At 41.1% G+C, this 287,208-nt stretch overlaps 18 protein-coding genes, 1 long non-coding RNA gene and 1 pseudogene across 31 annotated transcripts in view; 11 read left to right on the forward strand and 9 right to left on the reverse strand.

Annotated features, from left to right (window-relative positions):
- Positions 1-11,963: 11,963 nt before the first annotated feature.
- On the reverse strand, positions 11,964-18,190 carry snap47 (synaptosome associated protein 47). 4 transcript variants are annotated; one of them, XM_035633581.2, is made up of 6 exons: positions 17,406-17,628; positions 16,762-17,283; positions 16,468-16,615; positions 16,104-16,155; positions 15,681-15,805; positions 11,964-13,598 (listed from the first exon to the last, which is right to left on the reverse strand). In XM_035633581.2, the coding sequence occupies exons 2-6, from the start codon at positions 17,256-17,258 to the stop codon at positions 13,452-13,454; spliced, it is 969 nt and encodes a 322-aa protein (XP_035489474.1). In that variant the 5' UTR covers positions 17,259-17,283; positions 17,406-17,628; the 3' UTR covers positions 11,964-13,451. The 4 variants fall into 4 exon arrangements, with proteins under 4 accessions (XP_035489474.1, XP_035489473.1, XP_035489471.2 ...); XM_035633580.2 differs by having other exon boundaries at positions 16,378-16,615; XM_035633578.2 differs by lacking the exon at positions 17,406-17,628 and adding an exon at positions 18,053-18,190 and having other exon boundaries at positions 16,104-16,615.
- jmjd4 (jumonji domain containing 4) lies at positions 18,137-20,174 on the forward strand. The gene is made up of 6 exons (XM_035633576.2): positions 18,137-18,389; positions 18,492-18,657; positions 18,737-18,862; positions 18,955-19,222; positions 19,394-19,540; positions 19,662-20,174. The coding sequence occupies exons 1-6, from the start codon at positions 18,137-18,139 to the stop codon at positions 19,995-19,997; spliced, it is 1,296 nt and encodes a 431-aa protein (XP_035489469.2). The 3' UTR covers positions 19,998-20,174.
- A 36-nt stretch (positions 20,175-20,210) lies between these two features.
- On the reverse strand, positions 20,211-23,185 carry iba57 (iron-sulfur cluster assembly factor IBA57). The gene is made up of 3 exons (XM_035633586.2): positions 22,683-23,185; positions 21,032-21,381; positions 20,211-20,896 (listed from the first exon to the last, which is right to left on the reverse strand). Exons 1-3 carry the CDS (start codon positions 23,024-23,026, stop codon positions 20,505-20,507), a joined length of 1,086 nt encoding a protein of 361 aa, XP_035489479.2. The 5' UTR covers positions 23,027-23,185; the 3' UTR covers positions 20,211-20,504.
- A 2,044-nt stretch (positions 23,186-25,229) lies between these two features.
- On the reverse strand, positions 25,230-35,860 carry gjc2 (gap junction protein gamma 2). Of its 3 annotated transcripts, XM_035633582.1 has the most exons (3): positions 35,675-35,860; positions 34,978-35,047; positions 25,230-27,537 (listed from the first exon to the last, which is right to left on the reverse strand). In XM_035633582.1, exon 3 carries the CDS (start codon positions 27,506-27,508, stop codon positions 26,252-26,254), a length of 1,257 nt encoding a protein of 418 aa, XP_035489475.1. In that variant the 5' UTR covers positions 27,509-27,537; positions 34,978-35,047; positions 35,675-35,860; the 3' UTR covers positions 25,230-26,251. The 3 variants fall into 3 exon arrangements, with proteins under 3 accessions (XP_035489475.1, XP_035489476.1, XP_035489477.1); XM_035633583.1 differs by lacking the exon at positions 34,978-35,047; XM_035633584.2 differs by lacking the exons at positions 34,978-35,047; positions 35,675-35,860 and adding an exon at positions 29,696-30,306.
- A 2,699-nt stretch (positions 35,861-38,559) lies between these two features.
- Positions 38,560-40,530, reverse strand: LOC118310554 (5-beta-cholestane-3-alpha,7-alpha-diol 12-alpha-hydroxylase). Its single transcript, XM_035633575.2, has one exon. The coding sequence runs from the start codon at positions 40,505-40,507 to the stop codon at positions 38,972-38,974; it is 1,536 nt and encodes a 511-aa protein (XP_035489468.2). The 5' UTR covers positions 40,508-40,530; the 3' UTR covers positions 38,560-38,971.
- A 2,448-nt stretch (positions 40,531-42,978) lies between these two features.
- Positions 42,979-45,724, reverse strand: LOC118311576 (5-beta-cholestane-3-alpha,7-alpha-diol 12-alpha-hydroxylase-like). The gene has a single exon (XM_035635584.2). The coding sequence runs from the start codon at positions 45,689-45,691 to the stop codon at positions 44,156-44,158; it is 1,536 nt and encodes a 511-aa protein (XP_035491477.1). The 5' UTR covers positions 45,692-45,724; the 3' UTR covers positions 42,979-44,155.
- Positions 45,725-48,158: 2,434 nt separating this feature from the next.
- Positions 48,159-51,407, forward strand: higd1a (HIG1 hypoxia inducible domain family, member 1A). Its single transcript, XM_035634654.2, has 4 exons — positions 48,159-48,316; positions 48,790-48,864; positions 48,989-49,123; positions 49,281-51,407. The coding sequence occupies exons 2-4, from the start codon at positions 48,795-48,797 to the stop codon at positions 49,349-49,351; spliced, it is 276 nt and encodes a 91-aa protein (XP_035490547.1). The 5' UTR covers positions 48,159-48,316; positions 48,790-48,794; the 3' UTR covers positions 49,352-51,407.
- Positions 51,408-51,864: 457 nt separating this feature from the next.
- ccdc13 (coiled-coil domain containing 13) lies at positions 51,865-60,586 on the forward strand. 5 transcript variants are annotated; one of them, XM_035634652.2, is made up of 14 exons: positions 51,865-52,159; positions 52,807-52,997; positions 53,197-53,345; positions 53,425-53,567; positions 53,734-53,817; positions 53,925-54,041; positions 54,142-54,246; positions 54,796-54,966; positions 55,062-55,235; positions 55,862-56,071; positions 56,219-56,319; positions 56,594-56,656; positions 56,801-56,921; positions 57,809-60,586. In XM_035634652.2, the coding sequence occupies exons 2-13, from the start codon at positions 52,810-52,812 to the stop codon at positions 56,895-56,897; spliced, it is 1,602 nt and encodes a 533-aa protein (XP_035490545.1). In that variant the 5' UTR covers positions 51,865-52,159; positions 52,807-52,809; the 3' UTR covers positions 56,898-56,921; positions 57,809-60,586. The 5 variants fall into 5 exon arrangements, with proteins under 5 accessions (XP_035490545.1, XP_035490546.1, XP_035490544.1 ...); XM_035634653.2 differs by having other exon boundaries at positions 51,869-52,159; positions 53,928-54,041; positions 55,059-55,235; XM_035634651.2 differs by having other exon boundaries at positions 51,870-52,159; positions 55,059-55,235; positions 57,275-60,586.
- Positions 60,587-64,359: 3,773 nt separating this feature from the next.
- Positions 64,360-73,574, forward strand: tmie (transmembrane inner ear). 2 transcript variants are annotated; one of them, XM_035635192.2, is made up of 4 exons: positions 64,360-64,633; positions 67,390-67,507; positions 68,004-68,153; positions 73,083-73,574. In XM_035635192.2, exons 1-4 carry the CDS (start codon positions 64,523-64,525, stop codon positions 73,352-73,354), a joined length of 651 nt encoding a protein of 216 aa, XP_035491085.1. In that variant the 5' UTR covers positions 64,360-64,522; the 3' UTR covers positions 73,355-73,574. The 2 variants fall into 2 exon arrangements, with proteins under 2 accessions (XP_035491085.1, XP_047188159.1); XM_047332203.1 differs by lacking the exon at positions 73,083-73,574 and adding an exon at positions 68,867-69,682 and having other exon boundaries at positions 64,382-64,633.
- A 1,710-nt stretch (positions 73,575-75,284) lies between these two features.
- On the reverse strand, positions 75,285-114,825 carry pth1r (parathyroid hormone 1 receptor). The gene is made up of 13 exons (XM_035635190.2): positions 114,355-114,825; positions 94,460-94,562; positions 88,730-88,840; positions 87,805-87,926; positions 85,140-85,234; positions 83,377-83,563; positions 80,265-80,418; positions 79,833-79,893; positions 78,383-78,449; positions 78,165-78,259; positions 77,521-77,662; positions 77,082-77,123; positions 75,285-76,983 (listed from the first exon to the last, which is right to left on the reverse strand). Exons 1-13 carry the CDS (start codon positions 114,421-114,423, stop codon positions 76,621-76,623), a joined length of 1,611 nt encoding a protein of 536 aa, XP_035491083.1. The 5' UTR covers positions 114,424-114,825; the 3' UTR covers positions 75,285-76,620.
- Positions 81,026-85,509, forward strand: LOC118311374. Its single transcript, XR_004793970.2, has 2 exons — positions 81,026-81,285; positions 84,290-85,509. It is a non-coding gene; the product is annotated as an uncharacterized LOC118311374 (long non-coding RNA).
- Positions 114,826-127,895: 13,070 nt separating the features above from the next.
- Positions 127,896-131,194, forward strand: myl13 (myosin, light chain 13). The gene is made up of 5 exons (XM_035635557.2): positions 127,896-128,117; positions 129,736-129,763; positions 130,111-130,260; positions 130,475-130,648; positions 130,755-131,194. Exons 1-5 carry the CDS (start codon positions 128,010-128,012, stop codon positions 130,859-130,861), a joined length of 567 nt encoding a protein of 188 aa, XP_035491450.1. The 5' UTR covers positions 127,896-128,009; the 3' UTR covers positions 130,862-131,194.
- Positions 131,195-135,347: 4,153 nt separating this feature from the next.
- LOC118311516 (corticotropin-releasing factor receptor 2) lies at positions 135,348-162,730 on the reverse strand. Of its 2 annotated transcripts, XM_035635458.2 has the most exons (12): positions 162,270-162,730; positions 162,023-162,142; positions 147,288-147,373; positions 146,649-146,755; positions 145,289-145,406; positions 145,026-145,179; positions 141,667-141,727; positions 141,499-141,571; positions 140,915-141,000; positions 139,334-139,469; positions 138,568-138,609; positions 135,348-137,768 (listed from the first exon to the last, which is right to left on the reverse strand). In XM_035635458.2, the coding sequence occupies exons 1-12, from the start codon at positions 162,388-162,390 to the stop codon at positions 137,628-137,630; spliced, it is 1,245 nt and encodes a 414-aa protein (XP_035491351.2). In that variant the 5' UTR covers positions 162,391-162,730; the 3' UTR covers positions 135,348-137,627. The 2 variants fall into 2 exon arrangements, with proteins under 2 accessions (XP_035491351.2, XP_035491353.2); XM_035635460.2 differs by lacking the exons at positions 135,348-137,768; positions 138,568-138,609 and adding an exon at positions 138,616-138,890.
- Positions 162,731-213,191: 50,461 nt separating this feature from the next.
- LOC118311336 (aquaporin-1) lies at positions 213,192-215,968 on the forward strand. The gene is made up of 4 exons (XM_035635102.2): positions 213,192-213,755; positions 214,464-214,625; positions 214,717-214,797; positions 215,391-215,968. The coding sequence occupies exons 1-4, from the start codon at positions 213,393-213,395 to the stop codon at positions 215,568-215,570; spliced, it is 786 nt and encodes a 261-aa protein (XP_035490995.1). The 5' UTR covers positions 213,192-213,392; the 3' UTR covers positions 215,571-215,968.
- Positions 215,969-219,180: 3,212 nt separating this feature from the next.
- LOC118311568 lies at positions 219,181-222,279 on the forward strand (annotated as a pseudogene).
- A 77-nt stretch (positions 222,280-222,356) lies between these two features.
- On the forward strand, positions 222,357-224,188 carry LOC118311567 (aquaporin-1). Its single transcript, XM_035635562.2, has 4 exons — positions 222,357-222,885; positions 223,041-223,202; positions 223,638-223,718; positions 223,814-224,188. The coding sequence occupies exons 1-4, from the start codon at positions 222,517-222,519 to the stop codon at positions 224,015-224,017; spliced, it is 816 nt and encodes a 271-aa protein (XP_035491455.2). The 5' UTR covers positions 222,357-222,516; the 3' UTR covers positions 224,018-224,188.
- Positions 224,189-228,494: 4,306 nt separating this feature from the next.
- thoc1 (THO complex 1) lies at positions 228,495-234,020 on the forward strand. Its single transcript, XM_035633266.2, has 21 exons — positions 228,495-228,604; positions 228,851-228,924; positions 229,068-229,128; positions 229,218-229,287; positions 229,904-230,022; positions 230,116-230,164; positions 230,253-230,348; positions 230,480-230,562; positions 230,647-230,720; positions 230,827-230,935; positions 231,030-231,164; positions 231,664-231,764; positions 231,863-231,929; positions 232,140-232,190; positions 232,304-232,374; positions 232,476-232,571; positions 232,657-232,722; positions 232,820-232,903; positions 233,030-233,177; positions 233,269-233,353; positions 233,592-234,020. Exons 1-21 carry the CDS (start codon positions 228,557-228,559, stop codon positions 233,867-233,869), a joined length of 1,965 nt encoding a protein of 654 aa, XP_035489159.2. The 5' UTR covers positions 228,495-228,556; the 3' UTR covers positions 233,870-234,020.
- Positions 234,021-234,821: 801 nt separating this feature from the next.
- On the reverse strand, positions 234,822-241,816 carry usp14 (ubiquitin specific peptidase 14 (tRNA-guanine transglycosylase)). The gene is made up of 16 exons (XM_035633267.2): positions 241,536-241,816; positions 240,429-240,574; positions 239,291-239,323; positions 239,073-239,177; positions 237,906-238,009; positions 237,717-237,775; positions 237,485-237,615; positions 237,230-237,310; positions 237,056-237,138; positions 236,792-236,906; positions 236,579-236,644; positions 236,374-236,466; positions 235,875-236,003; positions 235,664-235,724; positions 235,173-235,280; positions 234,822-235,055 (listed from the first exon to the last, which is right to left on the reverse strand). The coding sequence occupies exons 1-16, from the start codon at positions 241,549-241,551 to the stop codon at positions 234,910-234,912; spliced, it is 1,476 nt and encodes a 491-aa protein (XP_035489160.1). The 5' UTR covers positions 241,552-241,816; the 3' UTR covers positions 234,822-234,909.
- Positions 241,817-242,420: 604 nt separating this feature from the next.
- Positions 242,421-270,901, reverse strand: rock1 (Rho-associated, coiled-coil containing protein kinase 1). Of its 2 annotated transcripts, none has more exons than XM_035633265.2 (33): positions 269,904-270,901; positions 260,270-260,351; positions 257,920-258,020; positions 257,631-257,768; positions 257,329-257,504; positions 256,015-256,099; positions 255,678-255,822; positions 255,314-255,452; positions 255,002-255,093; positions 253,915-254,074; positions 253,681-253,753; positions 253,485-253,573; positions 253,080-253,128; positions 252,758-252,893; positions 252,370-252,461; positions 251,999-252,245; positions 251,497-251,603; positions 251,183-251,333; positions 250,474-250,634; positions 250,181-250,365; positions 249,573-249,642; positions 249,379-249,482; positions 249,104-249,269; positions 248,892-248,985; positions 248,533-248,618; positions 248,250-248,441; positions 247,985-248,150; positions 246,303-246,373; positions 246,114-246,202; positions 245,911-245,989; positions 245,475-245,736; positions 244,709-244,916; positions 242,421-243,978 (listed from the first exon to the last, which is right to left on the reverse strand). In XM_035633265.2, the coding sequence occupies exons 1-33, from the start codon at positions 269,994-269,996 to the stop codon at positions 243,975-243,977; spliced, it is 4,092 nt and encodes a 1,363-aa protein (XP_035489158.2). In that variant the 5' UTR covers positions 269,997-270,901; the 3' UTR covers positions 242,421-243,974. The 2 variants fall into 2 exon arrangements, with proteins under 2 accessions (XP_035489158.2, XP_035489157.2); XM_035633264.2 differs by having other exon boundaries at positions 242,421-244,458.
- Positions 270,902-275,799: 4,898 nt separating this feature from the next.
- Positions 275,800-287,208, forward strand: part of greb1l (GREB1 like retinoic acid receptor coactivator) — a 40,045-nt gene continuing 28,636 nt past the window's right edge. Inside the window, exon 1 of the mRNA XM_035634944.2 lies at positions 275,800-275,919. The gene's annotated coding sequence lies outside the window, so the exon portion shown is untranslated. The remainder of the gene's footprint in view (positions 275,920-287,208) is intronic.

Genomic DNA, 287,208 nt, shown 5'->3' on the forward strand with positions numbered 1-287,208 from the left:
CATCCTTCTACAAAGTAGACAGAGGTAAAATCATGACCCCCTTTGGCGGTGGTAATTATTCCCCACTTACAGGAAGTCAGTTGGCTTGCTCGGATTGTAAAAGAGTTCTGACCTCACGCTCGTGGCCTTTATCGTGTTTGGCAACTGTGCAAGCTTCCTACTGCTCATAGCAACAGAGGAGGAAGATACAGTAGCACCACCTTGTGTTGTGGACCAGTCAAAGGTTAAAAGGTCTAAAGGAATACCACTCAAACTTAACATTAAAGCGAGAAACAGAATTTCACCATGGCCACTGTAGTGAGGTACAGAAAAAGACCAATGTCGAAACTCAAGGAGAAGAAGTGTGTTTAAACTCCCCAGTCTGACAATCTACTTCATGCAAAGAATGAGAATGAAGACCATGAATGCCTCACACAATCTCAGGATCAGTAAGAATAGGTTTTTATTAAGAGGCAACTTTTGTTCTCGAGATTTTCCCATGCAGCTGATGACGAAGCTGGGCGGTACGAGGGCATCCCCTTGGCCTTTATGTCTTACGCACAGAGAGGAGTAGAATGGCTTGTGTTGGCTATTCCTCTCGCCAAACACAGCCAGACACTGAGTTGTTCTGGCATAATTAGAACCTGCTGCAGATGTCTGAAGTATTACCTCACTGCAAAGAATACGGCTTCCCCAGCTAACAGCCCCAGCTGGCTGGATCTGGATTCTATTCCACTACTGATCAATGGGGAGCTCCCGGCACTTACAGCCACCACTGGTGCTGTATATTGACCGGATCGAATGGAAGGAGGGCTGCTGGGGGGTGAGATGCACACTTCCATCGAGCTCTTTGCTGAGTGGGAGCCAGTTTTATTCTGTAAAAAAAGTGGCTGTTGTGCATGTACAAGGGTCTCAGGCTGAAGGGCATCCAGAAGAAACTCTACCTCAACACAGATATGAACTTTGTCCAGTGGGAGGACTGGGCTCTCCTCCTTTTTGATGGATGTTTCTCTACTATCCTGGTGTTGAAAATGTGCTCATACAAACACCAGGGGAGCTAGAAAAGAACAGGCTGTGTTGTATGAGGGCTGGGGGGACATAAGTAACTTTCCACTGTCATTCAGTAAGTACTCAGAATTCATTAATAAAGGAATTATTACTGCACTTACACACAAGGCCTTGCGCTGTCATTGCAAAGGCACTGTAAGGTCCATGTGCACTTCCCCAGTGGCAAAGTATAAGCAGAGACTCAGAGTAAAATCATGCGAGGGTCAGCCTGGGGACCAAGGCTGTCTCCAAGGTCTCCTAACTGCCTGAATCTAAACTTAAGGTCATTCCTCTGCTGTTCGACCAATTACCCACGCACACAGCTCTGCGGAGTCTCAGCCAGACGCTTTGGCTGAACTGTTCCAGGACATCCTCCTGTGGGTTTACATTGGAAATATGGCCTGCCATCGACTGAAAAAACTGAAATTTTTTCGTGAACCACCAACACACACAGGACGCATGGGATAGATTTTGGACATGCCAGTTGCAATAAATGGCTAATGGATATACATTTGCATTGTGGGGAGAAATAACGATTTCTCTTTCTTTTCTTTATAATAACTAAAGGGGCATTCAATGACACATCATCGCTTCCCTGACTAAGACACATTTTAATAATTTCCATATCTCAAAGGAAATGTGTAATTACTGCCTGATATTTTCTCAGGGATGTGAATGCTTTTAGCATCCGAGACATGGTGTCATTGACATCAGGCACATATTTGTAGACGCACTTTGCTGGGGTGAGTCATGTCATGACTTGTCTGTATGTGTGTTCCGTAACCCCAGGTCCCTGCAGACAATCTCATTACAAGGAAAATGGTGGGGTTTGTTTTGTTGTGATGGGAGGAGGAATCTAGATATGTCAAAGCACAGATGCACACCGTGTCAGAAAGTCAGAAAGTGTGAGTAATATTATAAAACACACGTATCCAAAATGATTGTTGTGTTAGTGGGGATGTCGGTTCAGCTAAGGTAGCCTAGCTTATGTTTCTGAATGCATGGTAATATTATCTGTAAGGTAAATATGAATTGATCTATATTGTCACGGCTGCATGAAAGAAAAAGATTCCAGTAATTTGATTTAAAAAGGCATACGTGCCGTCTCCCACATTGGAGAGTGGAAAACATCCCCACAAGTGATTTGAAACCATCGTTTGGGAAACTCTAATACAGGGATGTGCACACGTTTGATCTTGAACCGATACCAAAAACATTTTTAAGCTACCATAATCAATATTTGTGTAATGTGAAAGGGGGTCGCTCTACAGATTCAATGTTTCAACATGTTTCATCTCATTGTTTTAGTGTCTTTTAACTCCTTGTTTTGACTACATGATCTGCAAAATACCTCTTTTTAACATCCATGAGCTACACTGTGCAGACCTCCATTACTCTTTTCTTAACTTTATGTCAATGGTTCAGCACCTGTTTGTGGATCGTGTGCACCTCTACTACACTTTTAGATACTTTGTGTATCTCTGCAATTTGGTGCTGAGCTAACTAGTATTAAAAATATATAAATCATATTACTGTACAAGAAAAAACGCATGCAAATGAAAACTAGAGAGTAATATTGGAATTTCCCTTTTTTTTGGATATATAATTTCACTCTGTGGTCTTTATTTGCAACCTTGTAAAACCTTTGTAATCCCATGTTGTTTTCTTTAATGTACCCTACTTAAGTTTTTAATGAAATACTGGACAATCAACTTGTATAATAATAAAATGTCAAGCATCCTGCATGCACAATATGTGTATGGCACCAAAAAGTCAATTTCAGCCTGTTTTCTTTTTAAAGATGAACATGCTCTGTTCCTATTAAAAGAGCCCCCAGACAGAGCGTGTCCGTTTTGATTTATGGAGAGGAAATAGTTGCGTTCTCCTTGCGGGTGGGCCTGTGAACCCCCCCCCCCCTTTGCTCTTGCGTGGCAATCTTGTGCAATTTGCAGCGTAAACCCAAATCACAAGAGGTCACCATCTCCAATAGTCAGTTGCAAGTCTTAAATTATAGCTTGGTCACTGTAGAGAAATATTCCCAGATGTATCTTCAGTTTGAGGGGTAAACCAGAAAAAGAGATACTTGATCGCTCCCAACACTCAAAGGAGGAAGGGCTGTCCTTTTGCTGTGCTCCTTAAGAGCACATAATGGAGCTAATCCCTCGACCATTCTGAAGGAAAGACAAGCTGGATCTGATTCAAGCTGGAAAAATCGAAGTAAACCCGATGCATAACAGTTACTTAAAATGATGTGCAAGACAATGAGAGCAGAGTATTCACTTGTTACGAGGGAGTAATGTGTGAACTGACATATGAGGGTAATAATAAAACCAGACATGGTGTCATGGTTGAACACTCCTTTACTGCTTCTCTGCTTCTCAGTACCTTTTCGATGGACTGTAAAAATGCGGGATGTGTCCCATGAATTCACATAATAGATGGTGGTTATTACCTCCCTAAATGTACCAAGAGCAGGTGTGCACACATAAAAGCCGTAACGAAATCACAGCCTATGACTTCGTAAGATGAAGAGGTTAAAACACTTTATTCGACACCTGGAAAAAGTTTTAATAATACTGCGCAGTGGGCATATAAAACTAAAACAGTCATCCAAGGAGGTTAATAGGAGTCTATAGCCATGAAGAGAATAATATCGTAAAACAGTCCAAAACAGTTAAGATATCATGCGAGTCCTGTTCTCGAGGATGGTCAGGTCCAGTTTACTGCTTTGCAAAGTTGTCACATCTACGCTGGCCGGCTCACTGGGGAGACATGATGTAAGTGTGATTAGGTGGCTGGTTTTGGTATCACCTCAGCGTGAAGTTCTCTTGTCACCATTGAGTGACGTGTTTCTGTGCTCAGAGGATTCTAAGACCCTAATTGCCCTATCTGCTTCATAACAGACAGAAAATATAACTTTCCATTCACTCTCAGAGCTCTGTCATACTGTATCTCCCCACTAATAAATTCTAGCCATAATACATAGTGAATTATTAGCCCACCATGAATTAAGGTAAGGAATTTGACAACAATGGGTGTGAGCGGGAAAGTGACCCACCAAAACTCACTGGAGTTTCATAAGAGTGAATTAAAGAACAATCAAATACCACATATCTGCTTTAATATGATGTGAACAAAGTTTTTTTGGCTTACACTTAATAAACCCATGTTTCTGAACTGCCACTTTTTGACCGTCATCTGTAGAACAAAACAGAAAATGATTAACTCTGATCCTTATGTATTTTCATTTCTACATGATACAGGGGTAATTCAGGGTAATTTAAGTTTAGGATGCAACTTCAGATACAGATTGGGATGTCCTCCACTCTCCAATTCCTTTTTTCCAAATTGAGCTTGCTAGGCTGATCATAGATTGCCATCATTTATTTTTATATAATCCCAGGAGGAGAAATTATGTAACAGGTCATACAAAGGGTCATTGTCAAGTGGTCAAAGCTATTGTGAAGTATACAGTTGGCTTACTTTGTAACCAAAAGTACCATGTTGCATTATGAATGTCCTTGACATGATGTGACTTCACACCCTGATGTAACGTTTATACAGAGTTGATTCATCACCTTTATGAACATAGATTAGAATCGTGCAATAAATCCCAAACTGACTCTTCTTTATTATAATGCTGTTGCATTGCAAAAGTAATACACTCCTATCAGAATTGTTATAAGTCACTTAGCAGCCGCTGACCCACATAAGCTACATGTCAGCCAGCTGTTTTATTAGAAAAGAGAGACACTCATCATATGTATTCCTATTTGCAGACGTGAGCAATATTAAATGATTTATCCCTCTAATTTGGGAGATTAAAGGTCACCACTAATGACAGAACACAAGAGTAACTTATAGATCCCTCTCTCGTCCTGAAAACCACAGAGGAGCAGAGTGACGCACTTTGTTTTATATATATATATATATATACACATTTATACATGGTGATTCCACCTCTCTCTCACAAGTATGGATAGAATGTGTTGATAGACGTGAATGAATGTAATGTAATGTAGATCCACCTCACGTATACATACATACACACAGAGAAACATATCTCAAACATATGAACCTCATAATTAACGTGTAGCTAGTTTTGTATTCATAATGCTAATTGAATGTGCTTTTGAGTTCAGTCACTATCAAATGACACAGTGAAACAAACACTATAGTTCCAGCATGTTCAAGTGTTTTTTCCCATCGGCGTAGCCTTAACCTGGTGCAAATGCATCACGTATTTCGAGTTTCCGACTATTGAGTGTTGCTCACCTTTCAGGTCACAAGAGTGGAGGACACAATATGAAATGCTCCTATCGAGTAGAAATTAGACAATATGCTTCATTGTGCTTTCAAAATATTAAGCTGCAGGCTACATATTTAGACGTATTTAAGGTTTAACTGAGGACTCAGGTTTTCTAAGGCTTTTGACTGACCTTAGTTGTTTTAATTCTCTTTTTATCCTTTTATTTGTGTGTATTCAGGTTAGTTTGGGTTTGTAGTACTGAACGGTTTTAGCACTGAACCATATGCAGCTACAATGAGTCCACAGTGCAAGTGGAGACTGATTCAGTCAGTCTCCACTTGCACTGTTGAAATAAACCATTAGACAACACAGTGCACAAGTGAGTTCATAACGAGGATGTGGCTATTGCCTGGAGGCAGCACATAGAGCCAAGGCATTGAACAAGCAGAAAATATGTTTTATGGCAGCAGACATTTTCATAATTTTAGCAGAGGCAAGGATCCAAAGAAAGCTGTGACACTGCAGACCGGAAACTTCAGCTTCCAGGTTGAGGAGGACTCACAGCTAATATGAAGAATGGCCGGAGGAACGGAGTCTCCAAGACTGGTGGCAGCAGCGGGGAAATCATGACTTCCTCCACAAAACCACCCTGAGGTGACATGACTGGATTGCTGGCCAGCAGCAGCAAATAAACTGACATATTGTGAAAGGTGCTTGGGCAACGAGTCGCATTGAGCAGAGTGCTGTGTCTCAAGTGAGTGGAGCAGCGTAAATCACGCAGACTTCCGTCCATTAGTGCTATGACATAACACAGGATGTGTCAAATAGGTCGATGTGTTCTGAAAAAAACAATGACATGATATGACATAATATGTTAGCATGCAGTTGTGACAGGGGATGACCGACTCACAGTACATGGCAGTTCCATCAACCATTATTATCACCAGTGTCATTCCACCGATACAATGGTTCACGTTTTAAAAAGTGTCTGGAGTTTAAGTGACTCATATCAAAGTTTTACATTTGCTTTCGAACCACGTATGCATATAAAGTAAGCATATGGTCAAATGGTTTGAAAATTGTTGTGATGACTGGCAAATTATACCTAACTATGAAGTCAAGGCTTGAAAAATGCACAACCACTGTGCAACTGTAACGTTCCAGACAATCTCAAACGTCAGATGCAGTCTGGGATTGTTTTTTTGGGGAAAAAGTTGGGCTCCTGCTCAGAAGAAAAGAATGCAAATAGTCAATGTTTCTGACTCTCAAAACATTGGTCTACCACAGGTGCAGGTTTTCCATACCAATTAACAAGTGCTCCACCCACAAATTTTCCATCAAAATAAACTGGGTACACATAAAAAAAATTTTTTTTAAAAAGGCACATTAAAATGGGAGTGATTGCCTTTGATATTCAATGCTTTAATTGAAACCAGGCCGCAGAATTATAGAGCTCTGTTTTGACGGCTCCATGGTTTCCATCAGTAAAAAGGGGATTCCTGAGTGATATCCTGAGGAACACTAGATTTCCTTTTAGAGGAAAACCAAACAGGGTAACACGTCATTGTTTTGCATGGCTTCATGGTCAATTGGCATTAGAGTTTTTTTCTGTACCTGTAATGGACACTGGGTCAGAGGTTCATACTCCTTCTGTCTGCCACTCACACGTTTTGCGCACGAGTTCAGTAACCACCTCGCATATGGCTGGGCTGGGTAAACATCTGGTAATCTTTGTTTCAGCTCCTCAATGGCTCACCAGGCTATGGTCTCGCTCTGTGTACTCAATCTTCTCCAGTTACACAGTCTCTGGCTGCTCCCCTGAGGTTACGTGGACAAACCATTTGGGATTGCGGAAGGAGTTTCCACAAAATAGGTGTTGTCCAAAAATTCTTTGCAGTTATGGAAATGAACCCACAAAAAGGGAAAGTGATACAGCGACTGAGCGGAGCTTATGGGCAGATCTGTGGGTACTTTTAACCAGGATTTTTTTCTCTTTCTTTTGTCGTTCATTTTTCATCTCCAAACTGCGACGAAATAAAGATTTCAGTGACAAAACCTTTCCAACCATTCAAATTAAAATATTTTTCCCAGGCTCATGTGTTTTTAGTTGCATTAAAGAAGACAAGGCGTGTATGGATTACTGAAGTTTCACTTTATTTCTAAATTAAGCCCATTCTTAGGCCAAAGATGGTTACAATTATTCTTTCCGTTCGTGGTTGAATTGACTTCACAGTCTATGGTATTTGGCCGGCGACTTCCTTTTGGAAGTACTTAAAAGACCACGTCACAATAATTTGAAAATTAATTTGATGGCCCACGCCCTCATCACAGACCCAATCCGTTGTCCTGGCATGGCTCTACCTACTTTGTCAAACACGCTCTCTGCCCTGTGCTGATGCAAAACCTATAACCAATAACGTCCATTCATTCTTTCGCATTCATAAACTGGTGCATCTGGATAATGACTTCACAGGGCCCACCGTCAAGGCTGTTCTTACCATGCTGGCAGGGAGCCATACGAGGCTGTCGGCCCAGGCTCCTTTTCCCAAGTTCCACCCAGACGCTGCGTGCACTGTCATCCTGCTGAAATGTAAACCCCAGATTCAGCTGTGTTTGTTATGGTTGTGCCGGCCCTCGGTGAACACACAATGCTGTCACAACGTAGCTATAACAGCGCGGGGCAATATTTCAACAATCTATTTGGTCAGCTGCAATTGCATCACTAGGTGGTCAAACACATACGTTTGCTGGAATGATAATTAGGATTATTTCGCGGGCACTCTTAGCGAGGGTCCCAGTTCTTATTTCCTAACATACCTCGACATTCAAGACAGAAGTTTGAGTCAAGTGCTTTTAAGTATGTTTTCACAGTGTGTGAACTTGACCCCACTGGACTGTGTTCACAGAAGCACCGTCATGACTGTTTGTGCTGGGGATGCTCTCTAGAACAGCAGGGGCCAGCTCTACCCCTGTTGTCTCTTTTAATCATCTGGCTACAGTATAAACAATCATTCAGACTGAACAGCAGTGTTGCCCTTGAGATCACTGGCCTGCTGCACTAATGGCGATGTACTTTCCAGAGAAAATGAGTAACCAACAAAGTCTAAATTTATCCTGAAATGACCCCATTGTCAACCCCACGAGGTGAGGGGGGGACACATGCTTAACTTTAATCAAACCGCTGCCCCGCGGGCTGCACGCAAGTTCAACAGCCTTTGTGTGATTAATCTTTTCCTGTCGTCTTGTCAGCTCATGTGACCCAAAGACACTATAACATAGCAGACTCCAACAGGATTTAATGTTAAAATGTAAATCCACAGCCTGTCTGAGTCTTGCTGGGGGTCTGTATGCAGTGTGGCATCAGTCGGGTGGGTAATTTATTGTGGGAGCTAAGTGTTTCCATTTGCAGTAAGAGCCACTAAAAACAGACTCGCTGAAGGTTTCTGGGGGGCCCGCTTGTAAAAGTAGTGATGCGGTGCGAGCTGGCTCACGGCCTGACAACCTGTTTGGGGAGCTGTATAGATGGGGTTTTAATGAATACATAATCCAGTCATCACAAAAAGGGCTCTTCACACTTGCCAAAAATTGCATATTTGGACTGTTCACCTTAAGCAGAAAAGTGGTCCGCAGTTTTAAAAAGGGTTTTCCTAAAGAAAATAAACAAGATCTGCGAAGACCATATCCCATCTGACCCCAAATAATGCAGATAACATAAAAATGTCTTCACTCAAAGTGCAAAGACTAGAATGCAATTAATTTTTACAGTTAATCAACTGAAAATCTCTATTAGCAACTTACTGCTGCCCTCTACTGAATCCAATGAACACACACTAATAATGATTGTTAATGGAATAATGTACTGTCTCATATACTTACTATATATATATATATATATATATATAATAAAAATATGCCTACAATATAATAAACATTATCCATTTGAAAAGAAGTAGGAGAAGCAACATGCTTATCCAGACCTACCCTCATTCTATACAATAAGAGTTTTAATGATAATAATCAATAATCAATCATTTTCAGAACATATTCAAGAGGTGTAAAAAAGGAAAGAAAAAAGAAAACCCAATCACCACAACAATATCCAACAATAGCCCCATTAGTGTGCTCTAAATTCACCTTCCTCTTCCTCCCCCTTTTTTCCCTCATGAACCAATCCTTACACCGACCATTCCTTCATTACTATTTAGTAGGTTAGCAAGATTTGTAATATTCATGCTAGACATGCAAGGAACTCGGCAGAGTTCATGTAGGTCGTCATGTGGGATTTCACCTGGAGTTGATTTGAGAGCGATACTACTGTATAAAAACAGGGCCAAGTTTGCTTTGGCTGCCTAGCGGTTAACGCTGTCGCACAGAAATGAGAAAAGTTTGCAAAACAAAAGCCAGAAAAACCAAAGTGTACCTGAAAGACCAAGGCAAACACAACAATAAGTGCAATAGCATATGCTATGATATCATCATCATGCAGCTCAGCATCTGGGAAAGTACCATATTAGCAGCCATGCAGAGAACATTTATGGCTTGATACAACCCAAAAAAAAGCTCTGAATCCAAACAATATGAGTGCAACGAGTTTATATTCACAAGCAAAAAAATGCAAAGATACAGGGGAACACCTGTCATGTCTATCTTTCACTATAACAGAGGGGGACACGTTACCACGTTGATAGCCAGACAGGAGAAGATGATGATGATGCTGAGTGTCAAATCACTTTCTGTAGGAGATGACATATACACCCCCCCCCCCCCCCCCCCCCCCGGTTGGACTCAAGAACCTTCCTTCCAGGAACGTTTTCTCCCAGTTCTAACATTAACCAACAGGCCTTATTTCCTGAAACCAGAAACTCCCTCAGCAAAAGGAAACCCAGCAACACCTGCACGAGTACGACGCCGGCCAGGACATGAGTCAAAATCAGGCCATTAGACTCACACAGTCTAATGGTGAAGTGGAAGTGATTTTTTGATATGCTCTGACGCCCCACATCAACAATCACTCATTCATGTGTAAGTGGAGTTGATAACAAATAGAAAGCATACTGCTTAAACCACATGTTGCCAAAAGATTGATGTAAAATGGAGCGAAATGCTTCAATTTAAAAAAAAATGTTTTGAATAGTCACTAAAAAAAACATATTCCTGAGGACGATAACTCCGGCCTATTTGTACCGCTGTCACACGGCTCCATATTTTGGAACATAGCGCAACCTACATGTGCCCTCGTAACCCACAATCTTGGGCTGCCTTTTCCCAGGAACAGTTGATAGATTGGCCATCAACGGAGACACGCTCCTCGAATGAGAGCGCTCGCCACAGAACTATCGAGTAAACAGACTTGGAAGTCAAGGCCAGCAAAATCCCTCGTGTCTCCATACCATCCGTTAGGAAGGCAAAGCCGGATCTCATGCATCTGTGGTCAGACGAGACCGCCACCACTTCCTCGTATTGCAAGGCTGCTTCAAAACCACGCCAGTGTGTGCTCTATTTCCCTAACCCTTTTTTTAAGGGTTGGAATTCACATAACCATGTGGTGTGCTTCTGGAGTTTGGGATTTCCACAATCTCACTATTTATCACTCAAATAAGAAAAAGAAAAAAAACAGTCCAACTGTGCTGGAAGAACTTTTTCATAATATCATCGACATATCGTGTGTTTGTGCTTTCAGTCTCCCCGTCTTTCATGGTGGGCTGTGTTTAATGGAAGAGATAAGTTCAGGCTGACTGGGACCAAACTGTTGAGTGAGGCTGTCGATCTTCTTTTAAAAAACCTCTTTGTGTAAAGCTTCTTCCTGATTCATAATTGAGTGCTCAACCACTCGCCAAATCAAATCTGGTCCATTGTTGACATGGAGGGGTCCTCCCGTTCGGTGAAAGCAAAGCCGGACAGGGGTAGTCACGCTGAGGCCAACAGTCTTGGTGCCAACAGGATGTTATAACAGCAGAGTGTACAAAGTGAGCCACTTCCGCACAACAGTGCGCACAGTGTCTGGAACAGTAATTTACATCCGTTTCTAATTTGCCCATGTTATCATTTACTCTGTTGCAATTTGTCACAATTTTTGAACAATTTTGCAATAAGTCGAACACGAGCGCCGTTACCTGTTGTCTGCCTGGTTAGGATTCAGGCTCATCAATAGATGCAATTATTATATTGTTTGTGTTTGGTTGTTTTTGAACAAAGGAAACATCTAAAACTAGAATTAAAAGGTCTTTAAACTCATGCTATTTGTTTTGCAAGCACAAGAAACGCTCAACTAATGAGATTCATATACTCCCTGTGTATATTCAAAAATTATACATACTGTATATGTCTGATGACAATGTATCTTTCAAAGCACATTTTGGAACCAGCTTAAAAAAACTGAGTATCATATTGTTTCTTTTAGTTCATGACTATGATGCTGCCAACAATTTACTCAGACTCAGGCCCATTGACCTAAAATATACTGTACAATAAAGCACAAGTATAATGGAGAAAAATGGTTTTGCACTGAACATATTTCTTAAAACTCAATAAAGGAAAGTTCAAAGTCGGGAAATAATTGTGTGTGGTCATCACAACAACCGACAACTTTCATATACAAAATAGTCATTTGATCGATTGTTATTTTATATAAAAAATTGTAACAGCTTGGAACAAAAAAGTATCTGAATAAACAAACAACTGTCTCACGTGACAATCTCAAACTTAATTTTATTGCAAATTAAATTATATAATGGTGATGACTTCCTCGCTGATAAAACCATCTTACAGTGCCTATTGTGCTGCTTCATTTATGAAGCTGTTTGCTATAAGAAATATGCAGCTATACCTTTTCCCTTAAGAGTTAATTATTTAGTGGTGTCCAGTGTTAATATGAATTTGGACTCATCAGCAAAAGAAGCATCTATACAGCACTTTCCAAACATGGTACATCTATTTCAAGTGAAACTAATTGCTAATTACAATTTCACAGTGATAATAGCGCACAGTCAAATTACAGAATTACAATGTCACAGATAGCACACTTGATAGTGTGCAAGACATACACAGTTGATATGGACCTTAGCATGGATGTATGCTTTTGATTTCATGTATAATATTTAAAAACAGAGAGGAGTGTATTTGTTCTGCTTTAAAGATTCCCAGGAATTACTTTGCACATTTACAGTCTTATTTACATAATGAAACATTTCCACTTGATGCAGTACAGAGCAGCAATATTGAGACATGCAACATTGAGCCACATGGAATTTGTGTCCAGAGAGGTTTTGTGGCCCAAAGGACCTGAGAAGGATAATTCATGTAGAAAGCAATGGATATGAAAGTAAGAATGGCAATACATCATCAGAGAAGATAATGTGTAAAATTTCATCTGTTCATTTACGATCTGCCGGTAATTTTAATCATTTTTTATCATGTATCCTTCTCTCTTAAGTGTGATTTGTACATAACACCTAAGAAAAAAACATGCAATTTCTTTTGAATTAGTTTGTGCAGAGAGAGCAAATACAATAAACGATTTTTCCTTTTTGATTTCCATTTCACCCTGAATTCTGTCACTGATTACTCTCACAGGTTCTGGGAAGGATGTGAGCTGTTTTGTCCTCTCTGATACAAACTGAGTCATTAGCTTATTTTTCACCCATCTCCACTGGGAGGGCATGACATGCACTGAGGATTCATGCTATTCCCCCAGATCAGATTCAGGTGCCACAATCCCTCACTGGCTTCCCCATCAAAAACATTGCTAATAGGGCTCAATAGACTGAGCCATGCCATTAAACATCACTACATGGGACTGAACATAGGGCTGACAAGTCCTTTATGTGACTATCGTTACACACCAACAATTAATTGGTAAATTTTAGCATCTTCTTTTTACATCTTCCTTACTTCATTTTTCTAAAACAAAAAAGAAAATATTCTTAAGAAATGATTATATGTTATTAATATAAAGTTAAAATCACTGATGTGCAAACGCCAAGATTTTTGGATTATCTACAGTGTTAAGCAAACATGTATTTGTGTCTTATGAACAATTTTAGAACATAAAAAAAGCCCCTTCTGCTGTTTTGCAGTTTTCTCTAAATGTACCAATCCCATGAGGACAATGAGGAAGCTTGCAGTGCATTTCTCAGGAGGGATATTTTGACCACATGCATCAGCTGGACTGTCGGAGCTACAGCAGCCTCTTCATACGGCATGTGTGCTTCTCTATGTGCATGGTGGCTCGGTCCGTGGAGCTGGTCAGCTCGTCCAGGACGTCATCCTGCCGTTCCAGTTCCGTCTCTGCCTCCAGGGCAAGGTTCTTCAGCTGCATCAGCATCTGCACAGATGTACACACACACAACCAAATAAGAACGCACTTTTGGAGATGCAATTACACACCAGACCCCAGTGAACTTAAACAACTAAGGAGCAAGACGCAAATCAAGAAGATTGAATATTAAACCCTGCGCAGAATTGGTGAGCAGTTGCAGGGAGGAACATGTGGACCACATGTGGAGAGGTGTGACGATGGCGTCAGTGGGTTAGAAAGTGAGTGCGTTGATGACAAAATGAGAGTTAGATTTTCAGTTAACTTGTCTTCTCACTTATGAAGACAATAGCCCGCAGCTTGATGTTAGCATATCAGAAGACACCGGTAAAATTAAACACTTATCTTGAAACAAAACCAAAAACAACGACAACATCATCAGCTGCCCGGGTGGTAGATGCAGTATAAAAACCTTTCATATGCAGTATATGAAACTTGAGGATATAATACAGAGTAGAATATAGAAATCTCGGCTAATCCCCTGGGATCATTGATACCATACAATACTGTTTGTTTTCTGCTTTCATATGGTTCAAGGAATACTACAACTACATCTCAACTGTCTGTGTTATGGTTGATGGAACAACTTAAATATACTGTGATGTGCCAAGCAAAACCTAATAAACACACACTCCAAACCCCACCACCACGGTTTCTGAACTAATATTATGTTATGCTACATATGCTCTCACAGACACACACACCCACTGACATTATGTCAGTTTTCACTGGCCGTTACAGAAAGGGGTGCAGACGGCAGTTTGAAAAACAGATAGTGTGTCAATACACACCAAGGAACAACTGTATTCACTCCGTCGGGTCTGTGACTTTACAATTTCAGCTGGGAGAGTATTTTCCGTGTCATAGAAAAACACAGAAAATGAATATTTTTAGCTGCTGCTTATACAATGGCTAGAGGTCTTAAGTCATGTAGAAACCCTCAAAATTAAACATTTAGGCCACAGCTAACAGAAAAAAATAAATGAGCTAAAATCCCTTGTGTCATAGGCATTAGTGGGGTAATTTCAGGACTGTGTTAATAGACAAACAGTACAAAAAATGCTTTATCATTCTTTTAAGTGAACCAGTATGAGCTGTTAACAAGTTGGACTTTCCAACCTCAAACAATAATAATTGTATAAAAATGTGTGGACAAAGGGGAATATTTGCTTAAGCACTTAGGGCAAGACATTAAACCGAGTGACCCTCTGTACAAGTTTCCCCACTGTAGATTATAATCTTGACATGAAGAGTAGGGCGTGAGCAGAAGCGTAGTATTAACTCAAATATGGCAGCCTTTGAGGTCTGAACCATTATCAGCTGTAGACAATATGCCATAGACGAGCCAAGATGTATGACCGGCCCAGAGCTGTTAGCGCTACGATAAAATAGTTTGAAAAATGATTTATACGCGCAAAACCATCAGTGACCAATTTGCATTGTTGTTATGTAGTCCTACAATAATTAACTAAATATAAGGTATATGGTGTTAATATGCACAGTATTGCTCAGGCCCAATATACTGTATACGTCAATCATACTCTGAAATGTTGCTTTTCTTATTTGTGGTGCAGTTTTTGTTTGGCAAACAGTATATATTTTTTAGGGCTGTTATCGTTGAGATAATTTTTATCAATGTGCCTATAATGTGGGCACAAATGTCTGATGTTTTCACATCTAAAATTGGTTCACTGTGCAGGTCTTGCCACCAAAGACCGTGTCTGTCACAGTTCTCAATGTTGTGAGGTTCTGAGTGGAAAGACGTTGCACAGTCTGAGCAAATGACAGACCGTGTCTCTTTTCCTCTCTTAAAACCAGGATGGACTTTGGTTTGTGGTCTCACCAAATAACATTTTAAAAACACAGGATAAAAAAATAAGAATCATTTTGATGAATTGTGGTTTGGAATGGAACTATCAGAATACATGTTATCATAACAGCTGCCAGGACAATCTGTTGCCTGTACGCACAGACATGACATTTGAATTACCTACCTTGAATATACAAGTATGAAAAATCTAAATGCAACAGCAGTGCACGTCATACAATCGCATGGGCAATGAGAGTCTAACTTGTCTAACTGGACCTCACCTGTTTAAGTTCCTGGGCCTCAGCCTGGCTGACAGATGGCTGGAGGACATGCACCTGCAACTGGGACAGCTCTCCTGCTGGGACCTCCAGTGGGAGCTCTGACTCTTGGCAGTCCTGCAACAAACCTGACTCCATGGGTGGAGATGGTGAAAAAGTGCAGAGAGCATATGTTGTTTATGAGGAAACCAGACTGTAAACTCAAAGCACAGCAACTGAGGCAATCAGGGTGAAGTCACTCATCAAAATACATTTCTGTCAAGGAGATATAGCAATAACCATGTCAAAAATTCACATGTTTTTAAAGAAGGCTGTACTCTCAAAATTATAAGAGGACGGAAACGTAGAGCTTTGGTGCCACTCAGTGGTCTGATTTATTCTACACATGGACACAACAGTAAAATAATACTTCATTCTCTTCCTCACCTTCATTCCAGTTTGTCCCTTCTCTGCCACACGGGGATGAAACTGGAGTTGCCTGGAAAGCAGTGAATTCGCTTGTGAGCTCTAGCTTCTTTTTGTACTGCATCTCCAGCACTGATAATGTTTCTGGCATCTTGGCCGACAGGAACCTGTAGAATGTGTCAGGCTTCCCAATAAACCGCTGTCTGACAGTGATTTCATAAGGACTCTTCACCCTGATCTCGTCGATTTCTTTTTTTTCAAAGCGATGAAGGAGCATGCAGTTTGTGTCTCGCACCTCCAACGCGGACACCAGCACCAACAAGCATCCTGGTTTCAAGTCTGAGTCTCCACCTTTGGACACCACAGCTGGGATGCTTGTGATCACCTTATTTCTCCCAGACCCGCTTCCAGCTGAAGCAGCAGCAGCAGAAGCTGCAGCTCGTGCAGCGTCCTCAGCCTTGGCTTCCTGCTGCGTCTTCCAGGGGAGTTTACCAAAAGGCCACCAGGAGGGAGACTCCAGCTGTAACAGAAGTCTGCAACAAGGTGTGTGGACAAGGACCGGGAAAACTGTCAGCAGTAAATTTGTAATTTTTTGGCAAATCCGATATGCAGAAAACAACACTTCAAAGGGAAAAAAATTGTTACAATTCATCCAGTAAGCAAATATGCAGATAAATACTTATCAGCCACGCCCAGGTCAGAGTCGATCTTCTCGAGTCCCTGCATCATGTTGTCGAACTGCTCTCCTTGGTGGCTGAGGACTGTACCAGTGTCCTCCAGTCGCCTCTGGGCCCCTGCCACCAGGTTGATCAGCGCTCTGCCTTTAGAGGGCTGAGACTCAGCCCCACGGGCCTCCGAGCTGGGGGACAGGAGGCGTTCCCTCCAGAAATGTTCCAACACATTATGAACCACCACCCTGTTGGGTTTCAGGGAACCAAACCAGTGTTTCACGTCGCCCTCCTCGAGCACCGTGAGCGTGCTGAAGATGAAGCTGGACGACTCCATCTTGATCGCCACGATGCGGGAGAGGCGGAACGTGGCGAGGCTCTCCTTGCTCTGGTTGGAGACGAAGCGCACCGTGGTCCTGGTGAGGGACAGGGTGCCATTTTCCCACCGCTTCTCGCCGTTTATGTAGTAGGAGCCGGGCCAGCTGTGGATAGCAACGTCCCGGCTCATTTTGGAAGGAGGTGCACTGATTCACCTGGAACAGGGACAAATGGGCTTCAGTGTGACGTCAGTGACACACACATGCACACAAGGTTTTAATCTGCTATTACATCACAGGGACACTGGGTGATCAATCTGTCCCGAGAGAGTACATACGTTCCTCAGAGTGAACTAGAAGATGAGCTCAGATGAGGCGTTGGCCGCTCCGGGTCTCTGTCCAACTGACCGCTTCACAAGTGCGTCAATATAAAGTCATAAACCTTATTTGAGCACGTGTTTACTTCCACTTGGTAGACTACATCCGTGCCGACGTAATGTCATCGACATTATCCTGCAGGGTTCGGTGTCACGTCCCCGCAGTCTCCTCACTAAGGATGATGGTGATGTTTATAGCGGAAGTCGTGTCACACACGGGTGGGTACGCCCGTATTTACTGTCCGACTTGAAAATGCTGCTGTCAAAAGGCTACAACGGCGAGGTTTTGAAAAAAAAAAATATATATTTTTTTTTCGCTATTTATAGCAAACTATTTATAGCTTAAAATTAGCTTAGTACGTAGTTAAAGAGAGTGCAACGTTAAAGAAAAGAGGTAATTGAGACCAACTATAAACGGTAACGGTATTTCTAAATGTGCTCCGCCAGGAACCGTAGCATGCAGCGTTCGCGATAGAGGCTAATGAAGCGACCTGTTTTTTTTCATATTATAAACATAATAATACGCTTTGCATGATGTGAGTTCTCCACCTCAACCGTTGTTTGGTCTCGCAACAAAGGCGAAAAGAGGCGTCGGGCCTTTTCCTTACCGTGTCTCTACCGTGCTTGTCCGAGCCGGTGACAGGCAGCTACGCTAACTAGCTAACTAGCTAGCTGGCTCCTTGTCGACCACCATGGACAGGGAGGCGTACCGCAACTGCTGCAGCCTGGTCAAAATGCCGAGGCAGCCGTACGAGCAGTTCTGGTCCTCGCACTTCGTGGACTACATCGACAAGGAGCTGAGCTACTCCAGGTTTTTCAAGAAGTACCTGCTCCCCAACCACCCCTGCATGTTCTCCAGGAGGTTCACGGAGGGGTGGAAGTGCAGGAAGCAGTGGGTGACCGAGGACGGGAAGCCTCACTTCCAGAAGCTGCTGCAAGAGTTTGGTAAGTGAGCCCGTCTGCCAATGCGCCAACTAATCATAAATCATAGTGCTGCAATGTCATGCAAGCTTGTGTGTGTGTGTTTTTTCCCCTCTCTTTTTACAGATGAGACTCCTGTTCCTGTTGCAAACTGCAATGCAAAGGAGTACAATGCAAACCCCAAACAAGTGATGCTTTTTAAAGAGTTTATACACTACTGGAAGGAATATATCCAGAATGGACACTCGTCGCCCAAAGGATGTCTCTATCTTAAAGACTGGCACATGTCAAGGTGTAACTTTCATTGATTGTTTGCTTTTGTGTACAGTTGCGTGTACTGCATGTCACTGACGAATGTTGTCATTCTACAGGGACTTTCCTGAACACAATGTTTACACCACGCCGGTCTTCTTTTCTTCCGACTGGCTTAATGAATACTGGGATACGCTCGAGGTGGATGACTACCGGTTCGTCTACATGGGGCCGAAAGGTTCATGGTATGAAAAATTGAACATAGTACTGGCAATGCCAATGTTTTTGCTTAGGATTTTTCTTTTGACACAGTCAGACCAACCTTTTTCATCACTAGGACCCCATTCCACGCTGATGTGTTCCGCTCCTACAGCTGGTCAGCCAACATCTGTGGTAGGAAGAAATGGCTCCTGTATCCCCCAGGTCAGGAGGAGTTTCTGCGAGACACTCACGGCAACCTCCCTTACGATGTAACCTCGTCAGAACTGCAAGACAAAGGCCTTTTCCCTCGCTCCGACGAAGCCTGTCAACCTCTTGAGATTATTCAAGAGGCAGGTGAAATCATATTTGTGCCCAGTGGCTGGCACCATCAAGTTTATAATTTGGTAAGAACTGTTGAGGTTAAGATTTCTCAGCAGTAGTAGAGTTAGCGCAAAATGATCTATGAAATTATCTCTAATTATACCTTAGTGACATTGGAATTCTCTTTCATTACAGATGTATAAAAGTATTTTATTCGAATCAGCATTTTCTGGTTGTGAATGTTGTTTTTACAGGAAGATACCATATCTATTAATCACAACTGGTTAAATGGCTGCAACGTCGACATCATGTGGCAGTTCCTTCAGAATGAGCTGTCGTCTGTTCAAAAAGAGATCGACGAGTGGAGAAACACGATGGATTCTTGGCATCAGCACTGCCAGGTACTATGAGAAGAGAGAAGATTGCTCTGTATGCGTGTTGTCCAAAAAAACATGCTGCTGCCCTGAATGTATACAACAAATAAATGACTGACTAAAATAATTGTTTTGTATTTCCATTCAGGTCATCATGAAGGCCTGCTCTGGTATTGATTATGCTGAATTTTCTTCATTCCTAAAAATAATTTCCGACAACCGAATGGCCTACCTGAATGCCTGCTCTGCGGGGGATTCCTCCGATTACCCACGGCATCTCTCGGAGACGCTCACCACACTTGGACCTTACCATGCTGCCTTTGACCTTCAGAGAGTGGCTCACGTACTTGAATGCCTACTGTGCAATGAAGACTTTAAGCGGCTCGATCATTCAACACTGGCAGCGCAGCCAGAAACCATGTTGCAGCAAATTCGGGACACTGTTCAATCCACAAGAGGGCAGCATCACCTTTATCAGGAGTGAGATGTTAGCCAGGCCTCAGCAATGTAATCTTCACCTGGAAATAGCTTGAATGAGAAGTGGTCATTTGTATTGTGTAAAAAAGAGATGATGGTAGGTCTTATTGTACCTATGGTTTGAGACGAATCGCGATCTCAAATGTTGCTTGTGAATGTTTGGAACTGATCTTTGCACTGAAAGATAAAATAGAATAATAGATAAAAAATACACTTGATGGTGCTTTTATTTAACAATTTATTTATAACAATGTATTTATTCAACAACCACAAATTCCCCTATGACAGTTGGTATATCCTGTTGTATAGTGCTGCAATGGATTGTTCAAATAATACTTAGTATATATATATAATTTAGCGAAAGAATCACTCAAATCTGGATTTATTGCAAACAAAGAAAATACTCAAAATATAAATTAGTGCCACACTTCTGTAAAGCAATGACAGTGTAACAAAGTGTACTTCAGGGTTCTGCCTGTCGGTCGCCTGTCAGATGTGATGTATGTCACTTTCTTCAGTTCACTTTCACATCTTTAGGCCACCAGTCTGGCACAGAGACCTTAAGTGTCACCGTGGTGTCATCAGGAGATTTGAGTGTCAACACCTCTTTGGCATGAGCCATGCGGATGAGGCTCAGACCCAGCTCTCCTACCCCGGCCCGGTGCTTCCCAGCTGGCTTGCCCGACTGCGTTTGCAGTGCAGCTCCTTCCTCAAGGTCCTGGACTAGAGATGACAAGTGTACTGGCATCAGGCGTTTCCGAACCACCCCAGTGTGATGAGTTCTGGCTGTGAGCTCCTGGCCAATGTAACAGCCTTTGCTAAAGCTGATGCCTTGCATGTACACGAGATTTGACTCTAATGGCAGTGCCACCCCAGGAGGAAGGTCCTTCACTCCCTCAGGAAGACCTAGACAACAATGACAGCAGAGGAAACAAAACTTGTCACAAAATTTCAATATCACATGTCAAAACAAATCCATACTTCTCACTTCATTTATCTTATAATATGAGGTGTATTTAGTCCACTACTAACCAGTCTTACCTATTGTATAGCGATGTCTGTGATACTCCTCGGTGTCACCTTTCTGGCATGATGCAATGATATCCCAGGGGTTCATTTTACTGTCCAACACCAATCTCCAGCCCATTTCCTGAGTTCGAGGATCAGCCTCCCACACCAGAGCTTTTTCCAGGGAGCAAAGCTCAGGTTTACTGGCCTCTTGGCCAGGTTTTTTTTGCTGCGGGAGCACTGTCCAAACAGAGAGTTCGGGACAGGGGCTGATGCTGACCTTTCTGCGAATCTTGTACATCTTCAAGTGTCTTAACATTGAGTCCTTAACGGTGCCATCACACTCCAGGAAAACGCCTTGTCCGGCATCCGCTTCTTTCAGACTGAAAGGAAAAAAAGCAAGCAAAAAAGACAATACACCATAAACCACCACATTAGTTTTGTTGTTTGATTTCACTGATTACTTCATTGTAGGTGGAGCTGTCCTGGGAAATACATGACATCTCTGAAACAGGAGTGTTGCCACTAAACATTTTTCCACAGTTGCCCACTATTCTTTTTTTGTCGCTAATATAAACGTATATATATATATAAACGTAGGTACATAAAAGTACCTGCTGTATCTCAAAACAGACAGGCTGTATGAGCTGTCGATTGCTACTAAAATTAGTGTCTTTCAAATGCCCATCTAGTATTTTTGACAGGCTGGTTCCACCAAATAGATAATTCCACTAAATTACAATAAATAGGCTTATTGTCCTTTTTTTAAAAATATTTTTGTTTGACTCAGCCACAAATTATGATTGAGATATCTGGACAAAAATTTAAAAAAATCATAAAACATTTTTTTCTGGCTGTTTTTGATCACTTGTCATGTCACAATTCTTTGCAAATAAGAAAATATACATCCCGCATATATATATATATAAATTATCTATCATTACAGATAAATGGTAAAGAGTCCTCAAATATCATTATCAAACTGTTTTGCAAAAAAAATGTCATTAAGGTTTGATATTTTACAGTTTAACCATGAACTTATTTTTTTAATTAAAATAAATACAACCAAATACATATAACTTGAACTATGAAAAATGTACATCATTTTAAACCTAAATTAGAGACAACTGTACATTCTTTTGGCACAGTTCAATCTGTAAATTAAAAGTCTTTCTCATAAACGTCGATACCAGTATGTCTATGAAAGGCTCATATAACTGATATATTGGTCAGACTCTAAAAAAACTGTATTAAAGCTTTATTTGAATTGCAAAAACTAATTTCACCAGAAGACGACAAAACTTAGGGACATTTAGTTGTAATGATTAGGCAAAAATCATTACATAAAAAAAAATCTATGATGGTGTCGTTGTGTATTATTTTTAATGTAGGATTGAAACAAGTGGTCATATGAGCGGACACACTTTTTAGATTAAAGATAATACTAGACAAAATACTGGCTTTTTAATAGTTAATAGAAATCATGTCTATATTCAATATGAGCATCATCTTAGTGAACATTGGGTGGTTTTAAAAGGACTTCAAAGGTCCTCTACTGTGTACTCGGGGAGTGTGTCTGAGCCAGACTGTACACACACCTGTGGTCGCCTAAACATGGAACCACTGCCAACAGCTGCACCGCGGAGATAAGCGGGTATTTACAGTGTAACAACGTGTACTGTACCTGTACAACAGGATGTCGTACAGAGTTCGTCCTTGTACATTGAGCATGTGCGAGTACATGGCTGCGGCCCCGCGCTCCTCCAGCAGCCCCGCGTCGTTGGTTATGATCCCCTGGAGGAAGGGGCTCGTGTCCGGGCCCTGGATCTTCAGCAGGCTCCTGTGAGAGAGGCGATAGCACACGAACTGTGGCGGGACACTTCCGGCGGCCCGGCTGTACTTCTGCGCGCGGGCCGCCGCCGGAGCCGCGGCGCCGGACAGATAGCGACCCGTCGAGCTCCTGGCGTAAACGCCGCGACAGCCCCCGCCGGACGTGAGCGCTCTCCCGGCGACACACAACACCCGCATGTCGGACACCGTCCTGTGGCTCTGGTAAGTGTTCAGGTGAAGTGGTCACGCCGCTTGTCCTCGCCGATGCGCGGCTACACAACACAGGACGTGACGCTGGACTCCGGCTGGTTGACTGCGGCTACGAGACCTCCATTTTGAATTCCCACAATGCACCTCTCGATAACATTGGAGCACGTGTGCGTGCGTGCGCGCGCGCGCGTCCGTGCGCGTGTTTTGCGAGGACCATTTTGATGATGGTCCTTAGTGAGGACATGTTTGGAAAGTGTAAACATTTTAGCATTTGTCACTTGTACCTCACTAAGATCAAACTATGAGATTGTGTGTGTGTGTGTGTGTGTGTGTGTGTGTGTGTGTGTGTGTTTGTGTACAGGTGTGTACATGTGTTTTGTGAGGACCATTTTGATTACAGTCCTTAGTGAGGACATGTTTGGAAAGTGTAGACATTTCGGCATTTCTCACTTCTACCTCACTAAGATCAAACTATGAGATTGTGTGTGTGTGTGTGTGTGTGTGTGTGTGTGTGTGTGTGTGTTTGTGTACAGGTGTGTACATGTGTTTTGTGAGGACCATTTTGATTACAGTCCTTAGTGAGGACATGTTTGGAAAGTGTAGACATTTCGGCATTTCTCACTTCTACCTCACTAAAATCAAACTACGAGATTGTGTGTGTGTGTGTGTGCACTTGTACTTCTATATTGTGTGAGGGCCAAGTTGACTGACCCGACGGAGTCAGGACGTTTTGGAAAAATGGCAGATACAGCTCTGGGTTGGAGCTGTTCCTCAGTCTTGTGGTCCGTGTCCGGATAGATAGGTATATAGATAGATAGTTACTTTATTTATCCCAAGCTGGTAAGTTCCGGTGTCCAAATAAATGTAAAAAAATATACGAATATAGTTCTGTATCTATTGCCCGATGGCAGGGGGACTCAAACAATCTGTGGCCTGGGTGGGATGGGTCTGTGCTGATGCTGCTAGATATATGTAGAGTGCAGCAGGAGACTGTCGAGGCAGTCGCATTCTCAACAGCAGGAACTTGTCTGGAACATTCATGAGTCATCCAGCCGCCTTATGTTACAGTTTAACAGTCTTTTATTCAGTGATAAAAATGGGGGCGTGACAATTTCCAGACATTCTTAGATAAACGTTGACCAGTGGTTTAGGAAGCTTGTTTTGTTTTTTGTTTTAATTGTAACAATATAGTAATAAAATACTAAATTTCACATAATTTCACATAAAAGTAACTGCTGTTTGGGTTCCTCTAACCTATGCAATCTAAAGTTTTTTTTCCCTACGTTTTTATGCCATGGGTTGGAGCATGATGAAATTTAGCTTATTTTAAGCTCCAGGTATTGTGTTAGGTATACAAATAGTTACAGGGGAAAGATTCAGTCGGACCTATGTAACATAGCCTCATCTCTCAAACTGCATGCATGGAAGTCCTATTCCTAAATGAATGCACATGTTTAGTTGTTGTTCGGCTCTGAGGACTAAATTCAGTACTGGTCAGTGAATAACTTATTTCTTTTCATTTTGATGAGAAAATGCAGAGCAAGCATTATATGACGCACTGAACGTGCTAAAAATCACACATCTGGACAGGGGCTGAAAAAAACTTATTAACAGATGTAAAAGTACAGAAAATATACACGCAGTCCCTCTTTTAGTTACTGAGCAACATGTATAACAAATTAAAAGGTTAAATATTTAAAATGCACAAGCAAGTGTCGAATATAACTGATGGGGAACAGGACAACATTAAAATACAAGACAGAACAAACCCAGTGGAACTTTACATTATGTCTTTCTCCAAAGCATTCGTTGTTCTGTCTGTCAACGATCTGTTGAAGCCAGTGGTAATGTGTTACTTCTGTACACAGAGAAACTTTACTCTCTTTGGCAGGTACATTGTTGATATGATTATGTTCACTTTAGCTATGCATATTCATAGGCTTTCTGTAACCCTTGCAAATAGAACTATGATAATTATTTTGATGAATCTCTATGTTTATCAGGTATGAAATAAAACTTAATGAATTTGAACTAATTAGTTATTTACAATGTTGTGAATGTTACAATTTATTTTGTTTATCCTTCAATTGAATCATATTCTTGTTCAACTCTGAATTAGACTACAGTGAAAAAAAACTTTCTAAAGATACACATATTATTCGTATAACAAGACATCTACTGTAAAGCAGGACACCAGAGGTTGCAAATAAATTTATTTCTTCGTGAATAAAATACCAGGACAGTCCTTAAAAGTCTGAGGCACTTTGAAGTATGACAACAGTGAAGGCAGGATTAAATATTACTCTAAAACCAGTTTTAGAAACGTACAGCTTCAATGACAGAAAAACTAACCGAATAGCAAATGATGGGATTTCTACTGTAGACTAAATATACTGTATGTTCCCAGTTTTACAGCATGCATCATGTGCTCCAGATTGCAGAAAATCAGTATTTACTTTTAAAAATAATCAGATTTTCTGTTCACTTACCTCTTTTCCTTCACATGTGACACTGCAAGGCTTTGGAAAACATGGAATAGATATAGGCTTTGCACGCAATGACTGAAGATCATCACACTGAGCAGATGTTTACCAGAAGAGCCTACAGTGACACAGCCCTCTTTCATCACCCTTATCAAAATATTTCACTTCTCACCAAAATATTTCACCTTTGATTTTCTTCCAGGAACAGTCCTCCACACTCATCCAAAAATACATCCCCAAATATTAATGCTAAATCTTTCCAACAACAATCATCATGCTTTCAAAATGACACGTTTCAAATTTGGATCGAGGGAACAATCACACCCTTCCAAAGTTGAATTTTCTTCAAATGAATCCAGTTCAGCGCCAATCAAGGGTAGATCAGATAAATAGCTTGAATAAATCCTCTTATACTTTGATATTTTAGCTGGAATTAGATATGTTTAACTAAGTAAGCATATGTTAATCATGTCTGAAATCTATGGCAAGCACAAAATGACACACTATGGTAACAGAGAAGATTCATGGTACTGGATTTGATAATTCCTTTATGTGTATTTTCTTTTCTAATGCTCAAAAACTAAGCCTACTGTGTACTGTACTCCTTCAGCTAGTGTGATTGGAATTCTCATCTCGTACTCGTTCACACATCCCTCCAGCTGTGTCACAGTGTAGTCCTGGAGTCTTAAATGTTCATTTTTATTGTTAATGTACTCAATGATATTCATTTCTAGATCCAGACAGATGTTTTTCCATTTTTTACAATGGTTGCAGCCTTCTCTGTGGCTGATTTCGGCCTGGCTCCTTGTTTCTCCTGAACTGTATTGACACGATTTTGCTCTGCCATAGTTCCCCCAGATACAGGACTACTGGTTCTGGAGGTTTGCTGGGTGTTTTTGGTCTGATATGTTTGAAAGGCCATATCAAGCTGCTCCTGGGCCACTCGAAGGTGACGGTGCAGGCTTGCCAGATCCGATGGGATGTTCTCATCTGGGCTGATGCACTGCTGCTCCTGGGCCACATTTGCCATGTCCTGCTCATGGGTGATGAGGCTGTTGGGGATCCTGCCAGGTTTGTCTGTCTTCATAACTAAGTTGTAGCCCGGAGGGGAGGCAGGGATGTTGCGAGAGAAAGGGTAGCAGTAGGATGTCCGTCGACCCCGATTCCTCCTCGTACGAAGTGTGTCCCGAAAAGTGCCGATTCCCAAGTGAAGCATCTCACACACATTTAACACTAGACAAAGACAGCTTACCACATACATGATAAGGAGGAAGATTGTTTTCTCTGTGGGCCTAGAGATGAAACAGTCCACGCTGTGTGGACAGGGAATCCTGCTGCATACGTATGAAGGATTAACTCGAAAACCATAGAGGAGATACTGTCCTGCAAGGAAAGCTATTTCAAAAATAGCTCGCGACATGAGCTGAAGAACATAGATTCTCATCAGTCCTTCTTGCATAATTCTTTTACGCCCATCATGTTTTGGTTGGACTTTGCTTGTGCTGCTTACATGCTCCGGCTTGGCCTCCTGCACCTCCAGAGTATCCTCATAGATCATTGGCTCAGCATCGTCATCTTCCTCCTGCTCTAAGACATCCTCCAGATGGTGGCTCTCTCTCCATCTGGAATGGGGCGGTGGCTTTTTGCGGACCCTTTGGTGCTTCCGGCGCTCCACCTCTGAAGTTCGGGCTATCTTGTGAATAGCATAACCCATGTACATGATGGAGGGAGTGGAGATCATGATGATCTGAAAGACCCAGAAGCGGACGTGCGAGAGGGGAGCAAAGGCATCGTAACATACGTTGTCACAACCCGGCTGTTTGGTGTTGCAGGTGAACTTGGTCTGTTCGTCCGAGTAAATGGACTCACCACCGACTGCAGTGAGCACAATGCGGAAGATGATGAGCACAGTCAGCCACACTTTTCCCACAAAGGTGGAGTGGTTGTGGATTTCTTCCAGGAGACGCGTGAGAAAGCTCCAGCTCATGTTGGTCTTTCAAGCTTTTCAACTAGAATCTATGAAAAAAAAGAAAAAAAGTGATTACGCTTTATGTTAAGACATTGAAAAAAGCCATGAGTTGAAAAAAAATTCAATTTTTATATTGAACTGTACTAGCAATCACAGTGAACAACTTTGAAGTACTATAAATTAGCTTTATTCAGTTAAAATTTTTGTGTAATTGTCTAACAAATGTAAGTTCAGTGTGGGGCTATTATTGACCAATCTAGAAATAATTGAATTTAAGATTTGTACACATTTCTTGTTTACACCAACAATTATGAAAAAAAAAGCCAACGCAATCAGCTGGTTCAATATGAAATCAATTAGCATAAATAATTCAAACACTTTCTGATGTTGCTGTTTTCTGTTTTAGTTTTAATTAGCAATAAACATTTGCGGATGTCTCAAACATAACATCTTCTCATCTGCTATGTGGGACCTCTTGACATAAGGGAGACGTCCATTATATATCATCTGATTGCACATCTGAACGCTAGACAAAGGCTTGAGTTGATTCATGTCATCAAGAACGGTGATGTCATTCAGTCACCCTATCTCAACAAACATCACGCAACGTTTGCAATATGTCATTCAAGCTGATTTATATAATCTGTGAAAGGACCGAAATGGCTTGAAAAAGAGAAAAGTAAGGCTTGACAGATGACGAAAATTATATTAGACCCAAGAACACACTGAACGCCATAGTATAGTGACGGTGAAAACTTAAGATGAAACTGACAGAGCTCTGAATGTAGTAAAAGTCCATTATTCAGTGACATTTCAGAAATATACTGTTCATGGTGCTTTTAACACTTTAACACACACACAGAAAAGCAGATGATACGAGACCTCATAGTCTGACTCACTGCTGACCCTGTGAAGTGAACGAAACTGCATTAAGGAGACAGCGTAATGCTTCTTTCCCTCCATTCATTGGGCAGAGCCACAGAGTTCATGTTGATCTCACGACTGCGACACTGTGTTCCCTGGCGTGGGATGTGCCATCTTCCCTGCCATCTGAGTCTACAGGAGAGGCGTTTTGCCCTGCCATGAGGCCTCCCCTCCAGATCCACAACTGCTGACGCTGGGGAGGGTTACTACCAAATGGAGACAGATGGCACCTACGCTGGGCACTTCATGTTTGCCCTAGGATGGCGTGACAGGAGTGCCGCTTCACCTAGGATCTACACTGAAGTCCGAATGCAAACGTTTCACAGCATCGCCCTCATTCTTACTGTAACAACAACTACCACAACTAGCATTAGGGTGACCTTGAGATATGCTGCTGACGTAAGTTGCAAAGTGTAGTGTAGCTTTTTATGGTGATTATTTGCTGCCTTGACAAACTCTATTTAGCCATGTTGCTGCGATTTAAACCAAGTTGTCTTTGACAAGAGATTTCTGATAAATCTAAGTGAGACTTTCCTGTTTAAATAAAAATTAGATCTCCCTGATGATAAACATTAATTGTTTCAGATTAAGAGCATGGAATTTGAATTATCAAATTGTTTAAAAACACATACATGTCGAATTAGGTAAATTTGAGATCATAGTTTGGATTCACAATTTTTGGCCAAAACATGATTTTTTGAGATGTCATACAGAGCAACAACTCCCAGGTAATAGATTTTCATTGATGATATTTTAAGAATGAGGAAAAGAAGAGTAATGGAGACCATACTTGTAGGAATATAAATATTTCAAATAAATACAGCTTACAATATTACAGAGGTAGGAGGAGAAATTATAATACATGTCATGCATTATTTTATTGCTTTTAAAATTCCACAATATTACAGTGTATTACAATAAGATGTTTAGAGTGTTAACTAGAGAAACAAAATTATATAATTATAGCGTCCATACATATGGTTAAGATTTTGAATTGTAGGACGCAAAATGTATCTACTTTAGTTAAAAATAAAAAAAAATTGCATCATGTGTTGGATAAATAAATACAAATTAAAAAAAACATAGTTTCAATCTCTCTGCCATTACAGTTGCTATTATATTTGAAAGAAATTATATTTCAACAGGAGTAATACAGACATTAGACCTCACAAGCAGCTCAAAATTTGACGGATACAAATGTGCATCTTCAGGATATGACACTATAACTGGGCAGAAAATATCAGGTACTTAAGAAGAAAATCAAAAACTGACACAACCCACCTGGTAAAGTTGTACATGCATTTCCCATCCTCAAGGTCTCCTCTGCCCTCTCTAGATATTCCCTCAACCGTCTGATCCATGGATTTCCGCTACCATCCTTATGTCCTGGCCTTTGCCGACTTATTGATAACTTATGGACCGTCAAAAAAAACGCGAGACAACGACAAAACTCATTAAATTGGGGACACTGTATTTATCCTGTTTTCTCACTCTGTGGAGAAGTGAGGTCTCGCTGCTGTGAATGCCTCACATTCTGGCTTGTGTCTGGTTTCTATTACACCAGCCCTCTGCCCAAGAAGGAAATATAAAAAACAAGAAAGGCAGTAGAAAAAAAAAAATCCTCCTCTGGCAAGTGACCCTCTTCCAAGGGTTTGGTCTCGAGGATATCGTACTGCAGACTGATATGAACACCCAGCTGAAGATGCGTGTTAATCGCTCCCCAACACTCATATGAAACATTTGTAACACAGCTGATGAGGGTCTCTCTCTCTCTCCCTCCCTCTCTCTCCCTCTCCCTCTGTTACTTTGTCTCCCACCCCCCTCTCTCGATGTCTACATCTATCTATGTATCTCAGCCTCTTACAGGTCAATGTCTTCATGCCTCTCAACCTTTTAAACAGCAACAGCAGTGGCTCAGTCTGAGCAAAATCATGACATATAGAGTTATGGCACGTGTCACACAAGTTTGAAAAATTCGCGCGCACACACACACACGCACACACAAACACACAATTTCCATATTATCAGTTACATAACAGTGTACAATGGGTGACAGTTATGGAAAAAACAACTTTGGGGGGATAAAGACGGGGAGTTTGAGGACAGAAGTGTCACAGAGACATAAGCCACCTTGCCTCAGTGCAAATCCGCTAGAATGTAACCAGCAGGTATAGTCAGTCATATCCAGTGTCATAATATTTAGATCTTCAATCCAGGCAGATGGCCAGATAACAGCGCAGTGGACAGGTCGCACTCTGCATTACCACTCCATGTCTTTTCCGACTTGATGTTTATACTTCAGGCTTTCACCATGGCCCGTGGACCGCAGTAGCACATGCTGTTACTTAACGCATGTGATGGATATGTTTTTTCGCATGACGGCAAGAGCGGGTGTATGAACAGACAGAAGCCTCTCTCTCGCTCACTCTCTCTTTCTAACACACACACACACAATTTATTTTTGTTTTACCCTGATATGAAATGACAAAGTACAGACGAGGAGGTGATTCATGCAAGATTAACATCAGAAAGGAATTTCTCCATCACTGTATTCTATGTGCCAGGCCCCTTGTCACCATTGGGAAAGGATCTAAACTCAACTACTTTTAATAGAGGACACATAAACGGGTTAGTGTCTGGCTTGCATTCATGAAATGTGTCTGGATCTTGTCACAGTGACCATATTATTATAATGCTACTTTCACAAGGGCCTCAATAACCCTTAATTATGACCTGTATAGGGCCATAAAGTGAAGAATAACGTTCAACAACACCTGTAAGTTCTCTATCAATCAGATCACAGTTACTTTAATCGTGTGGTGAAAAGTCCTTGATTGTAATAGTAGTTTGGGTTGTCAGAAAGCCGAGACAACTGCAGAAACGCATCTCAAAAGGGAGATGGTGTAAGCAAATGTGAAGTCTTTGCATTTAGATCTCATTCTGTTTGAGTAGTTTGTGGTCCAAAGAAAGCTCTGAGAGCTAGCCATCTGGGCCTGCAGGACTCATCCTCCACAGGCCTTGCCTTAAAGGCTCCCCTCTCCATCTGACTGAGAAGATGTGGCATAGCGAGCAGCCCAAGTGTGGCACTGAGTAAAATACGACGGGGGATGCTGCTGTAATAACTGCAGCATTTGGGGTTTGGACATGTGCTATCCCTAAGGGGCAGATAAGCACGTGTTTCAAAGTTGCGATATATTCCTCCTTCCCCAAAATCTTTCCATCATCCAAGGGACACAGATGGTTCAGTAAAGATGACTGATAAGTGAGCATTAGTATAATTTAAACTCTAAGTCAATTAGCGTTTATGTTCCTCGACAGTTTGTTGATCTGTCTGCCGTTTCAAGTTTACAATAAACACTCACTGAGGTTGCACAGTTCTCTGAATAACTAATACAACTTTAACATCTTTTTCATCACCTAAACAGAAAAGGTTTCCCCTAAAAGGGAGCCTTTATTTTCTTCTCATCCTTTTCTTCTACACAATGCAGGGTTCAACCTGTCCACAAGAACTAATATGCAATTATCTTTCCCTGTATTCAATTCTCACTATTAAATAAAATAGGCATGTGAAACATTCAAATTACATAATTGAATTACTCTAAATAAGGCTTTTGCTTCTGTTTTCTTTGATAATAACATTTATGTAATCACTAATAGTAATTATTTATGTAATTCCAATTTTCTTTTTAAAACAATTACATTTTTTGGGACACCGCATAAAACTATGTATTATTATTATTATTATTATTATTACTATTATTGTTATTATAATTATATATAATAATAATAATAATAATAATAATACATGGTATTCTTATAGCGTTTTGCTTTAGTTATTTAAAGCAAAAAGAAAAACACAAAAAACTCAAAGAGTCAAACCAATGAGTGTCTGGATGTGGATTTGTTGTCCCTGTGTCCTCGGACAACTCAGGCTACTCTAGCTTTGGGAAACTGTAGTTCATGTTGATAAATATTGATTGAACTGCCCAGAGCCAGTGGAATATTACAGTATTCCCCTGGAAGACATTGCTTGACATTGTTCTTGTTACCATGCAAGACTGGCTCCCTGTGACAGCCAAATGACAATGTTTAATATTCATTAGGTTAAAGTTATATTTAGTATTGAATATAAAAGCTAGGTCTGATGATAATTTTGTTTTAATTCAATGGTGGTAGCATCTGTAGGATACAAACAACTCTCAAAAAAAAATTAAAATTGACAGCTGACAAATGAAAACACCGGCGTACTTAATGTGCTCAAAGACTAAATGAATTTAAAACATAGCAGACGTGTGTGTGGTGCAAGTGAATTCTCACTGTATGGACCATATCGTACATGTATAAGCCATTTCTCCATGTATACTTCAATTGCATATATGTTTTAATTGAAGGATGTTTTAGTCCCAGACATTTTCAGAGGTCACTGGGAGCTGTGAGGGTTTGCAGCGTAGCCAAGTGCGATGCAACATGGAGGAGTGAAGATCTCGACAACTCTCCTTTGCCGCCACCAATGTCATCACAAGAGTTTTATCCACTCGGATTTACTGAACAAAGTTGATGCGAGCAGACTGGGGGCTGTGGAGGTCTGCGTTTATGTAACAGATCAAGCTCCAACATGTGACTTAGATGCCCCCCCCTCCCTTAGAGGAAAGAGTGACACAAGACACCAGAGCAAAAACATGCAACTTGGTGCTTGGACTCCTCCTCTCGCCCATCTCTCCTACCACTATCATTAAACTACTCTTACCAGCCTGTCGGGGGCTAACCCATAGGCAGCCTGAGAGTGGTGGCAGTCCTATCTCATTTGTTCATTTTTCTCCCAGTTTCTCAGCTGAGCCTACCCTACCCCCGGGGTGAGTGCATCCCGTGCCAGTTTTACTAAGGCTGGACTCTACTGAAGCGACTGAGATGAAAAGCCTTGAGGTGGATGCCAACAACTTTCCTCAGCCAGGGCTCTGCGTCTCCCACATATGAGCAAAGCAACTTGTGATGTCTGCGCATCACACTGTTTTGAAACTACAAACTTAACTTTCATCGTCATTGTATTTGGGCTCAGTCGCTTCTATTTGCCACACTACTACTGTACAAAAAAACACAATGTATGTGGTTAATTAGGTTCTTTTTAACCCAGGGAGGACAGCTTTTCCATCTTATCCCATCAAATGCTCATCTTCATATCATACTATACATCAAAACTTACTCAAAGTCAAAATGTCTTCTGTCAAATGATTTTAAAGCACTGAGCTAATATACAGCAATATTTATATATCAAATCAAATTATGTTCGATTGGAATTGCCCAATTTCCTATTCAGGAAGGAACATTTTCATTTTACTGCACTGAAATATTTGCCATTAAAAATGATTCATGTGTGCACCTTTATAGCCATGAGCTTAAAAAGCATTCTTCAGTATGTTTAAGAGAAGGAAGGAAATTTGATTAAAACTTGTATCTTATCTGGAAGCAGTGAAGCATTGCATCAGTTTTGCCACGCCCATTACATGTTTCTGTCATAATTAACCCTTGGCCTTTGTCAAAACAAATTTGACCTACTAAGTGTAATTTCCTAAATTCAACTGTCACTTTATTTTCATTGCTTGTCTCTCTTGCTGGCAAGCCATTCACAGATTGTTGCTCAACTGAAAAAAAAAAGCCAAAATCTTGAGCCGAGCACAGCCCAATTTTAATTTGCTTGACAATTCTTGGATTGTGGGGATCCCTTAAATTAAAAGGACATCCTGAGGATAAAGATTTAAAAAAAAAAGGTCAATTTATAATTGAAAATGCATATTCAATACCAGGACCATACCTAAGATATAGGTGATGTCATCTGTATTTTCCAAACAATATGTGTGTTTTAGGGAACTTGAGTCAATTTATGTTCAAAAATTAGGGCGAGAAATGATGGATATTTTTTGAGAGTTCATTATAACTGAATGGTGATCATCCGGTGAATTAATACAATAGTGTTTAGATGTACATAATTTTTAATTGTTTTATTCCCCGCCATTATCTTTTACTCTCACTGGCTGATTACATTTTCTATCAGGGCAGTAAAAACCAACTCCCAACTACCCATCCAAATAAACAAAATAAAAGGGGTTTGCTTGCAGAGCTGTGGGGCTTTAATCTTTGACATTATCTTGTCTTAACCGGCTGTGTCATGGGCTGAACTGAGGCAAGCCCAAAGGACCAGCAGACATAGTCAGGGTCATTTGGACTACCAGAGATGTGTTTATTGCAGCTCCTCTTTCCTTCCAGACGTCTTAGTGCAGTTGCCCTTCTCCAACTAAGTCCTGACACTAGTAGCAATGCTGCAGGACCCCACTGATAAAAGCAATATACCGTATCTCTTTAGCACACTTACGCAACAAAAGCTCAGATCACAACTGTATGCGTACATACTGATGGTTAATGTGACGATAAAGCTTAAACCAGTGATTAAAAAACAGGTGATCACAGCATCCTGGAAACATTTTTAGCCACTAGATGGAACTCATGTTAAAATAACAGACTCCTCATTCGCTTTCACAAATAATTTGGAAATTGGGACAGACACTCACTGAGGTGAATGATCTGTAGACTGTTGCCACTGACCAGTTCAAGGATAACTGACAAGTCCTTGATTAAATTCTGCAAAGCATGAAAGCACAACAGTGTCAGAAGTCTAGACAAACATCACAGCTTAATCATTTCAAGTAAGGTTCTCAAAGGTTATTTTGCAATATTTTATGCATTTGATAATAAGAACTAAGGAATGTGGATTATAGAGATGTACTGGCAAAGGTTAACATTTCACAATTCATTATAATGGTTTTGATATTTGCCATGGTGAAGTGTAACACAAACTCTCTCTTGAAAATCCTGTTAAACAATTCATATGTCATTGAAATAGGTCTATATATACAGTGTATATATGTGTGTGTATATATATATATATGAGTGTGATATATGCTTCAAAGCATGTATCACACTCATTCAAATTAACAGGACATATTTTGTTCTGGAATTCAACAAAGTTAACTTCCTTTCAATAATAAAATACACCACATCAACAATATGGGAGACAATTTCTAACTGCTCAGTTACTTCGCCTTTAGTTGTATGAATGTTTAAACAGCTGAAGGCACATCCGGGTTAAACTTAAATTGTTATGTATGCATGAAAAGCAAAGAGCTGCAGATTATGCTAGTATTATTATTAATCAGGATAATCTACATCACCGTAATGGAAAAAAGGGCAGTGAAAGGCTGTACCTACCTGTTCATGTGAATAAAGCAGTAGCTTATTCAATACTTCATGGTGGAGTATCCTGGGTGGGAATCCACAGGCTCTGTTTCACTGCTCAGGCTCAGAAGGATGAGAGAGACAATGGGTCATTTCTCTTCAAAACCCCTCACCACCAAGTACAGGCAGGACACTCAGGAGACCAGCGTCCTGCCAAAGGCCCCATTGTTCCCCAGCCCATCCGTCTCCATTGCCATGACCACCATGTGCTCATTTTTTCAATCCAGGATGACTCTTACCACCACCATATTCATTTACCCAGGAATTAAGAGTGATTTAGCTGTTCCAAAACCTTGCTTTTCATCATTTAGCTGTTAGTGTTTGTGTGGGATAATTGCGTAGCGAATGAGCATCAGACAAGCAGGGATTTTTTTTTCTCCAGAATTACATTTTTACTGCTTTTTTTTTTTTAAATTTGTGATCATAGCAAAACAACAATTTTAGTACCAATTCAACAGTGACATTGTATATGGCTTACAGTTGAACAAGTTTACAGAGTGATAACATGACATCAATATGAATATCCGTAAAGTTAGCTAACTGGTGACGACATTTTTTTTGTCCTTTGTCTTATGATTTTGGGTTTAGCTGCGAAGCTGCTAGTTTGCTCTTTGCATTGGTTTTAATCAATGACTTTTAATTGACATCTGAAAAATAATCGTAAACTCTCCCCCTCTTTGTTAACAGAATGGACAGGAACCAACCAGAAAGAGGTAAAGTTTAAGGACATTTATCCTTAGCTTCCAGTGATCAGTCAGGAGGGCGATTACTGCATCAGAGATGAGGATGACCACATAATAGAAATAGGACAAGCGGAAACAGCTATAAAGATGAAGCCAAGCTCCAAAAGTAAGAAGAAAATGATACGCCTGGAAACGAAAGGTAGACTAAGGATCAGGAAGATGGAATTCAGAAATGATGATGATCAGAGTGATTCAGAGGAGATCATTTGATTATAAGAACTAAGGAATGTGGATTATAGAGATATACTGGCAAAGGTTAACATTTCACAATTCATTATAATGGTTTTGACATTTGCCATGGTGAAGTGTAACACAAACTTTCTCTAGAAAATCCTGTTAAATAATTCATATGTCATTGAAATAGGTCTATATATACAGTGTGTATATATATATATGCTTCAAAGCTTATATCAGCACTCATTCAAATTAACAGGACATATTTTGTTCTGGAATTCAACAAAGTTAACTTCCTTTCAATAATAAAATACACCACATCAACAATATGGGAGACAATTTCTAACTGCTCAGTTACTTCGCCTTTAGTTGTATGAATGTTTAAACAGCTGAAGGCACATCCGGGTTAAACTTAAATTGTTATGTATGCATGAAAAGCAAAGAGCTGCAGATTATGCTAGTATTATTATTAATCAGGATAATCTACATCACCGTAATGGAAAAAAGGGCAGTGAAAGGCTGTACCTACCTGTTCATGTGAATAAAGCAGTAGCTTATTCAATACTTATTCAATACTTATTCAATAGTTAATTTCCTGTTAAGAATAAAATACAACACACCAACAATATGGGAGACAATTTCTAACTGCTCAGTTACTTCGCCTTGAGTTGTATGAATTTTGACATGTACAGCTGAATACACATCCTGGTTAAACTTAACTTGTTATGTATACATGAAAAGCAAAGATCCCTTAGGGGCAGACAGTTTCTTCATCTGTCTGGCTTTTGATACCTGTGTTCTTTGATAATAACATTTATGTAATCACTAATAGTAATCAAATGTCAAAAAGTCAAAGTACATATCAAATAAATACACATGCTCAGCCTCAGTCGTGGTCGTGACGTTTCATCCTGTTTTTATAGAATCAAATAATAAATGTATCCAAACTTATTAGGAAAATGAACACTTTTATTTGTGTGTTAAGAACTACCCAAAATAATGAAATTTCATGTGAATTAATTATGACATGTAGGCTACATATTTTGCATTCAGTTGTATTGTGTTTTGTGTGTGTTTGTGTGTGAGAGAGAAAGAGAGAGAGAGAGAGAGAGAGAGAGAAACAGAGAGAGAGTTGTTTTAGGCATTCTTCACATTTTTTTCTTGTAAGTTGTAAGTGATTTTAAAGCATTGATTGAGAAGTTTTCACAACTGTTAGTGGAACAGAAAAGCTAAATATTTTCTAGTTTCACCAAGTTAATGTGAGAACATGACATGACAATATGACTTCAGTACACTTCTCTATGAAATGTCTTTGCAGTAAGTCAAGTTTTATCCAACTTTGCATCAAATCAGCAATAGAAATCTGAATCTTCTGGACTTGTCACAGAAAAAAATTAATTGTGAAATATTATATTTTATATTATATTTTATATTAAATATTATATTTTATATTATAACGATTTTTTTTTAATGATTGACATGGTTAGATAAATGATATAAAGACTTAAGGAATGATCATAACAGCTCATTTTTTTAAATTAGAAAGATGTGAGGGTTTGAAGCTCAAATACTGAAAATGTTTCAGAAATGGTTTAATTGCGTCTTAAACTGTAACTGTGTTACAGTAAAATATATAGGATATAATTGTAACCTTCCCAATGTAAATGTTTTACGTGAACTGGGCAGCCAGTTCAGTAGAATTATAGACAAGGCTGATAGTGTGCTGATAGATGCTGAGTTAACATTCAGTGCCTTACATAGACTTTAAACAATGACTATACAGTAAATAATAAAGTTCAGATGTTGCACCAAGGAGATTATACTTTGTTTCTACTCCACTCTAATTAAATGAGACGGCCCTGGCATCATCAATGTGTTTTTTTAAATGTTTGTTTTTTTCAAGAAAATGCAAAAACTACAGTTTGGAAAAAGGGTCACAGGTACAGTTTTTTCGAAAGTTAACTTTATTGATTATGAAAAACTTAGATTTTCTTATCAGTTCTTCGAAATGGGTTCAGTGACGCTCTTTATTGTAGGTGGAGCAGAGGATGTTAAAGATAACTCTAGGCATAATAAGTTGTAACAAGTAATGTCAACCACTCTCCAAGTGTAAAAGCAGAAGCAGTCACATCATTTATAATAGTAACTCTTATTTAGAATTGACTATCATTTATATGAGTAATTACTTATTCCATCAAATATTATAAAATACATAAAAACATTAATTTTAAACAAAATGAAAGAAAAACACTTGATTATGGAATCTGATATTTTCTAAAAATATAATTGGCAAATGAAAGCTTAAGGAAAATCAGAAAAGTTTTTGTCAGAGAAGTAAAAATTATGATTTGGTTTAAAATCTGAATCTGTATCGAAAGTCAATGTCTCTGTCAGGCTGCATGGATCCAAAGCCCCATCGTCTGAAATCAATTTCAGGTATCTTCTCATCAGGATTCTTCAGCTCAATCTCAAAGTAGGCCAACTTGAGGAAAACAAACTGTTTCATCTCATTGGTGGCAAAGAAACGTCCAGGACACATGGAGACCCCAGCTCCCCAGGGCATGTTGTAATACTTCACCTTCTTCCCTTCCTTGTAAAAATCAGTTTTCTTGCTCATGTCTGGATTCAGAAAGCGGTCATATTTGAATGAATGTGGGTCAGGGTGGATCTCTGGATCAATGTGAACGGCACTGTAAGGGAACATTGCCATTCTGTCACCTTTGCGAATGATATATTCACGCCCATCCGCCATCTTGAGGGTCAAATCCTGGAGCACGGCTCTGGTGAGGAGGGGCGCAGCAGTGAGTCGGAGGGTTTCTTCCAGAGCACTGTCCAGGATAGGTGTTTTCAACAGCATTTCATGGGTCAGGTCGACTAAAGGGCCACCACGTTGGACTTTCTGCCCTGATTCCTTCAGAACCCTATCTACCTCTTCCTTTACTGCTCTCATAGCCTCTGGGTTTTTCATGAGGAAGAGGAGTAGCCAGAATGCAGCGGGCCCTGTGTTGCCCTGAGACGCCCAAAGAAGCACAAACATGTACTTGTTTATCATTGACTCGTCCATACCCTTTTCCTCTCTGACCTGCTGCATGTCCCACACCCAGCCACTGATGTTGTCCTTGATCTTCATCTTCTGCACCGACAGAGAGTTCCAGAATAATTCCATTAGCCTCTGTGCTTCCGACCTTTCCCTTGGAGAGAGGACCCCATAAGCCAGGTTAGGGAAGAGTTGGTCATATTTACGAAACTCTTTAAATAAGGCTTCCGATTCATCTCTGTCTTTCTTTTTGGCTTTGTCCTCACTTCCCTCGAACTTGGGTGGTGCATTGCCATACAGAGATAAGTAGCCAGCCCTAAAAAGAATATTGTAGCTGTACATAAACAGTCCAGTTTCTATCCAGGTGCTTTGGTCTTCATCTGAGCCAGTACTGTGCAACATCAGATTCTGCAAATTTCCCATCATAGCTTGAGTCATTACCTTCAGGCCATCCCCCTTGAGATGCTTGTTGCTAGACATCTGGAGGGTATGATGTTCACTTTCTTCTGCCACATAACCAAACACTCTGTGCACCAGATGTTTAGCAAACTTGCCGAAGTCTAGTTTTTCTCGACTCTCCTTAATAAATGCTCCAAACGACAGAGGATCCTGAAGGAAAGTGATATAAAAACCTCCCAGCTGTACGGTGAACACATCTCCGTGCTTTTGCTTCATCCTGTCTAGGAATTTCAGTGTGTTCCTGCGAAACTCCAAGACATGACCCAGCCAAGGGATGAGCCCCTTATCCAAAGGGGGTTCTCCTGGTTGGCGCTGCCGAAACACCCCAAGAAGGTACAGACCTCCAATCAGAGAGGCAAGAAAACCAAGAAGGATAGGCAGCAGCAGTCCCATGACTGATTCTTGTTGCAATCACTTTGGAATTTGGAGTTTGACTCCACATACTGCATTATAAAGGGACATTTGGCTCCACCCATTGTGTGTGGTTAGTTTTGTGGCTAGGGTCAACAACCTTTGTAGCAGTCGTGGATAACACAATTTTTTTTTTTACACATCAATTTACCCCATATAGAAATTGAGCAGTAATTTATGTTGTCATTCATTATATTAAATGGAACACACCAGCCCTTGTGTAAAACTATATCTCCCACTGTATAACCCTGACCTATATAACCGTTGGCTTGGTTATTTGAATGTGGCAATAACTTATTTATTGTATATAAGCAAACCGTACTAATTCATTTTCATGACAAAGGTCATTGAGCCATTGAACCTTTGGCATGTTAAAGGTTTATCCAGTAAGGGAAATAATTTAATAAAATATCATTTCAGGGATATGCATAGGAGAACAGGTGGGTTTTAAGGGGTAACTGAAAGGTAAGTAAATTAGAAATTTGAACATGATTTTCAAAAGAGTTACCAAATTTCCAAAGTCTACACTGCATATTTGTACGTTAGCTACCTGTTTGTCCCTTGCCATATAGCGCCACCTTCTTGATTGAAGGGCTGCACGGTGGTGTAGTGGTTAGCACCTTCGCCTCACAGCAAGAAGGTTCTGGGTTTGAATCCCGGTTCATTCCAGGGCCTTTCTGTGTGGAGTTTGCATGTTCTCCCCTGGCTCTCTCCCACAGTCCAAAGACATGCAGAATGGGGTTGGGTTCATTGGAGACTATAAATTGTGAATGTGAGAGTGAATGGTTGTCCGTCTCTGTATGTGGTGAACCCCGCCTCTCGCCCAATGTTAGCGACCCCCTGCGACCCGTGAATGGATAAAGCGGTAGACGATTAATGAAAGAATGAACATAGAAGGGTCGGTACAATGCCGAAAGAGGACACTAAAATTGCGAAAGTAATTACTCCTGTTGTGTAGTTTAGTTAATGGTATCAAAAAGTTATCGGGAAAATGGCACAAGCGTTGGCCTGACATTGAACAACCATGGCCAGTGGAAGGTACTCTTAACCCAGATGAAATTAAAACAATGCAAGTGCTTGTGTCCACCTATAAGGTGAACAAAAAGGAGGGGGAAAAAGGGGGAAAACGCAGAGAAAGATACAAATATGTCATGATCTCGTGTTTTCATTTCCTGTTTTATTTTGAGTTAGTTTTGCACTTCCTGTTTCCCGGTCTTTTGTCGGTTCCTTTTTGCTTTGCCCGTGTCTCCGGCCCCTGTGTCATGATTCCGTGTTTTGGTTTTCCTGTTTTGTTCTGAAATCCCTTCCCACGTGTTCATTCATTTCCTTTCCTGTATCTTGTTTCTGGTGTCTTGTTTTTCCTGTGTCTCCTGCCCCTGTGATTGTCTGCACCTGTTCCTAATGTGTCTCACCTGTGTTCTATTTGCCCCGCTCACCTTGTGTGTATTTAGTCTCTGTGCTTCCCTTTGTCTGTGTTGGGTCGTCTGTTTTGTTTCCCCAGTCTGTCCTGAGACGTCTGTTCCTGTTGTCTTCCTGGTCGTCTTTTCCGGTCTGTTCCTCCTATTTCCCCTGGTCTGTTTCTTCATTTTTCCCCGGTCTGTTTCTGTGCTTTTCCCCCCTGGCTCCAGTATTTTGATTACCTTTTTTTGCTACATGTCGTGGACACCTTCAGTTGTATTTTGTTCTTGTTTATTAGAGATGTTGTAAGTCTGTTTTCTTTTATTGTTAAATATCCTTTTGTTTTTTTTGTTTTTTTCAACCATCTCTCCAGTTCTTGCTCACCCGTGACAAAATAGAGCTCGACATTCTCCAGTTGTTTTAAAATGAGGGACAGAAACTGATAAAAGCTGCAAAAGATAAGAGATAGAGGTACAGGAGAAATAGCAAAAGATAGAAAGGTAACAGAAATCAATGCAACTTTCTCACATACGGATCTAGTAAAGAAACCCCCACGTTATGAGAAAGAGGTGAAGTTTAAGGACATTTATCCTTAGCTTCCCGTGATCAGTCAGGAGGGCGATTACTGCATCAGAGATGAGGATGACCACATAATAGAAATAGGACAAGCGGAAACAACTATAAAGATGAAGCCAAGCTCCAAAAGTAAGAAGACGAATGATACGCCTGGAAACCAAAGGTAGACTGAGGATCAGGAAGATGGAATTCAGAAATGATGATGATCAGAGTGATTCAGAGGAGATCATTTGATTATAAGAACTAAGGAATGTGGATTATAGAGATATACTGGCAAAGGTTAACATTTCACAATTCATTATAATGGTTTTGACATTTGCCATGGTGAAGTGTAACACAAACTTTCTCTAGAAAATCCTGTTAAATAATTCATATGTCATTGAAATAGGTCTATATATACAGTGTGTGTATATATATATATATATATATATATATATATATATATATGCTTCAAAGCTTATATCAGCACTCATTCAAAGTGATTTTAAAGCATTTATTGAGAAGTTTTCACAACTGATAGTGGAACAGAAAAGCTAAATATTTTCTAGTTTCACCAAGTTAATGTGAGAACATGACATGACAATATGACTTCAGTACACTTCTCTATGAAATGTCTTTGCAGTACGTCAAGTTTTATCCAACTTTGCATCAAATCAGCAATAGAAATCTGAATGTTCTGGACTTGAAACAGAAAAAAATTAATTGTGAAATATTATATCTTATATTATATTTTATATTAAATATTATATTTTATATTATAACGATTTTTTTAATGATTGATATGGTTAGATAAATGATATAAAGACTTAAGGAATGATCATAACAGCTTATTTTTTTAAATTAGAAAGATGTGAGGGTTTGAAGCTCAAATACTGAAACTGTTTCAGAAATGGTTTAATTGCGTCTTAAACTGTAACTGTGTTACAGTAAAAATATATAGGATATAATTGTAACCTTCCCAATGTAAATGTTTTAAGTGAACTGGGCAGCCAGTTCAGTAGAATTATAGACAAGGCTGATAGTGTGCTGATAGATGCTGAGTTAACATTCAATGCCTTACATAGACTTTGAACAATGACTATACAGTAAATAATAAAGTTCAGATGTTGCACCAAGGAGATTATACTTTGTTTCTACTCCACTCTAATTAAATGAGACGGCCCTGGCATCATCAATGTGTTTTTTTAAATGTTTGTTTTTTTCAAGTAAATGCAAAAACTACAGTTTGGAAAAAGGGTTACAGGTACAGTTTTTTGGAAAGATAACTTTATTGATTATGAAAAACTTAGATTTTCTTATCAGTTCTTCGACATGGGTTCAGTGACGCTCTTTATTGTAGGTGGGGCAGAGGATATTAAAGATAACTCTAGGCATAATAAGTTGTAACAAGTAATGTCAACCTCTCTCCAAGTGTAAAAGCAGAAGCAGTCACATCATTTATAATAGTAATTCTTATTTAGAATTGACTATCATTTATATGAGTAATTACTTATTCCATCAAATATTATAAAATACATAAAAACATTAATTTTAAACAAAATGAAAGAAAAACACTTGATTATGGAATCTGATATTTTCTAAAAATATAATTGGCAAATGAAAGCTTAAGGAAAATCAGAAAAGTTTTTGTCAGAGAAGTAAAAATTATGATTTAGTTTAAAATCTGAGTCTGTATCGAAAGTCAATGTCTCTGTCAGGCTGCATGGATCCAAAGCCCAATCGTCTGAAGTCAATTTCAGGTATCTTCTCATCAGGATTCTTCAGCTCAATCTCAAAGTAGGCCAACTTGAGGAAAACAAACTGTTTCATCTCATTGGTGGCAAAGAAACGTCCAGGACACATGGAGACCCCAGCTCCCCAGGGCATGTTGTAATACTTCACCTTCTTCCCTTCCTTGTAAAAATCAGTTTTCTTGCTCATGTCTGGATTCAGAAAGCGGTCATATTTGAATGAATGTGGGTCAGGGTGGATATCTGGATCAATGTGAACGGCACTGTAAGGGAACATTGCCATTCTGTCACCTTTGCGAATGATATATTCACGCCCATCCGCCATCTTGAGGGTCAAATCCTGGAGCACGGCTCTGGTGAGGAGGGGCGCAGCAGTGAGTCGGAGGGTTTCTTCCAGAGCACTGTCCAGGATAGGTGTTTTCAACAGCATTTCATGGGTCAGGTCGACTAAAGGGCCACCACGTTGGACTTTCTGCCCTGATTCCTTCAGAACCCTATCTACCTCTTCCTTTACTGCTCTCATAGCCTCTGGGTTTTTCATGAGGAAGAGGAGTAGCCAGAATGCAGCGGGCCCTGTGTTGCCCTGAGAGGCCCAAAGAAGCACAAACATGAACTTGTTTATCATTGACTCGTCCATACCCTTTTCCTCTCTGACCTGCTGCATGTCCCACACCCAGCCACTGATGTTGTCCTTGATCTTCATCTTCTGCACCGACAGAGAGTTCCAGAATAATTCCATTAGCCTCTGTGCTTCCGACCTTTCCCTTGGAGAGAGGACCCCATAAGCCAGGTTAGGGAAGAGTTGGTCATATTTACGAAACTCTTTAAATAAGGCTTCCGATTCATCTCTGTCTTTCTTTTTGGCTTTGTCCTCACTTCCCTCGAACTTGGGTGGTGCATTGCCATACAGAGATAAGTAGCCAGCCCTAAAAAGAATATTGTAGCTGTACATAAACAGTCCAGTTTCTATCCAGGCGCTTTGGTCTTCATCTGAGCCAGTACTGTGCAACATCAGATTCTGCAAATTTCCCATCATAGCTTGAGTCATTACCTTCAGGCCATCCCCCTTGAGATGCTTGTTGCTTAACATCTGGAGGCTATGAAGTTCACTTTCTTCTGCCAAATAACCAAACACTCTGTGCACCAGATGTTTAGCAAACTTGCCGAAGTCTAGTTTTTCTCGACTCTCCTTAATAAATGCTCCAAACGACAGAGGATCCTGAAGGAAAGTGATATAAAAACCTCCCAGCTGTACGGTGAACACATCTCCGTGTTTTTGCTTCATCCTGTCTAGGAATTTCAGTGTGTTCCTGCGAAACTCCAAGACATGACCCAGCCAAGGGATGAGCCCCTTATCCAAAGGGGGTTCTCCTGGTTGGCGCTGTCGAAACACCCCAAGAAGGTACAGACCTCCAATCAGAGAGGCAAGAAAACCAAGAAGGATAGGCAGCAGCAGTCCCATGACTGATTCTTGTTGCAATCACTTCGGAATTTGGAGTTTGACTCCACATACTGCATTATAAAGGGACATTTGGCTCTTCCCTTGGTGTGTGGTTAGTTTCAGGTTTCCGGGAAGTGCATGATCAAACAGTGAAAACGGGACATTATCATGAATAAACAACTTCATGTATAATTGTTGTGCAGAGGATGTCAGCATAGACAAAGACCCTGTTCTCCGTAAAAAAAACCAAAAAAAACAGTCAGCATCTTGATCCTTTTGTTTTGTGGTGAAAATACCCCACCACTGCTCAAATGATACAGGGTTGTTGTGTAGTTAAGGATACAAACAGATTCTCAGTAAATCCGGTAGGCTAGGGTCAACAACCTTTGTAGCAGTCGTGGATAACACAATTTTTTTTTTACACATCAATTTACCCCATATGGAAATTGAGCAGTAATTTATGTTATCATTCATTATATTAAATGGAACACACCAGCCCCCATATCTCCCACTGTATAACCCTGACCCGTATAACTGTTGGATTGGTTATTTGAATGTGGCAATAACTTATTTATTGTATATAAGCAAACCGTACTAATTAATTTTCATGACAAAGGTCATTGAGCCATTGAACCTTTGATATGTTAAAGGTTTATCCAGTAAGGGAAATAATTTAATAAAATATCATTTCAGGGATATGCATAGGAGAACAGGTGGGTTTTAAGGGGTAACTGAAGGGAAAGTAAATTAGAAATAACTTTTTTTGCCAATGTCAACAAACCTGTCCGTAATTTGCCTCAGTGTGCAGTACCAGGAAAGTCTCAGGACAAACACAATAACTTGGTAACTTTTGATGTTTCCATTGTGCATTCTTTCATTCAAGAACAGTATGAAAATTACAAATGGATGTACACAAACTCAAAATCCTGCATACTGAAATTTAATAAAGAATATGAAACAAAGTAACCACATTAGAATTAGGATTACTGAATTCACCACTCTATCTTGTTTATGTTGATCTTTTGAAGAGTAGCAAAGGATGAAAAAATATATTTGAACATGATTTTCAAAAGAGTTACCAAATTTCCAAAGTCCACACTGCATATTTGTATGTTAGCTCCCTGTTTGTCCTTTGGCATATAGCGCCACCTTCTGGTTTAAACATTTCATTGGAAAATAGCTCATGCAAAAAGCAGCGTTTCCTTCGTATATACTGTTAAACTTCGTAAGTTTTGTTTAAACAAGGTTTATTGAATAGTTGTATTGAATTAAACAGCTCTTTGATATTTGGTTAGACATGTAGATGATGATTGTAAATTATAGACAGAATAGAGTGGGAGTTGTGTTTATAGTAAATAGTTCAAAATATGAAGTAAAGTGTTTGTATTGCCATATGTTACGGACCAAATTATTCTTACTCAGGACAATAACATTAATATAATTTACTCTATACTCTCTAAGTCAACAATATATTAGAGGTACCCATTCAATTCTTATTTCAGTTTATGACCTTAATCCACTGTCTGTGGGTTCACGATAACAACGCTGTATCAATCATAAATAAAATGACAGCAGTTGTTGTCATTGTTTATCCAATGAAATATATTATCAATGCAATAATGCATCATCTTTATAATAACTATAGTATTTAATACATCTGAGTCGGTGGCAGGAGCCCCCGTGACACAAGCCCACTGTTACGTCTTCTCAGAGATAAGTACGTCAAAACAAGATTATTCCCCTCCACCTACTTCCGCCTGCGTTTAGATACCGGTAAATCGTGCTGACATTTTACAGTAAGTATGTCGAAATACAGAGTTCGGACATAGCGCGAAGAGAGTGGTCATGCAGTACATACACCCTACATGAAAGTATCTGGGTTGTTTCACACTGACAATTAAATAGTTGTTAGTTTCCCTCGCTTCCAGGACGGGAATGTATTCATTATTTAGAGGTGAAACTGTAACACGACGAGGATATTGATATGGGAGTTTTCTCTAACATTCATTCCACTTGTCTTTGATTTTAAGGAAGGGGCGGTACAACTGATGCCGCGTTAATGATACCTCGGATTTACTAATACCATCAAACTGTTGGCGACTGTATGACAACAGCGTGCTACATTATGCACACCGGAGTAATATTTTGTTATCCCATTCTAAACATATGTCTCCGTCACCACTGTCAACCCATGGCATCGTTATATTAGCCTTCTGAATACTTCTTATACGGCTAAGAAATCTACCGTCAGAGATTGTTTCTGTGTTGAACGACGTAACCCTGGCCTCGATGTTTATTTTTAGTTTTGTCATGTACTATTCTAGGTATTCGCCTAGATTAAAGGTTTTCACCTCGATGTGTATCTGACAATCCTGTTTAATTTAAACTCATTTTAAACAACAGCATTTTCCGGCTCGTGTAAGTATTTGGCTTTTTTTTTTCTGGGAGTGTGTGAACGCAACGCACTCGTGACCTTCCCTAATGACGTCACACATGCGTGCGACGACGGTTACATCACGGAGCCGGCTCGTTACTTCCTGTAGCTGCGACGTGCGATCTGTGACTTCCAAGACTCATTCAAACGAAACCACACTCGGGACGATTTCTTTACAGGTCATTTTTTACAGCGACACGCTCCTTAACCAGGTGAGAATCAAGCCCACAAAGGTCTTCGTCGTAATGGAGGATTTACCAGCAGTTACATACGCCGTCCCCTCTCTGGATTGTTTTATTTTCGCTCATTTTCTACAACATGTCCTCTGATCGGAAATTCAAGCCACTTCAAATTGATTGTAAAGTTTTTCTTTTCTCATCACAACGGTACAATGACTGATGAGTTTACATTGTGCTGCAGTTATTCAGGCCTATTAGACGGACGTGTCCCCCCTCTGCCCTTCGTGTGTAACCTCTGAGCAGCCCATGTTGTAACACGAGCTCAGAACAGCGAGTTACAAACCTCATCAGTATTGATCACTGTTTATTAGATTAAAGCTGTGAGATGATCCACAACTGTGGTTTATGAAGATTCAATCCCAGCTGAAAGAACTAGCATGGTGGTGTTGTTTTTTGGAGAACAACACCCAACTTTAAATAATATGAAACGATCCTTGTGTTTTTAGACAGGATGTCTTCCTATGATGAAAATGAGTCCAAACTCATGCGAAAAGCAAGGGAGAATCCATTTGTCCCAGTGGGTGAGTACATCTTTACCCTCATGATTACATCATATGTTTGCATTTAACAACAACACTGTGTTGTGTCTTTAAAGAATCATAGATGTAAATTCGCTGATTCCTCTTTTTTTTCCGCTCCTTGCAGGCATTGCTGGATTCCTTGCGATCGTTGGGTACAGACTGATGAAGATGAGGAGTCGGGGAGACACAAAAATGTCACTGCACCTGATCCACATGCGTGTAGCTGCCCAAGGCTTTGTGGTTGGATCCATGACGATTGGTACGTAGCCTGGAGCCTCACCTCTCTGATTAAATCTCAGCTACATGGTGTCAGCTTGTAACCTAGTAGCATTTTACTTTAATTTTAAAGTCTTATCTGCATTTAAATGTATATAATGTGTGTCAATTAAGGTATCCCTCTGTTTCTCTCTTTGTAGGAGTCCTTTATTCAATGTACAGGGATTACATTGTAAAACCCAGAGAAGAGAAAGCAGCAAAAAACAAGTGAACCCGCCTAGTTTAATGACCCTTAATATAACCTCATGTTAAGGTGTATAGAGGTTTTTTATTTTCACAGATGCATCATAACTTTTTTATGCATGCACCCTTTCAGGAGTTCAGCTCTACTGTAAATAGATAACTTATTGATTACACTTCACTTCCTTTCTTCTACATAGTACATCAGAGAGTCTGTACTCTGTGTTTGCAGATCTAAACCCAGCTGGTTTGATTTGTGTGGAATTTGTTGCCTCCCATTTGAATGGTGAGCGAGTGAAAGTGTGAAAGTTTGAAAAAAAATGTAGCATACTTAAAAACAGTATGAGCAGACTAAGACTAGATTAAAAGATAACCTACAATGGGAGGTTGCCTGACCATTTTTACCTTTGTCTTTGCTGTATTCTTGTATGATCACATTTAGGGATGTTTTGCAAAACAAAAATAACAGTACCTTAGCTGACCTCTTTTTTTTAAATAAATGAAATTTATTATTATTATAGTTTCCTTCCAAACAAGGCCTGAGCTCTCACATTATAATCACCTTTAGAGTACAATAGTATGGAATGATGCCATTTCATACAATATGGAATAGCATCATTCCATAAATTTTTTTTTTCAAAATAAGGACATGGAAATTGAAGAAAGTAAGCCATGTTTCTTAACCAAAACCATAAATGTCTCCAGCAGATATAAAAATGTGTGATCTTCATTCAGTGGGTTTTATACAAATTGATTGTAAAGGCCACACATCTCTTTCAGATTTCTATCATGTTATTCAGAGGGGTTCAGTATTTCAAAAACCCTCATGACACACATAAACGTACTGACACCTTAACATACAGGCTGTGCAGTAACCTATATATCATGTAGACTATTGTGTGATATCTTTAATTAGATGCCTTGTTAAGTTATACACAAGTTGAGTTTGGGATGTTGTGTGAAAATACATTATTTTTGAGTATTTGTTTCTTTATTTTTTTCTTGAAATAAAAGTGTCCACTCTTGTAATTTAAAAATGATATTAATAGTGCCTTTCAAAACACCCAGTGGAACTTGACGAATCAAACAAAAAAGACATCCATTTGCTTCTGAAGGTAGGAAAGCAAAAAGGACAATAAAATAAAGTTCACCCTTCATGTAGCACCAGGGAAAGACAAACTTATCAGGCACGTTTTTGAATCCACCTTAAAAGAAGAAACGCGTGCAGTGGGCCAGACCCTATAGGGGAGACCGTTACAGAGGTACGGCCCTGTCACCCATGGTGCGGGGCCTGGAGGGGGAGTGAGGAGTAGATGCACATCAGAGGAGCGCAGTGATCATGTAGGTGTGCAGGGTATGAGTAAGACTGGAAAGGGAGTTGCTAAGCCATGGAGGCTATTGTACACAAGGAGAGGAACTTAAACTGAATGCAGTGTTTAACTGGGAGCCAGTGCAATTGTTGATGGTGATGTGCTCCCAGGACCATGTGGGTCAGTGGACTGTCGCAGCTGAATTTTGGACATACTGAAGTGTCTTTAACTTTAGTGTGGATAAACTGCAGAGAAACATTGCAATAGTAATGAGGGGATGTGGTAAAGTCGTGGATGAGAGTCTCCGTAACAGTTTGGGAAAGAAAGGGACATAATCTGGAAATGTTTTAGGTGGAAGAAATCTTTTTTGCAGATGTCAGTTACTGTAAATATGTTCTGACTGGTTTGGGCTTTTGTACTACACAGTATAACATTGTACACACTACATATACGGTACAAGAAACACACCTTTCATTTTGAATTGGAATTCAACAGGACCATGAGTTTTCTGAAAACTGATCTTGACAACGTTCTTGATTGTAGGATTTAACACAAGCCCAAATAGTTTGTCAATAAACTGCCAAATGATTTTGCAAGTATAACGAATGATTCTAATGTAAGTTTCTTACTTTTACCTCCTGCTATATTGAAACATTGGAAAAAATCATTTCCCTGTGCGCCAGTAGGTGTCCAAATACATTCCACACAATGAAACCATTACATATTTGAACAAAAGTCGTCCACTGCCATCTAATAAAACTGCCCTGTTCTCTGTAACTGATATGTTAATGTGTAATGCTTTTGAAATACTTCCCTGTGTGCTGAGCAAATGCTGTAAAAAGCTGTGTCACTGTGGCTCCACAATTCCAATGATAACGAGTATTACTCACTATAAAGACCTAAGTAGAAAGAAGTATTATGCAACTGCCATTGACACTGCTGCTCTAAAGTTTTCAGAACACATTGAATTTAGGATTTCAGATTCCACGATTCTTTTCAAACTCAGTGTAGCACTTAAGACGTTTAAATAATCATCATTATCAGCACTTCTGAATCAAATTAACATGCACATTAAATAATTAAATCATGAATTACTTTTTACTTAAACGTACGTAACGTATTGACTAACTACATAGGCATGTCGGTCTGCTATATGGTAAATCGATACATTTATTGACTACTAATTACCACAAAATCGCAGTTCTGTCGATCTGAATAATTGATTCGAATTGCGCGCCAAGAACTTCCGGGAACTATCTGAAGTCAGCATTTTGGACTTCCGCTGTCGCGACTGTCTCTGGGACCAACCAACGAAGGTCAACGAGTGCGACCAATCAGACACAGAGCAGGGGCGGGTCTTCAATCACCTCGGGTGGGAAACCGTCACCCGCGACATCTTGGTCTTTGGTGGGTCGTTGCCATGGATACAGGAGCGACGCAATCAATGGCAAAGCTGCAACACAGACTATGATGCAACGCAGATAAGCGCCTGAGTTGTTTACAGGGGGCTGCACTTGGATACATGACAGGTGAGCTGTTTTGTCTTCATACAACCTTAACTAAGTTAGGAGCTGTTGGCTCAGAGTAGCCCAGGGAGTATTTCTAATTATATTCACAGTCACCCTTATAAGTTAGTTTGGCACGTTACCGAGCAATTACTGATATTTCCTAAGAGGTCTTTCAAGTCAAGTCTCCGTGTCATTTTGCTCAGTAAAGGGATCAGTAAAAACAGATCCTTGAGTTGATGAGAAAAAAAGGCTGCTAACTTGTGCGCGTGCGTGTGCATGTGTGTTTCATCCCCGTTGATGCAATGATCAAAGGAGAAAACACACACACACACACACACACACTGTTTGTGATCTGTGATGCCATGGCACATAACAGGTAGTGAATCCGCTCCCAATCCCATTTGAATTTGAAACAGACAGCGAGACACTGAGTTACTTGACCACATTTGAAAATACGAAACCAGAACGAGACCGCCACCCAGAAGGACGAGCACAATTTGTGAGTGATGGCAAAACCAGTGAATGTAATGGTTTTTCCATTCAGCCAAAATTGATAAACTGTAACGACAGCCTACATATCCATTGTTGAAATGACAAAATGTTCAGTTTTATAAATGATTTCCCTGTAATTTAGCACCTTTATTTTCTCCACACCATACACGTCATAGACCATGGAGCAAGATGATGAGCTGAGTGACCTGCGGCTTCAGTTCCAAGCGCTGCAGAAACAGCAGGAGAAAAGAAAATTGGAGAGGAAAAAGGAAAAAGAACAAGACAAGGTGCATGTCGGTGTTACACAGGGTGATTTGGATCTATTGAAACAAGGCCTTCAGGCAGACCATCTGACAGCAAGCGACAGGTGAGTCTCACAACGGCAGAATTCAATCTTTTACAAAAGTTGTTTACCTCGGCAGCAGCATGGATCCCTCTGTTGCTTTATTAGTAGCTAAATAATATAAATAGGAAGTATTACTCAAGGTTGGGAATTGTAATCTTCAACATAAATAATATCTGGTGACAATTTAGAATAACCATGTTCTTAACTCGCCCTCCTACAGAGTCCTGCAGAAAGACAATCAGAATTTGCTCGATCAGTTGAGAGAGCTGAAAGATGAAAATGGTCGGCTCTTCAAACTTCTGGGAGAAAAGGATTTTGAATATAAACACCTCAAGAAGAAAATAGAGGAAGAGCGACTGGCCTTAGCAGGTATATAGATACGATAACCATAACCACAGTGATGTAAGAGACGCGTCACCACTTCTTCAACATCCACTCCTCCGTTCAGGCACATCAGGATTGGCTGGGGACGTGGCAGCCACGAAGATTATCGAGCTGTCCAAGAAGAACAGAGAGCTAACTGCTGAATTTGAGCGGGAAAAGACTAAGTCAAAGCAAAACAGCAACAGAATCAAAGAGCTTGAGAAAGAGGTAACCCTTTTTTTTTACATTTGATTTGTTGAATGGGAGTTAATTAATGTGTATAGTTCATTTTAAGCGATATGTTTTTAAACCATAGTTTTTCAACCTGTTATTTGTAGGATGATATAATTTATTACATATCAAATAAATGAATGAGTAATTGTCGTTTCTGCAGCTGCAGTCTGCGTTGGTGCTCTCTCCGTCCGGGCAAACAGACGATACCAGATCACGGAGTAAGAGGTTACTTGAAGACTGTGAGGTAGGTAATTATTAAAGTTGTTTAGTGAAAATTGAACAAGAGGATATTTTATTTCTTTCCAACTGTAATTCTGGCAACTCATTCTCAATCATGTTTGATCACAAAAGCAGGAAAATCCAGCGGTGAAATCGCTGCAGGACAAACTAGCCGCTGCCCAGCTGAAAGTGGCTGAATATCGCAATCAGGTTCAATCCCTCAAACAGGAGTTGAAAGTAGCTCAGAGGGTAGGAGTTTTTTTCCTGCTTTAAGTCATGTATTCTTTTTTATTTGATTCATTTTTAGTTGACATCTGTATTAAAAAGATTTCTGCCACTGCTGTTGCAGGTTTTGATCAGTGAGGTTGGAGAGGAGGTCAACCTTCAGCAATTAATCAACTGCCCAGGGAGCTTTAGAGGTCGCTCTCAACAGATTCTGGCTCTTCAGACAAGGGTAAGATAGAAATTACATATGTTACATAGTTAGTTTATACAATGCTAATAAATGATTGCTGCCTTGGGCTGTCGTGATATCGGATTTATACTAAACAATTATCATGCCTCAAAGAATTCACGATACTATCACAATATCTATAGAAAGTTTGAAAGATTATAATAAAATTGATATCAATAGTATTATTATTCATAATGATATCATATGTCTTTTGTTTTACTTTGTTAATTATGTGTTTTATGTAAATTAAGGAAAAATAATGATGCTACAATTATTCCAAAATACTACAATTTAAATCCAAATACTTACTGGGGTTACGTAGACACACAAGATCATAGATATATAGGCCAATTTCCCCGTTATGATTCCTAAGAAGATTTAAGAGGTGCTGAATTGATTTTTGATACACAAAATTATCATGAGTGTTATTTACACAGTATCAATTATCCTTATTTTTAAAAAATGGCTACCTTTAATATCAGCATATCTCAACAGCTCTATAGCAGACATACAAAATGATAAATAACAAAATTGGACATTGTGCAACAGGTGCGGGACCTTGAGCAGCAGCTGAACCGGTCAACTCAGCGGAGACAGCCAAGTGTCCTAAGTGAAGAGGAAGAGTTTCTGGGCACAGGCGTCCTTCTGAAAACCCCTACTCAAGACAGAAACCTCAGCTACATCCGCACCATCGAAAAGGAAAAGAGGGAGGCGTTCGAGGTGTGTACGCTGTGTATAAGTAATTAAAATTATAATTTGTTAATGCATTAATGCCCTGCTCTCTCTCTCTCTTTCTCCCCACAACTGTGTAGAAGATCTCTGTGGAATATGAGAGCCTCCGGAAAGACAACGAGGATGTAAAGAAAAAGCTAGACGCCTCCAGAGCCAGGAACAAATATCTGACTGCCGAAATTAAAACTCTGAAGGACCAAATTTCCACCCTGCTGGAGAAGAGTAAACATGATGACGAGTTTGTGGATGCTTTGCTGGTAAGAAAAAAATAAATATATACAGTGACATTTGTATATTATATCACACATTTTCGTGTATCTTAATTTCACAGTTGCTGTTGTGAGGCTTATAGGGCATGTTTGACTCCATTTTAAATTAGTAAGATAAGATAGACATTTTTGTCCCAGCAGGACATTTGCACATAAAAAAAACCCTATCTTTTTAGCTAGAAAATAACCTTGTTTTTAGATCAACCGAAGTACAGTATGACCTTTATTTTGAAGGATTTTACAGGTTTCCATGAGCCCAAATAATCATGGACAAGACAAGCATTCAAATAGCAGAAAGTTATGGTTTCTAAGTAACAATGGTAACAAATGTAGTTCATAAATTGTGTAGGGTTGAATAATTAAATAAAGAACAGTCAAAGCCTAGGTGATGATTTGTAGAGGTAAATGCTACACAAAGGGCATGGGATGCTTTATGCATTGATTGGTGTATTAACAACACAATTCAGTTTTTGTTCCACATACCAAATGATAATAAATATTGAGAAATTTAACATTAAATGTACATGTTAGAAAAAGTCCCGGCATGCAGAGAGAAGGTTCTTCTGTGATCCCTGTGACCTGAACCTGCCTGTTGTCTCATGTCCCTCTGGCAGAAGCAGCAGACCCAGATGCAGGAGGTGCTGAGTCGACTCAGCCAACAGCAGACAGATCGGAGCAGAGAGATCCAGCCCAGCCACAGGCAGCAGGTGAGCGGCGAGCCAGCGGAGCACAACCCCCTCATCCACAAGCTCAAGCAGAGAGTCGCTGAGAAAGAGGCGAAGATCAAAGAACTAGAGGAGGAAATCCAGCAGTTCTCTACCAAGGTGAAAAGAAAAAAAGCAAAGTGTATCATATTTTACAAATTAGCAAGTCACCCTGAAATGTATTTGAACAGATCCTCTGTCATTCCCTCAGAAGGATTGTCTTAAAAATCTGGCTAGACATTGAATTTGTGTTGACAACTGTTGCAGGAAGAAGAAGGCGTGGAAAGACAGCCCGGCCTCAATTCAATTGGCAGTTCAGGTTTTTCCCCTGAAGAGGGAGACATTAACAAGGGAATGACATCTTCAGGGTACGTGTGCTTGTGGTAATCATTCCAAATCATAATCTGAGGCTGAATATTGTTCCTTCACTTTTATGGATTTAGCCACCGATGATCGTTCTTCTGCTACTTGTTGCAGTAGGACAGAGTTGTGAGACACCTTGTCTGGCAAAATGAGGGTTAATAATTGACTGTGGCTCATTGCAGACTTTTTTCAGGTTATTGATTTTGTTTGGTGCCTCAAAGCTCTGTCCGTGTATTCTGCTGAGATGTCTAACTATACGACTGTCTGTCTTTTTCCCAGTTCACTTTCTACATTTGGTCATAAACTGGTGCTGCCTAATGTGAAAAGTAGCGTAATATTCAAGTAAGTGGACATAAAGATACTCGATTTACTGTATACCTTTCCTGATATATTGTTATACATGAAGTTTCTACTTACTCATTTACGAAGTTGTGAATGAATTAACTGCAAACATAATGTATTAATGTTGTCTTCTTTTGTTCTCAGGGGTCCAGGTTCTTCAAAATGTCCACAATGTTCAGCGGACGTCAGCGGACTCAGTGAATGTAAAAATCCTCTGTGTGGAGACGGACAGACCCTTTGAGCTGGTGAACTTCCTATAGAAAAGGTAATATATATACTGTAGGCTATTCCCCCACCTTCTTTCACTCTCAAGGTTTATACTGTCACTACTACAGGTGTTCATTTGTACTCCATTGTACGTGTTTATTTCAAGGCCATAAACACCCTCTGAACATTGCAGGGTTGTAGTCATAAGAGTTGAATTTATTTATTTATTTTACCCGTTCAAGCCTTCGGGTTGGAGTTAGTATTAGAACATAATTTGCGGTGCTAAAATGTACGTAATTTCAAAGTAACTAAAATATAACTTGTAAATCTCTTAACACAGTTACTGTAATAATGTCCCAATAAGCCGTTTTGAAAGATAAGGCGGTTACTATTGATCTTTTCCCACGTTAGTCCATTTGTACAGTCACCATCCAGATGAACCAGAGGTGTTTGGAGGAGTGACGCGTGACAGTGATCCTGGAGCAGCAGCTTGGGAGGACAAAATTAGATTCAAATTATAAGGATGGTGCAAGCAGCAATGATCGAACTTCTATTGCAAGGCTCAATTGCAGCAGGGTGGTCAAGCACATCTTATTGAATTAAAAAATCATATATTTTTGTAATGATCTGACTCATCAATTCCTCTGTGAGCAGTGTCCCTCAGCGCTAGGATGGCAGGATGCAACAAACAAAAGGAGCTGTCCATAGACAAACACCAAGCTGATCGGCGTGTGCACATACACACCACCAGCGGACAACAGCCCTTTCTAACAGTCATGTTTGGACCGCATAGAAATGCTCAAGTTGCTCCGTGTTGTGTCATGGCTGGTCACTCGGATGGAGATAAGGGAGGCGCTGAGGGCATCGCTAAAGAGCACTCTCCACCATGACCTGTAGCTCTGCAGTGACGTGATGAGACCAGTCAAGCATTTTTTTTCCCTGCAGGCTCTGTGACAGCAGAGTGGAGACACTAACCAGGGGAACTGGCTGGTCCCTGCTCAACCTCACGTCCAGCTGAGCCCTACCTTCTCCTGTCACATTTGTCAAACAGCAGCCTGTAGGACAGCGTCTCTCCTCCTCCGCCACGCAGACATCACACAGATCTCCCTTTTTTCGACATTCAAACCCTCGACGACAGTCGGTGACGCTTCCATTGTGCATTCGGGTGACTTTGGTTTCACCAATGGAGTACCATGAGTAACCGTTTTCATCTTAACCCTTATTGCATCGGACTAGTGTTCTTACTGATTGCAGGACTGTTTGATGCTGATAGGACGTCTTCCCATGGTTCCCTATTTTGTCTGCTTGCTGTTCTATAAATGTCACTGTCACATTTTATTAAATCAATGTACATGTATTTTGCTTTGCTGGCAACTTTAAGTGCATTGCAGGTCTAAAGAGCAGCAATGTATTTTTGTTTGCCAATGAGGCGTCCAGTTTAATCAATGGAAAGCGAACCAAATCTTCACCAGATGTTTTAAATATTGTTTGCCTTCATGGCTGTAACCTTCGGAGAGTTTTTAGTTTTTTTGGCTCCAGATGGTTGTATATGAATGTGCCACAAGCCAATCCAAATAGTAAACACCTCAGTTAAATTCCCAAAAAAGCTTCAATATTCCTTTTAAATATTAGTGTTAATCACTTCTGACTTGAGACCAGCTGTGTGGGAATAGTGGTTGAAAATTAATTCGGACTCAAGCTGCACAAACTGTTGCAGCAGTCGTCCATGTTCCCCAGAGCATGTCACACATACTGTACTGTATGTAGACTGTGTGATCTTAATCTCATAATTCAAAGGTTGTCTGGATAAGAGTAGCCTGGTGGGAGTGGCCCTTACATTCATCCTAACATTCATCCTAACATCCGAGTTAAATTCTTCCGATGTAGCCAAAAGGATTGCAGCAGAACCCCCTTCCTCTCCCCCCACATCACGCTTAATTTAAAACCATGGCTGAGTTAGTGTGCTACTTCAAATACCGCACTATTTCTTCCAGTACCCTGTGGGAGATTGGCAGGTCCCCATTGGACTGAGCGAGAAAGTGCCACAAGACAAAAATATCAGCATTTGGACATGATGAAGAAAACCTTTGTGCTCAGAGTAACAAAAAGCAGCTTGTGTTGAATACCTCCTGGATAGAAGGTGAGGCACCCTTTAATGTGGAGGAGTGAGATGTGTCACTGGGGGAACAGATAAGATAACATAAGCTTCATGACTACGTACCCTGCAGGTTTGCCAAATATATATCAAATGCAGCAGTGTGCATCAGAAAGGCTGTTGATGGAGCAAATACTTGTCATGGTCCCTAACTGCATCCAATTCCAGGGAAAATGTTTCACTCGATAAATTTTTGTTTCCTTGTTTTTTTCTTTTATAGCTATCATAACACAACTTCATAGACAAATGAAGTCAGTGTTCGTGATGCATGCAGAATCATTTCCAACGTTTTTCTGAAGCTTTTATTTGGAACATGTGATGCTTGATAGGAACAAGGCCAAAAACAGTCAGCTCTCTGGGATTACATTAAGACATATTGGTGTTCAACATAAATCCAACTTTAATTGCAGGTAAAAAAGTCAATGGCGTTATAGATTTACACAACAACTGCTGACTTCAGTCATCAGAGAGTGTCATCACTTTCAAATAAATTACACTTCACCAAACAATTTTGATATTGTTTTGTGCAGCTGTATTACGCAGAAAGGTGTAGATTTATTCCAAATTGCCCAATAACCCACCAAACCAAACACAAACTTAAGTAAACACAGCATACGTAAACAGCCTCACCTATTTGTCATTCCAGGTTTGAATGACTCCTTTCTCCATCCTTCTCCTCAGAGGTATTCCCTCGTTCTGGACCAATGCTTCCTGCAGACCATTGACTGCATCCAGAAACTAAAGTAAATAGTGGCGCTGTGAACGCAGAGGTTAAAGTTAGCCATCAGTATATGAGGGATCTGTGAACTTAAGTCAGGCCAGAAAACGGTTTGTGCCTCTATGAGTCCATTCATCTCCCAGTGCCTCTCATTTACATGTAATGGAAAGAAAATAAACAGCAGAGTCTTAATGTGCTCATTTACTGTAAGTAGAAATAAAATAATGAGCTTTTATCTTCCCTTCGAGGCAGCGCTGAAGCAATGATAAGCATTTTTTTTTTTTTACAACCGAAATGTACAAGATGAGTATGCCGACACTGATATCTAAAATCGAGTATGGAGTCGTGCATTACATGTGCTCACATTTTATAGAGATGTGTTGACGTCAGCAGATGTTCTGGTCTCGATTTCAATCTGTGCCTCAATTCTGATTTTAAAATTACTCTATATGTATATGCTCATTTTCAAACTTTGGCTTTGCTTGCTATTTGCCAGTAGTGATATTCTGGTGCAGTGAGGATATCATGTCCATCCTGTTTTTGTTTTTTTTCTTCAGTAATTGTATTTATTTCGCCAAGTATAAAAATAGGTGGCATCACTAGATGGCAGTGTGCTTAGTCATGTCCATCAACTCATATATAAACAGTTTTTTGTTTCTGTCGGTCAGTTGTTATTGCCCAGCAATGATGCAATTTAATATCCAGTAGCGATTATATCAATAGAGTGGAAAAGAAAATGTGTATGTCTTTTCTTCTGTAGTAAATAGAAATGTGATAAATACATAAATATTACTCTATTCTGAATAGTAAAATTGCAGGAAAATGTCCATATGGTGGCATCACTTCAGAATTCATCAGCTGTATTTTCTCACTGAAATACTTTAGGACAACAGTGCCAAGGCCCACTCAAAAATGATGACAGCCCTGCTAAGAAAATGGCTATCTTTTGACAAACCATCTGTGCTCTAGATGCGCAGCCCCCACACACACACACTCCCAGACCAACCACCATCACTGTAGAAACCTGTGTGCCAGCACCGGGGCAAAAATGTTCTCAGGGGACCTGGCTCGTCTCGTCTTATCATCCCCCATGAAAAAAGAATATTCACACTCAAAATTGAATTTATCTCGTGTCCTCTCATGCAGAACATGCAAACAAATCATCAGTTTCTCCAGGAAATGCTCTGCCTCACATCTCAGGTCCTGGCAATAAAATTAAAAAGATGCTTTTCTTAAAATTCAGAATCTAGTACTCGACGGCTGGCATTGTTGCATTTTAATACACCGCGAAAACTTCCACTGTCAAAAAAGAAAGGCAGTGTGTACATTTTCACACACTATTTATTTATGGCCAAAACACGTCCAAAATGCACTGAAGCTGGAAGTTTGATTCACTGGCCGCGTCATCACTGGTGCAGATATCCTAAATGTTAGGGCCAGATGACGCACTAAGACCGAGGATGCTGACTGAGGCTGCATGGCAGGAGGAGCGCTAACGTGGGGACAAGCCCCTCAACGAACAGAGTTGTTAAACGAGTCCCTTAACGCATGCTGACACAGTGGCATTGACTCTTTGCTCACTAATATGATCACTGCCAGTGGGATCTGCTGCCTTTCAGAGCTGTGTGCATGAGCACCACTGATCACAGGCTGCAGACCTTTGTAGTTTTACCTTCATCTCGTAGTTCACACGGAAAGAGACAAAAAATAATTGGGAGAAACAAAAGAGGATGACATGCCAGCTGAGCCACCGCAGCGCCCCGGGAGGCCGTGCGTACTGCTCAGAGAAATTCAGTCTGTGCGTGCTTAATGAATGTGACTGTGCACAGTTTTTCTATGGACAAAAAATCACCCCCACCATTAATGTTTATTGGGTCCTTTTTATGTCCGCACAGTTTCATATGCTGTCGCTCTCTGTGTAACACTCCATGTGAAGGGATGATTCGGTCAAGTATTAGCAGATCCATTTAAAAAAAAAAAAAAGGGAAGATGTTTTTTAAGCTTTCCGTATAAATTATAAGATTACAGTTAATTTCATAATTTGGTAAATAAAGAAAAATGAAAATATTTTTGATAGATATACCACATATTTCCAGCCCCATATGTGGAAGCCCTTACTTGTCCTCTACCCCATGATACAAGGCGTTAATGGCTCAAAGCGCGTTTCTTCTATCACACAGAATCTAGCTCAGCAGACGGCCACAGGACGAAAACGTCAAACACTCAGAGGTTGTCCCACTGGAGGAGACGTGTGTAGCCTGTATTACAATCAGACACGTCATTTGACTTTGACTGTTTGGGGCTATACGATGCAACGTTCGCTCTTAATCCAATCTTGACCAACACCTCGATATCAGAGAGAGAAAAAATGCCCATAAAGATGATTTAGTGTTGTTAAGAAGAATTGTCCTACCAGCAAATAACTGCCTCTCTCAAAATGAGAGAGCAACTTTGATAGAGATGGCAAATCCTATCCCCTGCTCTTTTCCATCCGGTTTCCAGCAAAGCCTTCTGAAATGGTTCTATGTTGCAGCAAACCATCTGTTGTTTAAGGTAAAAAAAAAAAAAAAGCTCCATGCATTATCACCTGGTCAGTTGGTGAAAATTGTAAATAACGCAATGTTCTCGCTGTGTAAGAGGAAGTGAAAAAATAAATATCTGGATCAGCCCGTGTCCGGATATGCACCAATGAAATCCGCTCTGTCAATTTCTCGTAGTCGTGCTGACATAAAAAAAACAATGACCAGCCAACAAACCAACAGACGTGGGTGAAAACGTAACCTCCTTGGCGGAGGTGAGAATAGAATTTCAAAGCGAGAGAGGAGCAGAATTTCACAGATTTTGCCACCAGCGAAAGAAAGAGTTCATAGCAAAATAATTGTACATACAAAGCACAGCAGGCTCTTTCATATTCCACCAGCTCAGGGTGATATAGCTGACTGGTGTGGTGATTGCATTCAACACTTCTGACAAAAGACAATCACTGGGAGCTATTCCTGACTAAGGCTGAGGACAAGGTTTCTCATTAAAACCAAAAACCCTCAGGATGGGGGTCGCAGGCTGCGAGCATGCATTTACTATTAATCATCATCAGGGAAGTTGGATTCAAGTGTGTTCTGTTATTGTTTGTTCCTTGATCAATACACATACATAGTGTCTCATTTTCTATGGCCGTGCAACCTTCCTTCCTCTCTTCAAGAAAATATCTAACCACTGATAATCACAGACTTAGGACAAAGGAAATCTTCAATAAATTGAACTATAATGATAAAGAATCCACTCTGACTGATGACAGTTCTTGTCAAATGACCTTTTAGACGAGCCTGGAGACACCAGAATCAATCCGTGTGAGAAGCATCTCTTTGCGGTTTGCTCATTGTAGAGTAGTTGTAATATCTGGCGGTTATAGCAGTGCGGTGTGGAAATTAAATTGCAACAGATGCTGTAACATGAGATTGAGTTACTGACACTCAAAGTCAAGCTTTGGTCGTTCTGTTGACAATAAAAATACAACACTGAAAACAAAAGTGCTCCAATCAATATTGATATTTTCTTCAACATTCTCAGCTGTGTCATTGTGTCCATTGCTGCAGTACTGGTTGTATAGGACTGTGAGCAAAATATGACAAGCAGAAAATGATGTGGTGGTTATAGCTTAAAGCAGAAAAATGAATGTATGAACAAATTAGACCTGGCTGCATAAACCAGACCGTTACTTTAAAATACAGATTGACAATCATAAAAATCATAGGAACTATTCAAAATGTTCGTCTTTAATGTCATATTTGACGATATTTCAATGGTAGTGTTTCCTCATTTACATATGTTCATACATTCGTTTTTTTTCCCCATTGTGGTGTGGCTTCTTTAATGTCAATTACAGACTCCACATTGTCTTTGGGTAACACTCTAAATCCCAAATTGCGCCTGATGGCTGTGTAAATTGGATGCATGACTGATAGATTAAGTGCTAGATGTAGGAGCACTGTATGAATGTGTGTGCTTTGAGTGGTTCATAATAGAAAGAAAGCCCTATGTAAATGCAGTCCATCATTTTCCCATCACTGGAAACAGAAAAGAAAAAGATCATATGCACCATGGCCTTGACACATCCCGTACACAAAAGAAAAACACTTTCATATTTTCACGTGAGTTGAGCACATATGACTGCTGCCAAAGTAAAATGATTCCAGCATTTGTTTGTTTTTTTGTCTGAGGTAGGTGAATATTAAAATCCGGATTCCACAGTACGCCTGCTCTTCCTGGTTCGCCACACCGAAGGTACAAGATTGTCAGAAATGTCGACACTCCAGGCAGTAAATATGATGACGCCTATGGCCATTTGCTTCATGGTTAACTGTACCGCCCATCCCCCCACGTTGTGTGAACTGCCTGTTCCCAGCAGGATGAGCTGGCTGTAAACCACACCAGGTCTATTAATTAATTAATGGGCTCTAACTGCAGGGTCGGCTCCCTCCATTGTAGTGGGGCAGTTTTCAGCAGGCTGCAGTGGAGACCGCCGGCGCGTCCCCGGCTTCCTGCAGTGTTCTGGTAGAAAGGCACACGAGATAGGGAAGAGCAGACAACTGTGTATGGTGGGCGGCGGCGGGGTGGGGATGGGGGGGCCGTCAGCACCATAGTCACCATTAATCACCCCGGACCATTGTGGTCCTGTCCTGTACACGGCGCCAGTACAGGCGGGCAGGCAGACAGAGGCAGCGAGGAAGAAGCAGAGGACGAGGGAGAGAGGGGGCAGGGTGGCTGCGGGGAGAAAGAGGGGCTGAGAATGGTCGGGGATCAGCCTGTATGTCCACCTCACCTCCTGCTGCGGGGCTGGGGAGCAGTGCTGCTGTCTCAGTGCTTGTCCTCCGCGTTCTCCCAGATCCCGGACCCTGAGGTAAGAGCCTGATGCATCACTGTGTCCTCCACAGGTTCTTCTCAGGATGGATCTCTATATCCTGAGCATTTTTTTTCCCCATGTGACGGGTGCAGGTGCTTTTTGCCGTTTAAAAATGTTGCTCTATGTTATTCATGTTCACTGTTCGGTCGCCACACTTTGCTGCTTTTCTTTGCCTTGACCAGGCGAGCTGTGACCGACCCTACGTTAAAACCTGTTACATTATATGGTTCTTACATGAGCAGCAAAGCCTCACATGTTTGAGGTGCATACAGGAGGGGGAATTACTGTAGATGAGTCCTGGGTTTAAGAGAGGATTACATTGCACGTAACATTATAAAAAATTGTGATTTGATTACAAAAATAGCAGCTTAAGTCCATTATGTATTCTAAAAACAACGTATAAAGATCATTATTTAAATCGTGAAAACATGACATAACGGAAAGGATCAAATACATTTATATCACTGACCAAACATGGCTGTATAATATTGAAATTATAAACAATGTTTACATATACTATGTATATTATACATTAAAAACAATCTAAATGTATAGAAACTAGCGTTGAATTTTGAAGAATGATTCAAGACAATATATCTTAAAGACAGAGGAACAAAGTATGATGATAACCCTGCGTATGTTCCTGTGTGCAGTTACAATAATAAGACATTTTAGATTGTCTTTATATATATATGACTATTTATACAACCTTGCCCTGAGACAATCACATCAACTGAACTTTGCTCTGCAGCAAAGTGAACACTTGAGCTCTTCAGCCTATAGCAGGTCAGAGCAAGTACAAGACAATTCTGTAAACAGACTCTCACCGGCTGCTCATGTGACACATTGGGAGCTTACAAAAAGTATTAAAGTGGAGCTTGCGTTGGTATCAAGGTATCAGCAAATATAATCCAAATACTGCTGGCATGGCACGTTTCTTTTCAACAATCAGTTTCGTAAATGATTACTTGGTAATTAGTCCTTTATCTGTGGAATAAGCAGTATCCCAGTGCTGATTTATACATTTTTAGATGCTAATCTTGAACGTGTGATGCGATAAATATCAGACATGTTGATGTATGACAAACACGAGGTAAGTCGAGGATACTGTGATTCTGAGTGTGTGTTGTTTGTTCCACCAAAATAAAACTTGAGACTTAAAGCCACTAATCCCGCCACATGAAATGGCCCTCAAGAGAGAAGGACTTAGCATTACATAATCACACTTGAGGCAAAAAAAAAAGAGAAGAAGTTATTATTTACGAGCCATGCTAAATATCCTCATCAAGGCTAATCCTTCTGTGGGAGTCGCACAGACACAGCGGAAATTCATTCAAACCATTTTCTTTGCAGCTTCTTTGTTGAAGTTCACAGTCCCTGTTGTGTCCTCCATGGGAGAGAAAGAGAAGGAGCCCTGAAGACAGCTCGAAAGTCTTTGACATGTTGGCTCGCTGGCAAGCATCAGGTCCAACACACAGCGAAAACAGGTTATTTTTGCCCCGGTGCTGGCACAAAAGAGATTTATTTGATTCCCTCCGCATAAACTCAAAGAAATACTTACATCTTGAAAACTTTATATGCACACATATAATCATACTCTGCTCAAACTCAACCTGCCAACCTCCTGCTTTTGTTGAGGTTATTCTTCATGTCTAATCCTCAATAGAGCCTCAGCTTATACTTTGAGTGAACATGTGTCCACATGGATAATGGTGTTGTCAGTAAAGGCAGCAAATGTAATAAACGTCCATTTTCGAATCCATCGCTTGTTGCTTTATGGACTAAAGTATAGAGTTTCCAAAACAACCTTGTGTCATCCTATCAAGTGATCGATCTGCAGTAGGCGGGAGGTTGGATGATCTAAGGCATTGATCTTACACACAGACGCACACACATGCACAATTTTAAATATTCGTATTATTTCCAATCCTCACAGCTGGAGAGATGTATCGGTGTTGGACACGGTGGACTGAAGTCGGCGCAGCAGATGATTAACACATCTAAGACCATTGTTAAAATTTGGTCACGCAGGCACTGTCCGGAAACCAGCCCCGACTGCGTGGCCTCGTGCATGTCACATTTGTAGACATCTGTAGTTGTCGGTGGAGGCAGAGGCACAACAACTCGCAGGTTGTGTGCTTGTTTGTGGCTGATAATGGAGGAATTCTAAAGACCAGTTATCTTCGGACTTGTTTCTTAACATTTTGCCCAAGGCGGCGTTGTGATTAGGGTCTAGTTTACCTCTGTAGGCTAATTTAAGCTCAGTTAAATTCAATAAATACAATAATGATTACAATTGATACGCGAACTATACAGGTGAGCATGAGACTAGGACACCATGGGTTTGAAAGGTGAGGTTAAATTAGACGCGTGCTTGTTGAGAAATTGTCACTGAACACTGAGCACACAGCGATAACCGCTTGAAGATTTCAAATGTTTCTTTCATATCTAAGCTGTGTCTGTGTATGACTGCGATATGTACGTATGCAATATTGTTCAAAAAGAGTTCATCATTAATTCATTTCCACGTGAACTCTGGAAGATAAAGACGCGGCTGAAAAATTGAACCCATTTTACTTTGCAGGTCAAGTATCACTCAGAAATACGAGCATGTTTCTTAGATGATGTGAAGCTGGCGTTGTTTCTAAGATCTTGTTTACTCCCCGAGGTTTGCTCTTTGCTGCAGAAGTCGTCTCGAAGATTTGTGTATTACTGTTTTGAAAAAAACCTTCTCTATTTTTTCCCCTCAACAGCTTTTACCTACAGATCCCCCAAAGAAGCCGGACCCTGTGACCTCCGAGACCGTTGTGTTCTGGGGGCTGAGGCTATGGCAGGTCATTGGCATCTTTGCAGTGTTTGGTTTGGCAGTTGGTCAGTATGTCTCATGGAATCACTTTGTTTTCACTTTCACCAGTCCTTCTTGAAATAGACAGCTGTAATGAGAAGCCAGGTCTGGGCTCGGCAGTATTCATCCACAGTATGATTATCAAGCAGGGTGTGTGTAGAAGTAACCGCACAGATATCATGTCAGGAAATATGAGTTTGTGACGGAGATCACCTCAGAATTCAAGGATATGAGTCATCCAAAAAATCAGATGTGGTTTCTAAATTTGAACTAACACATTGTGCACTGTGCTGACATCGACATGCGGTACACCTGAGACACATCTGGTTGGTAACATAACATATGTCAAACATTGGGCGAATAAAACCAAATGTATCTGTACCATGACCCTTTAAATTGTTTTAAAGGGTCATGGTACACAGGGTACAAGGACACCGATCATGTTTCAAGTGCTGCACTGAGCAACATGTTCTATTCAAATGATCTCATGGTGTCCCGTGTTTTTGTCCCTCTCCCCTGCAGTTATCACCCTGTGTTGTATATTCAAATGTCGAATCCCAAGGACCAAAAAGGAAATAGAGGCGCGGCACGTGCAAAGGCAGGCAGCGAAGAAATACGCCAACACATTAGAGACAGTGCCACCTCTGAACGAGCTGACCGAGATCCCAGGATGTAAGTCCCCGTTTAACGTCTTTCCGGAATTACTATGACTACATTAAATCGGTGATGAAAACAGGCAGGAGCTCGTACTCCGATATGTTTCTGTGGCGCTTTCCTGGAATGGCTTTATTTCCTTTTTATTGTGCCACCGTTACTTTGAAAATCTTTGTTTGAGGCTGCAAGTGCGCAACTCCAGCTGCCGGTGACTGAAATAGGGGAAAATTGGAGTTGAATGGTGTTAAACTGTGGTAAAAGTTTTCGAGTGTACTTTCGTACTCTTGAAATCCTGTGACGTCGATGGCGTGGCCACATGATGCCCACTTAGACCAGTCTGTGATTGATTTATGCAAAAGCACACCCTGCGTCTGAAAATGAGGAGAAAGTCAAAGTCTCTGTGGGAGACAGTCTTCTTCTTGTATTTCGTGTGTCTAAAAGCACTTTCTACTGTTGTAGTCTCACTTTGTGATTACGGAGAAGAGGACAGCCGTCTTTTCACAAAACTTCTTCTCAAGGGAAACTTTTATTTCTGAAATTTTCACTTTCCTCTCGTCACTTGCAGCATAATTTGCGACTCTTAATTCTTCTGCTCTGTTTGATGCTTTATTTGACTAAATCTTCTTTCTCTTCCCTTCTCTTCTCATTTCTTCTCTTCTCTTCTCTTCTCTTCTCTTCTCTTCTCTTCTCTTCTCTTCTCTTCTTTTCTCTTCTCTTCCCTTCTCTTCCAGCTGCCCTCGATGCCTCTGCAGTACAGACCGTGTCTGAGCAGGTCCGACCTCAAAGTACAGACAACAGCCAGCTCTCAGTAGTCAGGGTCAGCGAGGAGCAGTCCAGCTCCCTCAGTTTGCCTGAGACGGCATAAATTTCTTCCCCCTCCTTTTTTTCTAATCTTCTGACTCATGACTAAGGGACATTAAAAAAGAAAAAAACAAACATACTGTACACATTCAGACACAAAAATGTTAAAAGCCCCTCTCCTGCTTCCATCACCATCTATCCTGCAGTCAGTCCATATCTCTTCCTTTATTGCTTGATGTTTGAAATGTATACACAGAAGACAGCGCAGTTTGAATTTTCCAATTTTTTGCTCGGCAGTGCATGTAGTTGCAGTGCAGCGGTGATAATGTGCAGCGGCAGAAAATGAAACTTGTGGCTACAAAATACAGATTGTACCGCTTCTTACGAATACGATTCCTTGAGAGCAGCCAGGCTTTTGTAGTTTATACTTTTGTATTTTGTGACGGTTTCTTCTTCCTCACAGCCCAGATTTAAAAAAAAAAAAAAAAAGTAAATGTGCATATTTCGCTTCGTTGGCACATTTGCATGAAAATGTCAAAATGAATGATGATCTTGTGAACTTTCTGAGGAAATGCTAATGCATGCAGCCCGTCTGTTTGTGCTCTATTTTAGTCTTTTTCCATACCTGTCTGTTTACTTTCCCTAAGATTCAACTATGAGTGAAGCAAATTATTCACACTATCTTCTCGGGTTGATTAAAAATGATTTTGGATGTTAGCACAATTAAATGCTCTTGCTCTCTCTTGCTTCTCCGCTCTCTAGCCGTCGCTCTGTTCAGGTTGAGAACGGTGAGCTTATCTTGTTCCTCTTGATGAAATATCAGGCATTTGTTAGCACATACACAGTTATTGCAAAATTAGTTATGGAGGAAAAAAGCATTTAGCTGTCAATACATTTTTTTTGCATGACAATTGTGTCAAATAGGATCTGCATTGGGGGGGGGGGGTCACATGAAAAGCCGACTGTGGCGAGATCCTCAGTCTCTCTTCAGTCTCCAGAGTCGCCACAGAGAGTTGATCTAATATGCATTGCAGTAAATCCTCTTTCGTGACTATTTAACTAATCAACCATGTGGCTGGGAGAGGAGCTGAAGGGGCTGCGCTGACTGCAGCCATTATAAATAGCAAGGATGAACACGTATTTATCAACTTCTCTCAACCATGAACTCCAAACAAACCATACTGTGATTGGCTTCTGGGTTAACTATAAGGAGGAGAGCAACATGACTGTAAGCAAATATGCAAATTGCTGCCTTTCTCCAGCGATTATGTGATGTTTGGGGTACATCGCGATGAATTATTCTACAACAATCTGACAGTCCAAAATGACCACATACAGTTGATATCTAGTAAATGCAATGTCACTGGATGAAAAAATTAGATAAATATCTTATTGTGGAATGGAATTCATAGGGAAAACTCATGTGAGTTTATTTTTTAAATGAGGGCTTGATTATGTAAGGGAGCAGTACACTTAAGAAAAAACACTGACAGTAATCTAGCCATTAAACCAATGTTAAAAATGAGGATCAAGAAATGCTTATATCCTTTATATATATAGTTTATTTTTACAATACATGTTTTTGCACTGTTAAGATGTCGGACATTCTCCATCAAGGTTTTTTACTTTGCCTCCATTAACACATATCAAACTGTTAAAAGCGTCTGGGGCCAAATATGACAAAAGGAAGCAGTTTCCAGTTTCACGGCCAATAACTCTTGCAAACATAGCCAGATCTTAGTCAATCTCAAACCGTCCTCTCTCCAACAAGCTCGAACACAAATTCAATCCAAGTTGTGATTCAGTCTCTCCCATGAGCTGTCAACTGTCACCGGACCTGATTCTTCTACAGTACAAAGTGCTTGGCATCGACTCACCTGAAAATGAGTGTCACCAAACTGTTGCACCTCCTGTAACAACTCAAAAACACTTCTCACACACATCGGATTCCTGAAGCTGTGAATGGGCAGCGGGGAAAAGGTCGTCTGAGGTTCACAGAACGCCGACTGATGAGTGACGGCCCCCCGAAATAGGAATTTGGCCTGGTTACAAGCCCCGCTCTGTCCCTCAGGGTAAAAATGTGTTCTAAATTTAATAATAGAGTGATATTAGTGAAAATTCATTTCTGAAAGGAGCATCAATTCTAAGATTACGTTCAGAATTTGACACTAAATTCACCTCAGCGAGACTGAACTGTTTTGTAAAATGCCAAAAAGTTGTATCTGTGCTGAACATTTGACATTTGGTGATGTGTGAGGGTCAAGGCCTTTAGCGGAAGGCAATGTTGACCTTTAATTATTCCACTACGCTGCACAGTATGTAAGCAACTGGAAACAGGGGCAAAAAAGGCAAGCTCTCCAAGTTTGACTAAAGTTGGAACAATGTCTGAGTCTGAGACACATCCAAAAGTCAAAGTCTGACATTTGATTACATCGCCTCATTTAGCCATCAGTGACCCTGGCTCAGACCTGCTGCACTGATGAAATCACATCTCAGAATTTTGTCAACATCAGACTGCTATGAAAAGAGACATGAAGGGAAAAAAAAGCAAGTGAAGGAGCAGTGAAAAGAGCGGAGGAGCAATGCGTGAGTACACGAGCAGAGGACAGTCTCAGAGTCAGTCAAGACAAAGGAATCTATTTACAATATTCTGATGGTTGGTTGATTATTTTAAGTCGGCTGGATTCATACAGCCCAGTAAAACATGGGACCAAAAATTGTTTCAGGTTTACTCGGACCGCCTCCGGTAACTTTTGACATTTGGTGTGTGTTTGTCATTTGGATCTTGGCCTTTGTGTATCTGGTGTGTCTGAAGGGTTTGTTGAACACAGGGAAAACATTTGCTTTGCTACTGAAAAAAGAACCAGCAAAGTTTCCTGTGACTGCAACGGGAGTCTCTCCTTTGAGCTTTTAAACAATAGTTGCTGAAGTGTAAAATCGCAGCCATGTTTCTCGTTGATCTATAACATGGTCAGGTGCGATTTGTTAACCGTTGCCTGAAGCTGTTAAGTGCTTATTCTTCCTGCAAATAACTCATGCGGGCTTAAATGTTCCTATGGAAATGACTTACAGACAAAGAACGGTTAGATTTCCCTTAATTACAAGACAAGAAAAAAGGAAAAACAAAGGAAATCTTAACTCAAACAATTTTAATGGCCCAGGGAGCATCCACTTCCCCATGTGTTGTCGTCGCAGTCAATTTTCTGCTGGTTGCTATACGCATGGCCGCATCTTAGTTTGAACTATACAAATACGAGTTATAACGTGCTGATTAATGAGATTTACATGGTTTACTGCCATAGGCGGATTCTATTCCATAAGAAAGGGTCAAGCGTGGCGTTTCCGAGACTGTCCTCCACCAAAAAACAACTGCATAGGTCATCTGTTTAAGCAGCTTATTAAGACCTATGTGGTCTTTGACAATGACCACAGACAGCTGCAGACGCACCGTAGACCAAGTAAGTGCCGATTCTCTGCAATGTGACCCTAACCCTTACCTTTACAAGCTCATCAACCTCGCATTGGTAAATCAAATGAAAGCCCACAATGCTCTGTGGCAAAAAGTATTTGTGACATGTACCTCCTGTCGGCGGTAGAGACGCTAATTTAGTAAATTTGGTCTCATTAGAGCACATGAAACACAAACAGCATAGTTCGCCATATGAGTTGGAGGACCTGTTGCTGTTTCCCCATGCTTCAGTCTTTTTGCTTTTGAGGGCTATGCAATCTTCTCATCTAACTCTTGGTGAGGATGAAATAAGTGTATACCAAAATGTAAAACTTGAGAATATTTCCTTCTAAATACCCATTTTAATTTTATTTGCTACTGACCAAACAAAATTTGCACTGGCTGTGCTACGGTTAGCCGTGTGTAGTTCCTCAGGGTGTCACATCTTAAATAATAATGAGAAAAAAATCACTGTCTCACATTGTCCTGCATTTCTCGCCCAGAAAGCACTTCAAACAATCCCATTACAAGAATAAATAGACCATGCTTATGAGGACAGATAGAAACAGATGTGCCTTCATTATTTGTAACCTACTTAGCCTGGCATTCTGTTGGATTGAATTCTGTCTTCCAATTAGCATTGGAGGCAGAACCCTGATGATACCTGATGTTTTTCTCCCCTTTTTTTTTTGCTGCAGCTGCAAAAGTAGAAGAAAAGGAGGAGGTGACAACAGTGTCTGGGAAGGTGGATGCTGACAAAGCAGAGAAGAAGACCAAGGAGGGCAAGAAGGAGGGCAAGGGTGCCAAAGAAGGGAAAGGAGATGAAAGCAATGCATCGACAAAGAAGAAGGGTGAAAAAGGTGAAGGGGGAGCATCCAAGAAAGAAGACAGTGAAGGCAGAGGGAGGAAAGCTGGAGAGAAAGGAGGCAAAGCGGGGGCTCAAGGGGGAGCCAGGAAGGCTCAAAAGTGAACTCTGCTGTCCACGGACAGACACTGAGAAAGATCCTTTCATATTTTTCCACAGCAATTCAGGCACTTTCTTCTCTTAAATGAAATTTGTACCACATTATATTTACAATAAAGAAAAAAGAAATGTAAGTAAATGCATTATTGGTATTTTGTCAAAACCAGAATCATGACAGTTGCAAGAAAAAGGGGGAGTTCAGTAAAATTGACAGATTTATTGACTTATTCACAATTCACTGATGAACATATGAGACCAGAAACCATGTTCCTATTTTATTCCAAGTTTACACCAATATCTACAGCGTGCTTACACATCACTATGGAGTGATGACACGGTTAGACGCGTCTTAGAAAACACCGCCTCCCATACTGAATCTAAAGCACGAAGACCAACGTCAACTCCATTGAGTACATTTCAGCACAAGATAAATAAAAGACAACGAAACACATTTTATACTTCATGAGAGGTATTTGAAAACAGCGAAATACAACATTACCTCTATGCTTGTTGGCCTTATTGTACACTTGATTCCAAAACACAATCATCTTACATGATACAATCAGAACAAAATACTTTAATATAGGGTATTAAAGTGCTCAAATATAATTTTCCAAGTGTTTTTTTTCTTTCTTCATGAATTATTTTCATGCTCCGATACTGCCCCTCTTTTTAATTAAGAACTTGGATTATGCAACGCAACATGTTTACATGCCGGGCGGCGATTTGTGGAAAATCTTACTGGATCCGAAGAAGAACAACCTCAGTCAGCTGCCGTCTTAAATGTTGTTCATACTAAACTGTACGGACGGTTACAAACTGTAATATATAGAGACGGAGGTTTCCCTCAACCTAAGTCTTTTCCTTTTTCCATTGCTGTGGCCTGCAGCCACCTGTGATTACCATTGTAGTCAATCGTCTCAACCTAGAGTCGCAATCATGACCGATCCTCATAGAAATGTCCAAGTTGGGTGCAATTTGTCGGCAATAAGGAATACATTGAATATTATCAGATTGATCTTTTAAACATCTGCTTAGTGGGGAACCATCATTTAGTTTCCTCGACAAGCGCTGTGCAGACCGGTCTCTAACTGAGCAACTGTAGCAACTGGTGGAGCAAACCTGGGAAATGGGAGCATTATCTGAGCGCTCGCCATCAAACAATGGTCAAGCGGATGAAAAAAAACAAAAGTAGGGTAACACGAGAGCAAGGATTTTTTTTGGTCACGATTAAGTTCAAATTTCTATGAGGTATAACTCAATTCAGCTTAAATCACAAATACATATTCATGACATATTCATTCAAACTAAGTAACGACTAGGTCAAAAAATCCCAGTGGATGATTTAAGAGCAACAAAACTGCCTTAATGGTCTTGGTCCATTGAACCTTTTCTTTTCTTTCTCTCCTTTGAATCACAGATTTTTACGTGAAACTGGGTATTTAAAATTATGGGGGCTGAACTCTTTCCTCTGACATTTTCCTACACTGACCATCAGTAGCATTTTTTTTGGGAGAGAGGGCGAGTTTAAGACTTTCTGGTCACTGTAAATACTGTAACCTTTTCTCTGTAACCTTTTCTCATATCATATCATGCCTTTCCTCTTTGGTACAATAGATTATGTGACCTAACCTGCAAACATTGCAGGATAAGTGCAGTAAGTTACACAGTATAATATATCTTGCAAAATGTCTCATTAATGCTAGTTTGAATGCCCCCTGGAAATATATTCAACAATAGTCTTTTTCTTCTTCATTTTTTTTCTTTTGTGGACTATTTACATGAATCAAATATTGGAAACATTCCGTAAACAAACACATGAAAAAAAATTATAAACACTGAGACATAGCTTTATAACATATCCATACACATGAACACTGTTAGCTCACAATTAGAATGAATTTCTTACCTTTGTAAACATTGTGACTTGTGTGTATATATATATATATATATATATATATATATATTTATGTATATATATATTTATACATCAAAAAGCAGCATAACACTGAACCATCTGTAAAAAATACTGTGTGTTATTAATTTCTGGGTTTTCCTTCATATCCGCCACAAATGCCACTCTTGGAATTCCAAGGGAATTTGAGATTTTCTCGAGATTCCTCATTTAATTAACATTCCACTGGAATACATAAGACCATTTCCTGCACCCTGTGTTATTTTAACAGGGGTCTCTTCCTTTGAAAACTTTGTGAGAACACGCGATACTATTTCTGTCAGATTTCCATAAAGTTCTTCTTTACCTCAGCGAACACTGAACCCAGAGAAAGAGACAGTCTTCAAAGAAATATTCTTACTTTGGCATCATGTTTGTGTGTGCAAGCGTGTGTGTGTGTTTTGCAGAGAATTTGAATATGAAACATTCATTTGAACTCTTCAACATCTGTTGTAATTAGAGAGATGAATACTGGGAATGTCTAAACAGCAGAAACTGTACATTTGAAAAAAAAAGAAAGACTATTTAACACAGCCTTATATAACATAAGCAACATCCTTTCAAGACATATGCTGACCATGCCAAAACACCACTTTAAAGGTATAAAAATAGGTGTGCAACAACAGAGGACTTCAATTACCTGAGTACCTTCCCTTTTACACTGAAGTGGATTTAAGCCGATGCAGAACAAATGAGATACAGATGCCCAAAAATATAAGAGCATTAATATATATATTTTTCTTCAATCCGAGTCTACACGTAGTCCGCTCGCACCGACTTAATCTGAAAACCTGCTGACGAAATTAGCCACACATTTGCCACTCAAGTGCACTCGAATTCCAACTGGCTTTACATAGGTGATTAAGGCCATTCATAGCAACAACTGCATCTATAACCTCAGTTTGATATATGCACAAAAGCTGAGCACAAGACATTTGCCCCCCAAAAAAGCAAAAGCGACAACAAGGTAACAACAGTTATAACAACAGTTATGGCAGTGGGGAAGAAATAAGAAACGGCAGTCTGTTTTCAGCCTTTAACACATTCACTGTGGCAGGTGGTTGTGGAAAGAGTCGAGGGTACATGCCACAACAATGGAGGTCATTATCCCTCAAATGAAGATGGCCCAGGTCACAAAATCTGTACACCCTTCTTGCCTTGAGCCTCATCAGTTGGTATTGTTAAGGCTTGATTCACAGGAGGGAAAAAAAAAAACCCCGGCAGTGTTGATGCATGCAGGCGTCCCCTTCAGACCATTCTGAGACTGTGTTGTGATTTGTTAAGATAGATTTACTATGTATACTCAGCGGCCTGGAGGTCACATGACTGTCTCCCGTTCTTCCTCAACCACAGGCGATGGTTTCTCGTTCTCGCAGGGCCTTGTGTGAGCCGAATGCTCCTCCTCAGGAATGTGGAGCTCCTGCCCCGACGAAGGTATCGAGTTCTCCGAGACCGAGCCGTTCTTTACGTACCCGGGTAGGTTCCTGTGCCCGTTCACAGGCACCGGTCCCAGTCTCGTTGTGAGGTGGAGGGCCAGCGGCCCTCTGGCAGTGACGTTGGTAACACTGGTGTGTGATACCATAGGTCCATAGCTGTAGGTGTTACTGCCACTCCGAGCTTTTCTTTTGAAGTCCAGTGCCAGAGTCCTCCTGCTCCAGGACTTTTTGATCTCAGCTTGTACCTTGGAAGAGAAAAAAAAGAAAGTATTTTAGCCACGTACGAGCATAAATATTAGGCAGGAGATTTTTCTGTGAAATGCAAAACTTAATGAGTTATTACCTCCCCGTTGCAAAAGCAGTATATAATTGCAACTAAGAATCCCTGAAAAAGAGAAGAGAGCGGTTTCACTCACGTCGTCCATCAATTTCCAGGTCGGTTTTCTTTGGTGTGCAAATAATATGACATTTTATCTGTATAATTTTAAATGAACTATGGGATTTTAAATTACGAGCCACTATTCACTTCCTCTCTATCTTGATTACGATCCAAGCAAAACCAAATACCGCAACGGTAAGTAAGTATTAGATCATTGACCCCTCCTCTCATTTTTGTGAGCTGCAGGCAAGGATTTCGATGTTAATTCTATGTTAACTTTGAGGATATAAAAAACCTGATCAGGTCAGTCAGATTTGTTCCGCTTGAAAGGACACATTAATATTTATGTGGGGCCTGTGGCGCTAAATTAGCATTTCTGGCAGTACTACCCCAGCAGCTTCACCTGGAAGGAGTTGAACAGCATTTCATAGTGCATCTGGATCAGCCAGGGAACTCCAGACACCTCTGTGTACGGCATGGCGTTGAATATGATGTAGTGGACACCAAACAGGGGCATCAGCACCAACGTGGACTTCAGCAGTTTTCTGGAACAGTAAAGCAACACTTTAAAATCTCAACAAAACATTGTACATACCGTCTGCACAAAACTAAAAACTTTATATTCCCATGTTAATTTCAGAGAGAGAGAGAGAGAGAGAGAGAGAGAGAGAGAGAGAGAGAGAGAGAGAGCAGCAGGGCTAAAAGCGCTGCACACAGCTCTACAGTGAGTTATTGGACTTTTATGTTATGTAAAAAAAATCTACTATAAATAGGCTAGCATATATATACACACACACGCACGCACACACACACACACACACACACAATGTGTGGCCAGGAAATGCATGCACTGCCCCTCCAATGCTTTTCATTAAAGAAACAATAACTGACTGATTCATTTATAATGAGAATAGTATTTATTCTCATTAATATTTTCAATCCTGTCTAATGGTGGAACTTCATTTAATGAATGAATCGAGATGAGCAGCTGCTCCAGTGCGATTTAAATTAACATCATGGTTTTTGCACAAGGCCAGTGTTCAGTACCTGTACTGCTGTCTTGTGTCACACCTCCCAGCGTTAGTTTCTCGTAGTTTAGTCGCCAAGACTCTGATGATGTTCAGAAATAACATGAAATTAACCTGGAGAGAAATTAGAAACACAGTGATATGATTGAGGGTCACTGCAATGCCACAGGTGCAGTCAAACAGTGTAATTTCCTGTGCGGCAGGGAAAACGTGTGGAAGCGGCGACCATGTACGCACCACTACAGCTGCCAGGATAGGCACTTGATAAATCCATTTCAAATTGCCTGCGCTTAGGTCCCAACACCTGCACCAGAAAGAGAGCAAAACACACATCAGCAAGAGATACGTGAAGATAGAGGGGGTGGTTGTGATGACTCAGAACCTCCTGTTCCACTTAGGTGTCTTTAATTATAACTGCCATCAGACAGGGCGATGGCTCTATCTTCCCCTCTCTTTAACATTTATATTAGCGATCGAGGCTCAAATATTATATCAAACCATTTAGGTCAGTCGGAAAAACCCCTCAGTAGACTGAGCATTTTTCGTCCTATCTTTTTTGTGTCAGTCTACTTCTGAGGCCAATTCAGTCCCCAGAAGAGTGAGCGCTCTTCACGTTCACGCTGCTCTGCGGGGTGAGATCATTCCACTACGTCAAGTTGTGAAGACGTCTGTGATAGGTACAGGCAGCTGTGGACCTGCATGCAGGGTGAGTGCGAGAGAGACACTTCATTTTTTTTGTTTGATATCCAATGTTGGAAGATAAAATGTTGAATGTTGCCTCGCCCTGAGCGAACCCTGTTAAAAGAAAAATTCTGGCAATTGCTCAATATTCTATATGAAAAAAAGGAAAAAAAATCTGCGGATATTTGTATTAAAGCTCTAAGTGTCATTCAACTGACATTAATTCAATTAGTCAAAAGAAATGATTACATGATATTGTTTACTTTATTTCCTCATGAACTGATTACCCGACCACCATGTTGAAGAGCTTTTTAACCACTATGGCCAATTTGCAGTCCATACATTTGATTTTAGGCCAAATGCCTACCATTACTCCTAACTCCATACTACCAATTACTGTTGAATGCACATGACGCAGCTGGGGTTATCATCATGCTTGGTTTGTTTCCGTGCCCTAAAAAAGCCTGAAGGGGGGCAGAAATGTCCTGCTGAGTGAAGAGAGTAATATGTGATTTAGTTGCAGTGGACAGCTGCTGGATACCAGCTTAGCCATGAGCTATCGGCTCCAGAGTCATCAGTGTTTGACCAAGGTGCAGAGCTACAGTGGAGACAGCAGGCCGTGCTGAGGCAGTTTTCCCCCTGACGAGCTCTGCTCATTCAGAAGTGGAAGGGGAATCGACTTTAATTGTTTTTAATCAGCTCTCAACTCTGTCCTAAATCTTTAACACAGAAACTCGCGGCGTGTTTGGTTATCAGGAATTGTGAAGACTAATTTGGGTATTTTTAGACTTATATTTACATTTCTCATCAGTTATGCATTCAAATGTTAGACCAGTGTGAAATGCAGCTGTTTATACAACTTTCACCGCATGAGATCAGCAAAACGTACTTTATCATGGATTGCGCTCGGTCCTCTTTGGCTCAAAAATCTAAATGTGACCTTCGTATTTCTGCATTAAATTTTTTATCAAGAATAATGTCTGCATTATTTATGCTGATCACTCACTCTGTGTCTGCAAACGTGGCTCTCACAGTCGCCCAAACTGTCACAAACATAGCTGGTACTCCTGAAAAACATAATAAAAAAAATATTTATTACAATATCATTGATACAATTACATCCCTATATGGAAATACTCTTGATCACAAAATAAAAGTCCATGGTGAACCTGGGTAGCACAGCATCCACATTGTATGCGCTGTGCTTATGTAACTTATACGCACAGTGTGTACAATGCAGGAACTGTAACTCCCACATTAATGCATGTGGGTCTTCCCACTGTTGTTGCGCCTCCTTTTTTTTCCTCCAAACTTTTTTTGCATACAAATTAGACCGTCAAAACACATTATACATAAGATTTAATTTTGCATGATATTAAACCTACTAATCATATTGTAATCACATGCAAACCCAGAATGTAAATGAAGCAGAACTTACCCCAACCAATCAGAGTAAATCCCCACAGATACTTTCTGTCTGAGAAGAAGGTCATAAAAATGAGGCTATGGAGGTACAGACCCTCCACAAGGATCCAGTAGTAATTGGTTGCCAGGAAGTACATGAACAAGGTAACAACCACCTTGCAGCCGATCTATACACAAACAGCAACACAAGAAGAGGAGATGTCAACTGAAGTGGAAAACATCTGCTGTAGGAAATACAAAAGCTTACGTTGCAGCTAAAATGTTATTATGTACGACTGCACCATCAGTCATCTGTAAGCTGGAGTACGTCAAATGCCTTTAATAGAACTCAAGTAGGCTGTTTTGGGAGAACCAGCTGTGCTACTAGTAGATGAACATATAAAGAAATATAGCTTGCAGCAGAAGTAGAAAAGAAAACGTGGGTTCTGGGCAGTCTAATGCTTGAGCTTTTGTCTTACAGGGATTTTAATAAATGTTTACCTCATGATTTGAACCTTTGGTCATGTTAAAGGAGACGTATTATACCCATATTCAGGTTCATCATTTTAATTTGGGTTATCGCTTGAAAATGTTTACATGCTCTAATGTTCAGTAAACAGATCAGTTTCCTCATACTGTCCATTTCTGCAGCTCCCCTTTCCAGCCTTCCTCTTGGTTCCACTTGGTTCTAGCTTCTGTCTCTTTAAGGCCCCCCTCCCGATGAAACCTGTTCTGATTGGCCAGCTGGCCCACTTTGTTGTGATTGGCCAACCAGTGGATGTAGGAAGTGTCGGCCTCCGCTCTCGCTTTACCTGGCTTTGTTTGTGGGAGTCGAGACTAACCGCTAGACATGCCTTAAGTACTTCCGTAACATGGTGATGTCATGATGACATGACATACAGTATATAACAGAAAACAGGGAACAGCATAGTAGTTCCCCTTTAATTGCTTTTTGGACCATGTGAATTTCCCCTGGGCCCTGCCTGCTTGTGTTGGAGAGCAGTGAAAATCAGGAGACAAGCCACACAAATTGAACACAGGGCAATAATAATCAGGTTAGTGTCATGTGCTTTTGTATTGACAGAATGTATGGGAGTTTCAGAAGTCCATAATGATTTATGCTTTGATTCCATAATCTATTTTCATTATTATTATTGTTATTATTGATTCTGCTCCAGTTTGTCAACCTCCAGATCATTATCAAGCCTCGACTGTTGCTGCGGTATTGTCAATGCCTTGATTATTCCTCTCAGCTCCCTGTACTTCCTGTACTGATTAACACCCTTATAATTATCATATATAATTTTTCTCACCAGTTTGGATTCTAACAAACATTGTTTGGCTGGAGCAAGGCTTTTGCCACGGGCCATCTTTTTTAATCGTAATTTCACGGCTTCAATGGAGACAAAGGTCTGCGACGGAATATTTTTGTTCCTACGAACAAGATCTTTTCTTAAGTTCAGGAGTAAAATGGTATTCATAAAGTTGCTGATTATTAAGCTCTTGCCACTGAAACTTTGTTGCAAAGCCTGTGATGTTTGATTCCCTGAAATAGACGAACTGTATCAAACCAAGACATGAAAGACATAAAAGACGGATGTGGAATAAGATATGTCGATCACTCTACGACGAAATATATGCAGTATGCAAACAAAAGGCGATTAATGAAAAATACATTATAGTGCAAAATTCTGTTTATACCATCCATCCATACAGTAGCTATAAGCCACTAATCCTTGAGCTTGAGGGCCATGGCTACGACCGAGCTGACACATAGAGACGAAAAACCTCTCACACTCGCATTTGTACATACGGGCAATTCAGAGATCCCAATTAACCCGGTTTCCCAAACTCCATAAAGTGGAATACCTTGAAAGGGCTTTTTTAAATCCAAATTATTATGAAACTGTTGCCAATTTCAACATGTGACCCTCAACCTTATCCTTGAGGGTCACAGGGAGACCGTGGGTAAGAGGTAGGCTACCTGGAGAGGTCACAAGTATATACTGTATGTTCACTGTTATCAAGATTTACAAAGATTTATTTTTAATTCATTTTTATGGATATATCTATAGGCATTTTTGTTTCCTACTTCAACAAACAAACCACCGTGAATCCAATGTAACTCAATTTAGAGAGAACTGGGCAAGAAAAAGTGTCCACTTAATATATCGCACAAATTGTTTGTTTGCATATTAAAGCATGCATGAAAAGTAGCCAGTCTTCACCCATTTTTTTTTCACCCGACTCTGAAAGGGAACGCCAAGTACTGGTCTAGTAAAAAACTTGGCGTGGTGACAAACAGTACAGTTTATTTGCTCCAGCACTGGAAAAGCAGGTGAGAAATACCACTTCCTCTCTAAGAGCAAAAAGTTCAACGCCCCGAATGAAATTATCTGTGCATGTAACGCAATTAGATATTGAATCTTCTTATTATGATCTTATTACGACATGATTTTTTTTCTGGAGAAAAAAGAGAAAATACTTTTAGGGTATACGTGCCATAATCTTGCCATACATATTGTAAATAACATGCATAAAAAGGTTTTAATTTGGTCAACTGGATTTGGTTGTTACCTGAGACAAGGCACAATAAATCGGTCTCCAGAGGATCTTTACCTTTAGTTTTTTTTTTTGACATAGGGGATAACCAGTAGGAGCTAAGTGACCAATTTGTAATAAACAGACGGAGCAGGTCAGAGATGTAACCAGGTACCTGACCATGTAGGGCTCTGTGTGTGACTTCAAATCATTCCTGAACTTGATGGGAAGCCAGTGTAAAGATGATGAGATGGTGTGATGTAAGAAGTCTCGCTGGACCTGGTCAACAGCGGTGCAGCTGCTTTTGTAGACGATTCTAAGATGACTTGCCAATGCGGGTGAAAAAAAAAGGTGTCATCTCTCGTCCAGGATGGTTCTACAGTACCGGACTGAAGGTGAAACCTCTTGAAGTATCTACAACCAAGGCCATTTGCCCTCAATTAAACTTTCCTTGAAACCCCCCCCCCCCAACATGGATGTCTGATAATCTTCACACAGAATTCAGTGATTGCTTGTCTGTGTCTTTGTATTTCGTCAGGGACAGAGTGCTTCACGTTGAGCCAGACATGCTGTTAGTGTGTTTCAACCCTTGTTGGTGTACTTACAAACTGTGTTTTGCTGGCTGCCGGAGCCTCCGTGATGGACTTGAGGTCTTCCACAGTGACTCGTTCCATGTTCTCTAAGGCCGATCCGGAGTAGAGTACAACATCTTTGACGAAAATGCTTATGGCTCTTAGCATGTAGGACACAAATAGGTGCATGTGGATGTAGTTCCTGGTGCAGTGTAATCGTCTAGGGAGAAAACAAACAAGAGGCGCAAGGTCAAAAGATAGATCTGCTGAAAATTGTGTGTCTTGTGTGTGGGTGTGTGTGCACGTGTGGGCTGGCACACCTTCACACACACACACACACAATACCCATCCTAATCAGAGCCAGCTGAATTCCACGCTGACTCTAACACATTCTTTAGATTTAGGGGCTTGAAACGCACAAATATTGAAATGCTCCGCTCAAAGTGAGCTGTAAAAATAAAATTGCAAGCATGTGTTGAGAAAAGCATGCAAATTTCCTTCCAGACAAGCACACATTTATCTGTCAAAATTTCTCCCAAAACATCCTGTCTGGGGTTTCACTGTGGAGCGGGCCTTTGAGGTCATGCTCCAGTATTGGAATCCAGTTGCTGGATCAATTGCTGCAAAGGTTACGTCATTGCAGAGCCAAGTGAAGAAAGTCAATGATAACATTTACTACGTAGATAATTACTACACTACAAACACAACATGAACTAGAATTTTCTGAGGTCTCATAAAAAAATAAACAATCATTTAATGCTGAAATAACAACAATTAATATAAACCACCAGGCCACAATAATGAGCTGAATATCTGACAAGCTCCCCCTTAGAAAAATATTGATTTAGTGTAGGAGTAGTGGGCGAAGACTAATCTAGTGTGCATTTCCCTGGTGAAAAATACTGAACACAACTGCTAATGTGAAATATCGCTTTTCTCCCCCTAGAAAACATTTATGAGCTCTCCTGTCTGAAAGCTGACATGTTGAAGGGGAGACACGGCTGGAGTGCTCCGAAGAACACAGCCAGAATGTCAGATGGGCCCCTGGGATAACTTATTAAACTCATTTGGCCCGTAGATTTCCCGGTGCCAGTTGGGAGCGTTCCTAAAGCCTTCTGACTGAACTGCCTGTACAGTAAGTCACACTGGTGGGAACATTGGTAAACAGAGTCTTTACATGAATTCCTCATACTCCCTATGCTCACCAACATACGCAAATAATGACAAATCTACGCTGCATTAATCAGCTGTGAGGAAAAATGATTGAGTTGTTCATATCTTCAAAAAAACTTATTTTATCTAGTTTATATGTTTCAGTGGGGACAAAGGGAATAAGGACACACGTTGTGGCTTAAGAACGGCAATCTCTCTAAACATGGAGGACTTACTAAATCGATATCCAAGCTTTGGCTGTTTGTCGTCAGAAATTGAAATCACCATGAAAACCTAAATGTCAGACAATGAGCCGATGCTTTACCGCGAGCCCGGAGGCAAACATATCATGGTCTGTTAGAAGTCAAAGTAAAAGTCAGAGGTAATGTCCAATACAGTTTGCTTGCTTCATGTTTTTGCCCTGACAAAATATATATATAATAATATTGCATGATTTTGCAGTGGGGGAGAGTTGCATTGTTGTTCGCCCTGCAACCATGCCATTAAATATTTATACTCCTTGCTTTGAACCCTTCTGCAATGACTCTCACCTTTATTTCTGACCCTTTGTCCCTATCTCTCTCTTGAGAGCGTCTGTGGTTGAAATGATTGATCAAACGAACCCAGTGGCAGCTTGGACTCACCGGAAATATCCCAAGATGACAACCGCCACCATGAGTGATCCCAGAGAAATGGAGTACCCCACTGTGTAGATGAGATACAGGCGGTGAAAAACATCCTGTCGGGAGATGAAATTGATAGAATGTCAACAGGGCAGCAAATGGATGAATAGATACACAAAGACTGAGAGGACGACAGCCGATCCTCCCCTTGACCGTATTGAACGGAAATCCTGCAGGTTCGGGTCAAATAACTGCAGTTTTGTAAAGACAAAACTTTAGTTTTCTTCTCTTTTTGCAACCATGATAGGAAACAATTCTGAAATATTGCATAGCCAGTGCACTGTGCTGGCTGCACCCATTAAAGGAGAAACCCCTTTAGGAGAAAAACATATACTTGTTTGTTCGAAATTTCTTTAACCAACCACAATCGACTACTTTTTCTGAACAAAGAGATGTATGCAGACTGTGTGATTGCACGGTCCAAAGCTTTGTCAGAACTTGACACTTTAATTGTGCAAGTTGCTCGCTTGGAAGTTGCTCTCAGTGCTTCCCATAGCAACCCTAACCCTATAATAGGCACCCAAGGGCAGGCTTATACCCACAGCCTACATCCAGTTAGTCAGAATAGGAAAAACAATAAAATAGCATGAAATATGTATAGGAAATATATTGAGTAACATTTCAACTACAGAAAACTGTCAATATATTTCAGGTTCCTCAATAGCCCAGTGGTTAATGTGCATACCATGTGCATAGTTGCACTCCTGTTTGAGAAACTTTATTGCATGTCATACTCCTGTGTACTGTACTCTATATGTACTGTAGTACTGTGTATATACTTTCATTAGACATTACTTTGGATTCTATTCTTAAAGAAAACCTGATGCATGGAAATTAAGGATGATTACATTCAACTAATCAAAAAAAGCATTTCTCTTAACCTAGCTTTATTGCCATTTTTACAGGAAGAAATTGTAAGTAATAATATATAATAAGACGGCAATCAGCACCTAACAGGAAAAAAATTTCTTTAACATTTTTACATTATTTAACAGTCTGTATTTGTATTCTCATGTACAAGGCGAGATGACATTACTGCAAAGTCAAATTTTAGTGACAGCATTATTTAACAAAAGCGATTTCATGAAAAAGATCATGTTTCCACAAAGGGCAGTGTAAATAAAAGACAAATGTTCTCAATCAGTCACACTAAACCGGTAATTTCCACCAAAGCTTAGCTTCAAAGTGCACTAACTTCTGTGTTTTAAGATAAATTGCCACCCGGTGATAGAAATGTCACGAGTACTGTTGGAAACAGCATTTGACACGGGTGATGGAGCGGAGAACCCTGGCAGCCCCCAGGACGATGTAAGGAGGCATCAACTAGACCCTCTGTGCTTTGACATGCTGCCGGGGCCCAAGAGCCTCATGTGATGTAACCAAATACTCCACTGCTGTTATCATTTAGCATCAGTGACCCTGTGTCTGTTTTGTGGTGGCCGATGTGCGGTGTGGCAGTTGTGCTGTGTGTTGGGCTTTCATTCCCGCATATGTATTTGTCATTAACTGCTGCAACCCCTCTCTCGGGAGCCCATCAGCATAAACATCTGAAGTCAGAAAGAAATTGAAGGGTGCAATGATTAAGGTCATGCCCACATCCTCCACACCACATTCAAGCAGGGGCGAGGAAAATGTACATGGGACACCTGATATTTGTAGCATTTCATGGCAAGAAGGAGAAGAAACGACGGCGACCTTCACCAGTCTGCCTTTTAAATCAATGAGTGACTGATTAAAATGCTCCCTATACATTGGTAAAGGGGAAGGTTAATTGAAAGAACTAGCAACAATACAAACTGGGTAGCCACTTAACATAAAATTGTAATATAAAAATACACTTCATTCATTGAAAGGCTATCGGGTATCTAATACGTGAGAGTACTAAACATATATCGTCACCATGGTGGCTGGAGACTGCTCTGACTGCTTACTAATGGTCATCGTTATGGAATGAAGTGTTCAACAGTCGCGCTTAAGAATAAAGTTTGGGTGTCCCCATTCTTTTGGCCATGTAATATTTATATAATTTCAACTGCCAAACAACGAAATACACACATTTAAAGCTGCCTTACTAAACAAAGTAAAGTTTCGATATGCCACAGAGTCTTTGGGTTTAGATGTCTTCTCATTTTCTAGTAACTGGAAGCTGGATATGAGGTTTAGTCATGTAAGTCTTGCTCTGCCGCTTGCTGTCACTGAATGAAATGCTTTCTGGCAGGGTTTGCGATCTGCAATCAAGACTAACGTGACACACTTTTGTGTTTATATTCAAATGAAACTGCATTCAACAAATCGCGGCTTCATATCACCACAAAGAGGCCACATTGCCACCCTGTCATTACTGTATCTCCCCTCTCATCATCTCAACATTTCATTAAATATGATTAAAGTTAATTCACATTGTACATTTCTGAGAAAGGCAAGACAAAAAAAAATCTGTTAGGCATTTCACAGGGACTGTAATTGCAGGGTAAAATAGTACAATTGTTGCCTAAAAGCCTGTAATATCTAGTGTGACGATGCAGTCAGGAAATGCCTTCACGAAGGCTCTTGCTCTTAATTATTGTGGAAGAAGACAGTGTAATTGTGTCAATTAGCATTTAAGTGGAAATGAGGCCAATCTCACCTTTTCATGGCTGTGATTGTAATGGTAGAGGAATTTTGCACATTCGTTATAATTGGCCCAGGTCTTGTTGATTGTAGCCAGCTCCCACGTTCCGTTGTTGTCACACCGACGATATGCGAGTCCTAGACATGACGCAGACAAGTTTAGTTTTAATTACAGTGTTTGCCAGCTGTTTTCCAGCACAGCCAATTACTCATTATCAACTTGTTTTCATTAAACCCTCCTGATAACAATTAGTGTCTAAATACTAAGTTCAGGCACCTGGTGAACACACACACACACACACACACACACACGCACAAACACACGCACAAACACACATACAGCGCACACCTCACTCCCCGTCTTGGCTGCCATGACAACCCTCGCAGGAACCTTTCCCCAGTAGAATCTTTCCCTCACAGGAACCACACCTTCAGCACAGCTCAAAGAGGTGTAATCTGTTTGCACCCAGAGATGTCAAAACCAGCATAAATGCAGCGCATGTATGTGCAAGGCACATGCCTCACCCATGGATAAGTTTTCATAAGTCCTTTTTTATATAAAAAAAAAAGGGAACACAACGGATTTTATTTCCTGCCACTATTTGAATGTTTCAATACAAATATTATTGTTTGTAGTCTGAGATAAATAGCACATGTTTCATATTAGTATTTGTTACAGGCAAAAATAATCCATACATTAGTTTTTGATTATTTTGAATCAAAAAGTAGTTGTATGAACTCCGGTCAAAGAACCCTAAAGGCCATGAATAGCAAATAGGAGTTTGACACAACAGGAGGGTTTAAACCTGCATCATTTCATGAAATGCAAAAAAAGATTATGATTGTATAGTTTACATTAGCATTGAAGCCTGGTGCTCTTTCACCGACTGAAAGTGAACTTCAGGTTTTCATCTGCCGACTGTTTCCAGGGCCAGACTTACCTTTATGGTTGAAGTCATAGATATACTCTGGACAGGAAGTGGATACAAGCTTTCCCGGAGGCCCTTCAGGCCAGCAAACGATGCCATCCCATTCTGGTGAGCAGAAACCATCTGCAGAGACAAAGGCAGGGCTGACTTTTAAAGATAGAGCCAGAGAAAACTGTTCATGCTTGGCTCCAGCATAACATGGCTACAGGCATTAACAAGAGCTGTCAATTTAAAGGATGCTGTTGTCCTTTAAAAAAACTAGGCCAGTTGCATGAACTTTACATATGTGTAAATTATGTAACCGTGTAAACTGTGTTCAGTCGGTTTTGTTTGAGAACACACACACGTTTCAACTCCCCGTGTACTGTGACATTATCAAGAGTTGACGATACCCTGAATGCTAATAACACGTTGCGTGTCTTTGTGTGTTCATTACCGCCTGTTTGTTGGCCGGCGCAGATTTCCCCAACAACTACATTGTTGCTGACATCAAACTGTTTTTATGTTGTATGGATGTGATTTAAACGTTTTCCTGCAACACTGGCTGCATTGTGTTATCCTGAATAGCCCCTTGCTGCAAAATAAAATGCTATGTTACATACTGTTTTTTTCCCTTTTTGCAACATGAGGTTGTTTTTGACCTGCACCACATTTAAATTAATTAGGGTTTAAGGATATTTGGAAATTTCATAAAACTGCAAAATATACCGCTCTCAACTTCATCAAATGTAAGTGTTTTGTCTGACACACTTTACAAATCGACAAGACAAGATAAAACAAAGAAAAAGAGCAACTTTTAAAAATCTTTTTATAAAATAATCCAATCTAATTTGGCTACTTGTTTCAGCTTTAGACTTGGTTAATGGGGATCTCTCTTTTTCACTATCTAATAAACTTAGTACTACTATTTCTACTACCAATAATAATAATAATAATAATAATAATATCTTGTCTTCTTGAATGTCTCATCTCTCCACCTTTGCATGTTTAAGTGAATAATCAGGACCATGTGAACCCACTTAAAGAATTCAACTACTATAATGCATCCTTTAATTACACTTAACATGTTTTGTGTGGAACAAAAGGATTGACTGGTCAAATGACACTCGGAGGTATTTTCGTTTAAGGTTTATAGATTTCGAGGCTGCGGTGAAGTTCATGTCGAATGTAAAAAAAGAAGAAAAAAAGCCAAGGAATCATTACAACACCAGCCTCTCAGTATTTCTTTCTTTCTTGAGATTCCCACAAGATTGCTGACTGTCTGCGTTTTCAGAAGCTCACAGAAACGCCGTCGTGTATTTTCGGCGAGGAATGCACTCGGTGAGATTTTGTGAGAATGAATCTATACTTGGTTCAGACAAAGAGCTGCAGGTTCAAAGGGAACCGAAATCGGTTTCGGAGCACAGAACCCCCTAATTGTCAGCTAAACCGTGGACCTCAGTCCTCTGATAGTGGGAGCGAAATCCCTTTCCCCACAGATCCCTGCCAAAAACCTCCCTTATGGTTTGGCATTTATGTTGTATTATTGAAAACATCTGCCCCACTTTGACCACTAATAAGTAGCTAAGGATAAAACTAAAACGATCCTCTCTTTGCAGTAGATCCATTATTTTCTCATTCCTGTAATCAAAGTTACAAAGGAACATCTGAGGCAATGACGGCATGCTTTTTATTTGCCCGTCACTTGGAGCACGAAATTAAAGAGCAGACTGAGTGGAGCTGACGGATTCCTCAAGATCTCTGTTGGGAGAAAAACAGCGTTTAGTTCTGAAAATCACACTGACCACACATCCTGGATGTAAAAGTAGAATTGCTCTTCACTTTTGCCATTGGTTTTATTACCATAGGACCACCTACTAACAGGCTTAAATTAAACACTGAACACACACATATATAATTTCCCGTAAATTTCTTGACCATGATTTAAATATAAATGTGACTCCATGGGGACTTTGGTATTAGTGATGTCACTGGGGTTTTTAATGAGGTTTTCTTTCCCCCCAACTCATTTGATTCTGACCTGCAGATGTCAAAACACATATTGCAAATTGTCCTGATACATGCAACCTTTTATAATGATTGCTGATGTTATTCTACTCCCGGACCACAAGCCTGAAGTCTGAGCTATTTTTTCACACTGCAAGGTCTGGGGCATTGAACCCACATCCCTCCACTGTCCTCTCCAGGCAAACCTCAGTGTTTCCCTCAAAGAAAACCTTGTCTCAGCTGCGTAATGGAGACTTTTTTTTGTATTTAAAGCACAAATGAGAAACAAAAACAAATAGATAAAAAGCTGAAATGCAACAAACCTAAGTTTCAGCCTCACACAGGATTTAATACTTTTCAAGGAACCTAGAATTGCACAGTATATTCATTACTCTGAACAAATCCTACATTTTCACACTGGTAGTGGTCTAAAATAGTCATCACTCCACATCTCCTATAATAGTTCAGAAAACCACAAGTTTACAGCGCCAAAAAAAGAAGAAAAAACTCTGGGGGTGGTAAGGCAAGACAAACACAGATGTAAAGCCAAAGTCCTAAAAAATGCACACTAGCTGCTATTCTTTGAGATTACCTCAACCCACAGAGTCAAGGTTGCACCACAATGCACGAAAAAAAAGAAATAAATATATGTGAAAGAACAAAATAACAAGAGTGAATTCTGTCCAAATCCTAATAACCCACCTCAAGGAGAACGCTTACATGGGTCGTCAGAAAGCACAAGCGGGGCTTTCCTTGAACTTTATCTCCATTCTTGACAGTCTCCATCAATTGACTCTACATCACAGCGAAAACCACAACCCAGGTCTTAAATGATTTCCACATTACACAGTTGCAAACAAACAGCCAGATGAGATGCTGAAGTTCAAATCGAGTTCAAATGAAGTCAAGTCAAAGCATTTAATGTACCATTAAGTAAAAGAAAGAAAAAAATCTCAAATCAAGCATGTTAAACGAGCACATATGTGCTTATCCAGGCACACACGACAAACACATTGGGGACTCTCTTTCTATTTATTAAAGTAATATGTTCAGACTAATTCCCTCAACTGTTATGTGATTGAACGGACATGTGCAACCTTCCAAAAGAGGTCAGGGAACTGCCACCACAAGCAGGATGAGTCATGTCCGGAGTGTGCCAGCATCATCAGGTATGCAGGTCAGCTCTCGTGTACTTTACCCCCTGAAACAGCACCCCGAGCATTTCTCAGACCTCCTTGATGGGCTTGTAGAGTCCAAGCATCTTCGCCGGTGCACAGACAGAGAAACACACCCGTGAAGTGTATTTAGTGTACTGCACTATAGGGCTACCCTTAATGATTCATTGTAGTGGTTGATGATTTTACTGCACAGACCAGGCCGCCAACGCGCAGCCTCAGAAGAGACCGACCCTCTGACCACTAGGCCAAAACTCGTGTCGCCGCTTCGCTCGCTAGCACGTCTCTTTCGGTGTCGGGGAGTGATGTTTACAAACTGCACAGGCGGTGATGTGTGGTGCGGTCCGCACCGGTTTTTTTTTGTTGTTTTCAATTTCCAGTACCAACAGCTAGCGGACTGTGAGTAAATATCTGGCTATTTTTACAAAAAGTTGTTTTGGATCAAAAATCGCTTACTGCCCCTTTAATCTAACAATTTTTATGTTATCTGATTCATAAAAAAGAAGAAGTAAGGTTAAGAATTATTGATTATTGAAAAATCAAAACAGACCTGACATATGTAGCATTCATCTATTCAAGATTGTGTGAAATTAGTTTTAATGCCACATGATAAAGAGAGAGAAAAAAAAAAAGGTAAATAAAAAGAGAACTGCAGATGTGCTTGGTGGTGGCTGTTGAAGTGTGACACCAGACTCGCCAGACACTATGACATGTCAGGGTGGATTAATCATGATGTGGTCAGATGAGCCACACAGACTCCCATTTGAGAGACGCCTAATGTTTGACAGGCTGCTCTGCTTTTCATTAGCATCTAAGGCCGTCCTGTTAAAAGTGCAGCGCTGTTATATGAACCCTGAACGTCTTTCACAAGTTGCTGTTCGGCGCCTGCAGTTTCTCGATAGTAGCAATTCTGTCATAGTTTCTCACATCCAATTTGAGATTTGTGGATTTTTATCAAAACCATGAAAAGTTGGACATACCACACAGGGCAAAGTCACTACAGGGATTGGTCAACAAAGGTTTTCTCTGTTCGGTGCCTGGAAGTAAACACTTTTAATTATGTGTTTCATTTAAAGGGGGTTTCGTTTGGAGGGTCGAGGAATCCAATGCGACCACAATGCACTGGGGTTAAAGAGAAAATAATATGATTGGTTTGACTGTGGAATCCAAAACCCTCCTCTGAACAATCAACTGGGAAAATGACAGCAACCACAATGAGATACAGTAGATGCTGGTGTCTGCTGGAAAATGGTGCTCCTCAGACACCCATAAATACACAAATACACCCCAGGATCAGCTTCGATCCCAGCCTCTGAAAGCCGCAGGGAGGACAAAGGAAACAGAGCAGCATTTTTAACTGTAAACCTCAACTTAAGATTACACACTTAACTGCCTGGCAACTGTTCCGCAAAAGGCTTTTAAACACATCAGCAAAAAGTGAGCAAAAACAGCCCCCCAAGCATGACAATCTTTTCTTCATCTCTTTTTGTTTAATGAAGCATTTCGTGGTGGTTCTCGTAGAATGTGCTGGAGTCCCATAATCGGCAATCACCTTCCAACAAGTCACCAATCACGTTCAATCAATGCAACAAGGCGGTCTTAACAGTCTGACATTCTCTCGTGATCATCATGCATTGGCTACGGGTTGTGGCACTATTTAGTGTGTTACAGTTCCTGGCAAACGAATGTCTGTGCTGATTGATTTCTTCCTCCATCACTCCGGCCTCCTGCTGGTACTCGTGGCATCCCCCTGCCCTGTCTATTACAGTGTACATGAGGTTTTGTTCTGTGCCGCCCCTGGGGGATTTATTGCACTCTCCATTGAACCTCTCGCTCCAGCTGGAATTCATTGGGGAGATCCCTCAATAGCTGAGCCTTATTCGGACAAATAAAACCATTTGGCTGAGACAAATCGTTCAGTCTCTTTCAATATAAGCGTCTCTGACGGATTTTTTTTTCCCCCCCGAAGGAAACTGTTGCCATAATCGAGCTAATGAAGTGGGACCTTGCCATCGCATGAGTCCAGGCTAGTGGCGTGGGTGTTGGGAATGTCAGCGCCGGTCCCTCAGTCTGTCGGTGTGGACTGAATTGTACATACATGAACACATATCTGACAGTTTCCGGTGAAATTTTGGTGTAATGTCTCAAAAACAAGTATTCATTTTTCCTCTGACTCTTCATATAATGCCATCAAAGCCATTCTCTTCAGCCTAAGCTGTCCTTTGGTTTTGTGCCTATTAGCAAATTTTAGCATTCTAACATGCTTAAATGATATGGTGAACATGATCATTATTTACATTGTCTTTTTATATCTTTTTTTTTTATTTTACATACAGGCATGTGACCTGAAAACCGAATTCTTGTTGGAATGCTGATTTTAATTGTCTCTGATTTGTCTGTTTTTGTGAAAGCACTTTGTGTCGCTACTTCTGACAGGTGCTATATAAATACAATTATTATTATAATATCATTATTAGCATTGTCAATGTGAATGTTAGCATGCTGACATTAGCATTTAGCTATCAGTGCCTGCGTAAAGCCCCACAGAGCCACTTGCATGGCTGCACACTCTCATACTCACCAGGAACCTTGTGCTTTGAATTGATGTTACCCTCACACTTGCGTTTGGCTTTGAACAACAGGCCTATCTGTTCATCCTTTGTGAGCACGTCATCTGTGTAAACCTGCAAACATGGAAAATGACATGATTAGGGCGTTAGGGAAGTGTAACTGTAAAATGCATGATGCGTGCTGTAAACCAAAATCCAAATCTCCAATGCTAAGCCCCGCCACTTACAGTATCACAAAGCACCATGACAGTTGTGTTGATGTGTCCAAAGATGTAGAAAAAAAAGATGGGAATTATTTTTTTTACTGCACATTTGTGGTCCCATCTGGATCTGAAGCAAAGGTCTCTTTGCTCCTCAAGTTAAAATAATGAGCATGAAATGCATCAATTGGCTGATATCCAGACAAGATTACGTCTTCACAGCTGCTTCAAAACCCTCTAACCACTCTCTCCATCCCTGGTCATGGTGCTGTGGACAGCACATCTAAATCCAGTTTCCTGCAGTAAAATACTCTCTTATGTTAAATGGAATTTAAAAGCAGCAGTGAAAGTGAAAGCAGTAGGCTGGCCTGCATGTTTGACAGCCTGTTCGGTATCCGGAAGATTAGATTGTACTTTTACTAAAACAGTAAAGGCTAAGCAGTGTATCTGTATTTTAACTGTCATATTTTTCCTATATAAAATAATACAAATAATATCAGTTCCACTTGTTGTCCATAGTTGCAGCTTGTTTTCCTGTGGTTAAATCATCTATGTGGTGACTAATCAGACACGACAAGGCTACAACATGGACAAAAAACAACATTTTAGTCCCAATATTTCCTTACACCTTATATTTTCTCAGCTTTTGAACATTGTGTTTGACTGTGGCGTGGTACCTCAGGTGTGGTTTTCCAGTCAAGGGAACATTTTCCATTCTAATAGGTCACACTGACTGACTGTTTGCTCGTACGGATCACTTTTGGGCAATGACAAATATGACTGTATTCAAAAAGGCCACATTCATTTTTAACAGAGCGTGACGAGAAAGGTGGAAAAAAAACCATAACAACTCAAGCCCAGCACTAATCCTAAAGCATAGATCAGGGCACAAATCACCAGGATTCTCTACGCTGCCATACATTGACATGGTGCTTTAAGGCAGAACGCAATATGTATCCACCCAAGGAAACATGAACTAACATGTGTGCAATGCCTGGAGAGGTGGCTAAAATAAACTTCCTGTCTTCTCTTTTTGGTTCAATGATGCAGCACAAACTGCACAAATTAAAGACAGACGTTTTTCTCAGAGCACTAGAGTCCCTGGCTGCGGTTGCAATTGTTGGTTTCAGACACAAATCCCAAATTTGGATCTAAAGAAATCTAAAAAAGAACAGTGCTTGTTTTCATAGTGATGGGCAATTCAGATTAGTCGCTACATGCACGAGAAGGAAGAAACCGTAAGAGACAGAATGAGTGAAGAAGTAAATTCATACACAGGTTAAAAAAATAAATAATTGTCCAACTGAAAAAAAAAAAAAAGTATCACAGCCTTTCCCAGGGCTAACTAGATTTCTAGAATGTGATAGAGGCCACAAAATGAATCAAACAATAAAACCATAGCATCTGCACCAGCTTAATTAAAGCGAAGGGAACGTGGAGATAATGTTATTATAATATAATTGCAATGTTCTGTTCTGTCTAACACTGCAATTAAGTGTTACTGATTTGCCTATGTCTCCTTTATAAATTAGAGTGTTTCGAACTGGCCAACATGATTTATCTGTTAACGTCAGATGTTGAGAAAAAGTAGGAATCATCAGAAAATTCAAGAGGAATGAAACTCATTATGTAGCAGCCGCAAAGAAGCTGTAAGAGTAAATAACTATAGTGCAGAAAAACAGTACTCTGAAAAAGTATAGTGCAGAAAAAAACAGTCCTTATTCTGCAATTTCATTGCAGAATAAGGACTTTTTCAAGAACCTCAAACTTGTACTACGGCACAGTAAACTGAGTAAATGCACTTGTATTTAATCACTAGGAAGCTTGTGCAGTTACTGCAGTAGACGTCCTGCACACTGGGCAGCATCTATATTTGTGCAGTTGGCTGCTACATATGACATGAGAACCACGTACTGCGGCGGAGCAAACCTATGATATTTTCCAGACTCTTGAAGCGCTCCCTGCTGCCTGTTTATATTCTGTATGTAAGAAACGTCTAAATCTGCGCGCTGACACAAAGAGTCGTTTGAGAAGCAAGACATGTATACATTGTCTCCGGTGCGAGTGCGTAACTTCGTGGACTTAAAATTGAACTGTAAATACCAAGGTGTCATGGGTTTGCTGCACACAAAACCATAATACCTCAATCCATCAATATTTTCACTACTCACAGCCCTGAAATAAGGATGTCCAGTCCGGGAGCTGAATAGGGTTACAGAATGAAGACGTTTATGGCTTTGCACAGTAAACAACCACAGATGGAACAACATTCGACCGCAGGTGAACAAGGATAGATACTACCTGTTTACTGTGCTAACTATGCCAATATAGAATATTCCACTGACAGCTCCTGCAGACGTTGACACTATTTTCATTTAGGCCGGTGTTACTTTGGGTGAAAGCTTAGACCAATGTCAGGAAACCAGAGACAGTGGATCTGGAGGCTTAGTGTCATTACCGTCACAGTATAGTCCACTATATTACAGAGAAGTCAAGTGATTTCGTTATTCATTAGTAGATCAAATAAAAACAGCTGTTCATTTCTATTTTATGTATCTGCTACAGGTATAAAGTTGTATTTTTTTGTCATCATGTTCAGCCAGCTAGTTTACCACAATGTAGAATCATAGGGTGTGCGTTGTACAATTTGCTGTTTTTCAGCTATTTACTACACCCCTGCTGAGTGAGACTGTTGTTCCAACACATTAAGAATAAATATCGTAACCTTTACAGCGCAGATCGAGCCCCAGTGAAACATGAAACTAAAGTGAGGCATTGGAGTTTCGGGGTTTATTTACTTTCTCAAAAACTAGAGGATTTTCTCCTTCAAGACTCCTGCTTGCAGGGATGTAGAAGAGGATCATTTACCATTTTTAGAAGAGAATCCTGGGTAATAAGTGTGCCCCCTGATTATTTCTGAAAACTATTCCTCCTCCACTGGCCAGCATCCAAACCTCCAAAGTAAACACAAGTCTCATAGGGAGAAACATGGACATTCTTATTTACTGCTTTTCATTCATAACACAGTATTCTTTTTGTTAAATGCTTTTGAGCGTGTGCCAAAATGGAAATTAGAAAAATATACACCATATGAATATGTGTGTTTTCATCACTGGTCCCTAGAATACAAACTCCACTTGAATAGACCACAAGTTTCTATTTGTCTTCGCAAACTGCGGCTTGATGACTTAAACTGCAGCTCTCTGCAAGGATATAAGACCAATATTGAGAGAACTGTATTTAGGCTGGTGTGTCACGACAGCGTTGAACCACCATGACTAAATACTGAGATTGAAGGAACATTTACAATTTAGTTTTAGTTTTCTAATTCCAGCATTTTGCGTACGAAATTATTTTAGTAACCAAATGTTGTGTTTGGTTATAAAAGAATAACTTGTGCTGTGCCTCCGATGAATATCACCACTGTTCATTTGTTGATTCTTCAATATTTTGTAAGAAAATATTTTAAAAATACTTACATTAAAACGTCGTCCATCAGACGCCATGCATGCATTAAGTGGAGACACTGGGTTTCCGGCACATTACCAACAGTCTTGATTGTAGAGAACCTTATGCTTTCTTTTATATTTTTCAAGAAAGTTGTGGTTGACCAAAGTCATTTCCTGAAATGCCCCGCAGTGAACCAGAGAATCAAATGCTGGAGCTTTCGTGGTAGACTTTCATCAGAAAGCACCAAACAAAAAAGGCTCGAGTGTCCAAGAAGTTTAAATGAACTGCAAAAACATCACTGGGGTCAATGGAGCGCAATTATCTGTAATCAGCCAACAATGGATTTAATCTCAGAGGGATCTCACCACCATTAAAAAATGTCTAAATACAACGACAACAAAACCTCTTGAAGGCCCGAAGTTCACACTGACATCTCTTTTCAAATGTTTCAAATTAATGTTGTTATGTGATAGCCAGTTGCAAAGAGGCAGACAGAAAAAACAAGGGGAGAGAGAAGGGATGTGACATGCAAGCAGAGGCCCACAGCCAGAGTCAAACCTCGAAAACTGTGGTCACATAGCGTGCACTGTAATCGTTTGGCCACCAGAGCACTCCAGCACTAACATATTATTTTTTACAGTAATAATGGCCGATCGCTGCAGATGTGTAGCGGAGAAAGGTCATCTCATAATTCGCGACAGATCTGGAGGGCATGAGGAAGGTCCTTAAGTCCCTTTAATAAAGATATTTTGAGTCAAATCCACTTATGACGGTCTACAGTTGAGAGCAAAAGAACCTCACCATCAACCGACACAAACCCTCCCCTGAATCAAAGACTAGTTGTTTTATTCACCATGGTAATCATAATATGTGTTAATGATGGTCTGAGAACTGGAGGCCGAGCTTGACGGTGGCGATAGAGGACCACTGAGAGTCCATAGTGTCGAAGAGCGGAGTCTGCTCAGTCAGTCACCGGCTGAGAGCCAAAACAAAGCGTCTGCAACACGAGCAAAACTAATTCAGAAATGTGGTGTGACCGAACAATTGTCACAGAATAATAAAAAACATAAAAAGACACATTGGTTTCCTCGATACCACAGCTAGAATCTGATGCTCGCCGGACCAATCATCCAGATTAAATCCGAGTATCCCTGATAGGAACATCCAGCTGTAAATTTGCAATACAGTTTGTCCATTATTTTAATACACTATGATCATAAAGCACAGTAGCTGTACGAAAAAAAAAGCTGCTGCAGTTGTCTTTGCATCCAGTGTTTATAAAAAAAAAGCGTAATCCCATGTACCTGTATTATAGATACAATGTATTACAGTGCATGGTGATCATGGCACATTTCTTTGCTAATGTAAAGTGTAATCTTGAAAATTTTACATAATTCAGATGCATTTTCTCTCACACTGACGTCTCTATGAGATACAGTACCTGGTAATGTGTGAGATGATGTTACTAGTTTTCATTTCAGGTTAGTCTTCACATGATTTTGAAAACACAAGATTAGTATTCAACGGACAATTACGTTGTTTATATGCTAGATGAAGGGTGAAGCAGTTTGCTGTTGAAAAACACGCGCACTGTCTGGATTCAGTTTTTTGAGATGTTTTTATTGTCAACATAAACCCTCTGATCCCAACTCTGCTCGTATTTTCACTGGAATTACCAGCCACGTTAATTTTTTCCTATCATTTCAGAGTCATCCAATAATGCCTCCCTCTGTTATCGGTCGGCGAGGATGAGATTTCTCGGTGAATGGTCGTATAAAGTGAGACATTCCGTTCCAGATCACACTTCATCACTGGGATGATAAATAATATACAATAATATTTACTCTGCTCGCTGTAAAGCGCCTCTATTATGGGAACACAGTTGAATGTTTGTTTTATGTACGTGTTTTGGTCATTTGCCATTCTTTGCACCATAAGCTAACATTCACTTCCTTGTTGTTGGCATATATTCAAAATTTGATCCCAGGGGCTTTTTTGACTTTCCTGTGCATTTTTTCTCCACAAAATAGGGGGGTCCAGAAAATTTTAACTTCGCTGAATCTTGTTTTTAATGGCCTGTCCTCTATCTGGAAAAAAACATGAATATGTTACTTTTGACATATTGCACCGCATGAATGTTTTAGCGGATGAGGTTCCTGGATATTATAAACTCTATGAGTCAGTGCCACTCCTCTTCAACTGTGCAATTTGCATTTGATGATAAAAACCACAAACCACAAGGCTGGTTGTCCTTTGGAAATGCTTGCAAACCACACTCTGACTTAAAGCAGCATTTAGTCCCTAATTATACCCTGCTCTGGTCTTAAGCTTGAAGAACAGCACTTTTGTCCTTGATGGAAACATTGTGTGCGCCCTGAGAGGCGGCACACATCTTGTGGAGTCCAGATAGCTGTGATAGTATTGTTCTTTGCATTTAAAAGGATTATTTTGTATGTTATGTAAGTGGTTTGATACACAAGTAGCCTGGGTTGTTTCTTTCAATGAAGCAATGCAAATGCAGCATTTAATATTCATCAAAGGCTTAATGATTACGCAACAATCAAATGCACTAGACATTTCATAATATCTTAATGGATGTCACGGAAGTGTCAGCTACTGACACACGAGGCAGACTGTTGTCAGGACAATGAGTTGAAACCAATGTATATATAGTCATTTTATATATACGGATTATGAGGGTTGCAGGTTAAAAATATGTGTAATAAAAATAAGTGTAATCCATAAGACCTTCAATGTAACAGATTGTGTAGTTGTAGCACACACACACACACACACACACACACACACACACACACACACACACACACACACACACTGTAGCATTAATGGCATATGATAGCCTCTCAGTCACAGCTTGGACACATCAGCGCTAAGCTTCTGAATCACAGCAGCTGGCGATGAAATATAAGATGATGCCAGTATTCATATTCAAAAAGCATTTTTTGGATTCGTGATCATGTTCCCCAGTCAAGGACTAGTAATAAGAAATACAACCTACACTCCATTTTTGTTAAAATATAGACTTCAGCCATTGAAAAATGATTTTCTAGGTTTTCCACGTGTTAGTAAGAGCTGTAATAATGGACGGAGTGTGAAACCTGTGAGACTAATTAAATAGCAGCGAAACACCTTGACTTACAATAATTGTGCAGGTGATCGCAGAAAGAAGGCCTCTACAATATTCATCCGGATGGACGGCAGGTATGTTCTAATGGACTCATCCATTTTTAAATGAGACTCTGACCAAAATACATACTGCTGAAAGAATAAAAAGGATAAGCCTTGGCATGTCTGAAAGCTTTCCAAAGGGCATTTTTCACACAAAAGGATTCATAAATGAATGATGACAGAGAATTGACTGTCAGGTGAGGTAGACTCAGTGGTTCAGGTTCGAGCGGCCACGTCGCAAAGGCTTGATCCTGTTCATTCAGATCTGCGTCTTCACCACTGTCACAAATGATTCTCAGTTTCAGATGCTAATAAACCCACCAAATTTTGCAGAACCTTGTTCTAGTACTGGAGCACCGGATCTCACCGTCAACATTATCATTAGTTACCTGCAGGGAGTTTCTTCAATTTATGTTCCACTTCATTTGACATCACAAAGCCGATGACTTTACGAAAATAACACCTTCACAAGTCTAAGTGGATCTGAGTGTCAACAACCATCGATCCACCATCAGCAACTTCAGCATGCAGATCGTTCTGCTCGCTCGAGCCTGCTGCTGTATGTCAAGTAGATACTCTGTCCATAAAGGAATACACCAAGTAACTGCTATTATTTTACCCATATTTGCCAACATGGAGGACCAAATAATGTGTTATTTTACAATGCAGTATAATGCCACAACACCGCAAGCTACAACTTTGTCTAGAGTTAGTGCGTCGCGGTCGTATGCCTCTGCAAGCTAGTCAAATAGCAGGAAATGTGGTCAAAATCTTCTCTTGTGTCCCTGAGTTGCAGAACATAATGTGTCAATGGGAAGTTGACCTTTGATATTTCGGATACAAGATATCATAATTGTGTCACTTGTCTGAATATGATGTCATAAAAGCGCATTAATCCTTGCGAATTCTCAAAAAGGGTTTTTTTTTAAGGTCCCCTTGACCTTTGACCTTTTATAACTAAAATCTAATCAGTTCATCCTTGAGCTAAAGTGAATGTTTGTACCAAATTTGAAGAAATTAGATCTAAGCCTTGTTAACTCAAATGAGATGGATGGATGGACAGACAGGTGGGCTACCTGAAAACACAATGCCTTTGGTCACAGCTGTCAACAGCTGAGGAGGCATGAAAATCACCACCTGTGGCCACCCGGGAGCCACCATGAGACCTTTTAAATGAATTGTCAAAAATGGTTAAACATTCTGTTTTTCACAAAGGCAGTGTTTATCAAATGAATCTATTTAGTACAAAGGCAGCTTCACACATTGTCAATCAGTGTGATCGTCAAATTCCCTGAATTGATTATGTGGTGGGCGTGTTTGTTCTCAATCAAGAAAGTCAATATTGACTGATATCAACAAATTGAACACACCCACACGTAGAAGATTCTGCAAACTTCATGAAATGAAGGTCAAAAACTTAATTCGATGAAGTTTGAAAAAAAAAAGAGCTACTAAAAAAAACGAATGGAACATCACTATCAATAAGGGTTCAGTTTCTTGTTATTCTATTCTATTCTATTCTAATTATGATTATTTTAAACTGTTCATATCGAATCCGCTATCCCTTTAGTATCATTATTAGTAGCCATTTGGGCAGTGTTGCAGATTAAGCAGAGGTAGTTTGTGGAAATAACAGATTTAGAGAATTCTGGCATCAATTTAAAACAGCTAACTTGAAAATTTAAATTAAAAAATATACTGAATTAGCCTAAATGAATATATAAATACATTATATTAACACAACCTGGGTAATTGTTCCTGTAAAGTACTTCTCTGTAACATTTTGTAGGAAATTGACATTTTCTCAATGTGTAATATTGTAATAAAATGTTTTAGCAATATTGCAACTAAAATTATCAACTATTTTGATAATCAATTAAGTGTTCATTTTTTCAGCGACTATGGAAAAAATATTTGTTTTATGTGATAGTAAGCTGAATATTTTTCAGTTTTTGGATGATGGTCAAACTAAACAAGACATTTCAAGAGCATTATTTTGATATGTCATACATTTAATACGTAATCAATGAATTGGGTACATAGGAAGATTAATGAAAATAAATGTAAGTTAGAGGCTCCCAGAAATGGATCTGGTTGATCTATGATTTATAGTCAGATGCTGTGATGTCTGAAAATCAATGTTAAAATTCAATAAACCAGAAAACAAAAAACGCAGATGCAGTCACACAGTGACAAAAAGCGTTTCTGCACCAAGTGTGTTGTGTGCCATTACCAGCGAGAGCAGAGCATAACACTGCAATCAGTGCAGGGTGGCCGGAGTTTAACATTTGAGTGAAGAAGAAGCACAAAGACATGACGCATGAAGAGGGCAACACTTAAAGCAATCAGCCCCGTCTCCACTCTTAACCAAAGGTAGACCAGGCACCCTGCTGCCTGTGAAAAATGAGGACAAGGACAGTGTTTGTATAAAACCCCTAATTGCAACATCCTTCCCCCAAATAACCCGCCAAATTGTGGACTAATTAGGAAAACTTAATCACGAGAGGCGTCTCTCTAATTGCCAGGTACTATTCCACCATTTTGATTAAATAATTGAAGAGGCTTATTAAAAGAGGATAAGCCTTGTGTCAATGGTCACCTTGACTGAAATCACAAAGCAAAGGCAACATCAAGTTGAAGCTCTTTAATCTAGGAGACCGGAAATTACACACTCATTAATGAACAACCATTTGCATTTCCTGCGGACAAATTACTTAAATGTATTCTAATTTATCTGTAGCACAGGGTTATTCTCATATTGTTTTTATGTTTTTGACATTTTTTTGAATGAAAGAGAAAAACACGCATGTTGTGTCGGCCCCTAAAGCACGGCTGTAAGGGTTGAAAAAGAACATTTACATAACTATTCTGAGCATGATTTCCAGGAAAAAGCAATTACACAACATAAGTCCCCTTGAAACACAAGCTATTAAGAAGCATTAAATATATATATATATATATATATATATATATATATATATATATATATATATATATATATATATACATACATATATATATTGCACTTTAGCTTATATAAAAGAATGAATCACGAGATTGCTGTGCTTTCTGTGACACTTCAGACAAAAGTAAGTAAAGCCAATAAACAATGTGCCTATTGCTTTTATTTTAAGACTGATATTCAAGTTTCTAATTTTTTAGATCACATTCAAAAGCTGCTCGCAGGTCTGTTGAGTCTATAAAAAGCTGTTCTCATACAAGTCTGATACTATACAGCCATTAAAATGATGTGCAGAGCCATTAATGGATTAACTGCAGAGTTACATACAGCATATACGTCACATCATGACTGTGTTTAAAGGATTTAATACACATCAGAGACACAAATGTTAATGCGCTGCGGTTGAGGATGAGGAAGCTCAGACTGTCTGGTGAGTGAAGAAAATGCAAGCGCACATGGGCAGCACACTGTAGCCAGTGCACTCCGACTGAGAGGCCTGCAACTGCCCTGTCAGCATGATCTTTCCACTTACTACAAGGCCACTGGTGCTGAGGTCTTTGAACCATGTTTTTATTTGACTGAAAATGACTCGCGCTCCTGGGTAAAAGGCAGAGTCCATAGCAAAAAGGCAAACAGTGTGCACGGATGAGAAGGACACAAGTCAATATATACACATTTGGCCCCATTGTAAACACAGCAAAGCAGCGCAGTTCGCGTGAATGTGCACAGCAAATCAGTCACTGAAATACAAAACCATCTTAATAGACTGGTTAAGGTGTTTTTTCATTTCATTTTTCATTTTTTTCATAATAAATTCCTCAGTCATCTCAAGCCAGTGGTTAGCACTCTTGCCCTAATGACGAGAAGAAGTCAAGAAGTCTTACATTTAGATGATGCATCATCCTCGGTTTAAAGGAGTGATGAACTGAACTGATCCTTGGCGCACGAGAGGATCAGAGCCAGGATCTCTCAGCTTTTCCACATCTGCATAATTGTAAGTAATCCCTTTCAAATTTACCCCACAAAGTACAACGTCGGCCTTGTCGCACACATCAAACTGAAACCATTACGACACCCGTGCAGGTCAAAAATAAGCTTCACTATCCCAGAAGCTAAAATTCTTTAAAAAGAGTACTCCACCAATTTGGCATGTCACTTCTGTTACAAAGAAAATGATCAGGATCGGTGCAGCACAGCCAGTGATGTTGTCTTCTTTTATTCCACTCACTCTTCTTCTTTGGCAAAACACTGGCACCTGCATTTCCCACAGTTTGGTCCATGGTTTAGGTGCGTGCGTTATGTGGTAGCAGCCAGCAGCCTCGAGCAGACATGAGGAGCAGACTACAGAGGTCTGCTGAGCTCATTTCTATCCTAACACCAGTCTTTCTAGCTGGTGTTGCTCCAGCGTCTATTATGGCGCATGTTGAATGTCAATTCTCGACTCTCTTTTATAGGTCTTTACTGCAGCCTTCATCCACACACGCATCATGGAAAAAAAACAACCCCCTCAATAATGATAAATAAGATAATTAAATGAATAAGCTAATTCCGCACAGAGCTCCTCTCCATCCAAAGACTGTCGCCTGCCAACATAACCATTAAAAATAATTGCCGAACTGAGCCACAACCTCAAACGTGTGTTCAGCTCGAGAGTCACGTGGTGAATGTCATCATTTGTGAAACTCACTAGTTTAACACTGCCAGGATTACGTTCACACGGCTCGCTATACTTGCTACTGTAGAACAGCCCATCCATTTTAAACAATTCAGAGCAAAGTCGTACACACACAGAAGCATAGAAGGTTAAAGTGTAATACACCAACAGTCTTTAGCGCTACGTCAATTTTTTTAAAATATCTGATTTTAATAGAAAATGAAAAATGAGCTTAGAGCAGCTCAGCCCCCGAATACAATCTACAACAATTATATAATCAGAAAGACTGATTTTTAATTGTTAATTAATCAACCGACTCATTACTCATTACACTCATTCCACACTAGGCACTCGTTTGTCCCAGCACACACGTCACCATGTCTACCAACAGCAGACAATGAACTTTGACTGACGACCAATATCATCTCATGTTGGAAGAACATGTTTCCCAAATAAATTGCAATAAATTGCTCTTGTTGAACTATGACTTTGTTACCACATTTTAGTTTTGTGCTCCCTGTGACCCGTGTGTTAAACGCCATGGAGCGAAGCAAAGTCCAGCCAAACTTCACACTGTAATCTGAATTTAAAACTGGCTGAAATTTCCCCTGCACTGCAACGTGAGGATTTCTTACTTATTGCTGGAAAATCTGGAGCCGTGAACTGCATACTTAGAAACCCATAAGCCCCTGAGTTTTGCAATTAAACTAATAAAGGTCCTTTCAAGAAACCCAGCCTCTTCTCAGCCATAAGCCATGTGCCAGGGGAGTATTCCTGGCTGAAATTTTGAGGGGCTTCCAACTCACGTAAACAACTGGATCACATTTGTGAAACTCTACTTTTCCGGCACTTGACCATTTCAGCAATTGACTCTGAACTGTCCACAAACTCAATCGCTGTTGCATTTTGGGGAGTAGAATGGCCCTGAGAGCTTTTGTACATTTGAAACTCAATCCCTTCACCAACAGTGGGGGTAGGGCTGCGCAGGGCCGTCGGTCAGCGGCAAAGGCGTCTACATAGCCGAGAATTTTCACGTGTCAACTCAACTGAGGTGCTGTGGGATTCCGATCATTTTGCCCGCGAGGAAGCCTGCGCCGCAATATTGATACAGCAGGTAGCTGCTGAAAAAAGGAGCACAAAGAACACAAACTTGTCACTGTGCTGGCAATCAATCAACATGTCCCTGATATTTAGTTTTTTTTTTGTGAATTATTGAGTTATTATATACTGCTATGCTTCTGTCCGGCTATGTCTGCGGCCGATGCTTTGGCTGACATTGGACATGCCCGACGCTCAATGAGCGCCTTATCAAGGACTGACAGAGGAGAGGCAGCCTCAAATGTTAACTTTTCCCAGATAACCATCAAAGCTACAGCATGTGTTGGGTGTTCAGCCGACATGTGGAAAAAGCCCGTCTGCAGAGCAAAAAAAGGGGGGTAAAATTACATTACATTCATGACATGTTGACAGTGAGAAAAAAAGGAATATTGAGAGGCGATGTTTGGGAGTTAAACTATCAGCGGTCGGAGCATCTTTGGCATCGTTAGATACTGCCTGCTTTGCCTCCGCTGGACTTCGTCAAACTTCCACACATAAGCTCTTTCACACGACGGCTGAGTAGAAATGAGCTGATATAAATACAACATGAAGTTGTTAAAAAGGTTGAAAATAAATGAGGGCGTACAGAGTCACGCATCCGATAAACAGATGTTTACCAATGCTGAATTTCATGGGGGCAGAGGCACATCATCTGTTAGAAGCCGACGCTTTGCAGTGAGGTGTAAAAGTGGCATTGAGTTACACATACCCTCACATTCTTCAAGTGGAAAAGTTGAGAGAGAGAAAAAAGCAGAGGTCATGGTAAGTCAAGAAAACAAGCCCTTTCCTGAGTCAAACACAGCCATGGTATAACCTTACCATGCTGGTGAAACTGAAGACTCTCCTATTAACACACACGTTAGGACTCTGACTCACAGGCCCTCTAAAAACCGGGCAATGTGTCAGTCAGTCAAAATAAAACAAAGGGGGAGAGCCAGGGCGTGAGGGCGTGCGCATTTCTACGAGAAAGTGGAAGAAATCCGATGGCTCTCCAGTTATCTCTGGAATTCCCTCGGCTACTGTAAAAGCTCCGGCGGGGGAAACGCCGAGCATAATGATATGTGTGTGGAGGGTATTTTCCCACTACAAGTTGCCTCTGTTAGCCGAATCCCATGCTGATCCCAGGAAAATTCAGGCAAACATGCTAAGTGACCAGTGACGACAGCAAGTGACCCACGGTCTGCAGCGACGGGGGCATGTGCAGCTGCAGATACAGACTTTACACCCCCGTGCTGCTTAAAAGCCACATTACGTGCTGCAAGGCTGCATTACAGAGCAGGACAAGTCAAATCTGCTGACACATAATCGCATTTGGACGGGGGAATTACATTTTAACCGAGGTGGGAATCAACGCCATTTGTGCACTAAATTGCACCCTCGCTCAAACTTTATATAGTACTGCTGATTTCCAACACGCGTTTCATGATACCCTCAAAGCTGAGAGTGTAAACATGTTATTTTTGGTGTGTTTCAGTGACTCAGTGATGTTACATTTCACACAAGAAGTGAAGTATCTGTGGACCAGAGCTCCACACTTCCTGTGGTTGCAGCCCTCTATTCATACCTATTATTATGAATCTGCAACAAGTTAAAAAATTATATTTTCTAAAGTATATTTAGTGCTTTATAAGAGTTCAAGCACATGCAGTGTACTGTAATCAACATTCAGCATTTTAATGAGGGCTGACATTTTGTCAGAAACGTTACTTTTTCTAGCTCGTAGCAACTGGTCATGAGCCACTCATTCATTTGCAACAATTATTAGTCAGCCAACACCTCACATAATAATGTGATTAAGACCGTTTCTACATTTTGAACACTGAGACCTGGTTTTAAAGGATTGCAGCCAGCCAGAGTGACATCATGCAATCCTCTTATCCTGTCCAACAGAGCAACAATGTGAACCCAGTGTTTTTGCACCAACACCAGTCGTAACTGGCATTGGCACGAAGCATTGGGCGTGTAATTAAGAAAATTTGTACTTTGAACATGATTCACGTGGTTTTAGATTGTTGTAACTTACACTTTCTACACATGTCTATTACAGATAAATCTGTTCAGAAATCACGATGGGGATTACTTTCTTCAGCATCAAAGTAATCCAGTGGTAGCTGCCTGTACTAATGTAAACTAATATAGGAAAAAAAAAAGGAAATTAATATTGTAACCAAATGCTAACCCACTGACTCCATGGCAACTAGGGGACTGAAAGGAAATGTTCCAGACTTCAGTGCAAGTCTCAAAGCAGCTTATGATTGGGATAGATGTTGATTAACAATAATAATGAATCATCGTCAGGCCCTACTCTAGCAAGCTACATTATATCGCATTCTATTTATTGCTTTCACCCCGCGAGCTAAAAGTGTTTTCATACAGATGAATCTTTTCAAACATGCATCTGTATTAAAACAATAACAGAAGTAGAATTATAGAGGCAAGCTGAGAAAATGTGAGCATTGCGAATGGATTGATCACAGCACTTCAGGCCCTGCGGTGAGACATCAGCGGGGGGGGGGGGGGGGGGGGGGGGGCACCAACAATAAGGTGATTGATGTTTTCAAGGCCAAGACGCATGCACCACACTTGTTGCACAGTCAAAAACAGGATGAAGGGATAAGAGACTTGAAGAGAAACAATAAATGGTCGCTTAGGGATGCCGTCAGAACTGTCTCTTTATCTTCACTTTAAATGCCACCGTTTTGTGCACAGAAGTAGTTCTGTCATTTTAGTGATAGAGAGAAGAGTCTGAAGTGGATACGACGCAAGAGGCTCCCAACAGACAGATATTATTGGGTATCATCACTATCAGTGCCCTGCACTTAAGAGCGACAGTGGGGGTTCCCTGTTGGATGAAATTCATTAACTTTGATCCTGATTAAAGACAAAGAGTTTTCATCTTTCCCCTGTTGGAGGGTTTAGTATCAGAGTCAAGGGAGCCAACACGCCACAACAACCTCAGGGCTAGATTCAAGCTGTCTACCTCTTTTGTCTGTGAACCTGAGCCATATGACAGCTATCAAACCAAAGGCGTGCTAGATAATAGAGAGGATTTTCAGTCGAAAAAAACTACAAAACAATTACAATCTCACATCGCAGTGAATGAGGATCCACACACGAACCACGATTTCAATATTGCTGTCCCAAAAAGCGGCATTTTTGTCTGTTGTGGACTTTGGTGGCTTCGCATGGTCAAACGGCCAATCCGCCCTTGGCCTTGTCAGTGGCTTCCCGACATGCAAGAGTTCCCATTATGGCTCAAGTTGAACTAACTGGATGAAGCAAGAAAAATAAATTGCATTAAAACCAGGAGCTTACTGAGAATTGTTTCAGAGTTTTCTGAGCAGTGCATTGGGTATTGATTGGTAAATTAACAGGCAACTGACTTCAAAAGCGTCACCTCAACAGTGTCAATACTGAAGAGGCTCTGTGATGCTCCCAAATCCCAGTGGGGATTGGTTAAACCAAGCGTAAAAGCACACCATTAAGGGATTGTTTTAAAAAAAAAAAAAAGGAGGCCTTTACCGAAGGTAAAATCTCACCATTGTGTGGGGAAAAAAAACATGTAAATAATAGCAGATAATTAAAAAAAAATCCAATCATATGCTTTTGATGTGGTCCTAAGGCTGTGGTCGTTCTTCACCAAAGTTTCACTGTGCCACCTAATCACTGCTGACACACCTACAGTTGCTTCTGTTCTCCCTCTTGGGAGCAGTAAAGGTCAATTGTGTCACGTGCACACACACACGCACACACACACACACACACACGCACACAAACACCAAAAAGAGGACTTAATAAAATAACACTTGGAGCAAGGGTGAAAGAAAATATTTTAAAAAAACTAAACAACTGACAATACCTATTGTGTAAGCATGTGTGAGGGGGGGGTCTCCTTTAATGAGAGGGATAAGAAATGACACACAGTTGATGGAAATGGACTCTGAAAGGAGCAAATTGATCCTGGCAGGGCTTTGTGGTCCTTCTGTGTCTTAATGGGGCCTGTTCAGAGAGAGAATAAAGATTAAGGCCACGTCCAAACTGTTTGAACTCCCTGACTGAATACAGCACGAGGTCTTGGTTACGTGTGCTGTACGTAGCACTTTACCGCAGCATTTCCTAAGAAACAGCTCACCTTAAACACAAAGATTAATGTTCGCTCAAGAGTCCTACTCATGCAAACGTTCAATAATTACATTGGTCAGGGGTGACATATTGTATTTCACAAAAAAAGGGGCCATTACAACAAGGATGTTCCTTTCATGTCACCTGGTATGTGTTCAAGAGGCATCATTTGTTTTTCAAATGGAAATGCATGAGCGTTGCATGTAAAATTGGAAAACAGCTCCACGTTCGAGTGCTTGAAAGATAATGATACATTCCAGCTGGAGGTGCACAATGTGGACACGTTTAATGTAGCATTCATTTTTCGGGATTATTTTTAAAAATTTCAGCAAGAATGTCCAAAAGAAAAGAGCTTCAAGTTTAATTTACATCATGCCGGTCACATTGGGTCAGAATATTATTTTTTCGGTTTTGTGGAAACCAAATTCTGACAGGGTTATTTTTTTTTTTACAAAATCTTCAAATTTTCAAATTTCTCTGAAGCTTTCGTCTCTTTAAAAGCAAAAGTATTCAAATGTAAGTCTGTTGTCCCAATAGCCCATGTGTATCATGAGAGACAACAAATGTGACAGTGAATGTAATAATCCCGATAATGTTCAGTCTCTGCATGAAGTGTGATTAAAAGAGGCGCTCACACTGAAGTCGCCGCAGTTTGCTCTAAACTACGCAGTGAAAATCAAACGTGTGCAATGGATTTGAGGAGATGCTTCGTCGCAAAGCTGAATTTCAATATTCAAGCCTATTTCACAAATGCACAAGCAGTTTGCGTGAAATGGCGAGACTTTCTCTGCTGCCCCTAATTACAGAGGACAGATTGAGATTAGATTATTCCGCACTCTAAACTGTGCTGTGAAGTTCCATTGAGAATAATTTGGCAGAAGTGGATGAGGCCACTCCGAGAGGTGCACGCAGTGTGTGCCTTTTTAAGGCTTTTAAATAATAAACTAGCAGCAAAAGAGAGGCTGTGATTAGTTATAAAAAAACAAAACAATGCTTTGTGTGCACTTTTATGGCACCTTTCCTCGTGCGATCTGATGAAACTGTAAACTCAAATTTGATTCATTGTGCCTATATGGAAATCCAATTAGTGTTTCTATGGTGACAAGAATAAACCTAAATCGTTCACATCCAAATGAATAAATCTTCCATACCGGTATATCTACAGGCACTTTGACACGTCTGTGTCGTCCGTGTAAGTTTTGACAAATTGATGGCTACAAATAGGTCCAAAACACACTGTCGAAGTGAAGAGCCAAGCCACTATTTCTCTGAGCTTAAGTTGTCAACAAGAGAGTTTTCTTTTTTTTCTCCACATCTGGCAAAAAAACTGCCTTGTGCACTACAACTGCCTCTCTCCTGAGATGCAGACACAGCTCAGCCCAGCGAGCATCCAGACACATGCAAGTCATCACGGAGGAAAACACGGTCATAAGGTATAAATTAAACGCTCACTGAGGTTCCTGAAAGCAGCGCTTCCGCCTAACAAATGTAATAAGTGAGCGAGAGAGGCAGCCAGTCACACTGAACAAAGGCTCTGTGAGGCAGCGCTCTGTCTGTGAGCTGTCACTGCAGCATGCCTGCTGAGGTGTGAAGCACAATGGAGAGATCCCTTGTGTGTTCTCGGAACAATGTAGGATTACACACGCAGACCAAACCAGTTCGCGGCGTTGTGCTGGTTGAGATTTGTACGTATGATACAGCCATATCATCATGCTGAACCCTCTGGAAAGTGGGACAACCGAATATCTCAATTAAAAAAAAAGCTGTGTATTCCTTCTTTACACAGAGACGCATACTTTCCACCCTTAGCTGTGGCTTTCGGTGAAATCAACGTCCCGTTCTGGTCACAGTTTGGAAAAAAAAATTGCTTTTTTTTTTTTTTTTTTTTCGTGGAGAAGAAGACTAAGCAAACACCGAACTTAAAAACGGGGTAAACACTGTTCACAGACAGAGCCTTTTAACGACTGAATGTTGAATCAGCTATAAATACGCAGCTATGTTATAATTGTTTTCCCCTGCCATCTAAACCAATGAGCCTAGAGGTCCACTGCGGTGCAGTGACGGACCACATCACTGGGAAAATGCACTGTACCTCAGAGCCTGGGCGAACTGCCTGTTGAATGCACAACAGCGTCAGCCAAAACACACAGAACCAACTCGGTGTGCTGCTGCTCTGCCTGCAGCACAATGTGTGTGTGTGTGTGTGTGTGTGTGTGTGCGCGTGCATGCTTGTGTGTGTGTGTGTGTGTGTGTGTGTGTGCAGCAAGCTTTCTGGAAACAGCTATGGCAATATTTGAGAATAAAATTATTAATCACAATGTCGGGCGAAAGTCAAATCCTTACAGCTGAGATGTTTCGAGACATGAACGCTGCTCAGGTGCTGCTGGACTTATGAATGAAATATTTAGCCCCAGTCTGACTGCAACAACTGCTTCCAGTTGAGGCGGGTGGGAGCTATATGCAAAGCAAATGAAACAATCCGTAGCAAACACCGATGTGCTGCCTACTACAGGAACTAGGGTTGCCTGTTTGCGCCGCTTTACACAATCACTGTGTTGTTGTATTGCAACTGGGAGAAGATGGATTTAATGGAGCAAGACTGCGATCACTAATGACAGCGGCTCGTTGTTCTGAAGCCCCTTTCCGCCCCTTCTTTCTTGTTATGAATCTGTCAATATGTGGGTCAATACACAACCGTGTCCCCTGCAATTTAACCTCACATACAACCTATTGGTAATTTGGCCAGCGCCCGCAGTCAATTTAGCCAATTCCAGGAGAACTGTGACATGCATACAAGCGGCACGGAGGCAATTGGCGGAGGGGATGTGAGCACGGAGGTTGTGGCGTCATCCCATCTCCTCCTCTTGTCTTTAAGGTCAGCTTTGACCTTTGAAAAGGTTTCGGTCGACCCGATGATCTCTTCCAAAACCCAACTGGTATCACAATTTTGCAGTTCCAATGACCATATATTGTATCAATCTTTACCCAAGAGTGAACATTTGCATTCATTATAAATGTGTTCTATTCAGTTTTGGGTACAGTTAGCACTCCGTTGTGCCAAACTCTCTATGCGTGGTCACGTGTGAACAGCTGCTCCTCTGACGTGCTGCCAACGATGGACCGTGGACCTCTGGAGTCCATACGTGCAAACCTCCAGATAACATGCGGTGATTACGCAAACAACAACAAAAAAACCAAAAAAAACAGATTGCATGTAGGAAAACGACTTACCAGACACAAACTGCTGAGCAGTGAGACGAGGAGTAGGTCCAGATTGTGGAGCAGCACAGCGGTTCCCATCCCTGACCCGAGGCACCTCCGGGAGTCCTCGCGGGGCTCGAACGGGACGCAAGTGTGATGATGCTCGGATGAGATGATTTAATGTGACAGGCTCTCTTTCAAAGCGGAGAGGGTTGCGCTTCTTTTCACTCCATCTGGCCGCTGGATGCTTATGGCGCGTCGTGGAACCATAACTCTGTAATCGCCTCGGTTTAATTTCCTATAATCTACTGTATGCCATGCGGGCTCGGCGCGCTCACTTTATTTCTCTGCATCTGTCTCTTTTTTCTCCCTCTCTCTCTCCCTCTTCTGAAATTACATCCACATGTCAGAACTATTTATGTCGCTCTCGCTCTGCGGTGGGAAGTTCAAATGAGTCTTTGTAGGGAAGGAACCGACGCTGTATTTTTAGGTCTTTTAAACGTCGCCCCCCCCACCCCCACCCCCCCCGCCCCCCCCACCCCAGACTAACTTAAACACTCCAGTATGGAGCCGTGCGCCAGTCCTCGCTTCCAAAACGTTAGATCAGTGTTGGACACAAAGACGCATCACTCCCATCACAAGCTGCTGTTGAATTTCACAGTTTCGGACTCATGTCACCATCCACGCGGTCGTTTACGCGTCGCGCAGAGGAACGGCGGAGCGGCGGGATGTCAGACAGGATCACTCGCTCTCAACATCTGGCACCCGGCGACACATCTTGTGACGGAGCAATTCACTTTTTGGCGTATTGACTTGAATTTGGCCCGAATCTGTGCTCGTCGCGCTTCCAGAGCTGCACTGCCACTCTTCCCCGGTTACGCGCGTCCGCCCCTCGCTCACTTGTGGAAAACACAACGTGCAAAATGTGTCATTCGAGTTGTTTCCTGAAATCGCGCGCAACCGTGCCACGACCTGGCGCGGCACTCCCACGGCGACTGGATGTATGGAACTCCCGCAGACCGGGGCTCTGTTTTCCCCACTGACCGGGGATGTGAAACGGAGAAATGAGCTTAAGGAGAGGAGAGAGCCAAACCTGGCTTCGAGGATCTCTACTTACTATCGAGAGAGAGAGAGAGAGAGAGAGAGAGAGAGCCACCGTTCACCCCGACGGACAGATCACTCGCCGAGACGCCGGAGTGCTTTCTCTCTGCGCAGCGCGCAGGCAAAAAGTTGGAGTTTCTCGTGAAGGGGAAGCGTCTCCAGATGTGGCAGGCGGCAGGTCGTGGTCAGTAGTGAGTATGTGGATGGAAAAGGGTGGAGGGGAGGGAGGGAGCCGGCGGAGGAGGGCGGGGAGGGAGGCAGGTAGGGTGGAGCGCCGGGGCCTCCGATTGGCGCGCGCTCTCTTGCGTTGGAATAAACCACGACTCCGACATGACATATTTTCTCACCCCTCAAACAAACTCCACATTCAACAGATCGCAGGGCCTTTGCCAAACCACTTTTTTTCCCTGCAGTTTCTCAAAGGGTGCATCCAGTGGTAGCTGTTGGGTTACCGAGACATAATGCAGAAGATGTTCTGGGGTTTTGGTTTTTTTCCCCCCCTTCTCATTATTATTATCTCTTCTTTACTGTAATTTACATTAGCGCTTCGGAAACATCAACAAATTTCCCCAAACAGCTTGGAAACACTTTTTTTTTCCTCTGCTGACACTTCTGATCCTGACCTGTTTAATTTAGTGCTGTATGTGCAATCATTACTATACTAATACTACTACTACTACTACAGTACTACTACTACTACTACTAATAATAATAATAATAACGATAATAATAATAATAATAATAATAATTGCAACACAAGCCACTTTATTTCCTTGTGTTTTCTTCGGATGTCACCATATTCAATATGTAATTAGAGTATTGACAAAAGTCATGACCACAGAACAGAAAAAATAACACACTTTATAGACTCTGTGTGAACAAATGTACGTTTATCAAAAAGAAACGAAATATGCTGTCCGACAGAGTGATGTTATTTTTGTTGGAGAGAAGTCGACTTCACATACAAGAGAGTACAATAAAAAATGTTCTCATGTACCAATTGTGAACAAGCTCTTAATTGTGGTGGTATGTGTGCAATGGGCTATTAAACCATGCAGGGCCACAGCTCTGAAGGCAGAATAATGTGTCAAACCATGTAATCACCTCACAGGCTCTACTGGTCGCACTGAGCACACGCACTGAGCAGAAAACAACTCTGAAAATAGCATTGGTGTAAAAGCTTTCGCTGCTGACATGTATGACGGACTACTGTGGTGCACTGAGGCAACATATGCATTATCCAACGGAGAGAATAATGTTCCGGCGTCCAAGTCGCCTGCTGCCATATGTTCCTGCCACACAGGGAGCAGAGATGTGAAACAAAAGCGACTCCTCTCAAGTGTCATTTATCCTCATGTGGAAGGCTGTTGACAGTATCGCCACATGATATGACTATAATAGATCCCGACTCGTCTATACAGCATCCTCACACTCGAAAAATTATTTAAGTTAAAATAGCCAAGATGTTTTATTCAGTACGTTGTCATTGTTATTTATACTAGGCTACATGAAACTGAATTACCTCAAAGAGTGAATGAGCGACATCATTGGCTACATTCCCGTTGTATCAAGATGGATATTAGCGTAAGATGATATTTGTTGTTGTGGAGATTTACCTTGTTTTCCTCAGTTTTATTTGTGGTATACAGTGTACATATTGTATTCTGCACATTCAGGAACTGTATATTGTGGCACAACTTACATGCATGTATTGTGAAAGATGTTTGAGATTGGCAGCGATGTGCCACTTTGGTTTTTCGGATGTCCCGCGTTAAGGATTCAGACGTTAAACGTGAAGATACACAGATGTCCTTGTGCTCTGGCTTTACCCACAGCCTTAGGGAGAAAAATATGACTTAAATTAGTCTTACAAATAATACGAATACAGTGCAGCCACAGTGTGAGAAAAATTGTGACACTGTCCAGCAGTTTGACCATGAAAATGTCTCCCTGACATTTTGATGGTTCACTGCTTTTCAACAGCCTCCGCAGATGCTCTGTCTCTTCAAGAGTCCATATTTCTGTTATAGTTGACAAAAGACACCAAAACCAGCGACATGTCTGTTCGTCTCCAACAAGACACAGATCTCTGAAAATGAGTGTAATTTAGCAAGTATTTTATTCAAAACAAAAGGCCACATTTTTCTAAAACAGTTCCTAGTGGTTTTCATTAAACACTACAGTCAAGGATTGTGCTTGATGTGGCACTGACTCAAACTTGAGTTAATTAATGGACATTTTAAGAAGATGACACAGTGACATTGTCTTAATGTTAGATAAGGTACATTCTGTCACTTCATAAAACACAAAAGACACAATTCAGTCTTCTTTGGGAGCGTGCACTCACACAGTTAATTCAAGACAGAAGCACAAATGGAAACATAATGATTTTTTTTTCCTTTTAAAATTCATAAGAACCATATAGTGACAAATATAACTTGCTCACGCTTGTACAGTACTCAAAATATGCATATGTTTTTCCACTTCCCTGTTTTTTTTTTTTTAAATCTATGCATTCATCTTTCCGAGGTCATAGTATCAGAATATCCTCCTGGACAATATGAAATTTGTCATAAACGAACAGTCAGTATTAAGTGATCGACATGTGATCGAGACATATTTGCTCATTTGCCATGCAGCCGCGCGCCCAACCGAGTCCCAACGGGAAACTCCAAATACTGTAAACTGCAAAAGATTAACTGGGTAAGACTGTGTTCATGGGATACGGTTAATCTCCACTCGGTTTCCAATCTTTCAGGTTTTTCTTCTCTCTCTCTCTGAACAAAAAAAAAGGAAAAAAATCAGGACAAGCTTTCTTCTTGAAGGTCAAATTTAAAGTCACCTTTACTGCATCTCCATGCCTCTATCTCTGGTTATGGCATTTATCCCATGGCTATGGAAATCTTCATTCTTCACCTCATGACCCTGTCCTTCTGGGTCCACGATCATATTCTTTACAGAAACGCATCTGATCCTCGACCTCCATCTGGAGTGATTAATATCCTCCTGCTGTATGTTTCCTAAGTGCCTGGTAAATGCCATCTATGCCTGGAAACAAAACAGATGAGCGCTTTGTCAAGGAGGCAACAGACAACATCCGTGGCCCCGGTTGTTCCAGGTGGTATTATTTGTTTGCTCACTGTATGAAGACAAGGTTGTCAACACCTCTTTGGAAATAACAGAGGAGAAGAAAGAAGTGTGTACAAGTATGTACTGCTTCGTTTTCTGCCTCCTGGCGTTAACTAGTGGCAGCATTGGCATCATGACTAACCTAATGGCAGCAGGCTGGCTACTGTCCAAAGCAGAAGAACAACCAAAAAAAAAAATCACAATTTGAACAAATAACCTCAAGCTGGGGCTGCACAGTGGTGTAGTGGTTAGCACCTTCGCCTCACAGCAAGAAGGTTCTGGGTTCGAATCCCGGTTCAACCAGGGCCTTTCTGTGTGGAGTTTGCATGTTCTCCCCGTGTATGCGTGGGTTCTCTCCGGGTTCTCCGGCTTCTTCCCACAGACCAAAGACATGCAGAATGGGGTTAGGTTCATTGGAGACTCTAAATTGACCGTAGGTGTGAATGTGAGAGTGAATGATTGTCCGTGTCTGTATGTGGCCCTGTGATAGGCTGGCGACCTGTCCAGGGTGTACCCCGCCTCTTGCCCAATGTTAGCTGGGATTGGCTCCAGCGACCCCCCGCGACCCTTAAATGGATAAAGCGGTAGACGATGAATGACCTCAAGCTGAACGTCCCGTAGTATTATTAAGTTGGCTGGTTGTGTAACTCACTGATCTAGTATAAAGAAAGCAAACTGCCTGTCATTTTTGAGCCTGTCATTTCCCGGAGCTCTCACGGAGTGAATGCCCATGCGAGGTTCACTTATCTCTTTTTCTATACCTATCTGTCAACCGGATTCTTTTTCTCCTGCAAGATTGAGTTGTTAGACTACCGTTGATAGATACCGGCAAAACGCTGTTCCCTTTCTTGTCTTGGTACTGCAAGGACTGACGCAGTTCCTTTGTGCCGGATATAGAGTCGTCAATTTTCCATGAAAAAAATGACGGATGCTGTCGTCCTTCCATCGCCTCTTTCACTGTGCAGGCCTAAAAGCTGTCCTTTCCTTCTTTGACACAGGTCAGATAGTCAGCATGTTTAGGGGTGAGAGGTGCTTGTTTGCCGAGTCGATATCTGTGCCAGCCAAGTGTGTAAAATGACTTTCTTAGAAAGATCTTGGCAAGTTGTCACTGTGGCCACAATCTCACTCATTAGTAGTTTGCGGCTGGTTCTTTCCTTCATGCACTTACATCCTGATAGGAGTGAGATGAGCCAACAAGAGAATTTTGCAGGATACAAGGATGCCTTTGTTTTTGTTCGTTAACCCATTGACGCTTTTCAAAATCAGATCATTATTTTCTTCACACATTACACCTACTTTTATTGAGAAGAATCGAGCAATAAACTGCTCCCGAAATATCTACACGAATCCAGGAATAGCCACAGTGAAACACGATAACACTGTGTGACGCATTCCCTCAAAGTCTGTAAAAAAAAAAAAAAAAACACGCAAAAATTTAAAGCACATGTATGTATCGGACACACGATAGTTTACATGTGTGATCACTTTTTATGGTCATTTTTCAACTATACTTATGGTTTCATGTTGCATATGGCACATTACTTCAGATGTGACGGGATGGTTTCTATTTATACTCGCAGCTTTATCTTTTCCATATGAACACGTTTTCATGTTTCCACCCACGTTCATCTCTTTGGGTAACCCTGACAAATGCATGTGCACATTTAATTTGCATGTGAAAGCTTCATGGGAAATTTCACACCACCACCACCACCACCACCGTGCCCTAAAAAAGAAGACAATATGGGATTGGAATCAAAATCACTTCTTTGCCTCATTTTTTTTTCATTTCCTCCTTCTGTAGACGCGACTTGATAACGTCATACCCAATCTGACCTGTACTCTTCCTTTGTCCCAGAACAAGTGGTGAAATCCCCCACAGGAAGCCGTTTCCAGCTGGATTGTGGTCTGCTCATCTTCTCTGTGGCAACACTTTGTTTTGACAGCACACCCACTCAGGCCCCCCAAAGGTATACCCCAGAAATAGAGTGAGGGAACAAATCAAAGAAACTCTGTCCCCGACATCCCGAACACGGGTCAAACATGCACACTGCTGAGGTGGAGGTTCCTTATGATCACAAACCTCATTTTTCCACCTTGTTGCCTACAGCCATTGAGGCCACTTTGTTCAAACACATGGCTCAGACAGATAAGGGAGCCTGATGTAACTAATGACCTTTTACTGACCTCCAGATAGCTAGAACATCAACAGGTTCGGTGACAGACTGTACTGTGACATTAAGTGACATATACCGGTAAATTGTTTTGGGGTTCAAAGGTCACATGATGGAGCATGTAGTTAGTCTTTAAATATCATCCCGTCACTATCAACTCTCTAAAACCCAACAGGGGTCCTCACAAAGGATGTTGACTCATTTGATGTTCACTCTGATCCATTTCAATTTAAACGTAAATACAGCAAAGGCACAGACGAGCAGCAGCTGACCGCACAAAGTAGAAAAACCAGTGTCAACGCATTCCTAAGTAACCAAAGTGTTTTGCCAGCCAAGCAGAAAAAGGGAGTTAACTCATCAAAATGCTCGTTGTCAAAACAACTCACAAGGTCCATGTAGTGGCTGCTTTGGGGTTTTCAGTAGTGTCTTGAGACCTTTTTAATCTGATGGCTTGAACTGAACTTTGTTATTGCACAACTTTAGCGACATCTTAGCCTAAAAGCTGAGGTTGTCCTTTGAGTTAGTGATACTGAGATTTTGATTTAGTCCTTAAATTACTCTATAAAAAAGGAAATTTTAAACTGTTTCCAAATGGAAATTGCTTTGTAAATGTCTGTTTCCAAGGTTAAAAATACATTTTCAGTGACAGAATTGCACTACCCAACAAAGTAACTTTAGAAAACTGGATAAAAGATATTTGATATGATTTAGTATTGCAGAATTACAGTTTTTTTTTTTTTTTTACAGTTTTTACATAAAAATGATTTGCAATTTTACAGTATGTTGGTCAGTGAATGAAGCTATTGAAGGTCATTAGAGTTCTTTTTAATTTCCGTCATTAATTGCTACATTTCATAACACATATAGTAGGATGACACACAATCGGCAAAGTCATGACATTTAACGTTTGAGTGACACATTAAAAACTTTTGGGGAATTTCTATTTCTATGTGGACCGAGCAGACCATAGGCCATTTGTGACCAATCACAGCACTGGGTCTAAAGTGAGGTGAAACAGCCATTTGTAACTTTGATGTAGTCTGTGCACTGGGCACTGAGATCACGACGTAGAATGGGATATTAAAATAAACGAGTCCTTGTCACCAACTGGTTGGTCCAGACAGGACATCAGAGTGACTTGGCAGTCGGCACTGTCGCCTCGCAGCAAGGACATCCTGGCATATGGGGCTGCTGTGTGCCGGAGACTAGCTGACCACGGCCCTGCTGAGTCAAACTGCAAAAATGAAATGTCTCCATGAGGATGAATTAATTGAACTTTCCTCAATAGCTCTTAACGAGAAAGCTTCATGGTATGTCTGAAGGGACAGGCAGATAATCGGGGAGAAGAGGGAGAAATGGGTTTAATTCAAACCTATTGTGAGGATACTTTTACACAAGGTTATCCTAGAGATGCCAGAGGGATTCAGTGATGCTGCTCAGCAGGACTCGGCAGCCAAATGTTCAAATTACTCAATTCGTCTGTGTAAATCCGTAACAGGAGAGGTTAAACACTCGCATGATGAAAATAGAGAATAGATGAAAGTAAGTAAAACAACAATAAGAGGACAGATCCCATAAGTGATGGTGCTCAGGTCCCGCTTGTCACCAAAGGAGGGCGCTGTGGCTCAGCTGCGGTCGGCGTGTGACGGCGCGCAGACGTTGTCAACTGACAACAGGGGCCTGTGGGCTGACATCCTGCCCTTGAATAAATCATACTTCTTCCTCTGTTAGTCTAATCTCTGATGCACAAACTTGCCGTCTGTGAAAGCTGAGGACGCTTGATGTTAGAGGTGTCTGATTGATTGTGAAAGAATGGAACCAAGAATGGCTGAAAACTAGGGCTTAAAAATGTAAATTGCACGTTGGACCCCGGCAACACACTCTCACAAACAGCCACATTAACAGTAGCTACGATAAATGTTGTTTATTAAGGCTAAACGTGTTTGTTACAGAAATCCTGCTGTGAACCACCCCCCCCCCCCCCTGAAAAAAACCCTGTTTATATTATATTTACTAAATAAGAATTTCTGCCAAACAACATGGCTGCAGTCTGTGTTGGACCGAGGCCTGTACAGACTGGCACCATCTGCACACTGAACTGGATACCACATCGGGTCCTAGTTGGACCGGGGACAGTTTAATTACACGCTCGCCCACTTCACTGACGGCCTTGTGGATTTGATAATGTATACGTCACGGCTACCAGGAATCCAGCTGGTGTATTAAACGCCTTACTACTATTAGCATTGGCATGGACACGCTGTATCCTGAATGCTGGTAAATGACAGCTGAGCAGTGTCACCGCAGCTCCACAGAGAGGTAACACACAGAGCCGTGCGGGAGTTTCAGTCTGTTTGTGCAGCAACACACTCGATACTGCTGCTCAAAGTGATCTTAATGTAGGCAACGGGCCTGTGCCAGGACTGGAACCTGCAGCCACTTTTGATGGAGTGACAGGTTTTTAATACAGGGAGACAAAATGTACATCCAAAATATTAATGGTTTGCTTTTGGTCAGATTTTATTTGTTTGCACAGGTATGTATAAACACTGATCAACTGAGGAACATACTGAGAAATGCTGTGTTTAAATCCAAACTTGTTTGGTTTTTTTTGTACATAACTCTATTCCAAGATGTACGATATTTTCATTGGCATTCAACTGATCAATGCTAATTTATGGAGCTCAAATGGATCTGTTTACATCTGTGATGATTTATGCTCATATCGAGTGACATTTGATCAATTTTGAAGAGAAATTGGCTAAGCATATTTCTTTCCTTAAACTAACTGATGGAAAGGCCAAGTTTTATTATTTACCTAAGCACATCTAAGTGCCAACATGTGTCTCACATAATGTAAAGTGTCTCCAGTTGCAAACCTGCTGCTGGAACAAAAACAAAAACCTGCAGTTAGACGACCTTTGTTACGAATGTATGAGCAGGACCCATATGCAGAAAATGGCAAGGCAGATAGCGAATTCAGACGTGAAACATTTTCTCAAGTTTGCCGTTCTCCTATGAAGAACACAACAAGAACATTTCCGGAACATGAAGGAAAGGGGGTGATACCTGGGTGGGGGCGCCCACTCGCTCGCCATGAGGTTTTCCTGCTGTATTCTCACATAGGCACTAGGACATTTTTTGGAAATTTCACTCAAATTCTGGCAAGGAAAAGTTCAGGACTTCAGCGCATGTCTGAAAGCGGCGTCACAGTCGTTGCAGGTAGGCTCCAAACTCAAAAATAAAATAAGCAGGCCAAAGATGGGTAGCAAAACTAGAACACACGGAAACAAATCAGTTACACAAAACCTGGGAGATGAACAGATGAACTGTCAAAGGGAAACACACAGACCGTACAAAACAAGGGAGACTGGGGTAATGAACACAGGTGAAACACTCAGGTGTAGTCAATCTGAAGAGTCGTGAAACACACGAGAGGCAGGAAGTGAAGGGAATATCAAAATCAAGCAGGAACCAAAACAGCCAATGTAAGGGGTAACAAGTACGTCACTTCACCAAGGCAGAGACACACAAGGAAGGTTAGAATCACAAATCCAAACACACAAAGTAATACAAAGTTTGTGAAAAAGTCCACATAGGCACACCAATGAGGTCCAACGGGTGAAATTAAAGTCAGAGTTGTCAACATGGGCAGAATCATGACATCATCTAATATCACATGCTCAAGCAGCTGTGGTAATGAAGCTGAATTTCACAGTCAGTATTACGATTTCTCAAGAATATTGTCCGGTTGATTTCATCGCTCTTGCATCGGTCTGCATCGTAGTAGCACATGGATGCTTAGTTGTATTTCACTGGCAGTTCTTGTGTCTTTCAGTTTGCAGATTCTCTATGACAGCCGTGCTTTTATCCGGGCTGTTGAAGCACCATATAACAAAAGCTGAAGGTCGTCTGATGGGTTCAAGTACCAATTGGCACAGAGCACTGATTGGAGCGGGTCCACGGAACATACCAGTCGGACAACGGACGTTACTCCAAAATAGCAAACTGCACAGGTCTCGGACGTTTCGAGAGCTTGACTGTATGAGGTTGGTCGTGTTGTGCACTGTTGCTGTGGCCTGTGAATGGCAATCACCTGGTGGGATCTGAAGGGGGAGCTGCTATGTATCCATTTATACTTGGACTGACACACACTGTTTCCGTGTGTGTCTCTATGTAGGTTAACAGCCAGACAATGACAACTTCGGTCGTGTTCTGCTCTAAAATAATGAGGGACGAATGACTTAATAATCTGTCCAGCTTGAACTAATCTGGTGATTATTTTATGCTTCGAGGTCCCGTCTCTTCCACTGCAGTCCAGACTAATAGGCCAGTCTGAGCATTTGTGTGTTTCTGTTTATTCTTTATAAAAGATGAGATTCTCTTGATCTTAGATTTTCTTCTCATGAATCCTTGAACAACATCAACCTGCTGTTACATCAAGAGGTCTGTCTGTTTGTCTGTCTGTCTGTCTGTCTGCCTGTCTGCCTGTCTGTCTGCTTGTCTGTCTGTCTGTCTGTCTGTCTTTTTATCTGTCTGTTTGTCTGTCTGCCTGTCTGTCTGTCTGTCTGTCTGTCTGTCTGTCTGTCTGTCTGCCTGCCTGTCTGTCTGTCTGTCTGTCTGTCTGTCTGTCTGTCTGCCTGTCTGTCTGTCTGTCTGTCTGTCTGCCTGTCTGTCTGTCTGTCTGTCTGTCTGTCTGTTTGTCTGCTTGTCTGTTTGTCTGTTTGTCTTTGTATCTGTCTGTTTGTCTGTCTGCCTGTCTGTCTGTCTGTCTGTCTGTTTGTCTGTCTGCCTGTCTGTCTGTCTGTCTGTCTGTCTGTCTGTCTGTCTGTCTGCCTGTCTGTCTGTCTGTCTGTCTGTCTGTCTGTCTGTCTGCCTGCCTGTCTGTCTGTCTGTCTGTCTGCCTGCCTGTCTGTCTGTCTGTCTGTCTGTCTGTCTGTCTGTCTGTCTGTCTGTCTATCTGTCTGTCTGTTTGTCTGCCTGTCTGTCATCCTAATTAAAATCTCCAGTAACTTCGTTCAGGTTTGGTGAATGAGTAGATTTTGCATCAAACTAAATTCGTTTGGGCCGACAAAGTTTCATTCCTTCAGAGATGAAAATGTAGTCAACAATGAAATGCATGAAAGAATCTTGTGCAAGGACATTTTTTTCTCAACTAGTTTGGTTAAGGATGACGGTTTTAAAGTATGGAGCTGGACCTGTTGATCTCCAGAAGATGGGCTGTTGGAGGAGATAAGAGGATTGAATGTATTTCACAGCCCTGCCAGCCAAGCCATTGAAGACGAAGGCCTTGTTTTGAACGGGCCTCCTGACAGTGGATTTGCCTAAACTCACCATTTGCTGCTGCTGACTTGATTGGTTGGCTTTGCTTTTGTGTGGGCGTGGGCGCAGATGCTTTAAATGTGAGCCTGGGGCAGCTGCTGGGTAACATCTTTCAGTGCAAAGACAAAGGGCTTTAATGAAGTCTGTTTGATCATAGATAGCCGAAGGGAAGCAAACAATTTATTGGGCACATTGAGACAAGATGGTATTCAAAAAATGAATGAACATGTATCTAAGAAGACAAATGAAGGGGTGTGTAAATGCTAACTGTATTGTTAAAGGACAGGTCAAAGTCAGACACTGTTCAGCTTCGTCACGCCTACAAAGTTGCCAGAGAAATTGTTTTGTAGTTTTTAGTGTTTACCCTTTGTTTATTTTTGGATAGGTCATGTTTCATCCTGCATTTGTCGAGACATAGACAATTCAAAATAGATCGCAAACACAGGCACACGATTGAGAATGTCCTTTTCGATCCCTACTCATTGTACTCCACCACCCAGCCCAAACATAAAAATAACAACAACGCAGCATGAGGAAAATTGACTCATTCCACTTAATTATGTTGATTATTACCTATGAATTATGATCTTAATGAGTTCAGTCTTACCGGTGGTCATGCAATTTAAATGATCCGTCCCACTGTGATGCCGAGAAATGGAACTTTCTTGAAAAGATTGAGCTCATCACCTTTAGTAAAATGGGACTTTTTACTGCAAAGTTCCAGTTTAGGATTATTTTTTAAACAGATTTCATATAATTGGTTATTATAGAGAGTCGGCAGCTCCCCAGAGGATGGCTGTTTCATACTTCATGAGAACAAACAACGAACGCTCTATTGCCTCTATTGCCTCTATTATCCTATTTCTGGAGAAATCTTTTGGGTTTATGGAATATGAGCATTTCAGATACAGTATGACAGATACAGCTTTTTATAGCATGAATATAGATGTATACACAGGTGCAGTGTAACAAATGTATTACGAAAACTATGTTTTCTTATGGCTTTTCTTATCTTAAATCAAATCATGCCTGACCTTCGAAATCTGCTCTCCTCAAAATCAATTTGCAGATTTAAATTTGTATGAGTTTCACTTCATCACAATGTGAACAGCAATAGCTTCACCCTGCCTGCCACCCAGCCGGTGTCCATTCATGTGTGAGAGTGGCAGCTTCACAAAGTGGCACTTAGTGTCATCCCCGTCTAATTTCTTGACTCGAAGAAGAAACTTGCTCACATATAACCGCGCTCACAAACCTAAGATCAGACAAAAACAACATTCTGTGAATCCTATTTTTGGGTGGATTTGATTTTAATGCTCTGCAAAGCCCTCCGATCAGACCGGATAAATGGCCATCGGAAGGATTTGTCCTGGCACACTGACTGATGCTGTCTCATTGGTTGCAGTTTTGATAATCAAGGATAATTGCTGGTGCATCACATAGCGTTGTGACAATGTTTTTTAAACAACTTAACCCCCCCCCACCCCCCCTTTTGTCCTTAATTATCCCCTTCTCACTAATAGCTGCTACAATCCACTGAACAAGGTCAACGGTGAGATAAGGGGGGGGGGGGCAACAGAGGGTCACACTTGTATGGATGGAAATAGACTAATTAACAGAAGGTTCTAAGCCCGTCATCTCAGCTGATGTGGTTTTCCGTATCCTGATGATGTACACACACACACACACACACACACACACACACACACACACACAGACACACACAACAACAACAACCTTTGTCTTAAATAGAAGCACAAAGGCATATCCTTTTATAGTCCTCCTATTGTTGGTCGTCTGGTTGGGCTTGGACGAGGGGGGGGAGGGATGTGAAGATGACCCCTGTGGACAGTGGATAAAGGGACCTCGCCTCTAATGGGCCACCTCCAGCTGCAGTGAGCTGGATCCCTCCGCTCGGTCAGTCAGCGCTCCCCCTCCGTCTCCCAAGAGCGTCTTGCCATGGCCCCTAAGAAGAAGGAAGAGCCTAAACCTGCAGCACCAGTGGCCCCAAAACCACCAGAGCCTGAGCGCCCCAAGACCCCGGAATTTGACCCCACATCAGTGACGGTAAAAAAACATAAACAGAAATATGACGCGATAATAGGAGCGTGTTTTAATCTTTAAAATGACAGATGATGACTCAGACTGGAAATTTAGAATCTATGGAGTTGTTTACTAAAATGTGTAAAATAGTAGAATTGATATTGATATTACATAAATAGATTAATGAGGCTAATAAGGATGAAGTTTGATTGAATTTCTTCAATGGTTTCTGGCAAGTCAGTGTTTAAAGAGCATCAGGGACCCCATGTGACCTAAACTTGGCAGTGCAAGCAAAACAGCACTGTGCATCCATTTCAGTGGGTTATAGTCCTTCTGGCAATCTGTACAATATTAATAGCCAATTTACAGATTCACAGAATATCTGTAAATTAGTTCAAACAAGTTCAAATAAATTATAATATACTGTACAGTTGGCACTGTGATAGGCTGGCGACCTGTCCAGGGTGTACCCCGCCTCTCGCCGCATATGTTAGCTGGGATTGGCTCCCGCGCCCCCCCCGCGACCCTTAAATGGATAAAGCGGTAGATGATGAATGAATGAATGAATGAATGATACTGTACAGTCAGGGAAGTGGCGACTTGAGCTAGTGAGGCAAACTAGCTGATACCACACACGTATGGAAAGATCTTCTGCTGACTTGGCCCCTTCTCAACGGTTGGGACGAGACGCCATCTTACAATGGAGAGCGGTTAAAGCCACAAAATATGATTTTCATTATGTCGGGGAGTAGCGGACCACCCGCGCTATTCCTCTGAGGGCAAAAAGGGTGGAAAAACCGAGAGGAAGGAAAATATAGATAATTACCTCCATCGCCATCCATCTTTAAGCATGCTTAGATAAGTGTTTAGACAATATTTTTACAAAGCCTCATGGAGGGAATGGGTTTTTGTAGATATCCAGACACCAGACAAAACAGTGAGGGCACCATCTGATGGGTGTCCAAAAAATACATGGACTATTAATAGTCAACACGTGTCACGGGTGTTCGGAATAATTATTAGGTTTTAGACTTAGAATAACACATTAAATGGGAGTCGACTGCAGGTTGTAAAACTAAACTGTCACACCGACACGGTAGCAAGTTAAACTAAAAACCGTCACTTTCTCTGCTTTAAAGGCACTAACAGTCCGTGTTGTAGTGAACTGACCCCAAAGGAATTGCAGCATGCGTTTTAAGTGAATGCAATTTCAGCGATTCAAAATCTAAATCTAACGGGAGTGTGTGGTTTATCAGCTTTGCTATTTCTCTACAGTCAACAGGCGCATTTGCAAACATCCAACGTACATTCGCTTCAGCTTGTGAATCACTGACCTTGCCGGTGTTTATAATACCTAAGATTCTCTGACTCATATCACATCCAAAAATAAGCTCGAATGGATCTGACGGTGGCAGCGAGACCGGGGCATAAGGCCCAAGGTCATCCGATGAATAACGTCCTATGATGGGAACAGATGCAGACTGTCACTCAATCAGCTACAGTGATGAAGGTAGAGGCAAGGTCATGGGCAGTTTGGATTTTTATTTTTATTTATTTTTAATTGATGTCCTCTTGCCTCGTGTACGGTGGGCCCGAATGAGCAGCAGCATCTAATCACGCCGTTTGTTTTGTTCCTTTTCAGCTGGAGTTCACCCCTGAGCAAATCGAGGGTAAGGTTGAGGTCGTCGCTGCCATTGTCACTTGTGTTGCGTGGACTGCGTTGTGTGATATTTATAGAACTGGTTTGTGCGATTGCCCTCTCCATTAGTGTGTGAGAAATGTTCGACAACAGCTGATGATGCAGTGCTCCGGGGGTATCCTCTTATTTCCGAGTAAACACTATTCACTTCCTTTGAAAGGAGACACATGTCAGTCAACGTCGAGTCATTCTGGCTCTGTCTTTAGTAAAAGACCCCTATTATCCGACGCACGACATTTATAAATCGTTTTTTTCTTAGTTCACAATGAACTGAACAGAATCGAAATGGGAACGACCGGCTTTTATTTTTGCTCGCAGATTTCAAAGATTCCTTCCAGCTGTTCGACAGGACTCCGGCCAATGAGATGAAAATCACTTATGGACAGTGTGGCGACCTGATCAGGGCTCTGGGCCAGAATCCCACGAATGCAGAGATCATGCACGTCCTCGGAAAACCCAAGCCCGAAGGTTTGCAGTGTGATCACAGATCAGTAAAACCGAGAGATTTCCCCCTGTCTGTGCTGGGTGTTAGATTGGTGTCTGCGCCGAATCTGGTTCAAAGGAAAACAGACAGGGCTTTAAAAAAAGAAATTGGGTGGGGGTCTATGGGTGGAGGCTTTACAGCTTTTTCTGTTTTTTAACTTCGGTAAATTAAGCACTTTTCATATTTTCCTTTCCACAGACATGCAGACCAAGATGCTTGACTTTGACCAGTTCCTTCCTATTCACCAGCACATTTGCAAGGCCAAGGACCGCGGAACATTTGAGGACTTTGTGGAGGGTCTGAGGGTGTTTGACAAGGAGGGGAACGGCACCGTCATGGGAGCTGAGCTCCGGCATGTGCTGGCAACACTGGGTGAGTCGAGCGGTCTCGCCGCAAACAGATTTGGTGTTTAAGAGCCGTTATAAGAATACACACTGAGCTGACAGGTTCTCCTGGTTGCTTTCTTTGTGGACCGCAGGTGAGAAGATGAGCGAGAACGAGGTGGAGCAGCTGATGCAAAACCAAGAGGATCCCAACGGGTGCATTAACTATGACGCTTTTGTAAAATACATTATGGCGTCTTAAAAAAGTGAACATGTCTTTTTTTCAAGCGTATCGTCACGGTGGTGCTGTCTCACTCTGCCTCATGAAATCAATATGAGTGAGAAATTAATTAATGTCTCGTTCGCTAATTAAAACCAAGACCCTGAATTATTGACCGCAGAAGATTTTCATGTTTCTGTGAATCCCGTTGTGTATATTTCTCATTTCCACGCTCCTCGAATTGATCTATAACTCATCAATATTGTACCTTCTTTTTCTTAGACTGCTTGTATAGATGGGGTGCAAACATTGCAAAATGACCCTGTTCCCACTGAAGATTATGCAAAATAAATAAACTAATTAAAAAAAAACCTATAATGCTCCTCACCAACGGTTTGTAGTCTGTATGCTCCATAGGAAAGTTTTTGCATCAGGGAGAGTTATCTACAATTTATGTCGTTACAATCTGAAAATCCCCTTCCATTTGGAGATCTTTGAACTCAGACATGAGATTGATTGCAGTTCAAACGCTGTTTATCACAGCGCTGGATCGATGTCGCCTCTGCACGCTGCGAGGAGAATCGACCACGAGCAGAGCAACATAGGAGTTTGTATAACACACCATGGACTAACTAAGAAATTTAGATAACGCATGAGATTTAATTTGTTTCCTAGAAGGAATTAAGTTCTCCCAGGCCTATGACATGTGTCCAGTGACCCTGACCTCTACACTTAAATCTCGCAAAGGCATGTTTTCAACAATAAAATAAGCCCAAACTTAGATCATGTAATACAGGGTCAATGTGAAATCTTAATAGGACAGGATCCCCCAGGGGGAGCTGGAATACCTTGCCTGGGAGAGGAATGTCTGAGCTGCATTGCTGGCAGGCCTTGGATGGATTTGTCCGAACAGATAGGAATCACAAATTGAATATTATTATAGATTGTGCATCATTATTTTAACCTATCATAAAAACAAATAGTTATAAAGTAAAGCATCTTCCAAACCAATCAATTACATTACATCAGTTGACCAAAAATTAAAAAAAACGATTACTGGCTGTATATAAATAAAGGAAAACAATTCATTACATTTAAATGAATAACGTTGGTTAATAACATATTACCTGTAGATGTATGTGGAAATTCTCATTGCCTCATGAAATATTACCTAGAGCACACATATTTTTTTGACTTCCACCACATCAGTTCAGGTTTGTGTTTGTTTTGTCAAACTATCAAACAATACAACTACACTGACATATTGTTTCTCTCAGGATAATGGCATAAAAAAATGCTTAATATGTGACATTATCAAAAAAAAACAAATCACGTGTAAAACATGAAATTTAATATACAGATCCAATCGGTGGCTATCATCCTCTGACAGAACTGCGAAGAACAGTTGTTTTCTCTCATTGGCCAGCAGAGAGAGCTGTCCCTCAAGAAATGTTGCCACGCCATGACTAGCGCTGAACAGATCAAGAAGGAAAAACACATGAGCTGTGGTTTTTGATTCGTCCCGCACAGATCCAAAGCTCCACCGGTGTTTTCAACATAGAAGTGAGGGAACCTTGAGAATCCACATGCCGTAGCCCGAAGTCACTCCAATTCAAATATCAGTTAGATCCAACCAGTGGGACAGCTACTGCTCACTTTGCTGATTAATCTGAATCTTCCAATATTTGAAATGAAAACTCAAATCAACAACGTTAACGTTAACAAAGACTCTCTCTTTGAAAACCCCTCTATTCCTCTCCCTTTGTGTTTTCAAACTCATATTTTAAGTTGGCGGTGGGGAAAAACACAACTGTCTCTCTGAATGGAATCTGATGGATTTGGTACTTTTTATGCTTATGACTGAACTGCGGTTCGATAACTGCCACATTTGCTGTTATCCCAGCTGACATTGCGTGACCCTGGCCAGCCAACACATAGAGACGCACATTGACGCACATCTCCGGTCAATTTAGAGTCTCCGGCCAACCGAACTCCAATCTGCCTGCTTCTGGACTTCAGGAGGAGGCCAGAGAAAAGGCCCTGGGTGGTTTGAAGGGCGGGGACTGGAACCAAGAGCCTTTTTCGTTGTGGGGCAACAGCGTTAACCGCTATTCATGCAGCCCAGGAGAACAAACAAAGTCACATACAAGAAAGAAAACTGAGTCAAACTCTCTAAAAGTGTGTTTCCAGGAGACAGAGGGACACTGAACCGGACCAACTCACTTCCTCGGGCGGGTCATTCCAGAGCCTTGCAGCACTGATGGTAAAGTCTCTGTCACCCTTTGGTTCTTCTGTCTAGACTCTAGACAATAAGTAATTAATAAGATCTTAAAAGCCAGTGAGCCAGTGTGCAGAGTGTAAAGAGACTAAAGCAGAAGTGATGTGATCATACGTTGTGTGTCTTTGGAAACAGGTTGGAACAGGGTTTACTTTTTTTCTTTTTTTTTTATAGCTGCACAGCATGAGGGGGCTTGTAGTTAGGGGCTTGTTAGGGGATCATTTGGAAACAAATTGTCCCTTGCGATTTTAATTCTAACACTACTACGACCTTCACTTTCACCACAAATAGACTTTTTTAGGAACGTTTCTCTCTCGCTGGCTCTGCTGCCGGCCTCCGTCGCACCACGTCATCTTCCTCAGTCAGCTCTCCACTTGCAGCCTGAGCGCCGGGCCGTATATATTTGGCCATTATTTGTGCAGAGCCCATTTCCCACTGGACGTCCAGGGCAGCGGCAGCTTATGGTTGCTTGGATATTTTTTGGAGTCAACTGCAGAGCCTCAGTAATTCAGCAAACTTACTGTATCATAATGAAATCATTTCCTTAATATGATTCCAGGTAAAGAGCAAACGCCGTTCTTGTTAGAGTGCACTTTAATCTTACCCAGCAGCAGCTCCCAAATTCATTCTTATTATTCTATCTTGGGTTTTTTTTTCTCTCATTTTCAGTTCTTTGCTTTGGCCTGATTGATTTGATTAATTAGACAGATAATGTATTCAGCATTCACTTGGCATATTTATTGGACAAAGGATTCAGCGAAGTAATATAATTCGGTTAGCTCCTCTGACTCCAAGCTTGAGTGCGACAGACATAAAATGAGCCCAAATGCAGTCCATCGTACTTTTATTGAGAGCAAAGGTTCAATAAGGCCTCTCACTAGTAAATAATTTGTTAGCTACAGATTTGATGTAACAAATGGAAAAGTGTTTTTCATGTTGAACCAATGTGATCTTTGTCTATATACAATAGTAATACGAACATAATTAGGATATGATTAGTATACTCAACATGCTGCTTGTGTTTCCTATCTATTTATCAATCCTTAAAAGTAGAGATGTTCTGACTTTCAGTCTTTGGGTCAAGCCTGGAAAACTTCCCATTGTGCAACCATTAGTCTTTTTTTTATCATACTTTCCTTTCGGTGTGTGGTCAGAATTTTCTGTGGTGGGGACGGAGGAAAGTGCAGGGACTTATACCCGAAGCTCTCAATCTTTTTCTTAAATGATGCTTTTAAATTGCTTTATTAGACGTGTCAGACTTCACAAACTTTACCCAGGAGCCACGGAAAACATCACCACTCAGCTGTTTTCACATGCTGAGTAGTAATCCCGGCGACAAGTAAACTGATTATTATGGTTATAATCAACAGGGTGCTCTTAAAGGATGCCTTTCCATACTGTGGACGAGAACATTCTTTCTGAAAATCGAAAACTCCTTCAGTGATTGATCGACCTTGACATAGCTGTGGGTTTTTTTCTTTTTTCCTAAGTTGTGTTACGGGATACCCCTCACCATTATTTAGCGTGTCATAAATAATGAAGCATTGTTAAAACGGTAGCGGCAGCCTCAGGCCGTCATGCCAGTTATGTATTTTTAGCCGAGGTTCATGCTGGTGAAATGCAGTTCAATATGGACAAAAGGGAACTCGGGGCAAACAATCCACAATAAAGTGCAGATGTGCTGCCCGCCTCTGGCATTGGCGCACTGCAGAATATCTCATCCACTGTCAGGCCTTTTTATTCTGTTGTCAACTATCAAAGGCTTTAATTGTCACAACAAGCCTTTATTAGGCTGCATCAAAGTCCTGGCTAATTGTTTGGGGATGTATAACTCATCGAGTCCTGGGGGTTCTGGGCACAGGCACTAGTTTCTGCTCCACTTCACTCCAGCCTGAAACTCTATCTACATTCGTATTACATAACCTAGCAGGCGCACTGTCAGGGCATCTTCCCTCCCATAACTAAAAACTATATTTACATGCCACAGTGGAGCAGCAGCACTCGACTCCGTCATGATGATAATCACTCGATTGAGTCATTACAGTAGGCGAGTGCTGCGTTACAATGCTTGGAGATAGGAGGGATACATAGCAAATGAATCATCTAAAAAGATCCTATTATTAGTAATCTGTGACAAAAGTCAAATTGGCCAGTGTAACTGAGCAGAAATAATGCATCCTATAGTCTGTCAACACAGATCATTGTTGTGTACAAGCTCCCTAAAAATAAAAGAGACCTTTAACACGAAAAACCAAAGAGCAAAAATGAGATTTTAATTCAAATCAACATTTTTTTTTCCTTTCACATGTGCATGTACAAATATATATATATATATATCAATAACACAATGATACATCATTTACAGAGACACTAGCTTCCTTTTCACACAAAAAAAGCATTTCCTTTTGTTTGTAAGGCAACACGGGTGGTTCAACAAAGAGTTTTCAATCAAATCAGTTGGTCAAATCTACAGATATAATTTACCAAATCTGACATCACACTGCATTGAATACATTTAATCATGTACAATTGATGGTAAAGAAAATAAACATCGACAAGCTTTGGTCTACACAGTGCAGTGGAAACCATATAAATATGTAGACAATAAAAATATGACTGTTGGTAAACATGGTTGGTCTCTTTGGTGAGGTCAAATAAATGATTTACTTACTTGCTTATGTATGAAAATATTTCACAACCATTCTGTAATGTGCCTTTTTGTGTTAATGATGAGGTCATGGAGGGGTGCGCAGTTGTTACAGCTGCACAAGTTGAGATGATGGAATAAGAAATTGAAATATTAACATTAAAATCACATGGCCAACATTTACCATCAGTCCGCTCGAGCAGCACATCAACAACAAACAAAAAATTGTTCCGCAGTAATGTAACAAAAGTTTGCAAAATACAAATTGGAAAAGTACATTTAGTATAATCAAAGTATATAAACAGTTAAATAAGATACAAATAAATACAAAACAAATTAAAATAGAACAGGAGCGTTCATTGAAATATTTGAAAGGTTCTTTTTAGGAAATATGCTTATTTACATTCTTGCCAAGAGTTAGATGACTAGCACGCTCATGTGGGATTGGAGCCTTCGACATACCAGCTCCAGTACAAGTAGTAAGTGGAAACAGTCGGTCTGATTAATGTCGGGAGACACGCACAGAAACATCTGCATTGAGGCTTAATGCAGCATAATTCAGACTTTTATGATTGTTGACAATCCTATCTTCTTCATCCGAACAAACAAGTATTTCTGTTGGTCACTGCGCATCCGACTGCTCACAGTAGAACCGTTCCAGCAGCCGGAGCCGATGTGAGAGTCGACATGTTTAGGGGGGCGATTGGTGCTCACTTTGTTGAGCTTCTCTTCGCTCGAACCAGCAGCTTAGTTGTGACACTGATTATGAGAAAGCTACACGGATCTCATAAGGCTAAAGGAATTTAATCTGCTTCCGCCGTGCCCGCGCGATAAATCCACGCATTGGCACATGGCACGCGTACAGTATACATTACATAAATTGCTTGAAAGAAATTTCATCTTCTCTCGTTTGGAAGAGAGCTTTGATTTGGGACTGTTTATCCATCTTCCTCAGGGAATTCAGACCCATCACATCGCTCTTTATGTAATCACTCACTCCTTCTGCAAGGAGACAAAAATAAAGTCCAACAAAGTGAACGAGAGAAAACTAAGCATAAGAGGGAGTAAATAGATATTTTAACAATGTTGTTGTTTTGTTTTTTAAACAAAGCATGAGGATTAAAATTCAATATTGTATAAAAGAACAGACTTAAGGGATGAACGTTCCAAATGTTTGTTAAGAATGCCTTCTTTGTATGAAATGGTCACATTGATCACACTGTACACCTGTTCACATTGAGTAGGTGAATACCACTTATTCACTTTACCCATTTCACTACAGAGAGCAGTAGCTCTATTAAATCATATGCCTTTTATTGTGTATAGGTTTTTTTTTATATATTTAATTCGAGTAAACCATCTTTATTCCTCAAAGCTTCTGTCTGAGCCGACAAAAGTAGCTGCTGATGCAAACAAGCAGTTATTCCAAAGAGCAATTTTGGATTTTGGTGTTCATCGTGCTTAATAGAAATGGCTGTTATGGCAACATTGTGAATGCATATTATTCAAACTGCCAGGGATTTCTTCTCACCTGCCAACCATTGTTTGAAGTATCCTGCCACAAATCCTGCAGCATTATCCTGCTCCCGTCATGTCATATTTAATGTACGTCTTTTAAATACGCCAATCTCTTGAAAAGCTCAAACCTCCTGTACTGTATGCTACGGGACAGAAATCCTTCAGGGAACCCTAATGTGTCCACTTCATGTGCACTTAAAGAGTAATTTCCGTTGCCACTAATTTGTTCTCAAAACACAAAACAAAATAACCAATCCTGCACCTTCAGTGCCACTGGACACACTATGGCTCTGTTAGAGGAATCAGTGAGCGTGTTCCCTCGGAGGCCGTGGAGGAGATTACAGTGCGCGTGCCCGTTCCCCTGGTCACACGGCTGTGGTCTGTTTGATGCTGTGAAAGCTGATCCTGGTCGGGGATGTGGGGATTGACATGGCTCGCGCCACTCGCACTCGGAGCGCGTGGTTGTCCTGCCAGCGATGCCACCGTTTCCTCACCGCGGAGCGCACCTGAAACGTTGGGGATGAAAAGTGACGTCACTGTGCGTCTTGTGACTTTTTTTTTTATGTTTTAATTATATTATATCATATATCATTGTGGGCAACTTCCTTGCTGAGTTAGTTTAAAAAAATTTAAAAAATTAAAAATATTTTTTTAAAAAATCAGTGAAATTGTCACATTTGTCCATTAAATATGAAGCAAACAACCAGGGTGCAGTTATCTCAGCTTAGCATAATGACTAGGAGCAGACATTGTGAAGCATGCCCGAGAAAATGCACCACATCTATGGCAGAAGTGAGTCCAAAAATAAAACAGTTGTTAAGAAATACCTTCCTGTCCCTTAAAGTCACACAGTCACGTTGGCCAATTGTAATCGTGCAATTGCATGATTACATGATTTCACAAGAAGACGGACTAAACCTCTTCTTCAAGTTAAATGCCTCTCCGCCCCTGAGATTCAATCATTCGAGGGCTGGGAGAGAGCTCCGAGAGGCTCGTTCACAATCACCAACACGTGCTGGCATTAATGATAACAGCTGGACATTCGGATTTGATTAAAATGACAATCATTTTTGTAGGAGCTTCATCAAACTGCTGCAAATTTTACTGATGGAACAGAATTATAATTTTTTTTTTTGAAAAGGTTCTTAGCCCTAATCCGTTGAACTTTAAAAAATAATATGACTATGCTAGAAAAAACAACTACATTGATCACAGAAATTCATTTGGGATTTGATCAATATCATACATCAAGAGACACATTTCACAAGTGAATGAAATACTTTTTCAAAAACTCCAGTGACTCACCTCTCCATTTAGAAAGCAATAAAACACTGACACGAAGAACCCCTGCAGAACAGGACGCATCACAGTTAGAAGAAATGCGGCGGTATTGTGTAATGGGATCTTAATTAGACCTAAGAGCATTCGTGGTAAATGGACTGCAGTTATACAGCAATTTTCTCTCCCGTCAACGACCCGGAGCTCTTTGAAATGTGTTTCACCTTCGTACAGTAATAACGCAGCATCAGGAGCAGTTAGTGGGTTCGGCCTCCTGCTCAAGGACACTTTGACATACTCTGCAGGAGCCGGTGATCGGCCTTCTGATCACTAGACAACCACTCCAGCTCCTGTGTTACAAGGTTAAACAATGCATGCTTATTTAATCTGGTCATGCAATAATTCTTGTGGAGGAAAAACTTCTTGGAAGTCCCCCCTTTCCCTTTTCCTCTTCCCTCCTCCTCTCCTTACATTAAAGCAAAACAGATAGAAAGCTTCAAATGAAAATAAATGAGGCCACAGAGCAGAAATCATGCCCACGTGTCTCTGTTGATCCCGACAGCGGCGAGACCTGAACATGAGGCAGGGGGCCCTGGTATGTGTGAGCAGAGCCAAGATGCTAGTTCAGATCATCTTCCCACAAGTAGGCTCATAGCCGGAAATGTCACCCTGAAAGAAGTGGTAGGGTACAACACCGCGATAAGATGGAATCAGTATGAGTCACACTTTTTACGGACAGTGGGGGCGTTTTTTCTGTGCCGGCGTCGTGTTGTATCATTATCCCCATCCTCACCTGGAAAGACTGCAGAAAGGAGTTGAAATAGATGAAAACGATTTGTGAAATGTCGTCCTCCCCCGGATTCACAAAGAAGAGCATGTAGGTGATGCCCAGCAGAGGAAGCAAGACCAGTGTTGCTTTCACGGCTTTTCTGTGGAGAAAAAAAAAAGAACAGGATAGAACACCATTTATAAGAAGGACAAAGATTAGACTTCATCTGAGCCGAGATTGGGTAATGCGTGATCCTGCGTCAGTGGCATGGTGGGAAACACACAGCCACCCACCACCACTTTGATTCTCACAGCTTTCTAGTTTGCAATGTGGAAACATTCTATTAAGATACTAAGATGTCGATTTGCAGGTTACAGTGTCCAACAGAGGGGGTTGACTTCCGGCTGGAATACAAAAGGAGACTAAAAAGACCAAACAAGTGTAATTCTGATGGAGATTGAACACAAACCAACGGGATCTTACACAACCAGGAAACTCAAGCTGATTAAAACTAAGAGGTACTCTTTAAAAATATGTTCATGTATGTAAATGACATTATTGTGAAATTTATGGAGGACAGAAAATACCATCTTTCTTTCTCAAATTCACTCCCTTGTTTGCTCCGTTCCTACGATTCGGAGAAAACCAGCAGGTTCAAAGGGACCGCATGTTTTACTTTGAAGTCACCAATTTATGGCCGATGCCGAAATCCTCCCCTCACTCAGTTAAATGTGCATCGATGACATCGACATGTTCGTCTCCCAACAACCCACGGATACACCTCGTGCTGTGATAAGCCGGAATTGAAGCTGTCTGAGCCGTAACGCCACATGATCCTATAAATAATCCCTAAAGAAGAAAAATACACTCGACACAGTAAAAAAAAAAAAAAAAAGGCCAGAAAAAAAAAAAAGCTCAGAGTCAGGAGCACAAACTAACATCATGAAGTAGCACTGTGCACTGTGCTCGCCTCTCTGCAGTGACTTCCTGGTGCGGACTCAGGTCAATTTGTTTGTCTACACTTAAATATGACAGGCACATCTATAGAAGCATTTTGGGAACACAGTGCAAAATCCTTTCTTGTGTCTGCCACGAGCTCTTTGGGAGATTGCTGAAACAAGATAAATTCAATGTCACCTTCATGTCACCTTTTGTTTACTTTGATGACATTGGAAGTGTGGTGGGAAACATACTGAAACTTTTACTGAGAAAAAAAAAAAAGGAAAAAGATAAGAAACGGTCCGAGATTTTGCCAACTTTCTGACAGAAATGTTTCACTTGCTCGAGTTACAACACACATCGACGAAATCCCGGTTGTAAATGTGATTTATTGTTTTTCATTTACCAACACTAACTGCAATTACAGGCAACGCAGCCTGAACGAACCCGAGAAACAATCATGGATCTCTAGAAATACACCACTTGGCACTGATTCGATTTTCTTGCCATCAATATTGGATCCTTTGATCCCCAAATATCCTGAGGCCGAGAAGATCATACTCCATGATTTGTATGAAATTAATTATGAGGGTTCACATTGGTCTGCTTTTCAAAAAAATCGGCCACTTTGATGTTAAAAATGGCATGAATCATGTACCAACTCACCTGTATTGTATCGTTTCAGACGTAGTTGAAGCTCTTAGTTTGGTCATGAGAATTCTTACTATGTTGAAGAGGAAAACAAAATTTATCTGGAAGAAGAAAAAACAAATCAGTTTTCATCCCTGTGCTGTTGACTTTCACTGAACTACACCAAGAGCTATGTTCTGCTGTGAACAGATTTTTGCTCATTAAATGCTGATAAGGAGAAGTAGGAGTCAGGTCGAACGCACAACAAGCCGAGTGTCAGGGGAGCGCACCAATCAGAACTGCACTACGTCATACGAACATGACCATTACTGGATACATTTCAATAAATACAACTTCTTGTGTTCAGGATTCATGTGTGTGAAAATGCTTTAGCCCACTCGAAAGATTAATGCCACCTTTCAGTGCGCTGGTTGCAGGATGGAAATGGTTTTCATTATAACACCATTTTCATTTCGGAGGAAAACGTTTTTTTTTTCAATCAGTTTACACAACACTGTCTACAAGCAGACATTAGTGATACATGTGATATTAGTGTAGTGTTATATTGATGAATGGTTCGTGTGCAAATAATGGCCGTGCGCGTGTGCATTATGTCTCACCAGAAGCACGAGAATAACTGGTCCCTGATAAATATAATCCATGTATTTTCCAGGTTCTTTACCGAACCAACATCTGTTGACGGAGAGAAGAGAAAGAAGCATTAGCATCTGGCGGAGGGACATTCGGGGAAACGTGAGAGCAACTTGTCCAACGACTTGAATACATACTGTTCATTTTCATAATACAACTTTCCAATGGCCCAGGCTACTATTATAGGGAATGGAATACCTGTAGAAAAAGAAAAAAAAAGGAGAGCCAGGAACACATTTGATGAGTGTCACAGTTTAATTAACGGATTCATTCTCTTCCTGCCTTTTAACTCTCCTGTTATTTCAGGCCTTGCCACGCCATGTTTTTCAGACTCTTCACCATCATCCACTCTTAACACTTAAACTGGGCCATTAACCCGGCAGATCGTCTGTTGTGCTTTCCACACCGTAGCTTCCCAGCCCGTCTCGTCTGTTTTGCCTGTTTTTTCCTTCCTGCCTGTTCCATGCTCTGACTCTGCCTGTACAGTTTGGCGTTGTCAACTTGTGTCTGCTGAGCCTTGACGAAGGTGATTCAGATTTCTACTGGTGTTTCTGAGAAATGACAATACATGGCGTGGAATATCGATAGGAATAGCTCTTAAGGAAACAAAGAAATTTAGGTGTTGAGAAATATAATAACAGACAGAAAAGTAAATCAGGTTACATACAGCAACAAGATTAATGCTGCTTTAATTAGAATGATGTAAATGACATGGGACAGTGACACGTTCTGACTTGGAAGATCAACTTTGGTTGAATCTTTTACCATAAAACAGAATTCAAACTTTGATATTCAGTATTTTGAAGGGTAATTCATCAATTTTGAGGATCTATATGAATCTACAATCCTTTTCTAACCCTAACCCCAGCGTGGTCTGCATGTCAGGGCCTACACTTGTCTTATGAACTGCTTCACGACTGTGCTGCATCAGAAACCTTTCTTGCTGCTTTTTGGTGCATGTTCAGACGGAAGTCGAAAAGGCAAAGTGCTTTTCAGATATCTCACTGCTGTACCCCGGAGCACTCGGGGCTGCAGATCAAAAACCCTCGAAAAGAAACCTTTTAAACCAACAGTTGCTGCTCGACTCTCCACCTTGCCAGTGTGCTGACAGGCTAATTGAGCGAAACATCTTCAAGCTTAAGTACAAAAATCAGACAAGGTGATAGAAAAAGTTGGCCACATCAGTCAGCTCTCTGTGGAAGAGCTTTCTGTGGGAGAGTTGAACCAATCAGTGAAATGACCTTAAATGGGGTTGAAAGAATACAGGTCTAAACCTGGTCTGATCCCAGCTACCGACAGGCCTCCAGTGGAGGACTTCGTTTTTCTAATTAATTCACAGTCTCTCAGAAACTAATATCAGCGGCACAACAAGAAATCCAAATTCCTTTTACTGGCTTGTGGCTGCAGTGTCATATTTATTTATTTGATTATTGATTGTTATTCATATTTATTTTTTGTACATAAATGACTGCACAGGTAGTAAATTCCCTCTCTCTTCTGTACCTATTTCTATTCAGGCATCATTCTTCACAAGTCATCAATAAGTTTTAATTTATAAGTAATCAATACATCTTAGCATTTGTTTAAGGTGTTACTGTATTACTTGCACAGTTGGAGTCGTATACAGTCCATGGTGAGCATCACTTACAGAAAATTATTTTCATTTTGTGTTCATTAAAAATATACCTAACATGTTGGGTTATTTTAACGTATCACTGAAGGAGTGAATTTCAAGTAATGACGAGTTGCTTCACAGATACTAAAATCATCATAAGACACTAAACATTTTAGTCATTAAACAATAATTAAATGTGATATGTCCATTTGGTTATGTCTATTTCATGGCCAATGTGAGCTCCATAACCATGTACTCAAACCATCAAACCATGTTATCTGCTATTTAGATGTCATTATTTTGTTCAAACAGCTGTGTTGAGTTGTTTTAGTAAACTATCTGTTTTGGGGAGGAAATGTCTCTCTGGGAGGCAGTGACTCATGTTTCTGTGCATTTTTCTGCCTCAACCTGGAATATCCCCAATCTGTTTTTAGCTCTGTCCAACTTCACAATATGCTTTCTCTAATAACATCCTCTGACAATGAATAAGTTAGCAGGGATTGTGATATGTCCATGCCAGAACATCTGCTCAAAACTCATTATGTCACTGGAAGTCAAGCAGCAAAAAAGAAAGAAAGGGAAGACGATATTTTCCACACTTCAGTGCGGCTCTGTTCTCCAGTTCCCCCCCTGACCAGCCTTTACTCAAGTGCTTTCATTTGAACAAATGTTCTCTCTGGAATGGGGAGAAATGTCAGATAAAACTGTGGTACAGTTTCTTCAAAACCTAGTTTGCATTTAAATGGAAATAATACAACAAATGCTTCAACCAATCAGATTCCTCTTGACAAATGATTCATATTTAACCAAAAATGTAGGAATGTCTCTTATTCTCTTACTCTCCTTCGCTTTTCCTGACAACAACTCATCCGATCGATTTCAAACTTTGCGTGCATATTGCCCAAGAGCCCAGTGCAGTGTCGACAGTGAATGGCTGATTGATTTAACCACTGTGTGGTTAAACACTGCACACTTTCCCTGAACTCGAAAATCAATTTTTGCTGAAGAAATGTACTAATTGTGTAAGACATTGGAGTAAAATGCAATTATTGCTGCAAGTTGTGGCAGAAAGACCTCCTGATCAGGTGTCTGATATGTAGGTCTATCATTATTATAAGCGGGTTTCTGCAGTAATAATCTTGATGTACTGTAAGCGGGGTCCGAAATTAACTTTTCCACCCACCGGCCAAGCTGGCTGGTACAGTAGCTGGTGTGCTCAGACATCACCGTTAGCGCTGTCACCGAAGCTGCTGACAGGAGAGAAGCTGACAGACAAGCAACATGATTGACACTTGCCGTGTTCGCGGTGCTGGATATTTTCTATTTTCCGATGACAAACGAGGTGTTTCCTCACCGATTCCTTTGCATCGCACTGAAGCCAGCCTCGTGCAACCCGGTCATCTCCAAATGTCAGTTTGTCATTTAACTTTCTTTTTTGAAGGCAGCACATCTGTCTCCTCTTTTTGTCTTTTAGTTCGGTTGGCCCACAACGTCAAAATACAACCACATTGTTTTAAATCAAAGTTTGCCCGGCGGTAGCTAGAAGCAGACCAATGGCAAATGATGTTGGCCCGGCAGACCCGTCCCTACTCTGCCTCTGATTGGCTGTTGCTTGTTCTGTTAGTCCGATTATAGTCCAGATCTGAAGTTTACTCGCTAAACAGACGATCTACTCATATTTGGTGCTCGGCAGGTGTTAATTAGGAAGACTACCTACTTATATTAATAGACTCCACAACAGCCTCTAAATGGTCTCTGATATGAGAGATATGATTTTTTTTTTTTCCCCAGGTTAGAAATCAACTTGAACCCTGTGTTATTGTACAGAAACGAGAGCCGAATGTAACATTACAAGAGCACACTCGGAAGGAACATACTCACACCACCCGATGAAGAGGAAGACCCACTTCCTGAGCTTGTCAGTTGAATAAGTCATAACGATGGCCGTGTGAAGGTAGCATCCTTCAACAAACATCCAAAAAAAGTTTGTCACCACAAAGTAGTTGTATATTGTGGTAATAAATCGACACCAAGGCTGAAAAAGAGAGAGAGAAGAAAAAAAGGGTGCCAAATCATTAAACATCAACACATGGAGTGGCACCTCATTTATTAAGACTATCATTGCAATACATATGGGCTGTTACCTCGTTGCTCTCGTGAATGTTGTGGTCAATCAACTGGAGCAAAAACCACATTACATTCCTCAGTATGAAGGTGGTGATCAGATTCCAGTGGATGATGTTTCGAAGACAGCGTATGCTCCTGAACCACAAGGCGAACGGAAGAGACGTTTGATTATCTTGGTCCATTTCACGGTTCATATTCATGAGGATTCTACGTGTCACTATTGCCAGACCTGTGTTGGACATGTGTGCAGGGTTAGACCGGATATTGTTCTGTATACTGTTCATCAGAGCTCTCTCGCAAACAAATCAGACTGCACCGACCTGTCCACCTTCCAAACACTACTCAAAACAAACCTCTCCAGAACTGCTTCTGATGTGTATTTCATATTTCTAGTTATTTGCATTTCTATAGAAATAATATAAATTATTATTTTCATTATTTTTGTATTTACTTTATACATTCCAAATGAAAAGCTCCAGTCTGCACTGTATCCCTGGATGTGGAAAAAAACGAATCATTGGATTTCTTTGATATTGAGGAGATTGTCCGTGTGTGTTTTACAGTATTCCTGATAAGTCAGATTTTTGTGCTTGGCCCAGATCAATTTTTTTAAGGGGGTCAATCGCCACATTGGCCTCCTACCCAGCAATATCAAGACCACCACTAACAATCTGGGTGTTCTTTACAAACTTTGCATTTGACATTTGAACTTCATATTACCAAGCTCATTCAGCATTGCTTGCTGCAGATGAGAAATGTTGCCAGAATCAAACATATACTCTCTGCCAAAAACATGGAACTACTAGTACATAGCTTCATTTCTTTTCCATTCAGATTACTCTAACTCTCTCCTCTTCAGCTGCTCCTACATGCTTTTTTGTTTGTAATTTTTAAAAAATGCTTTTTTTTGTATCTATAATGTTGATGTTGTCTCACAAGGCCGGATCTAACTGTGTAAATAATTGAATGTGTCAGGCTTTTTGTTAAGAAACTGGTTGATGATGGACAATTTCCCAGACTATTTTCTATCCTGAAGAAAATACACTTCCATGGATGAAACACACGAGACAAGCAGTTGTCGATTGAGGCATGAGATCTAAAGAGAGGCTGTTTGATGTTTGCCCTGTTCTGTCATAGTATATGAAGGTGTGTGTGTGTGTCTGTGTGTGCGTGCTTGTGTGCGTGCGTATGTGATAAGAAGTGTTATGAAATGCACACTATGTTTTTCTTTTGCCAAGCGGCAGACATCTACTCATTTGACATAAGCGAGTTAACGATAAACAGTCCATGGCCATTACATGAATTTCCCTGATTGTCTCCTATGAGGTCTCAGGCATACGGGACACATTTATGGATAGGCACTATTTCTGTACTTGCCTTAAGCACAAGAAGAGGAAGAAGGCCACGACTAGAGCCCCCACAGAGATACAGTGGCCTAGGTAGTTGATGATCAGCGCTATTTTATAATGCATTGGATATTTCCTCTGGAAAGACAACACGTGAGTTACTTATTTGATGTACAGATGGATGACAGAACAAAGAGGTGAGCAACACCAACACATGAAAAGAAACCAGAGTGTATCTGCAATATTGATATGTCAGGGCTGCGTTGTGTTGAAAGAGAAAGCAAATGTCATTGACACACTTCAGATTTTTATCGACTTAAAACGATCTGAGAAAATAGAGCGAGACCCAGAAATATACGTAATCGGGAGACATGATGCGAGCTAATCCGGTCAAAACTCATTACGTACAATGCGTCAGTGTTGCACTGAGCCCTCTGGCTTTGCTAATGTGTACACAAGCAAGACTGTACTTACTGTACTGAATATGTTAAGTCATCTGGAAACAAACTTTTAAAGTGTTTAAAACAAAATGCACTTTTGTCTGATTGGTTTTCTCGTGTGTGCCATCAGTGGAATAACACGAGGTTGCGATGAGCATTTATCTGTGATGATTAACTGATTGTGTAGAATAAAGGACATCGCCGCGTCGCTCCAGTGTCGCCACACTAACCTTCTCCTCCAAAATAGGTTCACAATGGGAATAATTGCTCCTCAACGCCCACGTCCCATTTTCCATGCACTCCCTGTAAGCACTCCCTGCAAGAAAAGAGTGATGAGCTGTAATCAAAGCATCGGTGCAAACATCAGTAGTGTTTAAAAAAAAAAAAAAGACTTGTATTGAGAGATACTTTCAAAGATGTATTTGTCCAATCTCCCTTCTGTCAGTCAGCGGCGGTTACTTGTTGTGACAAGGTTAAAGAAGTGTTTGCCAAGAAGGTAAGCAAAAACATCCTTGCAATTTCCTCAGAGCTCAGTTCATAGTTGAGCACCACTATCTGTCAGGGTCTTCCACAGAATACCAATTTTATTTGGTGGGGGAAATGTAAATCCTCTTACACGGTCGGTTTATTTGCATGTCATTTTTAAAAACCCTGCTTCCATAATCAACTTTGAACCAACCGTTTCATTTTTGCCATTCCTCAGTGTCTTCACTGGGCTCTTTATCTCTAACGCTGAAAAAATATATAAAGATTTGGGGCAGAAACACAGCAGCAATAAATCCGTTTCTTCTTTTCTATTATCACCTACCCTTTAAAGTGATAATTTTAACCGCTCTACTGTAAAGATGCACAGTATCCCTAACCCTTCTTTATTATTGGGCATGAAAACTCTTGTTAGTTATGCTGCCGTCAGACATCACCACTGTAGGATTTATACGGTTTTCAAAATAAGCATTTAAAAAAAAAAAAAAAAAAAAAAAAGGAGATTTAGTTAATCTTTTATTGTTTATTATATTTCTACAGACCAAGGCCCCTAATGTGCATTATTCTACTCAAGAGAAAGTATTTAAAAAAAAAAAAAAAAATGTGTATAGAAAGTATACCATTAACGAACTGTTCAGTGCAAAAAACGTGAAACATAACTTAGAACCTAAAAACATATCATACAATATAAAAACAGAACAAGAACACAACAGGTGTTGTGTTGCATTTGACAGCACACGCACTAGAACTGACGTTCTCCAATTGGAGATCAGCAGCGTAGACAAATCTCACACGTGTAGAGTGTAATGTTCATATTCACACATCCGGACTCTAGTGGTGCGTTCGTACCAAAAACCAAGCGTGACTAACACACGTAAACATTAATTATTACCCCAAAGCAATTATTTCAATAGATGCATAGAAGGCAATCTGTGCAGATAATCACATGCACATCATGTCATCAAAACTTTTTGGGGAATCAAGCTGAGAGCCAGCAGGCAACTATAATTCCTCCAGTCAGCTAAGTCTGTAACATCGCAGTAACAAGCCAGCGTTCTCCGCCAGTCCACGGTTTTACTTTTAAAAGTTTTACTTTTTTTAAACTATAAAAAAGGGTGTTTATAATCAGTTATAACTGCAAGGTAATCAGGACAACTGATATAAAAACGGCACTTTTTTTGTCATCTGAGATATTACAGAAGCAGGGGGTGTTTTCCAGATAACGTTTTCTGTCTCTCTGGGCAAATATCACACTGGGGTTATGAAACAAGCAGTGATGGTGCAGAAATAGAGGAAGGGGAGCAGGTTGTGAGGTTTGTCCCTGTAAGCTATTCCACTGACGCAGGTCTAATTCAAGTCACTGGTGCAGGGAGAACATATTTCCCTCTAACCATCTGTGCATTACGCACGATAAAGCTATTCTCTTCTCATTTTCTTCCCCCTTATGATGCATTATATTCACACTGTTAAAATAAAAATCACTTAATGACTCACTCTGTCAAGTTTGGAAATGGAAAAAGCTGTTAAAAAATGCTCAAAGCAACCCAACACCGACCACACTGCACTGGTGTGAAGGCGCATTAATAAGGGGGGGGGTGTTTATCAACAGTTCCCACCTCCCCCACCAGCCACCCTGCCAACTTCTTTGCTTTTCCTGGATGCACAATTATGTAGATTAACAAAAAAAAACAACCTACACAGAACTGTAAAAAAGGATTAGAAGCATGTGTGGTGATATAAATATGGGAAGAGCTTTGAGTTATGTAACTTTGGTTGCTTGTGTATTAGTGGTGCTTTCATTAGGGATGGAAAACAAAACAGATTTAGCTATTAAATGTTAAATGCATAAGTTATACATTGTCTTAATTATTCTGAAAGACCAACCAAAGAGACCGTGTCGTCACTGCTGCTGGTCTTGACCTGCTTCTCGGAGCTGGATGTTGCTGTGCGACCAACCGTGGCATCTACAACAATGCCACAGGAATATTACAGTACAACATTTTTCACTTAAAGGTTGTGTAAGCCTGCCTTTCTTCCTCTGGTGTCTGATTGCCCTGTGCTTTAGCTTGTCATCTGTCTCTTTAGTTCTGTGTTACTTTTGCTCCGGGACATGGGTTTTCTGATTGGATGAACTCTCCCCCCACAAAAAAAAAAAAAAAAAAAGAAATATGACATGACTGCTACAACAGGCTGCCACTCACAGTAAATCCGTTGTTCCAGTTGTTGTGAAACAGTCACTAAATCCGGAAACCTCTATCTGGATGAGTCGAAAGACAAAATATCGTCTCATAGTCGAGTGATCAAAACAGCCCAAGCGAGTTGAACACCTGAGCCAGTGGCTGCAGCGTTTCCCACTAGCCATATGGAATTTAATTTGAGCCACAGACAGAGTTAAAGTAGGCCATCCCAAAACAGCATGGGAATCACATAGCTCATTTCATTTAGGCAGCTGGAACAGGAGCAAGTTGTATACACAGTCGTCAGAGGGTAGGTGAGGACGAGAGGGCAGAGGTCCAGGGAATGCAGATAAAAACATGACAATGCAAAGAGCACGATGAGGGGATGATGACTTTCTTTGAAATGCTGATATGATTGACATTTACATCCCTTACCGCCTGCAGTGATTTCACTGAGGGGAAAAAAATCAAATCGCTGCTGGAACATTTTTCGAAACAATGGCGTTCCCCGTGTGTACAGTGAATGCCGACAGAGGAATTGCTGCAATTGCTACGATCCCTACAGACGACGGGAGGTCAAAGAGTGAAAGTCTTCAAACAAATGAGTGTCCTAGAGACACACTGGGGAGCCCATGGCCTGAGGGCAGCACGAGAGTCTTGGAGTCTGAACAAATGGTCTAAACGACAACAGACAAGCGATGAAGGCCTCGAAACTCGGTAACTGGACTCGCCTGCTGTGCTCCGGGCACGGACTGCATCTGGCCATAGATGGGTAACGCAAAAAAGCAGCCCTGGGCTATAGGAAGAAACATTACAGACGGTAATAGCAATAAACATATGTCATCAAGATTAGGGGGCAATTTTTTTTTCCGCCTAGCATGACCACATATGTCATTTTGATTTAAAACATTACCATGTGATTTCAAGATGATTGAGTTATTGAAAAGGAAGAAGCAATTGCACCGAGGACAGTGATTTAACAAAGGCACCAAGTGCACAAGTGACAAAACTGCAGCAACCTATTGTGACCCAAAGTTTAAACTGCACTATATTGATGAAGAAGAAAAAAAAAAAAAGGAATAAAGCTATGTCTGAGCAGGGAGTCCTATCGACGCAGCAATATCCCATCTTAATGTGCTCCTGCGTTTGCTGAACACAGCACAGTGCAGAACCGAGGGGCCATCCAAAAAAAAAAGGAGAGAAAACTTTATGTCGCCTATTCACGGTACGAAGTATCACCACCACGGGTCGAATTTCTCCACCTTTGAAAAAGTGAATTGACCCAAGGAAGAACCCATTAAATTCCGGAGCATGGCGAGCTCCAGCCCCAACCTTGGTGGAGGTACACTTTATTATTGCACGGTAAAAGACAAGAGGGGAAAGATATTCTTCCACATTAGTGAGTTCATCTTTTAAACTCTGCTCAGTGCTCAGCACAGTGCAAGCTGGGATTGCTATGGGCCACTGAAACATTAGATCTTTTATTTGTCTGGAGCGGCTCTATAATATTGTAACTTGAATTGTCAAGGCGGTTCCCACAATTCTTCAGCTGGCACCTCATCTCTAAGTCTGTTTTGGTTTAACTTTAGTTTGTGTGCGAGTCAGCGACCGCTCCTGCCCTTTTGGTCGCAGATGCAAAACTGTCCTTTTCAAAGGGCAAAACTTTTATTTTTTTTTCCCCCCTCACATGTTTCCTCAAAAAGGGAAAAGTATTTCCCTAAAAATATGTTTGCCCCAAAGAACCTACCAGACCACACACGTGTGACAGATTTAAACAGAATAAAATCACATAAATCATATACTTATGACGGAGATGACCCGTGGTTCAGATCATAAAACGTTAGTCTCCAGGAAGCCTAAACTGTCGACACTGAACATTTTAAAATCTCCAGGAGAAAAACGCAACCGTTTCTGAGCCCTTGATCGACCCAAGTTTGATCAAACACAACATGGCAGCTAAACCACTTTACAAAAGCTGCCCTGTCCTTGTCACATTCACTCAGTTAAACATTTTGTCAGAGGTGCTGATCCTTTTCAAAGCAAAAGCAAAGTCCCCGGCCCTCTGGTATTATTAGCACACGCTCAAAAAAGGAACGACTGGATTACCTCAAAATAAAGTCTCTGGGAGGTTTATTATGAGGAAGAACCCGGCCGGACTACTATACCTTAGATCCCAACTCACAAATACATCCCATACAATGCATTTTAACTCATTTACCCTGTTAAGCACTTTATGGCACTAGGGCAATATCATTTTCTAAAGCTGGGAGTTGTTATATTTTTCGGAACTGACTGCACAAGTCAGTAACTTATCAGCAACTAGCACTTTATTCCTTCAAATACAGACCACACAAACTCATAACCTGACCGGTCTCATAAAAAAAATAATCTTTGAGGCATTTTTCTTTCTTTTCTCAAGTGTCTCAGAAGGTTTATGGCCATGTGAATCCCTGTATTTTAAACTCGAATTAGCTTTGAGATGAATCAAAACAACTTAAATCATTGAACTGTAACCCAGGGGCAAAGCAAAACCTCCTGACCTCTGATATAGGATTATTATTTCACCCCACAACCTTTGCGAAAAAGAACCAGACACCAAATAAAAGGCTTTGTTACAGATATCACATGCATTGGTGGTACAGTAAGAGCTTTGCCTCTCGCTTGTTATACTGAGGCAATGTTGACAATGAGATTACATGCATGTACAGACTCAGAGCCAGTACTAGGCTTTTAGCCTTTTTTGTAGAAAAGTTATTTTCACATCCCACTTCTCAAAATATGGTTACATACGGACAATGCCGGCCAAAATGCTAAATTTCAGGCTTCAAAACGGCAGCGATGCCACTTGGTTAAAACGTATTCTACAAAGGTACTTAACTTAGGATTGTTTGGAGTCCTTGTCCTTTAATATCTGCATCTTGTGTAAGAGATCAATAAAACAACTGGGGCAAAAAAACAACGCTTTCTTGCCCCTGTGGATTCACACAACACAGTGCAGCGAGAGCGCTTTTTTTAAATACAGAATTTCGGAAGGGCCACCAAACCTGTCTGTGCGACTCGGTGACCTGATCAGGGAGCGCCGCTGCTCCGCTGGGTTGCAGAAGCTATTTCCAGAGCCGGAACCGAGGCAGAGCAACCTTGTGGAAATTATGCCACTTCACAAAGAATAGCTTGTTCGCTTTCTGGGCAATGTGGAAGACACCTTGGAGAAGGATGCCAGCAGGCTGAACACCATTGTGAGATTTCTGTGTCATCTCTGTGGGTTGTTTTTTTGTTTTGTCTCTTAAACATTACATTACATATGGGGCTGAATCATTTTAAATTTCCCCAGAGATGGGAGGGAGGAGAAACACTATGATTGGCACCCTCATTACACGCGAGATAATTCATTGAATTTCATAAATGAACTCGTGTGGGAGCGAAATGTATGTACGTGAGATTACTTGCTTATGTCCCATGGCAAGGTTGTACAGGCATTAGTGATGTTAGTGAATCAAATATCTGCTCTGGTAAATTATTAACGAGCCTGAAATGAATATGTCCTTTCTGAAATGCTTAAATACCCTCAGTATAACTAGGTATCTAATTGAGTGATTGTTTTGAATAAGAAGATAATTTAAAGTGAAAAGAAAGCAGCGTCCTCTCAGATGAACTCAAGGGAAGGGGCAGGTTTTGTTCGGATTTGAGTATGCAGATTTGTTGGTCACTGCATAAAAGTAAGTTATATAAAATATATGTATGTATATAATTCACAGTATATTATTAGTTTAAAAAAAATACTTTGGAATACCATGTGCATGATTTGATGCTCAACAGGAGAACAGCAAATTATATAACAATCTAAAATATATTTATTTATTCTCTTATCATTCTGCTGATTACTTTCTTGATGAATTAATTGATCAATATGGTCCATAAAATCCTTAAGAAGTCTGGATAACATGAACGCAAGATGCCGGTGAGTGTTACATTGCACAAAGAGGAGAATCCTTAGCAGGTATCTCCACAGCAAACTGCCTTCTGAAAAGCATTCTGTTAAAAATAAAATACCCCAAAATATATTTTAAATATTAATAAACATTGACATTTGAGGAGCTGGAACCAGAGATCAGCAGTTTGGGGATTTTCTGTTTAAAAATGACTTGATTGTGATTAATGGCAGGAGGCGAGGTTCTTTTTGTTGGTTTCAACGTTCTTTTTGTCAAATGAATAATCAATTAACCCCTAAATCAATCAGAATTCAAATAAATAAATCCTAGATGGTTGAACATGTAATCCATTACTGTAACTTCACTGCACATGACTTACAAGCATTCAACCATGACTTGCAAAGAAGGTGTGTTGGTGTAACTCGTAGTCTATGTCCCCTTTGTGCCTTGAACGGTGACCATTGATGCAGATGAGCCGACAGAGCCCGAGGAAGAGCCGCTGTGTAATCTTTAACTAACAGCTGTGTCTCTTTAAGCTGCCCTGTTTGTCTCTGCTCTCATGACACATTAGAAATCCTACTAATGAAGTGCGGAATCATGGTCTGTCTTACTGGCCTTCGATTTTCTCGTCCGATCGACTTTGGAAATGGGTTATCACAGCTACAGTCCCAACAACAGCTATGCATGGCATCTTGTTTAAGATGCAGTCAGAGTCGGGCAAACCCACTTTATCGCCACCCAAGCATGATATATTAGGATTATTAACAGACAGAGTAAGCACCCCTGCTATTTAAGTCATTTAACACTATACCATCCATCATAACATCATCCGGCTGTTACAAATTGTCCAAATGATTTATAATGTTTTCTTTACTGATGATAAAATACATGTTATCTGTGATTTTCTTAACTGCATATTAAGTTGGCGAGAGCAAGTGAGCAAAAGGTAACACACTACAAGTCTGTGGCCCTGAGGGAAGCCATGGTGTGTCTGGATAACATATTATACCACATTACACAAGTAAGAAGCATGCATGTGCTGTCACATGAGATGAATACTTTATAAAGTAATTAAAATAATTGTCACAGGAATAAAAAAAGAAGAAAAAAAGCTTTTCAATCTGAAAAGCTTTTTTTAGTATTTCCAGAAATACTACTGTATTTCTGTTTCCAAGAACAGAAATACTTCTTTCATAAATAAATAAATTTAGACAAGAGGCTCAGAGTCCAACACGCTATGCCCTGTACTTGCTCGAGCCCCGGAGAGAAAATACTAGTAATAGAGAAAGATGTAACGTTGGTTGACAACATTAAGTGTTGCTGGTACATGTAGATAGTACTGAAACATGTTCACAGTTCCTGCGATTGTACAGCTGTTCTGTGACCACCAATTTGCAATGGGGGTCGTGGATGGAAGGAATGAAAGACACCCCCACTGCCCAGGCAACGCTACATGGCGTGAGGTGGTGCGCCAGGCTCTTTTGGTGTAGTACAGTATTGTGTGGATGCCGAGCCAGTGGTGAGTGCAGCCGGGAGAGGCTGGTGCTGATTGGACCCCCTACCCCCAAGGAGATCGGTGTGCAGTAGCCGGTGAAATGTTTGCTTCACGTGCTGACCTGGATTTGTTGACTGACTAACCTCTTGCTCTGTTTTACCGTGACAAAGGGGATCGGGAGAGGTACTTCACAGGAGGACTTTCATGCAAACACTGCATTCGGTACATAAGAAAAAAAAAGAAGTATGAGTTGTGTCAGTACGAAGAGTGTGATTCTCTACAGGAGAACCTGCACCTGGATAGTCAATTGCACATGCAGTATTGATGAGTGTCTGAAAAAGGTTATGTGCTTTGCAAATGTCCCAACCGATGACTATAACAGTTAAGTGTCACACACATTAATGTACCCTTTACACAGCCTTTTAAGGCAGAAATGGGAGTTTCGCTTTACTCCTCCACAGGGGAACTCTGTGGGGACAGGACAGTTCACTGACAGGAAGAAAAAGGCAGCATTACACTCATTCACACTCTCATCAAGCTTTGGTGGTGAACATCGGGCGAGTCATTAGCGTGACGTCACTCGTGGACACGTGGAAGGATTTCCTTTTGCACTGCTTGGTTAAAATCAATTACACTACCCCACCTTCTGACCCCCTGCAGCCACAGATCTGTCCTCCGATATCACTCGTAGCCTCTGATCAATGATTTTTCCTTGATAAATCATCTATATGTTTGCAAGGAGGTTGTTTCATAGGGAAATATATATTTATGGATGTGTTTCCCTTGTTCCCTTTGTGTCAGAAAGGAAACAACAAAAATTCAAGAAGCATCTTGAAAAAAAAAATGTCTACTTCCATTTGTTTCTTTACAGCAGTACTTCAGTTTCATGTTTGCCTCTAAAAGATGAGGTACAGACTCATCTTTGATTTGAAATAAAAGTGTCAAAGCTGCATCCACCAGCACGCAACACTGCAGCAGCTTGTACCTGATACACATCACAGCGCTGCTACGACTTTATTAATCACGATAAGAGAATCAATAAAGTTCTATTGTGGAGACAGCGAACCCGACTTTGAGCCGTGTAGACGTGACAGGTACAATATGTGCTGACCGGAAGTGTCCTCCATGACAATGAAGGTGCAAACAAAAGGGTTGAGGGGTGTTTACCGAAAGAGAGGCATGATTGACTGAATAATTACAGTTACACACTCTGGGAGTCATAACATGGAAGCCAAACAGGTCACCAAGCTATGGCATGAGTTTGCAGAACCGACACCAGTGTTGATATCATTCATCTATACTGCTGTGAACATCTTGTTTCGCCTGAGGCTTTACAGGAACCGCATCACATGGTGGTGACAAAGCAGAGACAATGAATGACTTTAAGCCACGTTTCATAACTCTGACCCAAACAGTGGTGATGAGCATTTCATGTAAACCACAGGACTGAATAAATACACCAAAAAGAGGACACGGGAAGGATTAAAAATGCATAAACCTCTTAAGCCACTCGGTGCAAACATTAATATTTATATATGCTTGAAGGAATGGGAAAGGAATTTATAGCCCCTTACCTGAGCAGGCCTGTTAAGCATGTGAAATCTCTGCTTCTTGTATGAGGACTTCAACATTTCGCTGACATTAAACTTCAGCTGTTTTTAAAGTATTACAGAAAACCTATGAGGTTACACGAGATACTGCATTTATAGCTTCTAGTGTTGAGACTGGAAGTGCAAAGCACACAATTCCATCCTGTGACTGTCTTTTCTAATATGCAAGCCTGTGCATTAAATGTGCAGCTCTCAGACGTACCAAGGAGGCAAATGGAAGATAATCTATTGTTAGCCCCAGGGGCAGACATGTGGCCAAAGCAAGGGTCCCCAAAAAAAAGCTTCAGACTTCAGTCTGCAATGTGCTGTAGCTTCACATCAATTCAATTACCGAGTATATTTCTCTTCTTTTTTTTTTCATCAGTATTAACATCGGCTCATGTGATGTTAGGACTTACTTCTATTCTTAGTGTGACGTTTTTTGTGATTCAAACACTTTATTCATCTGTGGCTGCAGATGGATGCTAAAAATGTGCTCCAGTAATCACTGCAGGACCCATTGTCACATGTGCAGCAGCGTTTAACCGGAAAATAATGCACTGCTATATAATATTAATATAATAAATGATATACTACCCCACACCTTAGTCGGCCTAATACAGTGCATTTAATAGACTGAATGTCCTTTAAGAACAACTTGTCTTGCAAAGATCAAAATAAAGTGGCAGCTAACAGCGTTTCACAGTGCAAATATATAGTAAATATCAACAGGACCTTATGGTGCAATGTGACACAGAAAGATGTACATTAAGAAAAAAAACTATGCATGCCATGCAACACACATACAGTAACCATCATCAAATATTGAGTTCATTTACCATTGCTGCCAGGTGTAAAACCAGCCACAAAGAGTTGGGAAACATAAATAATCTCCAAACCATAGGAGATAGTTAGTAATGACGTGCTACGGCATTAAATGATAAAGCCCGAAACTTAGTGAAGAAAGATAAAAAGAGTAGTTGTTAAATGACATCATCGATATCACCGATATCACCCTGTTCAAAGACATCTACAGAAGGGAGACAGACCCCTTTGATTTGCATAAAAAGCAGTCTCAAACAGCAGCCCTGGCGAAAGACTTCCTGGAAAATTGTCATGAGGGACAGAGATGGCCTCGAGGATAGAGAAGCAAGCTTTTGATCTGCGTAGGAAAAAAATCTGAGTGGGGGAAAAAAAAAAGAGGAACTTTTCCACGTCACTTTGGTGGTCTCGTTTGCAACCCTGCCCCCAATCTGAATCTACTTGAGTGACAACAGTAACATGGCTTTTATCCTGTCATTTAACTCTACAGATGGTCAGTGGCCAACAGAGGAGACTATAGATACATAAACATACATAATTTACTTGATGTAAATCCAAATAAATACATTTATATACGTGCATGTTCAGGCAAAGCACAGTGTTTAAACATGCCGTGCTACAATGAAATCAAACTCCTCCAGAGACTAAATACTAATATGCATCACTGCCATAATCACCATAGACTGTAATGCTAATTCACATGATCAAAATGCATTAAACAGCCCCCATTAAAATTCCTCTGATTCCCCCGGGGTTTTTTTTTTTTGAGATATGACAATTGATCACAGCTAAACCAATCAGGGCCTGACACAGTGACTCTGATACAGAAATCCATGATCAACAACTCTATTATCTTCTGCTGAGGTGGGACTTGTAGATAAAAACAGCTTGAAGCCCCAAGACACTGTAGTCAATGTGTGAAACAATCTGGAAAAGACTTGTGTCGCATGACTGCAAAGACAGACTGTTAAATTCCCTTTAATTTCTACTCTAATAGGCAACAAAAACATAAAGGTTGTTTGTCTCTAGCCACTCATGTGACTTACAGGAGCATTTAGGAGATGATGTCACAGATAAACTGTTAAAAATCACTTTGAGGAAGAAAAAACCCTGACCCTCTTATGATGCAGCAATACTTAACTAAAAGTTTGATAAAAGGGATTGGGCGGTAGACCATGTCATCTAACAATGAATCTAATGAAACAGACATGAGGCTGGAATACTCACATTTGGTTAGAAATTACATTAATCCCCTGACTTCTTAACATCTGGCTTGACAACTGTAAGGCTTCCTCTGGCATATGTCTTGATAGTGTTTATTGTTTAGAATGCAGAATACTATGTAACTTGACCCGAACATTGTGAGTCTAGACATAGCCAACACCAAGTCAATGACATCTCAGGTAATAGGAAATGGCAAAGCCATCAAATGTGGTCAAAATTCTCCCTCAGCTGTGCGATGAATTGCTTCAAATTCTCTGATGTTGCTCTCACCCACTGTCACAAGTGCGTTGATGTACAGCAGCCTCTTTGATAACAAATCTGCGTGGAATTGATCAAGTTCCCAAAGTCCTAAAGCTCTTCCAGTACATCCACCATGGATTTCCCTTTCCCCTGTAGTTGCGAGTGCATTCATGATGCACATGTACTCTGTGTCTCGCATGATGTGTAGGTTGTCAGCTGCTCCTTCTGATTTACTTTGCTTTAAGAAATCCACAACTTGATCCCCGAGTTCAGCGAAGCACCCGAGGGCTTTGCTCTTACTCAGCCAGCACATGCTTGTCATTATGGAGGCGATGCTGCGCACTTGAATTCGCTCTGATGAAGTAAATTATCTTAATTGTTTTGTGAATAACCTCTTTCAGATCCCCACTTAGGCGCACGGAACGATTTGGTGAATGAGATGCTGAAGTGGATCTGTTTTTGGAGCGACATCCTTCATTTCTCTCAACAGACTCCGAATTTTTCCAGCCATGGCAGGAGCACCATCTGTAACGATTAGGTTGACTTTTTTAGGTTGACAACTAGAAAATGTAATTTGTCAGTGGACTCAATAGTGAGGGGTTAGTGCTGAGCTTACTTGACCAAATCAAAATTGTCTGTAACCCGTCTATTATCCTTAAAATCCTCAGCAGTAGTACATGGTTGGTTATGTTTGGTGAGAACCCACACAGCCTGAAGAGATGACCTTGTTGCTCTCTCTTGTTTGGTTAAATGGGAACATGCAGCTTTCAAGGTAGCCAAATTTTTCTGCCACGGGCCTCTGACTGCTCATGGTATGACTCTTTGAAAGTTGCAAGCCTTGCACAACAGTGATGCCTGAGAAATATTCCTTAGCAGGGTTAATCATTTCATTGCAAATGAGGCACAGAGGTTTAGATTTTCTGAGAGTTGGCATCATTAATACGCACTTATCAATCCAATATCCATTACAGCTGCAGTTTACCACGTCAACTTTCCACTTTAGGCTCTTTGGGAGATACAGTTTTGCTTGCCTGCCACACAACAAAAGGCTCTTTTTTCATCCTGCTGCCTGCAAGCAATTTCCATCAGTCACCGCATTGCATAATACCCAGCAAAAAATAAAAAATAATAATGTGATTAATGTTTCTTGCCAGGACTGTATTTTGCAATTATATTTCTGGAATTAAAGATTTTACTGTCACTCCTCAGTAAACTGCCTCCTTTTGCAGAAGTCTGACAGCAATGTGTAGTGAGGAGTAAGCATCTACAGTAGTTATCAATACGGATTAACCATGTTTTGTGGGTCAACTTGTTTTATGGTGACATTTTCTGATGAGTGTTTTACTCTCTTTCTGATTCTTGTGCTCATTCTTTTCTTTTTGATTTAGTCAAAACAGCAAAAAAATCCCATTTATATTATAACCTCCTGCGCCCCACAAAATGCCATTATACACCCGTGAATGTGATTGACCTGCTACTTTACCAGAAGATCAATTTAAAAAAATTATTCAATCCCATCACAATGACCAATTCCCAGCCTGTCAAAAATAGAATGATCCACGTCAGGGAAGGTGTTGACACTTGCAGTCATGGCAAATGACTTTTCATTATCACACCAGGTTGATATTACAGTCAAGACATGTCCAACAAAGACTCGGCACCAACAGAGCAAAGGCTAAATCAATGTAGTAAGGTGACTAGGCAGTCAGCTCTCTCTGTGTGTGTGTGTGTGTGTGTGTGTGTGTGTGTGTGTGTGTGTGTGTGTGTGTGTGTGTGTGTGTGTGTGTGTGTGTGTGTGTGTGTGTGTGTGTGTGTGTGTGTGTGTGTGTGTGTGTGTGTGTGTGTGTGTGTGTGTGTGTGTGTGTGTGTGTGTGTGTTGGAACTGCACCTTACCCTATTAGAGAGATAACGGCCTCAGGAACTCTCACACTGTTATCTGGACCCTGACACTAACAGGAGTTATTTTCTGATGGTGTTTCTAAAAAACCAAAGCTGGAATTTACATTTCTGAGTGTTTCAACGACTTCATCAGTCTGATGATTAACACGTTAGTTACATAATGTGACAGTGTTGGTGTGAAATGCTTTTCTCAGCTTTTAGCAAACAATCTCTAAGCAAAGCAGCTGGCTGATGCGGTTTCAGTTTTGAACTCCTCCGTCTTTCAAGACAGTAGATTATAACCCTCCTTTTATGTCTCTCGTTGAAATCAACTAGAAAGTAAAAAGTGTGATTAGTAGGGACAGTGCCAGTGACTTTTGGCTGCTAATTTATATCAATGGGCTGTCGGGCTCTATGAAGACAGATGATAGAGCTGAGGCAAAGCAAGACTGAGCAGAGCATCTGTGATGGAGGAGACCTTGTGAACTCAGCTCTGTGACAGATTATGCGAGCAGAAAATGGTGCTTCCTCGCTGACAGTAAAAACTACAGACAGGGATGCATTCAAGTTTTTTGAGGCTCTTTGCATCCCCTTACTAATCGCAAAACATGGTGAACTTTAATGGTGATGCTTGTCTTTTCTCTCCATTGTAGCCAGCCAAGTGCGAATTATCTATCTCATCAATTATCTATTAGCACAATCGTAATTCACATCACAAGCAACTGTGGTTTATGTGATTTAAGGTGGATTTGCTTCATAACCTTGTGGACCTTGAACAGCACTCTCTGCTGCAGTTGCTCCAGTTGATGATAAAAGATTCACTTTTATCATCTTCACATCTGCACAGACCCAATCCCAAATGAAAATTTGTTGGAGAATGGGAGATCATTAAGGGAACTTGTGCTGCTTATCCTCAATGAGCAATCCCTGAATTTGCACCAAAATCCTGTATCCTATCCTTTTTTTTTATTTATATATATATATATATATATATATATCAGCAGATCCCTCTATTGCTAAAATGCATCACTTATTTCAGAACAACCAATTTTGGAGAAAAAAAAAATAAATAAAATCAACAATGCATGTTGTGGAACTTTTGCAACGACATGCAGCCGAACATCTTACTGGTTGTGTTGTACTTCACCCCGTTGATGTACTCGGGGCAGGGTCTCTCCACAATCCTCCCGGTGCCGCTCCGTGGCCAGCAGGTTCCAATCTCATCGGTCGTGGCATTACAATAAAAACCTTTGTAAAGAAAGTATAAAATAAAGAAACGGAGGCGTCAAGGTTTCCTTTTCCAAGTCGCAACACACACACACACACACCTTTCGATCCCGTATTAGAAAAAGAGGGACGGGATTCCCATTCTTACCATCAGTGCTCAGCAAAGACAATGTAGCGTTTTCCAAGAAAGTGTCCTGGAACGCATCCATCAGACTACAGTTCAGGTCCCCGAGCTCTCCAAATAAGATCTGATAGATCGTAGCCTCCATGGTGCGAGCTCTGAAATGATACGCGGTGAATTCCCGGTCCGAGAGGGGATGGACACTGCGCGCTCAGCGGCGTTCGTGCGCTGCTGAATCGGAGCAACAATAACGACGCAAGTGGCGCGAGCTCCTGCTGGGCGCGCGCGCTCGGCCAATCAGAGCCGCGTATATCCGCTCATCCATCCTGGTGCCGCAGCAGCCCGGTGAGGGACAGCCGACCAACCCACAAGTGACCGGACCGCAGGCTTTGTCGCGCACATTTCACACCTGTCCTGCTGCTTGTACGCGGAGAAAAGTCCACTGCGTTGACACAAATGGCACAAGTGAGTGTGGGAGAGATATTACATGGCGCATATACCTGTTGAAGCACAGAAGCCTGGATGTAAACAGAAGATAATTAAGAAAAAACAACAACAAAAAGAAATGTATATTAACAATAAGAAGTGATTTAGGCCACTGCCTTCAAAAAAAAAGAACAAACTTGTAATGCCAAAGCTGCAGTTTATTTGTATAGAACCTTTCAACAACAGGGCCATTCAAAGTGGTTTGCATAAAATATAAAAGGCATCATAACAAGTTGTAAAAGCAACATAAGACTGTACAAACAAATAATTTACAAATACATTTAAAAGTTCAACAGGGAAAATAAAACATCAAAACAATAATAAATAAAATGAAAAGTGCGCAAGAGAATAATAATAATCCTAGCAAATACAAAAGGGCCTTCATCAGCTTCCTGCTGGTAGGCGCTCGGGGCCTAACAATAATCGTAACGGTGCAGTGTAGGAAATAAGAAGAGACTCCAGAGAGTCTTCAGGATTGCAGTTTTCTCTGAGCTTGTTCCAGATATGTGGAGCATAAGAAAACAAAACACAACGCCGCCTCTCCATGTTGAGCTTCGACTCCGGGGACAGAAAGCAGACCTGTCCCAGATGATTTGGGAGGTCTGGACAGTTCATAACGTAGAGCAGCAGATCAGTAATGTAATTTGTAATGTATTAAACCATTTAGTGCTTTATTAACCAACAGCTGTATTTTGAAGTGAATGCTTTGACTACCATGGAGCCAATGTAAAGAGCTGAGAACTGTTGAACTGGACTGTTACTATCTGCCTCCTTGGTGTGAGTGAGGACTCGAGCAGCAGCGTTCTGAATCAGCTGCAGTTAGAAATGAAGACCCGTCGAGGACCAAGCAGTCAAAATGACAGATGAACACAGGATTACTTCTCCAATTTTCTTTTTCTGTTTCTATTTCACCCAAAGCCAAAAAAACCCCAAAGGTATCAAAAAGAATCCCTTCAAAATATTGACCTGACAAATGAGACCACGGGGAGACATATCCTGGCTGATCAGACCAATTTGAAACATATACAACAACTAAAACTCTACACCTAAAATCTGAATTTTGTGTGGCGAGATCGAGTGAATGCTGTTACCATCTTTTTTTTTAAATTTTAACTGTGTGGCTGTGGATACAGCTATCGCAACGTCTGAAGATGAATGCGTGGATGCAGTTTTTCTAAAGCCTGCTGAGACGTTAAGCCCTTTAATCCTTGATATGTTCTTAAGCTGACTTTGCAAATTGTGCTCATGTGGCTATTAAATTTGAAAAGGGGCAGTAAGCGACTCTCAAGCAATACACGTTTTGGAAAAATCAGTGAATATTTCCTCACCGTCCGTTAGCTGAATCCAGGTTTTCGGCGCAGCCCAGGCTCCATGAATGGAAAAGAAAATAAACAGTGCGCACCACACAACACTGCGAGTGCAGTTTATAAACATCACTCATTGATACGTTCTAGCATGGCGAAAGGCAAAGAAACAAATTGGCAGTGAGTGTGTGGAAAGCTGGAGTCAAAATGGTGGCTGAGTAATGAGGATCAGGTGTGTGCCGGTAAGTGAACAGGTGAGTGTGATTGTCCGGATTGCGGCAGAGTGGAGTGGGGGCGTGGCCGAGTCTAAAAAGCGGGAAACCAGGGTGAATGGAATAGTACTGGCTGGGGGTCGAATGACCGAGCAAGCAGAAAAGAGTGGGCGACCAGTCATGCAGAACTGTGACAGTACCCTAAGAATCTTTTGATTAACGGTGCAAGTTCATGTATTGCATAACAACTTTTTCCAAACATTTAATTTGTACTTTAGTTGTATAGTAACAACTGTTAATGGTTAACTGCTGTCCACATAGTGACCTACATTGGTTAAACAATGATATATTTCATGATTTATATGCCTGTCACATCTGATCCTATTTCCTTACTTGTCATTATAATGCAAATATTGAAAAGAGGTGTCCATGTGTTGTTTAAATGCATCTCCTTGTTTTTTTCTTCAAAGCACATGAACACAGTGATGTCGGAACAACAATTGCACAACTCCGGAAAAAGGACCATCCGAGTAGCATGTGAATGCACAATAATGCCCATATTGGACATATCTGCACCTAACAGTGTAGAGGTCAGTAGAATTCAATAACATTCTATTTGTATAGCACCAAATAACAACACCTTGGCACTTTAAGTCGTGACCTTAGAAAATAATAGGGAGAAACCCAACATTCCCCTGATGAGTATGCACCTGGCGACTGTAGAGAGGAAAAAAATGTGTCTATACCACAAACTTGCATTCATGTTTGTGTCTGTATTATCTGTAAGGACAATCCTTCACTAAGCTTTTGCCACCTAAACCTAGCCACACCTGAACCCTGGTATATCTGCCATCATGTTTCCGTCCATCAAACTTGAGCATATTATAGATGTCACACACATCCTGCAGAGACCAACACTTTTTTTAAAGAATTGGCACTGGACAATAAAGTTTTTATAGAATCATTCAGTATTGAAAGTCAGAGTCAAAACCTTTGGAACACTGGATTATATGGATTCAACTTTAAAGATAAATTACTTGAGGTTTTTGTTATTGCTGTCTAAAATGACACAGATTTAAACTTCTGAGATTAGGCTTTGGTTGTTTTGGTGCAGCTAAAACTACTTGGTGAGGGGCGGGGAAAGATGTTGACTCTGGTTAAAGGAACCAACACTGACTGTTGGTAGGAGACAGAGTGCAGGCCATGGTCACTGGTGTCAACTTCAATCACATTTTATGCCCAACCATCCACTTAAGTGGTTCTGACGCACTGAAACAACATGCTGCTATTTCCAGCTTTTCTTCTGAGACGGCACGTTTTTCCTATAACAAAGTTGGTTGCCCTGAAAACTATAAAACAAGTCACTTTAAACAGTAGGACACAGGGCTTCTCATGACTGAGGTTTTTTTTTTACATTCTGCCTGTCGCAGAATAATTTGTTGTGACTGCCCTAATTTAGTATGAAGCCACACCATCAGCACTCCTTTCCTTTACTCTGTAGTTGTATATCAAACCTGGTCTACTTTAGAAAAGAGTTCTCATAATTGCTTTCACCTTTTACTGAATAGGCCAATTTGTGATTGAGAAATGTGATAATGATAAGGACCACAATTAAAATTATAGGGTGTAGTCCAACAACAACAATGCTTAACATTTTCGAAAAGAATACCACATATTACAGTATGGTTGAGTGACTCTCCTCTAACAATCAACTGCTATGTTTGCTTGAGTGCAGACTAAGCTTGGTGTACAGTTTGGTTTGAGAGAGGCAGCATGTGTCACATGAAAACTAAAACCCTCTACAGTACTTTAGTCACTACTTTAAATAGAAAAGCACTATTGCTGTTCAAACTTTTTTTGAACTTTTGAAGTTCGGTCATATCATTTTGTGACATTAATGAAGTAACAGTTACTCCGAAGTGGCTAATTCTGACTGTTTCTGCAAACAAACTAACAGAAAAAGACAAATAATTCCTTCATACCATTTTGCCTTTTTTTACTAGCTATTCTCCAGGCCCCTTTTGCAGTTCCCTGCTCGAAAATGACATGCCCAAAATGAAAAGAGTTTATCTCTGCAACTACAAGGTCTATATGAATAATCTTGCTATCTATATAAAGGTAACACTTTTGAGATTTCAGCAGATCAATTTTAGATGTTATTGGGTCAGACTAAAATGAAGATGGAACACAACATAAATGAGAGCTTTCATGTCTGCCCAAAAAAATAAAAAAGAACAACATCTGAACATAATCTTTGCCAAATTTCATGCTCATAAAGTGAATCAGGGCAAAGTTACAGACTTTAGACGGGACATGGTAAGACGAACTCTGTTCCATGTGAGGTTTCTTGCCGCAAAACTCGTTTAATTTCCCCTACATGTCTCTGTAAGTGTGTATTACATCTGATAGAACTGTTTTAATGAAGACGGGTGAGCATCTGTCTCTCCAAACAGATCTCCATACAGAACATACTCAACGTACACTATGTACAAAGGTGTGTATCTCAGCAGCGCATTGGTCAAGCTGGGTGATTGACACGTCTGTTGAACCGGCAGAGCCAGTAGAATCGACGGACAGCATCAAACCCCTCCCCCCCCCCCGGGACACCATTCGCTATCTGTGAGGGGGCGAACCCACTGTGACGCCTTTTCCCCCGAAGCCATTTGAGATGTAACTTCCGCCTGTGTAGTCGAAGTAGGACGGACCAGGTGGATTTATATCTTGAAATGACGAGTGGTCTTTGTGCTAAGCTAACGGAATCTCATTTATGGATCAAAACAACTTTTCCTGCAAATACTGCGACGGTAAGAAATAATGTATGTGTTTCGCTGGTTGATACGAACATTGGTCAGCGGCTGGTGAGTTGAGTGTTTGTCTGAGAGTTAAAGAGGAAGGATAGCGTTGGAATCTGCAGAGCCTGGGCGTTAGCGTTAGACATGTAGCTTGTGTTGTTAGCATTTTGGTAGCAGCAGCTATCAAGTCTGACATCGGTGATATATTACCATGTAAAGTTGCCGTGTTTATGTGATATACTGACTCAGTTGCTTGGTGTTTTAATTGTGTGTAGGTGTAGGTGAAGACGGTTGACATTGGCCTGTATGAGAGCGTCTCTCCTTTCTGTACATATGCTACATGCTTAATATGTTTAGCATGTAGTATATGTGAGTGAACATTTCTTTTTGCTCTTCCTCGGCTGCTTTTTCGATGACAGTTGATCAGAGAGTTATGATCAACACACTATTGGAATCAGTGAACTCTGAGCTTTCAATTGATATGTAGCTTCTGTTGTTAGCTTGGAGAGTCACGGCTGTCACATGGACATATCGGACATGAACAATATTTGTGTTAATGCGATGCGCTGATTTAGTAGCTCGTTGTTTTCATTGTGTTTCATACAGGTGTAAATAGTTGATGTTGAGGTGTAGCCGAGTTTCTAACTGTTCTGTGAATATGCTGTATGCCTCTATTGCCTGATAACAATAATATGAAAAATTTGAAGCCCAAACTTTAAACGTGTTGATTAGACGTGTACCTCATATCGGAGTCTAATATCTTGACTGTTTACCAGTTCAATTTGAGACATGACCTTTTCACCAGCATGTCGCGTTCTGTCTGAGCTCCCTCTACGCTCCCAAGTGTTGCACTCCATCACATTTCATCACGCTTTTCTTTCGCATCACGTACGCACAGATCGGTAACCCAAAGTGCTAAGTCCAGCATCTGAGTGCTGACTTGACTGAGATAAATAAAGGCTACAATTGGACACAACTATTAATAGAGCACCAAATAGTTAATTAATTCTGCCGCAGCACCCAGTTTACCACTCTGCTTTCAGTGATGGCATGAGAAAGGCCTGTTGGACGTAGACTTGGATGTATCCTTATTTATTTTAATTTTGAATATTGGATATTCCAATTCGAAAAAAAAATGAATACATTCTCTTGTTTTGCTGCACATTGTCGCAATGCATCTGGGATTATGACTCATGCATTGCAAATTGAGCAGAACTGGGGTTGGATACCTCTTTGTAATTTCTTTGATCATGTACAGTAGAGTGTGCTTTATGTCTTGTCATGGTTAAGAGATTTGAAATGAGTTTAAGCAACAGCACAACATGTCTCATGGGCCATATGAAAATGATGGGGGAAGGGCAGGGATTTTGTTATATAATAAATGTAGAATGGTTGTCATGTACACATGGCCAAACTCACCTTAATAGAACAATTTGATTGAATGGATAAGAAAGTTAAATAACATTTCCTTGCTCTACCACAACATTCAGACCCATTAGTTATTACCACTATGATAATCTGGCAACAAATAAGGTAACACTTCAGCTCGACTAACCCTACTAACCCTAACCCCTTGCCACTAAACTGCCTTGTTGCACCTTTATGTTGATGGACTATTTTCTAGCTTCTCAAAGTTACACTCCACATTCAAACCTTCAGCATTGTTTAGATAGGCTCAAATTCCTACTTTGCTGAATGCCTCAGGCAGGTGGGGAGTAATGCAATAGTTGCAATGAATTCATCATCCTCTTGTGTGAGGCTTAGCCTCATTCTGTACTTCAGTACTTCACAGGGTCCATCTTAGTAAAGCTTGTATATCAAAGAACGACCCAAACCTGTCTGGCATTTCTGACTGATGCTCTCAGATGCCAACCGACATGATTCATAGGTGTTGGTCAGGTTTGGTGGAATACTGGAGGTCTTTCTTTAATTTTATATGGGAGATATTGGAAGTGACTTAAGTTCAGCATATATTAGTGTGTTGACATAACAATGTACTGTATGTTGATTTTGTATATAACCCATTGCATCTTTTTTTTCATTTACACAATTATTGTTTCCGTACATCTTTGATTTATTCACAATCTTTGAGCAGGGAAGGAATTGCTGGGGCTGTATTACTTTGTGTCAAGGTTGAGCTGGAACTGGACACAAATGCAGAGGTGGTCGAAAAAAAGGATATTTAATAATAAAAGAAAACAGACTTACAACGTCTCTGATAAACAAGAACAAAATACAACTGAAGGTGTCCACGAGATGTAGCAAAAACAGGTAATCCAAATACTGGAGCCAGGGGGAAAAGCACAGAAACAGACCAGGGGATTCATGCAGAAACAGACTGAGGGAAATAGCAGAAACAGACTGAGGGAAAACAGCAGGAACAGGCGTCTCAGGACAGACTGGGGAAACACAACAGACGACCCAACACAGACAAAGGGAAGCACAGAGACTAAATACATACAATGTGGGCGGGGCAAATAGAGCACAGGTGAGCCACATTAGGAATAGGTGCAGACAATCACAGGTGCAGGAGACACAGGCAAAGTAAAGAAAATAGACAAAAGACAGGGAAACAGGAAGTGCGGAAACACAAGGAACTACTTCAAAATAAAACCGGAACCAACAACAAGGGATCAAAAGCGCTAACAAAGGGAATAATAAAATAAACAAAACAGAGTCCACTATAACTAAGAGTTCATGATCCATGCGGATCATGACACTGTGTGCAGGTTGAAATATGTAATTTAAATTAATCGATCCATGTGTTCAATAACAAACACTTCACATTTATATTGAATATCTTTTTTAATGACTTTTTTACTGAAATTGGACAATGACTATTATACTGATTAATCCATACCATTGCAAAATTACCATACGAACCACTTTTTTCATCGTGAAATTGCACTCCGCTGGAAAAGGAAAATCACAATGACAATGTATTTGATGAGCACAATTGTTGTGTAATCAATCACATTGTCCAGGTTTTCAGCACAGCAAAGAATAAAGAGGATAAAATAATATTCACTTCTGCCAACAAAACATATTACACGATACCTACATTGAGTTTTATGCTTGAAGTAATCTATACCCTTTGTCAGAACAACAGTGTGTTCACTGTGAGCTTAGATAGCAGACATTTCATCAGGGTTGCATGGACCCACAGCTTGCATCTATGAGCCACATATCTGGGCGCATGAGCATCCTAGGACCTAAGAGCATTTGAGCCAAATCCCACACAAACTCAACCACAGATTGCAATTGATTTTACGTGGGGTTTCTCTGGTGATTCTGACCTGTAGGGTGCTTCATGACTTGTGGTTTTATTTGATGATGTAAGTATAGTAGGCCAATTTCATCTGACTGCGGATGACGGATGTATAGAATGTAACTTGAATGTAACGTGAATATTACTGTTCCTGTGCTTTTTTAAAAAGCTTTCATGGTTGCAAACCAAATAAATCACTTGCAATTATTTTTGGTTTCTGTTGTGTTGCCATTGGCACAATGACAGCTGTTTGAAGAAAATGTCCTTACCCTTGAGCCTAATTGACTTATTCTAAAGCATGCAGGGATGTGGAACCAAGAGCCTCGGTTGATTTGACCCACGAGGAAATTGTTGCCTCTGCAGAGCAGCTAGGACCAGACAAAAGTAAAATAGTTCCAAAGTGTGAGTTTCTCTTGAAGAACCAGTGCAGATCTGCAGAGCAGATTAATTATAGGGAACAAAATATACTGCAAAAACACTGAAGGACACCACAGGAAATTACCACTTTCCCTCCCTGGCCCTGCGATGAAACAACAGACAACACAAACACGGTCCCACAAGCCAATTTTCTGCTTGGTATCACGATGAGCAAGAGACAATGGAGGAATTACCATCTCTGTATGATGTAGAGTTAGTTTGAGCAAGTTTGTTTGGCTCAAACCAGCTGTGAGTAGCGTCTGACTTCTGACATCAAACACCTCGCCAAAGAAAAGCAGTTCTAACACGACAGGGACAGGTACACAACATGATGTGTTGTTTTCAAGGATTTAGTCTGGCCCGTGAAATGGCCCTTGATAGGAAGAAGTTCCCTTACATATTCTATAATTCCATGATCTCCACAAGTGAGCTTATTGCTGAATACAAAAATAACTTTTTCTCAGTTTGCTGGCAAAGGCAAAGCCCAGCAGCAAAGAATTTGAATGCTGACTGTGTCAAAAGATCATTGAGGTGTGGCTCAGAGCAAGGGCACAGCATGAGGAGACTTACTACAGAGAGACAGCAGGCAGGGGTGGGACAGAAAATTGAGCCTTGGTGCACCCAAAGTGGGTTCAAAGCAATTTGCTAAATGAGACACAACAAAACAATACCATTAGCTAAGTACAACAAAAGGTCACTCACAGTGATACCATATTGTGTAAAAGTCACTACCGGCTATACATTATACATGATACGGGACAGGATTTGATTAAGCTCAAGAATGAGTCCTCACAGTGTAGAAGGGCATAATGATGTCATGAGTCAGCCTTTAACGCATTGCATAACTGCAGGGTTTAGTTTGAGCTACTTACTGCACCCAGTGAAATGACAGCTGCTGAATAAATATCCACAAGCACAGTGGTACAGGCATCGAGGTGACTGAATCAGAGTTATAAAGCCGTTTGACAGTGCAGCTCAGCAGTCACACACTGAGCCCCGCTCAGGTGGCACGAGTGATAAGCCCTGCTCATTGTAGCCAGTTGACTCCCACTTCCCTTGGCTGAGGATGCGAGCGGTTGAGTCCAATCAGTTCATGTCCTGCTGCTGCCAGCGGCAACCTATACCTCTGAGTCACTCTGCCACAAAACACTCGAATGGCATGCAGAACACATCCCTTATGGATGAAAAACTTTGACCACTGTGCTCTAACTAAGCCGAGTGGCAGTGCCGACCATACAGCAGTGGTTGAATCCCCTGGTTCACTGCGCTGTTTAAAAAGACCTTCATGTTAAAAGAGCGTAAATGACCTCACTGGCAACTGTGCTGCAATTAATGTGCTTAACTAAATGAGCTGTTGTCAGTGGTATCTTTGTAAATATCTGCCTACGTGGCACTGCTTGCTTTGCCTCCATGCCGAGCCACGCCAAATGCAATGTGTTATCACAAGCAGGGAACTGTCCATGCATCATGAAGGGTAAATGGAAAATCCCATATTGTTTGCCAAAGCTGATCATTATAATGGGCTGAGTTCAAACTGAGAGGCTGCATACCCTGCTGTTGCAATGTGGTTAAACAAGACAGCTTCGTACCACTGATGCCGACTTTGTCTTTGTGTCTCGCCTCTTGCTAATGAATTGTTCCTGTGAATACACAGAAGGGATTGATGGACAAAAAAAAGGTTTTACCAAGATGTTCTATAGGTAATCTTGGTAAATCAGAGGGATGAACGCATCATGTGTCTTTAAACATAAGATGCTATCACACATGCACTGAAGTCCAGACAGGAAAACTCAGATGTCCGCAAATGATGCTCTGGACATTTTCTGGAACTTTTTCCAGAAAATGTCAGTGAGCCCATGTGAGAATACAGCAGGTAAAACATTCACGGCAAGAGAGTGGGCTCTCGACATGGACCCAATTTATTTGACATTTTCAGGAATTAATCTTTGAACAGCTATACGTTGTGGCTTAATATTTCAATATTTCAAATAACAATTTTAAAAAGTGGAAGCCCGTTTGAAGTTTGAATAGTGAAATAAGTACATGCAGTGGGATAATAATTGCGAGGAGCTTTACCACATTCCACCTCAGCCAACTTTTTTCCCAGGTGATGTTTGTTTGTGTCTGTGTGTGTTTGCATGCTCTCATGAGTCTGTGCCTTTGCATTAGTTTTGTTTCTTTGCACTGAGGGGATAATCTAAGTGTTGTTTTTGGAAGGTCTGAAATGACAGTCGGTGGTTTGTGTTATTACCGGGACTCTCGGGACTCTGAAATGTGAGTTATTGGGGTGATGATGAAAAAAGACTTGTCAATTTTTGCACTCTGTCTCAGAGCATGAACTTTTAGAGCAGAGTTTGCCTGAACAAATCTCTTTTGTCTTGCACTGTTGTATTCTTGCTGAAATAAATGTTGTCACACCACTGAGTCGTTAGTGTGGACAATACAGATTGCTATTTGGAATCAGGCTCGAGTCGCAGGCAACAGAAGTGGAATGCAGGTACGTGCTGCACATGCACCAATCACCACATCTGTTCTAAGAATATGAATCTCTATTAAGTTAAATATTTCAAACTGTGTTTCAAGCAGGCCATGTACAGTAAGATATATTTATAGTAGATGACATTAAAGGCCAAATCTTCATTTTGGCTCAAAGTGGTGCCAAGCATGACTTAAGCGTCTTTGCTAGTTTCAGGCTGAGGCAGTTGTCATATTCCATTCCAGCACCCATGTTGTTTAAATAGCAAAAGCACTTTCAGAGTGCTCATGTGTTGGTCTCAGAATAAGATGTGGTCAGGTACATTGTTGACACATTAGTAGATTGAGGCCATGGAAAGCAATTGCAATTTTGACCAACAAAAGCCTGGTCTGAAGTCAGAGGTGCCGTCACCAAGACCAATATGCACCTACGTAGACGGGTGCAAAATGCACTTACACTCTTATGATGATAGAAATAATATATGATTGCACCACCAAGGTGTATCTGGCAGATTGCAAGGGAATGGGAGATTGGGCTCTGATTGGGTTATTACATGTTATGGCACAAACACAACCATGATTAATTACAAGACTGTGACTGATTGTTTAAAGTAGACCCCTGAATCCTCTTCTCTGTGTTGAGAAAAGTCTTTGGCCAAGAGCAATGGTTTTTCTAAGTGCTGATTCAAATGAGCACCAGAGGCAACTTTCAAATCATTGTTTTGGTTTTCCAGTCCACTCAATCCCCTACAGCTCTTATAACAGCATAGGAAGCCCAGGGGTTTCAGACACGCCAGCTGGTTGGTCAAAAAAGAAAAAGAAAAGGAAAATTGATCAAGACAAAGTCAAATTAATAACCAAGGGAGACAAAATTCATGCAGGGAAAGTTGGAGAGATATTAAATTACATTTTGGCAATTAGACCCCATAGTGATATTATCATTTTTATGGGGAAGGTTGCACCATAATCTGTGCAGGAATAACCCCTCAGGGATCTACAGTAGACACTCAAGGTGGTGAAATGGTGAAGAAAAAAATGCTAAAGGTTTAGACATAATATAGATCATTTTTTCCTCACTGGATTTACAGAAGCAGATCAGACAAAGACAAATATAGTCAATTTAAAAGCTCACCCAAAAACTTTGTTTTAGTGCTGGTTCATGACTGGATCTAACAGTCCCTTGCAGCTTTCAAATATCACAGTGATTATTTTCCCTTGAGTCAAGGCAAGCCAAGACTCAAAATATAAATATATATATACATGTATATATAATAGATACATGTTTTGTCCCATAATAGTAACTACACTTGTCTTTAATTCTCATTCAATTAATTAATCAAACAGCTTTGAGTAGGTCATGTTTTCTATACCTGGCCTTACCACATTTTTATCTGAACACTTTACATAAAACGTAAAAAATTATTATCTGTTTCATTTTTTTAATATTCTGCTGTTGATCTTTACATCCAACTTCATTTGCAAGTCTACAAGCTGACAATAATGTTTACTACAATATAAATGTAAGGCTTGATATGTGCACACAAAATGTCATCCTGTGGTTTATAATAATTTGTATTTATATTCCACTAAAGATGGGAATGTACTTTAAACATATTTATTCGTAAAAGAGGCTACATGTCTCACTCTATCAGACTTTATTTTATCTCCCACTCTAACGCAACATTGCTAAAAGCAAGCGCGCTTAGTTTAGGGTTAATTTAACTGACCTTTTACAAAAGAACATTTGCCCTCAGTCTGACTTTTTTGCTTTAAATGAACAAGACTCACCGCTGCTGTGTCGATGCTTTCTACAACCTCGAGGAAACATCCCATATACTAGAGACTGAAAAAAAAAAAAAAAAAATCTCAGAGTTTGCTCTTCCCTGAAGGGAAAAACAAAGTTAATTTTGTGCATGAAATTATTAAAAGCAGTTCAAAAAGCAAAGCTGGCAGTACAAATGAGGCTTTGTTCCATTTACCGAGTGATACGCAGTGCTTTGTGATTTCATTGCAGTCTGCCATTTGCTGCTATTTCATAAACCACTCACTCTTTCTATTTAAGTGGAGAGGAGAGCTGAAGAACACTGCCAGGGAAGGCATGAACAAATATTGCTTCCCTTATCAAAAAGGTATGTAATTCAAAAAGCAAAACCTCCAAGGCTGTGGTGGATGCTCTTGTTATGGAAAAAAGCTACTACAGCATAATTAGAAAAAGGCCACTCCGAGCTGCCTCTGTGCGCTGGCATGCCAGACACGACAGTTACTCACTGTATGATGAAATATGTTGAGCGCAGCCACTTTATTTCCCAGAGGCTGATTCCTTACATGAGCTTCATCATAATATTGCATAATAGAGTGACATGCCCTGAATGCCTTTGTAAAATCACCTGACAAAGAGCGCTGCCTTACGGGACGTCACTCCCGGGACAATAAGTGAGATGGTTTTGGTTCTGGGGCCTTTTTGGCACGATAGATTGCACCGCAGATGTCATGATGTTTGAAATTGCCCCAAGGTGTTGCATGACATGTTGTTTTAGATGGTTCTTGGGACCTCTCAATGCCACAACACTGCTGTAGGAAAATGTTGTGACAAATACAATCTTTTGATAATTTGTCTAATATTGTGTAAGATGGTTGACCTGTGAGGTCTGGAGGCCCCTGCAGGAATGCCTTAGATTAGCATGTTTTATTGTCCAAAGTTCTGACTTTCTGAGTCGTCGGATCGCTGTGCAGTTCCAACTACATGACTTGCTGTCTTGCGATTGGGACTCCTTGCAAGTTCATAACACGAGACTGACTGGCGACAGGGGTCACACACTACAAAATCTTTCACCAGGTGGTCTTGGTCTGAACCCTTGCACTCGACTCCCCATTGCAGCTAATTTGCAGATTCTTGTACGCATTCGCAAATCTCAGTACACATTCACAGATCATCTTACTCATTTACAAATCTGATTATACTCACACTGATTGAGATACAGTTTCACAACTATCCACACACAGACAAAAAATAACATTGCTAAAAGATTGGCCCCATATGTGACCATTCAAATCAGTCAGAATGGTCATCCTGTTCTGTTTGTCTTGTTTTCCAAACTCTGATTGGCTGTACTTGTCACCAGTTTGTCTAGATCTTCAGCCTGCTAGAAATCTAGCCGGAGGAAGATCTTGAATTTCATCAAAGAGTTCACATAAAGCAATTGGTGACTTCTGATCCAATGGCGATGTGGCACCGATCTGGGGCTTTAGTCGTCAAGTTACAACTCGATGTCAAAGTCGATGTTTCTTCATCAAGATGTCTAATTGCAAAGTCACACATTACCCTAGGCCTAGTTCAATAATCAGTTCACCTGAAATGACGACATGTTATGCCTCTTGGTCAATTAAGATGAAGATGCATCATGATGTTGCCAGAGCTCCCATTCAAACCTTTAGAGACTTGAGACATCTGCTTCCCCTCCCAACTTAGTCTGAAGTGCAATTATGTGATCACATCAGATGTAAAAAAAAAAATTAACATACACCAACTCTGTATCCAGACATTTAGCCATGTGGTGTTCACAGGTGTGAATAAAAGCACTGCAAATACAATTATGGAAACATATCATAATGAGTTTAGAGCAGAGAAAACTCAACAGACAGCACCCAGGAGACGGAGATAAATATGTTTATAGTGGTTTCACTAGAAACTAAATTACATAAGCAGATATATCTTTTCTTTACTGCTAGAGATATACGCAGGGTTTTCCAACACTGACTAGCTTATGATCTTCACGATAACATTTTGTCCTTGACAATGGTCTTTGGTAATCTGTTTTCTTTATTTTGCCCGAGGGCAGTGTTTTATACCGGAGAAAACGTTTGCACAGTTGACTACACATTCATCATCAGTGAAGAGTAAATGACAAACATAAACCACTAGGAAGATCAAAGGAGTCTTCAATTTTGTGCTTTCCCTGATGGATTGGTTACTTTATCAGCAAAAACAAAAATCTAAATGATTCCCCCTTTTTTCCAAGAGTAAATAGAGCGAAGGAGTAAAGTTGTGAATCATTAAACTTAAAAAAAAAAGGTAAAAGACAAAAAAAACCCTGTGTAGAGGGGAAATTCACCGTTTAATTATTCTTTGTGGATTTGTACATACAACACTTATTATAGATGAGAACATACAAATATATGAACCTTCTGCCAGTTAGCCAACCACAAAGATGGACAATAGGTTGAAACAGCTGGCTTGTATTAGTTATGATAATTTAGACACTAATATATTATCTGGTAATGTTTTACTTTACAGCCAGCTAATTATAAAGAAATTATTTCTTACACACTGGGATCATGAAAGTGGCAACATTGAAGATTTTACCTTAAATAATTTCTGTCTCTCTATACATTCTCTCTCTCTCTCCATATATATGCATACACACTATCTATATACTGTATATGAGGTAGCAGCTAAAAATTAAAAGCATTTAACTGGCGAAATACAATTGTTTAATACTTCAAAAATGCATCTGTGAATCTTAACAACAGTCATTTTTGGCTTTTTTTTTGATAAGGGATGAGTTTGAAATATTGCACGGGGCATTATAAAAAGAAGAAGAAGTGGCAGCCACGGTGAGCTGCTGGATGAATAGCCGTAGGAAATAGGATGCACTCCAACCAACTTCTCAGCGAGGTAATGAACTCCTTTCACTGTGCCCTGCTGTTCACAGACTCACAAAATCACTTCACAGTTGCAGAATGATGGAAAACGGCCAATTAATACCTGACTTTTATACTTTACCTTTTTTTTTTTGCTGACCTCAGAAATCTGTGCTCGGTTATAGTGTTACCACAAATACGAAAGTACAATGGAAGAAGACGGGAAGTAGGGAATGAGGAGATCATACATTTTTGTTTAACACAGATTATTTGAAAATATATAGAAATAGAAATACTTTAGAGTATGTATTTCTTTGACTGATGATGTTGACATTTGGATGTGAATATGGAATCATCTGCGTCTAATTTATCCGGTTTAGTTCTGATTTACTGAAAGACTAATGTAGTGCAGTCCTCATCACTGGTATTCATGTTGCAAAACGTTTATCCCACAAGTGAATATATAGATAAATAAATAAATACCATAACTACTGGAATTTAATCTCACAGACTGTGACGAGTGGTGCTCACATTTGGCATCATCGTCTGGATTTACTTCAGCACCTTTACCAGAATAAAGCCGAGGTCCCTGCTATCTGACTCATGATAGAGCTGATATTTAAGCCACACACTGTCAGATGATGATGGCCAAGGGATTTCTGTATTCCCTATACCTCTGACCAGATGTCATTATCCAGGAGATCTTTCCCCGTATTTGTCTCGAAATTGAAGACACGCAGGACCTAAGTGTCCTGAAGTCTAAAGAGGATTTCTGATGGAAGCCGTTTTGGGGCATTTGAGAGGGGCGATGAAACACAGAAATCTCAAAAACATAGCGATGCCACCTGCTTAGAGTTCAAGACGCGACATCTTACCATTTCCTCTTTCACAAGTAGTATGACATCTGAATTGATGTGCCCGTAAGTGATTTGAATCGTGCACGGTGAAATGTTTTCCCTGCTTAGTGTTATTTGTCTCAATGTCTTTGTGTTGAAGCCATTAGACCTTTGATTAACCACATTGTTCAGTGTTCACTAGATTACCGTGCAGTAATGGTAGCGGGGGAAAAGGGGGCTTTAATCAGGGGTTGCTCTTGAAATTCTTCAGTCAATGAGGCCACGTTTCTCACTCCCCTGTCTCCACTGTCTCAACACAGCAGTCACGGTGAAACCATTTAATTCCTCCTTCTTAAATTTGACATATTTTTGAAGGAGGAGATCATTTATTACAATGTCACCATTAAACATGGGTTTTTTTTCTAAACAAATCGGAGGACCACACCTAAAAATATGTAATGTCTCATATATATTATGCCAAATTTTGCGCAATGTGCCAATTCAAATTCCTTACAAGGTTCTGGATTATTTACTTCCTGCAGCTAATACAATTCTGTGAAATTTGATCGGACGAATCTTCTAAGAAATTGTGACAGCCAAAAGGTTTTTTTTCACATTTTATATGGTATTTAATGTGAGGTTTTATCAGTGTGGAACACCTATAACATTTCAGCTAAGCCCTGTATCTCCTACAGACTTTTGATAGCTGCAGTTTGTGCCAGAAAAAAAAAAACATGTATGATTGGATTTTAAGATGAGAATGGAACAGTCTTAGCCAGCTCTATCTTTGGCTACATAACAAGTTAGGACTTATCAGTCGAGTTTTAATGTGTCCTGAAAGAAAGCTTGAATACAGATATGCACCATATTGGATTTTGATCCCTTGCTATCTGCCCTGTGCGCTCTAGCTACCACAGGAACAAAAATTCCCTGCCTTCACGTTTGCTTCCACAGAGATTCCTGGCTCTTGTTTGAGTAAGAAGCTCTGTGAACAGAATGCAGCAAAGGACATACAGTACTGAATCGCATCCCTCAGGATGTGTAACATGCTCAACGCAGACATTTCCCTGCGGTGAATCATGGGTCTACAACATTGCAACTATTTTAATATGAACATGTGCTATAATTAGGATTCTGGCACAGTAGATAAGCCCAATTGGGTTCGGGGGCAAAATACATGCATAAAAAAATGTTTTTTTATAATAAGGTGAACAAAATCATGGGTAAGTTACCAAGGAGCAAGTACGGAATAAAAGTCACTTCTAATATGGAATAGCTGTGGGGCTGTTTGAAAATTAGTGGGGGGAGGGAAAATGTATCCTCCTGTGTCCCTGTTAATTGTGAATGTATCTTGTGTTATTTTCCAAATACACATCAAAGAACTTAGTATTTTACAGAAAAATCATTTTTTTTATTTTCCTGTAAAACAGTTTGATGACTCATCCTGCACTCAGGGGAGTTTACTAATCTTGCATCCAATGAAAATGATTTCTCAAAATGTTTGACTCCCTCTCCCGCGACTATAAATTCTGCCAGTTTCTGACTGGCGCACAGGGACCTAAGCTGTCCGATTCACCAGTTAAATCCACAGGCGGAGACAAAGGGGGTGGCGAGAAGTCGTGCACAACAGAGCAGGCCTTTTGCACGACTTTCCATATTTAGCTGCTAGTTACTGTGAACTTTGCTGCAAGGGGTAAAAGACATTCAGAATTATTGGCAACTGAAAATGCCAATCGATGTATATTTGTGTTTTTACTGGACACACGTAATTGTCCGCAATTATATAAATCCGATAAATGCCTTTTGTACCATTTTGGCACATGCATTGGAGACCACTTGCATCTCTGTATCTAAGACCAACAAAGAGTAGTCATTAACTCATGATCATGTGTGGCAATTGCTGGTTATCTAAGAAAAGAATGTTCCATGAACATATTTAGTTTGTGTTGTAGGTTGTAAGTCAAGTGAATAATCCAAAAATTACTAAACCTCATTTTAAAAATGAAGTCAACATTAAGTTAAGCCCTCCTCCCAATCCCAATAATTTCCAAAAGATTAAGAAAAAATCGTAATCACAGACGTATATTAATAACTTGTTGGAGGCTAACTGGTATTTAATTTCTTCATACTTTACTTTATACTCTATTACTAACCTTGTTATGCACCCTCAGGTAAAGTTGCATGTCGATCTTCCAACTGACAAGTGGCCAATTTTTTTCTAAAAATGTATCATTAGATTGTGAATGACACAATCCAGAGACAGCAGAATATTTCCCATCCAAAAAGGCATTTATACATTCAGAGCACATTTCCATTCACCTCCATTTCCATTCTCTCATCCATATGTCATATTGTATTACTGACTTGTACCGTCCTTTGCAATACAAACTAGTACACCATACCATAACAAGATGTGACATGCAGCAACAAAATGCATCTGTTTTTCCTAAATAAGTAATAAAAAAAGAAGAAATTTGGTTCAAAGGTATAATTATTTAATTAAGAACTCACAAATACAATACAAACAAAATCAGACAATCTGAATCAAGAAGGGTTGAGGCATTTTGCTATAGAATAGCAAAGGGAATTAATTTCCCTTTGCTTGAATTTCTGTTCTTTTCCAGGCTCCTGATATTTTATTTAAATTAGAAAATAGAACTCATTTCTATTATGAATTTTATTGTGATCTGCAGTGTCATAAATCTGACTCAAACGTCTTAAGACAACAGCAGCTGGAATAGGAAATAGTACATTTCAAATCCAAATACAGCTCTGAATCACCCATTCCTGAAAACAGTGATGTGTGACCATGGGAAGATTAGTATACCAGAGGTGTGGCGAATCCTTTAATAATGGGAAGAAGGTGACAGTGTCTGAAATATAGCTTTGGATAATGTATCACTGGTATTTTATTTTTCAATGCAGACATCTGCAGTTCTAAGATAGAGGCTTTCCGGGGGCTATTCTTCACACAACAGAAGCTGCTTGCATTGTCTCTGTGGTCAATAATCAAATTTATACAGCATGAGGTGACAGCGAGTAGGATCACATTCTCATACATAATTTCAGTGCCGTGTGGTGACTTTAACAGATAGGCAAGCAGAGCCAAACAAAAACAATTTACAGTAAACATTTTAAAGGTGCAGTATGAAATAAAAATATCCAATATAAAACTTACCATTATCTGTCAAAGCAGGATCCTGTATTTTTTCTGCCTTAATATTCTGTCTTAATTGAATCAAACTTGTACAGATGACGCTACACCTTGATTTACTGAAAGGAAAAGATATTGATTTGATAAAAAGGCTCATAAACGAAAATAATCAAAAACTGCAGTACTTTGCATGGAATGGAATTTTTTTTACCTACACGTCCTCAAACAACTAATAGGAGCATATCCTAGAATAGCACGCCTACGGTTTTGGTTTGGCTAGGTTGACAAACTAGAGGTAACCTTCCATCAACACGTAACTATTGGTCGCGATAAGCTGCTTGTACAGACAACCTTTGGGCAGTCAGACATTTTCTGTCTGACTGTTTAGCATTGATTATTGAGTGGAGCAGTGATATCCCGCCGACACACATGCTCGACCAATCACAAGTCAGTCTCAGCTGTCATACGTGACGTTTCACCCCATTTTTATAGCATCAAATAGCTTATAAAAACAAACTGGGCATGTACATTAGTGTGATTAAAAACTACTCATTATGACAAAAACATATTGGAAAAAAATTATTTTCATCTGTATTTTGACTTTTTAGTTCAAGTCCCATCCACTAACATGGAGGAGGTTGGCGTGACCTATATTGCAGACAGCCACCAGGGGGTGGTGATGTCTCCATTACCCCGTCGGGCTGTGTTTTGTATTGAGGCCACGCACCGACAGACCAAATTTGAAAGGCATAAAATATAGTAAGTAGTTATGATTTAATATTCAGAAGACACAATTGTTAAGGCTGATCTGCTAAATGAGGACCTTTACTCATCAGTAGGCTTTACACCTTTTACAGTTTGTGTTGAATACTTAGATGATGCTAGTTCCAAGGCTTTGTTTTCTGACACATCATAGGCTGTGGTCTGTCGGGCTGAACAGCACGGGAAATGTTGCTTGTAATGATTGATACAACCCACAATGCTCTTTGTCTTCCATTGAATCATCCACCCCCACCCGCCTCTCACTGCAATGCAACCATTGATTTGACCCCGGGACAGAGAAGATATATTTGGCCCTCTGCTCTGATTTGTCATTGAACAATTTAGCAAATGGTGTTTGCACCTGTGAGATGCCTGTGGAACCAACTGGTAATTACAACTTTCTAAGCGATATCTGCAACAAGGGGAAAAATGGTCTCATGTTATTTTTTTTTATACAATTAATGTATTTTATATATTCTTCAGATTTTGATCAGTGTGAGTAATGTATGAATACTGAGTTTCATTTCATGTGTAGGTAAATTTTTATGCTTTAGTTTCCTCTTCTCCTTTCTCCAAGATAAATCCACAAACCTAATCCCTGACGCGTTTTATTATGGCGCATAGCCGAATGCAGCAAATTGAGATGGACCCACTGTTCAGTTGAGTGTCATTACAATAGCACTTTGTTATGTAAATCATTTAATTCTCCCTCCTAGATGCAAAAATGGGGTTAGGTCTTCACCTAACCTACGACCTGTCCCATTTTAATGGTTATTTGCAATAAAACCTCTAGTAATCTGCATCTTTCTTTTCACTCAGAAATATTTTTCCCTAGTCTCTTAATCTGTAATTTTGATCTTAATATTTAAGAATCAAACATTTAAAACACCCAGACCATTTAAAGTGCTTATCTAAACATTTTATTGCAGTTAATTAAATCAAACTTTTCAGTGTGTTAAAATAAAATTAGTATAATCAAATGTTTAATTTGTGCAAATGGACTCGAGCACTCTTTTCCACAGGGATTAATCTCTATGATATCATGGTCCTCAGATGGGCTCTGTGAATCCTCCATATGTTGTACACAGTGTACTGAATGTGCCCCTGGAAGTTCATGAGCGAGCCACAGAGAGATTAGTGTGAAAAGCTTCTCGGACATGAATTGCTTATAGATGCTTAGAAATCTGTTGTAATCATTTCTACACCATTGTATTTTTTGTTACATTACGTAAGAGTGACACAAAAATGATTAATACACGATTAAAGAAGGAATGGAATTGGAATGGAAGTAAAGCATATAGGACTTTAAACAGTATATATTATTATAAATTGTATATAAATATATATTATATCTGTTTTATATTATATCAAATAGCAATCCATCAACCATGACCACTGACTCATTGTAGGATGGATGACTGGACAGACGGATCGATGGACAAGTATAAAAACCCACCGAAACTCAGTTTAACCTCCATTGTATTGCATTTTTTTTTTTACCTCAGCGGCATCTAAAGTAGGATTGTAGAGTGTTCAGCAGAGGGTCTTAACAAAAAATCTCAAATGCTTTATCCCTGACGACAACTTTTTTAATGTTATGTCAAGAAATTCCACAAATCCTGATTTCCCCATGAGAATTCCCAGTCTCCTTAGGACGACAAAGCAACTAAAACTGCACCGTGAGACATTAAATCAATACTTTTGATGAATTTGATTACTTATGTTTTATAAAAGGCGGTTACTCATAGTGATAAACCCACAAAACATGACTCTAAATGAATGCTAATTTGCTGTGTCTGCTGTGTTAATAGAAAACACAGAAAACTTGGACAGCCCCTCCTGCGCAATAACCTTGGTAGTTAAGCTCAAAGAGGTAACCTGCTGCAATCCATAACTAAGTACGTTGCAATATCCTGTCTACAAGTATTAGATGCTACACTGCTCCTGGCCATGGTTTAAATGAGGCCAAGCACTCAAATATTTCCCATTTCCCCTTGCACCACCTCGACGTGCCTTTAACATCCACAAAATGTTTCTCTTTTCCCAAGACATCAATTAATGTCACTCCCATACTTGAAACTGTCCATCTTCATGCCGTCTCTCCTTCTCGGGTTGAGCCCTGGTCCATTAACAGTCAGCTGTCATCCCTCTAATAATCTATCTCAGCACCTGTTTCAGATGCCATTTCTCCTTGAGTAATGCTCGAACAAGACATTCAAAAGGGTCAGTAATTGAACCTCACTTTGCCAGCCTTCTGATAGCTCACAAATCCACTTTGAAGGACCTGTGTCTTTGTGGCTAACAATGACTTCCGCAGCTTAACGCCAAGAGAAAAGCGAAATCGACCCTGGAATCTGGGGAGGACGGCAAAAAGAAATACGTTCAATGTGCACCCACAGTGCTACTTCAGCCAGTTTGAGTTCATTTAGGATCTCTTTTTAAAGCACACAAAGATCATGCCCCTCCAAAAAGAGAAAGTTTTAATTGGATATTTATCAAGTAGGCTTTCTAATCCCCATGTCTACTGATAGACTTCTGCCCCTGACTGTGTAATATTTTTCTTTGAGCTAATCTGCTCCATTGAATACCTCATTTATGTTATTCATGCCCTTACACTGCCACGTCCTCCCATTTACCAAAGGCTCTCTCAGCATTACTGTTTTATCATTGCACTTCCTTTCATATCCAGGATTTATCCTTCTCATGCAACTGTGACAACAGATAGAGGTGCTGACATTAATCTGGGTATTAAGGTCTCATGAAAAACCCTTCAAATCCAATATGCATGCATATACCAAAATGTCCTCACAACGATGGTTTTGAGCCTAAATCACAACTACTGAACGACAAGTATGTATACACACACACACACACACACACACACACACACACACACAAATGCTTTTCTTTTTATAGTTGTGAGGACACACATTGACATTCCCCAGCCCCTTTCCCTACTCTAAACCTAACCCTAAAATCAAGTCTAAATACTCAAACAGCCCTTTCAAGTTGTGAAGACACCTGTATGTACAGTAATGACCTGTCAGTAAAAAACTGACAGGTCACAAAGGTCCCTGCAGAAAATTGGATGAAATGACAGTTAACTTTGCAACTCTGAAGTATGGCTTGCAAAGAAGTTTACAGACTCCACTCAAATTGTTGTGTGGTGCGGTCTGCACCATTTTTTTTAATGTTTTGTTCGATTTACATAGCCAGAGCTGGGCCAAAAGTCCGACCTTTTTTTCCCCGCCGCGCACACAAAACCACAGCTAACGGACGGCATGACATTTTCGCTTTACGAAATAAAGTACGATACGAGATTGTGGTGGAATCTGATTGGATTATTATAAACCCCCCACAACCAGCTGATTGGGAGAAGCAGTGGAAGGAGGGAGAGATGGCGAGACGTGAGAAATAAGTAATAAGATAAGTCTGAGATTCATTCATACTCTTCAGCTGGTGAGGGCTGATTTGCTGATTGATGATGAGTCTCAGATGTGCAGAGGATCTGGCTGGAGCAGGTAATCGGGAAGACACACACAACTAACATTCCAAAGTTGGGCACAAGAAACACAAGAGGTGGAAAACGCTACCAGCTTCACTTCAAAACCAAACAAGCAAGTAACCTTGTATTCCCCATTTGAGTTCAGTCCGTAATATGGACATTTTGCCTGTAATGGAAATGGACTTTTATGAAGATTTAAGCGAACAGTTGCCCCAGTTCTGTTTCCTGTCTGTCTCCTTCACTTATTCCCTTTGCTCTTCAGGGGTTTCCTGTTTGGAGACAAGTGGCAGTTAGGGAGAGACAAATTGATTGATACACAGGAGCGGTGCGGTCAACAATGTTCTTGTGGTCAGAGGGAAAATGGTGCCACACTTTGTGAAACAGAGGAAAAAACCTTAATGTATTATCTATTTTTTATTCATTTATTTTTCAGATAAAATTAGATAGAGTTTCCATTGTACGTCCTTCTGGACCTTAACCAAACGGATGACTTGAATTACTCGATGGGAAAAATTGGCTTACTGGAATCCATGTAAGCTTTAATGACACCACTCGACAAATCTAATTATTCCTAGTAATCTGGCTGCATTGTGCATGCAAATGAGCTGTGCAATGGCATGCTTTAAATGAAATGCATTGATTCTCCTTGCTTGATTTTGTTTACCCTTTTCTGTGAGATTTGACATGCAGCCTTCTGGTGTTTCTCATGAATGGAGAGAGCTTTGTCTGCCAGTTTCCGCTCAACAATAGATGGGCTGCTTTTGTTCACAGTACTGCTGTAGATATGACTGCAATACTGACTCTGATGAGCAGGAGGCGAATCATTCCCCGCTGCCTTTTCTTACCATCATCCCACTCCGATGTCCTAATGATTACCTCCATCACATCTACGATGGGGTGACTGCTAACATGGAACCCTGCCATGTTAGCAGTTTAGAGGATCTTTCATCCGGGTGTAAATTACACCGTGGAAATGTCTTTGGCGACATTCTGCGCAATGCACAAACCATATTTACCCTGTCAGCTGTTTGATTCACATTCAAATGATGCATTGCCCTTGAAATCTCCAGACTATATTTTGTATGCAGACTTGCGCCTCGTGTTGGAAATTCAATTAGGAGTGTATATGCTAAATCTACAATTCTGGTATAAACAGTCACGAGAGACTTGCTAATCAGCTTTAATGCCTCGAAGAGACATGTCAATCTGATTCTTTTTCTGAATTCAATTAGCTGGAGGTGAGTCATGTGTGCCATAAGTCTGGACGACACACCAGGACATGACTCTACACCACTAATTTTGTACACTGCTTTAAGCCTTTGCCAGAAGGCTATTTTGTATTTTCTACACATTGGAAATGCAACCGAAGGGTGAAAGTTAAAAACTTTTCAATGTACTGACTGCATCTGTTACATGTTTTGAACGTGCATACATTTTTGGAAAATCTGTTTTACGGGCTGGTTGGAGGGCGCAATTACATCCGCAGCTCAATTTCTTTGATCTGAATAACGGGTTTTGAAATGTAAATTAAAGCTTACTTCATATTTAACCCCACACATTTGAGCCCAACAAAGCTTAAACACAAAATACCTGAGACACTCAGAAGCAGCCTCTGCTGGAGTTATGTAACCCGTCACTCTGCCAGGTTAGAGACATCCGTGGCAACACATTCTCACTTCTAACACTCCAGACAACTTTTCATAACACCTTGACGAAGGTTCTCGACAGTCAACTTTGATTGGCTTGATCCTACCTGCCACCCAGCAGAAAGACATAAGAAGATCAGAAAAGATAAACACTCAGAGGCTTGAGTAACCCTATTCAAATGGACTTGTTCTACTGCAAATATAGGCCCTTAGATAAACTCTTCATCAACCTTACTTCGGATGCATTGTGACAACACAATTGATCAAGAGAGGGGAAACAACATTTACCTTTCGCCTGTGAAAATTATCTTTTGTTTTCAAGGTGTTTAAAATCCAATTTCGGAGCCTTTGCAGGTGATACACGCCCACAGAGGCCAGCGTGCCTTCCAGCAGTACCTGCATATTAAACGAGACAGTTCTGACATAAACAAAGGCCACTCTGACACATGTTCAAACATTTCATGCAGATGAGGAATAAATAGTAGTAATTTAATGTTTGTCTGCCACTGTGGCAATCTGGTAAAACTGTCTCATTTCTGTATTTGTCTGATTTTTATGTTGCAGCCAGCTCAGTGCCTCTCCTTTTGTTCTATCGTCATTGCCAAAGACCAGATAAAGATATGAGGAGATTTTTATAATGTGAGCCTGTCCAATAATTTACTTGTGTTTAAGCACTGGTCCTGTAAAGAGCCTTACTATGTGGAGACGTGTATAGAGATTTTCTTTGGAGATAGTTCAAGATATCCAAAGAGAAAGTGAAAATGCATTCAAATCCCTGAGGAAAGAGTTCAGTGCATTAAACTTCTCTATCAGCTCCATATGTAATTAATATGCTAACAAGCTTTGATAAAATGATCTAATCACTTAATAGGTTGCAGTAACAGTAGAAATATAAGGTCATTTTAGCTCCACTGATGAACGGAACCACAGGGGCAGTGATAGTGAGATAATAAGATAATAGTAAATTCACTTTTTAAACCAAAGGAGAGTGCTCATTCTAGGACCGGAAAAAAATCAATAAACTCATCTAATCTATCTTTGTGCTGTGGTAGAGTGTGAGATGCAGCATATCTACAAATGTGTACTTTATTCTACTAATGTGTACTTTCTTCTGTTTTATGTGATTTTGTTGTTAACATCCCAAGATATGCCCTATCCAGGTCGTATACACAAAAAAATTATAGGAAGCAGAGTATATAATGGCAGCCACAGAAATTCTTTTAAAGTTACTAGGAGAGAAGGCTTTGTTAACACATCTCCACACTCCCCCACCAAGGCTGCAATACTGATGCGGAAATTACCTATCATTCAAAGATCATTGGGTAATAACTAGCAATTGAGGGATACGCATACAGGTAGGAGTCCAAAGGGATAGAACTACAACATAAAATGGCGATACTGGGTATTCATGATTATCTCCAGACTTAGAATATCATGCAATGCAGAGAGAGACATGTCTTAAGTCATCATTTTTGGCCAAAAGAATATGACTGTAATATTATAATGGCGAGTAAATATACATCTACAGAAGTTTTTTTGACATAAGGTGTAAGACTTTCATTTGGTAATAAGGGAGAACAAGCTCTTCAGGCAGTTTACACCATATCCTTTTACAAATGTGTCTTCACAACTGATGACATATTACGCAAGGGTTTATGCTAATGGTCCAATCCTTCATGTAACTAGAAGCTGCTCTTGAAATGTTCTGTCAGCAGATGAAGAACGAGGAGGAGCCACAGCCTGGATGCTGATTGCTGGTAAAATCACCTGTTTAAATGATATTCTTGATGTCAACAGAAGAATTAAAAAATGATGAATGGAAAACTGGATGGTGGCCAATGCGAGACATTGTCGTTCTTCCCTGTTTGTTGCCTTGACTGCCTTTGATTTTTACCCTGGGATGCTTATGATTGGACTTATTTGTTTCAAAATGTACATTTTTTTTAAACTAAATTTTAGTTCATTTCCAGTCTGGTGTCATTAACCCTTCTCACAATACAGGTGTGCCTTTGATTCTATTCAAAAATTGCAGTAGTTTGGAAGAACAGTGGTGGATTTATGAATGAGATACTGGCTGGTGTCAAGCAATTACAAACCCACTGTCATCATAATCCCTGGAGAGAATGCATCTTTTATAAGATGCTGGTTTATGAACCATTTAATTATCTCCCTTTTCAAATGAGATCACCAGGGGCAATTGCCTCCGACCACCTATAATCAGTGTGCATGTTTCCATTCTGTGATAATCAGAACTCATGTTGAGCAATCAACATTTTGACAAATGATCAATCAGCAGAAGGCTGCATTCTATCTGCAATGCCCATAAGGGACTAAGGCTTACTGATCTGACTGAGTATCTGACTCTGGATCATCACCGTTAATATGCTTTTATCTGTCAAGTAATGCTGCTTTGCTCCATAGCCGCGTTGTGGTGCTATCTGTTAAAGCACCAGAGCGTCCATTCATGCGTCTGTGCAGCTTGTTTTTCGCAGATTAAGTTAGCTTTACCAAATTACCAAAGTTTACCAAATGATTGGCGATGGAATAAGAGCTGTGTATAGAAGCGCTGTACAAATGTCTGTATGAATGGGGGAATGAGACTTGTGCTGTAAAGGGTGGTTGATACGAGAAGAAAAGTGCTGTATGAATACAATCCATTTACTTTGCCCATTCTCTCCATTGTCCATGCAGCCATTCCTCACGGGCCCCTCTGCCCTCTTCCTCAGCCAGCTACCTCCCTGTTCGTTCCACGTCCATTCCTCAGTTACCTTAGTTAATCTTAATTCCTCACCTTCAAAGTCCACGCTCCCATTTCAGTCAACACTGCGAATCAGGGCAGAAGAATATTTAAATTCCCTCTGCAGCTCAGAGGCTACTGGCTGCTGCCGGCAAGTTTTGTGCGTCGCTCAATGCATGAGTTGACGTGAACCCATTAATCGCCCTTGAATGTCAATTTCACAGCTTCAACCATTACATTTGATTTTTATTGGCTTTCTTATGCTCAAGTGAAGATTTGGTCTTCAAAAACTTAAATGTCTATGAATTTTAAGTAGATGTATCCTTGCTTGGTGAAGCCTTGTTCTGGTGTCCTCTGGCAGCACTAAACCTGTATTCCACATAGTGAGGTTCAATAGTTAATGTAGCACCTGCACTTCACACACACTTCTTACGTATTCTGTGTAAAGGTACAGTACATACAGATGATGAGCAGACTCCAGTCCGCTGATTACCTTTGCCACATGCTCTGCAGTTGAGATGCACCAAGAACACAGAATGAGAGTAATTGAGTAGCATCAGTGCATTATCAGGCTGTCTTCTTTGGAATTATGCATACAATAGATACTTTGTAAGAAATCCTTAAAATTACTAGAAAAGCAATCAAGGCGCAAGCCTGCGATGAGACCAAGCAATCCTAAATGTTTGTTTATTTTTTGTTGTTGATGCATGCCTAATTTGCTGAGAAATTGATGGAAATGTAGAAAAATATTTGGGGAATATATATATATATTTTTTTTTTTAATTCCTGGATCCATCCCTTCAACAGGATCTGCACCAAAATGTGATGGGTTCTTTCCTGGCCCATATCACATCCCAATTAAACCAAACTTCCTTGGTGGAGTTAATAAAACTGCCTTCACTGTTTTAATTATTTAGGAGATAGGATTAAATGAGGCTGTGTTGTCTGCATCCTTTTTATCTAAGTGTATGTAATAAACAGCTGGAGTGTTAAAATGAGCCTGATTATCCCACGATTTACCACAGTGAAACTGTGTGTCATTATAAACATAAAATTCATTTAATCATAAAGATGATCCGGTTCCTCCCTAAAAGCTTTTTCAGGTGGAGCTGCTGAGGAAAAAAAGAAAATGAAATGATATTAAATCTCAAAAGCTGGCTCTTTACATAACAATAACACTTTCATAACAATAGCACTTCCCTGCCACACTGTGAACCAACACTGAGTGATTCCTAAACATCTGATATTTCCATTCATCATGACTGCCACTTGCGTTTTCTGACGCCATTTCTCTGATGTTGAAAGTGAAGAAGCTCTTATGCATATATTGGGTGCATCTAAACCTGTGCTTGCTGAGTGTGAAGTGCCTCTCCAGAGCTTTTTTAATGCATTATAAACAATGTCTGCGATGAAATGGCAATCATAAAGCCCTGTTGTAAGGCTTCACATTTATAAACTGGCACGCCTTTGCTCAGAACAGGAGATTTTCAGTGTTGCCGTCATTGAGTTATTTATATATTCGGTAACATCGTATTTGAGTAGTCCAGTGGTGAAAGAGTAAAAAAAATCAGTATACTGGTTCAAGCTGATTAGAGAGGTCCCTCATGCAGAATGTGCCTTCTTTACAGCCTCAGTCAGCAGGCTAGAATATTTAGCAAAGCTTACTTATTACCCCATTGTGGGAAGAGTAAGGTATATCTTATCTTATCTTCACTCTTACCTTATTCTCACCCAAATAGAGATTTGGCTTTAATCATAACCACATATCTTACCTTGCCCCATTTCATGGTCATTCGTGATCCCCAGAGGATTAATTGTACTGACTTTTCCTCTAGTGAAACCATGAAGTTGACATTATTTTGTTATTTATTTTAATGTCTCAATAGCTATAATGAATTGTAAGTTAATTCAATTTGACACAGACATTGGACATTGGGTGTAGCACTGCATTCCCATCAGCCGCAGCTGTACCTCATATTTGGTGCTACAGTAATCACTAAACCTTGGCATGCCAACATGCTAAACCAAGATGGAGAACAGGCTTAATATTTTTAGCTTACCTGCTCAATATCAGCACGTTTTGCATATTCACTGTGAGCATGTTAGCATGCTGACATTAGCATTTAGTTCAAAGCCTCACACAGTAATGTGATTGTATTTGTTATATTATTGTGACAACTGCCTGAAACTTTACAGTTAAAGGTTTTAACTAAGCTGTTTATAAATAATGTGAGAGCCAATATTTCAGCATCTCAGAAGTTACTTTAAACATTTTGCAAAGCAAGGAAAACACATTTTCAATGTTGAATTCAATAATTAGGATATATATTATGAATATGTAATGATTTGATATTGAAAAGGATAATACAACTATTAACATTCTAACAAAAATAAATACAACCTATACCAACAAAGAATTTGAACAAACATCTTGCATGGCACATCTGGGACAGACAGTGACGACCCCCACTCACCTGCGTCATAGTCAGGAGCAGAGGTGGGGGCTTTGTTCAGATATCTGTCTCTGTTTAGTGCTGGATGGTGAATCTGGTGAGGGAGAGAAGAATCAGAATACGAGTCCCTGCTGTTTCATCAACGGAACTGCTGTTTATGTATTTCTCCTTCACATCCTCCAGACACTGCCGCACATCAGAGGATACGTGGCTTTTGTATTTGACTGTGCAAGCATAGAGAAGGTGTGTGTGTGTGTGTAAGTCTAGTTGCAGTTGCATTGCTGCCAAGTGTAGGAGAAACTCATCTGCTCATCTCTGCTATTCAATTCTTTAGGTATGGCAACAAATTGGATCAGCATATTTTTTGCAGATCATCATCACTATGGGTAAATGGTAAGTGGACTGTATTTATATCGCGCTCTTCTAGTCATATAGACCGCTCAAAGCGCTTTACAGGAAAGTCACAGCCACCCATTCACTCAACATCATACAGCACTGCTTTTCACAGTGCTTTTTTCTATCACATTCATATGCTGCCTGAAGAGCCGCCGGAGACAATTTAGGGTTAAGTGTCTTACCCAAGGACACATTGGCATGTGGACTGGCAGAAGCTGGGATCAAAACGCTATCAGGTTGGTGGACGAACAACGACAAGCCAACTGGAGGGTTTAATGAAATGACACATATTTCATGCTGATTAGAGCTGCAATAAACAAGACCAGAAGTGCAATAAACTACAGGCTCAGTGTGGTATTGAACTTTAAAGCTTAGCTAAAATCTAAAAACATAGAGGAAGTCGGATTTGTTGAAGTTGGACGTTTGCCTCTGATGCGCATTTTAGCAAAACTACAACACATACAACACTTATTCACTTGAATTGCTGGAACAAAAAGTTAAACGGGTGGTTTGGTTTATTTGTATTAGGATATCATATCAATAGTCACACCCCAAACACGGACGTGTGCACAAACATCCAGAAGAACTGGAGACGCCTCTTGGGTGAGTGATGAAACCACTTGAAAACATTCCAGTGTACAGCTATGAACAACCCGTGAAGATGTCATGACCTGGACAACTGAGAATCATCTGTGATGGATGGATGGCATACACAGTGGTCACGGGTCATAGTTCATTTTCAAGCAGCGCATAGTATTGCCACAATAACACCTCTGATCCCTGAAAGCCTACTGAATTAAAATTATTTTCCATCTGAAATAGGTGCAGCTGCTTTATTTTTTTTGTTATGATTCACACGGGTTTCCATATCAAGTTGTTAAAAATCTAATTTACTGAATCTCACACCCCCAGGAGGAGGATAGAATGATTAATCTGACCTCTATTACAACAAGGTAAGTCAATTAAAAACTGAATTGTACTCATGCTGAGGGTTCACAAAGAATAGAAATGGGACATTAAGGTTGTGAAGAGTGTAAGATGCAAAAGCTACACAAGAATGAGGAACAGAGGCAAACTCAGGCAGGCAGCAAAGGAGGCAGACAAACACACAGAGACAGTATACAAATAACAATGCCACTTAAAACTACTAAATGTGAAGCATAAAATATTCAAACATCAGTGAAAAAATTTGAAGCAACATTTGGAATGTTGTGAGAAATATGAAAAATAAAATATTAATCCATTATTGCCCTCTGCTGGATGCTGCCCTGAACCTCTGTGACAGCACAGACTCATGTTACACACACACACACACACACACACACACACACACACACACACAATTCAGTATAAACATATAGTGGCAAAAGTATCGTTTTTAGTATGGTTTTGAGGTGTATAGTCACATCCTGTGGTGGGATTAAGATTATTACTTAACACCTGATTCCAATTGATTCATATGTTCCTCTTTTTATAAATGCACTAGAAAATAATGTCAAAAGGATTACTTGTGTAATTGGGAGGCAGGAATTAGAGTGACAACACCCTGAACTCCGCAAAGACAGAATCCAGGTCAGACCTGGTCGTTTTAAAGTTTGTCCTACACTGTGTCATTTCATCATAATACAATAATGCAGGGAATTCTGTGAACTCTCCTACTGTTCCTACCGAGAAAGATGATGCAACAACAAAGAAAATGTAATATAACTATCTATTTAAAAGAATATATATTTTTAGGAATCACAAAATTAGCAGGGAGATAGATTTACTTGTCATCGCTGATCTTGCTTCAGTTGTTTCTTTCATCGTTACTCTGCTTCCGACTCTCAGGCACACTTCTGTCTCATTACAACTCTCAGTGACTTGGAAGCCCAGTCACTTAGTATCTGCACAGACAAACGGAAGTCAAGTGAAATCAATTCCACAGTGAGCCCATAGAAAACTATGCTGTTGGAACCATTCAACTCAACCCGTGGCAGTGAAGTAAACTCAGATTGAGAGCTGTGCAGAGAAGGGTGATGACATAATCAATTTTCCTCTATTACTCTGGTTATTTGTATTATTTTTGGAACAATGTAGTACGAACAATGTCAATCTAATTTAAAGTGTTTTGACTTAATGCACTGTGGCATGATGTGATTGTGAGCAAATAAGTAAAAATGTTAGGAAAGAGTGACATAGGAACATTTTGACAGGCATGATTGTCAGTGTGTGTCAATAGCTATTTTTTATTTTACAAATTTATCTTTTTTATTTAATGGGGCACTATACTGCTAATATCAAAATCAACCCAATAGATTTAATGTATATATAAAAAAAAGTCGATGAGGCTATTGTGCTTTTGAGGGTTGATCCTAAACTCCATATATCTTAAAGTTTCCTAAAAACTGATCAAACTTCTCATTTAGTGTTCACTAGAGGGCAATGGTGAGGTAAGGAAATGAGATTCAGACGAGGGACTCGGGGAGAAATTTAACCTGTGCTGATCCTTTATCTCATGTAGCAGGAACAGAGTGCATACTTTGAATCCCACAGTGCATCTGGAACGAGAGGAACTCGGATGGGATCGGACACACAGTCTTGATTGCTGTTCTATCCGAATTGAAAAAAAAAAATGAAGGAGCCAAAACGCCTATTTGGAAACATCCATGTACATATTTTGAAGTCAGATGCAATCAAATGGTATCATGCAGAGGAAGTTCGAGCATTCTGGTATTTAAAGTATACCAAGGTAAACAATAGTTCTATTCAGGGGAAATTGTTTGGGGCATTATCTTGGTCAAGGGAGTCAATAGGACCCGTGTCACGTGGAGTCAGCAGGGTGTGTGGCTTCAGAAGTATTGTATCGCAGCAGTCTCCAACCTCGCCGGACCCCACCCTGTTGCTATAAATGCCTCCATGAAGCCAAATGGTTACACCATCTGGTGGAGGTGGGGAAACAAAACCCTTCTGGTTATTCCCCAGTGTGCCATTTCAGAAGGTCAAGGGACAGTCCAAGGGATTGCAAAAAAAAAAATTCAGATAATTTGTTTGTTTTTTTTGTCTCAGGATAGATGCTGTATGTGGGCAGAGGTAAATGAAAGTTAAGACGAATACACAGTAACTCCCACAGGTCTGCAATCAAGCACAGTCCGAAGCCTCTCCCAACTCTTGAATTATCATAATAATGATAAAAGCTTGGAAATAGTATCAACAATTGAGCTTAAGTCATTCATAGCACCAGATACTATTAAAAAACAAGACAGTTTTGTCAGGTTGGTCTGACCACCCTAGAGAAATATTCAGAGTTGGGAGGAGAGAAAAAACGTGTTTGCGTCCCACAGAGGTATCTGTGGAGACATAAATAATAAACACACTCGTTTCATTAGTGCATCATGGTCTCATACTCCCACAAGTTCTATGAAGTGTTTGATAGACCATGTCCAACAATGTGTGGAATGAAGGAGTTTTAACAAATTTGTAAATACCCCCAAAAATTATGTCGTTTGTCACAATGAATCCTATCCAGGGCATTTTCCTGCAAGTTTATCTTGTCTTGAACCACAACTGTCTGTCATCTGGTGTGGTCTAAATTTTATCAGCATTACTTGGAAAGATGAAAGATGTTGTGTCCATTTTCCTCGGTCAGCTATCGTGCATGTGATCTTTTCCATTACTGCAGACATGTTAACAGACCTGTCAAAAACGAGCTCACGTCGGCAGTGGGGAACTACCACAGAACGAACAGAACATTTTCTCTGTATCTTTCTTTTTGAACACTGAACGTGGTCTCTGCCTTGCTATAACATTCAAGCTTATCATTGACTGGAAATAACAAGGGGGTGATGACTGAGCTTTTCCAAAAAAGGAACCCATTAAGGTGAACTCCATGTGTGGGGTCTGACAGACTTATGGTGAACGCAGGTTATGTCCTGATACCAGCAAAGATAAAGTGGTCTCTATGGGGACCTCCTGACCTCAGAGGAAATCTGCAAAGGCTCCTCTGAATGTCATAGTTGTATGCAAAGGAATATCAAGCTTGGATCTATATGAGGCTGTCAGTGATCGCAAAGATGAATTGCTCCACTCAAATGATCACATGTTAAGTTCACAAACCCCCAGTTCCTCTGTCCCTTTTGTATGTAATCTAATGGAAATCTAGTAATGAATGCTTGCATGGTGAGTATTTAAATCACGATTAGTAATTTTAACAGTGCTTTGCCCATCCCATCCAATCTTACAATGGCAGGATACTGTGCTGAAATAACATGTGGCCCATACCTTCCTTATTTTCAGTTCAGCAGAGTGTTATCCTAATATTTGTGCAAATACACTGTCAATAGTGAAGTTTCCTGTCCTCCCATTTGACTTTTCCCTGAATAATCTTTATTACGAGAAAAGATTTTTGCACAGGGCCCACAAAAATGCTAGAAAGAGCACTGTGAGTAGAGATCAGCTGCTCTTTTCGAAATTTTGCCATATTATCTGATGTGAGACGCGGATTGTTTGGGGTTTGTTATGGTTGGCCTGGTCCAATACCGTTATGTAAGAAAGCATGATAATGTTTTATCTGTTGCCTGGTTACGAAAAGAATGAAATCACAAACACAAAGCCTATAGTTTAAGAAAGGACATTTGACTGCATTTCTGTTTTATCGACCTAAATGTGCTCAGGATTGTCCCCACTAAGTTTTTGATGAATTTCAAGATATCATTCAGCCATTTTGATGAAGTAAAATTTACAAGTTATAATTGCACATGAATGGCGCTCGCCAGCGACCCACCGAGACAGGATGCAACGGACATATCGGACTTTGTATGAGAAAACAAGGCCGGCAGTCCAGCGTCGAAGGCCTCGATGTTTTGAACTCGGCGAAAGCTTGTCACAATGACTGGCCCCATGCCTGATACACTGGGATTTTGGAGACAACATCTGCTCTGTGAATTCTTGAATGAATGTTCTAGGGAAAAGAAAATGTTTAAGAAAACTTGTCACCGCTGCACATGCATGCACACATCTACAATACGTGGGTATAATTTATCAGGAGAGTTCAGGATTCAGATTTTGTCCTTTATTGACTTTCTCACGACCCAGTGCTTTCTTCTATACAGACCCTTTGACTCCCTTTCTGGAACTGACCGATGTCTGATCGAAGCAGTTTAATGTATCATGTACATACAGTAATTGGGAAAGTCCTCTGTACATCTTTTGATTAAGAATGACTGGCTCCGCTTTCTTCCTTGTGATTTTTTTTCTTCAAAATGAACCAGAAAGGTGGTTCATTTCGAAAAGCCCTTTCCATGTGTGGATTGACAGCACTTCAATGCTGAAAACATACCATTGTCATTTATTGAAGTTGGGTAAAAAAAGAATCGATTTAGGCTTCAATCCTGTTCACTTGCAGAGTCCGAGCTGCTGCGACAACAGCCTCTTGGCCGTGCTCTCTCATTAACATGCGGATCTGAAGCAGCCTTCTGCTCACACATCTGATCCCTTTTCAACTAAGGGGCCTTACACCCAAGTTGCCTCAATAGCTTTTATCCCCCACTATGGGAGGTTGGTCAGAAACCGCAAAGAAAAAACGGTAGCAGGTCCTTTCGTTTCTGTGGCTCAAGAGAAAATGCTAGCATCCCATCAGTGGTCTCAATCAAAAAGAAGAAACTGACCTTTTCAAATAACAGGATTTTGTAATTACACTTTGTGATATTTATATTCTGGCCCACTCTCATTCAAAGAGGTAAAGGTGGACCAATGCGGTCAGAGTGTTTTATGTCCATGCCAATTGCATTTTTGTTGTTCTGTGCAACTCGAAATTAGCACATATCATTTGCCAAATTAGTGTGGTGATTATACAGGAGGCTTTACATTTGAGTGGGTTGATCAATCGATGTGACATTCAAAGTAATGGCTTGACAGCTGCACCTCTATAACCCCATTAAGTCTGTGGGCAAAGACAAAGCTGCGACTATTAATTTAGACAACCTGAGGGGAAGAGGTAAGGCGTGAGGATCTCTTGCTGCTGTTTGCTAGATTTTCCATGTGACAATTTTAATTGATCATGCACTAAGCATTGTATTGTACATATGTATTTGAATGGCTTGGCTCGGCTTGCTGAATAGCAGGATGTCATTAACCAGAGAACGTTAATACAGCTTTCACTATTCAACCTTTTAACAGCCCTCCCAAGATCTTTGCAACGTGTGGTGCTCAGCTCCAAGTATCACTTTTCATATATCGAATCATCCGTTTGTTCTCGCACTTGCCTTTTACATATGTATTGAGTGGTATTACAGTATATATGGAGGATGTTGTTGTCTGGTGTAAGCTGTGGTTGGAAGTCTCAGTGTTGCAATAATGAGGTTGCCCACTGCAGTTATCCATCCAAGAATTGGAAAAGGACATCCTCTGTTCCTCTACCAAGTTGGCATACTGTGTTTTTGGCACTACTGTTTGCCAGGGGAAGTAAAAGGACAGGACTCTTGCTATGCAGCTACACAACTCAGCTGTTGAATGGATTTCAGGTGGAGGGACAGTGACTTATAGTTGTTATAGTATCGCCCAGGGATTTTTAAAAGCACCAAATGTGGTAACTTTGTTTTCGAGGAGGCGTTAAGAAGAGTCATGTGAACGGGGCCAGTGATTCGTCTCAACAGCGTTCTACCTCGGGGAGAGGGCTGCAATGTGCATTCACAGTTTCCTCTTTTACCAATAGTATCATATATAGTTATATAAAGTTTACACTTCCACATCAGCTACGTTATAATCTCACAGTATGTTTGTTTTCCAGTGAGTCGAAACAACTGATATTCCTCAAAAGCACAAAAGGAAGTTACTTTTAGCCAGCCCTAAGTATTATCTTACTCCTGCTGACTAATGCAGCCACCTCTCACTAGGGGGAACAGTAACACAATGTAGGGAAGCAGCTCCCAGATTACTTCCTTCCCTTGATAACGCCGTGGCTACTACAGAATAGGAGACAGGAGAGTCCTTTCTGAACCCTGGGGAGCAGCAATGTGTGAGAAGATCCTGTGCCGGTGGAGCCAACACCTGCCCCGTTGCCACCCATGCACTCCCGTCCCAGTTCCCAGTCCACCCCCACGCTGATTATCGGCCCTGGTGAGCACACAATGCCTTGTATGTAGGATTTAATGCTGACATTCAGACATCTAGAAAATGCTTTCACTTTCACATAATTGTCTTTGGTTTTGGGAGGAATGCAGAGTACAGATTGTACTCAGTTAGTTTTTTCTTCTTCTGCAGACTGGTCATGGTTGCATTAGTGTTAAAGGGACAAAAAATTAAGTACAAGTAGATTATTTTTGATAACTCCTTGAGATAAATCATTAAATAATTTGTATTTATGCCCAAGATCCATCCAGAACGTTTCCTGATTGACTGAGAACATTTTCCACTTTTACAAGATTAAAAGTGTCAAAAAGACCAAAACTTCTCAAAACACTCTTGCAAACAAAATTGGCATCAAAGTCCATCTATGTCTTAACTTTGCGCGCATTTTCCATACGTATGGATAAATGATGCTTCCTCTGGATCTTGAGTGCTTTGAGCAGGGAGACAACACGACACGCGTGAGTATTTTTACAATCAACAAATACAATGGAGCCATTGTAAATAATGCCACAGTGTAACTTTTTATTAATCCCTATAGGGGAACTTTGAATGCACTTACGTCAGATGAGGAGCTGGCAGGGATGTGGTGCCTTGTTTAAAGCCACCTGAGGATGTCAGACACAGATTAACACACGCTTCTGCCACTTTCCCCACGTGGTTCAAGGACAGCTTCTCTGACCACAAGGTCACCAAGAGGAACCTGGCTCCCTAATGTGACTCTCTTCCTCACCGAGGGGGCTTCTATTCAGAATACTGCCATTGATCATTAACAAGAAAGTCGCTCAGCATTCCCCACACTGTTCAGGCTGTTGATTCTTACCACATCAAAGACTCTGACATCCGTCACCAATGACTCTGACAGAGACAGGATTTCTTAGAGAACCTGTTGAGCATGGGAAGGGAAAGAGGGGTGCTTTCTCATTTGCTTCTTAGCTGGCAGAATTGTCTGTGTAGGTAGGATGAAGTGGATGGAGTCATGCAGACAATGGGAGATTTTTATCAGCTTTGTCTGCAAAGACAGAAGCAAAAGTAAATGATTAAATCCCTTGATTTGAATTCACTTGATCCGACACTGATCCTGGTTTTGTGTAGGATGTGGACGTGGTGAGTGGGGACCACATTTACATGGAAGAAAAAGCTGAATTAAGCAAAAAAAAAATCAAAGAGCAGGAAGACTTATTTAAATCACATAACATTTCCTCTTCTAAAAACTGTCATTCTATGTCACATACGGAAATATTAAGACTCAAAATACAGTCTTTCACATTTCTTTTCAGCACATTTTACCAGTTAAAGACAGAAAACAGCGGCCACAAAGATCAATTTGTGGCCAGCCTCAGTTTATTTGACAGTCAGTACTGTCAAATAAATTACCACAAATCATCATAGTCATTGAAAATATTTCAGAATTGACTGACAGAGTGTCACATTTGTAAGTCCAAAGGGGAAACCACAGCCCTATCCAAACATCAACAGTCTGCTAAATTAAGCCTGCATCCTGGCTGACATTTCAGAGTTCTCTGTCCAGTTCATCCTTTAGATGACAGATAGTATTCTATTGTCTGTTCAGAATACTTGTTTTGGAAGAGGCTCATTTTATAAAAGAATAAGAAATGAGTAAAGTTGGATTGCATTTTAAATTAAAACAAGTATAAAACCAAATACAGCTGTTTTTAATTCAAACTATTACACCTTAACCACTGTGATACAAGGAATGGCTCCTGAGGAGTTCTTTACTTTTCTTACTATTTCCCCATGAACTGAAAATCCCACAATTAAGTAGAACCTCCCACTCTCTGGTTTGATGTGTATTTTGCGTGCAATGGCAGCAATCCACAATTCCCTCAAAGGGAAAAAGAGAAACCAATCATGGGTTAAACTTTGACGTAGTATTTCTATTGTACTATTTGATCTCCCGCTATCACAAAGAACTCATTTCAGATCATGTACATCTGCATCCCGATTCCTTGTATTGTCTTTTAATCAGGAGGGCAGAGGTCCCTTCCATATTCAGAGCAACAATGAAACAAGCCTTAAGGCCGCTTTGGCAGCAAATTGTACCAACTTCCTCCACGTCAATAAGAGCATACAATTTGCATGTTTTGCATTGCATGTTGCATTTATGAGAAAAAAAATTGAAAGGTCAACAAAATATTTTAAAAGTACAAAAATCAGCAAGAAATCGTTATTGCACATACTTTGTAATGGAGATGGAGAGCATGGTGACTGAACAGACAAAGCCAGTGTGGGGAGTTTGGGAAGCTTCTTCCAAATTGATATGGTCAAGCTCAATCCCCCATTCAGACAGGGAGTCCATTGAATTTGAGATCTGGAGTGGTGGAGACGTCTGTCTGCCTGTCACCATGATAGTGTCACAACCGCTCAGTCGCAAAAATAAACAGGTGTTTAGTTGAGAAGGCAGAGTTCTAAAATGGGTGTGGTCCGACCCATGTGTACTGAGTTGTCATGTAGTCATGTAATAATGACTACTGATAACACAGGAGTCAGAAGGTCAAAATGTTGAAGTGTGTTACGGCTGCTCTGATCCAATCCCAAGATGTTATCTATTTTTTTAATGGTCAATTCTGTGACCTCTTGTTGACCCAGTTACCCATTTTTGTAAAAGAAATATATATATATATATATATTATTGACTCTTTTAGTCCATGTGTGTTCTGCATGATCAACAATTGATTGACCACTGCTTGTGTCCTAGACTATTTCAAAGACAAAATCTTGACCCTTGGTCGCTGAGAACTACATTTCTATTTCTACAAGGTCCAAGTAAAAGTGGTTGCTAAGCAGCTTACAGTTGTCTTAGATACGAGCAACATATCAGATTCAGTCCATTTTCCATCATCCACATTCAACAGAATCAGCTCTTTGCAGGGTCTCCAACAATCTGTTAATGCAGGCTGGTGCAGGAGAATGTGATGATATTATTAGAACTCAGTGCTGCTTTTGATAGTGTGGCCAATAGTAATGTGGTATTGATTGAAAGGCCCCGGCAGTGGGTGGGTATCTCTGGAACAGCTTTGGGTTGGTTCTCGCAACACTTTCTCTGGTACAGTTCATAACTTGAATGGCACTCACCAAATTGCACACACTCACAGATATAAGTCCCCTGAATATGCCAGATTTTTTTTTCATCAAGACTCATGAATTATTCAAAGGAAAATCTGTGAAAAGTACCTACAAAAAAAAAGACACCTGGATGCTCCCCTTGTTCTGAGCAATGCAATTAAGTGGGTTCTTTCTTGGCCCATGTCCCATCTTCACCAATCTATTGCGTAGATTTGGATCTAACTCCCTTGAGAACCTGGGACACTGGCAACACTTTTAAAAAGCAGATCAAGACCCATTTTTGTTGCCGGGTTGTTGAATTTATGAAAACTTTATGTTCCATTGTGCATCAATGGGGTTTTTGATCAGACCATGGCATTTTCACTAAATGTGTATTTGTTGATAATATTCAAAATTGATTCCCACGTATGTTCAGAGAGAAGAACCTGCAACACAACACTGGTGAAGCAGTGGCAATGTGATGACAGCTCAGATTTAATGGAGGCTGCACAAAGTCATTAATCATCATTTCATTGTCTAGCAGTATGTGTAATATCTCATTCTTTCAAAGCCACGGGATTTTTTTTACTTATCCTCCTCTTATGTAATTTCCATCACACAGCCACAGCTGCGAGAGAACATGTTGTTTCCATCTTGGGGGAACCACAGGGATAGGAAATTTATGGATCCTTCATGTTGGGTGGGACTGACAGATTCAGTTTCACACAGTCTCTGTGCAATTAAAAATATTTGAGGACGCATTACTAAGTATTGCACGCCAATTTTCACTCCAATCCCTCACACTGTCATTTCTGCTCCTTAATTCTAAAAAAGACAGATTTATACACCAAGTACAATGTCTCTCCCATTGGCATGTGTGGCATAATGAGGCCCGCTATACGGTAAAGTCAATGTTATTATCATTGTTTCTGGCTCCCATTTAATTGTCTTAAGACAGTGTCTAATTTAGATTCATTGTTTTCCTATTCCATGTGAAACCAGAGGGCCCCATGCACTCACGCCTACACTCCTGTGCCTCCAAACATTCTGAACAGACATGTGTTGTGAAGCTGGAGCTAGTGACCCCTCTTCATTCGCACAAGGGCTTGAATTTGTCAAGCTAATCAGATCATATAAAAATACCATATCCCCTTTTTTTCATAAGCCTGCAGTTGTCTGAAAAATCGAAATGTGGAAATAAAATGTGTGTTATCATGGTTTATTTAGCTAAAGGGCTTTGACAAATGCAGATGACTAACAATGTCTGGAAAGACATTTCCTAAGAGGCATTTTTGAGAATGGGCTCCATGAGCAGCATGAGTTCTATGGAAAAAGGGAACCTCCGTCACCAAGCCCAGGGCGTAGACCTCCCTCATGTTGAGTCATTGGTCTGTTGCTGACACAGGGCTTTGACCAGTGACCAAGGAAAAGAAAGTGTTACATCATCATTGTTGGGGAATTTTTTTTTGGGGGGGGGGGGGTTCTGAAAGATTGAGGCTCACTGAATGTTAAGCAGAAATTGGACAACCTTTGCCAAAATGGATAAGAGAAGATAACGTACCACTCATGACGCTGAACACAGATCGCTGTGGCCATAAATGCTGACAGAGAAATTACTTCTGGTATCTGATGTGCTTTTTATTACAACATAAATGGCTCATTTGTTTCGCTTGAAAATGTCCATGTTTTTTCTCAAATAGACATTTGTGTGAGATGTTCATCGAGATACGTTGAGTTTTGTCTGTCACCAGGAAATGTGATACATAATATTCTGGCGCATTAACGTATAGCATTTCTGCAATTTGATACAATATGATATGATACGATGCGATACTTGTCTCTATGGGGATTCAACAAAGTGCTGATCATGTTGAACATATCTCTCAGCACGTGTGTGAAAGCTCTTGTAATGTGAATGATAGTAATCTTAACATATAAACTCTGCTTTAAAAGTAACAGAATTCAATTGTATAATTTTCTAGACTCGGAAGTCTCTGCTGTAGTGATACGTGATACGTGTCAGTGAGACAATTGTGTCGTATAGTCCAGAAATCTTACCTCAGTGGAACTTCGTATTCTCATTTTACTGGTGACGCATCACATTCAGCATTGAGTTTACATTTATTTGGACGAAATGTTTCTGTATTTTCTCCAGATTATTCCTGCAGAGTGACTGCAATTTCTGTTGAGGTTTTATTAGGAAGCATCAAGCCTGGATTAATTTGTAGTTCACATCACATAATACTTTTATCTCAGTGGGTATGCCTGTGAAATGCAGACTGATATGTGAAGGACGATGATTTGATTACTTCTGCCTGAATAGGAGGAAATAATTCAGCTGATACACTGGTACCATCGGTAACGCCAGCCTCTTATCTCATGCACTTACGGTTTCTGCCTGAAGTAGTGAACTATTTATTTACTACATCACTGCTTTAAGATTTACTGCAGATAGTAAATGGGGGATCTCTTTGACCAGGGAGAGGCCCCTACACAATTTACAACGCAATAACTGCAGGGGTAATAATAACAAATATCTTCTTTTAAAATTCAAAGTGTTTACATTTTGTTAGGATGGCTCAGCAGTTCCCCCCTGGCCTCACAGAGCATTTTTAGCATCTTGCCGCTGAGTCTTTTTGTTTTCTGTCCCGTTGCTTTAGCATTTTGGTTCACCCTCCCGGCTCTCACGCGCTCACCCTCAGGCGTTTTTTTTGTCTCTGATAATTCAAATGAAAGACACTTGACTATTTAAGAGCCCGATATTTCCCTTAAGAGTTGGAGGAGACCAAAATAGTGCTAAAAGGAGAGTGAATATTGGACTTAAGAGTGGAAAGAAACATGATTCTAAATGAATGCTAATCGTTCTCCTTGTCTGCTGGTTGATATGTAAATGGAAAACTATTTACTAACAGGTTCACCATTCATAATTTCACAAGGAGATAATATATCCGTGTATGTTAACAGCCGTTCAAACTGCTCTCAAATGCTGCTTTAAGATGTTTGGATTTCAATTTGGCGATGAAATGCAGTTATATGCAATATGAAATATAAATAAACCCTGTAAATGAATAAAAAAACAAATGTTCACTTCCCTTAACCATCCTCTTCCAGCTGTAACCTGAAAAGGAAAGTAAATAAACACAAATGCATCAAACCCTTTTGCCATCGTGAGACAGTTTAGGGCTCATGGTTTAGCATTATCTCTATCGGAAAGGCCAGAGATGAGCTTGACAACAGTATGAAGTCCACCCTTATCAGTTGACACTTTACATTTTATTACTTTATTAACCTGTTTTCCTGTCAGACACTTAATGTTATCCCAAAGCATCCAGATTGTCAAACTCACCATAAAGACCCAATAAAGCTCAGTGTTTTGATTGGGAGATATCTGCACTATTCAAAACAATACATTTCTAACATGTTTAAATTCATCATGAAATGCACTGCACAGCGTGGAGAGCAAAAATGAAAATTTCATCTTTTGGAAACATGTCCCATTTCAAGTTTTTCTTCACAAATATCATGATCAATGTCAGTTTTCCTGTTGGCAGCTGCCAGTGCTTAGCAACGGGCAAATCCTTCTATGGTTAGTCAGCAAGGTCTCCTTGGTGATCTCACCAGAGAGATGCGTAAAAATCGTGAGATGGTCTACGAAGCGGGAAGAAGTCTATAATATTGGAGCTGTTGTCATGGCATCACAGACCCCAGACTAGGCCTTTCAGAAATGTTTTTGTGTAGGTTTTTGTAGAGGTGGGGGACACAGGCAAGGGGCTTTACAATGGTAATAAATAGGCAAAGAGCCAAGAGCCACACGTAACAATTGAGGGGAACTGATCCCCCCAAATAAAAGGCCCCCTATGTGTTTGCAAGTCTGCAAGCCTCAAGAGAACACATAGAGTGGAAATATAAATCTCTTTCAAGATGGACAGATGTAAGCATCCACCTGGGAAGCAACTGCTGGGGCTTGTTCAATACGACTGATCTAAAAAAAAACACAAAAAAAAAACAGACAAAACCACAGTTGCTTCATTTAAAGAGCTGAAGAATCTGCATTTCATCTGGCGAGCTCAAAATCCTTTCAGAGACTTATCAGTTAATGTTTAAAGTTATATGAACCCACCACTGATAAGATACTTTGAAGCTGTTGAAACTATTGTAAAACAGCGGGTGCTCGAAAAGTCATTTGTTGCACCGAAGAGCACAGATAGAGTGGACGAATACGCAACCCGCCTTTTACTCCCAAACTGATTTCACGAACAGCAGATGTGCACAGTGGGCCTGAGCAAAGTCACATAATGAAGACCTGCCAAAAACCGGTGATCAATGGTGTTGAGGGGCCGTACAAATGAACTACTGTTCCTCGGCCATGGGACACATGCAGAATAAGAGGATATCCCATTATGGCTGTTGCAAAAAACAAACAGTTTCACCTTATAACTGCCTAATTGCACTCCCACTGTGGAAGTCAGATAAGCCAACAACCATTAAAGCGGCATTAGACCTGCTAATGTTTCCTATCCTGAAAGAGCCACCCCAGACATTACACCTTGGATATTTTATAAACAAATAAAAGTGGCGCAGACCCCGCAGGAAATTTCGGGGATGTCATAATTCACCTGTCCCCGCAAACAATATCTGGACTCAAGGCTATTTCACCACATTGATGTTGCTGAGGAAAAACGCCGCAGGAAAAAAAAAAAAAACATTCGATGTGTAAAAATAGACCTGTCGCAACCACGCCTGAGAAACCTGCAGAATTGTGTCGATGTTTTTCCTTTTTCCGACGATTCTGTTCTTTAAAACACCAACAGCGAGAATAATGAGGGGGTTATTGGGCTAATTTGAGCCTGTCCCCTTGATTTTTGAGATGCTTCATGCTCGCTGCATAACTGAGCGTACCCAGCCTGTGGCAGCCCAACAGCTCACTGACCCGAACTCTTTAAGCAGTATTAGTCTCATGACTGTGATTTGCTAGCTAATGCTACTGTCTCCTGGGGTTGAATAGAAAACCTCTGAAGGAAGCTGCTCACCGGTGATAATTTCAGTGCGCGTACGCAGGGGTGTGTGTGTGTGTGTGTGTGTGTGTGTGTGAGGATCTGGGGGGGGGGGGGGGGGTTCAGGGCAATGCATAATGGCAGACACACACATGGTAAGGAAGCTGAACCCTGGCAAACCATCTGATTGGTCATTTGGCTCTTTTGTCTCTGTCCACTTTCACACGCTTGTAGCTGCATTCCTCGTCTTGTCAGTGTGAGGTCAGTGTGAAGAAAGAGCCCTCTTCATCCCGACAAGCAAAACATCTGTTTGGGAACAAATGTATCAACCAGAACAAATGTATCATCCTGGCCATAGAGTGATTTCGATTCTTTCTTTCTTTTCTTTCAGTTCCGTCGTGGTCATTTTAAAGGGCCGCAGGCGATGAGGCATATTGTGCCATATTTGTTTTGTAGTGAAGATATTTTTTTTCCCCCTTTGGACTCAACATACCTTGTGACCAAACTGCAATTAGATAAGTTTGAGCAATTAGTAAAATGAGTTCCTAACTTTCACAGGCGCTCTCGCGGGTCACTGGATTTCTGTGCAGTCCATGCTCCTCAACCTTTAACCTTTCGTTCTGTTTGTTCAACCAGCGACCCTCAGCATATTCTCGACATACACTCGTATGTCCTTACCTGTGTGATGTAAGGCAGGGCAGTGAGCTTGACATCTGTGGGACGAACCATGATGACCTTTAAATTTGTTTTGTTGTTCACTGTGTGCCGACAATGACGACTATGAAAAATGGCTTTAAGCAGATGTCCCGTTTTCCTACTGCAGTCCTGTTTATTTCCTAAATTGGAGAAAATTATAGTTGCAGGGGAAAATAAACAAAGATGTTTTTTCTCTCCAGATTAGTTATTTTATCAATCGCAATTTTGAAAAGTCACCGGGGGCGAGTTTAAAAGGGACTGCGAGGAGCCGGCAGGATCGACTGTAAGTGATGCCGGTCTTGACAGTATACTCCCGGCTCTAAAACACAATTTATTTCGATTTTGTGCACTGCGCAGCTCCTTCCACGACCGCGTCGCACTCTCACCACTAATGCACACCCACAGTTTATGATGTGTTTCCGTGATGGTACTAGTTCTTGACCTAGTCGCCCGGGGCACACCTGTGCTGGAACATTTTGCTCTTGTGCTTCCCCGTGCTATGAGTCATAAATATGTGTTGCACTGAAATGCACACAAGAGCAGAAATTGCCCTAAATCTGTTCGGAAGAAATCACGGTTGAGAGCTAATCTGCAAAATGGTTCTCTATCCATTACATTCACAATCAGTTGTGGATTTCAATGACAATGCCTCCAGTTTGTGTCGCTGCATGTAAATGATTAGTGCATGGGCCCTTACTTGTAAATTAGTCTAGTTAGTTACTAGATTGAGTCAGTGCCCTAATTATTGTCATGCTAACACCTAAGTGAGTTATTGACTTGAGGTCTGAAACAAGGTAAACATAACCAAACAGACCTGGATTATCTGGCACCTTGATTGAATTAATCTTACTTGATTTGGAGCACGCTCCAGTAAAGTCAAACAATTATATAAATTATATTATATATTTGTATGAAACTCAACAATGCTAAAAAAACAACATTGAATTTCTCCTCTCCTGTCATAGCACTAATCAAATCAACACAACCTACCTGCAAATTAACTTGATAATCAAATAAATCAGGTAAACTTGGGTCACTGGGGAACTGAGTGAGAACAGTGCAAGCTTTTTAATAATCTCAATTGATGTATCCACACTAACGACAAGTGCTGTCTATATACATCAACAGCTTCTGCTTCAGAAGACTGGCTTCATCTAGTCTAACAGGCACCGTTTCTGCTGTTGCTTAATGCAAGATTAAACTTACATTTGGATGCTACAGTGAGCATTGCAGTAATCTAAGATACAACATTGAAATAGTTGATATGCACCAGTACTAACAACAGTAATAAATCTGCAGGGACGATTCTGCAAGACAAAGATAGCTAGTAATTCTTTAGTTCTTTTACTTTATTATGATTTTGAATGTAGCTCTAGTAGTTAAGTATTTTTGGTAAATGTGAACCCCAGGGTGCTGCAGTATATCCTGCATATGTCTAAATGAAACCGTATTTTGTGCAGGACTACATAGGATATGCCATTATTTCTCTGTGACATGTGATTCTTATCTAAATCCTGTAACTGGGCAGCTACACACACTAAAGGAAACTTACACAGCCCTGAGCTTGAGGTGTTCTTTCCTTAAACATCTTTGGTCTAGCCACATATATCCAAATTTGAGTCGTATTCGGTTATTAAGCAGTTTGAAAGGGTTGTGACATGGGTTTCTGATGCGTATTACCAATATATGATAATGCTCCAAACAAGTCAATTAAAAATAGCTAATTCAGCTAATATGAAATTCCATTGAAAAGGAAGAATCCCATTACACACATTCAGTCAACCAACTGATGACTCAGTGCTGAGCTTAGTAGATTCACGTCGCTCAAGACGCAGTCCTTTGAGCATTAGTCATTGTAGATTACAATAAATGTTTTCATGGTTTTGCAAGATATCCTGAAGCAATGTTCTCTGCATTTTGTCCACGTCACTGTCACCATCAGGAACGTGCCAAATATGAGCCCATTAAGCATAACAGAGTACAAGCGGGCACAGTTAATCATTAAAAGATCATGCATTTCCTTCATACAGTGGCCCAGAAATGTTGAACAGAATGCAAAAGCCACAATAGAAATGCAAAATCCCCAACACAAATTAAAATATCTGTTGTCTTTCACCTCCGCTGCGATGTCGATTTTTGATGTCGCATTCGTGCTGTGACTTTTGGATTCACGCTGCCGTTTTTGCAATCGCAATGCAGCTTTTGCATTTGGCTTTTGCATGTGTCGTGGCTCCAACATTCATTTTGCAGCTTTTGCATTCTGTTCAAACCCTTTTGGGGGCACTATGCTGCTGCTTTAAAACTGTTATGTAAATATGTGTCTCACTGGCAACACAACAAATATTTGTTTTATTAATTCTGTAAATCTGTAAACTGTGAATAACTGAGTTATGAAAGTATTATGTGTTTGGTGAACACAGGTAAATGTGTTTATTTGTGATGGTTACAAGTTAAAAAAAAATTTTTTACTTATATGAGAACATATCACACAATCACTCAGAGAAGTAGTAGTATAGAGTAATTTCCAGGACGTGTTTTTCAGTGGCATGTCTGCTGTTTGTTGTTACACCCCCCTACAGTAAGTGTTAGGGGCCAGGTGACCTGGGCAGCTCATTTCTCGGAGTTGATGTTTTTCCCGCTTCCGACTTTTCGCCCTACACAATTGGACAATCTCAAAATGATTTAGCACACAACTTTTCAGTTAACAAATTATTGTTGCTCAATAAGATGTGTCCCATTTCTAAAATAAATACTCTTTGCACTTTGAAAAAGAAATTGTTGTTTTTATTTTGAGACAGGCTACTTTGTAATAGGTTTCTAAAAATCTGCCTCCTGTAGTGGCCTAGTGGTTAAAATTCCACTTTTTAGCTTTACAATTTTAACTATAGAGAGAGGCTTTTTAAAAATGTTGTTTGCAACATAGGCAGCGTTATGGAAAAATAGTGCTGGTGGGATAGTTCAAAACACTGTGGAGAGCCCGGTAAGAACTCTGGGTGTGCCTTTTTCAAAGAATGGTTCCAATAACCAGGCCTTGTTGTGATGAAGCTCCTTTATTATTCTTTAAGGTGTCTGTATGTGGTTTCCCAGAATTTGTGCTCGTCTTTCAGGGTGGTGGTCTTGGTCCGGTTTTGTGTTTTTAAAATGTGGTCGGGTATCTCAGTGTCTCGCCTCTAAGAGGATTCACTGCTGTTATAGGCAGTGAGATTACAGATCACAGGAGTGTGTGTGTCAGATCACAGGAGTGTGGGTGCCAGATCACAGGAGTGTGGGTGCCAGATCACAGGAGTGTGGGTGCCAGATCACAGGAGTGTGTGCGCCAGATCACAGGAGTGTGTGCGCCAGATCAAAAGAGTGTGTGCTTTTTTTAAGAAATCTGATCATTGCATCAGATGGGATTGTTTGATTGGATTTCAATTAACGATTATCAACAAGCATTTGGTAAACAAGAAGGCCACACAACTGTAGCGAACAGTCAGCTTTGAAATCACATCATTTAAAAGGACGGAAGACAACTCTCCAAATACACTCACTGCTAAATAGAACGTTAACTGAGATATAATTTGGTCTTGTAAAAGCTTGAAAACTGTTCCTGTTGAAGGAAGGTTGAGACCTGAAATCATTGCTTGGGAGTAACGGCTTCTTTCTGGCTCTCCCTTATGTACTGTCGGCCATTCGTGGAGTGGTGACTCCACGAAAGTAAAAGAAACTGTTCTAGCTTTTTTTTCTTCTTCTTCTTCTTTTACTGCAAAAGCACAGGCATTAACAAGACAACTTAAATTCAAAATGCTTCTAATTCACATGGATTAAAAAAAGAATTGTTACTCAGAAATCAAAAGCTGAGCAGCACAGCTGAGTGCCTTACGATACAGCTATTTGAGGACCCAGTTCTATAACCGACAAAAGTCCAAAGACCAGACCAAGTCGTGCACAGGGAGGTGGGAGAGGGGCCGGAGGACAGAGAGCGGAGGGAGGGAGGGACGGAGCAGAGGGAGCAGGGGGAGCAGAGGGAGGGAAGCAAGAGAGCAGTCTTTTGGATTTCTCATTAATTCAGTGTGGCCCTCTCTTTCAGTTTTTTTAAAACCCCGCCCACTGACCATTATCAGCCCAGGCCTTATATATGCAGCATGTTGCTCTTGTTTGTGAGTTCAGACACTTTTGAGAGCACCAACTCAAACCTGCAGCCGGAACAGCAACTCTGCCGCCGTCATGAAAGAGTTCAAGAGCAAAGAATTCTGGAGGGCCGCTCTGGCCGAACTGGTTGGCATGACCCTGTTCATTTTCCTCAGCATCTCGTCTGCCATTGGGAACAAGAACAACACTAGCCCGGACCAGGAGGTGAAGGTGTCGCTGGCCTTCGGACTGGCCATTGCAACGCTCGCCCAAAGTTTAGGCCACATCAGCGGAGCCCACCTGAATCCTGCAGTCACTCTCGGGATGCTCGCCAGCTGCCAGATCAGCGTGCTGAAGGCCGTCATGTACATAGTGGCTCAGATGCTGGGTTCGTCCCTGGCCTGTGGCATTGTGTATGGAGCACGTCCAAGTGCCACTGATGCACTGGGGCTCAACACTGTGAGTAAAACCTTTAATCGAGTTGTCGCTGACAGAACATGTGATGATGTGCGATTTCAAAACGGGCAGTTGTAACACATCCCACGCCGCTGAGAAGTGTGACACTGCCATATGATGCAACAGTAAATAAAGTTCCTGTTTCGCCTGAAGTTGACCCCACATTGCAAACTGAGACATTTGTCAGCACTTTAATTAGCACAAAATTGTTGGTGTTGTTCTCTGGACATTCTGTCATTGCTTTTTATTGAAGAGTGATGACACACGATTAAAGCACACCACGCTGCAACAGCTGTTAGTTAGGAGAAAAAAAAATGCAGTGTCCACAGTCTGGCATTTCTCCTCAGCTGTCTTGGTAAATTTGAAGTTCCAAAGAATCTAAATTCCATAGAAGCCACACTTTTCTTTGAACTATTTGTAATAAGTGATATCAGCTATCTTCTCGCTGAATAGCTCATGCCTGGTGCGTTGTCACAGTGATTGAACTGCTCTGCCCCACACCCAGTGTACTCCAGCTAAATTATACCCAATAACACTGATCCACAAATGAAAAATGCATGTGCAACGTGCTACTCTGTGCCAAATTGCTGTCAGTATTCCAGGCCAATGCCAGCGGCTGATAAGTGGGAAGTGGTTGTGATAGGAAACGATCAATCTAACTGACACAGACTGACGGACCCTTGTTGTTTTGGATTCTTTTCTAACCCACAGCTCAATGGTGTTACTCCCAGCCAAGGCGTGGGCATTGAGCTCCTGGCAACCTTCCAGTTGGTGCTGTGTGTCATTGCCGTCACTGATAAACGGAGGCGTGATGTCACCGGCTCAGCACCCTTGGCCATTGGCCTCTCGGTCTGCCTGGGACACTTGGCAGCTGTAAGTTGCGAAACAGTGGAGTGTTTATCCAGCAGTTGTGCTCTTCAGTGTTTTACATCAATTTCAATCTTACGTTGTTCTCTAATTACAGATCAGCTACACAGGCTGTGGAATCAATCCCGCTCGCTCCTTTGGCCCGGCTTTAATCCTGAACAATTTTGAGAACCACTGGGTAAGTCAAAGAGGAAAGCAGACGCCTTAGCAGAAGCCTTATTCTATTGTCTTCTATTGAGTTCTAGTGATCTTCACTGACTGAGTTGGTTTGAATCCCCAGTTAACGGTGGGGGCGTGGTTAGCACTCCTGAACTAGAATTAGTTCCAGTTTCCCAAGCCTTACTTTTCTGTGCATCTTGACTACTGGGATGTCTCACTTCAAGGAGTGCTAGTATTAGCTGAGTATATTTTACTTTTTCTCTGCTTAACTGTGCTCTGCCTGTTATTGTAGGTTTAACAGTTTGTCTTCATAGACGGAATCTAAGTTGAATTTGTGCTGTGGTTAGCACTCCTGTTTTTTTTTTTTCTGTATGCACATCATACTATGTCAAGCTCAAATAATTCAAAAATTCCATAACAGGCAAATGACTGTATTGCCCTCAACTTCAAGTTAATCAGTTATAGTATTCACATTGTTTCACAAGAAGCCCAGCTGAGATAGGCAAGACCTTTCGAACTTGCCTGGAATGGTATTTATTGATAAGAATGGTTTGTCCGTGGCTCGTGCTAACAAATACCGATCCAGAGATTGATCAAAGTTTCTCATTCCAGGTGTACTGGGTGGGCCCGATGTGCGGCGGTGTCGCAGCAGCTCTCGTCTACGACTTCCTGCTCTCGCCCAAATTTGAAGATTTCCCCGAGCGCATGAAGGTCCTGGTCAGCGGCCCAGTGGGCGACTATGAAGTTAACGGGGGCAACGATGCTACGAATGTGGAGATGACGTCAAAGTAGCGCTGAGCAAGTGCACCCCCCTTAGTGCCAATGCACGTGTCCATACTCCTGTAAAAACCTTTTGAATTGTAGGATTCCAGGGTTTTTGTGCTCTTTTGAAATACAGATGAGGATTGTAGTCATGGGTCAGTTAGTGTCTCATTCAAATTCACTGCTTTGTTTGAACCCACACACAATTTCTATTCAAACTGACGCTGAGACATGGGAGTGGAGGTTGTGCAATCTGGACGGAGCAGTGAGTTGAATTTATTGCCCATATCAGTATTCTATGTTGAGCCATCTTTTGTATACTTATTTCTATTTCCTTACATCACCGATTATTTCTGATGAATAATGTATTTTGTGTACACTCTTGAAATGTCTCACTTTTTTAAGTAAATAAAACACTTTGTTGTTGACCGTTGTTAATCTGTTCTTTATTGTCATTGTTATGTAGATACCAAACATAAATTTAAAAAATAACCTGCCATTATAGATTAGATGTTTTCTTCTCTATTAAATCAGCATATAAAGCCTTAAAATCGTGGCTGTAAGTATCAACAGTATTAGCATTCTAAAAGAAAATAAATCAAATAACATCAATCAAACATGATGAATTTGAGAGACTTGTCTGCGTTTACGAGAATATATCCAGATGGAAATGTACGGATTAATTCAGGGACAGATATGGAATGTTATTGCGCCTACCACCACGCGTTTGCAATCCGCTGCATTATATGCGGGCCCTGTTGCTTCCAAGTTCATGCCACAAGTCCCAAGTGTGATATAAAGTGCAACAAGGAAACTAGTAATGGCCCGAGGTTTACTTTGGGCAAATTGATTTTACAAAACTGTAATCATGAAAATCCAATATGTGAACACAACTGAGGGCGCGGTGGTCTTTGTCCGGTTCAAACTGAACCATGGTTCGGTAAGTGTGCAGCGTGAAAACACTTAATTTTTTTGTTGTTGATATTTTGGACTTTCAGACCAGGAAGCTGAGACAGCATTAAGCAATGGAAGTAGAAAAAGAAGGAGAAGAAAAGCAAAAAGGAGCCGCGATGCCACATGAGGGGAGGAGGAGATGAAATATTAAACTGCACTTTTCACAACACGGCTCACAGCCTTCGCCTTCAACAGTATTGCCGCTGACAATGTAATGTTTGAATGACAAGGACGATAATTTTGCACATTGTGTAATGAGTACCGTGCCTGGAGTTGGTGAGGCTGGTAGAAATACCATAATGATATTACAGTGGCAAAAATTAACAAAATTATTATCATTATTATTTATTTTCTCCATTCAAACAGAAAGACCTTTCGAATTGACAACACACTACGTCAAACACGTACGTCAACAATCCAATCAATGTCAAGTAGAGGTACACGCAGTCACGCCCCAAAAAAACAAAGTTTGTTAAAAATGAAAGTTTGCTCCCTAGATTGCATTGTAGTGGGTGACAGTCTGGAGCACCAACAAGCATTGGCCACGCTCAGCAGAGGTTAAATACCTGGGATTCACCACAACTTAGTTAGAAGTGAAGAAGGCTCTTGGAGTTTGCCTCCGATTCAACACCAACTCTGACCTGGATGAATGAGAATCCCCCACAGCCATGGTGGATGCTGTGGAAGCTGCGTGCTAGACAAATGAGACGTGCTGCATTACAAAAAAAAGAAGAAGAAAACCAAACCTACGGGGAAACAAGCACAGTCCTGGCCTAAAAGCGAAAGTTGTACAGGAGAGAAAAAGATAGTGAGAGATAGATAGATAGAGAGAGAGAAAAGGAGGCAATCTTCGTAGGAATGTTAATCAAATGAAGCTGAATAATCAGCCTCACACATCATTGGCTGGTCACTAGCCGTCAGGCCATTCAACAAACACAATCAACGACTCCAGAAGTAAACAACAAAAAGGTCAACCGACAAAAAGAAAGAACTTTATTCACACCAAATTGTTTCTTTAAATACGTCAGATTAGATTTTAGATATGTACGTTTGAGACTTAAATCCGTGTTGTTAGTGTAATCTGCCGTTGATTAAATCCCAGGACGGAGTATGGCCCCGCGCTAACAAACAGACCTGCATGTTTGGTAACAACGCAAAAATGTTGAACATGTTTTTGTTTTCTCCTGTAAGTCAAGCTCTTCAGGAAGAGTTGTGAATTAGGGTCTAAATGACTGATGTGGGCCTCATTGGAAGCCGCACCCTTGAGTTGAGTTTGAGACAACACGACCAGCTCTAAGATGACTCTAAGTGTAAATCCATTGCGAGTGCTCGTCCTCGACTACACTTTCTATCTTTGTGTTTTCTTTGCACCGACCACCTGTTGCTGCCGATTGATGAATAGCTTGTCCTGCTTGTGTTTTCAACTGGTGAAGCATCCAGTGGCAGGTTGTTGACAGTGTCCTATTAGTAGCCAAGAATCTGTACATGCGCAAGGTTTCTCTGACTCACCATCTCTCTCTCTCTCTCTCTCTCTCCTTCCTCCTCACTCCCCTATGGATCAACTGGTCTGCTTGTCGTAGTGGGACATTGAACCATTACTAGTACACTCGCCAACAAATCCCCCCAATGGTCAGTCAACAGCTGGATCCCTTGCGGGATCCCAAAATGTTGTAATGCTGTATTCAGACCGGTTGTAAGCCCAGCGTGAAAAGGTGCTTCATTCGAGGAATTCATTTGAATGGAGCTGGTTCAGCGACGTAGTGGGAGCGCCGGTGCAGAGAGCTCCAACAAAAACACACACAACTGCAACAGGACATCATTCAAATGTTGATGAATAACTGCATTTATGTGACACGTTTTAAAATGTACCTCCCATTGCCCCATTCATGTTCGAAATGCCAACCCTGTGATTGGTGGAGATTCACTCTTCCCCCGGGAATCTAGTCTGGTCTTATGAATGGACAATGTTCAGTATTTGTAGCTGCCGTGTTGATTCATCTCTTTACCCCCTTTAGATGTAACTGTGATGTGGGAATAATATGCTATTAGGATCTTCAAGGAAGGCTCAGCAGGAGTCTTTCTCTGTAGAAACTGCCTGTGATGTATTGACAAATCTAACCTGGGCTCAATGAAAACTGGGAACTCACTTATCACCGTTTAGACAATCTTCAATTCTTTTCTTTTTTTTCCATCATTTTCTGTGGTCTCACTTCTTTTGTTTTGTTTTTTCATTTTTATTCACCATGTTATGATCTGATTGTTTTCATTATTGTTGATCCACTGGAATGGAACCCCTTTGAAGATGTAAGTACCATTTTACTCTTTGCTTAACAGACCAGCAAACATATTGATTATATACTTGACTTGCTTCCATTTCTGCGTGACTAAACGTGTTCATCCTGTAATTTCTCGAGTTAAGTTAATGTCCAACTCTCGTGACAGTCACCTGCATCGTGCTGTTATTTTATGCCTCTGGAAGACTGGAATTGGGGGATGAGTCATGTTGTGGTCTGTTATCTGATTTACATCTGAAGGCGGCGGCGGGGGGGGGGGGGGGGGGGGGGGGCATCATGGGTGAGTGGAGGGCAATCACATGATGAGGAGCTCCCTCTGGCATGGAAACGAGGGCGGGGGGGGGGGGGGATTGGTGGGATCTTAACATTTCCTCGACCAGAAACGAAAGCCTTCCTTCTCTCTGACTAAACTGCTGATCAGAAATAAGTTGATGAGTTGATAAAATCATACCGCAGCTGTTTCATTTATTGGCATCAGGCCTGTGTGGTCACACATCGATATCCTTAACATCTATCTTTTTGCTGATTTAGTTGGACATTTATTGGAATTAATGCGATTTAGTCATTTGGAATTGAACTCCTTGACTTTATAGAGCATTTAAATGTTATTGTCCATTTCATAGGGAACTTGTATGTACCTCAGTATAGGGGAATTTCTTTGTAACTCCTTATTTCATGGAGAGAAAAATAATGTATTACTCAGGCTGCTGCTATCACTGCTGAGGGTATGTAGACACTGAGCCTATGCTGGGGGGAGGTGAGGATTATGAAATTCTAGAGTAATACAGTATTTGATATGTGCCAACAAATGAAATGTTGGTTGACAGTAGTGCGCTGGCAGGCCCACAGAGCTGCTCCTCCTCACAGGTCCTTCCTGTCAGTTCCCCACATCATTACTCCTCCCTCCAGCCTGCTCTCCTGACGTAATGAATCCTGTCCTCCCAGTAATGCTCCAAAGGAGTATATAGAGTATATATTTGATACCGTATTGCGGTTTTAAATGTATGTTAACTGTCTCAAGCAAGCTTCAGACCGATGAAAGAAACTGCGGTTTAATTTGACAACAGACATGCACCAAAAACTGAAATAAAGGATTTTAGGAATAATTGGCAAAAAAAGAAGCTGCAAACGGTGTGAAGAAAATGCAGATGTGTTCTTTGTTTTGGAGGAAACATTGTGACCCAAGTCGAATGTCGTCCTTTGACAAGTTGCTTTTCTCGTGTCCTCTGACAACAAGACAAGAAGCACCGTGACCCTTTACACACAGTAAAGCAGAATGAAAGGCCCATTTCCTTGTCCTGAATTCAAAGGGTCCCATTTCCTTCCTACGGTGCCATAGGACTGATGTTAACTTCAATGAGACACATGCTCAGAATTGAATAAGCATATTGAAAGATAGCCAAAAAAAAACATTTACAAAGACTTTTGCCCAAAGCTGCTGGGGGCAAGAGTGTCCTTGGCACATCTATCTATCGCATGTGCGATGTGCATGTGAGATATTTTGGGAATTTAGATTTTCAATATTATGCCAGAGCTATAATAAATACATGGACTAGATTATGCATGCGAGCTGAGTATGTTATTTTGAATGTATATGCACTAAAGAAAACCTTTTCCCTATTATTGCTCGTACATTATTTAACACAGTCTTCAACTGAACACGTTTTTCTAGATCCTTAACTCTATCCCTCATCTGACACAGTTCCAACGGTTTGCTGTGGTCTCAGACGAGTTGTTAACGACACCACCGCCTTCTGTTAAACCAGAGCGATCGCCCTCTCCGGCTGAGATCGCTCAGCTGTTCCTGGTCAGGCCGGATTCTTTGAGGCCACACACTTGATGAACGCTGGTGAATGTCACTCGGCCGTGTCTCCGGTTGGGCTGCGGGTGCAACCCAGTCTCCGCTCGTGCCACAGTCCTGTTGTCCCACTCAGACACTCTGTCCACAAAAAGGCTCATGAGGTCATGTGAGTAGCCATGGCAGAAATTAAAACGTGGGCATTCTGGAGGGGGCGTTCCTCGCCGAGTCTCTGGGAATGATCATCTTTGTCTTCATGGGCCTCTCGGCCGCAATAGGGGACAGAAATGATACTAACCCTGACCAGGAGCTCAAGGTGGCTTTTGCCTTTGGCCTGGCCATCGCCACATTAGCCCAGTGTATAGGTCACATTAGCGGCGCCCACCTGAATCCCGCCATCACCCTGAGCCTCCTTGCCAGCTGCCAGATAAGTATCATCAGAGGTTTTGGGAGCAGTGGCTGGCAGTGCCATTGTGTATGGAATTAGGCCAGAAGCCACAGATTCGCTTGGTGTTCACAAGGTGAGGTGGAATCTGTGCATTTCCAATTTTTCCCTGAATAATGCTCCCATGACATTCGGTACTCCGGTTGAGTGGCGTCTGAGGGAATTGCCTGCGGTCTAATCTAGTTTCGTCTGTGAAAGCCTGACGCTCGTCTGAAGCTTTGTGTTCTTATCTCTAAGACTTCCTAATTTGCTAACTGCCGGTGCGAGTTGTTTAATTGACATGGTCAGATTTTAAGTTTGGTAGCTGTCGTGCAACAAAGGCAGGCTTTCTCTCCTCAAGCTTGCAACGTCCTCAACAGTACTTTACTAATTCAGATGGGCAACTAAACTCTTAAAGCATCGTCCAACTGTTTTTATTTAGCATGATTAGCACCAGTTCAGGTTTTGAATGCAAGACAAAATCCTGACCATAACTGTGTACTCGTGGACAGTAGAGGAGAGCACACCGCAGTGTTTTTCCTCGTTGCAGCTAAACGGAGTCACTCCAGGTCAAGGTTTTGCCATCGAGTTCCTGCTCACCCTTCAGCCGGTCCTGTGTGTGCTTGCGGTCCCAGACAAAAGACGTGACATCGGTGGATTCGCACCTCTGGCTATCGGAACTCTCTGTGGCGTTGGGTCACCTTGCTGGAGTAAGTACATCGAAATATTTATTTCTCCTCCATTCATTTGGTAGATGGGTTCTGTATCTTCCTGTGGCCCGGTGCCCTGGTTTGCAGCGGATAAATTGGTTGTAAATCAGGCTTGCATGTAATCTGCGGATGTACAGCCACAGAGGCAAGCGGTGTTGTTCCCTCTGATATGGTTTACAGATCCGCTACACGGGGTGCGGCATAAATCCCGCTCGATCCTTTGGGCCTGCAATTATACTGGAGTCCTTTGATGATCACTGGGTATGTGTTATGGAGCTGTAAATCCAGTCAGTGTTTGTATTCATGAGTTCTGCCTATTGATACGGGGGACGTGTCTGTCCTGTTGTGTTTTTCAGGTATACTGGGTAGGACGGATGAGCGCTGGTGTGGTGGCAGCTCTCCTGTACAATTTTCTACTGACGCCCAGGGATGAGCGATTCGGTGGCAAAGCAAGAGTCCTCTTCTGCAGTGACTTGTCAACTGCAAAGGAAATTCAGGAGCCCTTTCTGGAGAACCTGGAAAATGAGAAATGGTCAAAGAGGCTGGGAGAAGCCTAAAGTGGAAATCACAACTGTATACTGCTTATTTGTATGATATAAAATACTGTCTTTTACCCACATGAGGCATATCATCTTCTCTATAATGCTCGAATGTAGGATGTGACACCTTGGCCAGCGCATCTTTTTCCTGGTTCAACTCTTTCCCCCCTCCCCTCTCTGCACACTAACCGCTTCACTATAAATACTGAAGTGTGTGACATGTTGGCTTTATCACAGCAGATACATTAGAGGCAGAGATGACAGAAATAAAAACCTGGGTGTTTTGGCGGGCTGTGGCTGCAGAGTTTGTCGGTATGTTGCTGTTCATATTCATTGGTTTATCGGCCATCATTGGAAAAGACCAGGGTAGGGTCCACGGGGAGACGGTTGCTCAGGAGCTGAAGGTCTCCTTGGCCTTTGCGCTGGCCATCGCCACCCTGGCTCAGTGTTTTGGGCACATCAGTGGAGCGCACTTTAACCCTGCAGTCACTCTGGGCCTGCTGGTCAGCTGCCAGATCAGTGCCCTCCGGTGTCTGTGCTACATCCTGGCGCAGATGCTTGGGGCGGTTGCAGCAAGTGCTATTGTGAATGGATACAGATGCAGAAAATCCTTTGGGGTTAACCAGGTAAATAATCCTTATGTTTTTGTTTCTTTCTTTTTTTTTTTACTCTAATTTTGGCAGATTTAATTATTGTTTGATTCCACTCCCTTCGTTGTAGTGAAGACTGACTTTTGCCTACAGCTGTTGTTGACTGTATTTTTTCTTTTTCTTTTCTTCAGCTAAATAACGTGAGCACGGGACACGGCTTTGTCATCGAGTTCCTCGCCACCCTTCAGCTGGTTCTGTGCGTGATAGCTGTGACTGATAAGCGACGGAGTGATATCAAAGGCTTTGCACCGCTGGCTATTGGGCTGTCAGTGGGACTCGGTCACTTCGCAGCGGTGAGTGAGTCATAATCCTGTAATCCTGTGTTTAGAAAGTGTTAGTCAGGATTCAAGACTTTTCCTCCCTCCTGCATTAAAAAATGTTGCCGCCATTGTGGGTACCACAAATCAAAATCAAAACATGAGTGTCATATATCAACTTTGAGAAATGTCTTCCATGCACCGTTTTTGTGTGAGTTTTTTTTCTCTGGCAAAATATGAAAACAATAACTCGCTGGTGCCAAAACTCAATATAAACTTCAGTCATTTAACAAAGTCACAGTAGGATCTTGTGAGAAACCTTCAAGTATTTGAGATATACAATATAACTCTTTATTTTGGTCAAACGACACACCTGAAAGATTTACTGCAGGACAGCTGTATTGATGTGAGCTGTCTATGTAATTGATCTTCTCCACTCAACTGATGCACCTGACTTGTTGCCATTTACAGATAAGTTTCACTGGATGTGGAATCAATCCTGCTCGCTCCTTTGGTCCGGCTGTGATAAGCGGTGAAATGAAGAATCACTGGGTAATTTCAGTAAACAGTTTGAAGCTTTGAGTTTAAAGGGATTTTCTTTTTTCTTGTCGAAGGAAGAATGTGTCTGATCTGTGCTTTCATTCCAGATTTACTGGCTGGGGCCAATGTGTGGAGGAACGGCAGCGGCTCTTATCTACGATTTCCTTCAGTATCCACGAACACCAAACTTGAGAACTCGCGGTAACGTCCTGCTTCATGGTCAACAAGATGAAAACAATGCTGCTGAAATAACTGGCGTCGACAACGACGACAACGGCAGCCCAGGGCCAAGTCAGTGGCCAAAGCACTGAAGTGCATGCCACACTTTAGCTTTCCTGTCTGTCGGCACCGTAATAAACAGCAATCAATCCGCAAATATACTTTTAAAATGACGTTTCGGTTGCATTTTTATTTTTGTATTGAGTGTTTTTTCAATGATTGTCTCATGCGTGAATGTCTTATAATAAAGGTCATTCAGTGTCGGTGTTTTCATCTGAAACTATTTCCCAAATGAAAAGTTCAAAGTAAAGTGGACATATCCTTGTTTGTATTGTACAATTGCCAGAATAACCCTATGTATATTTAGAGCTGAACGACCTTGCTATTAGTTTCTGAATGTATTACCTACTGTTTACAGTATTATTCTATTCAAGGTGTTTGGCGACGGTCCCAAAAATATCTACAGTGAAACAACACAAGGATGTGGATCAGGTAATTGCGCAAGAACTTTAGATTCTTCATAAGAACAACATGATTAGACAAGATGAGGCCATCGTGGAGGTTTCCTGTTTGGCTGCGTCACAAGAATGTCCTCGCAAATACGCACACGGCCCATCTCACATCCCATTTTATGGGTTATGGCTTATGATTATTTGATGGAGCTCCACACCCTGGGCTAATCATTGAATAACCATCAAATAACTTTTAAACTTAACAACCAAACATTTCCCAACACAGAGTCTGCGGCGTGAGGGCAATCCAGCCAAGGTTGTTTCAAGAGGCTGGATGGCGGCTGTGGTTTGATGCACATCCCCTTGTAGTGCATCGCCTCTGTGTGGGATGATCATTAACGTAATGTCTCTGTCCCAAATAATTTTACAATATCCTTTTGAGGGTTATAAAAGAGTTTTTTCTATTGTCAGGTCCAGCTTCCCCTTATTGCCACACACCTATAGGCAGGTGATGGAAAATCACTCTGATTTAATATGACATGAACTTGGGTGTGCAACACAAATTCCACAGACAAGAAGTGGCATTGGTGCGAGCAAAGGGAAGATGTTGTATGAACCTACAGCGGCTCAAAGAATATCAACATAGTATATCATATTTAATAACATTGGCTGGAGGAATCAGATGGAAAATATTGATCTATATTTAGTCAATGCATCTTTCTCTACAGCTCTCCTCCCTTTGAGAAAGAATATTGCTTTGTTCTGCCAAACCTACTAAGGTGCACTGTGCTTTCAGACTCATCCGTGAAGGATATAGCTGTGCTGATGGGATTATCTCACTCATACGATATGACACTTCTTCACTTTTTTTTTCTATCGTGGAATCTCAGAGGCCGGTCCTGTGACGGCAGCCAATCTTAAAATCTCCCTCCTTTGTGAGCTTAACCTCAGAGGGCAGAGCATTGTGTTTCGCCTCTTGTTTTGGAGTTTGTCCTCAACAACATGGACAATGCTCTTTTTGTTCCCCCGCAATCATTTTGTCTGAGAGTGTCCTCTAACAAATTATTTGGCTCTCCCGTTGAGCTTGATTACTCCATGATTTGGCATGCGAGAGTGTTCTCATTATCTTTATTTAGACAAAATTAAAAACAATTGAGTGTGGAGGCCGAACTCGATATTCAGTCATTTTCAGAGTGACATGTTAAAAGGGCAACAGACATCTTTCGCGCACCTAGTGGTTCCAGGTGGTATTACTGTTTGGTCATTCGTAAAGACGCTGCAGTGGCAAGACGCCGGTAAGGACGCAGGTACTTTTCCTCAGAGCTCCTGCTTTGTTCTCGCATCATGGCTAACTCAATGCCAGAAATCTGGCTACTGTCCAAAGCAGAAAACAACCATTTAAGCCAAAAAGTTGTCTATTTCCACCTCAACCGTACTATTCAATCCAACAATATGGCCTATAATTAAGACCCATTCCGAAGAGTCCTTACACGTTCTGCCATAGAAAACCAGCCATTAATTTTCACTTTATAAAAAAATTATAGTAACACAGGATGACAGGCAATGATAAAAACAATTTATTGTAAAAAAAATCCCCCAAATTGTCTCTACAGCCATAGTCTGACATTACTTTCTCTGAGTCATAGATGTTAGTTATCCATAAACTATTGATAACCATTGATGAACTCGGTGACATGTTCCTTCATAACAATGAAGAGGGGCCAGTAGTTTATTTAAAGCCGGTCGCACCTACACCATGGTGCAGTAAGTATTCACTATAGTACAATATGTGCATTAAGAAACTAATGTAGCCTTTATGTAAGAACAAAGGAGGATTTAAAAAAAAAAATTGTATAAGTTAAATCTGAGCATTGTCTGCCATACCCTTTAAAGGGACATACACACTGTTTCTTAATGAACCTTGCAGCACAACATCTCCAACTTGAAGATTAATTGCATTAATTATAGTCATAACCCCACCACAAGCCCTCATCACCCCGTCTGCACATACTGACTGATACTGGGGGCCCCTTTCTGCAGCCAGAGATAGCCACGTTCACTCCCTTTCTGCTTTTCATCAGTTCTTGGCAAATGTTTTGAAGGGGGAAGCTGGGGGGGCGGTTAGATATCTAGTTAACTCTGCGGCAAACTCTGCGTATGGGTGCCAGTCAAAACTGCCAAGCAATACACTTCTCACTTCCCCTTTTTATGACCACAGCAATCACACGGACGTGCAGAAAAAGACCCCTCAGCTCTTTCTACGTGACAGCACTGGCCTACATTTTCACAGGTTTAGTATTTTTTCTTCAAACATCAGCAAAACACCTTTGGGTTCAGTTACACCAGTCTTTGCAATAAACACTTGTCAGAGGGTGAATGATCCCACTGCTAAAAAAACTACTTCAGAGGTCCTGACCCGTGAAACTGCCAGTAAACACAGATCAGAAGAGGCCAAAGTGTCCACATGGTTTCTGTCATAGTTAAAGGCACAGTCCATGATTCATGTGTAAACCAAAGGGTCAACCCCACCACCACAATCCAAAACAAGGGTTTCGTCTCTGCTATCACTCTCAAGTGATTAACAGGTAGTTTTGAATGCACTGACTTACACTTGCCAACAACCAAATCAATGCTATAATTACTACTCATGTTTTATGGTGTTGTTGAAGTTTGTCGACATATTCTTCATACAGGCAATGTTTGGAAGTACATCATAAGAACAAGGCTATATGTTCAATTCAGCCCACAAAGTGGTTAATAAATCAATCAAGCATGTGTGTAGACCTTGAACTTGTGTGGTCAAAAAGAAAAAGAAATAATAACCACAGATTGGACTTTCAATGATTGATGTCACACTGTGATGGTCCATTGGTTTTCATGTGCTGTGTGACATTGTTGAACAGTTGCAGATCCCATCAGGTTGTTCTGGCCCTGCAGCTCATGGGTTGTTGCACCCTAACTACTGAGGACACTTATTCACTAATATTATCAGAGCGATAACAATTATATATAAAATATTCAATCTTCTCATTTTAGCTTTAAAAGCAAATACATCAAATGGGAACAATAAAATAGACAGTTGTTATGCCATGTAAGCGTATATTCAGCAGCTGCATGTTCATACAATGTAAAATGCTGCAGGGACTATGACCAGAAAAGGGTGGATTTCAGCTTTATCCTACCAGAACTCACAAACGCAGCCACCACACTGTTTAGTATGGCTCCAACTTTAGTGGGCATAAATTGTGCAACACTGTCACCAACTGGTCTAAATTGGATTTTAGCCTGCACCTTTATAGTCACTCTGATGATCATAATGCAGTTATGTCATTAACAAACAACATCGAATAACAGACTAAAATATAATTTCAATCATCTTGATTTGTTCCTTCTAAACATCTGAAGTCATCTTGAGTGAGCCGAGTGAAGAATGGCAGAAGTTGTAACCCTCAGGTTTTGAAACATGGCTGAGCGATATTATTCATCAGCAAAATAATCAGGAACTATTTTGCTGATTATTTTGTCAATTGACTAATCAATCAATCAACTAATTATTTCAGCCTCATACAATTTACATTTATAATTGATGTAGGAATTTATTTATGCTCATTTTAACAACAATCATAGGTGGAAACCTGCATCAGGTTTTTCTTAACTGTAAGGGAAAAAATATTGACTAGTAACTGAATGAATTAGTGCCTTTTGTTGAGGCAAACTCACCGATTAACATTTGATAAACATTTTCAGACACAATGTATTTGTAAAATATGTTAAATCAATTAGACAAAGACAAAATACTCTCAGTTAACAGTTTCTGCATAGAAATTACCTGATTGTGTATTTCTCCAACATAATACACATTATTTGAGTACAATGTTCTTACACTTTTCCTAGAACTCCTTTTTGCACCGCCTTAAGAACCAAAGATCAAATCCCACTAATGTCGATTAACAAGACACCTCTCACTGAGAAATCATGTAAGAACAGCAATATCTGTACGTTCAGAGAATGACCCTCAAAGTAATTTGCAATACATGGTTATGTGTGCGTTGTCTGTTTGTTCCGTTAATATTTGACCGAGTGCTCCTAAATGCACCTGAAAGCCCCTGACTGCACTTGAACGCACCCCGAGAAAGCGGAAACGAGTCTAGTGGCGGTTCCGGTTGCTAATGTGCAAAGATGTCGCCGTCCTTATTCAACTTTGTCGACGCTAAAGACACATTTACGGTGGGAAATTGCTGTATTATCTGTTTGTTTGTTTTTTTAATTAAAACAAATCATGTGAAATACCGCAATCCGTCATTTTAACCGTTGGCGGTAGACAAAACTCGCAACTACAACTTCATGCTAGCTCTCGTTCTGTTATCACAGGAGGGAGCGGATGCTAGCTAGGCTAAACACAACACGCTCCTCTCCAGCGCATCTTCTCTTTTCTCTCAAGCGTGTTTCTGCTTCTTTCACACACATTCACAGGCTTCTGCCAGATCCGCCCTGACCAGTAAAACCAGCACACCGTTGGTAAACGCTTTCAATCAGTTCCCCGGCAAGTAAGTTCCATTCACTTAGCCTGTGCAGGTGCAGGTGGTGAAGACGTTGTTTTTTCTTTATAGCTGTTTTTTACCTCATTAACTAGTTTAGTAACCTGAGTCGTGCACGTGTTTAGCAGTCACTTGTTTCCCTCATGTCGCAGTGAGACGGAGAAGAAAACCACGCTGGACCAGGCTCTGAGGGGAGTTCTCGGGGATCAGATTGTAAGTACATTGTTAACCGCCATGTTAGTTCAGTAATCCTGGCCGAGTTAATCTCGACTTGTCTGACACGAGTCTCTGTCTTCTTGCAGATTGAGCGTAAGGCGAGCTGCGATGACTACCTGTCTCTCATCTACCTGAGCATCGACGGTGTTAAAGAGGGTATGTTGCTCCTCACGTCACACACAGGAAACTATACTACATATATGATATGAAGCTGCAGACATTCGTGTTCCAAAGAATGATGCAGACCTTTGCAGCGTACCACAGAGTCGACGCGGTCTGAATGAGAGCACAACGACTTTTACACATTTACACAATCAAACATGATGCACTGGAAGCTGCATATGCAAAACCTACACCTAGAAATATCATCAGTTAATCCTCACAGAAATCACACTGCCCATGAATCCGTCAATACAAGTTTAGAACTGAAGCTTGTACTGGCTTGATATTATTTTACTGACTACTTGATTACTGATGAGTCTGCTTATTTCACATTGGATTTTAAGTTCAAAACTTTAATTCAATTGTCCCTTACCCCTGCTCTGTTTTCTTGATACTTGTGTGCCATCATCCATGATTGACTTTGTCATATTTGCCTCAGTTCACTGTCTTCACTTCCGAGGCTTGGAAAAACTGTTTATTGTAGCGCAATTGTAAAACGTTTCATTCTGCAAGATTTGAAAATGTCTCCTCCTGCACCCAAAGCTCAGGATCTGTGGTGACCAAGCTCTTCCTCTCCTATTTCCCTCCCTCCCTCCCTCCCACCATGCAGGTGTCTGCTCGGCTACGACACCGTTCATTTTGCTGGGAGACGTGTTGGATTGCCTTCCCCTCGACCAGTGTGACAAAATATTCTCCTTTGTGGAGGAAAATGTCTCCATCTGGAAGTCGGTAAATGATCCTCATCCTCTCCAAGGCAGTTGGAAGTATTTTGTCCAACATGATCTGTATCATTTGATCATTATATTCTCTCCTTTTTGCCAGAACTCCTTTTATACTGCTGGGAAGAACTACTTGTTGAGGATGTGTAATGGTAACGACCACATCTCACTTATGTGTTTGGTAAAAACTTAAAATTTAAAGGGCATAACTGTTAGTAACACGCCTCTCCACCTGTGCAGATCTTTTGAGGAGGCTGTCCAAATCTCAGAATACAGTATTTTGTGGGCGAATCCAGCTTTTCCTGGCTCGCCTCTTCCCTCTGTCTGAGAAATCGGGTAAGAACAGCAATATCTGCATGTCGTCTGTCAAATAAATACAACAAACAAAACCCCTCGGAGCTGCGTTTTTACTAACCATGTTCTCAGCTTCTATTGATGTGTGTATGATCTGTTTCTACTTTCTCCAGGCCTCAATCTACAGAGCCAATTCAATCTGGAAAACATAACGGTGTTCAATAAAAACGAACAAGAAAGCACTTTTGGCCAGAAGGTAAAGTGTCAGGCAGCACCTGATGATGATCAACATTTTGAATATAATCTTAAAATATGTGTTTTTATGGTGTCGTGTTCATAGCCCGCAGAAGAAAAGGAAGATGGTATGGAGGTGGAGGAAGGAGAAATGGGAGAGGATGATAATCCTGCACCATGGTGAGTTCAAGTCTTTCCCAGAAATACATCATAAAGTTTGTCCATGTAAGTTTTTTTGGCGCTTTGGTTTAAATGTTTTAAAACTGAATCACATTTTATTTTTCAGTTCCATTCCGATCGACTACAACTTGTACAGGAAGTTCTGGACACTGCAGGACTACTTCAGGAACCCTGTGCAATGCTACGATAAATTCTCTTGGATGACGTTCCTCAAGGTAAACACCTGATCTTGAAAGAGGATTTTTCTTCCTTACTCTTCGTTTGACCGAACACCGAAGCAGATGAAAAAATTAAAGCTGTCCTGCTCAGTTCTCAGATGAGACCTTGGCCGTATTCAAGAGCTACAAGTTGGACGACATGCAGGCCTCAAAGAGGAAACTGGAGGAGCTGAGGGCATCCGGAGGAGAACACGTTTACTTTGCCAAGTTCCTCACAAGCGAGAAGGTGAGATTATCCTGGTGATTTTCAGTTTGTGCTGTTTCAGACTTCAACGGGCTGGATGACATTTCAAATCAATATCAACAGAACGCTGGTGTAGTATCATCATTTTTCAAAACTGCCACCTCTTAGTTCATCTAATTCACCTATATACTAATTAGACTTTAGCAGTTAATGTCACTCTGACCTCACAACACACATTTTTTGGCCATAACCCAAGAATTCATGCGCTAATAATGAGTAACTTTAACACAAAAATGGAATAGGTTCAAATGATAACATTTTATATCAAAAAGGACAAAGGTCATGTTCTGCAAAGAAAAAAACACTCCTGGCCTTTTATTCAACGGCATAACTCAGGAACAGATGGGGAGATTCTGACCATAGCTTTTCTGACTTGACTGGTCGGCAGAGGCATAAAATGTTATTTAAGTTATTTGTTAGGTGACAAATATCTCACACGAACATGCGTTTGACATCAACTCGTCCTTTCTCCTCTCCTCAGCTGATGGACTTGCAGCTCAGCGACAGTAATTTCCGACGGCACATTCTACTTCAGTACCTCATCCTCTTCCAGTACCTGAAAGGTCAGGTGAAGTTCAAAAGGTGAGTTTTCATCTGGTAACATAGAACATTTAGCAAACTTCCATGTGTGTTTGAAAAGAAAATATTTAATATTTTCAATGTCTTTGTGCTTGTAACAGCTCCAGCTGTCTTCTGAACGACGACCAGACGACGTGGATAGAGGAGACGACTAAACTGGTTTACCAGGTCAGTCATAGATACTGTCAGCTACTGTGATCCATAAATATAATACCCTCAGTGTCGTCCCTTTAGCTGATGTTATGTTATTATTTACCTGGGTCATTATAGACTTACTGTAGGTACCTAAAGGTGCCATCAATTTCAACCAGTGGTATCTAGCCATGTCCATGATTTTAGGTTCTGTGATCATTTTTAAACAATCTGTGCCTGTTGCAGCTGCTGAAAGAGATCCCTCCTGATGGAGACAAGTTTGGCACCATGCTCGAGGTAAGACATCTTCCGGTTGTACCGATCTGTCACTCACATTCTTTGAAGTTTGTCATCGAGAGTTCCCTGCGCAATCGGTGAAAACCAGAAATGTTTCTTTCGTGTTTCAACAGCACATCCTCAACACAGAGGAGAACTGGAATACCTGGAAAAATGAGGGATGCCCAAGCTTTGTGAAAGAAAGGTACAGCAACTGGAACTTAAGTTATGGCGGATAATTTTTTTTTTCTGTCCAATCGATCTGATCTGTCTATATTTGCTCCCACGTCTTTCCTGTTTTAACAGGATGGTGGACGACAAACCCAAAAGACCCACCAGGAAAAGACAAGCACCAGAAGACTTCCTCGGAAAAGGGCCAGATCGCAAGATCTTCATGGGAAAGTATGTGCTTCTAATACAGAGGGTTTTCTTTAATATTAAGTCTTAGGTTAACTTCAACTATTTGAGCTCTTCTGTGTTTTGTCAGTGATGAGTTGACTCGACTGTGGAACCTGAACCAGGACAACATGGAGGCCTGTAGGTCAGAAAGCAGGTCAGTTGTCGTACTACCCTTCTACAACCGTGCTCAGCCTTTAAAATATATATATGTATTTTATTTTTTTTATTAATCAGATGTTTTTTTCCTTCAGGGAGTTCATGCCATCACTGGACGAATTCTTTGCAGAAGCAATTGAACAGGCCGACCCTGCTAACATGGTGGAAGACGAGTACAAGTACGTTTGCAGCGTTACGTCGTTTTGCATAACAAGATCTGATGAATGTCCAGGAGCTTTGGGGCCTAATTTCAGTGTCCTCCTTTTTGTGTTTTTCTTTTGTCGTCTTGCTATAAATCTACGCAGGGTTGTACGGAACCCAAACTATGGCTGGCGCGCTCTCAGACTTCTGTCCAGGAGAAGTCCACACTTCTTTCAACCAACCAACCAGAAGTTCAAGAGCCTGGCAGACTACCTGGACAGTATGGTCAGCAAACTGGCCAAAGAACTGCCGGTGAGGATTTATTTAAAATATATATATATCATTATAAAAAAACATGGCATCAGGCCACAATAACTGTTGACTTCTTTTTCCCTATGAACAGAAGGATATTCCTTCCGAAGAGATCAAGACGGGAGAAGAGGATGACGATGACAACGGAGACAATCTGCTCAAGGACAGCAACGACAGTGAGTTTGAATTATGACTCATTCAACGTGATACACCTATAAGGGTTTATACCTAACATTAATCCTGACATCCTATCACGTGCATCTACAGCAACATTTCTAAATTACCTTCAACCCAGCTTGACCTCCCACCTTTTTTTTTCAGGTCCTAGATAATAAAATATTTCCACTCCTTTTTAATTTCCTTTTTCAGATCAAATCAATTTCTATCCTCCGTGTCATGTCTCTCTCCTTCCAGGTCCGGGCATACAGAGCAAGATCGTGACAAACCAGCAGATGGATGACATCGCGGCCAAACTCGGCGCCCAGTGGAAGACGCTGGCTTCTCATTTGGAGATGAAGGCAGCAGAGTTGCGGGAGATCGAGACCGACAGCGAAGACGTTGAAATGCAGGCCAAGCTGCTGCTCGTGGCCTGGCAGGACCGAGAGGGATCACAAGCTACGGTGGAGAACCTGGTCACAGCTCTCACTGCTGCGGGATTCTCCGAGCTGGCAGACAACCTCAATGAGGCTTAATGTACATCGCTTCTTAATTATATGAACTTTAATTATGTTGTCTTTTTTTTTTTTGGTACCAAAAATAATCGGAAGAAACTTTTGTATGTAGTTCAAGTTGAAAACTGTTTTTTCACTGTAGAAAGCCAATAAATGTTTTTTTTCTAAGAAATTAATTGATTAGACCGTTCATTTTCACATGAAAGAATCTCACATTTTTGGTATAACAGTTTATTTTCACCACCTATGAAAAGCAAATCAATCAATAACTTATTACAGTGTTGCTGATGGTTTAGGTCTTACACACTGTGGCAGGACATGGAGGAACAAAGTGTAGCACGGCGAATGGAATCGGCGTCGCAAAGAACAAATGTTAAAGGCTCCAGAGTGAAACCATCATGTTTGAATCTCAAATCTTTTCCAACCTGTTCTGAACCAGTTCCCTTCACACACACACGCGCTTCCTCCCTCCCTCCCCCAAAAGAGCATTAGTGAAGTTTTGGCAGAAATGAGCTTGTCGGTCATAACATGAGAACAACCCTCACTGGACGACGCAAGCTTAAGCACTTCAGAAAAGAAACCAGAGTTTCTCAAGAGGGCCGACAGGTGAACACGTGTTTACAGTGTTGAAGAGAAAATCTCCATGATACATCCGAGACGACAGAAGCCAGAAAAGTCAAGAACAGCTTGGCTAGGCAAAATTGTTGAACGAGTTGATTAAATGACGAAAAGAGACTATTTTTGCATTGATGATATGAGCACCTTATCAAAGGCTTTAAAAAATATACAATGTGTATAAAACATTTGATGAAAACTGCAGAGCTAGACTCCAGTCCAGAGATCGCCTCTAATCAATCTCCATCTTCAAAGCTCACTGTGGTTGAATATTTAACACCATTTGACATAATTTGTTTTACAAGCATCCATGTTGGTTACAAAAGGAAAAAAAGAAAATAATTAACATAATCAGATCTTTAAAGACACCGGTTTTATTGCACATCTATGCAGACAGTGCTTTTTGTACGCGTGTTGGATGTCGTCTTTGTGGAAATCTTCCACAGCTACTGTTCCTCTTCAAGTATTTCCAGTCGCCGCGGGCCGTACAGTAGAACATATGCTATATGCCAGTCTCCGCCGCCGGACAGCCGCAAGATGTCTTCCGGAGACACCACACTCACCTTGTCGTCATCAAACTTGACCCACTCATCTGTCGGAGGGGGGAAAGGAAAGAGGCAATTGCTCCTGAACGTCTGCGCTCTTTGATGATTTGTGACTGATTCAAGTCACGACACGAATAATGCCGTAATAAGAGATGTCCGGTTACCTTCTTTCCTTTTGACCCATCCCACGTAGTGACCTGAGGAGCTGGAGCGACCCTGGTGCGTCAGCACCGCCTGCAGGTCGTAGTAGCCGCTGTTGTTGGAACCGAGGTCTGTGGAAAGAAACCAGCAGTGTTTCAATTAAAATGAAATAAAATGAATAAATGCACATCTTTCTGCGTTTTTTCTTCTGTAAAATAAGTTTTCATAATGGTGCATATTGGCAAGCAACTACAATTATGCAACTACACGGCTCGATACCCAAGGATAGAACTTGACACTGTGGGACTAAGTTTTGTGACAATGATATTAAAATGGTCAGGACTTCAACTCAAAATCGGACATTGAATTATGACCTTTGTAAAGTGCGAGTTCAAAAAAGACAATTTAGATAAAGATTTAATATTCTATGCTTGGATAATGGCATGTTTCAGTATTGACAGTATTTATGGGTCTTGTTGTGAACAGAGGATTTTAGTGTGACGTCTCAACTCACCGTCGGAGAATGAGGAGGGCTCGTACTTCACTGCTTTTGCTGCATCTGGCTTCTTCACCACCTGATGCAATAAATACATTTTTTTTTTTAAATCGTGATACACTGAACAGACATCTCAATTTCGCTGTGTGTTGAAGTGGGACATTTTCTGCTACTTCTAGTTGACCACAAAAAAAAAAAAAAATATTAAAACCCATGGATCGGTCTTCACCTTTTCCTGCTGTTTCTCTAGCTTCTTATCCTCGACATCCTTGAACTTTGACCTGATTGGCAGCATTTTCTCCTGGACCTCCGCAGTGCACAGCTCGTACACATCCAGCATAAGAGGGAACTTGACATCCTTCAAAAAAAGACAGTAGGGCAGATTTAAATTACAGAGTTTTAAAAAGAATTCTGCGATTTTTGAAAATAAGGTCCTAATATTACAAGGATAAATTTGCAATTACGAAGAAAGTCAATATATTTCAAGAATAAAGTCAGAATATTTCAAGACACTGTTTCCTCGGAAGGGAAGATCAAGTATTTCATTATTTGTGAAACCAAAACTAAAATATAACTTAATAAGATGCTCCACATTTCTAATTTTAACAGATCCTCTGATCTTCTAAAATTATGACTTAATTCTTTTAATATTCAGATTTGTTTTCCTCTTCAAATGGCTCCAATACTCCATCGTATTAAACAGTAAATTTAAGTGACTCGATACAAACCTTAAGGACTTTTGCGTTGACGGACTCCTTCTCCTTGTAGTAAAATCGGACCATTTGGACAGTCAAGTAGGCAGGGAGACGGCTGAGTTTTGACTATCGGGAGAAAAAGAAAAAAAATCAGGATGGTATATACATTTCAAACTCCCGCACAGCAGGACACAAGATATAATCTTTAAGGGAAATTAAAGGGAAAGAAAAAACTTACAGATTTTATATACAGGGCATTTCTTTCCAAGGATGGAGACATTTTTGTGATTTCTTCCTGAAGTCTCTGTGGGAACACAAACATCAGAGCTTCATTAGTGACACACTAACCATAAGGCAGTCTGTTATTTACATACTGGGTACATTTATTTCATTTTTTAAAAACATTACTCTACTCTACTACACTGAAGAAAGTTTGTTTCTTGATACCCACCAGCCTGAGTCCTGTCGCAAGGTATTTGACCTCTTGATTGATGAAGCAGCTGAGCTGGAGCTGACTCTCCTTGCCTTTGATCGGCTCCTCTTCCTCAGCCTCTGTGCATTTCATGCTGAACAACAGAGTTAAGAAAAGGCCGGCAGACTGATGAGGCACTGCAGAGACACGGGATCTTACTTCCCTTCAACAGACTTTCAAGGTAAAACCATACCAAACTAAGAAATAAAATACGAAAAAAGAAAACGCAGATTGCAAGGATACGAAGTTTCAAACTCTACGCCAAAATACTGGTCGATGAAGTTCTTCTTGGCAGAGGCAGAAGCCACTCCACTCTCGGACTCGGTCTAAAGATCGAAAGAAGCAAAACTTTCCTTATTTGTCCACATTAACACGGAAACCTTTTCATGATAACAAAAATAACACAATGTGGTTTACCTCCATGGGAGTCTCTTGCTCTAGCGGCTCCAACTTTTGTTGGAGCACTCTCATCATCTGCAGCCAGCACTCGTTCGCATCCTGAGAACGGGGAAAAGATGCAGAACAAGTTGTAATGTGGATGTAGCCTAAGTCAAATGAGCCCACTGCCTGTGACATAGTTCATCAGGTGTTGTGGGGAGCAGATCTCCCCTGTGTGTGTTTTTCACCCCGCCACTCGAAAGGAGGGGGGAAGTGTGGTGAGGAGTTAGTCACCTGCTGAAGGTACTGTCCCTGATCCCCCTTCTCAGCAAACTGGGGAAAGGCCATATGAAGGAACTGCAGCAAAATAATGGGAGGGAGGCTGGACGAGGTCTTATCCATGGTCTCATATAAGTCACGAAGGGCTGAGGATGCAAAAATACATTTCATGTGTATTAGTAAATATATAGACATTGACGTGTAGCTGTGATTTCCACAGGGGTTAACAATTTACTACGCCTCATACCTGCTGTGATATATTGCGATGGAGCGTTTGCCCCTGAAGATCGCAGAGCACCTGAGTACCTGCAGAGGGAGACAGAGGAGTTCAGCAGGAGGACATTTACCAAAAAAATAAGGAAAAGGGAAAGAAAAAAACTCCAGCTAGTTTCAAACAATGCATTTCAGACTCATAAAGGTCTGAGGAGAGACCCACCTTCTGAGGGCAGTTTTCAGCTCCGGCACTGAACGCAAACACTGCACTGTGGCGTTCATGTAACAGGTGTTGCCTAAGTTTGTCAGCCCACAAGGCAGTTCCATCTGAAAACAGGGGTCGGATTAGTTCATCTACAGTCAACAAGGTGAAACAAACAGTCAGAAAACATATCAACAAATCACACAAATGATTGTAGCTACAGAGAGTCATTCTGCAAATACATAGAACAATTACAAGGGACTGTCATTCCCTTTCTGCTACGAGGAACTCATACTTTCCTAACAAAAGGACACTTTCCTTAACATTCAACTCATAGAATCAGTCCTCACATTCAACACTGAAACCTGGCACAACTACTTCCACAGAAAAAAGCGAGAAAAAGCTGAACTCACAATCACCCCAAAAATCAACGACACAACTCGAACATCAACGATCAGACCTTCACTGTCACGTCGTAAAAAGAGAGGCAGAGTCCATCACTGAGGAGCCTTCACTACTCTTCTGTTACTCCCATCAGCAGCCATCTTGAACAAGACCAAACAAACTGCCACCACTTCTTCATGCAGCATAATGATAAAACTATTGCAGTCTTTCATTGGTGTAGTTTTTTTATGTTGATAGTTTTTATCACATTCCTCCTCCGAGGTTAAGTGATTGATACGGTTGTCCGTTTGTTGTTTCGCAGGGATAAATCAAAACTTATGGACGGATTTGCATGAATTATTTTTATCAAAGACAGGTCTCGGCCACCAATAACAGGTGATTAAACTTTCGGAGGGATCGAGATCTGGATGCAGGAATTTTGTGAAAGGTGAAACGGCGTAGAGGTGGATTCCTCAAGCATGGTGGAAGTCTGCGCTCTATCGAGTGCTCTTGTTTGAATACTGAATCAAACTGAGATGAGACTGCAAGACCAAGCGGCAGCCTGGTATCAGGTGACAAAGTAATCCATACTGCGCTTGGTTTCTACAGTAAAACACTGTGTAAGCAATGTGTTAATGTGTAATGACCACATTTCTCTCTGAACCATTAAAACGCTGAGGTGCTGGTACGTGTCACTTTCAGCAGCAGATAATCAAATTGAGGAAAACGATGCCAGATCAGCGCAGAAAGCAACAATTTACCAGATTTCTTTTAGGCGTGTTGGTAAGTTTGAGGCTTACTCACCGCTGACGCCAGCTGCTCCTCGGTCATATCCTCGACAAACATTGGCCTGACAGCAGGCTCCTCGGGCAGGGCCTCTGCGGAGCCCATCATCAGCAGAGTCATGCCCTGCAAAAAGATTAGAAATACACCGTCATTCATAGATTTGTTTGTTAAAATGCTTTACCAACGAAGAAATGCTTGTTAAGGTATTTGCTTCCAAACGGAGCTAAAATACTCACATTTTTCAGTTTAATGTTTCCCCACTCGTCATCCTAGAATGGAGAGAAGAAAGAGGTTAGCTCCTCAAAAGAAACTTATAAAAGATAAGGCCTCTTCTTTCTTTTCACTTAATGTAATCAAGGCTGCGGTCGAATTGTCATATTTGGATAGTAAGTTTCCGAAATCTTGAAGTCATCCGTAAGTATTTCATCGGCAGCCATGATCAGAGCTGTTCGTATTCTCTCAATGCATAGGAAAGGTGCTTCAATGCTTCCTTTCCTCTCTCATTTAGCATAGGGTGCACTGGACCTTCCTGTCCGAAAGGAAAGGAGAAATAGACGCCCCACAATACGTTGCGGCAGCGATATGTAACATGACGCGCCATGCTACGAACTTCACGATTAAATCCGAAGTAGCAGAAGAGAATGGATATGACCCATAACGAAGGGACACATGTTATCATGCAAGTTACCGTTGCCTATGAAGCATTTACATCTGATGTCACACGGTGGTAAAACACACTGACTCCTGCTGATGGAGCCGCTGAGTTTTTTGTGGTCCATCTTCAGGAAATTTGCAGTTTCACCTCGGCAGACGCGCGTCAACAACACCCGCCTTCGCATGATGACGTAGTATAGTTAAAGTCGAGACGGATTCCCTGAGCACCGCTGTCGGCTTTTCCTTAGCCCTGTGCATCCTCCTTTACAACCTTTCCTTGACCTCATGACGTTTTCCACTGAGGTCAAGGAATAGCAGATAGGAAGGACAATCCGAACCCACCCTAAATCTTTTGTTGTTGTTTCTCTTAAAACGGTCACCGGTGGACTAATACACATTTGGTGCTCAAGTGATTATTGGTGGCATGCGGAAAACGTTCTCATAAAGTGAGCTACAGTGTCCCTGTTAAGTGTAATAAAGGGACATGTCGGTGGCGTGGCTCTTTCATGTCTTTGAATAGTTATATATTTGACCACGGTGAAAATCTATAAAGCTTCGACACGCTTCCCTTTTCAGTAGGACCAGTTCGCCTGCAGGATAACTGACGGCCTGTGTCTTTTCATTGGACTTGTTGACGGCAACACATGGCGGAGAGCGTGGCCTTCTCCTTTCACGATAAGAGAAAGTGTCGGACCCCTTCTCGTCCGGGGTGTCTGGTACCTTCAGGGTGCCTCCCTTCACCATGACCTTCTGTCGGTCCGGCTGAACTCCTGTCAGGGCGAAGAGCTGCGCCTTGAAGACCATGGGTGGCTCCTCGGTGTTCAGCTCGACCGCGTCGAACTTCTCTTTGCCCCATTTCACATTCACTGAAAAACAAAACAGCACCCATCACACGTTTATTCAGCGTGGTAGCTCTCGTCCAGCGGACCTGGCGTGCGTGTGCGTGCGTGTGTGTGTGTGAGAGACACCGCAGGGCAGTTGTCGGCAGCGGGTCTGTGCAACTCATCGTCGGGCTACAATGTGACGAATGCTAACAAACGTGCAGAGCCTTGTAGCTGCCGCTTCAACGCGTTCAAGCATCGCGATTGGACACGTTTAGAAACATATCGCGTGTTGGTTCAAACCAGGAACCGAAGCATCGCCGATCTCCCAACTAGCTGCAACTGCATTGAAAAAAAAAAAGAAGAGCCCATCATCAGTACACTCGTGATTTGGCTAGGTAGCTTAGTTGGAAATGCTAACAGGGCTAGTTGAGCGTGATTCAGTTGTTTTCAAACAAGGTTCCACGTTGACGCAATCACAGTGGACTGACATGGCGATACAGAGGTTCGCTGGCTTCGCCATGACAAGAACACAATCCCCTTAGATAACTATTAAAAATCACCCCAGCTGCTTCACTGCTCTGTGGCTAGCTTGACAGTTAGCTTGACAGTTAGCTTGACAGTTAGCTTGACAGTTAGCATGACAGTTAGCTTGCTGTTTACTTGTTCGTGTCAGACGGCAGTTAGCGGGACCGGCTTCACCCAACACGCCCTCTAAACACCGCTAACAACCAGCAACACGATCAAAGCAGTGTAACAACTTTCTATGTTTCCTCACGGTGAAATATTATGTATCAATAACTCCGCCAGTGGTCGACCGAGGGTCCGAGGCTGACTTGACTGCCTATTACCGTTAGCAAGCTAACTGCACATCATGCTAGGCGCTAGCTAGGCTAACGGGCTAATGTAATTTACGCTAGAAAGAAACAACAACACGTGTGTGGATTCGTGTTTCTGTCCTATTCCCCCCGTGACAATGGATGCGCTGCGGTGGGCGATGTCATACCTGTAAACACCGGCATGGTTGACAAGCTTTCACTCCCTCAGCTCTTTGTTGTTTTTTTTTCCCTTGTTCGTCGACCGGGGCGCGAACGAAGACTTGGCTAGTTCTGGGTCTGAACTTCATTCAAACAGAATGACGCTGCAACAACACGCTGGGAACTTATCGATGCGCTCGGAGTTCGACCAACCGGCCTGCGGCAGCCTGCAGACGATCCAGCCGCCAGACCAAACACACCCAGATCATGTAGAGACACTTGACTGAAGCTAGATCCCACATGAACAAAATATTGAAAACAACAACACCTGAGCATGTGTAGTCTGTCTTTGATGTACACGTCACGGATTAAACAGCTGGATGGCTCTGGGTGAGGCTGCTGGGCCCACATGACACAATAATAATAATAATAATAATAATAATAATAATACATTTCATTTAGAGCACTTTTCATTGCTAAAAGTAATCTGAAAGTGCTAAGACACTTAAGACCCCTACCCCCCCCTCCACAATGCTGAATACTACCAGGGCAAACATGAACTATTAGTGGTAAGTTAATTAACACTAACCCCCATTTGGACTATGTGATATATTAGCACAAACAATTAAATGTCTTAGAAGTAGATTATTGCAAATAGTATTGGCAAAAAAAAATAAAGCAAACCACGTCCATGTCCTTAAAAAGGCAGATAAGTGTGCATCTGCACGACATATTCCCAATTCTCATTTATTCAAATACAAACCAGATGGCACGCAGTAAAGTCTGCAGTCCCTGGGGCAGTTGCCCACTTTGCCTGATTAGTAATCTAATGTTGGCATGGTTCCATGTTTAGCCCGATAATAAAAAAAATCAAATTAATGATGGGTGTTTGCAGTGAAAACTAGTATACAAGGAATGATACAGATATGTTTATTGACATATCCATCAGTGCGGACTCCAATGCAATTAACCATGCAAATTATCCAAGACAAGAGTAGATCATAGTTCCAGTGCTTTTTTTTTTTTTTTTTTAACTGAACAAAAAGTTACAAATGAAAAGATTGCAGAGGTATTCCATAATCCTTTTGTCTCTTATTATTTACACTGTGGGGGTCTGCATTAACGGGACATTACTGTGTTAGAGACATAACTTGATATTGTTAACAAAGACAGTCGTCGACACGGGTAGACTCACTTTGAGTACACCATCCCAAAATTTTGTCATATGATATGAACTGAGTCTCGGGGGACTTCGTTTTGACACACAAACTCTATTGCGATGTGTCCTTAAAGAGGTAATCCAATATATATATTTCATATACTTAAACCGGAAAAAAGTAAATTCCGATAAAACCACAAATGTGTGGTACTTTCTTAAAAAATAAATGATGGAAGAGTTAAGATTTGTCTTGTTTTGGAGAGGAAAAAAAATGAACAAACAAACAGATATGGCAGTAAAATCAATATCCAAACGTTAAGGCACTAGGTGGGCCAAATGCTACACCTGTTTAGTCTTCTACAAATAATTTACAATTCAAACAGTGCAGTTTTACATTTGTTAACTTAATGTTTTCCTTTTGAACCATTTATCTATGAATCAATGTAAGGCAATACATTACAAAAAAAATACAAGAAAAAAATATTACAATGTACCAAATAAACAAAAAAAAAAAAACAATTAAGTTTCAGGACTCCTATATGCCATTACAATGGAATATTCCTTATGGCTTGGAGCAATAAAAATAATTATAATAATAAAAATAATGCATAGATTTAAATGATGATCTTGCATGCTCCTCACTCAATACTCAAAACTTCTAATACTTGTGTCCCAAAATTCTGACCCAAACCTGATAAGTGACTTGCAGAGTGATAAGAATAAAGGCAAACAGGCCAGAGACATTAGATGAAGGCATCGGTCATTTCTTAGTTTTTTGAAGCTGGAAACAGATGCATGCTTGCATTTAGAGTATCGGTCAGGTGGGGAAAAGAAATTACAAAATAGATATTCATTTTTCCACCCCTGAGACACAACCACTCACTGGAGATCTGAAATCCCTGTATGACAGTACCTTAAACCAAACATATACTTACAGGAGACCCAGCAACCCCCCCCCCCCCCCCCCGGTCACCTTCACGTTTCCATCAGAGCGGTCATATGATATGAAACACAGAATGGCTCCATGACATGAGTCCCTCTATATCGCTGCATTGTCTGTTTATTTCAAGACAAGTGTGCCATCTTCTGGTAGAAATGGAGAGCTGCAAGTTTGTTGAGTTTGACGATGGTTCTCTCTTGAAGAAAGGCGGCAGAGGGGGTATCAGGCCTCTCTATGTCCATGATGCCTTGTGTCTGATATGTGTTGCAATTTTCCAGCGCCGGGTTTTTATTGATACATGTTTTTTATGTGAGTTTTCTATGTAATACAGGTTTCTCCGTTTTTGAGGATGAGGAACGGTTCAGGTGGTTAGCTGAAAGAAAGAATAGAGACAGGTGTCCAGTAAAAGAGAGAACGTATCTTAACCTCGGTTAGTAACCCAATTTGAGTCAACATACAACAGAACAGAAGCCTTTTTACAGACACTGCAACACCGTTAACACCTTTGTATCCTGATTGACAGGTACTGTAAAAAAAAAGAAAATCATTGCCGTGGACCATTCTAACCAGAGTTGTACAGTAAGTCTATTAAGTTAGTTACTGAACCCAACAACACATTAGTGCCAATTAGAAAAACAAGAATCCACAGTGTCAACTGGAAAGAGCCCAGGAGTCAACCAACCAACCAACCAATCAGGAAGTGTCTCGTGTTAGAAGCACCCGGTAACACAATTAATAAATAGACAAAGTTTAATGCTGTAAAAAAAAAAGGAAAAAAAAAACTTTCTGAAGAAGTTCCTGTCAACAAGTGCTGGATGTTGTGTCTGCTGCTTGGAGGCTGGACTGCGCTCTGCTACAACACAGGAGACAAACAGCAGGTCATGTGACTGACTTGACCACATCTCAGCCCACCAGATGGGATAAAATAAGATTTGTGACCTCAGCACACCCTCACTTACGGCCTAAAACAACATTCCAGTGCTTTGTTGTAGGTCATGCAATTAGCCGTAGCTATTTTAAGATTAGTAACCTATTTATATGCAACCAGAGTAGAAGAAAAAAAACAATTAGAAACAGCTCAAAAGCACAAAGAATTAAGTTACCTCAGCTTTCCTGTATTGCTTTTAGGGTTCCTGCGGAAGGACTGGTTTGGTCCAGAGCGAGTGGACATAGAACGAGGAGAGGCTCTCGAAAATGTCGATGGTGGGGTCTTGGGAATCTTCTTTCCGAGGTGGCCGATCCATTTCTTCTGCTCGTCTTGTGTCAAGGCCAGCAGGAGCATGTCCCGGGCCGAGGTCACATCGTAATTTACTGTATGGGACAGATGGCATGAGATGTTGATCGAGAAGCAGCAAACCACAAATCAGAGTAACCTGCATCTAAAGGTTGTGAGGTTGCAATTAAGGAATCCCTTTCATTATAGATGAATCGGCCTTGAATAGTGGTTTGAAAAATGCTCATCAGTTTTACAAAGACCAACTGATACATTTCAATGGTTTGGCTTGTCCAACCAATCGTCTAAACATTGGAAGAACAGTAAAACAACCAGTATTTAAAGGTATTTTAAAAAGAAAAATGACTCAAAGGATCAATTTCTTAACAAGATTACTGCAGATTAATTGTCTGTTATTGAGCTTATTCACCATTTGTCTATTTCATGGTAACTTTGCTGAAATCCTCTTCCTCAAAACCTAATTAATTGACTGAATTTTGCATAAATCCATTATGTAAACATCTTGAAACTCTAAATAGATTTTTTCATTTTTACTTTACTTCTATTTTAACAATGGTGAAAGCAGAAAACAACCACAACGTTTGTCCGTCATCACACCTTGAGACCAACAAGAATGAGACCGTTTGGCAGGTTACCTTTGCAAGGAGCAATAACGTCCTCCTTTTTGTCGAGATGGTCCTTGTGGCACTTGACGTGGCAGCGGCGACACTCCAGGGCCGGAGGCGGCTTGAAGACGTGCCACAGAGGCTTGGAGCAGGCCTCACAGTTTGAAGGGAAGTGATATAGCGTGGGGATGAACTCGTGACCTTTGTGTGGGAGACAGTTTGTCTTGTCGCCCTGAGGGACCGTCTCCATGTCCACCTCCTTCCTGCACTCCCCCTCGTTGGCATACAGAATCTGACAACACAAGAGGAAAAGCAGTGCCTGGGTCAGAAATTTTGCCTTAAAAATAGGCCTTCCTGAGGCTGAGTGCAACAAAAATCTGACATTTTGACATCAACAGTGAATGTGATGTGTAGGAGAAAAAAAAGAAATCTAGAGACAACTCCAGGACAGGAAAGAGCCTCCTACCTGAAATATCCTTGGAATCTCTTCCGTCTCAGCCCGGTACACGTCTCCTTGAGTGACTGGTCTCACGTGAAATAGTTTACTGCACAAAAGACACAAAGATTTGCATCTACAGATCTGTAAAACTATCAAACGCTACTGACTTGAAAGCACAAGCTTGCAACAATACCTCTGTAGATAAAGCGACAGGAACAAAAAATACTTACTCTATATCTAGTACCATTGAGGGGTTGGACTGTTCCTTATCCTGCTCATCGTTGTAGAACAGAATCTTCTTGCTGCTCACCACCACATACTGGAAACACGAAAAAGACAATGAAAGGAAGGCTGACATTGCCGGAGGGGATGGCAGCATAACAAAACAGAGGAAACATCAAATCAACACAACAACATACCTGCTTCTTCCATCCGTATCGCTTGATGTTAGCACGGTTAGGAATGGCCAGCCAACCCTCCAGTCTGGATTCTGAAAAGCAGCCCAGATGTTGAAAAAGTTACATATCAACGTGGTGCTCTTCAAGACGCTGGGCCATGCATTGATTAAATCCAAACTCAACTGGGGGGAATAAAAAGTCGAGTCACAAAAGGTCATAATTGGGTGAACCCCTGATAGAGTTCTGCCAGCAGTAGGTGACAAGACATGAATTTGGATATCCAATGCTGCAACAACACACTCCTCATGCAGGAGCAAATTTTCGACATAGGTCAAAACTTTTTACGGCATGTTAACAGAGCGTGGCAGATGTAATCAGTTGGAGTCATGTTAAAAGTGTTATAATAATAGTTTTGCAGCAGGAATTAGGGATTCATTTTCTTCAAATTAGCTTGATCACGCACTCCTTTGATAGAAATAGATAGATTATTTGGTGTTTAAATTATAATTCCAAGTGCATGCAGCTGAAACAACACAAGCTAAACAAGAAGAGTGAACTGAGAAGGGCTTGTCTGCTAAATGCTACATGGTGAGGGAGGTGAGGGAGGTCTCTGTGTGTGTGTGTGTGTGTGTGTGCGCGCGTGTCCGAAACGAGCAGCACTTCACGGTGAACCATGCCGACAAAACTAAATACAATTTAAAAAAACAATAGGAGTGTTAAGTGTTTGAAGCACACAGTGCTGTGAATTAAAAAACTTTTTTTTTTTCGGTTTCAAGACACGTTTTGAAAGGTGCTGAGAGTGATGTGGTAAACCTCACACAGGATGGAGTCAGTAACGTCTGATCTGATGTGGTTACTTTACCGTTAGGGCTGGTCTGAAGCGAATCCCCTGCCAGCATTGTCATTTAACATCCTGTTAATGTTAGTCAATAAATTTGGTATATTTGGACGTATAAATGTCGTTTTGTATGCCACTCTGTCAGGCGTCTTTCAAAAAGAGTGTTGTGAATTCCCCCCAAAACAGAGATGACTCGATCGCCTCGGGCAAAAGAGCGCTCAAGAAAAATCGGGGGCGAAAAGAGACAAACACACGACAGCTGCAGCGCAGGCCAGGCAAAAAGGGGGTCTCGTCCACTGGGTTACTCACAGAGGGAAAGGAATAGAAGTTACAAAGATAAGAAGAGCAAGGAGAACCAACTGGACATGAGGGGAATAAAGAGAGAATGGTTTAACCACAGACACCAGCAGTACGTGAAAACAGACCGAGAACAAGGTATGTTGTATTCATGTTAGATCAGCTTTAGATAAAAAAAAACATATACCATCATTATTTTGGCCATATGGCAGTAAGTACAGCAGCTAGACTAATATGAATAAATCTACAATATAAGATCTTGAGATTTCCTGAGCTTTCTACCCCTTAAATGTCCCAAATGTATAATCAAAAGCACCTGTTGGACAATCTGTTATTAATTTAAAAATCTCATATCACATTTTTTGGGAATCTTGTCCACACACAGTGCAACCTACGTCAACCAAGTCACTGTTAATCAAGATCTGCAACAGTAGAAAATCTTACCAGACTACATCATTAGAATATACAGTATATTATTTAAAAAAGGAGGAAGATGTTTGAGACTTGAATTCCTTTAGTGTTCGTACAAGAAGCAGCAAGGTCCAGTTTGCTCCTACGGTGACCTTACCTGCAATGTTGCTGTCGGTCTCGTCCGTCTGCAGACTGGTGACGCTCGAGTTATCCATGCGCTGCTGCAGGTCGATCAGTTTCTCCCTGAGCTGCTCGATGTCGCTCTCCTTGCTGTCCAGCTGCATCTGCAGCTCGTTGCGATACGTGCATTCTTCTGCCAGTTGCTGGTTCGTGGGAGAGTGAAGATATTTAGGTTAAAAACAAAGAAGAAAAAACATCTACAAGATTATATCGGCCTCTAGCACTCAGAGAGGTTCACCTACCGCCTGCATCTCGCTCAACTCTTTCTGATACTTGATGGCCATGTGGTTAAACTTCTCCTTCTCCTGGTTGAGCTCCAGCTGCAGCTTGCGGTTCTCCTTCTCCTTCTTCCGCAGGTCGGCGGTACTGCCCTTCTTCTTCTGGTCCAGCTTCATGTCCTTGCGGTTCATGATCTCTGCGAGCTTGTTCACCGCCTGACAGATTGAAGTAGATAAGTCAGACACTGTCCGTTCTCCTCTTGCATTAGCAGTTTTGGTGTCTTGACTTGACAAGGTGCATCTTTACCTGAGTCTTCAATGTGCGCTCTGTGTTGAGGACCTTCTCATAGTTGGCCTTGATTGCATTTGTAATCTCCTTCTGAGCTACATACTCTGTGAAGGAAAGGAGAGTTCGCTCAGCCTAAATACAATAAAACAAGGGAGACTTCTTAAACATCTAATTCAAGGAATTGTCAAGGACTTTCCAGGGCCAGTTCCCAACAGCATAGAAACACAATACACTGTGTAAGTAGTGGCACAAAGCCTTTTTGCAAATGTTTTGTCTGTTTGTTTGCTTTTATTAAAAAAGGCAAGAATGTAAAGTTCATTTTTGCACAAAATGTCAAATCAAACATGTTCCGTCCATGGTCAACAAACGGCTCGTACCTTCTTCCTGAGTATGGAATTTCTCATTCAAATCAGCCTTCTCTTTGCTGAGGTTCTCCACATCTTTGGTCAGAGTTATATTGGATTCCTCGAGCTGCACAGAAATGTTAAAAGTTATGAATTGAGTTGACACAATAAAACGGATAAATTGTATCTTAACGAACAATGGTGGAGCTGGAGAATGAAGTTCAGTTGGAGAGGGTTGTGCTCACCCGTGCAATGGTAGCCTCCTTCTCTCCAACCTCCTGCTTATGTCTCATCACCGCCTTCTTGTTCTCCTGGCTGAGCTCATAGTACTGCTCCTCCTGAAGAGCCCGGGCAAGCTGCTCCGACTCGGCCTTGGTCACCGTCAGATCCAGCTGGGCGGACAGGGAGTCCCTTTTTGTCCAGGATAAAACAAATATACGTCAACAAAACATCCAAGACATAAACGCATAAGCTGGTCAAATCCATGAGTCACGGGCATGAGGAGAATTCAGTTTCTTACCTTTCACCACTCAAATCCTGCACCTTTTTATGAGCCTCTTGTACCTGCCGGTTCCTTTCCTCAATCTCCTCTTTTAGTTCCTTGACCTGAGTTTTGTAAAGCGTCTGAAGGATGACAGGCAGATCATTTAGACCACAGATTTCCCACTGAGTGAAAGAGCGCAGACACACTGAGGGACTGAGACTTATACTTACAGAAAAATACTGTTCGGCCTCAAGCTGGTCCTGAAGTTCCCTCATCTGTCCCTCGTTGCCTCTGTATTGTCTGGTAACACATTTACAAGATCATGAGGTACTTCATTTTCATTTCTTAATTAAATCCTTGTGTCTGGCTAATTTTACACTCTCGACGCTATTCGGCCAGGCTATCAGAGCCAGCCTCAGAGTCAGCCACTGTAGAAAATGCAACTAGCAGAACAACCAGCGGCACCAGCTGCTGTGCTCACCAGGGGATTAGCAACGGAGTGGATGGAGCTGGACTCCGTAAACCCTAATCCTGCAGTGTGAACGCAGTCACACAACAGCTTTGGCATAGTCACCCCCTAAGATGGAATAATAGTGCTTATTTGAAAATAACAGGCAATTGAAGGGCAATTTACGCCTCGACTTCCAAAGAGCATTACCAGGCAGTGCAGCAGTAACAGAAAAACAGAAAACTCAAATTACTGGCCGGAGATACTGCCAGTTTGTCTGAGGGTGAAAATAAGTGTTTTTATTTTATGCACATAAGACATTGTCTTTTGTAATTGAAGTAATACATTTTACAATCATGATTTATTTAGTAATGCAGAAAGGCCACTCACTTGGTCAGCTGTGCCAGCTGGAACTCCAGCGAGCGTTTGCTCTCTAGTGCTGTGTTGTTCTCCTGTTTGAGCTGCTTCTCCGTGCACCGCAGACGGTCCACCTCCTGCGTGCGACTCTTCAGGTCGTTCTGAGACAGGACACGCTTGCTCGACTCCTGTTCCAACTGTACCCGCAGATTCTTCACCTGGGGAGAGATGACAAACCAGGGTTGAGGTACGGGATACACAAAAGTTGTGTAAAGGCATCTTTATTTGATATAGCTAGTACTGCGGAGGTGAGAGCGATTACTTACGTCATCTTCCAGCCGTTCCTTTTGCTTCATCAGCTGCTCCATCTTCTGCACAGACTGCTTGAGATCAAACTCTAGCATCGAGCACTGCTTCTCCACCTCCACTACCCGGCTCTCTGCTCTCATCCTCGCCCCATTCTCCTCAGACATCTTCACCTGAACAACTGGAGAGGCAAAATGACACGAGTCAACTCATTCCCACTGCCAACTGACTTTGAATATCAAGCAAACTGAAAACCTCATTTGATCATTTCGCTGTTCTGAACACTGGGAAACCCTGAATTCTTCACCTTACAGTTCCCTTCCACATTTAGTAACTGTATGGATGAACAGAAATGGCGAGGACACTAAGTGACAACTGGATTAACACAAAATTGGATTTTCAGTGGCTAATGAACATATTCTTAAAATTTTTCTATTCATTTTCTTTTACCAAACTGAGCAGTTTTTTTAAAAAAAGTTTGGTTTTCTTTTAAATAACAGTACGATTTTAAGCTTTAATAAAAAGCCTCAGGACTTATTAATGAAAATCAAGCTGACTGGCTTACACTTCTTGAATTACTCTGACCCAAAATGCTTCTGGAGGTAAAAAAAATGTAAAGGTGGTGAGGCAATTAAAAAAAAAAGTAAGAGAGAGAAAAGGGCAAAACATGATGGTAGAAAGAAGGGGAAAAAAACAGGTAGGGCATGCTCTGACATAGGACTAGCATACCATTCATGGCAGCTGATTTGGCTTCTTCAATAGACTCGTATTTGTCCGTGAGCTGTGCCCGCGTCACCCTGTGCTCAGTCTGTTCCTGCTCCAGACGCTGCTGCAATGTCTTCAGTTTGTAGTTCAGGTCTATCTCCAGGTTGTTCTTTTCCTGGGGGGGAGGGGGAGGACCAGGAAAAACGACATGAAGCACACTGAACACACTACTTCCCATATATCTAATTTAAGATGAACAAAATAGGAGCAATTCTTATAATTCTACAGGGTAGAAGCCCTTATATGTACACAAATATTCTTCAGCTTCTTTTATATACCTTCTCCAGGTTGTTGCTCCTTTCCTGGGCCTGTTTACGTTCTGACTCCACTTTGGAGAGGGCGTGCTTCAAGCTTTTGTTGTCCTCTTGCAGCCCTGCCATCCTCGCTGAGAAAGAAAGACAAATATGAAGCTTGAATTTTCCCCCACAGCCATTCATACATTTCAAAGTTTATAGTCTACATTTCATATTTCTTTGACATATGGTCATGCTTCAGTCTCCCTCCATTCCCACTAATTTATAGGACTTTCAAATCTTGATTCCCATTAAAAGATAACTGGCCGGCAGATAAATTAGATTGATTTGGCTGCTGTGGGCTCAACAATCTGAATAAGACTGAGACTATTATGTTTGAAAGTCAGATTCTAAAAGGAGCTAAACCCTTCACTCTGCTGTGAGAAACATTAGATCAGGGTTTTAAATAGAAGCAGTGCTACTGTTATTTGGTCAAGCTGTCAATGTTTTTTTGAAGTGTTGACATTGCATATGTCATTTGGCTAACCTTGCAGCTCCCTGATCTCCTCGGATCCCTGGCTGTAGTTCCTCCTCTCCGAGTCCAGGGTGCTCTGAAGCAGGAGGAGCTCTTTCTCCAGCTGCGCCTTCTCTCCGTCTGTGGCACGGCTTCTCTCCTGCAGCTCCCGGTTCAAACTCTCCAACTGGCTCATTGACTTTGCCATCTCCGTGTGGCTCTTCCTCAGTCTCGCCGCCGTGTCCGACTCGGCACGCAGCAGGTCATTGGCTTCCTCCAGCTGCCAATCAGAACAGAGGGGGTCAGAGAGGATTGAGTTCTGTGCGTTGTCCTCCAGATGTCCAGACTGCGTGTGTGCGTCGTCCTCCAGACGTCCAGACTGCGTGTGTGCATGTCTACTGTACCTGATTCTGCAGCTGGATGATCTTGTCATTCGAGGCCTGCGAGTTCTGGCTGATCTTCCTCATATCTTCGAGCTGCTCCTTCAAAGTTGACACTGTAAAAACAAAAACATCAGACAGTAAGTTAATCACAGCTTCTTAGTCCATCTTCTGTATCTAGTCAGTTGGAAGTTCAGAGAGACATGTGGATGGTTTAGCACTCGACCAGATCTGTAGTTAGCAGTGAGCAATGTGAGAGGGGTCACGCCAGAATAATGAGTCATCCATTTGGGGCATATGTCTTGGCCACTTCACAAACACAGACCGACTATGCCAGTGCTTCCACTCTGCAATTACACATTAATTGCAAAGTTGTCTGAAGCATACATCAGCAGCATCTCATTATCTTTACCCTCATTCTCCAAATTGCGTCTCTTCTCTGCATCCTGGTCAGCTTTTCTTTGGTAGTCTGTGAATCTGTGCTGCTGCATCATCTTGTCCTTCTCCAGCAGAGACACGCTGGCCTCTGCAGTCTTCCTCAGGTTTGCCTGTGTGAAAGGAACAACAGAGCAGGAACACACCGATCTTCAAAGCAGCCTCTGGTTGTTTAAGTCATTTATTCAATGCCACTGTAGCTTCAGTGGATGTTTATGGATATGGATATTACCAACATCACAAAATTAAAATCTGTCTATACTAAAAATTGCAAAAAAATGAAAAAGTGTAATTTTAACCTCTTCATCCAGTTCTTTCATGATCTTGTCAATCTTGGTGTTTGACGTCCTAGGAAGAGCCGAGTTTAAGGAAATGACTTGCAAATCTTACAACACAGAGTACAAGTTCTGTAGAAGTTTCAGCAAGTTGTACATTGTTGTGTGCACAAGTGTGGTTCCCTCTTCATGAAAAAATGTTATGCTAGCTTATCTATAGCCATTTTTTTCTATTTACAAATATCACAATCTAAGTAGAGACAATAAAATTCCTTTTTTCAGATGTACATTTGCAAAGGTTCTCACTAAACCTCTATGCTTTGTAATGCTTATTTTTCAGCACATCTCGGAGACCAAGAATTTGCACCAAGTCTAGTTAGCCCGAGTTAAACTCTTTTTTTGTGTATGAATAAATTACCCGTTTCATACCTGCATTTCTGCTCCAGCTCATCCTTCAGCTGCATCTCACTGTGGAGCTGCTCCTCCAGATGGTAGATTCGTTTCTGCAGGTTTTCCAGCTAAACAGAAACATATCATTTGAATGCATGAGATGAGATGGAAAATTGGCAGATATTCTACATCTGAAAAGACTTTTTCTTTTTTAAAACTGCGGTCTTCTACTCACATGACTCTTGTCTTCCTTTGTGGAGCTGCTACGTTTATCACTTGTCTTTGAGGCGGTGGAGCTGCGCAAGGGGCTGGAAAAAGAACAACTTTTTAAAAATGTGTTTCACACTGAAATTTAACCTCTTATCAAAGTAAAAACCTAAAACTGCCACTATTTCTTCAATAGATTATAAATCAAATTAAGTATATATATTATAAATTCTATCAATAAGACAATATCTGACAGACTTACTGCTGATTGCTGTAGTATGTAAAGCCTACAAAGGGGAGTTGGTTGCCCACAAAGGCTTTTGGTATGGGGAAGGTCTCCTCCTCTCCTCGGTCCTCCTCAATGTCGTCAAAGTTGCTGGTGTCGACGTCACTGCTCAGTTCAGGCACGACTGGAGCAGCCGCTGCACGTGGCACAGGGAGATGGCAGGTTTGTGATAATGCATGAAAAAATAGGACCACCACAGTTCATTACCTATAATATTAAAGGACTTCAACTACAAGGACTAACACTGGTCAACACAAACATACTGTATACATTAGATAACATCAGTGAGCACAGCAGAAAAATGAGCCTATACTTTACAATCAAAATGCAATCTGTCTTAAATGATGACAGGTGATATTGAATGTGATTTCTTGCTGCTGGTCACTTAATGCTACCTGCCTTGATGATTGTTATTCACCTTGGACAAAAGCGTCAGCTAAATGAACGAATGAAATGTATTGTTGGAATTTGTTGATATCTGGTCTTGGTCTTTGACTTATTTTTCTCTCCCACCACCATCATTTTGTATTCATATTTCATATTCTTGTATTTTAATGCATTTTGAGGTTCATATCTGAGTGAAATAAATGAGTCCAGTGAGTTTTTATTGATCACAGGTCTCTTTCGAAACTCTCTTAAAAACAAAGGAAAGCAGCCAGCTAGTAGAGCTGATCAGCTAGTGGAACACCGGAGGGGGGGTAGGGGACAACACCAAAGTGCTGACTCCAGCGTAGTAAAGTATTAAATATAAAGCCACTAAACGACTGACTCTAGCTACTGGATTTAGCCCTACATTTCTAATCTCTCTCTGCTCCGGTGTCAATACTGGAGCGTTCACATTTGCATTGAACCGCTTCCCCTGTAGTTGGCCTCAAAAATGCTGCACTGCCAGGAATCACGTTTAGTCTTGGATAGGACGCCGAAAGAATGGCTCGTCTACAAGAATTTCCTGCAACTGTCTGTAGTAGGTCAAATGGAAAACATGGTCACTGGCTACATGGCTGCGATAACAAAGAGCAGACAGAAGGTAATCTGTAATCTCAGTAGGGAAAAATGTTCTTACTCTCTCTGACGACCTCCCATGTCCACTGGTCGTTCTTGAAGAAAGGATGCCTCTTGATCTCATCCACACCGTTGCGGCCAAGCCGGACTTCCCTGTAGGGATCAAGAGGACTTGCTTAATTTCAACAATGTGACTTATACTAAAAGAAAAAACAGTGACACATTTCTGATGCAAAGAGCCACAGCTTCTTTGGTGATATGCCTGCAGATTCTTTCCACAGAGGGTGGAAACACTTGACACCCAGACAAAGAGAGGGGCCCTGAAGATAAGGACCCTCTTGGTGATCCAGTTCTTGTTTTGTCGTTCTCTCACCTGTCAGTCAGGAAAGCACAGATGAGATTCTTGGCATCGTTGGAGATGTCGCTGTCTTCGGGGAAGGTCAGGGCATTCTTGTGGTTCATAATTTTGCTGTAGGTCCCGACCAGGGAGTCTGCATAGAACGGCGTGTCGCCTGTGCACAAACCCAGACAAAAGGGAGCGGGTGGTTACAGATGTGTCCAGTGGATATTTAATGAAACAGTTAAAAATGAACAGAAACATTTTAATTATCTCAAAAGTTGTTGTTTTTTTGTATTTGTAAATACATTTTGAAATGTTTTTATCATTATGATACATAAAGAGCAGAGTCTTCATACTATTAGTATGTAGGCAGTTAAATCACTAATCAACAACTTACCAACTAGCATTTCGTACAGGAACACTCCCACCGACCACCAGTCACACTCTCTGCCGTAATAGCCATCTCCTCCTTGGGATTTCAGTACCTCAGGTGAAATGTAGTCTGGAGTTCCCACTGCTGTGTCACATCGTACCATGCCATCCTGAGGGGAGAAAGGTATTCAAAACAATCTTTCTATTTTATACTGGAATAACAAGTCTTTCTGAGCAATTATATTTAAAAAAATTGAAAGATGTTAATCATCAGCAAACTCATAGTAATGACTTGAATTTACAATATGTTTTATCTATGTAATGTGAGAAAAGTTATTTTTGAGGAAAACTGAATGTGATACCTTGTTCATTTTCATGCAGGTCCCAAAGTCTGCCAGTTTCAAGTGGCCTGCTTTGTCTAGCAACATGTTATCAGGCTTCACGTCCCTGCAGGGGCAAAAATTTAAGATATTAAACAAATAGAAAATACAACAAACTCGAGCATATAACAAGAAAACTGAAGCATTTTGCACATGTGCAGTTAAGGTTAGAGCTCCCATTAAGGAAAACAGCTCTCCAAATCACAACTGTCTGAAGGCGCTGCACGCCACTGCAGTGATAGGTCAAATGTAATGAGGTATGAAGGAAGCTGGGAATTGAGGGAGCAGAATTTATGTCCTCGTGAAATTTCTTTTCGCAACAACTTTCAGCAAGCTAATGGGAAAATGGCAGAGAGCTATTTAATACATCTGTCATAGTGTGACTTTTTCCACCGCTGCAGATGTGCACAGAGCGTAGTGTGAAGAATAATATTGGTAATAAAAGCGAAATTAAATATATTTCAGGCCTGCTGTGTTTCGGAAAGATTGATTGATTGTCCTTGTATCCAAAAGATATTAAAGATCTACAGTCAGCATCTAGAAGTGAACTGAACAGAACTGAAGAGACACAATACTAATAAGATCCAAGACAAAATCTCACAGAAATAATTACAACAGATATGAGACAACAATGACAGGAACTATGTGTTGTAAAGCCTATAGCTGGTTCAGGTAGAGAAGTGCAATTTTTGGTTTATAATATAAATTTCGAAAGAATGTTGTGCTTTGAAAATATGGTTCCAACAATTTGGAATACTCTTTCAATGGAATTTCATTCAGCAGCATCTGTTAAGGCCTTTAAAAAAACAACTGAAAAACGATTTATTTATATTGGCCCGTGTCTCACCTTGTGTAGTGTTGGACTCCTTGCTTTTTTATTGTCTTTCTGTTGCAGGTTTTTCATTTGTTTTTTATTGCATATATTTACGGTTTATTACTATTTTTATTGATGTTATTTAATTCATGTGAAGCACTTAATGACTTTGCTCTTAAACTTTACTCACTGTATGAGTGTCAATTTTGAAAACAAATAGTAATGTAGGCCCAGAGTTACACCAGCAGCCTTTGACTGTAGACTACTTCCTGCTTATTTAAATTACCCCCTTGGATAATAGGTTGCCACAACGCCTCCGAGATCCTAATGCATATCTCACAGTTGCCAAGGATAACAGATAAATGATTTTACACATTTATTTTGGACGAGTTTTCAGAGACACTTCCAAATAGCCATCACATACTCCAAATATGCGACTACAAGAAACACTGATAGGTGATGTGGAGACGTTTTGCTGTTACCTGTGAATAAAGCCCATGGAGTGGATCCCATCCAGAGCCAGCACCACCTCCGCTGTGTAAAAGCGGGCCCACTTCTCGGGGACGTCGTAGTTGCTCATCAGGTTAACCAAGTCGCCACCAGGCATGTATTCCATCACCATGTAGAGGTAGCGATCGTCTTGGAAAGCAAAAAAGAGCTGTGGAATGAAAAGAAGGGGGAAAAAAAGATTTGTTAAAAAAAAACAGTAATCAAAAACTCACATGAAACTGGGTTTGTGTGTGCGTGCGTGCGTGTTGGATGCTTTTCCTCTGTCACATCATACCTGCACCACCCATGCGCTGTCGGCGAAAGCCATGATGTCCCTCTCCTCCCAGAAGAAAGCCGAGTCCGACCTTTTGATCATCTCGAACTTGCTCAGAAGTTTCATGGCGTAGACTTTGCATGTGGCTCTGTGTCTTACCTAAGATGTTGAGGTGACAATCAAGCCAAACTTACACAAGGTCTTCACACCAACTCAAGTTGTTTCGGAGCAGAGAATAAGAAATATATTATTCTCTACAAATGAAACAATATTGTGTATTAAAGATGTCGACAGACACACAGGCACTTACCAATTGCACCTCTCCAAATGCACCCCTCCCAATAACCTTAACCACCTCATAGTCTTCAGCTTTCATGCGTAGATCACGGATTTTGCTAATGGTTTCCTTGTCTGGGGGGAAGAAAAAAAATCAAGCAGACAGGTGTTACAGAAAATATAATGTGCAGGGAACTATGCTGTGCTAAGGTTAACTGCATTGACCTTTAAGAGGAGTCTTATCCTTAGCCTTGGGCACTGAAGCATCACAGCCAAAGTTAGAAGTTGGCAGCGATGTCAAGTTAATACAGGATACGGTGCATGAGAGCTTTTCCACCAACAGCGAACTGGTTCTTGAACTGTTTTTGTTCAGGGTTATTTGAACCTTGGAGCCCTCTAGCCAACCAGACGGCTTTTTTTTTAGCAAAACCATTGTAATAATGGACACAATTAAAGGAGGACACAACGTAAGTAAACAGTAGTAGCAAGATGGCAGGGAGCACTGATAACCTGCAAGCATAAGATGTAGAAGAACTTCTACCTATGCAAGAAACAAAAGCCTTGCATCGACAACAACATGCCCACTAATGTCGTCATGGTTCACTCTGAAGAACCACCTTTTTTTTGGTTCAAATTTTGCTGCGTTCCCTAACGATGGAAAAGGGCTAGGAGAGAGTTTACAGATTGTGCTTTTTGTTATTTGAATTCAGTGTGTAGGGTTGTATTTCGTATGCAATATCACTCCCTCACTCACTGCCACCCTGTTTTTATTATCCAACACTTGGCTTCATGTAATATCTACATGTAGTAGAGAGGCTGACTTTCATTAGGAACTTCCAGCATGTTGGCAAATGGACCAGAAGAAGCTGACAAAGCCTCTGCACAGCTGAGAGATGCTGCTCAAGGGAAGTTTGTTGCTTACTGAGAGTTGGCCTCTCCCGGATAGAACAATGCTCGTTCCCTTAGGAGAGATAATATTCACTGTTGAGCCAAATTTGGTCATGGCTGGACGAGAAGGATAATTTTCAATTCACATGGGTCACAACTGGCACAGGAATGCATGGAAAAGTGGGAGGGGGGGGGGCATCCAAGTTCAATTGATCTAAAAATAAAGAGCAAGTCGTGTGCTATTAGAATAAGAACATTTGTGGGTGAGTCATTTCCACTCTGAGCAGAGGTTCCCTGGATCATAATCCTTTCTGAAATAATCCCAGAGGACAAAAAGAAAACGTTGAAACCATGTTTACAAATGGCATGAATAGGATTTTATGTTGCCTTTGCAGATAACATACTGTATGTGTATGTATTTGTCTGTGCGTGAGGGGGTGGAGGAGGATTATATCTAGCAGGTTCCGGCAGATATACAGTAGAGCAATCAGCTGATACTTTCAGGGTGTAAAGCACAATATATGGAGGAAAGAATTTAGACTAAAAAGCCCTTCGGGCTGTGCATGACACTGTGGGCCAGTGTCGCACAAGACAGGCGAGTCCATTAGTCCATATCCATCCATGCATTCCAAACACTTGGGTGTAACACACAAAAGTACAGTACCAAGAGTAATTGAGGAGATGCCTAATGGCAGTTTTTGCCCAAGGGGTTTAGTAGCTTGGGTTGATATTTCAAATACAGCACACTGATGTTTTGGTTTTTCTCACACTGATAAAATGCTTCAAAGTTCAGCTCAGACAACATGACTTAAACATTTTTTTTTTTTAATCTGAAAAATCAAGTTAAGAGACTAAAGTCACATTTCCTCACAACTACAAAGGCAGGTTGTTATCATATCAACTTACGTTGTTATAAATGGATACATTTTATACTACACATACATGCCTGCAGAAAACTGTTCTGTACTTGCACAGCATACTTCTTGGTCAATACCACACATACATATGAATCTTAAGTCTCTGTGCAAGGTGTTTCTTTACAGAAAATTATTTTACCAAAAAAATAGATAAACGTTTTACCAAAGTCTACAAAACCTGCCACAAAAAATGGGAGAATATTTTATCCTTGAGTTGCAACATTTGTTCAACCTCAGATATGAAGAGAATTGGCTATAATATATCTGCCTCACTGTCAGCCTTCGGTTGATGGTCTCTGTTTTGTCTAAAACACAGATATGGGGGTTCCAGAGTCTGTGGACACTACGATAGGCACCATGTGGGTCACCAGCCATTTATGAAAGCCCCTTTGTTGGGGACACTAAGCAGCAGACACCTATTGTGTCCGAGCCTACATTTAGGCAGTGACCCAAAACGGCCTTCTTTTCTGAGCCCGGGCTTATACCCACATGTAACCGGGGTCTGCAAGCACAAATGGTTAAAGTGAAAGACGTGGAGCGATCAGGGCATGAGGAGAAAGCATGATGTGAGCTACTTACATCTATTCAAAAAGTTGTCAATGCTCTTGTTTTTCCTCAGGGCAGGAAAGTCAAGGTCATACACGAGTGCATCCAAGCCATCCTGAAGGGAGAGGAGAGGAGAAAGGTTAGCAAGCACGCAAACAGAGCTACTCCAGCTACATCGCAGACAAAATTCAAAAGTTCAATAAAGTGAACAGTGGTCTCTGTAGAACCGCTTTTAGCTCAGACTTGTACACTAACCAAGCTGTGGGCTTCCAGCCTGGATTACATTAATTAAGTCTCGGAGGGCTTTTGGCTTATTACAAAAACCCAGATTTCAGTGCCACTGTAAGTTTTTTTAAGTGATCAATAACAGATCGACTGAAGGATGATGAAAAGATGCTTGTAAATGTCATCTGCCATCGACAATACTGAGATTAAATTACAACACACGAAAAGTTTGAATAAGCTAAACTGATATCTCAAGCAGTATACTGCTGCTTTCAGACTGCACTGAAGTCCGGACATTTTCCGGAGGGACTGTATGTGAGAACACAAATGGCCATAAATGTTGCTCTGGACATTTTCCAGAACTTTTCTTGCCAGACTCCGACTAAAACCTGTGTGAGGAAAATCTCAAACAAGAACAATGCTTTCCGCAGCGGAATTCTCATCACGTCCTGCCTCCTGCATGCTCTACCAAGACGCAACAGTATGTTGCAGAAATGTCCCTGTTGTTCTGACTCGGACAATTCCCTGCTGGGTTCATCATATGTGAAAGCCGAACTCCCAAAAATGCTCTGACCGTGTCCGAGGCAACAGCATCACTTACTATAAAAAAACAAATGCTTATGTTATGTTGTTAAGTATAAAGTACACATCTCAGCTACACTACTACAAAACCATGGAGCCAGTAAGAAAACGTGGACACAGTGAAAAGGAGGGTGTTTCACAGTAGTACAGTATTTTTTTTTCTAAAATGCAAGTAAGCAAGTGCCTGGGAGATTATTAACACCCACCAGTCTTTCTGGCTGGACGACCAGAAGCTGCATTTCCCAGCCTGGTCTCAACATTTCTAATAAAAGCAACCGGTTGAGCTAAGTAGCTTTTGATGACGGAGGAATCGGGGTGGTGCCTAACAGTAACCATAACGTGAGGTCAACTGTGTGACTTTACAACACACAGCTGCATCACCCCACTGAAGTTATAGAAATGATTGCCGTCCAACCAATTTCTGACCCTCATATGAAACCCGTTTCATGACAATTTGTCCAGCACCATGTTTTGAGAATGATGGTGTTGTTAAATAAAATGGAAAAAGGGGCCAATGCATAAATTAGCCATGCTGCACCTACCATACTGGTATTTCAAGGGCTTTAAACAAACACAGTGTGGGCTATCTGACCTCAGGCAAGGCAGGAGCATAAGTGCCACTGGCGGGATTTAATCTAATCTTCCATAATCCAGAATGGCTGAAAGAAGACAGGCACACAAACACTTGAACTCAAAACTATGTTTCCGTTCCCTTAGTGGGAGCGAGCCAGATGTTGAAAATGAGCAGCTCAGACTGTCCCGGATAGGTCAGCCTACATTTTATTTCTTCAAAAGCCAGATGCAAATACGGCTGCTGCAGAGTTACCCATGAATTACAACAAAAAAAGTGTTTATTTCACTTGTTGACCTACGCTGCATCGACTCTTCACTCACTATCAGAGCAGGAATCTTGTCATTCCGGTCTTGTTAAAAAAATCGCTTTGCATCTCGGAGCAAAACAATGATGACACATGGTGAATCAGCAGCTCAGACAAGACGAGGAATCCTCTTAAGTAACTCCGCTGCTTCTGCTCAGCAGAGGTCAGGGCCATACCCCCCCCCCCCCCCCCCCTATGAGACATAAAAGAAGCAGACGCCCAGCGGGATGGGTGGAAACAGGGAGAAGGCAGGTGGGAGGGGAATAAGTAAAAAAATATGAGAGGTGGGGAAACAAAAAGCAAAGTAGAGAGTCAAGGAGGCAGAATGTGGGGTAGTGATGAGAGGATAGGAGAGAGCTGAGAGCCATCGTCGGCCCTTAAAAAAAAGAAAAAGAAAGTTTACACAAGGCAGACCATAGGCAGAGAGAAAAAGGGGGCCTTGTTGGCCACACAGTATCCAGCCAGCCTGCACTGGAAAAAAAGAGTGCTGAAGAACCGAGTCCTTCAGGATCCTAATCACAAGGCTCTGTGCTCAGCAATGCACGTTTGCATAACTTCCTGCCGCAGAGAACTCTGGACAGCCACAGTAACATTCCTTAACAGGACTGTACACGTCAGAGAGCTATTTTAGGTATGTGGCCAAACAAGTTCTCAACAAAAAGTGAAGGAAGGAAGAGGAAAAAAAACTATCCCAAGTACAGAGTCACAGTGAGCCTGATTTTCAATCAGCGCTTAACACTGTGACGGAAAGGAGCAGGGAGTGGAGAGCAGCTGCATGTGGGGCAGGCCCGTCCAATGAGTAGAACAAATGAAGGAAAAAAACAAAGAAAAAAGGAAAAGACATGCGTTGCTCAGTCTTCAACTGAAACACCAAGGTGATAAAAGAAACCAGGGATATTTATTTTATTTTTAAATTGGCGTTGGATAAAATAGAAAGAAGAAATTCAACTGGTTAAAAAAGGAAATTGCAGGATTAAACAGAATTAAGGAATAAATATTTAATTAGTAATTCAAGCTGGATGTATGAGCAGCAACTGTTCCAAGTTTGAATCTAAACATTGTCAACTCTATTGTGGCGTCTCGCAACTATCCTGGAGGAAAGAGGGGCTGTGTCAGGATATAAGGGCTGTTTACATTCAGAGATGAAGAAATGTTAGGACGAGTGGACAATATATATCAAATCCTCTATAATAATATAATGTATGGAATTTTACATTTGCATTGCATTGCATTTTATGTAAAAAAAAATAATTGATAAACTATTGAAGGTTAAAATAACCATGTCTGTTTTTGCCAATTTCTGCATTTTTACTGCCTGACACAGATTAAAAAAATAACACACCATATCCAATATTGCCTTAGCTTTGCTCATATTGCAAAATGTCTACGTCTAGACAAATTTGTATTGTCTCAAATGATGACATCAAATCCTCAACCATAAGATGTACCTGAATGCCTCGCGCATTGGTGCAAGTATAGTTATCTGCACCATCCTCTATATTTAGTAGCACTCTAAAATTGTTTATACTACTATTTTATATCATAGCTTTTAGCCATCAAACCACTCAGCCTAAAATCAGCCCCATGCTACGCTAACAAATATCAGAGTAACTGACACTGACAAAGCACTTTCTCAGCAAGTAATTCAGAGTATTTTCCAGAGGTGAAACCGTTCCTAACCCATCCCTGTCCATACAAACACACCTGAAAACCTATATCACGTGACCATTCACGTACAGTGGGCATGCATGTCTTGGTGTTAACAGGAAGCAGATTGTCTACTCTGCATTCACTTACTGCAGTGTTGCTCACTTACAGACAATACTACGAACGAGAAACGACAACAATGAAAAGTATGAGCAGGGATTGTCTTTTCTTGGAGCGACGATGAGGTGGAACTGTTACGGACCGTAAGTGTTTACAAAGCTTTGCCTTCACTGCTGTTAGTCGACTCAAGGCCGGATGCAGGCAGATGACCGCTTCTTCGTTTCCAGATGACCACTTCTTCGTTTCCAAACATCTCTGTTTTTGCCCGTCCATACTACAACGCAGCCCTGGAGTTTTCAAACTGAAACGGGGCCGGCACCATTTCCGAACTTCGCAGTTTTAGTGTGGACGGCTGGTGTAAACGTAGCAAAACTGAGACATTTTAAAATGAAAACGTAGTAATGTGGATGCAGCCTGAGTCTGTTTTCCACACAAAGGGTGAATGATGTGCAAAAGCAAATGGAGAAGAAAATGCTATAGTAGTGCAAATGAAAAGTTAAAAAACAAAGGATCTAACTTCTAAATGCATTTGGCTCTAATCACCAGCCACTGTAATAACCTCTTACACTGCAGGGTTTGCCTCGAATCAACGTACTATGTGCTGTTAAAAAAAGGGACACACAATAGTCTCACAACTTATCCTACAGAGACAGAGTAAAACCATGCATATGATTCGCTCATTGCAACAGGCACTGGGCGGTAGCAGTCCACAGGCTATGTTTCATTATGTGGCAGTCCTGGGGGAAAAAAAAATATATAGCTGGGAAAACAAACCGGAGCTTGCAGGGCTCTGTCTTATCCTATTTCTGCTGATGCTGCTTCAGGCAGAGGGCGACACATCCCTGGGATAACTAAGTAATAATATGAAAAACCATCCCATCACCCTATTAATGAAATGTGGTAATTTATTTTTTTATTTTTTGTAAGTATAGTTATACAAAAAACACAACGCCAGTGGTTGACATTACATATGGCAATTATTTCTTTAAACTTCGGGGGAGAGAAATCCACACAACACACAAGCTCTTTTCCAGACATTAAGGTCTGAGTTAAAATTTCCATGGGAGACTCAGCCACATCATCCCTTTCTGCATGCCAGCACAAGGCATGTGGACCGGCCCGAGTCGAGCCCCACTTCTCACTTCCTCTTCTGCCACCTCTTCAAGACAATATGCATTCCACATGTGAGCAAATGCGCACACAGCCAACCAGTTCACCATCCTCACTACCAACACTTCAGACACAGGCCTTTAGGTAGAGATATAAATCATGGGGAATACCTATCCATCTGGAATTGAATTTGCTTCACTTGTGTTTGTTTCTGACTAAGCAATTGGTCCAAACTTCTTTTGCACACTCCAGCGGTACTACATGATATCTACTGACAGGAAATCCCACTTACCTAGAAAGACTTCATCACTAACAACTCTGCTGGATAAGCTGCAGTGACAGTGAACCCAGGGGTGGCAAAACAAGGGCATTCCATTTCCTTATGAAGTCGCAGTGAGTGAGAGCCACTGTCACAAATGCTTTCATGTCAAAATATAATTGAGTTATTCCAACAGTGGCGAGTGCTCACGTGTTTCCACTGACTGAGCTCTGGCTTCGCGAGAAAAAAAAAAAAAAACATCTCTGCTCTCCTGCCTGGCGCTGCCCAAGATTTATGACCTCACCCCAGCAAACGAGCATCTTATTAAACATCGATTCACTTTGACCATCTTCACCGGACAGGGGTCGCAGAGTCCTTGATAAGTGGGACAAACTAACTGGCATTGTGGCCCTGAAGAGATGAGATGAGGCTGCAAAGTTCAATGGGTGAATTAAAAGACTGGATCATTTTAGTTTGCATTCCTGAACATAATCAGTCAGTTGAGGGGAATGCAGAGCTACAAATGGCTCGGCCGATTGTTGTTCTCATGGCTGAATAGCTGAGTAGAGCGGTTTACAACTGGCAGCCTCAAAACTCTCTGACAATAGGGATGGACTAAATGCAGACTGTAACCATCACTACAAACATATGCTCTTTTTTTTTTACCTCAATGAGATGTAAGTCATCATTAAAGGACCAAGCTCACGAATTTCCACACATTAGCCAGTTAACTACAAATTACATATAGTTTCCAAAACTCCTTCCGTTTTTTTCCAAGGCATAAGAAAAGTTATTAGCGTTTCCATTGCTTCCAGGCAGCATGCAGCATGCAGTGAAAATCAACTTGCAGAGACTTGAAAAACACATTTCGAGTAGATGATCCAACACAATTTAAAATCTAGGTGCTGTTATTTTCTGTTAGAGCTACATTAGCCTTGCAGGATGTCGCTGTGAGCATGGGCCATGTGCAAAAATAAAGGTGGTGCTTTCAAGGATCCTGGTGCATCCAAGATTCCAGTAAGTCAGTGTCTCCAAGGCAATATGACAAAGTAAAGAATCAATATTACATATTTATCTCAATTATCATAACTTGCTGAATCTTAATATTAAAAACAGCACTGACATTACCTGAATGAAATGGCTCCCTGGAAGATAATCTGGAAGATCACCCAGAAATCTCATTGTAGTTTTTTTTGGTAGTCACACAACTAGTGTAGACTATGAGCCAACTGTAGGCAGTTTGCAACTTAACAAGTTTGAACATAGACACCCACCAGCATGGTCCTTCAAAGAATGATAATTTCTCATCCCACGCAGTTCTCTAAATGAATAAGCCATGATGCAACATGAGGTTGAATTATATGATTCTACTAAATCTTGGGGTTTATGTCACGTAAAAAAGTGGTGTATGCAACCTGTAAAAAATATTATTTTGTGTCAATACTCATGACTGGCAGATCCCTCCCTCGGTCCAAACTGTGCAGCTCTTGTCTCTATGTCTGCTACCAAGACAGACATTATAAGTGCAGACAACACCTTGCAGGTAAGGTTTGTCCAGTGAAGGCAAAGGTCACTGAGACAAGGGCAGGGACTCGACATGGGCAGGACAAGGGTCGACTGTGCTCCGACTGGCTCATACTTGTGTCAGACCTTAGCAGGCACAAAGGAAGCATGCCAGTAAAATATAATAATCTCAAGGCTCAGTTCTGAGCAGTTGTGACTTGAGACCTTCTCTTCCTCTGCCTGTCAGCAGCATTTGCAGACGCTGGTTTTGCTATACGATAGTTTCCTTTGAATACCTAAACTCTGAGAAATTGGGCTGAATCGGGCTTCTAATGGAAACGATGTCACATTCTGACTGTGGCAATGCAACCATAATGGTGGAAAAACAAAAACACACAGCAACAGCAGTTAGTTACAATAACATAAACACTGTAATAATAAGCCTGTCCTTCAATCACTGATATTGTAGGATGGAATCTAATTACGGGCAGGTGTTAACCTGCAACTTCATTAAATAAAACAAAAGTTTCCTCATCTCATATCTATAACAACGTACTAACCAATTTTGTTTCAGAACAATGTTGTGGATTCATATTTTAAATCCCTTCAAAATAAGAGCATCCACCCTGACTTGTACATGCGGCATTCACACAGTCAATCACTGTCTACAAATGTGGTTTACTGGCCTTGCAGTTTCCTGTAATTACCCTTATTACGGATTTAGAGTCCAAATAGCAGATGAAAGACGGATCAAAACACAGAGACTAACGTACCCAAAGTGTAAAAGTAAGAACAAAGACTAGGCCAGGAAGCCTTCATATTTCTCAAATAGAGGCAAAGCCCTCTTAAAACAAGTTCTGACATATCGACTCGAACATTCTAATTCACCAAATGATCAACAGACTGTGCCACATTAGGATCAAGTGCAAAAGCGAGCTTGGAATTTTGTTCAATGTTTTCACAAAACACCCCGTTTCTTCCGTGCAAACGTTCAGCGGTGTTCACTCCAGGCACGTCAACTGGTGAAATGATTTGTTATGGAAATGGAAGTTATTGATGGCTGCCAACAGTAAGACATACATGGGCAACGTTCGGTCCCTTAATGTCACTGAGCTTTCACATCACAATGTCAGGAATTTTGTCTGTGCAGATTGGCTCTTAGAAGCCCGCCTTGGGCACAATGATTGGAGAAGGGGCAGCCCATCCAGATAAGGCGCTCCTCTCTCCTAGCAGGATTTATTTGCTGGGTGAAGATAAGAGCGACAGGGTTGGAATACATAGGCCGGCCCATAGCTGAGTGGTAAGGTGCAGGCCATGTGTCGCCGTCACACAACGCAGGACAGGGTTCTGTGGGAAAATGTGCAAACCAAACAGTGCTATACTTAGGACACAGAACAATTCCAGCTCAGGACCCAGGTACAGAAACATGGCCAGTAAAAGGCCTGTATTGTGCATTCTGATGGAACGTATTACTCATAGCCAAGCATGCTGGCTGCTTTATGAGTTAAATGTCCTGATTCATAGCCTTCAGAAACATGAGTCTTCAGTCCACATAATTTTGGTTTATGGGTAGAGAGCAGAGCCCACACCCAGCTACCTCAGAGATGCCCGCCTGGTCTCAGCTCTCCAGACGTGCAGAATGGCTTTGGGACACACAGGGAACTCCAGGCCAGTCAAAGACAAGAGGTTATTTGATTAGCATGGAATTTTATTAAGCTGTGGGTGGAGTTGCAATGGTGGCAGAGAGAGCCTCAGCAAAAGGCCTCCATTCATTGATCAGGGGAGATTGCAGGGAGAGGGGGGGAAGAGGAACAACACCCTTGTGTGTGGCTGCCAGCAGGAACAGTCCCCACAGCTTTTTGCCATTAAAAATGCAGGACGCGTGCACTTTTTAGGTGAGTTTAATTGCCTCTTTCGGCAACAGGATGGGAGGTCACGGAGACTAAGCAAGTTTTCTTTTCAAAAAACAGCTATCTCCAGCAGGCTACATACAAACACTTCAAGTTTGGTTGTGTGGGTGGGGTTTTAGGACAAGCCCCCCCCCATCCAAAAACAGTTTGCCTTCCAGGTGTTTCTTTCGCTATTTTCTTGTCAATACGTCCCGCATCATACAATCAAGATAGACGGAATTATCAATCAAAGAGTGTGACCTAATGTGCACAACACCCAACTGAGTTACAGTGAAGCTACTGTACACAGAGACCCTGACCTTCAAGACACCCCTCGCTCATTTGCGCACAGGGAACAAGGGCGGAAAACTTAGGGATCCCTGCAAACACAAAATGAAAATGTCAAACGTCAGCCCCTACACGTTCATAATACTCCATCCAATAACCCACGTGAATGTTGGTTTAATCACACTACACCTCTTTGCGCAACTGCTCCCGTGACTCACCGAGAGGCAAATCCTTGAGAAAACACTCAGGGCCACTGTCACCCAAGCCGACAGGCTCATGATATCAACAAACACTTGACACAACAACACCCCGCTCGGCATCCACTCCACAGCGAGTCAGTTCCTGGGATTGCTGTGTGCAATAAAAGAAAAAACCCACGGAGGTGTCGCTTTGGGGGTTTAGCACGTGGCAGACGCAGCCTCATTTTCCCCCAGAGAGTAAAGTCACTTCTCTGTGAGCTTTTTCCGCCCATAAACAGGAAGCAGACTCCAGCCAACAGGTGTACTGATGCGGATGGGGAGGCTACAGGCCACAACAGGCCTTGCAGGCGGCCCATTGCTTCAGATGGAGCCTGGATAAGTAAATGTAGACAAAACAGCACACGTCACCAACCACTTCCTAATGATGTGAAAACCACACCAATGACGACACACAAGCCATTGTCAGTGTGTGTGTGTGGCAAGGAAAGCGATCAAGTGGGTCTGACTTTATGATTCGTCTGACTTGGCCTGAAACAAAAATATAATCTGACAAAGGTGTGTTTGTCTTTTGTGATGAAGGGGGAAAGACGGTTGCCACCTGTCAGTCATGTTGAGTAACTGACCCACTCTCCTGTAGTGACACCAGGTTGTAAACGACGTGGCTTGAATAACGATCACGTTGCTCGGGAGAACAGCTTCGTTGTTTTGGTTTTTTTTTTTTTTGGGGGGGGGGGGTCTGTGAGTTTATCTGACAACAAGAGGTTTCACACGTCACTGTACACAATGGACAAACATGCACACGTGTTTGAAGTTCAGCGAGTCGACACCTGCACATCTTCTTCAGTGACATCCCGAGGCGACTTGTTGGTCCTCGGGAAGGAACCGTCTCCGCGCCGAGGAGGAGACTGACCCCGAATGGCTGCCCCCTCGCTAGCCACCTAGCCGGCTAGCGGGCTGCAAACTTACCAGGAGACAATCCGTGTTTATTTCCGACTTGGGGTCCTTCAGCATGGCGTCGATCTTCTCGAACCGGGCCTCCATGCTCTCCCGCGCGGTCATTCTCGCTGTCGAACTCGGTCCCGGTGTCGGGCTCGTGGACAAAAACGGCTCACTGGCGAGGCGGCGCGCTGGCTAGCTAGCATTAGCGGCCAGCGGGGAGCTAGCTAGCCAAAATTGTTCCTTCTCCCTCTTGGCGTGAACTTCTGCCGCCGCGCTTCTCAGAGGCGACGCATCGGCCACCTCGGGCTCGCACACACGATGAAGCGTCGAAGGTTGCGCCGGACGCACAGAAGCCACATGTCCAGCGTCGAAAGATTCGTTTCCCCCAGGTACGAGTGACACGCGCGCGCGCACACACACACACGCACGCACGCACGCGAAACAACTTCAGTGGCAGAACGATGAGCGCGGCGGCGACGAGATTAGTCAGCCTCCGCAGGATGCCGCGGAGGACAAGAGCTTAAAAATGTTGGCGCATCCAAACCAAAAACGACAACAACAACAACAACAACCACAACAAAAAACACCGGTTAAAACTTGAAATGTGCGTCTCTCCGGGGGGAAGAAGCGCGGGGTTGGTGTGGAAGGGTTTTAGTCCGGGCCGGTTCCCATTTTCCGTGCCAGGCCCCTTCGCAGAAGAACGACCGAACGAATCTGACAGCTCAAAAAGTTGAAGTGGTGTGGGGGAGAAAAACTTCTGCTTCTTCCGAATGTTCGACCAGTTTAAAACGAGCCACTCGCCGCGGCGCTCAGCGGCGGTCCTCCCGCTGCGTGCCCCCGCCGACTGTCACCGGCTGTCGACCGCGTCCCGTCCGAGGTGCCGCGTCCCTCAGGGCGAAGGCGCTCAAACTAATCGGGTTTTGATTTTTTCCTCGGTTAAAAAAAACAGCAGACAGTGCCCGATTTTTCTCCCACAGCCTGGCCAACATGTCCGCCTTCCTGTTCAAACACCCCGGAGAGGCAACTTCAAAGTCCCCGGCACTGCGCATGCTCCGCGTCGAGGCGCGTTCAAAGAGTTCGCAAGACTCGTAAAGGCGACAACTTACTAAACTTACTGCTGCTGCTGCCTGATGCTACAACCAGAATCAGAACCAGAACCAGAATCAGAACCGGAATCAGAACCGGAATCAGAATCAGAATCAGAACCGGAATCAGAACCGGAACCAGAATCAGAACCAGGATCAGAATCAGAACCGGAATCAGAACCGGAATCAGAACCGGAATCAGAATCAGAATCAGAACCGGAATCAGAACCAGTATCAGAACCAGAATCAGAATCGGAATCAGAATCAGAACTGGAACCAGAATCTGAATCAGAACAAGAACCAGAACCAGAATCAGAACCAGAACCAGAACCAGAATCAGAACCGGAATCAGAACCAGAATCAGAACCGGAATCAGAACCGGAACCAGAATCAGAATCAGAACCGGAATCAGAACCAGAATCAGAACCGGAATCAGAACCGGAACCAAAATCAGAATCAGAACCGGAATCAGAACCGGAACCAGAATCAGAACCAGAATCAGAATCAGAATCAGAACCGGAATCAGTTTTATTGCCAGGTAGGTAACAGGTTACATACGAGGACATTTGTTTTTGGTGTTATTAAGGTGCATGTAGCAGTCAACATATATACACAGAATTAGAAAAAATTATATAGAATAAAATTTAAAAAATGTAATTAAATAAAATTCACAGTATTTTCAAATAAATTTACAATAAATATCGGTGTCACAGATGGTTAAATGTGAGTGTGGTGGATCACGTTGATATAACGTGTAAGGTCCATGGGGAAGGAAGGGAGGTGTCAGTGGGGGTCCCGGGCTTTGTTGATGAGGCTGACTGTAGAGGGGAAGAAACTGTGTTTTGGTCTTGACAGACCTCCACCTCTTGACGGAGGGGAGCATTTCAAAAAGTTTGTGTCCGGGGGAATGGAATGGATGTTACAATTTATTTTCAAGAGTTCTCAGCCTTGAGTTCCTGACAATAATCACTTGTAATATAATTCAATATAGCCACTTCTATTCTATTCTACTCTATTCTATTCAGTGCTGAATTCCAGATAATAATCAATTATAATGTGATTATAATGTGAGTAGTTCCATTTTATTCCATTCTTTTCTAATCCTTTATGTCTGTTAGAGCTGCCACAGTTAATCGATTAGTAATCGATTAGGAAATTAATCACCAACTATTTTGATAATCGACTAATCGGTCTGGTTTTTATGAAAAATAGGTCCAAAATTCTTTCATTTCAGCTTCCTAAATGTGAATATTTTCTGGTGTCTTTGTCAGTAACTCACAGCCACAGGTTTTGTATTTGAAAAGGTTCCGTCACCATCTTTTCAACCGTAAACTGCATTTAAAAGTTCATCTCCGGGTCAGAGATGCAGTTTGTAGTTTTTTTTTTATTTATTTCGGGGGAGCAGGGGGGGTGGAGGTGGGACGGGTGATACAAAATTAGATTAGCTTCAAGAGATAAAAGCTAATTGCATGTAATAAAACTATCTATTAAATGTTTCTCACATGCAGTTCTGCAAATAAAGAAAAAACGTGAAATGCTTTGTACCAAATTATTATGTGAAATTGTTTAAATCATTAGATGATATATATTTTGTTGTAAATGCTGATTTTTTTTTTAAGGGAAACTTGCCACTCCATACATAAAATCAGTAGTGTTACTATCTCAAAAGCCATTCTTATAAATATAACATTAAACATTAAAAAAAATTATCATTTGTAGTTTAAAAAGCTGGGGTCCTCTCTGTCCTGCCTGGTTGTCCCTCATGTCAGCCAACAGAGGGCAGTGTTTCATTGATCAGGAACTTGAATGAGGTCTAAGATCTTGACAGTTTAGCTCTGAAATAAAAAGTTTTCTGAAACCTGATGTCATGTGCATCTGTATTTACGTATATCTTTTTTTAAAACTTTTTTTTACTTCATGATGATCACAATGATCATAACGTTTGCCCAGTGAACAGGTGACCTTCACGGACTGTTCCTCGCAGGTTTTCAGAGAGTTACACCTCTGGGAAGCAGGAAGCAGCGAGGCCGTCCAGACTCAGGCCCATGTACAGAACTCGCTCTGTATCTTCCTTCCAAAGAGCTGACATTCACAAATGCAACCCCTCCTCTTGCTTTGCATATTTAACAACTCCACAGTTCACAACACACACACACACATCCATATTGCCCCAATGGCAAACATTGCTGATTGTCACACCCCGTTGTTCATTTGTGTAACTGTCAGTTTTAATAGATTATGTTTCAGTGTATATTTTGTGTGGACCGATTCTCAGTCCAGAGTCTGTTTCTGATAAACTGTCATTACTTTAAATTATGCAATACATAGTATTTGTATCATGAAGTATAATTTTCTAGATCATTTATATGAATTTATTTTTTTAATAATTTTAATGATTATTATTATTGATCATATTATTAATCACTTCAGAATTACTTATCCTGAATTGATTCATTTGTTAAAGTGACTCTTTTTTGACGTTATTTTACGTTAAGTTATTAGTCGGTTGCTTTTTGAAAGGGATTTGTCATTATCACTCAATGCTGGCGAGTGTAGACCTTATTTAAAACACTTACATGTATTAATCTCTATAGTTCTGAGTTCAGTTTGTCTTCATAATGAATAAATCCTGAATTCATTCAATTCTGTCATTGATATAGATTTCCAATTCTTCTAGAATTTGATTGTAACACAATGTATCTGCATCTAGAAACTTTGGAAACTTGAGCCAGTGTTGGAAAAAATACCGTCAAACAATGTCTGCTCTAATTTCCTCTTTTACTGCAAAGTAAATGTAGCCAACTACACTATTTAATACTTGATGACTGTTTAACTGTGGTCCCTATAACACTGAGGTACCACTAACTTGTATTTATTTTTTTATTAGTTATCAGGTACTGTCATATTAAACTTAAATACACTTTATTGTTCTGTCATTTCAAATCCCGAATTTTATTTTACCATCATCTTATGAAATGAAAAAAAAAATGGTCACGCTTCTGTTCCTGACTTATGGCATTGGATAACGGTCAGAAAATTGCTCGTGCAGATCATCATGATGTGACATCATTGACCTTTTTGCAGATACAATCACTTCATTATTCTATCCCAATAGACTTTTCTGAGAAACTTTGCTATAATTAGCACGTGAATTTTTGAGTTACGGCCTAAATGTTTTTGGCAATAGCAAACTTGACCTTTAAAAGAGGAAGTGGATCAACTGCAATCATAAATGACATAAGCTATTCATGTCAACCTGACAAAATAATACAAAAAATACTAAAAAGTATATAAATAAATCATTGTAAACAGTGGAGACTGTTAAAAACTTTCTCTTTTTTTTTGGGGGGGGGGGTGTCAATGGTGAATCCAGTTGCTGTTAAAGCCACATTGATAACATGCACAATAACAATTGTCCCCACCAAGAAAAGCTGGACAGCATCTGCCACAGTACATGTTGGTGTTTCATAACCAACATGTGATCATAGTTCATACTTGCTGCCACAGCATGCACTCAGCAGATTCCCTGACTTCTGCCTGCAGCACACAACATTTCAAAACCTTTCTTTTTAGCACTTGGTGTTCTATGAACTGGATTATGCTTGTTGCTTTGCGACTTAAACCTAAGTAGAGGCTTGATCACCCAGAGAACATGTATGTAATATGTATATAGTGTATATAGTATGTATGTATCCAGAGTGTGCAGGACCGTTGCATGTATGAAACATGCATGAATGGTGGCTAACATTTACATAAGATCATGTTTTGAAACTGTTAAATTATTCCCTTTTTTTTCCCTCCACACATTCAAATGAACACCAGACAAAAGCTGCTGTCTGCTAACTCTGAAGTCACTGATCAGCCCAGTGAGAACCTGGGGAACTCAAGGTCCTGGAGAAAGAGCAGAGCTGGAAGATAAATTAAAGAGGGAGAGAATTGTGAGCCATTCAATGTCATAACCTTTCCTCGAACGAGTCCACTGTGTTTTTAAAAATATTAATAAACTGCGTTTCCTTAGCATGTGCAAGGTGAACTATGAACTCCAAGCTTTTTAGAGCCCTCACATTCCATGTTTTTGCACTCGGTTACATCATACATTACAATCTAATGGATGCCTTATAGATAAAATCTAATCATCTTAACTAACCAAATGTCCTGACATAACTGAAGTACCTGTGGAACATTGGCTGTGGGATCCAGGGAACATTCCCCCACCCTGAAGGGACAACTGTGATCTGACATCGTGTCAATGTCTCTGCCACTAGGGGGCGGTGTTGACTGGAGAAATACATTGGTTACGATAACTTAGTAACATGCAGTTTAATAGAGCTTCTGCAAAGAATAATGCCAAGGCTACATTACGTGTGCATTGATATCGTCTGTGAAGAAATGCCTCTTATGACTTCTGTATTTTTAAGCTTTTAGTTCCTTTCCGTTCATCGTTTGTTTTTTTAGTTTTTTTATCAATTCATTTTATTTTGGCTCTCGACATTATTTTGCACCTCTCCACTTAATTGCGCAGCAGCAGTTGTGGCCTATTCAGTGGTTCTTGTCTGCCAGGCATAACCGTGAAAAATTAAGTCAGCTGACATATTAATTTTATATATTTTTTATTACTTTTTATTAATCTGTTTTATTCAACCGGATTTTTTAACAGTCAGCGAGCTGGTAACGTGTGCGGTGTTTTGATGATAAATCGAGTGTGTGTGTGTGTGTGTTTTCCTCCTCGCGTCTTATTGCATCGCGATCGGTAACGTGCAGTGATGCCCTGACGTCACTTGGCGGCTCCCTCGCCGTGCGCAGATCAGCTGTGGCGGAGCAGAGGCGACCCACACACACACACACACACACACAGCGGATAGATCAGCAGCAGCGGCGGCGGCGGCGGGGCTCGGTGTTGAGACCCACGACCACACTTGCACGGACATGGCACGATACGCGTCACCGTGTGGATGAAGGTAGGCGCGCGCACGAGGTCGCATTTTCTGCACTTTCACCTTCCAACCCCCGATCGGTGTCAGCTGTCACACGAGAGAGCGCGCGGGTCAAGTCGATCGGCGGCGGTGACGATGGTCCTGGTGACGCGCTCTTCCTCAGCCACGTTCAGTTCTCTTCAAGTTGGTTTTCAACACTCGTTTAACCCCACAAGCTGCAAACTTAACAACCTTGGATTTCCCCCCCTCTGAAATGAATGATGACGTGATTGGGTAGGAAGTTATAAGTCCAGCACACAATCTATTGTGGACATCAGTCTGTCCTGCCTGACATGATGCGATTAACCCACTGCTGTGGTTGTCACTCTGATGAATCATTGCTAACAAAAGTCCTGTCAGGTACAATACGGCTCTATGTATACATCTGGAACCTGGGCCATGAATTTACACGTTGTTGTCTGTTGGAGTGGGCTACTGTAACAGTTGCCCGAGGCTCGGTGTTGAAACAGGCTTCAGCAGTTTAGATAAAGTCCTGTCAGATAAGCGTCGGCCAAGGAGATGTCTTTTGTTTGTTATTTTGTAATTACAGGCAAACCAGTCCGCCTTGACAACATCTAACCCTTTCCGTTCCTCGTGTTTGATGTCCCAGAGGTTGGGTCGCACGCCTCCCACTAACCCCCCTCCTGTACCTTTTTCAAAATGTCATTAGAGCTAATGACGCTCGCAGGCACATTACAAGGTTACTGCAGAGGAGGGAGATGTTCATTTCGCCAGATGCAGATGGCAACTCCATTTCCCCAGTCGTGCTGTATACTCCGACCGCAAATGCTGAACAGCTGCTTTTTTAAAAATGTTAAAGCAGCATTTCACTCTGACCGTGTCTTTGCACTGTCGCCTATGATCTGCATTTTCAGCTACGGTATACAATAAAATAGAAATATGCTGCCCAATATCCATATTTTTTGCTTTTGGAACAGTCATGGGTGCTTTTCATTCATTGTGAAAAAAAAAAGTAAGAATTATCTCAAAGTACATTGAAGTCCGGGTAGTACAGTATACACGCACTGTACGAACAGTGGGCATTGTGAATTCGCTGGGTGGCCCCGTCTCGCCCGCAGAACACACGCAGGCCGTGACAGAGAGGGCAAGAGCTGGAGGGGTCAGGGGCCTCCGAACACTGACCATCTGGCCCTTGGGGGGCTGGTTTCCTCATTGGCTGCCTTTGTTCCTAGCGAACAATCGGGACTTAATCTGGGAGGAGATAAGTAAGGGCCCCGTGACACCACTCCTGTGCTCGGACAGGTTTCTCTCTTTAGCCTTTGAGGAGATGTCTCTTTCCCGTGTAGCTTTGTGAAGGGGTTTCGGGTTTTAGTGCCGGGCATTTTTTGGGTGGGGGGGGGGTTCTGTGTGATTTCTGCATCTTAACTGTTTTGGAAGGATACATTTGATCTGGAGAGACTGCCAATGAGTTGGATACAGTTGTGTGTTTCTTTTGTTGTTTTTTGGGGGCTCAAATGAATCAGACCCTAATTATTTCCCTTTTTCACATTAGCTGTAAACTTCTAATATTCAAAATGTGCAGGTTTATGTCATAGATGAAGATTGAACACAAAATAGTAATTCAAATGATTTAAAATGAGACTACAAAGTGAGTTTATAAAAAAATATGCTCTGTTTGCTCGGAAATACTTTTTCATAATCCTTCTATCTTGTTATGATAATGGCCCTCCGTCTATTTTTCTCCCCGGCTCTCACTCACTCACAGTTGTTTTATGGGGATGAAAACCTGCTGTTAGTCATAGACGTTCTCCAGTAAATGCAACATGACATGTCTCATATAAAAAGCTGGACCACGCCGCGGATAAATGAGTAATAAAATAATAAATAATAAAAAAATAATAAGTGACTATCGCCAGGGTAACAGATTCATTTATTTGCCCTCATTCTTGGCTCACAGTCGAGTGCAGCACATCAGGGCTCCTGGTTTGCTTTTCCTTGGTGTTTGCGCAGCAGTCCATTGTTTATCTCTTCTTTTTTTCTGGGGAATATATTAAAAGGTGCCTGTTCAATAGCCAAAAGCCAACATTAACCCAATTATTCTTCTCTGTTATGACAAACCAGTGTGTGGTAGATTCATATTGTCATAACAAAAGGGCGATTGATTACCAAGCCGGTCAGTTACACAGAGGTTTCAGTTTCTACCGTGGCTTCAGTCAGCTCCAGAAACACATCATTTAAAAACATTGATCGATGAGGCAAAATCTTTCACAGGAAACACCCTCGAAAATCATTCACAAAACAAAAAACTGTTTAGATCACGAAAAAAACATCACTTGGGACCAGTCTTCAGTGCAGGCAGATGCTTCTCTTGATCCTTTCAGAGGTGACTCTTAGTGATTGTGGGCTTTTCTGATCCGGATTGCAGATGGTACAAGGGACAAAATCCCAACTAGAGAGAGATCAGTGCTTTTGTTTCACACTTTCTTTCTTTTTGGACTGTGATGTGACTGGGCCCAGAAAACAGGTGGTCCTCAAAAAAGCCGTCATTCACCAAACTGCTGAGGCAGGAGTCAGGAGGCTCTTTTCAGAATGTTCCCTTATGCCCTTTTGAGATGGAGAGATGGAAATTTAAAACCCCAAAATACATATAAATACTCAAATAATTCCAAGCAACTAGCATCAGTGTGATTCATTATGTAAAACGAGGTTAGTTTTATCATATACCCTATTTTCCCCCCCATTATTATTAAATCTTTATTAGCGGGATTCATTACAAAAATACATTCTCTATCAAATACTGCGGGTTAAATAATAGAGTCGCATGAAATGGAAAAACTCAAGTGAAGTCCACAGTTAGAACCTGGTAATTGCACTTGAGCTTTGTACTTGAGTTAATGTCACTATCAAAGATATAAGTCACGGACTCGATCCTTTCAGTCCCTATTTTAATGATTCGTAGCAACATCCTATTGTCTTTAGTAAGGAAGAACCACTCAGCTAAGTTAAGCAGGCGGCTTAGATTCCAAATAGAACAGAAACAATAAGCTAATATCCACAGTGAGGTCATCGATTTCATATCCGATAATGTCAGTTTCTCAGTTATGCACTGGGATTAAAAGTGCATGTCATTTCTGATCTGCAGAGCCGAGGCGTGTTCCACATGGATGCTTGTAAACTTTTAACCTGTCCTTTTTTTATTGAGGGTCAAGAATGCCAGGAACACCGTGTTCACTGGTCGTGTCCAAGTCTGCATAAAAAGGAGAGAAATATTGGCTGTAACGGCGCTGTCACCGTGGGATGTTTGTTTTGCCGTTGCAAGTAAAAGGATGCACTTAAATCATGTGTGATTACTGAAAAGCTGCGGTTTCATAGTTTGCCGTAATGCCAATAATTGCCAATATGATTTCATATGTGTGCCTTAATAGTATCTTCTCTTGCCTGGCTCTTTTTAAGTGACCAAATCTCTCTTGAAAAAAATGCAGCATGAAAGGAGAGGGAGGGAAAGCACAGATAAGGTCTGCAGAGGAGAAGGGGAGGCTGAGGAGGGGAAGAGTTGGGAGAAGAGGTTAAAACAGATGTGGGAGTGATGAAGAGCGAAACAAGGCAGCTGGATGCGGACAGCAAGCGAGACCTCACACTTGTGGCTGGCTGTTTTTTGGGGATGATGAATGGACGCGAGCGCAGAGCCAAATGTGAGCCAAACTGTATGCACTGTATGGAGGTGTATGACACACTCGACAATTGGATCATTAAAGCCCATCTCACAAAGGCCGGTGCCCCTCCCCCGGCTGAAAGGAGATGTCAAAGGTCCGTGACCTCTTGCATTTATGTGCATTGATCCCTCTGGCGGGGGTTGGGCTTCGTCCTCAAAGCCTTCCGCCATCAGCTGTTACATCTTAGTTTCACCTGCAGGAAGTGGGAATTTAATTTCCTTTAATTTGTAGCATATTTTGTTCCGGCTGTATATGTGCACACTCACAATTCAATTCTTTTTGAGGGTATTGTTTCTTCACACTGGAAGAGCAACCAGAGGCAGTATGTACTTCTATTCGTCTATATACGTAGTACGCAGACTAGATTTAGTTGTATTTGGACCAAAAGTGTTTGTGTTGTGGGTGTGTTGTTGTTCAGAGATAAAAAAAAAAGTAAAACCGAGATGGTGATAATGAGCCAATTTGGGGTTTCTGGACAAAATAAGCAATTTTAAGTAGAAATCAGCTCGAGCACTGAGAACATGTGAAAATTGCATTTTTTTCCACCATTTTCTGACTTTTCAACTCAGCGCTCGAGAACATAGTCAGTAGATGAATGGGAGACGACAGTAGTTAGTAGATGCAGCCCTGCTGTTGTTCTGATGTAGATGTAGGTGATGCAGCTCAAGGAACGTTGTGTAAAATATCTTAGAATATTGTGTCCTATTGTAGCAGCTTTAGTGATTTCAAAAACCTCAGAGGTGGGTTAGTTATTATGGATAAGGAATTTTATGTTAGAAATCTAAACTCAACTGATCAATATTGTTTATTCTTTTATTTTAACCTTTGATTAATTAAAAAATCGAGCTCAAAATGCCAACATGTTTTTCTAAACTGGTTCATGTTGTATCAGGTGCACGTGTTTTAATCTTCTAAATAGCTCCGTTGAGTTAAATTATGTGAAGAAGCTGTTATTGCAGTTATTTTACTATTTCACTTCACCGTGGAACAAATCACCCCACGGCTAAATGTCTGACCGTGAATTTGTGCTGTTTGGATGTGAGTCAGCGAGCCGGTGTTTATGGCCCCGCTCGGGGTGGGGGGGTGGGGGGGGGGGGGGGGGGGGGGGGTGGTTGGTGGTGGAGAAAATATGCTTTATCACAGTCCTAGAATGTGGCTCTGAGTGATGGTGATGGATGAAAGGAACCTACAGCCAGGAAAGTAGGACAGGCAGTGCAGCCAAAGAGGACATGCCTAAACATCCTGCTCTTTGTTGCAAGGGAGGCTCCCGATGCTAATGTTTGTGTGTGTGTGTGTGTGTGTGTGTGTGTGTGTGTGTGTGTGTGTGTGTGTTCGTGTGTGTGCGTGCGTGCGTGTGTGTGTGTGTGTGTGTGTTATGCAGGAGTGGAACGTGACCCTAGTAGATGGCACTTCCTGTTGTCCTGTTAGTTATCACTGATTCTGATATGCAGGACAGGTTCTTATCCGTCACCACTGGATCTCCTGGTTCACCCAGTCACTAGTTTATTTTAGCCCCCTGTCTCTACAGCTGCCTTCAGACATGCACTGACGTCTGGACATTTTCCCGAACTTTTCCGTAGGGGCTGTATGTGAGAACACAAATTTCCACAAATGTTGCTACAGTCGAAAATTCACCAGAAGACCCAGGTGCCGCCCCTTCGCCTGAATATTCCGGAAAAATCTTGTGAACGCGCCTGACTCGGACAACGTCCTGCTGGTATCTTCGTATGTGAACGGCAAACTTGGGGTATTATACTTATACCCCCAGATCAAAGTTGAAATAGCTCTGCGGCAGAAATGAATGGAACTTATCTGTACGTGCCCCCAGGTCGTTCATCAGGGAGCGTGTCCGCAGCAAAGTCAAAGGATCGCCTTCAAACTCGTTCATGTGTGTGTGTGTGTGTGTGTGTGTGTGTGTGTGTGTGTGTGTGTTTGCGGGGGAGTGGTGGCATGTCAAGGTGAAGGAGGAGTTTCAGTCTTGTGTTCCATGAGTTGAACTCTTTCATTTGCGGCTCGCAATAAACAAATGAAGTCAATAACCCTGACTCCCGGGTAACCTTGCATCGCGCATCGCGCATCACATCTCTGCAGATCTGAGGCATGAAATTAAGTGCTTATGTCATTATCTCATGTCTGTAGTGTTCCAACCCCCCCCCCCCCCCCCCCCCCCCTTTGTTTTTTTTTTTTTTTAGATCAACCTCTTGGATTTTCGTGGGCTCCATTACACCGACGTGAGCTCGGGAGGAGCAGAGTATGTGTGCGGCTCTGTGGAGAGCACTTAGTAATAATATATCACCATTCTTGCCATTGAAACCTGGAAAGCACCTAGCTGAGAATTCCTCCTTGCACAGCGCTGTTATGGAACAGTGTGTTCTCACAGAGTGTACCGCTGTATTCCCTTCCCCCTGATGCCAGTCCCAGTGGAACAGTACCTGCAGCCAGAAATCACTGCTCGCGGCTTAGGTGTTCTTTTTTTAAAGAGTACAGTGTGTGCCGTGACATTGGCCGGATCACATTACAATAGTCTGCAGGAAAGTTTTGTTTTTTTAAAATTTGAATTTCATTGTTTTGGCCCTTGCAGCAAGTGTCACATTGTTTTTATTAACATGGTAGTTAGACGCAACCATGATATTCTGCAGCAGAGCCACTTTACATTTTCAGAAAAAGCTCAGCCTTTGATTACATTCCACATCCAACATGCATGAGGCGACTGTCGTGCACAGGGGAAAACAATGTGTCTGCAAAATCCAATGACTTGTACTTGTAGGTTTGGCACATTTTAGACTGGTCACATGTTGGTCAGCAATTGAATCCAGGTGGAATACTAATATCAACAATTTTCATAATCAAACAATTGTAAATATGGTATGGACACATTTTAGCTCTTTATCTGTGCTATCTTTGTGTTTTGGACTGTTGGTCTGGCAAAACAAGGCAATTTTACGATGTGTGGACACAATTATAATCAATTAATCATATAAATCAACTGGTTAATGGATCATCTCATTTGTGGCGACCCTGATTCACTGGGATTTTATGGCAATTCTAAATTTATAGGTTAGATTAATCGGCTGCAAACAAGTCTGAATTTGGTATATTGTTGCTGTGAGAGGCAGGAAGTGTGCAAACAACAGCTGGAAACACTCAGGCTCACAGCCAGATTTCTATGGCAGCATCATTACCTTTGCCCAAATGCATTGTCCCAAATCTCCCTGCCCACACACGCACGCTCACACACACACACACACACACACACACACACACACACACACACCATCCCAAATCAACAATTCACTCGCTGTCCCTCCCTGCTCAATTTGAAGCACAAGGTCACTGTGTGTTGATGTTGCCAGCCAGGGTTTGTGGGGGAGAGTGCTGTCTGCAGCAGAAGGCTTTTCCATACGCTGTCACAGCTTGTCCAAGGCTACGGTGACCAAGACCCAGGCCTCCTGCGAGGACTCAGCGTTCCTTTGTGGCAGGGAGGTCATTCTCCCTCTGTGTGTGTGTGTGTCTCTCTCTCTATCTCATGCTTCCTTTTCATTTTCTCTGTCTGACTTTGAATTGAAAAAATATGGAGAAGATGGAAAATTGTTTACATGTTTTCTGGTAATGGAAAAAAGAGAACGCCGCCCATTATTAAATCACAGTTAAAAAAAAACTCTCTGTTTTTATTAAATTTATATTTTGGTAAGAAAAGCTACAATGAGATAAGATAAGATAAGATAATCCTTTTTTCCCATCGGGGGAAATTCAGGCATTATGGGTATTGGCAGCCCAAAGACAGACTAAGTACAGGTTTGTATAAGAATAGAATAAAATCAAAATAGAATATGGATGAATAAAATAAAATTGAACAATATAGAACAACATCAATTTGTTCTTATAGTCTGTGTCTATGTGTTGGGGCAACATCGACAAGTAGGAACATTTAGAAGTTTACTTTTAAATGCCCCTTTCCATCATCAGCTCCTGCTCCTTAGAGGCTAAATGAAGGAACATGGCTGAAAAGAAAGAAGGGACACTTTTGAAATCAAAACATTTTTGTAATTTTTTCTGGTATAAAATGTTTTAATCACTTTGTATCCGAGTGGCCTTATTACAGTAACCACCATATCGTCCACAGCTATCGATTTCCCGGAGGGATCGGTGCGGGATGAAGTGGCATCGGTCCTGAATGGGTTTACTGTCACTTTTTCTCATCAGCAAGGTCTGTGTGTGGGGGTCAAGCCCACAACAAAGGGCGGCCCTGCTCCCATTGTCCCGTTAAGACAAAAAGAGTCCTGCTGATGCCGTGGCTCTTGCCGCAGTTAGGAGGACTGATGGGATTTACGTGTGGGTCCTGTCACCGTGGGCAACCTGGTGCTTATTAATCAGGAAGGTGTGTGTGTGTGTGTGTGGGGGGGGGGGGGGGGGGGGGGGGGGTGATGGAGGAGATGTGGCAAGAGAGTGAGAGGGGTAAATGGGGGGTGGGGTGCGGTTGATGCAGCAGTGCCGCCTGGGGTCAGGAAGAGGGGCATGATGGATACAGCTGATCGCCCGGTAAGGAAGTTTAGAGAGAAAGGGGAGGAGGCTCCTTCGTCGGGACATTAAGAAGCCCCTTTGTCGCGGTGTCACTCAAATGGATTCAAGGTGGCCGAGACTTTTTTTCAGGCAGGAAAAGAATGGAGAGGTCCCATTGTGAAAGGTGGGTCTCTCTCTGGACGCCCGACAAACACAACAGACCTCTTTCTTATGTCCCCTCCATGAGCACTCGGCACTTCTGCATGGCTAAATTAAGTTAGTGTGTCAGTGGTCTGAACTTTCCTGGGAAGACGGTGGAGTGCATAGCCTGTCTATTGTGTCAGCACTTTTAATCTATTTTACTTTTCCCCCCTCTCTTTTGTGTGTGCAAAAAGTTTAAAAAATCTAAAAAACATCTGAAAAGATTAGTGACGATCCTAAGACGCAGACAATGGATGTCTTTATCAACTTGTCGTCAACATTTGGAGCAGGCCTGCAACCTAATGAATACTTTCATTGTCCAGTAATGTGCCAATTATTTTCTTAGCGAACTAATTAATCATCTGTGAAAATTGCACAACAGCCCAGCGTTACAGCTTTAAATGTCTTGTTGTGTCCAACAAGCTTGAACTCGGTAAGGTTTTGCATTTATTATTTTGAAAAGGTTTTCGAAAATGCATCGATCATTACAACGGTTGACAATAATTATTCAATAATTTGGAATTCAGAATCACGGATTTTGGACATTTTTTAACTTATTTTCATATGAAACATCTAGCAAGCTCACAACTGGAATAAGTTTCCAGTCAAAATGAATAAATAATGAATATTTGCTTGAGATTTTGATTTTCATAAATCACAGTTGACCTAATAATCCAATAAATTTGTTATCGTGTTATTTACATTCCACACTTGATGATACCAGAGCCTCTTCCATTTGGCGATGGGGAACCTAAAATTAACAAAAGTGCAATTACAGAAAGAGATTAGGGATATTCAGATTATTCAGTCACACATTCTGTTTGTTTTGTTATTTGCCCCAAACCTCTCTCCTATATTGAAACTATACCAATTGATGCTGAGGTATCTACATTCCAGTCGGTGTTCATATCATCACTGGTATCACGTCCCACCCCCCATTTGACTGACATGTGAGGTGAAGGTGGCCGCTGTAGTGCGGCTCAGGCCAGCTCCTGGAAGCAGAACCTGACCCCTCTGCTGGTCATGTCATCTGATAAGAGGCAATGTTTTGATAGTGCTGGCCCCTCTCAACATGATCCATGGATCTCCGTTTACACCCCATAACAAATAGGGCTGTCTAAACAACAGTTTATGGCCAGGACAAGGCCTGGTCAACCATCATCAAAGATCAACTGCGGGATGAGCCATTAGGTGTGGACCAGATGTTAGAAGCAGTGGTGATGATGGTGAAGGATCATTTTCTGTCTTAGAGCATAAAGATACAATTAGGACAGCAAATAAGTGGTTTCTTTTTTAATTACTTGCCAAACACGACTTTTGGATTAATAATTAGAGATTAGATTCGCAGAATACAACCTTCAATTTCACATTTTAGACGATCGTGCCGCTCACTTTTCCTTTACCTTCTCTTGCCCTTTACCATTGACCAGTGTTTGACCGCTGCTGCTGACAGCTTTACAGTATGAATTAGAACTCATTGTTGTCTTATTCAATATTGCTCCCCTGAATAAGTCCATAAATGCATTAAGGCCCTGTGTCTCTCCCTGTTGTTTTCGACTTTAGGTGAACTGGCGTTCAACCCGGCCGCGTTGTAAAATGCAGATCGGGTTGACTGACAGACCTTTCTGTTTTATTACACACTCATGAACGGCGTTGTAAACTGTGACTCGTCCTTCACTTTCATTCAATCATCCCGTCCTGGGATAACAGCCATGGGAGCAGATCTCTCTGAATGACCTGGCTTTTTTTTGGCAAACAATGATGCTATTTGAACTTTTTAAATGCTTTATGTTGAAAGTGTTGGTCTTGCGATCTATGGCAGAGATGCTCAAAGTAAAAGAAAAAAACACTATGGGAGAAAATAAAGATTGTTCCATTCAACACTGAAAAAATAAAGACAATTGTTTACCCACTTAACAAATTAGCTCAATTGATAACACAAAAATGAATTAGGTTTGTTCAGCATGAATCTAAGAAGTTAATTGTAAACTTTAATTAAAAAAAAACATTATTCATTTGTCTGTTACCGATTAAAATAATTTTAAATCGGTAACAAACAATACACATAAATATCACAAACATACATACATCTGTACAGTATGTATAGGGTCACAGTATCCGACTATTCACATGATTTAACAAACACCTAATTATTCTCTTGGTTAATCATCTAATCATTTGCTTTTCAAAGTGTCCCAAAATAGTTAACAAAAAAAAGTTTTCAAAGCCAACGTCTTCATTTTGGACCACAGTCAAAAAACCCAAAGTGTACTCTTTGTGTCATGAAGAACTAAAAAATAATTAGAGTCAAGAAGCTAAATAAACCTCAAATGATTAATTGGGACTCAAATCAGATTCCACAAAATGTTGTCATGTGATTGCCAAGTACATTTGATACTTCTAATTTAGTTGTGAGCTGATAGCTGGAGTCGACAAGTGGCCATTCTGAGCGGCGTTTAACAAGGTTTGATTTTCATCTGTGCTGCATCAGTTATCCGTTCAGTAGACCCCTGGCTTCAAACGGCGCTGGCCTTTGTCCGTGGCTCACATTTAGTTTAAGGTTAAATGCCTTGCCCTTAAACTCATCCGCCCGGGCCAAAGTGTGTGGCAAGGTCACCGTTCCAATCAACCCAGTGTTAACACAAAGGCCGCTTGTCCCCTAATGGATTAGCTCCACAGTGCCTCGGAAAATCACTACACCGCCCTGCAGCCCCTCGCAGGCCTTCCCCAGCCCTGCTTCCCTTTCACACGCACCACCTAGCCCTTAATTTTGAAATGAGTTTTATAACGTGGACAGTAAACTTCCAGCGGGTTAATGATGATGGCTTCTTCATCTGCCCAAATGCTCCTTTTGTCCGCCCCTCCTCAAGCGCTGGAACCCTGCCCCCGTTCCCTCTGG

This window comes from Scophthalmus maximus, chromosome 5 (assembly GCF_022379125.1).
Source record: "Scophthalmus maximus strain ysfricsl-2021 chromosome 5, ASM2237912v1, whole genome shotgun sequence".
NCBI classification, from domain to species: Eukaryota; Metazoa; Chordata; class Actinopteri; order Pleuronectiformes; family Scophthalmidae; genus Scophthalmus; species Scophthalmus maximus.

Excerpts from the sequence above, each read along its gene's own strand:
- snap47 (XM_035633578.2), bottom strand. The coding sequence starts at position 17,258 with ATGAGCCGGGACGTTGCTATCCACAGCTGGCCCGGCTCCTACTACATA. Across the intron at positions 16,616-16,761 it reads GACCTGGGCGTGGCTGATAA|ACTTCTGTTACAGCTGGAGT; the intron begins GTATTTATCTGC and ends ACCTTGTTGCAG. Across the intron at positions 15,806-16,103 it reads AGGGACAAACTGGAATGAAG|GTTTGTTGCAGGACTGCCAA; the intron begins GTGAGGAAGAGA and ends CCATGGAGTCAG.
- jmjd4 (XM_035633576.2), top strand. The coding sequence starts at position 18,137 with ATGGACAGGGAGGCGTACCGCAACTGCTGCAGCCTGGTCAAAATGCCG. Across the intron at positions 18,390-18,491 it reads GAAGCTGCTGCAAGAGTTTG|ATGAGACTCCTGTTCCTGTT; the intron begins GTAAGTGAGCCC and ends CTCTTTTTACAG. Across the intron at positions 19,223-19,393 it reads ACCATCAAGTTTATAATTTG|GAAGATACCATATCTATTAA; the intron begins GTAAGAACTGTT and ends TTGTTTTTACAG.
- iba57 (XM_035633586.2), bottom strand. The coding sequence starts at position 23,026 with ATGCGGGTGTTGTGTGTCGCCGGGAGAGCGCTCACGTCCGGCGGGGGC. Across the intron at positions 21,382-22,682 it reads TACGACATCCTGTTGTACAG|TCTGAAAGAAGCGGATGCCG; the intron begins GTACAGTACACG and ends TTTTCCTTTCAG. Across the intron at positions 20,897-21,031 it reads CAGACATCGCTATACAATAG|GTCTTCCTGAGGGAGTGAAG; the intron begins GTAAGACTGGTT and ends ATTGTTGTCTAG.
- gjc2 (XM_035633583.1), bottom strand. The coding sequence starts at position 27,508 with ATGAGCTGGAGCTTTCTCACGCGTCTCCTGGAAGAAATCCACAACCAC.
- LOC118310554 (XM_035633575.2), bottom strand. The coding sequence starts at position 40,507 with ATGGGACTGCTGCTGCCTATCCTTCTTGGTTTTCTTGCCTCTCTGATT.
- LOC118311576 (XM_035635584.2), bottom strand. The coding sequence starts at position 45,691 with ATGGGACTGCTGCTGCCTATCCTTCTTGGTTTTCTTGCCTCTCTGATT.
- higd1a (XM_035634654.2), top strand. The coding sequence starts at position 48,795 with ATGTCTTCCTATGATGAAAATGAGTCCAAACTCATGCGAAAAGCAAGG. Across the intron at positions 48,865-48,988 it reads GAATCCATTTGTCCCAGTGG|GCATTGCTGGATTCCTTGCG; the intron begins GTGAGTACATCT and ends CGCTCCTTGCAG. Across the intron at positions 49,124-49,280 it reads GGTTGGATCCATGACGATTG|GAGTCCTTTATTCAATGTAC; the intron begins GTACGTAGCCTG and ends CTCTCTTTGTAG.
- ccdc13 (XM_035634651.2), top strand. The coding sequence starts at position 52,810 with ATGGAGCAAGATGATGAGCTGAGTGACCTGCGGCTTCAGTTCCAAGCG. Across the intron at positions 54,247-54,795 it reads TTCTGGCTCTTCAGACAAGG|GTGCGGGACCTTGAGCAGCA; the intron begins GTAAGATAGAAA and ends ATTGTGCAACAG. Across the intron at positions 55,236-55,861 it reads AGTTTGTGGATGCTTTGCTG|AAGCAGCAGACCCAGATGCA; the intron begins GTAAGAAAAAAA and ends TCCCTCTGGCAG.
- tmie (XM_035635192.2), top strand. The coding sequence starts at position 64,523 with ATGGTCGGGGATCAGCCTGTATGTCCACCTCACCTCCTGCTGCGGGGC. Across the intron at positions 64,634-67,389 it reads CCCAGATCCCGGACCCTGAG|CTTTTACCTACAGATCCCCC; the intron begins GTAAGAGCCTGA and ends TCCCCTCAACAG. Across the intron at positions 68,154-73,082 it reads GCTGACCGAGATCCCAGGAT|CTGCAAAAGTAGAAGAAAAG; the intron begins GTAAGTCCCCGT and ends TTTTTGCTGCAG.
- pth1r (XM_035635190.2), bottom strand. The coding sequence starts at position 114,423 with ATGGGAACCGCTGTGCTGCTCCACAATCTGGACCTACTCCTCGTCTCA. Across the intron at positions 85,235-87,804 it reads ACAATCACAGCCATGAAAAG|GATGTTTTTCACCGCCTGTA; the intron begins GTGAGATTGGCC and ends ATCTCCCGACAG. Across the intron at positions 78,450-79,832 it reads GCCACGTTTGCAGACACAGA|GTGTTGGGACCTAAGCGCAG; the intron begins GTGAGTGATCAG and ends TTTCTGGTGCAG.
- myl13 (XM_035635557.2), top strand. The coding sequence starts at position 128,010 with ATGGCCCCTAAGAAGAAGGAAGAGCCTAAACCTGCAGCACCAGTGGCC. Across the intron at positions 128,118-129,735 it reads TTGACCCCACATCAGTGACG|CTGGAGTTCACCCCTGAGCA; the intron begins GTAAAAAAACAT and ends GTTCCTTTTCAG. Across the intron at positions 129,764-130,110 it reads CACCCCTGAGCAAATCGAGG|ATTTCAAAGATTCCTTCCAG; the intron begins GTAAGGTTGAGG and ends TTTTGCTCGCAG.
- LOC118311516 (XM_035635458.2), bottom strand. The coding sequence starts at position 162,390 with ATGGAGGCTACGATCTATCAGATCTTATTTGGAGAGCTCGGGGACCTG. Across the intron at positions 141,572-141,666 it reads TTGTATTATGAAAATGAACA|ATGTTGGTTCGGTAAAGAAC; the intron begins GTATGTATTCAA and ends CTCCGTCAACAG. Across the intron at positions 137,769-138,567 it reads ATTGCTTTCTAAATGGAGAG|GTGCGCTCCGCGGTGAGGAA; the intron begins GTGAGTCACTGG and ends CCAACGTTTCAG.
- LOC118311336 (XM_035635102.2), top strand. The coding sequence starts at position 213,393 with ATGAAAGAGTTCAAGAGCAAAGAATTCTGGAGGGCCGCTCTGGCCGAA. Across the intron at positions 213,756-214,463 it reads ATGCACTGGGGCTCAACACT|CTCAATGGTGTTACTCCCAG; the intron begins GTGAGTAAAACC and ends TCTAACCCACAG. Across the intron at positions 214,626-214,716 it reads GCCTGGGACACTTGGCAGCT|ATCAGCTACACAGGCTGTGG; the intron begins GTAAGTTGCGAA and ends CTCTAATTACAG.
- LOC118311567 (XM_035635562.2), top strand. The coding sequence starts at position 222,517 with ATGACAGAAATAAAAACCTGGGTGTTTTGGCGGGCTGTGGCTGCAGAG. Across the intron at positions 223,203-223,637 it reads GACTCGGTCACTTCGCAGCG|ATAAGTTTCACTGGATGTGG; the intron begins GTGAGTGAGTCA and ends TGCCATTTACAG. Across the intron at positions 223,719-223,813 it reads GTGAAATGAAGAATCACTGG|ATTTACTGGCTGGGGCCAAT; the intron begins GTAATTTCAGTA and ends CTTTCATTCCAG.
- thoc1 (XM_035633266.2), top strand. The coding sequence starts at position 228,557 with ATGTCGCCGTCCTTATTCAACTTTGTCGACGCTAAAGACACATTTACG. Across the intron at positions 231,165-231,663 it reads AGTTCCTCACAAGCGAGAAG|CTGATGGACTTGCAGCTCAG; the intron begins GTGAGATTATCC and ends TCCTCTCCTCAG. Across the intron at positions 233,178-233,268 it reads AACTGGCCAAAGAACTGCCG|AAGGATATTCCTTCCGAAGA; the intron begins GTGAGGATTTAT and ends CCCTATGAACAG.
- usp14 (XM_035633267.2), bottom strand. Across the intron at positions 237,776-237,905 it reads CTGAAAACTGCCCTCAGAAG|GTACTCAGGTGCTCTGCGAT; the intron begins GTGGGTCTCTCC and ends CTCCCTCTGCAG. Across the intron at positions 237,311-237,484 it reads AGGGACAGTACCTTCAGCAG|GATGCGAACGAGTGCTGGCT; the intron begins GTGACTAACTCC and ends CCCCGTTCTCAG.
- rock1 (XM_035633264.2), bottom strand. The coding sequence starts at position 269,996 with ATGACCGCGCGGGAGAGCATGGAGGCCCGGTTCGAGAAGATCGACGCC. Across the intron at positions 250,635-251,182 it reads CAAATCAGCTGCCATGAATG|TTGTTCAGGTGAAGATGTCT; the intron begins GTATGCTAGTCC and ends TTGCCTCTCCAG. Across the intron at positions 245,990-246,113 it reads TCAATGGTACTAGATATAGA|TAAACTATTTCACGTGAGAC; the intron begins GTAAGTATTTTT and ends TCTTTTGTGCAG.